Here is a 277,615-nt window from a genome sequence, read left to right on the forward strand (position 1 = left end):
TAGATGCTTCAGTGGAAGGTGCAAGAAACCCTGGCAGATAGGCAGAACAAATCCATGTTTGAAAATAGCAGTAGCTTGTAGAATGGCAAATGTTTTGAAACTTGATGGGTCATATCTTCAGCTGGTGTCAATTGGTGTAGCTCCAGTGAAATCAAATGAACAAAAAATAAGCCTGTAATATGAAAATCTCAACAACAGAACAACCTTCTCACTGACAGGAGGGCAGTCCCTAATCCTTACTATTCATTGATCGATAGCTCAATCGAAAGTTTATCCAGAAAAATACAGGGCCACATTCAGCTCTTATTAGCACTTTTGTAAATCAGAAGTAACACAAATGGAGTTATTCTGGATTTACACCAATCAATTACGCCAATCTGGTTTTACATAAAATCATATTGTGGCTGACAGAGTCTGCGTGTGCTAATAGTCTCCTCTTCCCTCTGACGACCGCCGAACAAGAGCCCTAAAATTAATGACTTTTACAGCCAGTGCCTGCATTTCTTCAAGTCCGTTATCATGTATCTTATGACAAATGAGCTTCCAGAGTGTTGAAGCTTCTAAGAATATTATTTTCTTTTTAAGCTCCCATTCCTCTCTGGATGGCTACTTTCTCCCTTTCATTCTTGGACATAAACCTAATATGAAGAAAATCCTCCAGGCTGCAGCTTGCTGGATTTCTGTAGCTGTACAATAGGTTTTAGGAGTGTTCCCTGGCTTCTTCTCTTGTTTGCTGTCTCGATTTATGCATATTTAGCTTCTGATTAAGAAACGTAATGTCCCTCAAGTGCTCTGTTTTAAAAAAAAAAAATGTTTTGGTTCAGTTTGTTCTTGTTTCGTAGGCACTTTTACTGACCTGGTTTCCTCAAATATAACTATTGTATGTAGGTTCTCATACCATCCTCCTCACCATAGTCAAACCCAACAAGGCGCTCTGATACTAAACAAGGTTAGACCCAGTCAGTGACTGGGTGGGAGACCTAGCAGAGAAATCTAAGTTGGGGGCCAACCCTGAAAAGTCTGCAGCATGCAGGAAACTTTACTCACCTGACTGATCCTGTTGGCTGCAATGGGAGTACTCGCCTGAGTAAAGTTACTCATGTGTTTGTCTTTGCAGGATCAGGAATTGGTCTTGGTGATTGAGATTGGCGCTGTGCTGTTAAAGTTGCCATCTGAACCTAAAACAGGCAGCATGACCATTTGTTATCATTAAAGATCCTCCAGCAACTTTTGCTAGAAGCAGGTATTAGAGCTGTTTGCACTGGGCAAAAGTCAGTCTGGTTAAAGACATTCGACTTGCCTGATTCCCCCCTGCACTTTCCCTTGGATACTGTACTCTAGAGCCTGAAATGGTTTGGGCAGCTGCATAGCAGGGCCGTGCGCTGTTGAACAGCTGCTGTGTTTCACCCCAGTTGTGGCTGCACTTCAAGGGTAGACGTGGTGGTTCCTCTGGTAGATGTATCACAGGTTCATAAATCATTCTGTGATCCTTTGGGGATAAGAAGTCCTATATCAATATGTAATTTTTAAACCAAGGTTTTTTCCAGAGTGACAAACGGTTTCAGGCACTTCAACTGAAGACCAAGGTTTTTGGAAGTGACTAGTGATTTTGGATGGACCAATTTCAGACATCTTGAAATGGCCTGATTTTTGGAGGGCAGGTGCTCAGCACTTTTTTGAAAACTTGTGGGGAGTCTCAAGTTGGGTACCCCAAAGTCACTACTGAAACTCTTGCTCTTATACATTTTTTTTTCTTCCTTTGAAGCCAGTCAAAGATTCGGAATGGCAGATCTCTTAGAGACGCAGAAGAAATGCAAATGGTTTTCATGTTTTTTTTTTTTTTGAAGAGTTTAAAAATTGGCTGACTCTTGTGGTAGGAAGTCCTGGATATTTGCTCTTTAAAGTTATGAAAAACAGGTTTGCTCACTTAGGAGAGGTGGGAGGGGGAGACACATTTATTCTGACTTTATCTTTATTTCATTCTCCTGAGGTAAGGGTCTACACCATTCCATTTCACCCAGCTGGTTTCAATCATATCAAGAGAACACTATTTATTAAGTGTCTGTTTGGGGGCAGTGTCAAATCCTTCAGCTCCTACCCTATTCTCTGTTGTAAGCAGGCACTTCAGTAGCCCAGGTGGGCTTTGAATTGCTTCAGAAAGTAGGTAGGTGAGAATCTACTTATTACTTACTGTAGAGCTCAAAAGATGGAGACTCCAGTTAAAACAGGAAACTGACAATTTTACCCAACTTTCTTCAAACATGAGATTATGAAATGGTTTTTTTTGTTTTGTTTTTAAGTAAAATAACACAGGTTACTCTGCATTTTCTTTTAAAAGCCTGGAATCAGAATTCAATGCCGCTTCGTCCTTTATCAAACTCTTCCTGTTCTTCATTTATATGTGGGGAAGGTGGTGAGAAGAGAGTTTTGTTTGTTTTTTTTAAAGACGGCACCAGCTACACTGCTGTGAAGTAGTGCAGGGGAGGGGTACGTTTACGCTGTGATTGGAGGTCTGATTGCAGCCTGTGTAGGCATACCCGAGCCAGCTTTGATCTAGCTAGCCTGTTACAGTAGCAGTAAGGTCATGGCAGTATGGGCTAGTTGCCCAAGTAATTATTCCAGGGTCGTGGGCAAGCCGTGCTGAAGCCTGCATGCTGCAATTTCACTGCTGTCAGTACGTGAGCTAGCTCGATTACAGCTAGCTTGGGCATGTCTACATGTGCTGCAGTCACCCCCCTGTGATTGCAGTGTAGACAGACCCTAGATGAGGCAAAGCATCAGAAGCCAGCTGCTTGTTCCCGTGGCAAAACTCCACTGGGCATAGTTCTGGATTGTATCATAGTCATTCTTGGGTCTGGAGTGACTCCAATTATTCTGGATTTACACCAACATGGCGAAGATCAGAATCCGGCCCACCGTGTCTGCACGGTTATACTATTCTGTTACCTCTGAACCCCAGGCTTCTAATTAGACCGGTGCAAATAACTGGCTTTTCGGTTCTTTGGCAGTGTCATTAAAAAAATAAATAAATACGGGTTCAGGTTGACCCAAACCTGAAATTTTTCTACATTTTTGGTGAATCAAAAAATGTTCATTTTGGGTCAATGAAATGTTTTTTGTTTGACTCAGAAAGAAACGTTTAATTTCAGGCACTTTAAACTTTGCTTTTTATTTATTTATTTTTTAAAAAAAGGAAATGAAGGGCTAGATTCACAAAACTGGTGGTGCCCTCCTCGTGCACAGTAGCCCACTGGTTTGGGGCACTCCTCTGGGATGTGGGAGACGGCGTTTGAATCCCTGTTCTGGAGCAAAGATGTGAATCCAGGTCTCTCCTCTTACAGGAGTGCCCTTTCTGCCAGACTATTGGCTTTTCTGGGGTGGGTCTCTTTCAATCTCTCCTGTTGGAGAAGTTGGTCTATGTATAAAATACTTGAATTGCCAGTGGGGCCAGAGAGAGAGACTGTATAGCCTGGTGGTTAGGGCACTCCCCCAGGGGCGGGGACACCAGGGTTCCAGTCCAGGCTCCAACGATGATAAATCCATTTGCCAGAGATCTCTCTCACACTGGATTCAAATGCTCCCTGAGCTTTGGAATGTTTGTCATCTGGCTCCAAATTTGCTGGCGTTTGTTTCAATTTGTAAAGCCATTACATAAAAAGAAGGAAATCCTGCAGGAAGGGAAGTATAAAAGTCAAAAATCCATTCCAAAACTAATCCATATGGAAATTATTTTAAGAATTGAAGGAAACAAGTTTATTTCCAAAAAAGAAAAAAAAATGGTAAAACCCTGCATGTAACCATTAGATTTCATTTTTTAAAAATTAATTCACTTTTTAATAACCCAAGGTGACACTGGTAATACTAGAGAGGATAATTTCTAAAAACAACATGGGGCCAAGCCTTCAACTGATGTAGAAGTTACTAGAACTACACCACTTACACCAGCTGAGAATCTAGCTGGTGGCTGGCATCTCTCTGATTTAATTTCGGGAAGCCCTCAACCTCTGCAAATTGATTCTTATCTTGACGTTGTCTCTTTAACGCTCCTGGCGGGGCAAATTCTCAACTGGTGTAAATTGCAATTTCGCTCTATTGAAGCCATGTGCTGAAGACCATTTACGTCAGCTGGGAACTGCCCGTGGCTTTTGTTAGAGGTTTTTAACGTTTTTATGCGGTATTTTAAACAAAACAAAACAAAAAGGCTTGTGTGGTCCAGATACATACCAACTTGTAAATTACCAGAATACATCAGACTATTAGAGGACTTCATTGCTCACAAGCATCTCTGCCACTTGACATGTAAGCCGCCCTGTGTCACTCTGTAGCATGTCCTCTCCATATTAATACCTATTTATCATTAATTCATTTGAATGTATTTTTTTTCCAAGGAAAAGAGACAGAAAACATCTGCATTATTGAGTAATATTAGCTACAGTGTGAGTCTCAAGTGAGAGTAACTGACAAGCCTCATTTATTATAACTGCGTAGGCTTAATTGGGTTGACATAGAATTTGGACTTTGTGAAAGGAAAAGTAGCATTCAGATCTTTGACAGTTTTGTTTGGGGGTGGGGTGGGGGTGGAGGATAAAAGAACATAACATCCTGCCAACAATGTTTTACATATTTATTAAGACCCAAACCTATAAGAGCTGTTTTAATAAAGATGCTTAAATGAGGTATTAGTTATTAAGCCATATGGTTTACATTACATCTCTCATCTTTTGTTTCCTGCTTATGCTGTCAAGCATTAATGTGATTGTTTTGATTCTTAATGTCTTAATGCATCACTCTTCTCGATGCATTAGGCTAATAACTTTGGTCCTCTTAAGGGCTATGTCGACATCCATTACTCTTCCTGTTTTGGCTGACCATAGATTTTTGAAATGAGTGACTCTTTTTAAAAAAAAAAAAAAAAAAAAAAAAAAAATTACAAAAAAAAAAATCTATCTATATAGTCCAGCGTTTTGGAAGCCAGTACGTTGAAATCATACAGAAAGAGCCTGGAGTGCATAAAGGAAAGTTGATCTGCACCATGTTGATAATGACATTTGCATATCATGCCTTTCAGCTAGCAGTGGCCTAAGGCAATTCACAAATTGTGTGTGATAAGTGTATGTGTGAGGTAACTATGTAAAATCTGTTACGATGTGACTTGAAATTATTGTCCTAATTCTGCACTGGTTCTCAGCTTGTTTTCTGCAAAAACGTGCAACGTTGCATGAAAATCATGTCCTAAATTGCCACAACTTCTCATAATCTTGGCAAGTGTATATATAAACGTCCACTACAGAGCATTTTATTGGAACATCCACATGTCACACCCCCATCACCTTTGGTGAGACACAGCAGCAAGAACATAAGAGGGCAAAGCCATTCCGAACACCCGATAGCCTGTCTCATCATACTCTGCTGCCAGAGCTGCAGTTAGCTGACATGCTCATAGACTTTAAGGCCAGAAGGGACCATCGTGATCTTCCAGACTGATCTGCACATCTCAAGCCACAGAACCTCACTCACCCGCTCTTGTAGTAGGCCCGTAGCTTCTGGTGGTATTACTGAAGTTCTCAAATCTTGATTTAAAGACTCAGTTACAGAGAATCCACCATTTACTCCAGTTCAAACTAGCAAGTGACCTGTGCCCCACGCTGCAGAGGAAGGCAACCCCCCCCCCCCCAAGGGTCTCTGCCAATCTGACTGGGGGAAAATTCCTTCCTGGCTCCATATATGGTGATCGGTTAGATCCTTGGCTTGTGGGCAAGACCTACCAGCCAGACACCTGCGAAAGTGTTCTCTGTAGTAACTCAGACCCTCTCCATCTAGTGTCCTATCTCTGGCCTTTGGAGATATTTGCTTGAGATGGGTCCCCCTTGATTTAAAAGACAGGGACCTGGCAGTAGAGTGTTCTCTGTGATACACACTGAGCTGTGAACCAAGCTCCCACACTGCCCACCTCTCAGGTAATGGGCCACGGCGATTGACCTTCGAAGTGCACAGCAGAGAACATCTACGTGCAAAACTTGCATCAGGGTGGAGTTTGCTGGGATTGATCTTTGGGGGAGGGGAAGTTTGGTATTCTGCTGGTTGTTTGTTTTGAATAATTTATGGCAAGGGTGATGGACAAGAACCTCTTTTTATTTTTGTATACAGTCTAAATAAAGCAGTAAGCCTGTGCTGGGGAAAGGAAATCGGTGTTTTATGTCTTGTAGGGAAGTCCAGTTCTGTTGGATGGGGGTAGAACTGCCCAGAAAAGGGAATTTCCATCCCATGAAAAATTCCAACGTTTTAAAAAAAAAAAATCATCTCTAGTAAGTGCTGGAAGTAAAATCTTGAAATATTTTGCAGAATGGAAATTCTGAAATATTTTGATTCGGAAACATCAAAATGGCCTTATTGAAACCTTTCATTTCAACAGTCATTACATACAATATAAATATATAATAAAATTAAAAACAAACGGATGGTTGGAATGAAATGAAACAAGAAAGTCCAGACGAAACACTCCATTTCGATTTGAAATCGTTTTACAAAAAAATTCTGTCCACACTTTGATTTCATCGAAACAGCATTTTTTGCTGAGAAACTGTTCTTTGAAGAGGAGGAAAAAAAAGTGACCAGCTTTAATGAGGGGTGCATTGCTGTTTTATTTTTATTTCTCAGACACGTATGGGTAGGTGCTCCTTTTTATTGAGGCTAGAAAGATGGTTTTACTGTTTCAGTTGAAACTACAGAGGGAATTTGAGGTTGGCAGTATTTAATTAGCCACGTTGGTATCTGGCTAGTATACCAACTAACATCCCTGCTCTTGTGAAGTGCCAGGAAGTCTGGTGGCCATGAAAGGTCAGGAGATTGAGGTCATCTGGTTTCAGTTCTCATTCGAATCATGGCAGCCCCATCACAATGACCCCAATCCAATACTGGAGCATTGGCTGATGATAGGCTTAGAGGGACCAATGCCACATACTGAAGAGCCAACTCCACCTAAGTGTCTCTCGGAGATCCTCTAACTAAATATTAACCCACCCCAACTCTGCTTAGCTTGTGAGGTCTGATAGGATCACAGCACATTGTGTGTTGGTTGCAAGCTCTACTGTTTATCTTCTCTGATAAGTCAGACAATGGAACTGAATCATTTGGAGGCCAGAGATTTGTTTGGAACTTTCTGCTAGTGGGTTTAACCCTGAGGCTGCTCTTCAAAGCAAATATTCTAAAGAATAATAATTGTTATTTATATGACGACTATGACAACACCCAGAAGTCCCAGTTGAGCCTGGAGCCCCTTTGTGCTAGGCACTGTACAAATACATTGTAAGACAGTCGCTACCCCAAAGATCTTACAGTTTAAATAGATGAGTCAAACAAATGGTAGGAAGGTAAACAAGCACAAAGAGATGAGTGTTTGCCTTTGGTCACAAAGCAGGTCAGCATCAGGATAAAACCCAGGTCTTCTGACTCCTAGTCCACTGTCCTGCCCACTAGACCACACTCCATCCCATTATATTAGTAGTATATTGGTATTTTAAATATTTTGGCAGGCTGGCCTAAGTTTCTCTATTTTAAGACATCTGGGCATTGGAGACGGTTATAACTGGATCAGAATTTTTCTGCTTAACTGTTGCAATGGGAGTGCTCTTTCCAATGAAATAGAATTCAAAAGTTTCCCTTTCTTGCCTATTTCTCAGAGCTCAATTGAAGCTACAGCTTACCAATTTAGGCCGCTGAAGCTATGACTGTGCTCCTTAGTCCAATGATGCCGTTATCTGTCAATGTATCTTTTCAGGTTGCTGATGCAAGAATCCATCGTTTGACCATTGAGCAGTGATAAAGTCGTCCTGAAAGTTGGCTCTTCTGTCTGCTGGAAAGCCCAACTCCTCCCATCCAGAAAAGTAAGTGTGTTGAACTTCTGCATATGTTTTTTGTGGCATGGAAGAAAGTAAAAGAGAGTAGGGGTAGTATCTGGGTCAGAGCCTGAACTCTAAAAGAAGGTAGGAAAAGAAAAATGAAAATGATTTGGACAAAACTTATCTATTTCTCCAACAAAGATAACTAAACTGGATCAGCCAAAATAAAAAATGGACCCAAAACATGATGCTAATTAAATCTGTGAACCCTGTTTTGTAACTATTTATTCTGAGACTGTCGAGCCTTACTTACCTTTCACACACCTCTGTGATCCTTGGAGATGGCTGCTGCCAGAACAGGAAATACAGAAATGCCATGAGAAAAAGCTATCCTTGTGTTTTTCAATCAGACTAAACCCATTTATTATTTGTAATTTGGGAAACTTTGATCGGTTCTATAGTTAGTTGAAAAAATAGAGGGGAATGTTATGCAAAAATGTGTTTTAAAAATCCCTCTCACCCCCAACTTTGAAAAATTTCAACCAGTTTTATGCAGGATACATTAGGAGGTTGTGGTGTTGATTTAGAAAATGCTGCTCCTTCTTAGGATATGTCTGTCACAGTTCAGGGCAATTGCACTTGCATTCCCCCTCTGTGGTCCAGCAAGGACACCCACTTTTAGGTTTCTGACTCCCAGCCGTCACTCTTTTGGGTGGAGACATGCATCTCTCTCCCTCCTGACCGGGGTTTTTCCAGGCTGCACAGTTCCCTGACTACAGTGTGTTAATTCCTGGCAAGCCAGACTGCCTAACCAGGCCAGCATCTGTGCTTTACTTGCTCTTCAAAGGCTGTGCGCAACATAAATGTTGGCAGATGTGAGTTACCACGTAGCTCTTTCTAAGCAAGCACATTTTATTCTTATAGTGACAGCATTACAGAGAAAGTATATTACAAACAATAAAAGAACCTACACATATGCTAAAAAGCTTACCAGAGATCTTGCAACTCCAACCTCAGGCTCTGGCAGGTGTCAACCTTTCCCTAAGGATTGCCTCCTCTCCCTCTTCCCCCCGCCCCCGCCTTGGACAGAAGGTTCCATCCATTTGCTACATCAGAAAGAAGGCCCTGAGTCAGTTGGTCTCTAGAGAATCTCATTTGAACCAGCATATGAGAGACTCTCCTGGTGGTGGTACATCTTTGGAGATGTTACAACTTGATTGAATTTGCCTAGTCACCCCACCTCCTGTGACGTTGCACCCCATAATGCTTTATAGAAATATGCTTATGAATGTAAATATGACATAACTGGAATATGCTAGATATGCCATGTAACATATCTGTGCAAAGGTTATGTTCTTCTGCATGTATTCATCCTATTTGTATGAATGTATTATTCTTGTATGTGAAACTAGAAATATGAAGTATAACTCTGAGGTCCGATTGTAATTATGCAAAGTGTGGGCCGTTAATGGTGATTTTGAATCGTGACAGCTCCCATTAACCAGGACAATTGACTGTAGATTGCTTGTCAAATATCTGTGAGCAAATGGCCATTTCCTTAACTTATTCACTCTTTGCAGTAATTTTTGGATTACTATTTGAATGCAACATTCCGAGTGTTCAAAATCTGAGCTATTGTGATTACTTCTGAATAGTTGGATAAATCTGGGGAAGTTGTTAATGTTCTTTGGATGAATGTGTACACATTTGTGTCACAAATAGTCACTCATACAAATATGGCACAAACCCAAGTAAGTGATTCATTCTGTTTAGATGACAAATCTGAGGAACTGTTCCAGACTGAGGTGTAAATAGAGGAGGTTTTGGAACCAAGTGATCACTCACACTCTCACTCACGTCAATTTCAATATCTTCCCATCTCTAGTAATGGCCGATGGGCCTGGTCCTTGTATGGTGCTAGGGGGCATTCTCAAGCTGGACTGTGAGATATAAACTGTCCTGACCACTTGGGATTTATTAAAAAAAAAATCCCAAAGCTTTTCTAGTAAGAGGTGTTTTGGCCTAGAGACATCCCAGTTTAGTTAGTTACATTCCGCTTTCCTACAATTTCACCTTATAGCTTCAAATGGATACAATATTCTTTGCATCCTGTTTTGGATCCTTTGCGCCCTGTTCAGCTGATGTGCAGTGCTGATTAGTACAGTTTCATCCAGTGAAGTAGTGGGAAGAACAATGCGTAAAATTCGTAAAGCACTTAGGGACCCTTTGGGATGAAAAGTGTTGTATAAATGTAAGATTATTGTTATCCTCTGGTCACCCCAATTTATACAGTTGAAGTAGCAAATGGAATGAGGTGGCAGGAAACTGAAAGGTGTGACAGGTTGTTCACAACATTAAAATGACCAGCGTCCACCAGGGAGTCTGATCTATATTCAGCATGTCGCCGAAACACTTATGAGATGGGTTGAATTTGAGTGTGTGTCAATATGAAAGACAAGTAAATGATTTAAGTCTATAATGCATGGGATGCCCTATAGTATTGTCATGTAGACTGTGATTTAAGCACTCAGTAGGCCTGCTCTGGGAAGAGCCAGGATAGAAACTTTGAGAGAGGATCTAGCAAATATTGTGGGGTCTATCCTGTAGGGAAAATGTCCTTTTGGGGGTTTTGTTTTCCACCCTGGCTGAGACGCTGAAACAGAAGAGGTTTACTTTATGGGCGGAAGAAAAGCCAGTGCATCAGTGAGGAAAATGCAGTGCGTGCTTTCACCGCCTTTGTGTCTTTTCGGGTATGCGCTCTGAGGATTGCAACCTATTGAACAAATGGTTTTGTTACTAGATGAACCCGGGACAGTCAGTACAGCACAGCACCAAAGCTTTAACCCCGGAGGTGCCAGGGCTGTTTTATTTTAAATCTGTAATGTATTGTTCTAGAGACTTATCCCATCCGGCTTGTAGGAAGGGTGTCCTTTTTTTAAATACAGGAACTCATCCTGCAGGGCTGGAAAACACCTGTAGGACAGGAGGAAATTTAATTCACCAATGCTCTGTCCCTTGGGCCTGACCTAATGGCTTGGAGTCAGTGGGAGTCTTTCTATCGTCATCAGTGGACATCGGATCAGGCCCCTCGTGTAGTCATTTACATCTGGGCAAAGTGGATGTCAAATGTTACTATATCAGAATGGTAGTTTTCTGCACTGATGGAAATGCCTATGTGAACTGGGCCCTATCTGTAGCCTCTAAAGCAGTGGTCTCCAACCTTTTTATGCCCATGATCTCTTTTTGAATTTAAGGGCAACGCAGGATCTGCCCCACCCCACTCACTCCATTCTCCCCTCCCCCCCCGTCACTCGCTCTCCCCCACCCTCACTCACTTTCACCAGGCTGGGATAGGGGGTTGGGGCTCTGGGCTGGGACCAAGGGGTTTGCAGTGCAGGAGGGAGCTCTGGGCTGAGCCTGGGGCAAGGGGTTAGGGTGCAGGAGGGGATAAGGAGTGCAAGCTCTGGGAGGAAGTTTGGTTGCAGGAGGGGGCTCTGGGCTGAGGCAGAGTGTTGGGGTGCAGGAGGGGGTACAGGGTGCTGGCTCTGGGAGGAGGCTCAGGGCTATGGGTTGGGGTGCAGCTGCCTGCTGGGCAGCTCTTACCTTTGGCGGCTCCGGGTTGGTGGTGCAGCGTGGCTGCCTCTAAGGCAGGCTCCCTGCCCCCCCGCCAGTCCCAGAAGGGGCCAATGCGCCCCTGCAGCCCCGGGGGCGGCAGGGGAGCTGCACGTGGCCCTCTCTGCAAGCATCTCCCCTGCAGCTCCCAATGGCCACAGCTCCCTGTTCCCAGCCAATGGGAGCTGCGGGGGCAGTGCTTGCAGGCAGGAGCAGTGCGCGGAGGGAGACCCCTGCCTGCTGCGGGGTGCATTAGCTGCTTCTGGGAGCAGCGTGAGGCCAGGGCAGGCAGCGAGCCTGTCTTAGCGGCAGCCCCGCTAGGACACCGAAGATCGCCATCGACTGGGAGATCCTCTAGGATTGACCAGTCGATTGCGATTGACTGGTTGGCGACCACTGCTCTAAAGCAAATGGGGAATGAAAAATTCTCCAGAAGATCCACCAGGGACTGCTCAATTTAAAACCAGATCCAGGCCGCCATATGTTGAATCTAGTCCCCAGTGGCAAAAGACAATAGAGTGTAGTTGAGACAACCCTGGGAGTAGAAACTTAAGTGATAGGTTTCCAGTTTGAGATAAGGACTTGCTCTTCTCTCTAGCCATCTTCACCCAGTTCACTGGTCCTGCAGTGTCATTTCCTTTAAAGTCTCTGCACTCTTTTCACTCACTGATAGCCTCATGGAGGTATGGTCAGTATGTAGAGAGATAAAGGCTTGTTCCCTTCTGCGACATTTTGGGAATCACCCCAACCAGTAAGTGGTTCTGTTGCTGCCTGCCCGATAACCTTGGGATGCCTTAATGCTGTGCTGTTACGGTTCACATCCCTGATGCCAGTAGCCTGCCCACAAACACAATATCTCACCCTGGCTTCCACCAGCCTAGTTACTCCTTTTAGGGCAACAGCAACCAGTCGCAAGTCTTCCAGAAGTTCTTCCTTCCCGAGTTCTTAACTACCAGTCCCTGCCCCAAAGAGCTTGGATTTTTCCCCGCTAGTTCATCACCCCTGACGTTGTGAAACCAGCCCCCAGTTATCACGTCACTTTGACACACACACTCCACTCAGTTTCCACAGCAGAGACCTACTTGGGGTACAAATAAGCAAAAAGGTTTATTTAATAGAAAAACGACAGATTCAAAGATGAAATAGTAAGGAAACGCAAACGTGTACAAGTTACACAGTAAATAAACATAAGGATGGAACCTCAGACTTTACACTTCTATATAAGATAAAATCACTTTTCTAATACAAGTTACCTATTGCCTTTAAACAATTTCCCAGAGTACCCCCTAACTGTAGGGAGGAGCTGTTGTTTCTCAGACAACTGCCTGCTTCGGGGCCGTCACTCACTTTCTGGATCCTTTCACTTCAAACCCCTCCTATTTTAAAAGTGGTTGCCAGGTGGCGGTGGTTGTTTTTTCCCCCTCCTGGTATGGTGACTCATGGTTATTCAGGGTGGGTAAATCCCAGTTGTCTCCATGTCTTTCCGTTAACTTTAGTGGTCCACCAATGTCCTTTCCTGGGCTGGATAATGCGTGGGTACCCGAAGTTGGTTTCGTGTAACAACTGGTTTGGGAAATGCACCTCCCTGCATACATCTCACTGCCCTGCTGTGCAGTGAGGCTGAAGTTATATGAGCATGGTTTTCGATATACATGAATTAGTAACAACAATCTGCCGGTTTATCTCAGAATGACCGTCACGTTCGCAACAAGACAAGCTTTCACAAAAGACCATACTTGATTATATTTTTGTAGTACAATAACATTGTAAACAATCGCTTGATTTTAACTGCATATTTTGGGGGTTCAAACCTTCTGTTCTCCCTGTGGGGTGCCTGGACCCGGTTGTCATGCCTACCAAATCTCAACTTGGTTTTTAAATCAGTGCCCGCAAGTCATTGGTATGTGTGAGTTTGTGGTAGTTCATTCACTCAAGACAATAGCATAAGTAATCTCCCAAGATGACTCTGCATGGATGGGACCCTGAAGGGAAATGCTTCAGACTCTGGTGGCTGAGGACTTAAACAATGAGGAATATGCGCCAGCTCTTTCCATTTGCTTATTAATAGGTTCTGTGTATCAAGCTCCAAGGGGATTGTCCTCTCTTTGTATTGCTAGCAGGGAAGCATTCAAGCATTCGCTTGATATAAATGGAGAAAAGGGGGGGAAAGAAAGGAAAATGTTTCAGTCAGGATTGGAGCACGCCCTCAAAAATGGAAATTGGTGGGTCCTGACTTTTCAGAAGTGCTGAGCTCTGGAGAAAATGGAACTAGGGGTGCTAAGGAGCTCTGAAAATCAGGTCCTGATTGCCTTCAAGTTCATCCATCTCTAAATTACCACCATTACAATGGCAGAGTTGTAGATAAACATAGCAAGAGCTCTAAGCAAAATGGCAAAGTCCAGTGCAGGACTGGAAAGGAAAGATCAGCCCAATACAGCGTAAGCTCTTTGGGGCAGGGACTGTCTTTCTGTCCTGTGTTTTGTACAGTGCCTCGCACAATGGGATTCTGGTCTGGGGTTGGGCTCCTAGGTGCCGTGATAATACAAAAAAATTATTGTTCATTGGACATTGTGATACAGTTGCACTGGGCCAGATCCTGCATACCTCAACTCACGCAGAGCCCGCGCTTAGCTCAGTTGTCCCATTGAACCCACTGAGACTATTCGCTTGAGGAAGGGACCGCAGACACGTGCTTTTGAAAGGTGGGATCCTTTTTTTGCTTTCTTGGTTCTTGGTGAGCACTGTTAAATGTTCCTTTTGGGTGAGATTTGCAAAGCTGCCTGGGAAATTTGGACCCTCTGTTCCTATTGACTTTAATGGGAATTAGGTGCTAAAATCATTTAGGCAGCTTTGAAGTTCTCTGACTAGGGGCTGTTGTCTCCACACACATTTGCACTGGTTTAGTGTACGTCTACACAAGAAGCTCTGCAGCTGCCGTGCTGTAGCGTACACACTTGCTGCAGCCATGGAAGAGGATTTTCCATCACTGTAATAAATCTACCACCGTGAGAGGCAGTAGCTAGGTCAACAGAAAAATCTGTTGACCTACTCGTGTCTACAGCGGGGGTTTGGACAACCTAACTATGTCACCCAGGGTGTGAAATTTTTCACAGCCCTGAACGATGTATCTAGGTCGACCTAAGTTCTAGTCCTGCCTGAACCATAGCACTTTCTCATTTCAGCTTGAGTGGCTTGGTTTGGTTTATCTTAGGCCTGTTCCTAATGGATTTAAACTAAACCAGAATAATTTAGGTGGAACCCGAAATAAGATGCAGGGGAGAATGTTTAAAAGTGCCCAAGTCCCATTTTCAAAAGAGACTTAGGAGCCTATGGGTTTGTCTACACTTGAAATGCTACAGAGTCAAAGCTGCTCCTCTGTAGCACCTCCGTGTTGACACTGTCTATGCAGACAGGAGGGGTTCTCCCATTGGCATGGGTTGTCCACCTCCCTGAGAGGCATCAGCTAGATCAATGGATGGAACTGCCTTGGGCTCATGCTGCAGGGCTAAAAATAGCAGTGTAGACATTTGGACATGGTCTTTGAGACCCCCCATCTTCACCAGGTTTCAGAGCCCAGGCTCCGGCCTGAGCCCAAACCTCTACACTGATATTTTCAGCCCCGTAGCACTAGCCCTGTGAGCCCACATCAGTTGACAGACCTGCTGCCGCAGGTTTGTGGGGTTTTTCTTTTTGCTATGTAGACTTACCCTAAGTCTCCCTTTGCAATGGGATTTAGGGTCCTAAAAGATTTAGGAGCTTTTGAAAATTTTATATGCAGCCTTTTGCACTAGTTGTTTGAAATTCCAACCTTAAGTTAAACTGGTGTTGTTCTGGGCGCAGACAAGCGCATCCGTAAGTGTCCCTGCATATCAGGTACAGAGACAAACGTAGAGGTGACATTAATTGTAGCTGCAAAACACCTGGGTTGAGTTTGGGCTGAACCTGGCCCTTTCCCATGTAAGATGAAATGGCAAACAAAAGGCCAGATTCTCCATTTCCCTACACCTTGTGGTGTGTCATTCGCACTAGACCAAAGAGGGTGTACAAAATGCCCCCATTCAGATTTAGAAATATTTGGCACTCCCCTTGTTCCCATATGAATGACAACATGAGGTGAAGGACACTGTAGAATCTGTCTGCAAATAGCTGATGTGCAGTTTCATGAATGGATGTGGTCTGATGGCTCAATGAACATGAATGGCTGTATAGCTTTATTGTAATTTTCTGCATCTTTGCATGGTTCTATATAGAACAGTTCACATCTGCTTTTATTTGCTGGGCTAGGCATCCAAGTGCTAAACAAATACAGACCAGCCAGACCACGTACATTGGTCTTGATATTGTTTTGGCAAAGTAGCTGCTTCCAACAAAGCAGAAAATCCAATGAGTTAATTAATGAAGAATTGTCTAGGATTTCCTTTTACCTTTTATTTCTACCCCCCACCTCCTGTACGTCTGTGCAGTGGAGCTGCCTCTTGCCCCTTATGCCAGAATGATTAATGGTGGGACCACAAGGAGGTCAATTAGCTGGGGTCGGCGTGAAGCTGAAAGGTGGCGTGTGTTTCTTTATTGAACGTTGCATTCACACTCCAAACTGTGACCTGGACTACAGTGATTTATTACCAGGGCAGTGTTCTGATCACTTACCTTCAGTACCTTACCTTGGCTTCAGAAATCAGGCTTTCACTATCAATTAAACTCCAGCAAGGAGATGAAGTTGAAATCTGAAATGTACCCCTGACTTGAGCAGAGGAGGCCTGCCTGCTTTCCAAAAAAAAAAAAAAAATGGGGAAGGCGGGAGCGGGGGCCCTCATGAGCTTTAGAATAACCAAGAAATTAAATTATGATCCATCCCGGGGAAAGTTAAAGTTCAACTGCTGACACATTTCGAATGTTGAGTCAGAGAAGAGGATGTGCACCTGAAGAAGTGGGTTTTTTACCCACGAAAGCTTATGCCCAAATAAATCTGTTGGTCTTTAAGGTGCCACCGGGCTCCTAGTTGTTTTTGTGGATACAGACTAACATGGCTACCCCGCTGATACTTGATAGAAGAGGATGTGAAACTGACGTTAATTTGGGGAGAGGCACTGAGGTTAAAATCCCTGCACCTGATCTCTGAATAGAGAAAGGAAGGAGGGCAAAAATCACCTGACATTTTTTGGAGGTAAAAAATTACTTCATGCCTATTTAAAATATTTCTCAATGAATAGTGTTTAGTGCTTACAGGGCATCTTTCATCAAAGGATCCCGAAGCACGTAAGAAAGTTAGTTAAGCCTCCTGATATTCCAGTGATGAAGGTATTACTTACGCTCACTTCTATTGATGGCTAAGAGGGGTTAAGATTCTGGTCCTGGGAGATGCTGAGCACCCAGAATTGAAGTGGGAGCAGGCCCTTTTGTGATTTACCCCAGGGACACACAGATCCTGGGGGGAAAGGTGGTTTTTAAAATACTTTGTAATTAGCATATTTTAAAAAAATTATTACAGTTATTTTGCGATCAAGGCCCCATTGTGCTAAGCACTGTACAAACACGTGGTAAGAGACACCCTCTGCCCCCCAGGACTTTCAGACTAAGGCTGGAATTTTCCAATTCTCCTAAGGAAGTTAGACTCTTTTTTGTAGGAATTCCCCACCTGTCTGGACAAAGGCTGGACAGTAAAACAGAGCTGGAAGGGTAGAGACGTGTGATCGGTTGCAGAGACGGGAGTACAGTTCAGCTCTCTCAGTCCATTGGGGCTATAGATGGGAAGAGAGTGCATGCTTAAAGGTTTGCTGGATCGGGACCATGGTTTGTAAAAAGCACAAAAGCCTCATTTTAAAAAAAATTGCTAACATTTTCCAAAATATTTTTGTTTTCTTCACTAGGCATAGGAACCAGAGATGGAAAATACCTATTAATTCATCAAGTCCATCCCCCTGCCAATGCAGGATTGGTCCCAACAGAATATTCTCCAGTGCTTTGTCCAGACTATTTTTAAATGACTCAAATGATGGGGCTTCAACTGCATCTCGTGGGAGGCTATTCCAGATTTTAATAGCTCTCTCCATTTGTATGGCACACAGTAGCTTCCTTACCCTACAGGAAAGGTTATAAACTTATGGTCGAGAACGGTCTGGGTATTCATTGCAATGCATTAGCTTTATTTTATTGTCAGTATCTGCATGACTCTTATGTGAGCGCTGTAACTCTTTATTGAAAAGGGAATAGGAATTCTCGGTAGTTAGTGTCTTCTGGTATCCAGGCCTATTGCTTGCTATATTTATGATTTACATCTGTTCTAATTTGCACTCTCTTCTCAGGCAAATGTTGCACTGTGTCTGCTACATGGTGCAAAACAAGTGTGTTGCAGACATGCTGCATGGTTTCACACTGTATTAACTCCATCTTAGCTGTTCTTTGCTTTGCCTCAATCTCTTCACCACTGAAAATTAGATGTGGTAAAAAATAGGATTTGCCATATTGGACAGACCCCACTGACCCAACAAGTCCATTGCCTCTGGCAATGTTCAATACCAGATGCTCCAGAGGAAGATGAAATACCCATAATGCACTTGGTCAACTGCATAATCCTGTACATCATTACAGGTGCCTGGAACTGGGGAGGTGAATTTCTTAAAGGTTTTAGAGAAGTTTCTGTAGAACCGTATGTCACAGTTCATGGCAACTGCACCTGTATTCCCCCTCCATGGCCCAGCCAATGGCACCCACTTTAGGCTTCTGGTCTGCTTTCTCTTGCCCCTGGACTGCAAGCTGCTGGATTTCCAGACGCAGTTGGTCCCTCTCCAGATGTATCCTCTCTTGTAGATCAGTCCACGATCCCAATGAATGCGGTTGCTGCTTTAGTCAGGTTCTCTCCACTCTCCCACCAGGGCGTCAGCTCCAAGATTTCCCCACCTGCTGGACCCTCTGCCAGTGGGCTGGATGTTCCCTGTCAACCTGGACCATCATTTTTCTTCTGGTCATCAGAATACAGCAAGTCAACTAGCTGCACCCTTGTCTGCTCCTCAGTGTCTGCTGCCTTACTGTATAGCTCGACCAGCTGGCCTTTCTTCAGCTATTCACAATTAATTTCCCCTCTCTCTTTCTTCACTATTACTTTCCCGAAATGATTGAGATTTTTCGGTTCTTTTCCCTTCCAGGGTACTTGCTTTCCCCGCTGTTGGCACTTACAGCAATTCACCAGGTCACAGATCCCACGCATGCTGCCGCCAAACCCGATTGTATTCCGATGGAACCCTGTTGATTTAGTGCCGATTTGGTTTTATAAGACTTTTCCCATAAGAGTCAGTAAAGGACAGTCATGATAATATCACCCCTCTTTTGATAAATTTGCATGACAATTTTGCACAGTTGACTTAATTCCTATTTTGGATGTCTGAGTCACATTTCCTTCACCCTGGTCTTTTAGGGCTTGATCCTACAAATTGCTGAGCAGTCTGGCCCCAATCCAACAAAGCATGAAGGCACCTGAAATAAGCAGGGAGAGATTTTCAAAGGTGCAAATGCTAGTTAGGTCCCTAACTCCCATTGACTTTCTCTAACTACCCATTTCATCTTGAAAAATCTTTCTTTAAATCAATACGGTTCTATAGAAGTTACTCTCAAAACCTATAGAACCTCCTAGAAAATTAGATCTTTTGCTTGTTTGGCTTTAAATTATCCTGTAGAGTTCCACTGCAGAGGTACAATTCCTCATTAAATGCTATAGGATGGAACAAAAATCTAGAACCTCCTAGAAAATTAGATCTTTTGCTTGTTTGGCTTTAAATTATCCTGTAGAGTTCCACTGCAGAGGTACAATTCCTCATTAAATGCTATAGGATGGAACAAAAATCCTATGGAAAGGAAATTATTTGCTATTGGTTCCTATATGAACAAAAAAAATTTTTTTTTTAAAAAAGAGCTGTTTTATTTGCCCATTTAAAAAAACCACACTTCCACAGGTTCACTTGAATGGTTAAAGATAAGCATATGCATAAGTGCTTTTCTGGATTGGGGCCACAATATTCCACATGTTGCAAGATAGAGCCATTAGTGGATGACAACCAGATTTCAAGAAGATATTGATGGCTTTGGATGGTTGTCTCAGCTCAGGCTGCCTGCCTTCCGTGCGTTAATCATACATAATGAGACATTTGCCGTGCGAATATATTTACACTTACAAGAAAATAACGTTATAACATCTTTATACAGGTGATCGCATCCAGTGCTGAATTGTAATGAGAAGGAAAGCTAAACTCAGCCACATGCTAACATGGACATCCAAGTGGAAAGTTACTATGAAGTATATTTTAATAATAGTATTTTTCCTTCTTTTTTTTTATAAAGCATTTTAGAGGAGCAGAAAAAACCATCCCTCCAAGAGCTTTGATCTGTATCTTTGAGACAAAATCCATTAATAGCCTTTTGGTTTGGCAGTATCTTCACTTCTGGGCAAAACACGTGCAGATAACCTGTTGGGGAGGCAGGGTGTGACGGTATGATGGACACACAACTTTTTGTGTCAGAGATGCAAGTCAGACTGGAGTTATCCATGCTGGCTTCTTATTTGTCCAATCTACTGTGACTTGTTACACACCTCCTGGCAGTTAAAAATGCCTCCTCTTCCTGTACAATGTGAAGAATATGATTCAGGGACACTGGAAATACAATTTCACAATGGAAATACTTCCTATGCTTGCATGACTGGTGAGTTACATGCTTATTGACAATATGATATTCATATGCTGAGACACACAACTTAGAACTTGGAGGCAGTATCGTCTGGATTGGGCATCAGGAGAGTTTTTCTTCCACTGACCAGTTTGCACCTCTCTGTTTCTCCTCTTGCCATTTGTCTGTTCAGATTATAAAATCTTCAGGGCAGGGACTGTCTTCTTTTTGTGTCTGCTCAGCACCTGGCACGATGCACCTCTAATCTTGCTTGGAGCCCCTACGTGCTGCCATAATACAATCAAGTGAGGCGTGAAGGGCTTTCAGTTTCCATAGTCAAATGGTACTCATCATCTCTTCAAACTGAGTCTCAAGTTATTCATACTCTGTTGCCCATTTTAGCAGAGAATGGGTGACTATAAAACACTGGCCATGCTACCGAATTTACCTGCAAGTAGTTAAAACCGGGTTGTACAAACCTTATTCACATGAGCAATCCTTACTTGCACAAGAAGTCAATGGGACTATGCTTGTGAATAGGGATTACTCATGTGAGGAAGGATTGTGGGATTGGGGCCAGGAATGGTATCCTGACACTATGGAAAAAATCCAGTAGAATTTAATCGTATGTGATAAATTGTCTGTAGCTTGTTTTGGGAGCCATCCAATCGCATTTAATTGAAAACTGTATACATGCCATAGACTTCTATAGGATAGTTTCCACCCCCATCACTACCCAGAATGACAACCTGTGGAAATAATCTAATTCTGTGTAAATACTATAGGTTTATAAAGTAATTTCTATAGATCCCTATTGATTCCATCTCTGCGAAACCCTGTAGGACTTTCCCATAGCGTGTGAACACCTATAATTTTCAGCAACCGCAAAAACAGGCATTGATCATATAAAAACTGTAGGAGTTCAATATACTTCTGTACTGTGGGCCAGATCCTTAGCTGTTGTAAATTGGTATGGCTCCACTGAGGCCAAAGAAGCTAGTTTGATTTATACCCACTGAGAATCTGGTCCACGGGTCACAAATACATTTGAAGCAAGAAAATCTTCCGAAGACAAAAGAGAGATGTTGCCTTTGTCACTGCAAATGGGTTTTGCCACTTTCTTCTTCTTGTTGCCTGTCTTCTAAACCGTCTTAGTGTGCAGTGGCATAGGTGTCTTAAGTCTTTGTCTGCGTAGGCAAGAGAGCATATGTACAATAGCTGCTAGCCATCTCGGCGCACATACAGCAGTCTTGTTTTAATGTTTAATCGCTAATTGGTGCGATGATCAAGGGACAGGCGAGGGAGCACTTTGACATCTGATCTTTTGAACTGATTACATGTGCTTTGCACTACATGTTGTTTATCACGGTCAGGCTCATTTCCTTCGCCGAGCGCTGATTTCTTTTTGTGGTGAAATCTCACACTGAGGCTGGCGGGGAGAGACTTTCATTTATTTTATTTATTTATTTTTTTTAAAGGATTCCAATATGCACTGGGCTCCTGTTATTGACCAGACTTTCCAATAAATGCGATTCAAGTTCTGTTGGATGATTGGACTTGAACTTTCTCCCATGCTCGCACTCAACTCTCATTTTCTGTTTGTTCTCTTTGTTCATTCGTTTTCTCTCCATCTTTCTTTCCTTCCCACCCCTCTCTCTCTTTCTCTGTTCCCCTCTCCTTTATTTTATCTTCCCTTTCCTGTATGGTTTGGGGTTTTGTTGTTGTTGTTTGTTGTTACTTCTGTGACTGAAATCATACCTTTCAGGGGCTCCTTTTAATCTTGCTCAAAACAACAGCAACAAGAATACAACCCGAACTGTCAATCCTAGTAGGGGAAGAGGGTTCTCTCCCTTTTTGTATTATTATTATTTGTTAAGGGAAGTGGGAAAAAAATGGAGAGAGAATTTGACATTATTGTATAATTTAAAATTGCACAGCCTACAGCCCACAAAACAGAGCATGTAATTACACACTTACTAGAGGTAACAGCAGTGCTGATAATTATTCTTTACACAGGAGGATCTCGCTGATATCCCAGAGTCGGAAAGTGGGAACTACAATATCTTTAATACCATCCTTAGAGACCCTTATAAGCAGAGGAGAAGTCTGAGGAGGCACACAGGGTCCAGAGCAATATCTTCATTGCGCCAGAATGTCAAGGGCTTTAGCACAGCAGAAATCAATAGTTTCAAGTACATTTTTTTTTTAAGATACAATATTTTTTTTATGACCCTGCCCAGAGAAAGTACAGCAAAGCCAGAGGTGCGGCAGTGGTATGAAACAAACATTTTGAACGGAAGCCTTGTCGGTTTAGAAGAGCAGCAAGCTAGATTTTTATGAGAGACAAGTTCGGCATTAACCATCTCTGGGCTGTAATCCTGGAATTTCTTTGGCATTCCATCTCTGCATTGTTTTTCTTCCCTTTCTATTGCCCTTTCCGTGTGCACCTGGTCTCAAATGTTGTTGTCTCATAGACTTTAAACCCAGGTCACTACGATTATCTAGTCTATCCTCCTGCATAACACAGGGCATAGAATTTCACGCAGTGATTGCTCCATTGAGGCTGATCACTTGCAGTTGAGCTAGTGTATATCTTTTAGAAAAGGACTGCCATCTTGATGTAAAGACTTCCAGTGAAGGAGAATTTATCCTAGCCCTTGGTAATCTGGTCCAATGCACAATTTACTCTGGGGTGTTTTTATATGGGCCAGATTTTGCTACCCTTACTTGCATTCTGTAGTACCTTGCTCTGCAAATAGTTCCATTGATTTCATGGAGTCTGGTAACACTCACTGAGTAAGGGCAGCAGAATCTGCCCCCTATACGTGGGATACTTTTTCAAGTTACCATTCAGCCAAGGCATGGAGAAAATCAAAGTAGCGGGGCCTGATTTTCTCCCACTGCTCTGGCCGCTTCACGTGGTTCAGGCAGTGAAAAGTTATGATTGACTGACTGTCCAGTTCTGAATTCCTCGAGAGTAGGGGAGTTTTCAGTTCGCATAGTCGGCTCCTATTCCAGACGTGTGTCTCATGCTGGTCTAAGGGATGGGAGGGCACATTCTGGAAGCAGGAGGGTGTGGGACACTGTTCCTCCTATTCTCAACTGTGATACGGTCTCATGAGGCCCATTGCAGTCAGGTATAAGCTAGAGCAGCGTAAAGGCTGCTGTAACTGAAGCTCTTGAGCCAGGACTGGTGTGGATGCACCAGGAGAGTCAGGGAGGCATAACTTGCTCCCTGATGGTCTCAACTCTCCTGCCTGAGCCGATCACAGCATGATTGGAGAGAATCTGGGTCATGTTTCCAAAGTGCTGAGGAAATCAAAGCGAATAATGCGTCGAGGGGGGCTGAGGAGGAATCAAGGGACATAAAGTTAATTAAAAAAAATGTGTGCTTAATATCCCTCCTATCCACCTTAAAGTGACACCGTGATCTCAGAAGTTGGCTTTAATCCCATCTCAAATCATTTACGCTTCTCCTTTCACTCGGGCCACAGGCTAATACCGCAAACATCGTTCGAATGCCAGTGAGCGCTCCTCCTTTCGGAAGGAAGCCTTTGTTATCCAAAACCATCCATCGCAATATGGTGGGGGGATCTGGAGTTAAGACAGCAATGTGTGCTGTGTAGTCATAGTCATTTCAGATCTGAGCTAAACCGGCTGTTGCTTGGGGATGCTGGGTGGGCAGCGTGAGGAGATGGGAAGGATCACAATAATTTCTTCAGGTTTAAGGCACTGAGACTCAGGAGATCTGAGTTCAGTTCCCAGCTCTGCCGCAGACTTCCTGTGTGACCTTGTGTAGGTCACCAAACTTCTCTATGCCTCGGTTCCCCAGTGTAAGGCTCCAAGTAATTTCTGCAGGCTTCGGGGTTGTTTTTTTTTCAAGGGCTGGGGGTGAGGGGGAAGGGGAATATGCTGGATAGAAAGTGCCTCGAATCCCATCTGCATTGGTAAAAGATTTTTACATTTTATTTTACTGTCAACATTTACAGAAATTAAACTCCCAGTATCTGGAGCTAGCGAGTATCTTAGCAAATACTCCAAGGTAGGAGGCCAGATCTTCTGGCGATCAGGACCATAAGTGCCTGATTTTAAGCTACACTGAGACCTCTTTGAACTGCTCTGGCAGTAGAAAGGAACCTTTGTGTGGGTAGAAATTCATCCCTTTACCCTGCCATTAGGCCCCAATGTCTTAAAAAATAAGACTCTTTTCTTCAGATTTGTGAATGGTGATCGAAGAAAAATGAATTGGCCTCAGAAGTAAAACTGGATTTAATGGTGATCAAAGATGTTTAAAGGCTTGATCCAAAGTCCTTTGAAATCACTCGAACTCCTGTTCTCCTGATCAATTGCTACAATCTTTTGTGGCAGGGTTTGCAGTATGGTTCATAGCTCAAAGGAACGATGACCTTCTGTTTCAGACATTGTACTCAGGAGGTCTGGGTTCAGTTCTCAGCTCTGCCACGGATTACCTGAATAATTTTGAGTAGGTCCTTTAACCTCTCTGTGCCTCAATTCCCTACTTGCAAAACTGAATAATAACTCGTCTCCTTTCTCCCATCTTGTGTCATTCTTTTTAAAATGTAAGCTCTTTGGGGCCAGAACTCTTTATTAATATGTGATTTGTGCAATGCCTTGTGCAACAGGGGCCTGAGCTTGCTTGTGATTTCTAGGTAATGCTGTAATACAAATAATAATAACGATGGATCATCTCATTTTTCATCAAGGTCCTGGAAGGACACCAGCTAAATCTCCATGCCTGTACTTATGAAACAGAAGGCAAAACATCCTCGTCAGGGAAATGAATCCTTGCAAAGACCAAGATTCTTGCATATACTTCTTAGATCAATACAAGTACCTTGTTCTCTGCATCATTAGTGTTTGTTTAAAGAGGAAATTCAATTTTTAGTCACCTGCAACTTTCTGTTGCTTGGTTTGATTTGCCATGGTTATGTGGCAAAGGCATGCAGAGCCTGCTTAGTGGGATGTACGTCTAGGAGATAATACTCATACGTCTAGGAGATAATACTGAGAGAGGGGCTTAGGAGGCTGGCTTTGGGTTTTACAAAATCAGATCAAGGAGGCGGTTGGGTTCAAGTTCCATTATTATTTATATCTGAATCTCCAAATTGAGGCCTAGATCCTGCACCATCCCTCACCACTCATTGTCTTCAGTGAGCCCTTCACCTTTGGGAGTCAGATAAACGTTCTGGTTTTGATCCATCTCCTTGCTGTTTGTTTATTTCAAGTTCCCAAACCATCCTGGACTCTTTTTGAAACCCATCTGCAGATCCTTGGCTAAATCTTGTCCTCTTTCCTTACACTTCTGAAGAATGTAGTGGTGATGTGGCTGTGTGGGTCCCAAGATATTAGAGAGATAAGGTAATATCTTTTCTTGGACCGAGCTCTGTTGGTGAGAGACACGAGCTTTCGAGCTCACACAGAGCTCTTCTTCAGGTCAATAGTAAATTTGCCGAACTAACATTACTATATGCATTTGTGTTGTGACAGCCAATCTGATAGCTACCTTTGCTTTACTCAGATGTGTTATATCTTGGCATTTTGTGATTCACATGTTATGTTGCTAATTATTATTGTTTCACACTTAATAACATCTTGGTAACTAAATTGCTCCAGGGTTGAAAACTTGTTTATTACATTTTAGCCCTGAGCAAATTTTTGCATCCAAGCTCCGACCTCCGTCCCCAAATATGAATTTATATTGGAAATTCTGATGGATCCTGTCCGGAATTGGGGCAAAGCAACACAGCTGTGAACGAATAATGTAAAACATTGACTTTGTTACACGTCGGGATTGGGGGTATCTTTTTTTTCTCCCCTTCCTTTCTTTTGTGTAAATCTGTTTTCACCACAGGAGCACATGCTGTCTCTTCTGGCTACAACACTACTTACTAATTCATCGATTCATCTTTAATGAGGCCCCCTGCCAATGTTTAAATAGCATTCAGAACAAAGAAAAAGGCAACATTTCCAAAACAGCTGCTTCTCTCCGATCCTGACATATCAGCCCTTCGGAATATCAAGAAATATATTTTTTTTCTTCCCTTAAAGTTGGTAATTTATAATTTAGGTGCAGCTTTATAATTAATTGTTTGCAGGGGGAGGGGGGATATAGAAAGAGATGGGAATGAAAAGGGAAAAAAAGAGTAAAGTTTCCCTCAGGCTGTTATGATACATGAAACCAACACAGTTTCTGTGGATTGCACTTGCTCTGCAGATATAACAGTGGGAGAATTTTCTTTTACAGCCAGAATCGTTTGTTGTATGTTGCAAGTTGGTGCAAGGACATGACTGAGGAAGTTTTTCTGCATCAGCGGCACATAGGAATATACAGCCTCAGGATCTAGTTGGTTAACAACCCCCTGATATATCGGGGTAGATTTCCATAGGCTGCCTTTAAGAAGACTGTGGAGTGTCCATTGCCTTAGTGACTATTGTTTATTTGTATTCCAGTCATATCTAGAAGCCCCAACTCAGATCAGGGCTCTGCTGTACTAGCTATTGTATGCACATACAGTAAGAGCGACAGCGGGGAAAAGAATTGAGCCCTTAAGGGTTATGCCTACACTTCAGCTGGGAGCAAGTCTCCCACCGGGGCTCAGGCTCACCTCTGGATGTTGCAGCCTCTGGCGGAGACTTGGTCTAGCCATCTGATCTCAAGCCTAGGGGACCAGGTGGGCTTGAGCTTGGGTGGCTCGCATGAGTCTCTGCCAGAGCTCGCAATGTCCCAATGGCTCGAGCCCCACTAACATGTGCCTGCCTACCTGGCTGGGAGTCTCGTTCCCAGCTACAATACAGACATATCCCTTGTGTACGTCTACATGGCACGCTAAGCCCAGGTTTGTGGGAACCAAGCTTGTGGACTGGGGTTTTCCAAGCCCATGCTTGAGCTTCCATGCTGCATTGTACACCCAGATTTACAATCGTTGGACCTGGGCCTCACAGCTGCGCCGACACCTACATACTGCGCTATGCAGACCTTCTGACTCCGGTCTGCAACATGACACTGCACAATGACAGGGTTTTGGATCAGAGTCCCGGTGGGACTTGAGCTCTGACCCTTAGCAGGGCCCAAGATCTAGGTTCTGAGTGCTTGTTGACTTGAGTCAGACTATTTTGTGTGTGAATGAAAGAAGGGCTTAGTCAGAGCCCAGGTTTAGCATGCAGTGAAGACATATCCTTGGTGACTTAAGAGCCTAACGCCCATTATGAAAAGTAACTTAAGCCCTTAGGAGCCCAAGTCCCATTGACTTTCAGTGACACTGAGACATCTAAGTCACTTTTGAAAAGGAGACCTGGGCTCCTAAGGGACTTATGCTTTCTGAAAATTTCACTCACACTGAGCACACAATTTAAATAGACAAGGAAGACAAACAGTGGGAGAAAGGAAAGGTGGTTATCCCCATGTTACAGATGGGGAATTGAGGTATGGAGAGATGAAGTGGCGGGTCCAAGGTTGTACATGGAGGCTGTGGCAAAGCAACTGAACCCAGATCTCCTGAGACCTAATCCACTATCTTAGCCTCAAGACCATCCTCCTTCTCCGGGAGGATCACAGTAAGCAACTTTATACTGCCCATAAGAGGTGCCTGCTTGACAGCCCTGGAGACTGAAACTCTCGGTTTGATCGACAGAAAAAGTACACCTAGCAACAGTGTAGTCCCTCACACTGCACCACTTCCTGGGACTGGAAGGTTTTGTCTCTGTGATCTATTCAGTCCTTGGGAGGAAGGACTCTGAAGGAATTGCCATCCAGGGTACCAAATGTGCTTTGTAGGTTGTGTGTGCGCTGTAGGATCTGGACTGAAACCCATCAGCTGAGTTCACATAGGTCCTTGTACAGTCGTCATGTGGCCAATCACCTGTGTGGGCTGAATTCAAATCCGTGACCTAGAGGTTGATAAAAGGCTCCATTTCTCATTCCCGAAATCTTTGAGCCATCCGATGCACTGCAAACTGTCTGTTTCCCTGTGGTTTAGTAGTAAATAAGAGGTTCTCGTCGTCCTCTTCACATGTTGCAGCATTGTTTGACTCTCTCAGCAAGTCACAGCCCAGAACCACTAACTTTGCATGGTTATATTAATAGTAAGAAACATTGATGTAGAGTTTAAGTGATGTGTCCTGCTCTACTCAGCAATCCATTCGCAACTATCTAATCCAGTCCAGGATCTAAGAAGACCCTGTGTGACTGTAACCCACCTGCCCTCTCTGGACCTTATCCAGTATGTGTTTCCAACCCCGCGGCAATAGAACCTGGATCTGAAGCCCAAGCTGTAGAGACTCGTGTTCAGCTCCAGTCGAATCCCTGGTGTCAACCAAGATGGCAGCCATCACGTTGTGACCACAGGAAGCACAGGCCATGTTAATCAGTCTGAGACCTAGAGTGAACTACATAGCCATGTCTGGGTCCAGCAGCCTCGGCAGAGAATACTCCTCTCTATTCATTACATCAGAGTCCTGTCTCTTCTCAACTGTGACGGACACAGTACACATGCGTGAATCTTCCTGTTGTCAAACCAGTTTATTTTACTTGTACATACAGATATAGTGGTGAATATTTTAATACCCACCTGCCCTCAGAACGGTGAGAGAAACACTGTCAAAGGAGCTCCATGCAGAACAGAGGGAAGGCTTTGAAAGAGGAGAGGACGTTGTACATTTATATAACGTAGAATCTAATTTATATTCTAAAGGCTTTTTACATTAAATAACAGCACGACTCTTGTACTCCCCCCAATGCACCTGAAAACAACAACAAACAAAACAAAATAAAGGAGGCTGGAGATGTTTCCAGGGAAAAGATTCACGATTCTGTTTCCATGGAAGCGACAGCACATCCCAAGTGGCAGGAAGAACCGACAGAGCGCAGCTATGAAAGTTAAAGTGCCATCTTCCTCTTTCCACCAAAGAGCAGAGCCGGGGATGGGGGTGGGGAGAAATGGTTTTGAAAAAGAATAAGGGGAATTAAAAGGATGGATGGTCTAGTGGTTAAGGCACTGGATTGGTGATCTGGGTTCCATTCTTGGCTTGGCCACTGACTTCCTGTATCACCATGGGCAAGTCACTTAAGACCTGATCTCATTCTTGTTGCTATCAGTGGGAGTCATTCCATTGACTTCAATGGGCATTGGATTGGGGGCTTAACCATTCTGTGTCTCTGTGTTATAACTCTAAAATATCTCCTTTGGTCGGCCCTTTCCTCTTGTTTTTTAGATTATGAGCTCTTCAAGGCATGGGGTGTCTTACTATGTGCGTACAGCTCCTAGCACGATGGAGCCACCATCTTGGTTGGGACGTCTATGACCTACTATAATACAGATAATAAATAATCCAAAAATCACAAAACTCTGCATATGGAAAGGTGATTTAATTGCCTAGATGTGTCGCTTCCAGAAATTACATCTGGGGAATTGAGCTGCCACCAGTCGTCATTCTGCTGCCTCAGCAACATTTCAGGCAGCACCAGAACCTTTAGGTGGTACCAAATAGGTGTATAAAAGGTGGCACCACACGCCCAGCGGGCAGACTGTAGAATATCCGCCTTTGTCCTCTTACTGCCATGGGCAGGAGAGACTGTCCACATTTTTTTTTCCTCGTTCATTTGGCCCAGAGCTGCCGTGAAATTTTACCTTGCTTAAATTTTTTTTGCAGAATCAGAAGATGTTTGAAAACTTGTAGGATTCAGGGCTTTGCTCGAAAGTCAGTAGGACTAGTTACTGTGAAAATAGGACTTAGGAGCCGAAGTCTTTTAGGCCTTTTTGAAAATGTTACCGTATCTCTCATTGTATGATCCCCTGAGCCATCAACATGCTTTGTGACCTGTGGAAAATACCTGTGCAACAAAATCTGTCACCTTGATGGAAGGAATTCCTGCTATACCTGCAGACTCTGCATTAGTAAACTGAAGAAATTCAGCTATTTTCTACCGTTTTGGTGAGCAATGTGTGCAATAGGTTGTGGTAAAATATTTGAAATCAGGGCACTTTTGCATCTTGTTGTGAATTTGAAGTTGATCCTGTAGTTGAGATTTGATTTTTTTTTTTTTTTTTTTTTTTTTTTTGCATGTGTTGAAATGTGCCAATTTTCAAGCAAAGCAATTAGTCTGTGGAACTGATTGTCACTAGGTATTATTGAGACCAAGAGCTTTGCAGCGTTCAAAAAAGACTAGGCATTTATATGGATAATGACAACATCCAGCGTCGCAATAGGCAAAAATATGAAAAGAAACTCCTAACATTTGGAAAGGTTATAAAATTGCATGCTTCTCAGTATAAGCCAAACGAAAACTAATAGGGGCTATGCAGAAACTTGGCATGTCGGCAGGTTAGTCCATAATGTCCTATATCAGGGTTTATTGTACATTATTATGCTCAAAATGTACTGGTTCAGACTGGTCAGAAAATTCCAATTGTCTTTTGCTGGACACTTTTGGGGGAAAACAAACCTTTTTGTTGAAGTTTTCTGTGACTCTTTTTTCAACTTTAGAAAACTGAAACTCAAAATGTATGTTTGATTTTTTTCCATTGAAAAGAATCAGAATTTTGCTGTGAAAAGCTATTTAAAATGTTCTTGACCGAGTTTTTGACCAGCTTGTCACTTGACAGAACAAATGTAATGATGTGAGGCCTGATCCAAAGCTGGTTGGAAAGGATGGAAAGACCTCCATTGACTTGCGTAGTCCCTTCCTCTTTCTGATTTTGGGCGTAACATGAGGAAGGATGACAAACAATGGGGGTAAGTGGCAAAGGAAGGGAAAGGGTTACCATAGTAAGACCACATGGTAACTTAGTTGTGGTATACGCACATCTTGATGGTTCCATTGCTGTTTGTACCTGAAGCAGCTAATACTGGCCGCTGTCAGAGATGGGACACTGGATTGAATAGACCAGTGATCTGGCAGGTTCCAAGTTTTCACTGTGAAACCTGAGAAAAGTGAAATGAATAATTCATTGCTCTTTTGAAAAATAAGATTTTTCATGTGTGGTTTTAAACTCTTGATTTTGTCTTTATTAATATACATGAACTGGAAAACAGAATTCAAATTATACTGATGCTTATCCCTATTAACACTAGCCCTAACGCAATCAAGTATTGTAGGTCTTACTCGTAACAATTTCCACCTATCTCACCTTTCAGTTCTATCTTTTTTTTTTTAACTTGTAAAGAAGCAAGAGGGTCAGAAAATCTTGCCGGTGTGAAAGTAAGACGTTTTAGAAGCACAAAAAGAAGCCAAAGCAAAATTCTATCCACTCACCACCACCCCCAACCAGATTTTTTTTTTTTTGCCAAATCTTCAGTTGATTGCAGTTTAAACTTGAAATTTTAACTCCCCTCATACATACCCCTAATAAGGCTATTGAACCACTGGAATAAACTACCAAGGAGAGTAGTAGATTCTCCATCTCTCAGCTGAATGCCTTGGCTCCATCAAGACTGGATGCTTTTTGGAAAATGTGCTTTAGCCAAACACAAGTTATTGGGCTCAATGTATGGGAAAGTGGGTGAACTTTTCTGGCCTGTGTTATGCAGAAGGGCAGACCCTATGATGTAATGGTTCCTTCTGGCCTCAAATCTATCACCAGCATCATCCTGTTCCTATTATGCCTCTGGCGTTTAGGGCAGTGATGAAGCTCCCTCTCCTGTCTGTTTCTGGCAAGTCTTTCAATGGTTCCCCAGCCGTGTCCCAGGTTTTTCAGCTCGGCTTCCACAGCTCTTCACCATGTTGTTTTCGGATGGCCTCGTTTTCGCTTGCCTTCAGGGGTCCATCTTATTGCTACTGTGCGGATGGAATCAGTTTCCATCTGAAGCACATGACTGATCCATCTCCAACGCCTCCTGGCAACGATGGTGCTCAGATCCTCTTGGCTGCACTGGGTCAGTAGATCTTGGTTTGAGATTGTTCTGGACAAAAGATAAAGAGGATTTTTCTGTGGCAGGTTGTAGGGAATGAAGACAGTTTGGACATGTCAGACTTTCTCATTCCCCAGCATTCTGCACTATAAAGTAGTGTTGAAAGTACGCAGCTCTGATAAATCTTGAGTTTGGTTTGGTGTTGTATTTTGATGATTTCCAGACTGTATTTAAGCTCCTGAAGGTGTTCCTGGCTTTATTGATTTTGTTCTGGATGTCCTGGCTTGTTCCACTGTCCTGGCTGATGGTGCTGCCCAAGTATGTGAATGTTTCTACATTGGTGAGACCGTAATCCTCTATCTGTACTGGTGATGGTGAGGCACTATTAAAGGTCATGAGATCTGTCTTCTTGCTGTTGATTTTAAGTCCGATTTGCCTGGCTGAATGCGTTGACTCGAGTTGTTTTTTCTTGAATATGGTGTTGGGCATGTGATAGGAGAGCGACATCATCTGCAAAGTCCAGGTCTTCAAGGGATAAGACGAGTGTCCATTTAATGCCTCTTGGCATGTCTTCTGTTGTACGATGCATTATCCAGTCGTTGGCAATGTTGAAGAGGATTGCAGACATGACACATCCCTGACATACTCTTGTTTTGACTTAAAAATTGAGCTCACTGTGATCAACACTGCATGTCAAGTTGAAATAGCAGCTTTTCATGACGTTGATTATGAAATCTATGGAAGGAAAAATTCTGTAAGTAGCTCCCTGTAGGGCAAACCTGTGCCCACCTAGACCCGTTGAAATCAGTGCGGTTGCGCAGGGGTCTGGCTGCAAGGAACTCCTGGCAGGATCAAGGTCTAAAGCATTCCATAAGCAATGTTCGTGCTCGCGACTTGTTACTTTTAACTAGCAGAGCTGTTTTGCCATGGTCCCCTTTGAGAGAGCTTTAACTACTGCCATGCAGACATAACCAGGGTGCAAAGAATGAGCTGGCCATATGCAACAAGCAGGAAAAACAGGCATGGTGGAGGGGGAAAAAAATTTTAAATTTGCTTCTGGCAATTTATTATATTATATTATATTATATTATGAGTGCTTTCCCCCTCCCGCCCCGCAAGCATTAGAGAGAGCTCCCAGTGTTTCCTTATGAATGCTGGAGGAGAATGTCCAATTGGGCTAATTTTTTATACATACTGTCAGAGCATTCAGCTGTCTGCTTTGCAAAAGGAAAAGACATGTTATTACTTCTTAGAAGAAATGTTTTTAATTGCATACTATTGATTTTTTTTCCCCCTTCCCTTGCTGGAGCACATGTTCTGCTGTTGATGGATATAGTTGAATACAGGACTGGCGTATGTGCATAGACTGGCACCGAAATAACACAATGTGTGAATTGGCTTATTTTGGTGCAAGATATGTGTAGATCAGCCCACGTGGAACTTACTTTTTCTTTTGCTGAATTTCGTGAAATAGATGCAATTGATCTGTCTTTTTTTCCAATGGACTTAGGCTACACTGTGTATATTTCACTTTCTGTCTGTCCCTCTCTTTCAGTGGATTCAATGAAATGTACACAAGTATTCATTCTCTCTCTCTCAATTTGTTACTACTGTTAGCACCCAGTAGAACACAGCCATCAGTCCATATAAAATGATATCATGTCTGCATTTGTGGCTGCTCTAATTTACCTGTTAAATTCCCTCTCCTCCTTCAATACTGGAGTGGCTTTTAAAGCTTTTTTTTTTTTTTTTTTTTTTTTTTGGGGGGGGGGGGGTTAATAGTCACATATATTTTACTTGACTTCCCGTTGCAAAATAAAACAAGCTGTAGAACCCCCCACTCCCTCTCGCACACCCTGGGGAAAGAAAGTAATTTTGTGAATGGCTGGATATAAGCAGGTTAAGGCAGAACCATGGAGTATAACCCTTCCTTTATCATTACCCGTACGTGTTATGATGATATGCAGTTCAGAGCCGATAAAAGACACATGCATGCATGTTGATAAAGGGCCAGGGAGTTCTAAAATGGTTTTCACATTTCTGTGTAAAGCAATTACTGATTTTTCTCTGCCTCATAACCTGAGAAATGGAGCAGACATACAGGAAGTCTTATTTTTTATTTCTCTCAAGTAGACTTGTAAAGCATGCAGCTCTGGTATACAGTGCAACAAGAGTCAAATGAAAACTGGATTTTTTTTTACTGCATTACTTGTAACCCCTTAATTCAGGCAAATACCTTCAGAGCAGGGAGGCGGTGGGTGAAAGAATAGAAGGTTTCAAAAAGCCGACACTACGTTCATTCGCCTTCCTGGCGATCAGCAGATTGTTCCAGTGTATGTGTGTTTCTCCAGATCATCACCGTCCCACGCTGTCACATTTAAGGCCTTGAGAAATGAAACTTTAAAATCATTTGTTTTTTTTCCCCAATTACCACTTGGGAAGCCATTTAATACAACAAGAGACAAGGTGGGTGAGGTCATTTATTGGACTAACTTCTGTTGGGGAGAGAGGCAGGCTTTCCCGCTACACAGAGCTTTCCCCAGGTCTGAGAAAGGTACCCAGGGCTTGTCTACACTACCAGTCGGATTGGCGGGCAGCAATCGATCCAGCGGGGGTCGATTTATGGCATCTCGACCGCTGAGCACTCTCCCATTGACTCCGGTACTCTACCAGAACGATGGGAGAGCGTCAGCTGTCGACTTACCCCAGTGAAGACACGGCTGTGAGTAGATCTAAGTACGTTGACTTCAGCTACGCTATTCATGTAGCTGAAGTTGCGTCTCTTAGATCCACCCCACATGGTAGTGTAGACAAGCCCTAAGCGTGAGTGTGTCAGCTAAATACAAGGTTGAACAGATAGTTTAGCATAAGTAGTTAGCACATATTTCAAGGGACCATTCAAGGTGAAGTGGCCCGTTAACACTCCTGCGGTCATAGGATAAAACAGCAGGTTCGTGCGTTACAGATTGTTGACATAAGCCATAAATCCAGTGTCCTTATTAAAACCATGATTTTTAGTGTCTAGCAAAATGATGAATTAAAGCTCCCCGTCTTGTCTTTTGAAACATCAAATAAAACACCATTTTGAGCCTACTTGTTCTTTTATGGAGTGTAATTAATTCATTTTCAGAATTTGCCTTTCATCTCATTGCTCATTTTACAAAGGTGCTTCCCATCAGGACAGAATTTAAACAGATTTGTTCCTGCATCCTTAATTTCAGAGTCGATTGAATCAGTGTTCGTTAAGGTGGGGCAGTCCAGTGATGGTGCAAAGAAGGGCTGGTTTGGTGCTTAATGCACTGGCCTGGGAGATTTGTGTTCGGTTTCTGGCTCTGCCACAGATTGCCTGTGTGAGTTTGGGTAAGTCATTTAATCTCTCCATGCCTCAGTGCCCCATTAGTAAAATGGGGGTAATAAAACTACTTTTCTCTCAACCTTTGTTTACAGTGTAAACACCCCGAGCTCTTTAGAGTAGGGACCATTTCTTGCCATATTGAGCAGCAGGCCTGCTGACAGAAATTCCGGGCCCCTAGGCAGAACAGTCAATGGGCCTCAATGGTACCCAGTGAACTTCTGGGTACACTGTCTTCCAGCACAACCATAGCTTCCACATGCCTACCCGGCGGCCTTCGTCGCCACCGGTACCACCCCATGCGTGTCTAGGAGCATAGGCGCCGACTTCCAGATTTCCTGGGGGTGCTCGACCTCCGCTCTGTCTTATGCTCCTTCCCCCAATGCCCCACCTTCGCCTCACCTTTTTCCACTCCTGTTCTTCCCCCTCCCCCCCAGAGGGCACCCCATGTACAACTGGTGTCTCCTCATAGTGGGGGGGCACGATCTAAAGGGCAGGTCACATGTGGTCCCTTCCCCCCACACCCCGTGCCCAGCCCAGGATCACTGCGCTCTCCCTGCCCAACGTTACCTGCGGAGGGAGGGGGCACTTTGTCCTCCCGCTGCGCCTGCCCTTTAAATCCCCCCTCCCCCCCCCCATGTTCTGCCGCTCTCCCTGGCAGGCAGGGAGCAGGAGGAGCCGCTTTTAACCCTTTAACCAAGTATGCCTTGTCCCCAGCTCTCACATCCTTCATCCTTGGCTTTGTGATCTTCAGGGCAGGGGATGTGCCTTATTTATGCTTGTAAAGTGCTGAGTCTTCCATTGTGCACAGGAGTCTGCCTGCATGGCGCTCCTTGCAGGATCAAAGCCTAAGACATCTCTCTTCTTATCCCAGAAGCTAGATGTACTTTACCCTAAAGCACTTCAGTAAGACCCTCTAGCCCTATGGTGTATCAATAAAAGACATTAAAATACGATGGTGAGGCAAATGTGTTGAAATACTGTACTACTATTTCATTTCCTTTACCTTCTGTATGCTGGCGATGCTGGCTTAGTTTCAATATGTGTTTAGCTATTCTGTATTGTGCACAGTTCCATTACTACAAAAGAGCATAATCTAGAGGTTTAGGGGTTTTTTGGCTGATAGTAGCTTTCTTTGGCCTGGAGATATATGGTAGCTCCAAACAGAGAGGCTATGTTGGCAGGGACAATTACAGCTGTTTGTAGTATTCCTACTGACCTAGCAATTATCTAATGGTGGGCCCAAGCAACTGGAAAAGCTCAAGGCTGTAGCAACGAAGGAAGGAGGGGATTGTTGTTAATAATAACTTACGGTGCAAAATTATTTACACAGCAAAACCAATTTTACTCAGCACTTTGCAAACATAAATAAGACTCATCCCTTCCCCTGGAGAGCTTCCAGTTTAATGATGCGTAGTATTTAGATGGCATTTTTCATCCACAGATCTCAGAGCACTTTAAAGGAAGGTATGTAGCGTTAGCCCCATTTCACAGATGAAAGGCTCAGAGAGATTAAGTCAGTTCTTTAAGATCATACAGCAGGTCAGTGGCAGAGCCAGAACCCAAGCCTCAGGGCTCTGTCTAGTTGTCCTGTACACTGGACAATGCTGCCCCCTTTTATTAAAAGGGAAGAAAAGACAGAGGGCAGCCGTTAAAGGAAGAAGGGAAACGTCTGGCTTATTGGTGAGGAGAGAAAAAGAAGGAAGAAATCCTGAAAGGTGGGTTTCAAGAAGGGGTTTCGGACAAGTAAGAGGTGGAGAAAAGAGTGGTCTTGTTGGACAGGAAGTGGGAGATGGTTCCAAGCAGGGGGACGCTGAGAAAAGGTACAAAGGTAAGAAAGGGACGAGTATGGGGAGAGGACTGGGAAGATCATAGGGAGTTGTAGGAAGAAATGAAAACAGAGCTGTAGATGAGGATAAGATCATGCAGGGCTTTGATTGAGACGTTGGCGCAGTTTGAATCTAATATGGTAGGAGCAAGGGAGGGGACTTGGTTGAGTGTTGGGAGAAAAAGGTGATTTACGCAGGTGTGCTGTGGCTAGAATGGAACCGGCTGTTTTCTAAAGGAGGAAAATGATTTTAAGGCCAGATTTTCAAAAGTGCTCAGTACCCATAAATAGGGGCCAGGTTTTTCAAAAGCTCAGATGCCAGTTAAGTCCCTAAATGAAGGGGCAGGATTTCTGAGTGAACTTAATGAGCCAAAGGCTTCTTCATGGGAGCTGCTGGGTACTGAGGCCTCTTGAAAATATCGCCCACTTCATTCAAGTGTCTAAATGACAGCTGGCCTTAAAATTCTACTCCATTCTGTGCTCTTCAGGTTCTTATACAATATCCATCCCCATGGCATCTGAGCATCTGGCTTGACATCAGGCACCTCGCATAGGATCTTTCCCATAGCTTTAAACAGTTTGGCCCTAGTACCTTTGTTTTTGTTTTGCTTTCTCTGTCATTGGAAAAAACTTGTCAACCTGCACTGGCAAAATATTAAAGGAGTCTGAGCTGAAGAACTGGAAAAAACGCAGATAAGTAGGACAAGGTCCTGTATCTTCTGACAACAGCTCTGCGTATTAAGTCTCCATTCGTCCCTTTCAATGATCCATAAAACAGTCTCCAAACCGTAGGCCAGTGTTCAACGTAATTCGTGCTTTATTTGTATTCCCAACCTTTCAATTTTGGGTAGAGGGAAGGTGTGGCATCATTTTTAGTAAGATGACATTCCATACATGGTGGTGGAGGAAAGGTTGATCTCAGTCACCTTTGCAAATGGAACTTCTTATTATATATTGGATACGTGTTGCGTTAGCACCTAGGAGTTGCAGATCAAGACCATATTGTGCTAAGTGCTGTACAAACACAGAACAAAAAGATGGTCCCTGCCCCCAAAGAGTTTACAATCTAAGTATAAGACAAGACAATAGATGGATACAGACCGATGGGGAGTACAATGAGTCAATATTCTCCAAATAGACAAGAAAGACACAGGTTGGGGAGAAAAGGGTATAACACACAGCAGAGTAAACAATGTGATGGTGGCAAATGTCAGGTTAGTGCCGTGTTTATTTTTTAGTCAGTCTCCAAAGTTAGTTAGGAGCTTTGGAAAATGTTAGCCTTGCAGTTCTTTGTAAATCACCTGACATGCCATCATTACTACAAATAATGCTAATAATTCTGTCTCCAGGTATTTGTAAAATGCCCATCCAGATGACAACATGTCTTGGTTTCCAAATTAATGTAACTGAATAAAAATGTCACACTCCGTCCAGAAGAATGTTTGATTTCATTCCAGGCATAAAGTAACAAATTACCTTTATTGGCAACGTCACCAGAAACCGGCCTCAGTCGCTTTGCCATGTCACTTTCAAGTGCCTTGTTGATATTTTTATGGATTTTTATTATATAGCTTGTTATGCAGCTTAGAGCAACCACGCCATGTTCTGGGGGAGCAGCAGGCAGTGGGGGATGAGCTACAATAAGAATTGTTACACTCATGGTTTTAATATCTTTTACTTCAAAGCAAGGAGTTGATTTGATCTTTCATCATCTCAGCTGTTGTTTACCAGCTTCCTACAGATGCTGTTTGAACTAACAAACCTCACATTTCCTGGTTTGAGTGAGTAATTCCCTTGGCACTTGCAATCCGTTCACTTGGAAGCTTAGTCATCCTGATTGAATGATGCCACTAACAAGAAGGGGATAAACCATTTAAACGTGCAGTATCACCTTTCAATCAAATAATAACTGGCTAAATTAGCTTGGCTTAGCTTCTCAGCCCTGCTGTTTGTTTACTGCTCAGAGGGGAAACAGCCAACAAGAACAGGTCTGGATTTTGGGTCAGTTTGCTCCAAGTCTCAGATGTGTTTCTGATCCCAGGACTTCTCTTTGGTGCTGATTTGTGCATAGCATTTTTGTTGACTAGCAGAGTCTTTTAAATCAGTTGAACTCTAAAAATTACAGATGAGGAAAGAGCTGCTAGGTCACCTATTCCGCGTACAGCTGAATAAGTTCTTCTTCTTCACCCGTTGCTGTAGCGTGGAAGCGCTTTAAGTGGGGTTACTAGCATCAGTCACGTATGGTTCATTTTTTCTTCCTCTTCCCAGCTCCTCATCTGGGAGAAGATAGAATATGCATTTAAAACCGTATGGATTACAGCAGAACTGAAAGGCCCCAACAAAAATGTGGGTCTCATTGCTGTGGGTACTGTACAGGCATATAGTGAGAGACAATCCTTGCCCCACAGAGATGACAGTCCAAACGGACGAAGGTTGGGAGGGGAAGTAGAAGCAGAAAGCAGAAAGTGACTTGCCCAATCTCATGAAGCAAGTCAAAGGTGGACTGGGGGAATCGAACTTGCATCTCCAAGTCCACTTCCCTATCCAGTGGACCACATTGGCTCTCTTTTCTTTTCTTAAACGTATGATTTTTTTGGTGGCTGTTTTATTAGTGAAGGTGGTTTGAAGAAATACACCTTGAACTTGGAATGGAAGGCAGTGAGGTTTGTGGTAGGTCTTACATCCTGCAGGAGAAAATTCCACAGTCTTGGACTGGCCCCCTCAAAAGCTCAGTCTCCTGCACAAACCCACTTTACCCTGGCTGTAGACAGTTCCAATACACCAAAGGAGCAGAATGACTGATTGTGGTCCTCCTCTTGGAACGTCTTGAATTTGATGTGATATTCTATGGGAAAGTATCTGATCATGCTACAGGGCCATAGTTCCCATTAACTGCAGATTGTACTGGTTGCACGGAGCACACTACTGGAATGTCTGTGGTAACTGTCTATGTACGTGGAAAATTATAGACTCCGAAACCACTTACCCGTGTCCAGCTGGAACTGCCCCTCCCTGGGTGCGAGGAGGTTGCAATCAATACCTCATGTTCTTAGATTCTTGTCTCCAGTGCAATTTTACTGAACAAAAGTTTAATTGACCTGAAAGAGAAACTTGCTGGGTTTCAAAGCCATCGGTGCACCTAGCAAAATAAACATTCTTTAGGGCGACTTCCGTGTTATTTCTGTGCTCAATTTCTTTCTTTCTTTTTTTTTTTTTTTCTTCAGTCACCTCTTACAGCAAAAGGCAAAACCACCGTGATGGAATCTACTCAGTTCCCAATATTTTCTAATAAAACACCATTTTTTAAAAGAAGGCATCTTAGTAAGAAGCACGTATGGCAAAAATGATGGATGGTCTTGTTTCATAGAGGTCCAAGAATAATTTCTCCACTGTTCAGGATACTGGAATATTTAGTCTACATCCGAGGCATGGGACCTTGATCAACTAGAGTCATTTTGTTACTGAATGGAGTCTGAGAGTCACACAGGGATGTAGAATTTGTAAAATAAAAGCCTGATTCTCATTTGCACTTAAGGCTCCTTTAAGTAGCTAGTGGCATAAGACTGTTGTATCAGATCTTTCACAAAATCTATTCACTTGATGTGCTTTAGGGTTAAATTAATTCAGTTAATGAGTTAAATAACAGATGAGGGAGAGAGCAATTAAGAGGCACAGGCAAGAAGGGAAGAAAGATGCTTGCAGCTGAGTTTTGGAAAGTGAGGAAGAGTGATGCCGGAAAGCGACACTGGATGGCAAGGAGGGTGGAGGAGGGTGCACTCACACCCTTGGTCATCAGATTTTATGAAGGGACTGAGAGATGGTCATGACTGCAGAAGCGTGTAAGAGTTTTATAATAAATAGGAGTTAAGGAACAAGTTTAATACAAGCTAGAGTCAGATATAGTTTTCACTTCTCTTACTTGGTTATTGCAAAGTATCTACAGATGGCGCAAATGTCTCTTATTTATTTATTAATTATTTGTATCGAGGTAATGCCTCTGAGTCCCAGTCATGGGCCAGGACCCCATTGCGCTAGGCACTGTACAATACAGAAAAAAGAAAAAAAGATGGTCCCTGTCTTGGTCTCATGCCATTCAGAATCTCACAGTGCTAAACCCAGATTGACTTGTGGAACTTCCTGCTCCAACAAGGACAGGTTCCTATCACTTGAGATAAATAGTCTCCTTGGGTGATGCACAAAGCAGTGTATTTTCCACTCCATGCATCTGATGAAGTGGGTTTTAGCCCACGAAAGCTTATGCCCAAATAAATTTGTTAGTCTCTAAGGTGCCACAAGGACTCCTCATTTCTTCTGGTGATGCAGACTAACACAGCTACCCCTCTGAAACCTGTAGTGACTTAGATTCCAAGGGAAATATAGGACCTCATAACCACAGGGTCTGAGGGCCTCACATCTGCCTAAACAAGGGCTGCATGAGAACTAGAGAACCATGGGTTCAGAACATAGGAAAGGTTCCTAAGTCACGTGGGTGCACTGAAAATTTCACCCTTAATCTTTTACATTTCTTTTCCTATGAGAGATCTTTCTAAGCATCAAATTGTTTTCCCTGGCCTTCTCTGTATCAGGGTTGAGTATCGCAGGTCTTGAGGAGAGACAATATTTGAACATATGTGGGTCTTTCTTTCCCAGTTTTAATAGAAATCCCTAAATTCATACAAGGCAGGACTTTATGCTAGGTGACTGGCCCTAAAAAAAATAGCACAAAATGATACTTTAAACAGCCCACAGTTCCTAACATGATTAGACTGATGATGATTCTTTACACTTTAAGAAACCTCTGAGGCTCACAAACAGGAACCCTATGTTTAATTGTTTGGATACAAACAGCCTTGAGTAATTTCCCCAGGTTTTATATCATTGCCCTATCACAGTGCAATTAGCGTGAAAGGAGGTGCCTTGAAAGCTTGGAAAACAGTAACTACAGACCTGGTTGTGCTCAGCAGAACTTCTTCAGTGCTTTACGTGAAATCTTCAGACAAACTCATTGGACAAAAGTTGGTTTAAAACAAAAATCTAAAAGTCCAAGTTTTCCACCGAGGCTTATTTAAGGAATATAAATAAAACATGTCCTGGATATGCTCTTAACTGGGGTACAGGCAACCTGCAGCTGATGTAAGAGGGAATTTGTCCTCACTTAATGTTCAATCTGTGCAAAGCTTACTGTTAAGTCCCAAGTTACTGGGAGCTCCTTAAATGAAGGCAGTGAGACTTGATAGTGAGACACAGAACTGTGAGCTTTATTGATCATGCTTCCGTTGTACTGCACTGGGCTGGAAAATAACTCCCTGGTTAGAAAGGGGTTCTCGAAAATGTTTCTGTGTAGGAATCGGTCCACGTGGGTTTGCTTGCAGGCCTCAAAGTTGGAAAAGGTTTGTGTTCGAATGAGCCTGGTTTCTCTTCAGTCCAAATTTGCTGTGAGCACAGAGGCATGATTTGGGGTGATTGTGTTTGTGCCCATTTGCCAGGACTGTAATTGGGACTAGGTAGACAAGGGGGGGTGAGGTAATATCTTTCACTGGACCAATTTCTGTCGGTGGAAGAGACAAGCTTTCGAGCTTACACACAGCTCTTCTTCAGGTCTGCCTTTTCTACCTAGTCCCAATATGTGTTCCCCAGACCAAAATTCTGTTACATTTGTGGGTTAGTCACCCATTGTTTAAACACCAGAGTCCCTCTTCAGCAAACCTCTTAAGCACATGCTTAGGACACAATCACTGAAGTGATTTGCTGCATCAGGGCCTACATATTCACACCGGAGTGCTCACTGGTGCCATAATTGCATAGTGTAGACAAGGCCTGTGACGCGTTTTCCAGTGGCTCCTTCTGAGAAACCTGTCTCCCACCGTTTCTGGGTCTCAAGCAGGAACCTGGCAAGCAATGAAGGGACAATCAGTAGTTTCAAACCGCTTAACCGCCATGGGATTTTCTGTCCCAACAGCAGAAATGGATTCTGAGGAACATGGAAGTTTTAGCACCGAGCATCCAGTAGAAAAGAACTCTTGTGCTATTAATTGGTGAGCCATCTTTATTATTTATTTGTATTGTGGTAGCACCTACGTGCCCCAGCCTTGGACCAGAACCCCATTGTGCCTGACATTGTACAAACACAGAACAAAGCCTGTCCCTACCCTAATGTGCTGCCAGTCTCAATTTACCGTCGTGACCAAGAAATAAGAATTGTTGATGATGTGGGAGAGTTTTTTCAAAGGCACAAAACAGTTAGGCTTTCAACTCATGTTGAAAGTCTATAGGTGTTAGATGTCTTAACTCCCATTCATGCCTTTGAATAATCTCTCTTTCTGACATGATCTTACCACCACGATTCGTAGCATTCTACTGCTCCGAGAAGTTGAAATGCGAAGAAAGGGAATTGAGGAAGGGGAGTGCTTATTGGGCACGTAGAGGGAGACTGTAATGGATTCCAATTAATGGGAGGGGGAAGCCAAAGAAGGAAAACTTAGTGACGAGGGTATCTTGTTTGTATCCTCTCAGAGAGTCGATTACATGCTTATCACACAGCACAAAGCATGGTTGTCTAGACAATCATCTAATTGTCTTGGCTCGGTAAACAGCGGCCCTGGTGACATTCCAGACCTTGACCTCTGCCCCATCCAGCTCGAAAACAAGTGCCGTTAGGAATCATGTAACGTTGTGTATTAAAGATTGTTGAAGAAGGTCACGGGGTCAACCTACTACAGGAACTTTAACAACATTTCTGAATATAGCACACGCTTCTTCTCTCTCTCTCTCTCTTTGAGACAAGGTATCTTTGTATGAGAGCATTAGTACAGCGCTGGTCCTTCTAGTAAAGGATGAGTCTGCGCTGGTACCCTCTGGTGTGTGTGGTATTTAAAAGGTAGGGCTTCTCGGACATACCGTGTTGGACTTTTTAAAAAAGCAACAGTCCCCAATTAGGAAAGGGACGATAAAAATATTGTAGTTTGGTGTTTGAATAGGAAGATGACAATAAATAGGGTTACAAAGAGTTTTCCAGTCCGAAGGCCTGGTCTCTAGGTACTGCATTAATAAACAATAATATTAACTTCCATTACCGTAGGACCTACGAGCCCTAGTCATAGACCCAGGACCCCATTGTGCTAGGTGCTGTACAAACACAGAACAAAAAGACTCTCCCTCCCCCAAAGTGCTTCCAATCCAAGTGTGAGACAAGAGACATAAATAATAATTTTCTATCCTCAGTAAAATTTTCCAAAGTGGTCCTGGAGTCTGACGGTATGTCTACACTTTGAGCTGGGGGTGATTTCCAGCTCATGGAGACCTAGTCATTCTAGCACTCATTGAGCTGGCAAAATCAAACCAGAACATCGACATAATGGTGTGTGGGCTAGCTGCCCCAAATACGTGACTAGTGTCTCTGATGGTAGTGCACTAGGGCCGGCTAGGCCCTCCCACTGCCCGTGGTACCACAGCTACGCTCTTTTTAGTGTGTTAACATGATGAACATGCGAGTATGTCTCCTCGAGCTGGGAATTGCACCTCCAGCTCAGGGTATGGACATACCCAAAGGCTCAAGCACTAAGGCACTCTTGAAAAGTTTCCCTGAAGATAAGCAAGCTGGTGACCAGAAAATTCTGGGTAGAGCCTGCAAATATAAGGTTAAGTTCTCTGCTGGTGTAAGCAGATATTCTTGTTCCTTCATTTTAATGGGCAGGCGCTGGTCCTGTCTGCTCCTCAAGAGGAGAACCTTGAAATATAATCTCCCGTTTGAGAATCCTGATGATTCTATTCACCGAGGGCCTGATTTTCAGAGGTATTAAGCACCCAGAAGTGCTACCTACTTCAGGTTGCAGCTGGGGATGCTCAGGACCGCTGAATATCAGGCCCTGAATATAGAAACTGAGGTCCCAATTCAGGAAGGAACACATCCCTAATATTAAACACACAAGCGGTCCCGTGGAAGTTTTGGATTTATTGAAGAGAGTAATAGATGGAGAACTGTTTATAGACTGACACAATCTGGGCTAAATCCTCAGCTGGTGTCAACTGGCATAGTTCTATTAAAGCCAGTTGACACCAGCTGAGGATCTGGCCCACTTGTCATGCATGCTAAAGGTGTTTGCATGCAAGTGACTATAGAAATCATTGCGCAAAAGTTGAGCACTCCAAGGCCAATCAAGTATCTGATCCAGAGAGGGTACGTCCATGGCTGTTAAAGGGAATAAAGGAGCGAAAATTGTGAAGTGTTAACTGATTTTTATTTTTTTAAGAAGTTTTATAATGACAGGTCACATTCTGGAGGACGATAAAGCGTCAAATCTAACACCCATTATTCAAAAAGGGCAAAAGATACAGCAAGCAATTATAGTTTAACACCAGTTGTGGGAAAAATATTAGCAACCATTTGATGGGATTTGGGGAGTGAACAGCTTGGAAAGTGTAATTTGGTTAGAGATGGCCAACTTGGGTTTTTGAGGGAAGTTTTAACGAACTTGGAGTTCTTCAAAGGTATTGCTGCTGTGGGAGGCAATGCATCTGGATTGGCTAGCCTTACACTCGGGGTAAACTTTCGAAGTGGTGAACTGGGAGGCAACCACACAGCTCCTGTTAGTTTCATTGCGCTGTGCCGCTGAGTCAATTTTAAATATGTTTTAGATGAGGTGGAAAATCGGCTTCTTGACCACTCCTGGGGATGAAATGTAGACTTGGTCTGAGTGGGTGCCACGTGATTGACTGAATCTGGCTCGTACTCTTTAAAACCGTGCCTGCGCCTATACTCGTGTGCGTGTGTTAATAAGGGAAAAGGACGAATAGCCATCGTGGTTCAAGGCACGGGACTGGGACTCGCGATCTGGGTTTGCTTCCCAGTTCTGCCACGGGCACCCCATGTGACTGTGGAGAAGCCGCTTGGAGCTACATCCTGTGAATGGGTCTGCCAGGGTGCATGAGGGGGCAGGGTCTCAGACCCGGGCTCCAACCAGTGCCCAAATGGCTATGCTACAGTTTTACAGCCCTTGAGCCCTGTGAGGTGGCTAGCCCAGGCCAGCCACAGGTCTTTGATTGCAGTCTAGGCATAGCCTTAATTCCCTGTCTGTAAAACGGGGGACAATCTGACACCCTTTGTCTCGTCTGTTTAGACTCTGAACTCTTCAGGCCAGAGATTGTCTTTAGCAGTGGGATTAGCTCTGCCACTGACCTGCTGGTTGACCTTGGGCTCCACCTCTCCACTCCACCTCTCTGTACCTCAGTTTCCCTTTGCACCTTTTGTGTCTCTTGTCTAGTAATTTGGGGCAGAGACAGTCTCTCATCCAGTGCCGAGCACAAGGGACCCTGAGCCAAGCTGAGACCTCTTGAGGCTACTGGAGTGCAAACAATTAATGCTAATAAAAAAAGAATGTTTCCAACAAAGAAAAAGAAGCTGGCTCTAAACGCTGGTTTCCCTAACGGCAAAAAAAACGTTATTCAGGTTCTGGGTTTGAACCCACTTTTGTTTCATATTCAAGAAAAGGATTTGGAAGGGTTGAAGCCTGAAGTTAGGCTACTAACTGGATATTTAGGCTCCTAAACAAGATACCTGACTTTCCAAAGCACGGAGCCCCACTGCTCAGCACTTTATTCAGGAGCCACGAATAAAATGTTTTAAATTGTCTCAGGGTACATCAGTGCAGCCTGCTGCAGTCAGACTGGGTCTCACGCTACTGTGCCAAAAATAGCTGTGTAGACCATGTGGCTAGCTCTGGCGCTTGGGCTCTGAAGCCTAAGGTGGGGGGTGGGCCTCAGAGCCTCAGTCGCCACTTGAGCACTGTCTATTTTTAGCACGGCAGCATTTGCCCAAGTTTGTCCACCTGGGAGGCTCGCTGCCATGAGCTGTGTAGACGTACCCGAAGTGACTTTTTTGACCCAAAGACCATAGAATTTAGGCTCCTGAATCACTTTAGATGCTCTTGAAAATTTTACCGCCAGACATTAACTTTGGAGCCTGTCTTTAGACTTCTGTCCTTGAAAATTGTGGCCTGATTGTGCACATTAAATGTTACAATCTGAGGTATGTGGGTCCTACAAAAGTGGAAGGTGCGGTGGGTAAGGAGAAGGAAATGCCACCGTGTTTCGATGGATTTAGCTCTCTTTGGGGGCCCATAAATGGAAAATGTAGTTCTAATGCAGACAAATGTAAAATAAGAAGTCTGGGGGCAATGCACCAAAACCGAGAGTACGTGTTAAATGGAAGAGCCACGGAGCATACTGATCAGGGAAGGGATTTAGGAGTTATTGTAGAAAAATCCTTCAAGCCATCATCCCAGTGTATCGCTGCAGTTGTCGGGGAGGGGGGGGATGCAAACCAGCTCAGTGCAAAGCATTAGCAGGACGTAGAGAATACAAATCAAAGGAGCGATCTTCTTATTGTTAAAGTGCTTCAGCCAGACATCAAGAACTCTGGTCACCGCCTCACAGGGAGCAGAGCATTTGCTTTTTAGCAGGACTCGTATAGCAGAGTTCTGATCGCAGGGCTTTTCCCGATTGTTCGTAATGAAGGAAAGTCTTGAGAGATTGAGAGGATTCCCCTCAGGAAACAGGCCTCTGTGGGTTGAATGGAAGTATTCAAAATTATTAAAGGGGCTGAAAGAGCAGAAGATGGAGGAGGGCAGGACTGGGTGCTTAAGGTTCGATCCTCAGCTGGGGTAAGAGGGCATGGCTCCATTGAAGTCACTGACGCAGCTGGGAATAGAATCCAGGCATCTTGAGTGGAGTTCAGTCCTCTAAATCACAGCAGCATTTTACCATCTCTGTGTATTAAGAGCCAGTTTTTCAACTGCCGTAAAAGGGATTAGGGCTTAAAGGAATACTCCTCCTGGGCCTAATAGCCAGCAATTAGCGTATCTTCAATATCCTTTATCATGCAGCTCCGTAATTTCATATTTATTTCCCATTAAATTAAATGAATACATTTTATACCACACCAAAAAATGTCTGGTATATTTGTATGCAGCCAGTATTCCGTTTGTTTATTGTTAAACTGCAGGAAGGGGACCTCATTCGAGTGTAATTACAGTCTGTAGGACTTATCGGGGGCTAACAAAGTTCTTCTAAGCCCAGGATCTTTCATTTCAATTGATGGAAGACTAATCTTAATTATCATGGACACAAGAGCGAGCCGAGAATGGAGGGGACATGTTTCAGAGGCTACAACAAGTGGCTGAGAGCCAGGAGGCCTGTTACGGACTCACTCAGCTACCTTGGTCAAGTCATTTAATCTCCCTCTCCCTTATATCCCTTATATGTGCTTCCAAAGGATAATAAGCACTCACCTTTCATAAAGTGTGTCAAGATGCCTGAGTGATATTTAAGGGCAGAGTTACTAATGAGGTTCAAAACCAATATGAAAACTGAATTAAACCTAATTTTTGTGTGCAGCAAAATTTTTGTGTTTTTAAGAAGTTGAAATGATTTTTTTCCCTTCTAAAATTCTCCTGATTAAAGCTGATGCTTTGTATTTTCAAATTTCAATATATGTAGTTTTTAAAATGTATTTATTATTTTAAAATGTGACGTTGGCTGAGGTTTTTCAAAGTTTAACAGCCTTGGTGGTTGTTTTTAATTTGTATTCCAACAGCCCCATCCTGGTAGGCACAATACAAACATGATAAGAGATGGTCCCTGCTCCAGACAGCTTACAGTCTAACGAGACAAGACAGACAGACGAGGTGGGAAGGGAAACAGAGGCACAAACCGATTAAGTGACTTGCTCAAAGTCCCACAGCAGTTCAAGTGGCAGAGCCAGGTCACCTGACTGCCAGTCCATGAGACCACACAACTGTCAGAGACCCACTGTCCCCAAGCAGTTAGAGGGGGAAAATCCTATCTGAAACAGTTTTTTAATAGGAGACGCTTACTGTATTGGAATTAAAATCCACAGACTCTAGAGGGTTGTGGCAGTTACTTAGATTGCAAACTCTTTGTGGGCAAGGGCCGTTTTTTGTTGTTCTATTTGTACAGCACCTAACACAATGGGGTCGTGGACTGAGGCTTCTTGGTGCTATGGTAATACAAGTAATAAATAACAATAATTGCAGCAATCTGTGGGGAAAGGGTTGGAAAACTGTACCTGAATAATACCAATGTTTGCTCGTTATATTAAAATAGGTTAGGATCATTGTGGAGGTAACTGAAACAACATAAAAACCCTGAAATCCAACATGCATAAATACATAATTAAGTAAATTTCTTTTCCATATGGAGAGGATTAGCCTCCTCTCCTCAGTGGGGAATTGCTTTATTTGGTGTCCCTTTCTTTTAGATGGCTTAAAGGATATGTTGAAAGGGAGTTGCATCCCCTGACTAATGAATAACTTTTGCAATAAGGAATTTCAGGTTTATGGGGAAGACTGCCTCACAAAACTGGCGTTTACGGACCTTAAAGGCTGACCTATCATATCTGCCTCTCTTTCTGATCCGAAGTGGGCCCTATGGGATGATATTGCCCACCTTACCGAGACTTATTGCTAAGTCATAAATCGAGGGGGAGAGAGAGAGAGAGATGTGTGGCTAGTAAATGCTGAAGTATCAGCAAAAGCTCTTTAACTCAGGTTTCATAAGTCGAGAAATATTTTATCACCCTTGTGAGTTGAACCTCTGAAAATCAATAGAGCTTGAGAGTTGCCTGTATTGATCTGAAAGCCTGACTTGTATTGAAATATTTGTGTGTGTGTGCGCGCGTGTGGCAGGCGATGAGGTGTAGGTAGATTTGAGTGTAAGTCTGTCTCATTTTTCATTTAAAATAGATTAAGACTATTAGGTGACTCACAAAGCATATGCTTAAAAGGAAGTGAGTTTGTTTGACTTACAAACAGGCTTCTGACAGATACCAAGAAACGCCTTCTCCTTATTATTATTTTTCTTAAATGGCAAACTGTTTGGATGAAAAAGTCAAGGAGATCTGATAAAATTAGCACCATGTTCTCTTGGGACTTTCCGGGGCTGCTTTGTTTGCAAAGCCAATTTGGACACTGCGTCTTTGATCTTCACTTTCAGTAGTTGAGCAGGCATGTTAGTATCACTCATTTCACATGAGATTTGGGATTCAAGTTTCTTCAGCAATTTAAAAAGCAGTACATTAGAAGGGGAATTGTCTGCCGGTCGTCTTAGAGGCTCAATACCCTTGATACTAATTTGATGTGATGCATTTCACCAGATGTGTCTACCTGAAAGATGTTCTGTGCCCAGGAGATTTGTGCTACTGCTGTAGAGTATTAAACTTGGTTCCTTCTCCTCCCCCCTTCCCTTTCATCCAAAAGCATCCACAATTTTAATCTGCATATAGATGCAACACGTTACAAATATTTGAGGGGGAAGGTGGGGAATCACGAGGAAAAACACTGACAAATAATGAACCAAAACTAAAAATATCGGTTCCTTGTGAATGCCCCCTTACATGCTAATGCATAAATGTGTTTAGATCAAACTGCAAGACCCACATTTTTCCCCAAAAGCCACTTTTCTCTTAGCAATGGAATCTTATTCATGACGAGTGCTTAGATCACTAGCTTAGGACTTGAGGAACTGGTGTTGAAATTCCTACTCTGCCACATACTTCCTGTGTGACCTTGAGCAGGTGACTTAGTCGCTCTGTCTTGGTGCCCAAAATTGGGCTTTGTATATTTGAGGTTTTCACCTACCTCTGCTGTAGAATACAAAACATTGAAGACAATGGGAGTTGCACACATGCAAGTGACAGGCTGAAAACTACCTGGGTTTAGATGATGAACTCTCTCCTTCGCATTTGCCTCCACTGCCATAAACCAGAATAACCTCAGAAATGTGAGATGCTCCATAGAGAGCGTGCACGCATGCACGTGCACACACACACACAAATCTTCTTAATTGTACTGTTGAATATCTCAGATGCATCGGTTGCCAAGCTGGCATATGGTATAAATTGTACAATGCCTTGTGCGCTAGTTGTACATAAGTAACTGCAGCGTGAACAAAAGCAATGGCACACGTACAACTATACTTCTGTGCGCACAGGTGGTTTTGGTTTGGGTTTTTTGTTCTGCCCGCTAGCTAGCACGCATGGCAAGATTTTGTTTGTTTGTTTTTTGGTGGGCGTCGTTGCATGGTACGAATGGGAAATCCATGGCTGTTGTCTCGGTGTTCTGCTGCTTTCTAGGATGTGTAAATTAAGAAGGCAGCATCTTAACTAGTGAGGTTTTCAGCTTTCCTTTCGAATTTGTGTAGCACTTAAAGCAGGTTATTCTGGTCTGTTCAAAGTGGCACTGGAAAAGTCCACGGTTGGAGAAAATGTTTCCTCTTTAAGCAGGACTGCAGTAAGTGGTGGCCATTGAACCTGATTACTGTCCATGTACTGTTTCAGAGTAACAGCCGTGTTAGTCTGTATTCGCAAAAAGAAAAGGAGTACTTGTGGCACCTTAGAGACTAACCAATTTATTTGAGCATAAGCTTTCGTGAGCTACAGCTCACGAAAGCTTATGCTCAAATAAATTGGTTAGTCTCTAAGGTGCCACAAGTACTCCTTTTCTTTATCCATGTACTGTGAGCTGTCCCTGGCAGTTTCTGAGAATGTTTGTTTTGCACATTACTTGCTCTCTGGCTCCATCCTTCCAGGAATTCCTTTGGTCAGACCGGATGATCTAATGGTCTCTTCTGGCCTCAATCTATAATATCTGAATATCCTATATTTGCTGTGCTCTGGAGAGAGAATTTTGTCCTAAAATGGATGATCTCAGGTACAAAACCAATTTTTGACCCACTTATTTACAGATTACCATTTTACTTGCCCAGTACTTTGAAAGATCAGGACGACGCAACAAATTGAGACACAGAAAGGTTGGCTGGCTCAAACCTGGCTGGCTTTTCAAGTTAATCTCAGTCGTACCTGGCTGTTTTATTAATGTAAGATACCTTTTCTCTCCAGAAAAAAATATCCAGTTGTATGTCTGCCAAGCTCCTTGCTTTGAGATTCTGTAGGCAGATTCATAGAATATCAGGGTTGGAAGGGACCTCAGGAGGTCATCTAGTCCAACCCCCTGCTCAAAGCAGGACCAATCCCCAACTAAATCATCACAGCCAGGGCTTTGTCAAGTCTGACCTTAAAAACCTCTAAGGAAGGAGATTTCACCACCTCACTAGGTAACCCACTGCAGTGCTTCACCACCCTCTTCGTGAAAAAGTTTTTCCTAATATCCAACCTTAACCTCCCCCACTGCAACTTGAGACCATCACTCCTCGTTCTGTCATCTGGTACCACTAAGAACAGTCTAGATCCATCCTTTTTGGAACCCCCTTTCAGGTAGTTGAAAGCAGCTAAAATCCCCCCTCATTCTTTTCTTCTGCAGACTAAATAATCCCAGTTCCCTCAGCCTCTCCTCATAAATCATGTACTCCAGCCCCTTGATCATTTTTGTTGCTCCCACTTGATTACAAGCCTTTGAGTGAAACTATTTTCTGGGTTCCCTGTTTTGTTCTTTACTTGCTGGTGGTTTTGGTTGCATTCCCGTGACTTGGGATCTTTTCTCCGATTTGGTAACTCTAGCCTAAATTCACAAAAATTGCTAGTGATTTTGGGGTGCTCAGTTTTTGCTGGCCCAATCTGACCCCTCTTGAAAAGAACAGGCCTTATTTTCAGAGAACAGCCATTCAAAAATCAGCTTCCTTTTAAGAAGCCCCATATTTGGCAAGCCAAAAAAATGACATGGGCAAAGTTCATCAGCCGTTACAATTTGAATAAATGGCAATGTCTAGTTTTATATTGAATATCCACATGTTTAAAATGTAAGTTGTTAGCAATTTTTAGAAATATATTTTTGGGGGGGAATCTGTTCATAGAGATTGATAAAATAATAATAATTTTCCAAGGATATCTACATATCATCTGTGGCCCTTACATGGCCCACGTCATGAGAGTCTAGTTTCCCAGGCTAGCTCCCTAACCCATGTTATTCCAAGAATATCTGAAAACATCATAATGTGTAGTTAAAAAACAATTTCAAATTTTAAACATTCCGGAAAATAAAATAAAGGGTTGGGGGTGGGGACTTCTCATAATTTTTTAATGGATTTTTGACCAGCTATAGAGTTGGTTGAAATTTTACAAATATTTTCCTTCCTATTTCTTTTTTTGTCGGGGGAGGGGAGGGGGGAAAACCATGATTTTCCCCCCTCCCCATTTTTTTTTGACCATCTTCTGTCTTGTGTTCTCGTTGGTACCATTGCATCTGAATATATTGAAGTACCCCTTACAAACTTGCAATGTTCTGGGAACAGAGGTGGGCATCTACATTTCCCATCCAACACGCTAAGCAGAAGTTGAACTGAAGATCATCCAACTGTTGATCAGATAATAAACCCTTTTGGGTTTGGATCTATCCTAGAACCAAAACCCCAAGCAGCCAATTGGGATCTAGGAATTCTCCCTCCCCTGAAATTCAGAGAGGCTTGGATTGAGGTCCCAGATCTGGCTTATAGCTTTTTAAAACCTCAAGTTCAAAAACGTTTCTGTTAATAAGCAAAAGGGGGGAAAATACACCAATGCTCTATTTATTGTCATTCCTCAATGGCAAAGGCAAAGGAATGTTTAAGTGACTGACATCAAAGATCTGGTTTCTCTGAAGCTGAAGAGCCTATTAATCAAAATTTTAAAGTGTTCTTTAATTACCCTCTAATAAAATGACACACACAGAGGGGGGCGAGGAAACATAGTATACTTTTCGGGGGTTTTATGTTTGTTTGTGTTTCAAATCTCACCGGAAAATCTCTCGGATCCCCCTGGCCTCTACTGCCTAATTCCTCTCTCCCTTAGCTATTGATTATCATTTAACTACATTACCAGTGTGTGATGTGATTCTACAAAAAAAGTGTTTTGGGAGAGCGGGCTGGCTCCTAAGTTTGTTTCTGACAGGTTCAAATGCAATGGAAAGACTGCATTGGGAGAGTACGAAATGGAGCACTTGTACAGGGGGATTTAGACTGTCAATTCAGCAAGAGACTTAAGCACGTGTTTAAATTTAAGCCAGAGGGACGACTCTGGGACATAATGTTCCGTGTGTACCTTGCTGGATCAGGGCCTTATTGGTTATGGAGGAGGTGGTCTCAAAGCTGTCCCAGGAGTGCTCTGCATACATGTAAATAGCCAGTTAATAGATAAAGTGCCAGTAGATGGCAATCAAGAATATCAAGTGCAGTCCCTGGATTATGTAGGAACAATAAAATGGCACTGTGGCTTCCTCTGGCAGCCTTCAACAACAGCACCGAGGAGAGGAGGTGAGAAGCAGCTGTGCTTCGGAAACACTTCTACCGATGGAATGATGCTACGTTTAGCAAGAAGGGAGGAGGCAGGGTGGATCTTTTTATTAAAACCTCACACAGAGTGTGGTAATTGCTGAGGCTGGGGGAGAGAGAAATTTTTAAAGGCAGCAGCAGAGAGGCCGGTAGTTTTGTTGTATTGAATTTAAGATAATTTTACCCGGGAGGTAGGTCAGGCGGTGGTTGAAGGTGGGAAAGATGAAGTCGCTGGCTTGTAACCAGACCTTCCTATCCAGTGTTGCCATCTCTTTTGTGATTTTATCTTGAGTCTCACGATTTTTGGTATATTGCTTCAAGCCCAAATTCTTAGAATCGAGAAATTGCATGAGAAGATCAGCTTCCTTTTATTTCAGTAAGTTTCTCGCACTCACGGTTGTGGGGAAAATCTAGAAAATGTGAAGCAAGTGTACCGTAAAGTCTCATAAATCAGAAGGCAAATGAAAAGAACCCAACTTTTTTTTTTTAACCTTATCATTTTTTTAAGCCAATTTCATGATGTCTTGGGGCCTGGCTCATGATTTCGGAATGCTTCCAATTAGCAGTCGCCATGCCAACTGTAAACTCCAGATTACTAGTGTGAGAGGCAGGGGAGAAGGGGCCTTGCAGGAGCAGCATGAACCAATCCTGCTGCTTGAAGGAGATGCCAGAATTGACCAATGTCAGTTCTCCTAATAAGTCAGGGTGTGTCTTTGGCAGGGGGAGGGGAAGAGGTGCTGCAACTCTGCATTGTGGTTGGGGCTGATCCTCTCCCCCCCACTCCTGCAATCATGGCCAGGGTACTTTTTGGTCTGAATTTGCTGCTAATGCAGTGGGGTGGAGGGGGGTGGGGGGGAAGAACTCAGCCGAGTAGGTAACATTGTGGGCTGATCTATTTTCAAATTCAGACAGTTGTTAATGAAACAGTTGCTGTTTTGTTGACAGAACATTAATTACTTGATCTTAGGACTTGGTAATTGCACGGGCCCCCTCTGTATACATCACTAATTACATTAGCAATTATATGGTATTTTAAAGACAAAGAAATGACTGCTGCAATTGCAGTGTCATAGGGACCCTGCTGGTAAATTTCGATCAAGTTCCTAATATTTTCATAAAGTGTCGAGACAGGATCCCTCTGCAGCTGAATCACGCAGAACAGCTGCATTGCGATAGGTTGTCTGGCTATATTCTGCACTTAGCTCCCCTGCCCCCGTTCCCTGGAAAGCATTGGGAAATACAAGGTGTATCTAGAACCTCTAATTAAGATGAGCTGCACTCTCCCTTATTAACTTGGTGCAGTCTTGGCAGCTTATTGGAAATATTTCTTTATATTAAGTTAAAAAATCATGAATGAGTAAGGCCTCAGAAAATCATGAGATCTTTTTTTTAAAAAAAAAACTTATTTGCCTTCTGGGTTTTGAAACTTTAGAATGCACTTGACTCATATTTTCAAGCTTTTCTCAGCAACCACGTGAGCTAGAAAGCAACTTATTTGTGTATTTATTTGTAAATGAAAGCTGAGAGTCACGTGCCTCCGGGATCTGGGGCTTTATAAAATCCATCAATCATGGTGAAACTTGCTTTACGACTGTGAGAGTTGGCAACACTGCAAATGCATACATTACGTTGCCCTGGAACATAAAGGATGCTTCATGCTGCCAGAGCTTTGTAAAGGGGCCTTCCTTTAAATAAGAAACAGGACCATTGCGTACACAACTAGTCTGAGTGAAAACATGCTTCTATTACTGCTGCCTTCCCCTTCCTGTCCTCCATACCCACTTGTTTGTTAATCCCCCTGTTGCGTCTTGTCAGTAACAGTGACTGTAAGCTCTTTGGGGCAGGTACCATCTCTAATACTTGTTTGTACATTGCCAAGCAGAATGGGTTCTTGATCCCTGGTTGAGGTTGCTAGGCACCATTGTATTGTAAGTACTAATGAGGGTGAGCTCTGCGCTCCTGGGCAATGCGCTGGCTTGAACAGGACGTAAAAGAAATAGCTAAAATAATCTCAAAAGCGCTCTCTTTTTCCCTGTTTCATAGCTGTATTTTTAGCTTGCAGGCCAGAGGGGAAAGTAATTCTGTGGTCAGGTCTTCAGCTGGTGTAAATCAGTGTCACTCCATCGACTTAGTTTGACACCTACCAAGGATCTGGCCCATGTCTTGTAGAAGCTTCAGCTTGTAAACAAAAACAGGGAAACTATTATTAGCCAGAGGCAATCTCTCTCTCTTTTATTTACTCATCCCCATCCCCTTTGTTCCACCACCTCGCAAATACAGTTGGTAGAGATTTTAAGGTAAATAAGGATGTGTAGTGAACTGTGCATACAGCAATAAAGGTTGTTTAGCAGGGATCAAAAGTGGACTCTTCACCACGGAAAGCCCTAGTCCCTACCACTTGAGTTAAAGGAAGTAGCACATCTTCAGCTGGGAGTGAATGAGGAAGGATACTTCACTTCACTGTAGAAATGAATGGGTGAAATTCTATGTCCTGTGTTGTACAGGAGGTCAAACCAGATTAATTTACAGTAGTCCCTTTTGGACTTAAAAATGTATGAAAGAGCAGGTGCTGGAAGCCACTAGAAAAAACACATGACTAGAGCTGGATGAAAAATTGGACAGGTTTCCATCGAAAAAAGGAGTTTCGTAGAAACAGACCCGTTCCATGGGAATGTGTCGATTTTGTTTTGTTTCTAGAAGGTAAAAATGTTTTGTTTCAATTTTATCATTTGGATTAAATTTAATTTTGACTCTCTTCTATGAAAATACTATCTATATAAATATAACAACATTAAAAGTCAAAACGGACAGAATGAAAATCATAAAGCTGAAATGAAATGTGTTACCTTATCAAAACAACAACAGTTCACCATGATCAAAATAAAACGAGTCAACGGCTCCCAACTGAAAATGTTTGGAACTTTCCTTTTGTGGGAAATTTGAACATTCCTGCTTTTCATTCTGATTTGAATTAATCTTTTTTAAATGCTGGTCTTTCCCAGAGAACAGAAATTCCAATTCCCAGCTTTCCACACGACTACATGCACTAAGGTTTGATCATATATTCATTGAAGTCCATGGCAAAGCTCTTATTTACTTTAATGGGGCAGGATCAGGAACAATACCAGTTGCATGTGTGTTAATTTTATTCCAGCCTAATTAGTGTCACCTTTTGCCATTGTGTAGCCCAATTATTAAGGAAAAGAGTTTGTTTTGCTTTTAAAGTTTTAACTTTGAGGTGATTGGATGTTTGATTCTCTCTGAAATTCCCAACTCCCTGCAGTCTTCAGAATGGCACTGACCTCATCCCACTCTATTGTGGGTTTTTGCCTTTTGCCAGCAATCAACTTTTGGAACTCTGCCTACTCTAGCTAATCTTGTTGCTGTATATTTTCCTCCCGGCCACATAATGTACATAGCTGCATGTTTCTGTCCCACAACTATGGATCATGCACAATTTATTGGTTAGGTTGGAACAGCGTCCAAAAATAATCCAGCTGTTCGTGCCCAGGCGGGGTTGCAGTAATCATTGATAATATTCATAAAAATAAGAGTATGTGATGAGTGCACCTACTTACTGTGCTATAAAAAATGACAACCGATTACTAAGTACATTAAATGGAAATAATAAATGAAGTCGCCAACTCAAGTATTGACACCAGGAAAGGAACTGACAATGGATCATGATTAATACTGGCAATAAAGTAGGGTGATTTTTGTGTTACGCATGTGGCTGCATTTTCTTGTGAAGGATAGATAGTTTAGCAGAAGCACAGAGAGAACCAAGAAACCTGATAAGACAGACACCATCCTTGGATTGCCTCCCTGGGACAGTATTTTGGTGCAGTCTGTTTCGGAGGAGGAAGTGTAGGGTTACTCACTTCCCCTTGTCTATGTTGATGTTTGCTAGACACTGTCTATGTTTCATGGCTGCTCTGTCTGCACCCTCTTGTATGGCCACCAGCTGTCTGTTTAATCCAGTCCCGCAAGCAGAGTTAATGAGACATTTCTACTTATGTAACCTGGTGTGATTAGAGCCTCAGATCTTTGCACCTCAGCAGCTGCGCGTTGTCATTGAGATAAATATTTTAACTGCTCTGTCAATTCCCTAGTCCCCGCGTAAGTGGCTGAAAGAGAGGCTACTGTTTCACTATGTATTAAAGTGGAATTCAAGTTCTGACAAAACAAAAGCCTAAAAACAACCTATGAGGAGGGGGGAGGGGTGGGGTTGTTGCGGCTGGTCAGTGGTTGATGGAATTTAGTTTTCCATAGGGCCTTTCCTGTGGGAGGTATTTCAGAGATTTACAATGTCCTGGTTGCCCGGATACAGGCCAAGTAGCAGATGACTGGGTTCTCAACAATATCGCGTGCACAGCCCTTGGCTTTACAGTTACAATCATCGGTGAAGTGTCAGTGTGCTTGGTGCTGTACAAAATGCAAAAATGACCCTGGTCTTGAGCTCACGTGTGAAATAGGATCCCATCTTATTTTTCACAGAGAAAATATTAGTCAGCTGGGAGAGCTGGCCAGTGACTGGACCAGGAGACTCTCATCAGGACTCCTGGTTGTCTTCCTGCCACTGTCCCCCTTAACCAATGTGGACCAGTCACTTAATCTCTGTGTATGCCTCAGTTTCCCTCAGAGACAACAACTGAGAACAGGGCCCTGCTGTGTTAGATGCTGTACAGGTGCGTACCGAGAGACAGACCCTGCCCTGAAGATGTTACAATCTAAATAGATAAGACAGACAAAGGGTGGAAGGGCAGAGAGAAGCCTGTAGTGGGGAAGTGATTTGCCTAAGGTCGTACAGCAGGCCAGCAGCAGAGCGGGGTATAGAACTCAGAGGCACTGGACTGGGATTCAGGAGGCCTACCCATTAAATCATGTTTCCTTGGGGTGTCTTCAGGATTGATTAATGAGTTTGTAAAGTGCTTTAAGATCCCTTTAATGATGCTCTGTAGAGAACCGCAGGATCTTACGTGATTTGAAAAAATTGGCTCACGGCCACTTAAAGTCCCTACTGTGGTGATGGGTTAATATTTTCAAAAATGCTAAGGACTCTTGACATTCACTGGTATGTCCACCAGTGAGAGGCAGAAGGGAATTCTGTTTGTTTAGCCAAAGGATGATAAATCTTGTCCCCCGTTTATGCGAGGGAAAATGTTACAGACCTAGGACCAGCCCTATGCATGGTGCTGCAGTCATACAAGAAGTCCAGGTCCCCAGTGCAAACAGCTTAATTCAAAACACGGATGAAGGATGGGGGAGAAAGATTGCATTGGGAAAGCAACATGACTGACCAGGCTGCCTGTGTGTTCCAAGGCTTTTGATTTAACATTGAATGTGAGCTAAATTTTAAGGGTTATGAGGCAAGGCATGATAGAACTGGGGGAGAGAGGCTTGAATTCTCAAGAGGTTAAGGGAGTTAGGAGTCTGGGTGTTGGGCACCTAACTCCATTAGGCACCTTTGAAAATCCCAGCAAGAGTGCATAATGGAGGAAGTGCATTTAGAGGACAGATTTGGAAGAGCTTGATCAGGGAGCCATTTGTAGGCATGGGGAATGATTGCTAAATCTAGCACTGAGTTGGGGGAGAGGGGCAGAGGTAAAGGGCATTGGAAGACACATTGACTTGGCATAATGTAGATTTAGACCCTGATGGGGAGGACCCAAATCCAAGGTGAGAATGAGTCGTTTGACTTGGTGCAAGTCGCCTCACTTGGGTGCACCTTGCGGTGGACTCCAGAAGGGCATGTGGTCAGGGAAAGTTGTGTTAGCTGCAGTGTGGCAGGCAGAGGGATCTGTCTGAGCTGGTCTTGTTTTTGAAGGCAGTTTCGCCTTCTGTAGTATGGGTCAAGAAAATGCTTGTCAATCCTGCTTTTGAGACGAGGCAAGTTTGTTATAACTGTGTTGTTCTGAACCCACTTAAGAAACAATAAAAACCAAACCAAGATCAGCTAACAGATTATTTTCCAGTGTAGACTGGGCTTTATAACACAGAGCACACACACATACTCTCTACTGCGTGGCTATGGTAGTGTGTGGTTGACTCAACATACATTTTGTGTGTGCGTGTAACATTAAAGTCAGGAGTTAATCATTTTTCTAAAACCGACTAGCCGTGAGATTTCCATGCATTTCTCCCCTCCCCGCAGCATTTTGTTTGGAATTTGCTGTGACTCAGGTGGGGGGTTTCTAAAGGTCAGTCTGATAACATATCACAAGCGCACAGTGTGCTTGTACATCAAAAATTTCTCAAAAGAGATTACAAATTGGTAGCACAGCGTAGCGAATTTCCGGGCTTTCTGCACCATCACAATGAGCTCTCCCCCCTTGCATCTAAAAACTAGGTCACTGCCATAGACTAGGAATCCCTTTCAAACTAAATGTGTAATTATATCCCTAGAAGTCTTTGCTTACCGTCACATTCCAGCAGCCTATATTTAAAAAAAAAAAAAAAAGTGTCAAGCTTAATCTTAAATATTCTGGGCCAGATCCTCAGCAGGTATAAATTGGTGTAGCTCGACTCATGACAAGTTGATGGGTTCTTCGCTTTGACAGTTGGGGTTGCGTGGTTTGTTAACAAGGACGCATGGCTATTGTTTCTGTTCCTCGAACAAATGATTGAAAAATGCATTTCCCCCTGTCAGTTTTTGGATGACACTTCCAGAGGTTTCATATGTGTGTCTGTGTGTATAAATATAATGTCTGAACACTCACCAGTGCCAGATTCTGTCTTGAACTAGAGCTTGTCAACAAACTTCTGCCAAAACTCTGTGTGAGGGGAAATGGCTTTTTCCTCCCCTAAGTGAAAATGTTTGCAAAAAAAAAAAAATTCATTCAAAACTTTCTGATTTTGTTTTGACAAAAACACTGAAAAATGTTCAGTTTTTGTAAACCAAGCCCTTCTCCCCCCCCCCCTCCCCAAACCAGATGTGCCATCTTCAGATTTTGGGTTTTTTGATTGGGTGGGGGGAAGAGGAATTGAACAGGAGGTTTCAAAAGACCCTCCTCCCTTCACCTTTCTTTTTTCAAAATTTCTCATAAGAAACAACCAGCTTTTTTTTTTTTTTTTACGAGCTACCTACATGGGTTACCCAAGACCTTGGATCTAGAGGCATAAGGGTAAGAATGTGTTGCATGCCTCCATACTCCCTCCCAGGAGCAGGTGAGTGGGAATGATTAGGGCTAAGGTTCTTCCTTTCAACCCACTTGCTGGTCATCACAGCTGAGCTGGTGCAGGGAGTCTGGTCATTTATTATTGATTTAGGCCAGCAGCAGCAAATTAATATGCACATAATGAAACAAGAGGGAATAGCGACTCAAAGTCTGAGTCATCATGTCTCCTGGGCTACTGCAGCTGAGGGTAGAACCCTTCCTCAGGGTTCTACCTAAAGACACAGGGTAGCCCACATGACCATGGGTCATATCAAATAATATGACCCATAAGTCTCATCAAACCAGGCACTTTTATTTTTAATGGAAAAAATTTCATATTTTTTTTCCTATTTGATCAGCTCTAGTCAATGACTTGCTGCTTGCCAGCTCAAAAGGACAAGAGAAAACAAACAAAAACCCTCTATGCCTCTAACTGAAATCTGTCCTTTAATAGATAATCATTAAAACCCTATCCAGCTTCTGGGAAATGAGTTTTCGTCTGTAGGGTTCGTCAAATATTTGAATGTGTTGAAGTTTGACCCCTCTCCCCCAGTAAAGGGAAATATAACCCCATTTTTAAGGCAGCGCCAATAAATGTGAAGGCTAGAAATGATCATTACGGTCATGTAGTCTGCCAAAGATTTCTGCATCTAGCCCAAAACTTGGGGTTGAACCTTTCTTTTAGAAAAACATCTAGTATTGATTGAAAGACTTCACATGATGGCAAATTTCCCGCCTCCCTTGGTAACCTGTTGTAATCGTCAATTACTTGTGCTGTTTAAAAATGAGCATCTTACTACCACAGAAATACCTAGATAGATCCACAAATAGAAGAAGAAATTCATAATAAAGGCTATTTGACGTTCAGAAACTTTCAGACCATTCTTTTTACAGTACAAAAATTTTATTTTTTTTTGTTAGGATAATTTAAAGTTTAAAACTGAAGTAGACATATTCATTTTACAAACAAGATATTCTTCAATAAGTAGGACCATTAAAAACAGTAAACAAAAAAAAGCTATCTTTACAAAAAGCTCTGTGCATAGCAACTTCATACCGTATATAATAACTGACAAAGCAAAAAAACAAAAACAAAATAAATGAACTATACAATGGGGAGAAATTATTTTACAAAAGGGAGAGAACGGTCTTTTAAAACCATGCATATTGAAAATGTGCAAAGAAATAGGGAGAATAAAGATGCTATAACAAGATAAATAATGAAATAAAACATACTCTTTCAAAGTTATGATAAAATTTGTAACTACCTATCGCAACACTTGTCTTTCTAGTGTCAAAAAGGAAACTTGGTAGAGAATTCTTAAACAGCAATGACTAAAAAAAGGACTGATTAGTTTATTCCTTTTTTAAAAAAAAAATCCTTACACACAAATTTACACATTAATTTTTTTTACTTTTTGCCACTGCCAAAGTCCTTGTTTCGTGATCAAGGATTTCTGGTTGTTTTTATTTACACATGTTTTTCCACGTAAAGCTGCCAACAAGTTGAACAAGATGCTTTCTACGCATGAGCAAAATTCATATTCTAAATCATGGCTATGTTAATTTCATTACTTTTGGTCAGCTCAAATCAAGCTAAGACGTCCTTTTTGTTCACTCTGTGGGCAGCTACATTCATATTTCTCTTTCTCTAGGTACTTGAGAGAGTCTTCTAGGGGGGTTTTCTTTAGGTCTAAATTGTACTCCTGACTTTCCAGGTAGAGGGTGACTAGCAAATAGAGTTAATCAAAATAACTTTTTTTTTTAAATGCCACAGGAATTTTGAAAATTTTAGAAGCGTTTGTTTCAATGGTCTGATTTTCTTTTTCTCTTTTCAAAATTGGCAGGTTTTTTTTCAATATATCTAAGATGACCAATCAAAAAAGCACATTTTGAACAATTAGCAGGCTAGTATTTTCATGAAATATTTCCAATGAAAAGTTTTGAGCAATAGATGAAATTATTTAATTAAAAAATTTCAATAGCTCTAACTAGCAAGCAGCTGCTTCCCAGCATATGGTCTAGAAATCCATATCCAGGATTTTCTTTGTGCACAGAAGTTCTAAGACTGGCTCCATCTCCTTTTGACAGCAGAGATACCAGTATTTGAAGGTAACCAATGGGAATCGTTGGAGAGGCGAAAACAGGGACACACATCTTTATGCACTTCATGGAGCAAATGGACTGCTTCAGTGGCAAAGAATGGAAAACATGAGACACTTCAGCATTTATGGGAGAGGCCCAGAATGACAGGTGGACAGTGAGGGGTGAAAAATACCCCAGTGAGTTTTGTCCATCTCTTGGCAACGTAGGGCCTGATTCACTGAAGTCAGTGGGAGTCTTGATTCCAGTTCCTATAGCTCTCAATGCAAATTTTCTGTATAGACAAGGGAGCCTCAAACATCAATTTGTGGCCTTCTAGTCTCATTATGATACTGAGATCTCTGAGTATATAAAAATTATTAGATTATTTGTGCTATATAACAGTCACCAGGCTAGTCAGATTGAGGGTGAATCTCGGTGAATTTATAATAGTACAGACTTTCACTCAAGACTCCTTACCACGTAAGGTCCTTTCACCTTCTTCTGCAGATCATTTGGTTTCAAGAAGAGTCACCCGTTCACTCCCAGATGGTGCTAAGGGCGCACAAAGGATCTGCAGAGGCATTAATTCTCACAACCACAGTTAATGGTAAGTTTTATCTTATTTTACCTTCTCTGGAATTCAGACATTTTATCTAGTCTAACTACAAGACTTTGGTTCACTCCATATTCATGATTCTGCTCCTGGAACACCAAATATCCCCAACCAATTCTCCTCTGCAGGGTACACTTAATTGCCACTTATGCTGCTCTTTAAATTGGGGTGTTGATTTTAAAAGCTAATAAAACCCTTTTCAAAGTGGATTTCATGCCAGTGAAAAAAGCACCTAATTGATCATCTATCAAACAGCCACAGCATGGTCAGCAGCAACACAAGCGTCTCCCTTGCCTGCCTCCCAGTTCTATCCCACAGGGATCATTTGAGTTTCCTTGGCTTCTCTGCTGCGCTGGGAGCTAATTAAGAGCCAGATCCTGCAAACAGTTAGGCACGTTGAGTAAAATGTCTCACATAAGCCCTGATCCTGCACTACACGCCATGAAGACGGAGCCTCGAGCGGGATCAACTCCGGTGCAGTGCAATGCAGGATCAGAACTGTAACTAATCCATCCCATTGACTCCATTGGGATTGTTTACATGAGTAAAAAGAAAAGGAGTACTTGTGGCACCTTAGAGACTAACCAGTTTATTTGAGCATGAGCTTTCGTGAGCTACAGCTCACTTCATCGGATGCATAGCATATCGTGGAAACTGCAGAAAACATTATATACACACAGAGACCATGAAACAAAACTTCCTCCCACCTCACTCCCCCGCTGGCAACAGCTTATCTAAAGTGATCCTCAAGTAGAGCCATTTCCAGCACAAATCCAGGTTTTCTCACCCTTCCCCCCCCCCCCCCCACACACACATACAAACTCACTCTCCTGCTGGCAACAGCCCATCCCCCTTTGAAACCTGTTGCCAGCAGGAGAGTGAGTTTGTATGTGTGTGTGTGGGGGGGGGGGGGGGGGGGAGGGTGAGAAAACCTGGATTTGTGCTGGAAATGGCTCTACTTGAGGATCACTTTAGATAAGCTGTTGCCAGCGGGGGAGTGAGGTGGGAGGAAGTTTTGTTTCATGGTCTCTGTGTGTATATAATGTCTTCTGCAGTTTCCACGATATGCTATGCATCCGATGAAGTGAGCTGTAGCTCACGAAAGCTCATGCTCAAATAAACTGGTTAGTCTCTAAGGTGCCACAAGTACTCCTTTTCTTTTTACGAATACAGACTAACACGGCTGTTACTCTGAAACCTGTCATTATACATGAGTAAAGTTACCCAGGTGTCTGCTTGTAAGGCTATGGTCCTATGATGCTGGTTCTTGAGATGGAAACACCTGTCCACTAGAGACTAGACGAAGATCTATAAAGTCAGGGGACACAGCAGCTTTCAGTCACAAATAACCTGGGTTAGATTTGAGGCTTTATAGCCTATTACTAATCCACTCCCAACATAGAAATACACATTAGCTCAGCACTGCCAAAGTGTCATGAATGTTGACTCACTCCCCTTCCACCATATTAAATGATCACAGAATAAACTAATAATTTACTCACCCATCAAACACAATGACTCTCCTTGGCAAATGGGCAAATCGAATTTTGGGTGTTGCTTTATCTTAAGGGTGCATTTGTAAATAGTTAAATACATTCTTAATAGATGTAATAAGAATGTTCCAACCATACCTAGTGTATGTTAAAGACACTCCTAAGAAGAGCTGGTTGAAAACTTTTCGATGAAAAATGGCTCTTCAACTAAATGGCAATTTTCTTGATTGTTTTTTCATTTTTCCTCAGGAAACCAAAAAATTCTCATTGGTGTGGCTTTTTCCCCTCCCCTTGTGTTTCCTTCTTTTTTCCATTTGGAAACAGAAAATGGAAAACGAAACAAGTAAAATTTTTCTTTTTTGTTTCTTTGTTGAAATGCTGAAAATTTTGAACCAAACAAATCTGGTGGGTTTTTTCCCATTAAAAATACTTAGCATTGTTTGACTACAACTAGCTCTAGTTATAAGACCATCAGTGGAAGATGGCATAAATAACCTATTGGCTTGCACAACAATTGAATGACCCTTTACTGAAATGTATTACTCATTAAATACATTAAAGATGAAGAAGCATTTTCCAATTTACTGATGAAAAGTGCTATAACAGAGTTAGGTGGTATTATTCATTGTTGTTATTACGTAACCCTTTATGACTGCACCCTTAATATAAAATGTAATCCTATTTTGTAAGTCTGCCATAACTTCGTGGAAAACAATCATTTAGAGAACCTTTCCGATCCCCCTCCTGTTCATGTGAAAATTTGAAAAATAAACTCATCATCACATGAAAACCTGATTTGTTCAAACACTTAGAAGCCATTCATTTACCAGTAGGGTCTTTGAAACTAACCACCTTACCCCAGTACCTGAAAATCTTAAGTGAAGCAAAAGATGGAGAAGGAGGGAAAAGATGTGGATAAAATTCTTACATTAACTACTGGCTTATATATATACTGCAATGCGTATAAAAGTTTGTGATGCGTTAATCAGAAAGAACCCTACACAGCCTTGCACGTGGCTCAACAGGGGGCGAGGGAAAGAAGAGAAGAGCAACGGCAGCAATAAGAGTACGTCTCTTAAACTTGTCACTACGTTTTTGCATCTTTTTTTTTCTTCATTGTACAACAGGAGGAAAAAGTCCAAAAAAGGTCTTAATTGCTACCTCTACATACAATAAGTTACAAGTTTATTTAAATAATTGTAAAACATCTTACATTTTTTTTTAAAGAGGTTAAACTATAAGTAAACACACACATACACCAAAAGTTCCATCATTCATGTCAGTTTGTCCTAGAAATTCTTCCATGCTGGTACCCTGTTTTGTTGTTTGTTTGTTTCTGCATAAACTAAATTGGTATCTGAAAGGCTCCATAGAAAATAGAAACTTCAACTTTTTTTCCCCTACAAAGTAAAACAAATAGTATCCAAAATATCAAGCTTGAATCCTTTGCCAACTTTTTTTTCCCTTTTCGTATTTTACAAACGTTAGGAAGGTTTCATGTCCGTCAAAAAAGACCTTGCGTTTCTGACCCCATCGTGCCAACCGCTGTCCATCCTGGCTCTTGGCTGATCCTTTGTTTGCAATGTTTTAGGAGTTGACGTGGCTACATAGGAAACGTGGAATGCGTAAAAGATCCAGACTCCTGTCTTGTCCGATTTGTAGCAGTTGTTCCTTTTATTTTTTCCGGGTGTGGCTTTCCCCCAAAAAAGAGCTTGTAGTGCTTTTTTTTTTTAAGTGGTCCATCACAATAAGTAGTTTTGTGCTGTAAAAGAAAAATGAAAAACAAAAACAAAAAAAAAGCAAAATGTCCTCTTCTTTTACATCGGGGGAACGACAAGACCAGTCATGGCTGAAAATGAAGATTGACAAGGTTGAAACTTTGGCGGCTCTTTTATGAATGCAGAATTGTGAGCCAAGCCTTAATAGAGAAATTGACAGGTGAGCCACTTCCTCTCCCACCTGTGATCAAATATCCCCATGGCTACTATCCGTGGAAAAGTAATATTAGGCAAGTTTATTAGTCATAGAGTTTAAGGCCAGGAGGGACCATCAGATCATCTCGTCTGACCTCCTGTGTATCACAGGCCGCCAACCCCACCCAGCACCCGCACAGTAAACCCAACAACTGAAATTAGACCAAAGTATTACAGCCCACAGGCGACTAAACTATTGTGTTATAGGCAGAGAATAGGAGGGACTGAGGTGCACCAGTGCCCAGGGACCGCATTGACCCTTCAGCTTCTTTTAGTGCCAGTTAGCAGCCTGAAAAGAGATGTTAGCATCATGTGACCAACCCGCTTGTCACAAGCAGTGAATGAACCACTCCTTGAGAATAAACTCCTCCAAAAGTTCTTGCCTTCTGATGCTGTTTGTTGGCTAAATGAAGTGAGTTGGTGGCTTCAGCATGGTGCCCAGCTTGAGACGCCTTCAAATGGCCTGATGTTCATAGGGTGGGTGCTCGGCCCTCCCTGAAAATCGGCCCCCTTTTGGGGGTCTGAGGTTGGGCCCCTGAAATCACGAATCACTTCTCAAAATGTAGGCTCAGGTGTCAAAACATACCACGACCACCAGATCCCTGGGTGAGCGGTCACAGCAGAGTGGCCGAAGATGGACGACGCATGAAAACAACCCCGCTTCCAGCCCCCTAGAGGTGGCCCCTCCAGAACGGGGGTCACACATCGTAGTAGGGCAACTTGGGAGAAGCTCGCACTGCCACTTCCCATCCTGTTTTCCTTCTGTGCACAAGTTACAAGGTTTTGTCTCCAGAGCTGTTAATCCAGCTCCTTTCCTCTCCACTACATTCAATATAACTTCCCCATCTCCCCCTAAACCCTAGTGAGGCAGAGAATGAGTTCCCATCCCTTGACTTGAATTACTTATTTTGAATTAGCGCTGTATAAACTGCTTACTTTTTTTTAAAAAAAAAACCAAGATTTCCTTTTAAGGGTACCTAGTCAGATGATGATGCTTAGCAATGAATACTGGTTTATTGAGAGGGAGGTCATCCATCATTGTTAGAGTTTTATACTGCTGCCCATCACCACAGTATCTGTAAAACCAGTAGCAATGTCCTTAGCAGAGTTCATGTAACGTCTGGCCCTTCTCTCTTTTTGGGGGTCAAAACTCGGCTTGGGTCTTCCATTCTCCTTCCCCCATGCCCCACCTTCAAATTTCTCACTTGCAGAACTGGTTAAGCTGTGACTGGGCAGTGGTAACATGGAATCAAATGGGAGCTGTGCACCTGAAGCACCGACAGGATCTGGGCCCAGGGCTGCCTTTCCCCTTTCATCTGAGAGTGACCAGAACTGGATTTTGTCCATTTAGCTTCAGCAGAAATTATCCACCAGCCTCTCTTTCTCTTGGTTTATCCCCTTTGTCTGAATTGCTGTAGTTTACCGGGCACGTTCGCAGAACACTGGACACAGGTAAACTATTTACTAGTCACTCTCACTGGCTTTAATTGAAGCTGTGTCTTTCCTAACAGACAACCGGAGCATTTTAAGCTGCCAGGAACTGGTACTGTTCCCAAAGGCTTCGTTGGGTAAGTTTTTGTTTTGTTTTGTTTTGTTTATATATATTTAAAACAAAAGCTAGTGGGTCATGTTTTCAAAGGGGCCTTGTTTCAGTGTAAAGCCCTCATTCTACAAAGATGTATGCCCATTGAAATCAGTCAGATTATTCATGTACTTAAAGTCCTGTCTTTGCAGAGCCTTGAATTTCACCCTTATGTTTGTGTTAAAATAAATTGCAGGAATAGGGTAAGAACTTCAGATGGCATAACTCCATTTACTTTAGTGGAACTACATTGATTTTAAGCAGCTGGAGATCCGGCCCACAATTGGGATCATTTAGCATTATATGTAAAGAAATGTTTTTGTGTTCAGAAATGATGACGAGGAATAAAGCTACCCTGCAATTTTAGGGCACAGAGACAGAAAGAGAGAGTGAAACTGATCAGTCTAGATTAATTGTTGCTGCTGAGTGAAATCTTTCTTAAAAAAAAAAAAAAAAAAATTGGCTAAGAATTCCCTGTTTGCAGTGCTGTTGTAGCCATCTTGGTCCCAGGATATTAATGAGACAAGGTGGGTGAGGTGATATCTTTTACTGGACCAACTTCTGTTGGTAAGAGAGACAAGCTTTCCAGCTACACAGAATTCTTCTGGTCTGGGAGAGGGACTCTGGGTATGTCTACACTTAAACCACAACAGTGATGCTACAACTGCACCGCTGTAGCGCTTAAGGGCTTGTCTACGCAGCTCATCACCACCACCGCAGCCGTAGCGCTTCAGTGTAGACCCTACTTACGCCAATGGGAGGGGATCTCCTGTCAGTGCAGGTAATCCACCTCCCTGACCTAGCGCTGTCTACGTTGGGAGTTCGGTCGATTTAACTACATTGGTCAGGCATGTGAATTTTTCACACCCTTGAGCAAGGTAGCTATGCTTGCTGTAAATTCCTAGTGTCGACCAGCCCTCAGTGTGTCACAGCTAAATACAAGGTGGAACAGTTTGGTTAGCATAAGCAATTAACAAACATTCTAAGAGACCATTCAAGGTGAAATGGCCTGTTAACACCGCTGTGGTCATAGGACCACAAAACCGGGGGGATAGTGGGTTATAGATTGTTGTAATAAGCCATAAATCCAGTGTCTTTATTCAGACTATTTTTAGCGTCTTGTAAAGTTATGAATTTAAGGTCCCAGGCTCTCTCTTTTTTTTGGAAGGTGTTGTGAAGGTTTCCTTTGAGGACAAGGACTGAGAGGTCCCATGTGGAGCGATCATTTTGTGAAAAGTGTTCACTCATGGGCGATAGGGTGTTTTTGCCTTTCCATCATTTTTCTCTGAGAGTTCACATGAGAGCGTCGTGATTGTCTGGTTTCACCCACGTAGCTGTGACTGGGGCATTTAGTGCAACAGATGTGGTCCTCCACATATTGTGATACGCATCTAGGGTGACCAGATGTCCCGGTTTTTATATGGACAGTCCCGATTTTTCATTTTTTTTCTTATTTTGGCTCCTAATACTCCCCACCCCCTGTTCCGATTTTTCACATCTGCTGTCTGGTCACCCTATAGGCATCTGTAGGACCTATGGATCCAGAAGTTGGTCCAATAAAAGATATGATCTCCCCCACCTTGTGTCTCTAAGAATTCCTTTGCATTTTTCATGCAAGGATCTTAAAAGCATTTACAAAAACACAAGTCCATGTAGGTAGGTATTCTTATTCCTACATTACAGTGAGGGAGACCAAGCCATTAAGAGGTGAAGTGACCATTTCTGTTAATGCCCATGATGTGTTAAGGCGCTTCCCATCCCCCAAAAAGGTGGCGTGATCCTTGTTCTATGGGCTGGCAAAGGATGGTTAGTGCCACAGCTGGAAACAGACTCCAGACAGTGCGCTTCCCTGTGCATTAACAAGTCTCTTCTTCTCCTCCTCCTTCCGTATAGAAAAGAAACACAGTTGGGGTATGTCTGCATACACAAGTGGCACTGGCTAAACTAATGTAAGAGTGGCTCTAGACAAAGGTTTGCTGGTTTAATTAAATCAGTTTAACATTTAAACTGATGCAACTTTGGGTGTGAACCAGGCCCTGGATTCTTTTTAAGGGGGGAGAGTTGTCAGAATAATTACATTGACAAAATTCATTATTGCTTTAATTTAAAAAAAAAAGAGGCCGTACAGTCCAGAGCATTGGGCTAATATTTTTACTGATACAAAGGGCAGCGATACCAATTAAACTCATTTCTCCTAGTGCTGGGCAGAGCTCTAATTGCCCCTGACACTTCCATCTGAATATTGCAGCTCCAGCTGTTCCTGTGGCAATGAGTAAGTAGATTTTAAGAATATTTTCTCTCCACACACCCCATGTGCACACACTTCTTTCCACAGCTCAAGTAAACGGCTTGGATCTGCTGCTTTCTCTTCTGCCCCACCCTCTTCCCCCCACTTCCCTTTGGGGCTGTGTTGTCAAAAGCCTATTTCCCAGCCTGTACCACTTTTTATTGAATGTTTGCGAGGTTTGGATTAAGGTCTTACACTGCTAGCAAAGCTGTAATTATTTTTGCCTGTATTACTATATATTGAATCGATGTAACTTTTCAATAAAGGTGGTTCAATGCAGGACACTCCCTGATGGGTTGGGAATATAGAAAGCAGAGTCATTATCCCAGAGGGTTTTTTTTTTCTTGGAGGGAAATGGAAAAAGAATTAGAGATGAGCCTTATTGTATTAGCCTTCACAGCTTGCAATTATCAACTGAAACACTTGATTAAAATTGTCACAAAGTTGGAGAATTTTATTTATTTATATATATATCAAGCACCAAGAATACCCAGATGCTATGGTGATAGGCTTCTTCAGTGTGTGTAATTTAATAATAACAATAGACACTACACAGCAATGGGCGCTTTACATTTCTCCCTGCCTTGTAGGGAAAAGAACTCAGAGTTACTCATGGAATTCACCTAGCAGGCTAGGAAGGATTTTAACGAGGTAGGGTGTTTATAGTAATGTAACCTCACACGGAGCGAACCAGATTTTCAAAAACAACTCGTGATTTTTAGATGGCCAACTTGAAACCCCTTTAAAGGGGCAGGTGCTCAGCCCTTTCTGAAAAACTGACCCCCTGTAAGGTATATCAAGTTAGGCACCCACAATGTCTAGACATCTGAAAGTAAGTGTGTGTGTAGCCATGTGTATATAGACCCCATTTTATGGGCATGGTATTTCAGAAGTGCTAAGCACTCAGTTAACTCAGTGAGAGTTATCAGTACTCATCACCTATAAAAATCAGAGGCAAGGGGCGTGTGTGGGATGCTGTTGGGTAGGGGCAGGTGGGTGGAGGACAAAGAGTGGCTGGGGACCTTGACAGGTTGCCCAGGCAACTTCAATTCTGGCATGTCTTAATTTTTGGGTGCTTGGTTGTGCAACTTTAACATTCTTTCAACATAGTTTCTTGGATGTAATATGCACATTTACTCTTATTTAAATATGAAACACTTCTTTTTACACCCCTACCCCAGCTTTTTTGCAGTTACCATGGTAACGTTTTGACAAGGCTGTCTGGCCAATGTAAGAAGATTGACCAAAGCCTGACCTAAGCAGTCCAAAGTCTAACAAGTTCTTAGATATCTCCCCTTTCTCTTTACTAACACCCTACACCACTACCTCTTTGTTTCCCTCTAGCAAAGGCCTGGTCTTTCACTTATCCCCAAACCTGAGGGTTATATTATATTTTCTTTTGAATCCTAACTATGAAACCACAAAAGCTGTAATTTAAATAGGATTAGGGTTGATATTTTTCAAAGATCTCTTGAATTAGAATTAAACAAATGTGGTGACAATGAAGTTGCCTGTTTGGGGAAAGAAGTCCAACATGTTTGTCAAATTAAAATGTGTCTGGCTTAATTATTGAAAGAAAAATGGAATTGATTTTTGCAATTATGCTTAGATTCGCCTGGAACAAGTAGACATGCATCGTCAGTTGCCTTTTCCATCATGTTGCTTTGTGGGAGCGAGAGGAAGGTAGCTTCCATTTCAACAGCGGATGGCTATTCAGAGTGGCAAGCTACAGCACTTCCCCAAGGAAGACTAAGAATTCAAGTAAGTTGTTGGCTTACATGCTGATAAGAGGGTTTAACCCTAAAACTATGGGGCCTTATTTTTGTGGGCAGACCACAGTTCCAGCTGATGTCAATGGGAGCTGCAGCATCTCTGAAAATCATGCCCATTGGCTCTTAATAGACCTGGCTGAAATTTTTCATTCAAAACTTTTTTTTAAGGCAATTTTCAGGGTTTTTGTGTGTAAGATTTTTCCAGTTTTTCATCTCAACCAAATATTTTGAGGGTTTTTTTGTTTTTCCTTTTTGTGTCATAGAATGAAAGCTGTCTAGGGTTTTACTTGTTCAAAACACCTTCAACTTTGCCAAAGAAATTGAAGTGCTGTTGCCCTGTAACTGGCATTCAAATGCAGCTCCTAATCCTCTGCTGTAACAAAAGGACCAGCGTAGCCTCTCACTTGCATAGGGTAAAAGTTGTGTGGGGGTTAAGCCCTTGATGGCAGCGCTGGGGGCTAAGTGGAGAACGTGCTATGATCTGAGGGCAGGATGTTGACTAGAATGAGGGTAATGCAAGATGTGGCCCTGTTGGCTTCTGTTTGTCCAGTGTGTGTCAGAGATATGTGGCACTGCCTTCTAGCAAAACACAGCATGAACTCCTGCACATGTGAGTGAGTTTATGGCAGTTTCACATGGACAAGGGTTGGGCGGGTGGGGGGTGGAAATAACATTTCTCTGTGTATTGGCAGAGTCCAGACTCTATTCGACAGGGCCTCCATGGTTGAATGTAGCCCAGAAAGCCTGCACTTGATCAGCTGTGGCCTCGCTAATGGGTTTCAGTCTAAAAACAGAGAGCTTGCTATGGCTGCCAGGAATACAGATGGGATGATGGATGGCGAATGCTAAGTTTAAGTCTCTGTGTTAAAACCATGAAGATGTTTGTATTAAATTGAAATGTGGGTTTATTTGTTTTTGCTTTTCTATAAAAACAATTGTGCCATTTAATTCTCTCCCTCCTTTAATTGCTGCAGGCTGCCTTGTGTAACTAATCAAGTGATGGGGCTAGAAGAAGGGGACCACACGGAACACCAATGAGTTACACCAGCTGCTGCTCTGTAATAGGCATTAGAATGCAGAGGTTAAGGTAGGAAAGCATTATGAATTACAATGTGCACAGTCTCCCTGCCAGCTGAGGCAGGGTGGTGCAGCATGGGAGATGTAGTTCAGCTGAGGAATCTGGCCCATAGAGCCGATGGGGGGCATGAGGCACTGTGATGGCATTTCCAAATGGAAAATGGCCAAAACATTTACATTGTGGGGGTGTCGTGGTTTTTCAAAATGAAGCTGAAATTTTCCATGGAAAGCAGACGCTGTTTTGGAAAAATGTCAAAACCTCAATTTTCCACGAAACCGGTTTTGATGGCAAAGTTTTGACCCACTCTAGTTAGGTGGGTGAGGATCTCACCCTGACCAGCTAACACATTTGTAAACAGCTCTGTCTGTGTCTACACTAGCTGCTAAGTGGTGTTTTAAATCACCACCCGTTTTCCCAGATTAGACAAGCCCCTGGAGTTCTATGGGAAGAAGGAGAAATAAATTAACTTGGCTTGTCTACATGGAAATCTGCACCAGATTAATAAAGGTGTGGGCTTGTTTTATAAATCAAGTTTGTTAAACTAGTGCAAAAAGCTGACTGGACAGTCTTATTGCAGTTGGAGAGAAGCTGAACTGTAATAAGCCTAAATCAGTTCGGAATGACCTTCTACTAAACCACGCTTAAGAGTGTCCACACCAGGATTTGCATCAGTTTAACAAAACCGGTGCAAAGGTGGGTGTAGATTAGGTCTCTGTTCCCGATCTTTCCTCTTCTGCAGCCACTCAGGACTCACCACTAGAACTTATCTTTTTGGGACCTGTCATTCTCTTGACCAGGTCAGGCGATGAGGGGGGAATTTAGGGTTGCTAAAGACTAGCTTTTGCTCGTGAACCCCAAGTAGCCCCCCCATCCTTCCTGCAAAGTACACCATCCAGCCCTAAGAAATTGAGTGGTCTTCTATGTCTACACTACAACTGGAAGGTATGACTGCAGCACATGTAGGCACACCTCACCAAGCTAGCCAGCACTGCTCTGGCTTAAGTGCTGGTATCACCCCTCCCGCTTGTCGTGTAGACACTCCTTTACAGGTGAGCCCTTCCTGCCCTCCCCCTCTTTATGGTGTGTGATGAGTAGGGCCTGAAAGATGTTTTCCCATTAAAAATAGATAAATAAACCTGTTCGTATTTTACACTAGAAATGGAGGTCTGGTCTCTCTCCTGGATGATTGTAAGACACCTGGAGAACTAGTGAAATTGACCATCTCAGAGAGTGAAACTGAGCAACAGTAAAGGGAGGAGGAATCTTTTTATGAAGACTGTTTTAAAACTTTTAAGTGTTAGCTCATGGCCATTTAATCGTTTCAATGGCTAAACAGCCCTTGGGAGAAAAGACCCCTTAGTTAAGATCCCCTGTGTTCTGAAGTGTGATTTCCCAGTACTTCTCTCTATAATCAAGAAGCTGGGGAAAAATACTGGCAGCCCTCTATATTTCAAATGTAAATAACATGCCGAAAAACTGCATTTTTGACCAAAAAAAAAAAAAAAAAAATCTTTCCTTATGATGGTTGGACAGCCTGAACTGAGAACAAACCCCATGGCTGGTAACCTGTAACATGCTGAAGGCATTGTCTATGCTCAGGATTAAAGCAGTGAGAGGTGTATTATTGATGTGTATGTTGTGGTGGTGTCTAGAAGCCTGTGTCAGGTCACCCATGTGTTAGACACTATGCAAACAAAGAGCTTACAATCTGTGTAGCTGCATCACTGCTGAGCCCCCAGGGCAAACCTGGAAAAGGATGGGGAATCAGGGGACTTGAGTTCTGTTCCCAGCTCTGCAACCCTGAACAAGTCACTTCTTCTTCAAACTGGGGTCAACCCCAATGGGTGGCCTTTGGGACTCTCTGCAGCTATGCCGATGACTGAGTTGGGGATATTCCACAGTGTAGACAAGACTTGAATGCCCTTTAGATTGGGTAGGGTCCTGCGGGTTAACTGAACCACAGACCTTACGAGGGTTGCCTCCTGTTCCTTGCATTTTTTTTCTATTGAAATGTCCTGAGCTGGCCAATAGAAATCGAGGCAGTCGGTGTTCCAGCAGTTTCCAATTTACTTGCTTTCCTATCAGCTGCCTTACATCTGCGATGAGATGATTAAGCATAGTGTACTCATCATGCCATCTGATGTCACGTCATGTTATATCTTCCCTATGCCGTTTTTAAACTGGCTTGACGTATGACATGAAATCAGCATGCAATTTTTCAGCGCGGGCTCGCCTGCTATCAATCTGGAGTGTGTCTAGAATTGGATGGTGTTCAGGATGGACTGCTGCTTGTTCCACCCCATCGTGTCCTGTTATATACTGGGAATGTATAGCAGATGGAAAGATGTAAGCAGGAACACATGGCACAGGATGGGGTTATCTGAGGGTATCCCCGCATGGCTTGGGTGCGTTGGCTCTCAGCTTTGTGTTGTACAAGAAGCACGTGGGATTGCTATCTAACCTTACTCCTTAAGGTAGGGGCATGCTTTCTAAAACAATACTTTGTCCTCTCTAGCAGCTTCCATTTGAAGACCGCAAGGGGATTCTGGCAAAAATTTCCCACCATTGCGAACACTGCTGTAAACTCCACCAGTGACAGGACGTCCAGATTCTGAAAGGCACTTAGCTGACAGGTAAGGTGGAGTTGCACTAGTGGGTGCATTACAAACACTAAGGCTTTGTCTACACAGAGAAGTTAATTGCAATTCAGGTAGGGTGTGAATTTAAAGCGCAGTAGCTATTCCTGACTAACTTCTGATGTGGACACTAATTCTGGAATAAGAACATGCATGCAGAGAGTTAATCAGGAATAGCTCCTGTATAGGCAAGCCCTACATTAACTCTCACAAAAAGCCTTGTGAGGGATGTAAGTATTATCTCCATTTTACAGATGGGGAAACTGAGATGGATATAAGGTCAAATAATTTGCCCAGTATCAGAGCTGGGAATAGAACCTACATCTGACTCTTTGGCCTGTGCTTTCATTGCTAGGCTATATACTTTATCTCCATGAGCCTGATCCAAAATCCACTGAAGTTGCTCATGGAAAGAATGCCATTGATTACAAAGGGAGTTCGATCAGGCTTTACTAAGCTACAATACAATATACATTTTTAGAACATGTGTTAACTGGTGGATGTGAACCCAACATCTTAGAGTTCAACTTGCCCAGTCTACACTAGGGTTTTAGAATGCATTAAACATTTTTGCGAATGTGTTTTTAAAAAGATACCTTTTATCCTAGTGTAGGCCAGCCCTAAAATAATGTTGACAAAGGAGCCCTGCCTCCGGGGAACTTGTGTTTTGGAAAGGATCCAGACCCGTGGCCTAATTTCCAAATGAACATTCCCACAGTGTTGACAGTCCCCCAAAGTCAGCAGGAGGGTCCCAATGAGGCTCCTTAAATGGCATTACTGTGCAAGGGATTAGAAATCTGCATTGCAGCATAGCCAGAGGGCTGGTCTATATGCAATTTTTAGTACTAGTTTCACTGTACTGATGTGAAACCCGTATCGTATAAATTTAAGTATACTAAAGTTATATAGTGGTAGACAGGCACCTTTATAAAACTGCAGCCAGTCTAAGGATCCTGGCTGCGAGCACTAACATCTCATTGCTGGATGAAGGAGAGAGGTAGCTTTTCTACCCTTCTTTGAAAATTAAAATGCTTCTTGAGGTTAGGATTTACAGTATTGCCTACAGGGACCTCTTGTGCCAGGCATTGTACATACAGCAGTACACCTTTTACACTATGTGTAACTGTAGCTACACTCCCATGGTGTAGATCCAGTTGTACTGGTATAAAGATGGTTTTTCCCCTTAGAGTTATTACCGCATGGAAAGGGAATAAGCTATGCCACTTTAAAGGTGCCCTTTATTGCTACAGCTGCATCCACACTGGGACTTGTACAAAAAGCGCATGGAGACCCCCATGAGAGAGAGAGAGAGTTCCAACCCAAAATACTTCTGGTCACACGTTCCAGTAAGGTTTCACAGATGAAGGGCTAATAGATGGAACAGACATTGAGCAATATGAGTTATGGACGGATATAAGCAACCTGTTGAATGAACAATTTAAAAATGGAACTTTAATATGAAGTGTAACTGAGCATCCAGTCTAAATAGACAAGACAAACACGGTATGTGTAGACTAGGAAAAAATGTGTTGTAAAAATTGAGTTAGCTACTTTGAGGCAGCCTGGGGTGGACCCCTACTAGCTTAATACAGCTGTAAGAGGTCAGAACCTAGTGCAGATGCAAAGTGGTGTTGGCTATCTTGAGGTGGTTGGTTTGTTTTATATACTTTTCTTTCCTTTGGCTGACATAGCTACAAAGGGTGAGTGGGACAATCACTGTTTTGAGTAGCTTACGACATGGGAGGGGACTTCCTAAAATGAGGCCTTATCTCTACACAAGTTGGAGCAGTTTACCAAAGGGCTTGTGTAGTCCCATTTCAAACAGGACTACGTCAACGTGAACCTGGTACCTTTTAATTCTACATGGAGCTGTTAGGGTGTAGCATCCCTGTAGTCTGCACTACGGTGTAGACAAGCCCTAAGGCTTTTTAAAAACAGATTTTGCTAAAACTGGTGCAAACATGTGTTATTTCAGTAAAGCGCTAGTCTATGGGGAACAGGTTCAAAGTAAACTAAAATAAAAATGTCTACATAAGGGTTTGCACCAATTTAAATTCACATCCTAAATTAAACCAGTGCAACTTTCTTGTGTAGAGAAGCCCTACATCTGTTCTAGAGCTGTGTAATCTGATATCGCTAAATCAGTTTAAGAGTGATTTAAAGAGGCACTCAAACTGGTTTAAGGCATCCGCACGCTGATTTTAAATGGGTATAACTTCTGTGTAGACAAAGCCTTATTTACCTACAGTTCAAGTATTTACTTCAAATCCTTTTATCCTCTTTTAAACTGATTGGGAGAGAAGTAACTTATCTGTATTCTTTTCTCCCTCTTCATGAAATGTACTTATCTCTTTCTGTTTACCAGAAGACACAGCCAACCTTCAGGAAATCTCACTGAAACTAACTTGCTTCATATGGACCTGTATTAAAGGCATGAAGTCTCTCAAGTAAGTGGCCTTTTTTTTTTTTTTTTTTTTAACAGCTACAGCACGCTTTTAAAAATATAATTATTTTTGTCTGATGCACATATGGGGGTGTGATTCTTTTATAAAATAAGGAAATTTATGTGCACTCCCTGTGGCCTAGGTAGGGATTAATAACGCACCCAAACAGGTGTGTTTTGTATGGCTCGGTTTGGAATTACCACTGAGTCTTGGCATGGCTGAAGTCCCAAAGCCGTGTTTTCTAGGGTATCGCTAATGAATCCTGAAGGAGCCAGATCGCTTCACAGGACGTATAATTTTTTTTTTAATGACGAGTTGGAGTGTATGTATGTGCGTGCCTCACTTCTCCCCAACAGCCTGTTGAGAAAGGAATGTAGGACAGCTTTCCATTCTTATCTCAATGTTCACATTTGTTTTGCAGATCACCTTTAAAGAGGCTGTAAATGCACTGTAGGGCTCAATTCCCTCTATGAGCCTAAATCCTACAGCAAGTTTTAAGAAACTGGCTGCTTCCTATAGAGCTGTGGGCACATTTAAATGTCCTTAAAGGTCAGGGAGAAGCCCTCCTTTTCAAAAGAGCTGGTATTTAAATGCAATTAGGGCATATCTACATTTGCAGCGCAGACGCTCCATGCGGATGGGAGAGACCTCTCCTGTGCACACGAGCGCTTATGTCACTCAAGGGGGTGGAATATTCACCCCCTTGAGTGACATAAGTTAGACCGGCATAGGCTCTGTCTACGCTACTACTTAAGTGAGTCAAGCATAGCTCCATTGAAATCAAGGTCACTTTCTTGAAGTCTACAGTGCTATCTACATGTTCTATTTAGAAAAAAAGGTTAAAGGATGGGGCGAGAAGAGGAATCCCATCCATAAGCTCTAGGTGTCCTTCGCCTAGTTTAAAAATAAATTCAAAATGCAGCAATTTAAGATACTGCATTACAAAACCTCTGTGGTGGGGGGGAAAAAAGGCTAGTGAATTTCTCACAACACAGAAGGCCCTGGGTGCCACATGCTGAGTTTATCTGTAGCGCTTTCTTTTGAGATGTTGAGAATCTTTTTTGTACATAAACACAAGTCAGAACCTGCGCTGCTGTAAATCCGCATAGCTCCCACCGCTCACAAGATCATTCTGGCCCTGTATGGCATTGCTACACCTACCTACAGTACAGGGTCTGCTACATCTGTGCAGGCTGAAAATCAATTTTAAATTTCTTACCTCTAAACCCATTTCCATTGCCACTCGAGCAGGCAGGGGAGGGAGACCCTTGGGGCCTGATGACAGGGGCAAAGGCACTCTTCTGTTTGACAGCAGGAAAGACGGAGGAGGAGAATGGAAGGATGGAAGAAGCGCTGGAAGAGCCAACTGTTGGACTTGAAGACATTACTGCAAAATAAGAGGTGATCTTCTTCAGCAATGGAATTGATAAGAGACGAGGTAAAATTGCATTGCAATACATTGTTTTCCCACCTTGATTCAGTTGTGAGAGCATAAAAATAATATTAATAAGAAACTGTTTCTATCCCAAATAGCTAACCATGCTCCGCTGATACGTATGTCTGAAGCAGATGCGGTTTTATGTAATATTACTGCTTTCATACAAATCGTACCCCAAAATGTTTTTCTAAGGTAAAATTAAGTATAAGCGTGGGGAATAATATTTTCAGGGGAGAGCTGAAAAAATGGCAGAGTGATAGCCCAGAACTGTTAATATGAAGGAGCTAGAGAGGATAATGCTCTTTTACTCCTGGGTTGAATGAAACAAAAGAGGATCTGGTGCTAGAGAAGTTGATGGGTTAGGGCCGGTCAAATAATGGTAACCATATCCCCTCCCCAAAAAGGAAAGTTTTAAATCTAAAAGGAGGAGTTGTTTGTGGCACCTTAGAGACTAACCGATTTATTTGAGCATCAGATGCAATGATGAAGTGAGCTGTAGCTCACGAAAGCTTATGCTCAAATAAATCGGTTAGTCTCTAAGGTGCCACAGGTCCTCCTTTTCTTTTTGCGGATACAGACTAACACGGCTGCTACTCTGAAACCATTAAATCTAAATGCAATTTTTAGCAACCAAAATGAAATGAAACCGATTTAGGTTTTTAGTTTTCCCCAATGGAAGAGGAGGACAAAAATAGCTGATTTGGCCTCTTCCCCTCTAAAAAAAAAAAAAAAAAAAAAAGCCCTGCAACATTATGTTAACTCTGGAAGTGCGAAACATGCACAATAAAGCAACCTGTTAATCCAAACTGCATTTCAAAGTATGAGGCAAGGGATAAACTCAGTCTGCGTGGACTGAGGTTTGTATGAACCCAAAGAACTCAGACTTGAAGTCTAAAGTCATTGCAGCAAAACGCTGTAGGGGCCAATCCTGTTCTCACTACTAAACAGGGAGCAGGCTCTGTCTCCACCTGAACATTATGCATATTACTTTTAAACTTAAGTCACTGTTCTAACAGCAATGACATTGTTTTCAAGTGCCCAAAAACTGTGATGGATTCAAAGATTTCAGGGCCTGAATGGATCATTATGATCATCTCGTCTGACCTGCATGACACAGGCCATAGAATTTCACCCGTTGGGCTATATTTTAACAAAAGAAAAAATGCTTTGCACTTGGAGCAGCTTTCAGCCAGGATGCTTGCAGCGCTTTTCAGGGTCCTGTTAAGCCTCACTTCGGGGTAGGACACATTGTCTTCATTTTTACAGATGGGGAAATTGAAGCCCAGCGATGGGAAGTGACAGGGAAAGTCAGTAGCAGAGCCAGAAGTGGGGTCTGCCTCCCAGACCTCTCCTCTCTAACCCTGTGTCACTCATTCATAGCTCAAGATTCAAATGAAACTCGGTCTCACTTTAGGTCTCAGTTACTGCTAATTCTATTCATTTATTGTTTTCATGGGGATTAAGTGACTTTAAATGTATCTTTTACAAGTAATTCAGCATGGATTATGTGATGATATCAGTAGAGCTGCAGCTTGGCAGAGACCAAAATGAAGCAAAGGCCCTCTTCCCGTCACACAAGGCCCTGCTCACAAATTCGCAGCTGGAATTTACTCTGCATCTATTCTTCTTAGAGAAGAGAACATTTGCTTTAGTTAAGGGGTCTGTCAGCATTTCATTATAAACGCCTATTGTCAGGGGTTTATAATTCAGCCGTAAAATTCTCTCTCTCCCTCAGCTGAAACTTGGCACGGAGAGCGCAGCCAGGAAGTGAAGGCTGTATGTAAAAATTTGAAAAACATCTGTTTGGCCATTTTGAAACTCTACCAGCATAAAAACAATAGAAGAGGCAAGTTTCAGAAGTATTTGTGTGTGTGTGTGTGCCTGGAGGAGAGGTTCACTGGTGTAATTAAACCAAGAACCCTTCCATTTGATATTGCAAACCATTAGCGAATGCAGGCTCCTGCTTTTTTTTTTTTAATACCAGGTCAATTATTAATTCCCCGTTGTGCAGCCCCTTACACATAGGGGATAAAGCCATAGTTCTGTGATGACTGTCTGGAATGATACATTTATAGTCTCAGGTTGGGGCCATCCTGTGCAATAGATATTTTTCCCCCCCAAAAAATCAAATGTAGCACTGGCTGAACAGCCCTGGAGCCTGAAGTCCTCCTTTTATAGAGGGATGTTTATTACAGAGACTATGGCAATGGTAGTAAAAGCCACTCTGCCACCTGCCACAATATCCTCTAAGGGCAAGAGGGGTAGTTTAGCTTTCACAGCCCATTCTACTCTAAGAGGGAGGAAGGCTTGGATTGTTAAAGTTGCCCAAGGGAGTTAGGCGTTTATCTATGTCTACACTGCAATCACACCCCACAGTGAAGACATACCTTTAGTATGATTTGGGTGAATAATGCCCTGTAGGCTGCTTTCACAGTGCCAGGTGAAACACCTAGAGGGTCTAGAAAGGACTCCAAAAGCCTACACTTTTCTAATAAAAATTGTAACAGGTGTTTTACAACCATCTTGTTATGGAGCAGGGATAAAACCATTGACATGTGATCCTTTTCTATTACATTATAGAAGACGTATTTATAAGTGAGCATTTGGCCTCTGCTGAGACTACCAGCACAGGGGACAGTTCTGATGGTAACTTTGGGAGGGGAAGGATGTAACAAATTATTGACAGGCCTGATGGATGCCTCTGATGTAAAGGCTTTGAGATCCTCCTTTGAAAGACACTGTAAGTGCAAAGTTTGATCCACGTATGGCTTAAGTAAAAAAAAAAAAAAGTCTGCTATCAAAGAGGTGGGCACTTACTTCCATAGGGAGATCCTGTTGGAGAGCCATTAATGAATCCAGGTGAACTGGGAACTCCCAAGTTAGACATCGGGACATTGCTGTAGCCGTTCATGCTATTACTGGAGGTGCTATAATTAGACTGCTGAGGTGTTGAACTGGAAGAGTAACCTCGAGGGGAGATGCTGCTTGTATTACGAATGTAACCTGAAATAAATTAAACATTTCACAGTGAGTCAATGAATATGGCCTGAAACTTTTCTTTTCTCTGTTTTCCCAGTCTCAAAGAAATCTTTTGAGATTGCTCTTTTAGACCCAGATTCAACAAAACACTTCAGCAAGTTTCATTGATTTAACGGGACTGAAGCTTGTCTTTAAATGCTTTGCTAAAACAGGGCCTAAAACACTCTCAGAAATTTGTGTTTTTTGAGGTGTGTGTGTATTTTCCTAATCAGATTTGATAGTTTAAAACTTGAAATTGGAGTCCAAGATCTGAAAAAAACAGTAAGCTCATCTTTTAAGGGTTTTGTAATTTGTGTGGGTTGAGGTTATACTTTCCAAATAATTAATGGATTACCACTTAAAAATAAAGTACCAAAATATATTAGTAATGGGAAACTGCAGTCAACTTTGGGATATACCCTCCCCTTCTTGTCTGTCTCGGTGTGAGAAAAGATTGGCCACATAAGTCGGAAAAAATTGGCTCAACTTGACCAGTAGGGACAATGGTTGTAAATACTGTAGGAGCAGGTTTTGGTCCATTTTTTCCCCCATCAAACACAATTTCAGTTTTCAAAAATGACTGGAAAAAAAGAGGAATGAAGCTAAAAAAAAATTCTGTATTTTCATTTTAGGCTCAATTATTTTTCAGTGAAGAAACTTCATTAGAAAAATTTCATCACCACTAATTTAATGTAAGTTAGTTACCATTTAGGAAATCACTGGATTCCGCTAGTTGAGTTAATCCAGGTAAATTAATAAAGGAAATGCAAATCAACATGAACAATTATGTTTTTCTATATATTACATTCCGGAGCTTGTTAAGACTTCATGATATCCAGTGCTGAGACCTTACTGCTGATCTGTGTAACATTACCTTTCTAGTTACATTTGGCAGGATATACCTGGACATAAGTTCATATGACATGACTTTCACCTCCTGGGAGGACATTGTGTCCAACTAACTGTGCATTCAGACTACCCAGATTGTATATTACAGGAATCTAGTGTTAAACTGAGAAATCAAGCACTCCAGTCAGAACATTCCAAAAGTTTAAATTGCTCCCCTGATGTTAGCTCTGCTGTGCTGCATGTATTTTATGGCACGCATTACTAACAATGGTACATTAAGGTTCACATTCAACAAGGAAAACAGCACTAGTAAATACATGCAATTTGGCAAAGTTAACATTGTAGAAGAAACAATTAACTTTTAAAAATTCTCAGCCTCTCTCCGCAATGGTAGTAGATGCATTTACTGTCTTGGTGTTTTCTGAGGGCATGGATATGTCTGAAAAATGTGAATTAGAATGGAAGTTGGAATTCAGTCTTACGTTTGCCAGAAAAGAGACTATGGGTAAAAATTTCAAATGCACCTAAGTCCTAATGACTTCAGTGAAAGTTAGAAGCTGAAGTCCCATTTTCAAAAGTGACTTAAAGCCCTTGAACCTAACTCAAGAGGTGCTTTGAAAATGTTCCCTTCTTAGGATCTGCTCCAAAACCCACTGAAGTCAAAGGACTTTGGATCAAGCATTTACTCATCAGATCTGCTCCTTGTACTTGGATAGCAGGCCAAAAATTTGTCAAAACAGTTTTTCAATTAAACATGTAGATTTCAACAAAATTGTTTAGCTATAAAAAGCAGTTTTAAAAGTCTGAAGAGGTCAAAATCAGAATCAGCCAAAACGAAATTTGGAAATTTCAAAATTTTGTTTTTGGTCCAGGACAGAATGGAAAAAATTTAAAATCATGGCATTTCCTGCAAAACAGGAAACCAGGTCCCTGCCCAGCTCTAGTTTTGGTGACAAAAATAAGGGGTTTGTATGATTTACTCCAGCCCTACAGAGCCACTATTCTGTCTCCTGTGTCACCAAAAAAGTTGTTACCTAAATTCCAGTTGCAGAACCTTTATTGTTGAGGACACATGAGCTAGAAAGAAACTAGCTTGTCCAGTTTGCCAGCAACACATTAGCTATTAAGGCGGCCGGGTGTCTACTTTTCAACTGAGTAGATATGGAAATTGAGACACCAACATGAAAACAGAGATCCCCTGACGCTATTTTTACAATCACATTTTAGGATATGTGCAAACAGTATAACAGACATTACCTTGGTTGTTCCCCTGTGTCGACTCGGAGATGCTGACTCCTAACTGGCTCCCATAGGAGTTGATTCCCATCATGCTGCTATGAGCTGGAGAACTAGACAAAGCAGGGATCTGGCCGGGATTCCTTGGGACGCTATACAATGCTTCTGCTATGTCCGCAGCCCGCTTCAGAATAATATCCTACAAGACAGCAACAGCCTCCGGTCAATTTAACTTCAGGAAGTTTTTACAAAACCTTGAAAAAGGTTTCCCCCCACCCCCACAAAAGCAGTCATTCTAACCTGGTTATTATGTGGTGTTCCATACAGTGCTTCAACTAGGTCAGCTGCTCTTTTCAACAGCATCTCCTGGAGGAGGAAGAGATGTATGAAATGGCAAACCTTCAGAGACCCCCTCACCCGCCAAAAAAGACAGTTTTCTGCCCTGATCTGTTGTTTGAAATAAAAACCAGGGCCAAGATTTTCTAGTGTGACTGGTGTTGTGGGAGGCCCAACCTGGTACACTTTGAAGGAGTCTTGTTTTCAAAAAGTGCTGCCACGCACCCACTGAAAATCGAGCCCCTTTCAGGTTGGGCACCCAACATCGCCAGTCACTTCGGGAAGTTTTTACCTACACGTAAGAGCATCAATAAATCACAGTTTTATACTTTAACTGATAAGTGTGCCATCCTTCTGTCTAGGAGCTCTCCATAGTCCTGAAATTGCTCTTCAGAACATTGATTATAAGAAAATTTAAGGTGGGGTTTTCAAAAACACCGAGATGAATTAAGAGCATGAGTCCCCATTGACTTCCAAGGGGACTTTTGTTCCTTACTCAGCCCCTTTTGAAAGTCCTACCCTTATTCTTTAAATTACACACATGCTTTTTTCTCAGTAATTGTAACAAACAATTAAGATTCCTCAAAGCCATCTTCAGTGTTTCTGTCATCTGCTGTTAATTATCTCTGGTTTTAGGGTTTGTTTGTTTTTTAATGATGATTATCTTCTTTCATCAGGCAAATTATACAAAATTATTATTACTTTTAAATATAATCAGAAATTAGGCTCAGATTCTACAATGGAAGGGTCAAGCATGGCTATTATTATTGGTATTGCAATAGTGTCTAGGAGCCCCAGTCATGGACCAGAACCCCATGTGCTAGATGCTATATAAACATGGGTCTTTATACATTATAAATGTATCTGTTCCATGTGGTTTCAAAGCAGGCAACCTTAAAGCTCACCTCTTTCCTGCTGTGATTCTGCTGATGGACCCCCTAAAACTGGATTTGTGTGGGCAGATCCCTGCAGCTCAATGGATCCTTATACAATTCAATGGGGTGCCAGTTGAGTGCAAAGGTCTGCTGCTGTGGATAAGGGCAGTAAACTATAGATATGGACTAGGAGGGTGTCTGCAATGGTGGGTTCCCAGCTATGGAACTGATTCTCACACTGGCAATAAAAGAAAATCCACATGCAACACATGGGCTGTAATGGTAAGATCTGACTTACCACTCTGTGCTTTATTACATATCAGCAGAAAAGAAAGTTGCAATTTGAAATGCTCGTAAATCTTTTACCTTGGCTAGTCTCTCTGGGTCACCGGGATGCCTCGGGATGACCTTTTGCAGTCTCTGGAAACCATAATCGATGGTGGGTTCATTTAAAGCTGGAAAAGAAGAGTAGCCAGACCTGAGTGTGAGCCTTAGGCAATTGCTGGTTTAAAAAACCCCACAAAACAAAACATGAAGCCTTGAGGTGTATTCCGTGGAAGCCTGATCCAAAGTCCACTGATGTCACAGGAAAAACTCTTGTTGAATGGAACACCAAACCCTGCAGTGTCCTTAACATCATAACCTTAACGAAAAATTGGCCCCAATTAAGGGAGAGTCTCAGAGCCCAGCCCCCAGCCTGAGCCTGAATGTCTACACTGCTATGTAGACAAAGCCTGAGTCCAAACACCCGAGTCAACTGACAACAGGCTCAGACTCGGTGTTGTAGGTTTTTCTTTGCAATATATACTTGCCCTTGGAGACATATCCTCAGCGAGGGTAGATCGGCATAGCTCCATTGAAATCAATGGAATTATGCTAATTTACACCAACTAAGGATCTGGCCCTTTGGTTCTACTATTGCTGGACCACCAGTTTGCTCTGTCAGCTTGGTTGTCACTTTCTCCGTCACTCTTTCCACCAAGCTCTCAGGACGCTTGTGAGGCTTTTGCTTATAGAATCCTTTAATCATCCTTGGAGTTCAAGGTAACTGAGCTCCTTGTCTCTCTTCTCCATTTTTACCTGGCTCCCTCTCGCCATCTCAGACTCTCTCTTTCTTCCCATTCCCTCCCATCTGATGAATGCAACTCATCCCACCTGTCTAGGCTTCCTGTGGCTGCCAGAAGAGTCATCCATCCCCGCTGAACCTACAGCTTGAAACTGCCTGCCAGCCCACTGCTCCAGATTCTATGCCAGCCTCATCCACAACCCCTACTTAATGTATTGTTGCTGGCACCAAGCCCCAGCTCATGACCAGTGGGAGGGCAGAAGAACAGGGAAGGTAACATATAATACCTGGAACAGAGGCAGGTAAATTTTAGACTGGATCTACTTAAGATTGCTGATCTGGTACCTCATTCCTCACCTCAACACCCTCCATGTCTACTCCTGAAGTTGCCTAATCCGTTAGGATTAGTCAGTATCCTAAGACTTGACCCAATGCTTGTGAAATGCTTTGTAGTTGTCCATTGGAAGACAAAGTATTGCAGCCCAAATTTTCAAAAGCTAGTGGTGATTTCGGGTGCCTAATGCCAGACCTCTAACAGGTGACTTTCAGAGGGTGGGTGCTCAGCACTTTCTGAAAAAAAAATCAATCCCTTTGAGGTATCTCAAGTCAGGAATCCAAAAAATGAGCCCCTCAAAATCATTAGCTCTTTTTGAACATTTAAGCCTATCAAGTGGTAGTACTTACGTTCAGACACTTTGTGTGGGGAATATGCCTACTATGAAATCCTGATTATCCAAACGCCAGTTGGCCCAAGTGATGATCCAAAATTCTACTATGTCCCCCAAATTCAAAATTCATATTAGAAACCAACATTGACTTCTCTAAATCTCTGAGTACCCAAAGTCTTTGGCTGTCCTCAGACACAACGTTTACTAATAAAATTAAGGATGTGGCTTGTGAAAATCCTACTTGTAAGTGGTGATGAGATTGAGATTTAAATGAGAAATTAACTCAACCAAGTGCTGAGAATCTTGCTAAAAATTCCTTGTACTGTTCAATGCTTAACATGTCCTTAACTCATTTGGCAGAGTCCCCATTCAATGGCAGCATCTTCCATCTCCTTGTGCCACTTGGCCCTATAAAAATGATCACTTGAAAGAAGTAGTGCCAACAGCTGAAAGTGTCCCATCCTATCCAACACTTAGTTTCTTTCCTAACAGTACTCAGCACCCTTCAGCATCAGAGCATCAGGCACTAGAAGAATGAAACCATCAAGTGACACAGAATATTACTCTGATCCAGATTTTCTGTTTATCTGTGTCTGTCTTTGGTATAACACCATGAAGGTAAAAGGTCATATTCCCCACTGAGATACATTTTATATTTACTTTTTATTAAATAATTATGGCATGGCATGAAGTTTAAATATTACAGGAGCTAATAAAGAGGGAATTGAGTAGAGAAAACCCAGACCAGAGAATTTAGTCTTGGCTATACTTAGAATGTCTTCGCTCTCCACTGGGAACCATTCAGGTTTGCTTAAGGAGTTTAATAATACACATTTCAACTGCCACAGAATCTAAATCCCATTTGAGAAAGGGGGAATTTTTTTTGTGTGCCAATCTTGAGGATTCATGACAATTCTCTGGAGGGCCTATACATCATTATGTGCCATTTCTCTTCTTGCTTGCGAGACTACTAGTTTAGGTTATATATCTTGGACTAAGCAAAAAAATATATATATATATATATGTGTGTGTATATATTTAGCTAAATATCCAAATCTATTACTCATGGAAAGGAACTGGCTACTACCCAACATGGTTCTTTCCCAAGGAATTGGCATGTATATATTTGTATTGTGCTCTGACATCTTAGAGCAGGAGAAGGTTCCTAGATCATATAAAACTGTTCTGAGAACAATTCAACCATTTTACACACATTATATATACAGCGGCTTTGATCACAAAGGACATGCCCAAAATATCCAAGTTGCTCACTTTGTTCACCAATGAAAGGCAACCACCTCTGAGGGAAACACTTCCAATTGAAGCTGAAGGGTGGTGGTGGGGGTTGGGAGGGGGAAGGGTTTAGGTTCAGTTCCCAAGTTGAACCGTGGCCACAACATCCTTACCACCCCAACCCATTAAAAAAAATGCTATGGGATGTTCAGGTTATAGAAGGTGCATATATATATGCACTTACTCCAAAGGCTTATAGGCCAAGATTTTGAAAAGTGACTAGTATTTTAGGGTGCATAGCTGGAGCCTCCTTAAGGGGTCTGATATTCAGAGGATGGATGCAGAGCACTTCTGGTGTCCGAAATTGGGTATCTAAATAGTATGACATCCAGAATCACTAGTCACTTTTGAAAATTTCGGCTGTAAGTCTCAGGAAATCTTCGTGTTTCAGCTCACCATGGTTGCGACAAGCCACTTTGGCAAGCAAGTTTCACACACTAAACATCTGTTGAATTTTCAAGGACAGACAAAAAAATTGTATGTGGACATCAGGTAACGGGGTAAAAAGAGTTAAAAGCTAGTCAGCAAATCAGATGGTCACCTAAGCTATTCAGCTCACTCTGACATAACTGGTTTGATAACAGAACATTTACAGTCAATAATAGAGCTAGGTCTAAATGCACTGTCGCCCTCCTTAGTTTCTCTTTTGCGCAGGCATGAATTCAGCTGGTATGCCCTACCCAGTACCTCTTTTATGCTGCCTCTCATGCTCCAGAATCTAAGCTTTCATTTACGATACAAATAGGGGCTTGTCTACACTTGGAAATTTATTAGAATAGCCATTCTGCCGTTGCCCCTCATGTGCACACTTGTATTCCAGAATACGAGCGACTTTCCCCCAGTTTCGCTTAATCCATTTTGGATAAATCTCATTCTGGAATAAGAGTGTCCACACTTGTAGATAATCAGGAACAACTTCATGTTCAGTCAGACCCTAAGTCTCTAGCCGGAACGGTTGTTGAGATCGCCTCAAAAGCAGAAACTCACACTCATAGAACTGGTGCAGTGCCATCTCCCTGCATTTGCAGAACCTGAACAATAGCTCTGCCCCACTCTTCTCAATGAAAGCTAACTCAAATACCCAATGATCACTGACGCTTTACATGTCAGCATTGTTATTTCACTGCCCAATCAAGTCATGTACACGTGAGAGGGAGGATGACATGCACAATCTACTATGAGTGACAGCTCATTCTGATGCCACCAGCAAGTGGGGAGATACCACTTCTTTCCCTCCCCTCCTATCAAGAACAGACCAATCCAAGGAATTGAGGAGAGCCCAGCAGGGCAGCTGAGAAACTTCCACAGAGGGGAACCAAGCGCAAGAAGCCCACTGGACCAGGTCTGAGTGAAGGGACACCAAGTGGAAGGAGCCCAGCAGAATCCATGGGTGTGTTCTGACCCCACCGACGGAAAGCTGAGTGACTGGAGCCCATAAAGCATATGTCAAGCATCTGCACAATCTACTGTTTGTGGTGAATCGTGTACGTGGGGCTTATTTTGTGGGCGGAGCTTCAAAAAGTACCAACTATCTTTCTTTTTTCCCAATCTGATCCCTGTCTCCGACTCTCGAAGCACCCTTTAATTTATGACAATGTCACTGAGTACTCTGCTGTATTTGCTGGGCCTTTACAAGCAACTCCCTAAGGTCCTATGGCTATTTCAATGCCCCTTTCTGGCATGTGCCCTTCATAGGCTCGGGCAGGACAGCAGCTGCCCGCAAGAAAAATCACATGCTTTTCCCAAGGTTAGTTTCCAACACTAGCTCCATCCTTGTAAGTACTTCTTCCGAGAGAAGGATAACAAGGCCTTCTCAATTCCAGTTTACAAACCTTAAAAAACCAGCACGTCCTACAGTGTGCTGCTGGCATATTTCCCAATCCAAGGCAGCCCATTGGGAGTGCAGTAAATCCCACAGATCATAGAAATGTAGGGCTGGTAGGGACCTCGAGAAGTCATCAAAGTCCAGCCCACTGCACTGAGACAAGACCAAATAAACCCCAGACTATTCCTGACAGGTGTTTGTCCAACCTGTTTTTATACTGCATAGATGAGATTAGTTTACCCATCAAGCCTTTCTGTACATGGATGAAAAGCTATGTTCAAAATCTTCCTGCCACATTATGTTTGAGATGAGTTTCCCTACAACAAACTACGTGCAGAGCTGGGTCAAGTATAAGATCCAAGAGCTTACAATGAGCCAGATTCTCACCTGAGCTCCATTAAAGTCAAGAACTTGGGCTTATATATTATTAGAGGCAGAATATAAGGCAACTGCTACATTAGTCATGGAGAACAAATGCCTTCCTGTACCAAGAACGGCTAAGGAAAAGGGGGCGGGGTCACTCAGAACCCGGAAGTGGGTGTGTCACCTTTATTCACAGCTTTCACCTTTTTATACTGCAAGATATTAGAGGTCAACATTTTGTCCTAAGGATGACATTTTACATAGTCATTGATTAAAAAAGAGAGACGTGCTTTTTGTTTCTCTCTCTCTATAGAATTACATAAAATTTTATATAATTATATCCACATTATCAAATTCAGCAAGGCTGTTCAACAGACTCCAAAAAGAAGCTAGCAAAGTCAGTCGATTTTTCAAGACTTTTCCATAGACCTCTAAATTCTGTCCAAGTTTTCCATAATGGGATCCTTACGGAAAAGGCCACACATCAAATTTTGGTGATGAGAGGAATGTGATGGCTGAATTGCAGCACCCTGAGCGATAGCACTGAAGGGTGGGAATGCTGACAGAACCTCAATGGCAGCATTGCTCGCACAGCACACTTCCCTCATAGCCTATTCTGAGTACACATCACAGGGAGCATATGCACTCCGGCAACAGCACCCCTGTGGCATTTAGACTTACCCTGGAAATTTCTCTCTGATTCTTATACTAACCATTTATATCACTCTCTTCTTCAGCTTGTCAATGCTGCTCTTTTATAAAAAACTAAAGCTTCATCAGATTGAACATTACTATTTGATTATATACTAAATATTGAAAGCTTTACTCTAATCATGGGGAATCATGTACTTCAAACTACCAAAATCATTTCTGTTCCATCTCCACCTTTCTACAATAGCTCTGGATTGTCTTGTGATTAAAACTCTGGGCCAGGACTCAAGACACCTGTGTTCAATTCCCAGACTTGCCACAGACTCCCTGTGTGACCCCGGACAAATTGCTTAATCTCTCTCTGTCCCAATTCCCCAGCTGTAAAATCGGAGTAAAAACACTTCCTTTCATCTGTTTAGATTGCGAACTCTTCAGGGTATGGCCTGTCACTTACTATGTCTATGTACAGTGCCCGGCACATTGAAACCCTGAGCTTGGTTGTGGTCTCTAGGTTCGCGGGTAGTATGAAAGTATAAATAATAATAATAGTCACAGAATCTTAGGACTGGAAGGGACCTCAAAAGGTCATCTAGTCCAATTCCCTGCACTCATGGCAGGACTAAATACTATCTAATTATGCTCATGGTCTGCCTTTAGCCAATTATTCAGTGCTTCTAACACTACATGACCCTTAGTTAGCTCTTTTCACCTGAAGATCTTACAGCACTTTATAAACATTAAGGCCCAGATTTTTAAAAGCATTTAGACACCCAGCTCCTATTGAAATCAAGGGGTCAGGTACCAACATGTCTTTTAAAATCTGGGCCTAAGGGCCTAGCACGATGGGATTCTGATTCTATTTGGGGCTTCTAATTTCTACCATAATACAAATACTACTAAGAGGAGATGTCCCTCACTCTTTGATCTTCTGGGGATGGTGTTATGGCCTATGTGTTTCTTAGGAATATTGCCTGATGGAGGTTGAATGTAAAGAGTATTTCTTTAAAGAAAGGGTTCTCCACTTTTTCATAGTGTGGACATAATTTAATAGAGAGAACCAACCTTTCCTCCCATCTGCCACCACACAGACCACCTCCCCCGACATAAATGTGAGCAACTACAGCCAATCCTTATAAAGAACTTCCAGGAAATATTTAAGACATTTTTAGCTGTTTTACTCTCCACGAGAGAGGCTTTCCTGTGCTTGCCTATCTTTCCCTTCCCTCACTACTGTTGTATGTGCTCACTGGCTGCCATCCTCCACCCAAGAAGTGGCTGCATTTTCCTGGTGCAGTAGGTAAAGTTTGTAAAGCACTATGGACACAAAAAGAGCTACAGAATTTTTTTTAAAAAAAACCTTTGCGGTTCTTCATAGCACGGTCAAAACAGACTCATGATATCACAGCCATGGAGAGAGAAAAATAAACATGTTATTTTCATAGCTTGGAAGTTGTTTTTGCTGCTATTATCAGCAGCAATGACCTGGGGGAATTGATTACGCTATACTTAATAGCTGTGTTTATCATTTTGCCTAACATGATGGGAGAACTACAAGTCCTTGGGTAGATCGATTGAAAAGTTGTCTAATTTCACACCAGCTTATGTACTTCTGCATCTTCTGCTAACATGCTATTTTGTAACATATGGCAGTAAGCACCCACTCGCTCCTCAGTGAATCTAAACAGATATCTCCACGCTGATAACAAGAGCAAAATAGGCAGATTATATTATCCTTTCTCTCTTCTGCTATTTGTCATGTACATCTTCATGTCCTCTTTGGTGGAAATACGCTAATTAACATGTCAGAGAGCAGCACTACAGTTTGACTTCAACCCTCTAGAGATGGCACAGATCAGCCCTGCACATAAAACACAGACCTACAAAAAGAGGAATAATTTCCCCATAATAAAAATACAGTCTCTGTTTTATGCATTTCTCCATCATTAAGACCCTGATCCTGCACACGAGCATGCAAGCAGTCCAATCCATTGGATTTTCAGTTGCGTACGCACTTATATCTTTGCAGGATCAGGGCCTAAATAAGTAAGAAGTGCCACAGAAGAACTTAAATTTTCAGTCTCTGACTCACGATATGCTCAAGAATTAACAGACTCTCCCCTTGTAAATTTCATACCAGACCCAACCCTGGTCCTGCAGCCTGTTAGTAAGTGAAATCAATGAGAAAGCTCATTTGCATAGGACTGGGTCCCTGATGGGTTTTTTCAATCTTGTTTCTGTACAATACAATTACATTTCATGCAGATTTGAGATCACAGTCACTTGCGTTTCAGTTAGTTTATCTGCTAGTTAAAGAAGCTGTGCTCAACGTATTGAGGGCTCAGATTTATCCTTCCACAAATCAAAGCTGTCTCTTTAAAAGGAATTTGCTTACAAAAAATTAGGGCAAAAGTCTCACCTCACAAACACAGGTATAAATCCAGAGCAGCTCCTTGCGCTTTAGTGAGGTTATTCTGGGGCAAGATCCGTTTCAGGCCCTAATCATCTGGGGCCCACTCCAAAGTCCACTGACGTCACTGGAAGTTTTTCCATTGACTTCAATGGGCTTTGGATCAGGACCCTACAGTGTAAACTCACTGGGTCAAGGATTGTTTTCTGATTTGTCTGCACAGAACCCAGCGTAACAGGGCCCTGATCCTAGATTGGATTTCCTGCCTGCTACTGGAATACATATGAATAAATACATTCTTAAGTAATAATAATCATGAAAGCTTGTAAAAACACATTAAAAATTAAAATGAGAATTATTGCTTTTTTAAAAATTATACATTTAATAAATTTATAAAAATATCAATATTTCACTGAAAAAATTCCCTTTTTTGAAACATTTTGACTGGCTCACCAGGTAGTCAAAAAACTGCAACATTATTAATGAAAAATTTCTGGGGGTTTTCAGGTTGAGAATTGAATTTTTTTGCTGTGAAATTTGTCCAAAATTTGATATTCTAGAAATGTTTTCCAGATCTAATAGTAATAATAGGTTTTTAAACCAAAAATCATTGCTTAAATTCTCAGCCACCTAAATAAAATATTACTACTAAAAATCTATTAGTTACATATATACATAATCCTCTAAAACATGCTACCATTCTCCAGCCACATATATTAGGAGGTAAAACTTTACTGTGTATACTGACAACAAATGAAGATTCTTCTTTAGTTGCACTGATTTCTTTTTCTAGAGCTATAGATCTCTCTCTCTTGATATATAAATATAAATATTCTTCTGATGGCAGAGGTAAATGTGGGGCACTAAACAAGTTGACAATATCCTTTTAAAAAAATGAAAAAGCCATCAGGATTTATTTTGCACTCAGCTCATTGGCTTCTTTAGACATAAGACATTCTGCCTATCCCTGGGGGCCATCCTGAAAACACGAGGTTACCCCCAGTGAGAGAGAAATGTAAAATAAATACTGTTATAAATAAAACATCTTCCAGTATGCAGAGCAATGCTATCAAGTTACTGTACACTTAATATATCTAGAGAGAGAGCCATACTGTATCAGCATGAGCTTTAATCTGCAAAATATATTAACATGTGGAGTAATATTCCCTTAGCTTCCTTATTGTGTAGAGGTTTTATCTCCTTACACTTCCAAATACTCCAAATAGCAGAACAGTTTTCAAATGGCATGTGGCAAGTATTTAAAAGAGAGTAATCGATATTACTGAGAGGAAAAGACATTCATGTTCCAGCCCTCCACAGTAAATCACGTTCACCTACCGGTGTAAATAAACCTGCCCGGGGCTCCTTTGCAGAACTGTTTGGATTTATACGACAGTGTGACTTCGACTACACCAGGAATGTGACGAGGGGGGGTCTGGACTCGAATAGCGTGAGGTGTGATAAGCTGGGAAATAACAACAAAAGAGAAGCATGTCACGTATGCGATATTTGAGTTTTTCCCCACTGGCCCCTGGTTGTGTTTCTCAAGCAAATGAAACTGTTTACTACTTCCTAGGAATTGCCAGATTGGATCAGACCAGTGGTCCATCTACTCCAACATCTTGTATCCAATCATGTGAAGCACCAGCTGCTTCAGAAGAAGGTACAAGAAATCGTGCATAAGGCAACTTACAGGATAAACTGCCTACAGGGAAAGTTTCTTCCTGGCCCCCATTAATTAATTGTTGATTTATGCCCTGAAACTTGAAGGTTTGTTTCCTTTCCCAAACTCCTGGCCTTTTCTTTTAATCCTCCCCGTAACTCTGGATATTCTTCTTATCCATATAAACATGCAGTCCTTTTTAGAATCCCACTAAAAGTTCATGGACACAATGATACAATGTGGCAAAGTATTCCACAGACTAACCAAGCATGGGCAAAAAAGCATTTCCTTTCCTCAGTTTTAAAGTAACCATCTTTCAGTGTCATGGACCATCCCCTTGTTCTCGTGTTATGATGAGAATGAGCGAACAGTAGTTCCCCATCGACCTTCTCTATATCAGCGATATCTATCTTCGCCTATGCAATAGCAAGTTACTTTTGCCTACCTCACTCCATACAAGCATGGTCCCAAATACAACTTGTAGCCCATCGAAGAAATTGTCTCCTATAATGATCACCATTGCGCCCCCTGTAGTCCAGCCTTCACTTGGGCTAATAGCTTTGATGCATGGTGTGGCTAAACAAAAAAGGGATAACAGAGTGGTCAGTTAGTTTTCTTGCAACTGGTTTTGGAGCCTAGGTTTTTGGGTCGGTTGGGGCCAGTTATACCCCATGAGTGGATAGGCAAAGCTGTTATTTGCACGAATTGCACTGGTGCAAATCGTGACGTATAGTTTCGCCTGTCCACTCTTGGGGGTTTGCACTGCTGCAGCTGTATTGCTGGCTTGTATACCCAGTTCCACCACAGCTAGGACACGTACCCTTAATTCGTTCACCCACGAAGACTGCTTACCAGTCCAAGGACCCGAAAGTAAAATAAAATAATGTTGTTCTCTGCCTTGCTCGTGTTAATTACTCGCCTGTTCATTACCGGCACTTAACATTGTGTCATTAAGGTCTAATAGGCCAACTGTAGTACTGGGTGTAAAAGTGAAACCCTTAAGTGATTGGGCAGAGGCTGTTTTAAAAACACTCATTAGCATATGATCACACAAGAACAAAAAAAGCAGGCTGTAGGAGGGATGTGTTTGTTTATCAATGGGATAAAGAGATATGGAAATAGCTTGCGTTTCCTCCAGTTCCTATCAAGAGACAATTTCTAATAATTTTTGTGACTTTATGGAATAGGTTTTTTTTCCTGCTCTTTTCCATATGTTCAAGGCCTCTGGACTATACATCCCATCAGGAACCCAATATGGTTTCCAGGCCATAACCAAAGTCAATCCATCACTCCATTCCCAATGTTGACAGGGTCAGAGGTGGAGGGGAACTTTGGCAGGGCTCCAAAAACATGAGACTCCTTTGAACAGCCAGTCAATCACATCCAATCAGTCAAGGAAAAACTGGATGGCTTCCTAGGCTTGGAATCCTGGGATTTTCCTTCTACCATTTCACTACCCGCTGGGGGGGAATTAACACTGCTCCGAATTCTTTACTGATTCAATCATTTTCTTCCAGTTCATTAATTCTTCTTAGGTTGATACAGGGCACATTTAAGAAGGGGGGCAACAAAACAGTGTAATGAAATAATAGCCTTGCTTGTCTCTTCTACTAACATCACAAACTCTTCTCACTTTCACAGGCTTCAGGGAGATTGGAGAAGGGGGGAAAGAGACATAGATAGGATTTTTAAGTGGTGCCTGTTTTGAAGAAGTGGAGTTTGTGAGAGGGGCAGGGACGGGGGGTGGGGGGGGGGTTACCCACTTTGAAGCTTAACAGATACAGGTATTGGTAATTGCTTTAATATACCCCAAGAACCGTCCCATGGACGACGGCAATTCCTGCTTAGCCAAACAAACTAAAATCAATTAGTGTCAGTTTCCTTCTGCGCATTGTTATGCTTTGCACACAGTTTGTTTAAGAGAACCAGACACTTTTTCATACACATCTTGCACTGTAATGTTTCTGTTTAAGTAAGATGTCATGTTGCTTAATTTGCCTGAAATCAAGTCTAGGCCAGCTGAGCAGTAAGTCTGACATTCTTAGCTAATTGTGAACGCTTTTACAGAGTTTTTCATCTTCACAGCCCTGTACAAATTAACTAATGAATAGACGGGGGGAGTCTCTCTCTTAGGTGAAGGAGGATCATATTCTGCATGCGGTAGAGCCTTTCTTGGGTTCATCTTCCTTCTCTAAAGCCCCTGAAGTTCTGCAGCTCTCTCCACTCCCACCAAAACAAACAAAAATTCAAGTGCAGAGTGCGTGTGTTTGTTTTCACTGGTGTACCATATTCCAGACAAAGTTCCATACCTTCTGAGGGGTCAAGTCTCCTCGCTCTCCGTCCATGTTTAGAGTTGTTATGAACAAACATGTTGTCAGACACTGCCAATACATGTCCATCAACATTCACTGTTGTTGATAACACAACCTAGGAAAAAAGGCAGGTAAATGACTTGTTTTAGTATTCAGCTTTTGATGTATTTATTATTATATTGAATTAAAATCTTGTTCTATTTGTAAAATATAATCGTTTATTTCCCACTGGGGGAAAAAGTATTTTCACTTTCTATCCTGTGCCTTCATTCCATTTAACATGGCATCCAAAGGGCCATATGCTAGCCTCAATGTACATGACATAATGAACCAGTGACTAGAGACTATCTTAAGTTTAGTTTTCTGTGATGCATTGTAGCATAGAGGTCTGTATGTACAGACAATGAGCGCAGACTGCAGAGCACCAGAATAATGTGCCCGCTGCTATGTATATATAGAAGCACAGCCATCTGCTATCCTACACACACGTACATCATAGGAAATCAAACTTACAACCATCTGCTCCTAAAACATAGGTTTCTATCCACTGAGATAAACAGAAACCTCCATTAGCTGCAAGGGGTAGAAGGGCCTGGTTTCCGGAAGGTGGGCACTCAGTACTTTGTGCAAATCAGGCCGCTTTAAGGGTGTCTTAGGTTGGGCACCCACAAATTGTGGCTCTCAAAATCATGGATTTTGAAAATCTTGCCCTTTTTGTCCAATCTCGCTGGGTCCCAACAGGACACAAGTCAACTCCTACAGGAAATAATCATATTTGTTACTGAGACTCATTGAGATCTCTCTTTAAAACAAAATGTCCTAAGCTATAAATCTATTAAACCCAGAGATACGTGCGTCTTTAAACCACATATATTTAAAAAAAAAAATCCTTCATTTGAACAAGTATGAAGAACGTGCATCTCGTTAGAACTTTGAAGTCCAGACCCTCAGCGGGTCCACATTGGTGTACCTCCCTTGGCTTCAACAGAGCCTCCCTCATTTGCTGCTAGCTGTTCAGGATCTGACCCTGAGCGTGTGCATGAATTTTCAAAGATGCCATTGTCATGCTTTAAGTAAGAGACTTTCAGGCTTTAATTGTTGATAAACTGTATTCAGCACACAGCAGGAAAACCCTGCCCTCCTGTAGGATTTTGCTGGTTTAAAGAATGCTCTCCCTCGGTCTCTCTCTTTTTTTTTTACGACAAGGTTAATTCATTCCAAAAGGCTCTTGTCATACTGTACATTAATACTTCTCATGCATTCCTGTCACAAAATGTGCTGCTTTTGTGTGTGCCAACTGATTTCATCATTGCACATTTGGGTGGAGTGAGACTCTGTTCCAAAGTGAACGTTTCCCGCATGACATAGCTGAACCCAGTCAGATGCACCTCATTATTTTCCGTTAAACAATGGAAATAAATTTTAATCTTTCACTGGCCAGCACAGACCACGCTATGGCAACGGGGGAATAGACCTGAATCATTCCAGTGTCTGAAATATTTACGACAAGATTTTAAATTGTAACCAAATGTAAATCAAAAATATACCCCATATACATATATATACATATACACACACACACACACACACATATATATATATATATAAAATATACAAATACTCAGCCACACAGAGACAATTTTATATATCCACACACACAAAATATATATTAATACACACAAATATAATCGTACACATTACAGGTGTATGACTATATAGGTATCTGTATTATACACAAAAAGTGAGAGAATATAGATGATCAACATTTCATTTAAAAAGGTTCTACTGGTCCCTGAAACACAACGATAACTTCCAGACAGAAGTCACTTTCTTGCCAAGTGCTGAGCACCCGCAAATCCCATGGTGAGCAGGGACTGCTGAGAGCCCCGTAAGACCCCTCTCCTGGGTGGTTTCATTTTGTCACCTCTCAGGTTCACCACTGGGGGCGGGGGCGAAGACACCACCTCACAGGATGAAGCCAGAGTAAATAAATAAAACCATCCTCCGAGGTGGACCCAACTCACAGAGGTTGGGTCTGGATCTGAACTCGCTCCGTGTTTTTTGGAGGTTGTTGGAGCTTGGGTTTTGGTTTGGGCCCATCTCTTGGCATTACTGCAATTCAGCAAGAGAGAGATTGTGTCTTCTTGACTATGATTCTTCTGGTTCACTTTTTTATCTATGCTACAGAGTAAGAATGTTTTAGATGATGGAGGTAAAGTTACTGGCGCTCCAGACTTAGCTCCACTCACTCCCCCTTGCCAGGCGAGGACAATCAAATTGTTGAATACTGAAGATTAAAACTCAACGTTTTAAGAATAAAAGAAAGCAGAATGTGCATTCCACCATAGTCTCTAACTCCCAGGCCCTCCCCTTTCACAAGCCAACAACTGCTTTCCCCCAGTGAGTATTTCCTGGGTCACGGAGGGTGACCCTTTCCATCTGGAATCAATCAGTCAACTCCTGACAACTTCCTGAAACACCTCACTCCATTTCCTGTTCTCTCCCCCTTCTCTCTTTCCCCCTGGTTTGCTTCACTCTTCAAAACTACAGGCCACAGCAGCTTAATGTTAGAGGGTCAGACACAGTTAGACTCCAAAACACTACACAAGGACACCTTTGACCTTCAAAAATCTTTACATCTTAGCTAAACAAATCAAGGTCAACATTTCTTACCATTACCTTGTTAACCATTTATAGGCATTTTTGCCAATGCCCTTCTGAATGCGTATCCATCAATACCACTTGTTCTCCCAAGATCGTAAAATATGGCAAGCTTTGTTTTCTTTATGTGCATTGAGTGCTGGTGAAAGGTGCTGGCATGACTTCCCTGGAGATTTAAGTCCTCAAATTTATCCACAGCACAGGCAAGTTACCTCTGGTACCACTGTGCCAACACGTCTGATTCCTCACCTGATGAGACCATCTCTCTGGGTGAGATTTGGCCACTATGCCCATTCAGTTTACGGCTGCTCCACTGAGGTCAGCAATGGGTGGCACACGTTGGTGTGGCTTTGGTAAACTCTTCTTGGGAAAGAGACTGAGAACACCAAATTATTTACATAGGGCATCAAACGCCCTTTTGGGTCACGGCTGACCTGGGCTCAAGTTTAAGCGATTACGTAGAAACAAATGATTCTGCATCCCATTTCCTTGAACCAGTTAGTTCTCCAAACTGTAGTTTTAGAAGAAAATGAAGACTATAGTGACCTGAACAGTTAGAATAAAAAGGACAAGGCATCACATTCACAGATCTGAATCTGGGTTCCAGCAAGCATAATGGAGAGAGATTTGTGATCTTGTAAGTGGGGTTTTCAGCAGCTCTTAAGATTTGCTTTGCTAGTCTGGATGGTTCCTCTTTACTGGCCTCAGATATTAGTTAATTATTCCCTGGCAACATTAGAAACCTATGCATGTTTCTTCGAGTGCTCGTTCCTGTTCATTCCAATCAGGTGTGCGAGCGTGCATGCGCACAGTAGCCAGAAGATTTTTCTCCTAGCAGCATCCATGGGGTAGGCCTAGGTGCCCTCTGGAGTCACACCTTCATGGCACCCAGTAAAGGGCCCTGCCGACCCGCCACCCCCTCAGTTCCTTCTTACCGCCAGTGACGGCAGCTGGGACTTCCCCTTGCTCTTGCTTCGGCAAGTGGCTTGGCAGTACTTTCGGTTTTCGCTGTAGATAGTTAGTTCTAGGTGGTTAGTATAGCGTAGTTAATTCACTTATAAGTTTCAGTTACGGGGGGGGGGTCCTCCTCCCCTCCTTCCCCCCCCCCCGGTTTCCTTCCCCCCATTATTTTTCACTGGGGCATGCCGCGATCCCCAGGCTTCAAGACTTGCCAGGACTGCGTGAAGCGCATGGCTAAAAGTGACCCCCACACCTCCTGTTTACAGTGTCTGGGCAAGGATCACCAAAAAGACCACTACACGATCTGTCAGGAATTCCAACTGAGAACTCTTAAAGAGAGGGAGCAGAGGGCTTAAAATCCTCCTCATGGAGGCAGCTCTCTGACCTCAGTCGGACCCAGGCACTGGGGATCCTGCTTCCAGTATGTCTTCTTCGGCACGGAGCACTCCGGCGCCATCTTTGAGAGATCCAACGTCGAAGAAAGACACTGCCAAGAAGGCTCGGCACCATCATGGAGGCTCTCAGGGGCACTCCAGCCTTCGGCACCAGTCCCAATAGCCGGCATAGAAGAAGAAGAAGAGGACAGAAAGAGGCCGATCCCCCTCAGCAAGATCCAGGGATCAGCCATCAGTGACACCTCACTTGGGCCACGGCTCTGAGGCTCAGCGTGGGGCTATGTCGACTCCTGCCCAACTGAGGCAGTCAAGTCCGAGCCCGTCACGCTTGCCGAACCCCCTCAGAGCACCTGCTGCTCCTGTCCACCCCGGAGCCTTTGAGGCAGCACAGGACCTGCTGACACTCACGCCGCCAGTCTCGCCCCTGAGGCAGGAGGATGTGTGAGCACTGCAGGCTCCATCCCGGCACCCCGTTCAGTCAAAGGGAAAGCCAGCAAGGATGTCACGCCGATCCCCTTCACCTTGGTGCCCACCGACGTCAGTGCCTCCATCCAGGGAGCGGAGTCGGTCCCCAGGCTCCTGACACTCTACGTCGAGAGGTGCAGCGCTGCCCTGGTCCTCCTATTCTGAAACATCAGAGTCGGACTCGTATTGCTCGGACGATAGCAGGAGCAGAAGGTCCAGCTCACGGCACCATAGGGGGTCCTGCCCAATGCAGTGGCCCTCAAAATAGCAGAACCTGGCTCAATAGCAGAACCCGAACTCTTTTGGACTCCATGGGCTTTCCATCAGGGCCAGGGTCGGAGCCATGGATCCCGCTTCGGAGCTGCATCGGTGGTGTCTGCAACATTTATTCCGCCACGACCAGTGACTAAGCCAGTACCTCTGGCGTCAACGCCATCAGCCGCGGCACAGTCACGGACATCGACACCGACCACGGTGCCGCCGGGGGCATCAGAGGCTCAGACTGCTGCTACGGTGCGGGCTGCGCCTTCAGCACCGACGTAGTCATCGACGCTGGCTGCGACGGCGTAGATGAAGACCCTGGCGCAGATGTGACCTGAGGCATCTACACTGGCACTGGTGTGGGACCAGACATCGGCACCAATACCCATGCCCTTCGCGGCGCTGGAACTGGGCCAACCAACCACAGTCCCCCCGGCGTCACGAGATACCTTGGGTGGGGATGGTAGAGAGCAACCACCCCCTCTGGTGGCCTCCTCCTCCTCTTCACAACATGTGGCGCTGGCGGGCACTTCCGTAGCCCCAGCTTTGGAAGACTCCAGGATGTTGCAGCAGTTGATGCGCCGGTTCTGGGCATTAAGGCGGAGGAAGTGGTCGATGATGCAGACCCTATGGTTGACATCCTGGCCCCCTCTGGCCTTTCCCGTATCGCTTTTTCATTTATAAAGACAATTATGGACATGACTAAGACCCTGTGGCAGACCCCGGCCCCACTGCCAAGTGTAACTTATGCCGGTACTTTGTGCCCTCCAAGGGTTATGAACACCTATATTCCCACCCCCAGCCTGACTCTCTGGTGGTGGACACTGCTAACCAGTGGGAGAGGCAAGACTTTCAGGGCCCTACCCCCAAGAATAGGGACACTAAAAAACTAGACCTATTTGGGCAAAAGGTGTACTCAACAGGGGGACTACAACTCCAAATATCTAACCAGCAGGCCATTGTCAGCGGGTACTCCTACAATACCTGCTCGGCGATGGCTACATTCATGGAGTTGATCCCCTCAGACGCTCCACAGGAAGCACCTCAGGTTTGTGGTGAACAATACCCACTACCAATTTACAGTCCTTCCGTTCGGCCTGTTAGCAGCACCTCGAGTCTTCACCTAGTGCATGGCAGTCATCACTCCAACCGCTCCAGTCATGGTTAGCATCGATGTATCGACCAGCCTGGGACAGCTTGGACAGGATCATGACCCTGCCTTGCCCAGTCCTCGACTCCTTCCTCTGGTGGCTCAACCCTCAGGAGGCGTGCTCAGGGGTCTCCTTCACCAGTCCACAGCCGTCTCTGTCGCTAGTGATGGACGCATCAGACGTGGGCTGGAGAGCACATCTAGGAGACCGCAGGACTCAAGGTCTCCGGTCTCAGGCAGATCTGGCTCTCCACATCAACGTCAGAGAGCTGACAGCTGTGCACCTGGCATGCCAGACCTTCTGGGCATATTTAAAGGGACAATGTACATCAGTTATGACGGACAGCACTACGGCAACGTTCTATATCAACAAACGGGGCAGCCCTCTCCTCTCTCCTGTTCCAGGAAGTCCTCATGCCATGGGACTTCTGTGTAGAACATTCAATACACCTACAAACGTCGTACCTCCTCGGGATACAGAACAAGATGGCGGACCACCTCAGCAGGTCCTTTCATGGCCATGTCGCAAATTCAGTCTTTCCCCAGATAGACCTGTTCTCCAGGCAACGCAACAGGAAGTGCCAGCAATTCCAGAACCACAGCCTGGGCTCGAGAGTGGACGCGTTCCTCCTCCACTGGGGAGGTTGTCTCCTATACGCCTTTCCACCCATACTGCTCATTCACAAGGTACTCCTCAAGATCCAGAGGGAACGAGCTCAGGTCATATTGATAGCACCAGCCTGGCCCCATCAGCACTGATACACATCTCTCCTAGACATGTCCGTGGAAGCTCCAGGTCACCCTGCTGCTCTTCCCGGACCTTCTGACAAAAGATCATGGTCGCCTCCAACATCCGAACCAGACCAGGTTAGACAGGTCCTCCTTGGCAGCAAGAAACCCTCTAAGAGAGCTACCTATCTTGTCAAGTGGGAGAGATTTTCAGTCTGGTCGGCGCAGCACCTTCCGTCCCCGATGCTGGCTCCAGTGCCACTTATTCTGGACTACCTCCTCCATCTGAAGCAGCAGGGGCTTTCATTGTCGTCAATAAGGGTTCACTTGGCCACCATCTCGGCCTTCCACCTGAGCGTGGAGGGCCGCTCTGTCTTTGGTAACCCGATGGTCAGCCGGTTTCTAAAAGGTCTAAAAGGCCTCACGTGCGGCAGCCTGTCCTGGCTTGGGACCTCAACCTGGTCATTTCTAGACTCATGGGACCGCCCTTTGAACCCTTGGCGTCGTGCTCCCTGCTCTACCTCTCTTACAAGGTGGCATTCCTGGTGGTGATAACCTCATCCAGGAGGATGTCTGAACTTAAGGCCCTAACCTAAGAGCCTCCCTACACCGTGTTCTATAAGGACAAGGTTCAGCTCAGAGCTCACCCTGCTTTCCTACCAAAGGTTGTCTCTCAGTTTCACATTAACCAGGACATCTTTCTCCCGGTATTCCACCCTAAGTCACATTCCAGCAGCAGGGAGCAGAGACTCCACTCTCTGGGTGTCCGCAGGGCACTGGCCTTTTACATCGAGAGAACGAAGCCGTTCAGAAAATCGGTCCGGTTATTCATGTCAGTGACTGACAGAATGAAAGGTCAGCCTGTGTCGTCACAACACATCTCGTCATGGATAGCGTCCTGTATTCGTGAGTGCTATAACCTGGCAGGTGTTCCTGCACCTCCAATCACTGCACACTCCACCAGGGCTCAGGCTTCATCTACAGTGTTCCTGGCTCAGGTTCCTACTCAGGAAATCTGCAGAGAGACGACGTGGTCCTCCATCCACACTTTCACTACGCAATTACTCAGCAGGCTAGAGACAATGTGGCCTTCGGACGAGCACTGCTCCAATCAGTGCATAACTCCGACCCCGCCTCCTGAATTTGGGCTTGTGAGTCACCTGATTGGAATGGACATGAACAAGCCCTTGAAGAAGAAAAAACGGTTACTCACCTTCTCGTAACTGTTGTTCTTCAAGATGAGTTGTTCTTGTCCATTCCAATACACACCCTTCTACCCTTCTGTCGGAATAGCCGGCAAGAAGGAACTGAGGGGGTGGCGGGTCGGCAGAGCCCTTGGATGCTGCTGGGGGGAAATCTTCCAGCTACTGTGCTTGTGTGCATGCACACACCTGATTGGAAGGAACATGAACGACACATCTCGAAGAACAACAGTTACAAGAAGGTGAGTAACCATTTTTTCACTACATCCCTGTGCTATTCTCATTTCCCAGCTGGATTACTGTAATGCACTCTGCTTGAAGACCAAGCTAAGGCTTCAACTACTGCAGAGAACAGAAGTGCTATCCATGTTTGACGCATTAAACCTGGGCTCTGTAGGCTGCACTGGCCTCCCTTTTGCTTCCAAACACAATTCAAAGTGCTAGTTTTAATTTACAAATCCTTACCGGGCTAACTGAGTGAGAGGCCACCTCTCCTCCACACCCCTTCTGACAGCGAAGATCTGTCTAGATGGCTGTGATTAACAGTCTCAAGATTTAAACCTCGGACACTAACAGCTGGACATTCGCAATGGAGGATCCTTGCTAATTGAGTCCCCTTTTCAGCAAGGTGCACATTTCCATGTCCACGGGAGTGGCGAAGAAGGAGGATTCCTTACGTAGCCTGAAGATGTTTTGTTAGGAAAACTAGCTAATATTGTAAAACGCTTGAAGACCCTCAGATGAAATGTAAGGAAGGAGCTAAGCAATCTCTCCATCATATACACACTATATCTGTCTCTGCGTGCGTGCGCGCACACACACACACACACACAAATATGCACCCCCCCCCCCAATTATATGTATGCATCTAAATACACACAGTGTTGTACATGGACAATACATATAGCTTTTGTATCCCTAAACACACACATTTACATATGCATGCATACACATCAGGCATACATGCATTTACACACATGCAACACGTCTCATCGCTGTGGAAATGAGCTCTAAAAAAAACCAACCAATTCCTGATACCCTTCCAAGTGAGGAAAAAATTCTTTATGACACTTGACATCTGGAAACAATATTAAATTCCTGATGTACTTTCCCTTTTAATTGTGCAGTCACAATACCATGTTATTTTAATTTTTCCAAAAGAATAGCTACTATGTGGATATTTTCATTATTATTTTCCACCTGGGTGGAAGCTACACACATACACCGGCTCATCCTGCTGTCTTCACTCAGGTAAGATTCCCACTGATGTCAATGGGAGTTTTGTTTAAATGAGGACTTCAGGATTAATGCTTAGCATACCGTGTTTGCTGTCTAGTTGAACTAGGGATGGGCTTAACAGAAAAATGCCAGCAACCTCTCTCTGCACCAAACTTCCATTGATTTCAGTTGGAGTTCCACATTTAGACCCCAATCCTACAATGAAAGCACAGAGGACTATCTGCATTGACCTTATTTCAGGGGCCCCAGAGTGCCCATGGATTCTAGTATGTTAGAACTTGTGGATTAATTCTTAGCCAAGGTGAGCTTTTTCTCACATGCTCAGGGATGAACTGAGCCAATCAATCTGCGGTCAGGGATATACCTTGTTCCCCCCACCCCTTTCTACCTCTCTCTGGAGCACTGAGAAGGGGAAAACCCAAAAGGGTATATCCCATGTCGTTGTTTCTTTTAAATGCAGTGGGTAGACAGGTCTGTGGTTAGAGCTAATATTTTCCTGCTTGTCCATTTTCTGAACCACAATGGTGCTCTAGGATCTGCTCAATCAGGATGATCCTGGCGCAAGGAGAATTCCCAGTCAACAAGAGGCTAATGTTTTAGCACTGAATCTTAGCTAAGCATTTTAGCTGAAGTGCCTCATCACAAGTCAACAGAATTACCATCCTCACCATTACGCAGTGGTCATTACCATTAAGTATCATTGGACTTCAATCAAGTTCCCTGGGAGAAGTCCTCATTAAGTGGAGTGGAGCATATCATATCATGGTTTTTTTATGCTGTTCTTGGGGGAATTGCCCTCTGAGAATATAGTGATGATGGATATGGTGATATTATGAAGGCTTAGATTTCCAGTTCAGGTGAACTCCAATTGCCAATATTAAAAAATGGGGCCAGATCCTCAGCAAGTGTAAACTGGCCTAGCTCCATTGAGGGTCTCACCTCGAATGACAAATATTTTCATTAATAAAAGTACTAATGAGTTGAGTTGGCTAGAATTTGTGGGGCCAATATATGGACAGCCACTGGATACTTGGGAAAATATTCACCAATCCCAAAAGTTGCACGCATAGCAAGTGACTTCAAACATCTGAGGAGGGTAACTGATGTAAGTGAGCATCATAGAGTGCATCATTGTTATTTTTAAAATAGTTTGGGTTGTATTTTATGACAATTCACTGAGTTTCAACCTTTGTTGCCGCAACCCACTGGTGAGCGTGTGGTTACAGGTCCCCACATCTGTGCCCAATCCACAGAGGATGTGAATCTGTTACAATCCCACTTACAGAGCCTTGGCTCTTTTGTGTGAGATGTAACAATTTATCCTTTAAGTTCTCCAAGTCCCCAGTCTAATCCCTGGTACGTCAGCCAAGAGGCCTCTCTCTCTCTCTCACAAACGCACAATCTAAGCATTTCCCACAATCAGATTCCCGACGTCCAGAATTCTGGTTTTGTAAATAGTGCATGTCACTTCTAAAGCCTCAGCCAAGTATTTCCAAGCACTTTACAAACATTAATTAAACCTCACAACATCCCCATGAAAGATAATTACACTCAATTTGCATATGAATAAAGAGCACACTAGATGTTCTGACTTGCTCAAGGTCAAAACACGAGTCAAGGGCAGAGTCAGAAACGGAACCCAGAAGTCCTGTTTCCATCTCCTGCTCTAGCCATTAGGTTGCCTGTAAGAAAGATGTGCGTGTGTTGGAAATAATTTAAAATAAAATAATCGCAAACCATTTCACTTTGGAAATAGATGGTTTCTTCCCACAGTAGAAAACTGACTCCAGAATTGGTCAAAAAGTCATAAGTTAAGTGATTTTCATTGTGTCTTTGAAGCTCCTGCTCAGTAGCAAAGCACATTTCAAACAGTTGATGAGATCACAAACCATCTGGTGTTGCTCTCAAAACTGAAGAACTATTCTTAAAAAACAAGAAACAAAAAAGCAACCCTCCCCCGCCCCAAAAAACCCTACACTCTGTAGGCATCTGGAGATGCATTAAATTTACAATTCAGTGTTAATTTAACCGGTTTGTTTTTCTATTTTTTTAAACAGGTGCGATATAAATGAAATGAACTTAGACTTTAAAAAAAAAAATAATAAAGTAAATCGTACCAGTGCAGTATAATAGCTAAGACTTGTACCATTCCTATAAATAAGCCGGAGCCGATGCTTTGGATCCCAGCACCCGTAAACTTTGGTTGTGATCCAATTAAAGCCCAAACTCTGTGGTTCACGCTCATCTCTAATCATAACCATTACCTTGAGACTCTTCCAAGTTATGAGTAACCCAGCCTCTTGGGCTTGAAGAATTCCATAAAATACATCATACAGAGCAACTTCAGTCTACATCATGTATGTTTGTGTGTTAACAGCAAATCCTGAGTGTGCTTCATGCTTTTAATGCACCCAAAATTCATAAGTCTCTTTGGGTGAAACCAACTCAATTTCAAGTGATGAAATCAGGTCAAATCATAACTATGTCAGTGTGGGGCAGGGGACTGTTTGTGTTACGTTTAGTAAAATGGGTCTCCAATTCCTGTGGGGGGGCCGGTAGGTGCTACCACAATAGAAGTAAACAAATAATGTCCCCATCCAGCAAGTATTCATGCACGGTGTATTATATGAGTGACACCACTGAAGTCAATCTACTTATGTAAGTAAAGTTAAGCACCTGTGTAAGTTTTCACAGGACTAGCGCTTTAATAATACTCAAAAGCTCTACTAAGAATGTATTAAGGAAGCCCACTGAAATTCTTTAGATCTGGTCCACAAATAAAACCAAATTAATTAAATCAGAAAAATCAATAAAATAGCTGTTTGTTTCCTATTTTTGCCTAGAAGTCAGACTCTGCTTTACACAGTTATGATGGTCTCGCATTTCTAGGATTGACAGCTGTCTTCTCTAACCTCATAAAAAAAAACCCTGTCACATTCATTACCTTTGTTGATGTAAAGCTTACCAAGTGGAATTAAAATGAGCGTGTTTGGAGCGTGAGAGCACAACCAATATTTTGGGATGACTCGCATGTTTAAACTTTTGACACCAAGGCAGATAAAACAGGTGTTCGCACAAATTAAAAGAAAAAGAACTAGGTGGAGCTAGAAGATGAGAATTCCCATCCAACTGCTCTTTGCACCCTACCCACTGCACCGCTCTTAAGAAAATCATTGCCCACATTCATTTTCTATCTCTTCCATGCAGATTTTGGTTAGGTACTTATTCCCTTGTCCTTGAACTCACCTACATTTCAGGCTCTATTAGAAACTGGGAACGAAGATAGTTTCCTAGATACACAGTTCTGAGCAAACCTGGACTAAGATCCTGCTCTCACTGAAATAAACAAGATTTTGCCATTGCAGTGGGAGCACCTTTATTACTTTGGATCAGAGTCAGGCTAGCATCATGATTTTGACACAGAACTAGAGAAACCTAGGGGCCGTGACCGAGTCTCTTGATGAGGTTTTAGGTTTGACCCTCAAGGTCGAAGTGAAACTCTGAGGATATAAACCCATGTGGGCAAGAGACCAGAGGGAGTTCAAATAAGCTCTGTGAAACAAAACCGGAGAATTTCATTTGGCTCCAATTTTCAGGCTTGGCGTAGAGCAAGGTAGAAAACCCAGAAGGAGAAGGAGTCTATCCCAACTCATTTTCTTCTCCAATAAGCTGCTGATTTTAGTACACAGTTCAAAAGCAATGGAGAGGCATGCGTGAGAGGCATGCCAGGCGGATGGGCTCAAGGCATTCCATTGGTAACCACGTGAATGACTAAGGCTGATTTCAGTCTCCTTGTTCCATGTTCAACTAGAAATTTAAATTCATTCAGGCTCCATATCACCACCACCTTGGGATCAGAGTCCCAAACTGGGAGCAAGACTGATGGCTAAAGATTGACCTCAGCCAGAAAATCTGGATCCAGATCCAAACTCTTCCACAGTTTAGGGCATGGTCCGAACCCAGGGGTTCGGTTTCACCTACTGTAGAGACGGGGTACGTGGCAAAACACAAACTAGATCTAAAGTTCAGGTGTTCTTGGATCCAGAGTTTGGCTTTGGGGCAGCCTCTAAGCAATATTATTTTTATTTATTTATTTTTATTGCAGTAGCATCGAGCAGCCCCGGTCACTGACCAGGGCCGCCCCATTGTTCTAAGCACTGTACAAACGCAGAACAAAAAGACAGTCCCGAACAGTTTCGTTTCACTACATTCCAAAATCATTCTCTCTCCATCAGTCTCTGTACTGTACTTGCTGGCTCCCATTTACGAGCCATAAGATGATTTTTGTTCCTGTTTCAGATTTTTTCCTCGCATCTTGGCAGGCAACATCTGGGATCAAAATAACAATCTATGCTCCTTTGCTGAGGAGGGTTGCCATTAAAAAGGCAAGGTTCATTCGCTGACAGCTAACAGAGTGTCGTATCCAAGATATCATCAGCATTCCCTAAACTTAGACGAGGCGATAACTATGGAGTATCTGAAGCCCTTGAATAGTAATTAGAATTGGTCTAGTTACTATTTATAAATAACTATTTTTCCCCACTAAAAATTCAACAAAAATGAACAGTTTTTTTTGTTTTGGTCTTTACATTTTTCTCTGACATTTTTGAGCTTTGCAAAGTGAAAAACTTTTGTTGTGTTTGTTTTCAGCAATCAGAATGGTCAGTTTTCAGGTTTTCAATGGAAATCTGAAACGTTTTGAGAACGATCCTTTTGGGGAACATTTCTATTTCTGAACATTTTCTGTCCAAAGAACTTTCTGATGAAAAATTTTCAACCAGCCCCAGCAATAACATTCAGTGCATGAAGAATCTTTCATGATGATGGCCGTTGTATACGGAAATATTTAGTGCTCATGTGGCTCTCATTTTGGGCAACTAGCAGTTCCCATTCTTTTCAACCTGCCCCTTCATCTTTAAAGTGCTTTACAAACACTGAGTGTCTAGTCCTACAGCCCTTACTCACACAAGTAGCCCCCCTCAACATCAGTAGAATTTTTCATGTGAGTAAGAACTGTAGGATTGAACCCAGTAACCAATCCTTACAATGTATCTTGTAAGTAGGCATGTTTAATTTTTATTTTATAGATGGGGAAACTGAGGCACAGAACCATTATTGGGACCTGACCGAGGCCACACAGCAACTCAAATGCAGAGCTAGGAGTCTAATGCAGGAGTGCAGGTCTTGCAGTCCCATCCTTATTCTTCCAGACATTGTTGCCTTTCCCAACTAGACCATGCTGCCTCTGGAGGAGAGCAGCTTGGCAGAGAATTTTGTTGCTGATACATGAGTCAGAGTAGACTCCTGCTTATTCTCCCCGAGCTGTATTGTGTTTCTATGCATTTCTCTTATGCTCATCACTGCAATATCTAGATACCCAAGTTAATGAACTAGGCCTCACAAAACTCCCATGAAATATGATCCCCATTTTACAAATGGGGAAACTGAGGCACAGAGCAGCGGCATGATTTGCTCAAAGGGCTACACAGGAAGTCTGTGGCAGTCAGAAACAAAATCCAGTTCTCATAAGTTCAAGTCCTGCATATCAGCCAGACAATGAACCTTCCCCTGCCCAGCTGATCCTCCGTCACTGACGATAGAACAGATGATGAAAGGAGCAGACATAACAGGAATATCAATAATAAATAATAGCACCGCTCACTTAGACAGTCCTTTGCATCTGCAGAGCTCAAAGGGCCTGATTCAGCAAAGCACCTGAGCATGCGCTTAAGTACTTTCCTGAATCAGGTCCAAAGAGATTTAAAGAGGTCAGTGAGCTGCATTATCCACATATAACAGGTAGGAACTCTGAGGCACAGAGACATGGAATGACTTGCTCAGAGTTGCACAGTGTGTCAGTGGCAGAGTCAGGGACAGAACCTAGATCTCCTGAGTTGCAATTCGGTAACCTAGTCACTAGACCACATTGTCTCTCTGTACATGGGATACGGAGGAGCCATTTTTAAGGTCACATTTCTACGGTGACCTCTAGAATGTCACTTTTCTAACCACAGACAGTGCTCTGCAGTGCTTCCAGGCAGCATTAGAAATGGTTATCATTTGCGCGAGGGATGAATTACAGGTGCAATATTTATTTATTAAATCTAGTTGCTTAAAATATTTGGGGTGAGAGAGGAGAGACGGTGTCTGTCTTTCTCCTCACCAGTGTTTGCAACCTGACACACTTCACCTCCCTCTGTGTTTTTATTAGCTGGTATTCTCAATACATCAGCGACAGCGATGATGAAACCAGTGGCAGATTTCTCTGCAAAGCAGCTGGGCCATTGTCCCATGGGTCTTGTTGCTTTGCCGTGTGAGATCTTAAAGTGACCATGACAATTTTGGCTGCTGTTTTTAAAGAGGCTGAAAGGGAGGGTACGCAAGAGTTAAAAAGCAGGGGAGAGTGGGGAGTAGAAGGGAGGGGTGCTTGTGTACCATGTACAGAGCTACTTTGAAAAATTCAGAGGCATCTAAGTATCACAAACATGATCCCTGCTGTGGGTGTGAGTGCTTTGCCCGAGGGTGTCAAATCAAATATCCACCGCTGGTTGGTACAGTACATTGCCCCCTCTTGGGGATTCAGAGGGGGCGGGGGGAGAAGAAAAAAAGGTTTAAATGCAGCAAATGAAGAAAATCTTTAACAATATCTGAAGCGGTTTATCATTTACTGTCACCTTGTTTATTATGAACAATATAGGTGAAAAAAAAAAGGGGGGGAAAGAAAGGAAAGCAGACAACTTACTTAATGTCAAGTCTCCTAACGCTTACCTGGAAACGTCTCATGTCTCTGGGGTTCCCTGCTGTTTTCAAACAATTCTGATTGCACTTGAGGAAAAATTTCAAGAAGAATCTGCAAAGAGAAAAGACTGTGTCACTTCTATTAACAAGAAACTAACATCTACTATTATTTTACCTGCTTTGCATTGATGCAAGTGTGCATCATCGCGATGTACGTGAGGGTATATAAATCAGACTGTCCGAAAAACTTAAAAATAAATCATATTTCTTGCTGAAATTTGTTACTTACAAGAAACATCTAATGTGATTCTAAATGAAATAGGAAATTAAATGTCCTCTTTTGGCTAGATCCTTAGTTGGTGTAAGTCAGCCTAGCTCCACATAGCTACACTGGCTCATACCTGCTAAGAATCTGGCATTCTATTTTTTGAAGTGTCCTTACTTGTGTATTTGACTGCCCTTTCTGTTTAGCCAGTTTCCCTTATTTCTTCTGTTGTCTGCGTAGGTCTTTTGTGCAACAACATCGGAGGATAATGCTATTGTAAAAACCACAACAATTGGCAGGGTAACTCTGGGGCAGGTGAAAGACCTGAAACTACTTTAAGCTCATTAAAAAAAAAAAGCTGACCAGATTTCATGTTGACAGTTAGTTACTAAATTTTTATTAAAGATAAACAGAACTGTTGACCGTCCAAATTACAATCTTACATAATAGTAAGAGAAAGGGTGACAAAAACAGAAATTAAGGGAATATAGCAGACCAATGCAGAATATAGGTGATGATTGAGAGTAGATATACATACTGGTGCTGTCAAAGTTATCAATGATTTTTTTTTCTATCAAATACACCGATCCTTCATACTTTACAATTCTGCATGGTCGTAGTTTGTCATTTATGTAAGTTGCATTTCCAGCACTCTAGGCAGAAACTGCCGAACGTTATGAACCACAGTGCTTGCATTGTGCACAGCCTTGACATGCTATCACTCGAGAGCCGTTCTCAACAGGCCCTTCCATGTGAATAAGCAAATCCATCTTTCTAATGATGGCTGCACCGATAAGACTCATGAATTTCAGGAGTGCAAGGGGTTAACACAACCGTTTGCAAACATTTTCACTTTTCAGATACAAAATACCCCCCAACCATGCTATCACGATCCCAGGGTGACAAATGAGAAATATTTAAAGTGTCCTCCATCGTGAGAACAAAACAGGTTGAACTGGGACAAGAAAATCTGTGTAGGCTACGAGAGGGAGGGAGGACGCATGAGTATAGGAGAGAGATTTTAAATAGTTGAAGAATTGGCATGGAATACAGTGAACAATTTATTTATTTATTTCGCTTGCTGAGTGCTTTTCTTAAAAAAAAAAAAAAAAAGAAAAAGAAATCAGCTTTTGCAGTAAGTTAAAGTCCCAGGTGAGCTAGGCCTATTTCCCTTTCTGTTACTATGACAACGATTTTTTACCGCAGTCCCAAAGTCCCTTCAGAACTCACACATTCATGCCTTGAATTAGAACTTTAAAGGAGAAAGATGTATATTTTCCAGGGTTTACCAACAACAAAATAATAATAATAAACCAGAAATCAACTTGGCTTCCTCACCGCACTTTTTATTTACGCCTCTCAAACATCCACTCCCCCCAGCACACAAAATAAATACTTAAGAATCTGATTCCTTTCTATGTGTCTCAAAAAATAACAATGGCAATCCTCCCCACAAGCCCCCCCGAAGAGATTAGAAACATGGGCCCACAACAAAAATACCCTCCTATGGGGTTCTGCTGCACTAAAGGGTTCCATTATTTTTAAACCAGTCTGAACCTTTTCTGACCCTTTCTCTCATATGTTTCACAAAGGAAAACTATCATTTTAGCCCAATCATTTGCTGCTCGCTTTCCCTTTGCTCACAATTGTATTAATTCTTGGTTCTGTGTATGCTGCAGATAAAGGTAAAAGCACAGTGTCCGTACTGCAGTCTCTTTTCACTTTGGTATTCAAGTTCAGCAGTGGAAGATGGATCAATGCTCCGTTGTCAAAGGGAAACTTCTATGAACAGAGCCCTAGTCACTTGGCTGTACAGAGAACCAAAAATCATACAAAACTTCATGTTTTATGAGCAGAGCTGAGTGAATACAGCAAAAACATATTCACTAATATTCTTGCAAATAAGTCCTGTTGATTCCATTTGGTGTGGAATTCACGATCCCTTTTATTTGAATTTTTTGGCGAGAAAAATTTTGTTTGCAAATATGTTTCCAGAAAGAAAAAACCCTTGTGCATACTAGCACACGGGAATATTTGCAAGTTCAAGCCAGAAACGCTCTCGCTTGCAAACACTCTTTTTGCTGCGTTCAAACCATTACAAATGCTGGCAGATAATCTGCAAAAAGACAACAGGACCTCTCCTGTTTAGGAAGTTTAGGTCATCCAAGCTGGGAAAACAAATAATGCCATGTGACCGAAGCAAGCAACTATCCCGAACAAATATTGGAGACCATTTGCCAACAAACCATAAGCTAACTATTCATAGAGTAATTGCAAACAAAGTCTTAAGAATCATGACCTGTTTGTGGGTAACAGGCGAATGGAAATAAGGGCTAAATTAATCAGAAAAATTATTTCCAACTTCATTTTTTTTTCCTCTTTCTCTTCACGTAGGTCCACATAGACAGAAATTCAACCCAAGTAGAGCCTCTTAGAACCCAGGAAGGGAACCAAACCCAAAATATTTGGAGCCAGATCCTCAGATGGTGTTAATGAGCAAAACTCCATTGAAGTCTGAGCCGCCAACTGAAGATCTAGACCATAATTTTCTTTTTTTAATTAAAGAAAACCATTCATTGCTCCTTGTAGGCCTGATCACCCCCTATGAGATGCCAAGAGCCCTCATCTCTCATTGACCTCATTGGAATGAAGACCGCTCAGCACCCCAGCACATTGAGGCTTCGGGGATCTGCCCCAAGATACTCAACAACTAGTGATTTGCAGTGCCCCATCCAAGACATTTTAAAGGGGCCTGACTTTCAGGAAATGCTGAGCCCCTGCCTGCTGAAAATCAAACTTTAAAGTGTCTTAAGCTGGCCCCTCAACCTCATTAGAGTCACCGCTGAAAATCTTAGCCAGGGTATTTAATATTTTAGCGTTCTAGTATCATTCTGCCATTGCCTACATTGTGGCTTATGACATTTATATTTTCTTCAGAGCCCAGTGGATATACTAATGTGCTTAATGTTTCCCCCCTGGTTTTAGACTTAAACACATGCACAGAGGAATTTTCATCTTTCCTCCAGTTGAATCAGGTCGCTCACTCTCTCCTTTCAGGTATTTTCCAGTCAATTTTAACTGCAACTGGGCACCCGTATAAAGTATTCGGCCTGTCATTATATATATCCATATATATCTTAAATGGTTGCATCTGGGAAAGGCATTAATATTTATTGAGGCATTACCATAAAAATGAAATTTTTTGGTGGAGGAAACAGAGGAGGCAAGGCTTAACACTGAATGAAGTTGATTTAGGGGTAACCGGAGAATTACAGAGGGGCTTTATTAATTTTTTTAAATTAGAACCTTTAGCAACTTTTTGGACTTAACCCACACATGCATCAAGAAAAGAAAAAATTGACCCTGTTTCTTAGCTGGCCTTTGTTCCTCCATAAGAACCATGCTCGCTATGGGTTTAGCAGACTGCTTAGTTTCCAGCCAAAAAGTGAGAGATATGGCTCATTCATACTGCGTATCAGCGTTCGAGGTACTGAGGGACAAGCAAGCTAACTTTGAATGACTACCACTAAATATCTGGCAGAGCTATAGAAGACTTGGGTATTTTAATGCATGTGCATCAAAAATAATTAAGAGATGTTTTCGACCACCATTTTTTAAAATTCTTTTTTGTTCCTCCTCAGATTAGGTTCCTCTGTCCACAACCAGAGAGGGCCTTGGAGGGGTCATGTTGGAAGACCCTGCACATACTACCAAAAATCTGTTTTAGTATCCTGCTGTCACCAATTACTGGTAAAGTACTGTACCACTACGAGGCTCTGTATACAGAAACGGAGAATGGTCTAGTAGATAGGGCACTGGACTAGCACCCAGGAGACCTGGATTTGGTTCTCAGCTTGGCCACCGACTTCTTGTGTGACTTTGGGCAAGTCACTTAATGGCCTGGGCTATATAGGAGGTGGTCGGACTAGGTGATCACAGAGGTCCCTTCTGGCTTTAGAATCTATTAATCTACCCATACCTCCATTTCCTAGCTGTAAACTGGGGCCAGAGACTGCCTCTTAGTGGGTGTACATAGAGCTAAGCACAGATCTCAGCTGGCATATCTAAGCACTAATATAATACTACTAACAATATAACTATTAAAAAAACCCCAGTGAAATCAGCTCTCCTCTACCAAATGCTTATATTCTAAAGACCTGATCCTTTGAGGTGGTGATATCCCTCAGCTTCCATTAATCTCAGAGCCGAGGGCAGTCAGCACCTCACAGCGCTATGGTTTAATGGCACAAGTACATACAGCAGAGGAAATAATGAAGTGCAGCGTACAGACATTACAGCTTGTGGCACTGAGGACCAGGCAGGATTTTAGCAGCCAGAGGAAGCAGAGGGAGGGCACTTAGCAATGATTAATTGGGAGGCCATTCTGACACGTAATGCAAGGCACAGAGGAAAGGACGCCATTGGGAGAGGGAGAACGAGATGAAGGGACAGAAGACAGAGCAAGAAGTGGAGGCAGAGAAATGACCTTCTCACCTCAGAGAAGGAGATTGGGCAGAATTGTGCAGAGATCTGGAGGGGACCAGAAACCGGACCTGAATGCAGACGCAAGTGCAGAGGGTGTCAGGACCTGATCCCAAGCTCATTGCCAAAGACTCACAATGATGCCAACATGATTCTGATCAGGCGGAGAGAGGCCACTTTCTTGGTTTCCCTAGCATTTAAAAAGACTATGCCTGCCCCACTCCCTTTTAAGTTGCAGGGCCCAAATATCCTGCAATTACCTTTTATTTGGGCCCCTGTCCAGCAGACACATCATGCAGGGAGAGTTCTTGCCTCTGCCACTCCCTGCAAACCAAACAGCTACAGACAGGGCCTCCTGTCTGGCATTTGCCAGGGTGGGACTCAGTCTAACAGGTCTTTCCCAACACTCACTCTCCTAATCCCGTAGGAGCACGACCTAACATTTCGATGGGAATGCCTCCATGCAACATGGCGGCAGTGGTGGGGTGTGTCTGTGGAAGGCTGTGTCTGTGGAAGGCTGTGGAGATGCCTATCCTTCCTTAATCTCCATTCTCCAGGGATTAAGAAGAGTCCGGTTCAAAGCCCACTGACATCAGTGGCAGTCTTTCCATGATGCCAGCGACGTTTGGATTGGGGCACCAAAGAGCAATCCAACATGCAGCAGAAGGAAGTTCATTTTTTCAATCAATTAAAAAACAAACAAACCAACCCACAAGATTTGGGACTTGTCAGTCTTCCCATTTGGAGCCACAGAAAGACTTGACGTTTTGATAGCCCCGTCCTGGGGCTTCAAAAGTGTTTTATAAACTTCAGTTCATTTAGCCACCTTAAGGCCTTTTGAGGTCCAGCAGATGTGGGTGACTGTCACCATTTTACAGATGAGGCAAGTGCGGGTCAGAAAGGGGGGAGGAATTGCTCCCCACCCCATGGCAAGTCCGCTGTAGAGCTGAGTCAAGAACTCAGCTCTCTCAGTCCTCTGCCTTAACCACCCTTCCTCTCACCATTTGATTGCCTGCTCACAATAGTGCCGCTGTTTCAGAGGTGAAATATCAGGAGAATTCCAGAGATGTGATTTCATCCTTGTAAGTGGCTCTCCTGGGCATTAAAAAAAAAAAAAAAAACGCACTTGAAAAGCAAATCCAGAGACAAACTGGGTTTATTTGGCTTGCTGTGGAACTCGGACTCACAGCCCTAGTAACTTTCTCACACGAGAATGTACCTACTTCACTTTTTCCCGCAAATCCTATGATGCTATCATGTACCTGGAGATCGTGAGATGACGACATCCTGCCTCCAGAAACTGAAGTGTTACCAAAAAGTCAGAGAATGAATGTAAAAGAAAAGCGCTGTGCTGCTATTTTGAATAGCCTTGTTTTAATGTAACTATATTAATATTAAACAGCCCAAGAACCACATCAGAAGGATCATAACATGAAGGGTTTGACGCCAGCTTCACCAAAGCAAGGAAATTCTGAACTCAGGGTCTCAGTAGTCTCTTAAGTCACCCATGTGTGTCTTGGAACGGCAGGCTCTGAGGTCAGCGTGACACGTAACCTAACCCCATGCTACAACACAAAAGGAACAACAGGACAAATGGGAAGGGTTTATTCTGAATTCCCTGCTTTGGTGTGGACTCAGGTCTTGCACATTTTAAGTAGGGGTTTAAAATTGGTGAATTGCATTTATCGGATATCATCATCTTGATGAATATCTCAATATCTTCTGTATAATCTGCACATTATTCGCTGGAGTCATTCTGCTCTATGTCAGCACGGATTATTAGGGAGTCAATCAGAGGACCACCCACTTTTTCAGCAGTTACAGGCATGGGACACTTCACAACAGTAATCTACGTCATACGTGCACTGTACTGGTGTAAATAGTGACGGATGCCACAATAATACCCCTTCGCAGTTGTACAATACTCCACACACAACAGTTAATTTATCTTCACCACACTCCTCTGTGCTAGCTGCTAACCTCCCCTCTCCCCCCCCGCACCAGGTTACGGATGTGGAAACCAACCCATGTAGGTCAAGTAACTTGCCCAGGTTTGTAGCGGGAGCCACTGTTGGCCGAGGGAATAGAAGCCAAATGACTCGGTCCCGGACCTGTGCTCAGGGCACTAGACCATGCAGAGATTCCATTTGCACAACAGAGGCTTTTTAAGCAGGCACATTGTGGCTCCATTCTAGGGTTCCCCCGACATTGCTTTGGAAAATCAGGGAGCACTTCACTCCCATCAGATAAAATCGCCTGCTCCAGTCCACAGGGATTGAGCTACAGGAGCACCAAACGGCAGCCCCACTTCTTCTCTCCAACCAGCCCTACGTCGCCGGTGTAGAGTCGGAGCAAGTGCTGAGCTCAGGGCTCCGGCTGACGTCAGTGGGAGCCAGACCTGCATGAGGGAGGAGCGCAGAGATGCAGCGGGGGTTTCAGAGAGTCTGATCCAGTGTCCTCATTCAATTTTAATACGTACAGGAACTGTCCTCCACATTCTTGAATCCCTGCTCTGCCTGCTGTATTTTCCCTGCTTTAGACAAAGGGTATGGGCCACTGCAAGGGTTACAGCACCAGGGTGTAGATACTTGCTACAGTGACAGAAGTGGTTTTTCTGTCCACCTCCTCGCAATGTCTATCCCAGGGTTTAGGTCAGCTTTACTACGTTTCACATCCCTGAGTGACATAGCTAGGTCTCAGTTCAGGCCTCAGACTCCTTCTGCCCAGCTCTCAGGCTCTTCCTCTTCCTAAACCTCAGCTTTCATTCCCCTATTAGTTTCATGACTCCATCCTTACCAATTATGACTGACACACTCACCTATATCTCTACCAAGTTACCTCTCTCTCCTCCAAATCCTTCCTTGTCCCTTAGCTTTCCAGCACTGATCTCCGCTGTTACCCCCATTTTACAGAGGGGTTACGTGATTTCCCCAAGTGTTCTGTGGAGCACTGGGAACTGAACTCAGTTCTGCTGAGTCCCAGTCCAGTGCCTTACTCACAAAACTATCCCTCCTCACACATCCTCTCTCTCTCTAGAACACGTGTGGCCAAACTGGGGCTTGTGAGCCACACGTAGCTCTTTTAGAGGTAAATGCAGCATGAGTATGCTCCCACGTTCCCACCCCCCATTCTCCGCCTACCAGACTGGGCTGGGGGAGCTCAGGGCTTCTGCCCCGTGGTGGGGTGATGGGGAAGTCATGGACGACTGGAAAAAGGTTAATGTAGTGCCCATCTTTAAAAAAGGGAAGAAGGAGGATCCTGGGAACTACAGGCCAGTCAGCCTCACCTCAGTCCCCGGAAAAATCATGGAGCAGATCCTCAAGGAATCAATTCTGAAGCACTTAGAGAAGAGGAAAGTGATCAGGAACAGTCAGCATGGATTCACCAAGGGCAAGTCATGCCTGACTAATCTAATTGCCTTCTATGACGAGATAACTGGCTCTGTGGATGAGGGGAAAGCAGTGGATGTGTTGTTCCTTGACTTTAGCAAAGCTTTTCACACGGTCTCCCACAGTATTCTTGCCAGCAAGTTAAAGAAGTATGGGCTGGATGAATGGACTATAAGGTGGACAGAAAGTTGGCTAGATTGTCGGGCTCAACGGGTAGCGATCAATGGCTCCATGTCTAGTTGACAGCCGGTATCAAGGGTCGGTCCTTGGGCCGGTTTTGTTCAATATCTTCATAAATGATCTGGAGGATGGTGTGGATTGCACCCTCAGCAAGTTTGCAGATGACACTAAACTGGGAGGAGAGGTAGATACGCTGGAGGGTAGGGATAGGATACAGAGGGACCTAGACAAATTAGAGGACTGGGCCAAAAGAAATCTGGTGAGGTTCAACAAGGACAAGTGCAGAGTCCTGCACTTAGGACGGAAGAACCCCATGCACCGCTACAGACTAGGGACTGAATGGCTCGGCAGCAGTTCTGCAGAAAAGGACCTAGGGGTTACAGTGGACGAGAAGCTGGATATGAGTCAACCGTGTGCCCTTGTTGCCAAGAAGGCCAATGGCATTTTGGGATGTATACGTAGGGGCAATTGCCAGCAGATCGAGGGACGTGATCGTTCCCCTCTATTCGACATTGGTGAGGCCTCATCTGGAGTACTGTGTCCAGTTTTGGGCCCCACACTACAAGAAGGACGTGGAAAAATTGGAAAACGTCCAGCGGAGGGCAACAAAAACGATTAGGGGACTGGAACACATGAGTTATGAGGAGAGGCTGAGGGAACTGGGATTGTTTAGTCTGCGGAAGAGAAGAAGGAGGGGGGATTTGATAGCTGCTTTCAACTACCTAAAGGGGGTTCCAAAGAGGATGGATCTAGACTGTTCTCAGTGGTAGCTAATGACAGAACAAGGAGTAATGGTCTCAAGTTGCAGAGGGGGAGGTTTAGGTTGGATATTAGGAAAAACTTTTTCACTAGGAGGGTGGTGAAACACTGGAATGCGTTACCTAGGGAAGTGGTGGAATCTCCTTCCTTAGATATTTTTAAGGTCAGGCTTGACAAAGCCCTGGCTGGGATGATTTAGTTGGGGATTTGTCCTGCTTTGAGCAGGGGGTTGGACTAGATGACCTCCTGAGGTTCCTTCCAACCCTGATGTTCTATGATTCTATGACTAGGGGCTTCTGCACTGCAGGGACGGGGGGGTGGGGGGGTCTAAGGGATTTAGCCCCATGGAGAGTCATGGGGGCAGAAACCCCATGCCCTCGCAGGTACTGCTCCATGGGGCAGGCTGTGTGTGTCTTGCCGCTCTCGAACTTCTGAAGATTATTGTATGTGGCTCAGTAAATTTGGCCACTCCTGCTGTAGAATAAAACACAACATTCCTTGCTGTCCTGTGGCTGGGGTGTTTTTAAGAGCTCATTTAAGTTCTAAACGAAGAATAATCAAATGTAAAGCTACAACACACCACCCAAGCCCAGCCACATACAGATCAGTAAATGCAATGTTTATCGGCACACATTTTGCACATTCTTTGCTTTATACACTAATTTCTTCTCTGAAATAGATTATGGTCCGCTGTCAGCGGACAACAACAGACCTATAAATCCAAGGCTCCGATTCTCGCCCATTTGGTAAACAATTCACTTATGAGGTCTAGCAAAATGATCCCTTCTTCAAGGAACTGGGATTGCACGAGCGTGCATTGCCTGTGACATACACAGGCACTTCTCAGTGCTGCATGGCAACACTCGCTAGGAAAGAGAATCTCCAAGGAAAACCTCCTTGTTTTTTTGCACTCTGATGAAAATCTGACACCATTAATGAAAATAATAATTGAACTCTATGGGCTCGAATTGAAAATGAAACACAACACTAACAGCGTGTTTGTAATTGCAATTGTTCTCCAAAAAAGCCTTTTGAGGGCTTTTTGCAATATTAGCAGTTTCTCTTTTTCCTTCGGGTTTTCCTTCTACTCCAAAACTTTCCAGTAACTTACAAGACAATGGCTGAGAGCTTATTTATACAGTAAAATCCAGATTATTCACACCATTTGGCCCATAACCAAATGTGTTAGCATAATCAGAAGTCAGTACACAGGAAGTCAATAAAAACAGGGGATTGGGCTGGCTGCTTGTTGGAACGTAACGTTCAAATATTATTCTGATTTGTGCAGTAGTACTTACAGGCGCTAGGTAGTCACATCATAAGAGAATTTAGGGTCTAAAGAGACAAAGCAGACAAAGGGAGGGAGGGAGGGATTATTATCCCCATTTTACAGATGGGGAATAGAGGCACAGAAAGATTAAAGTGACTTGCCTGAGATCATAGAGCAACTCTGCAATCAAGCTGTGAATTAAATGAAGGTCTTTCGCATCCCAATCTGTGCCTTTACCACGTCCTCTCAATAGGAAAACAATGGTGACATTTCTGTGTCTGAGAAAACTAACTCTGAACAGGATTTCAGACGAAATTCTCCTCCATTACATCCGCACTTTGCACTACGCAATCTCAGTTACACCCATGCCAACTTCTGTCGTGCTCTGTATTTTTGGTTACACCTATACCTTCTTCTGCAGTGCTTTACCCTTGTAGCTACACCGTACGGATGTTTGTAGTGCTATTGTCTCCGAGTTATATTTTGCAAACCCCATTGGCTACAAAGAGATTTGCATGCGGTGCAAGCGGGAGGAGAATTTGACCTCCATTCATTTTCTCGTGCAGTGACTATTGCTTGGAAAGTACAAAATTAAGTTATTTGGCGCCCATCTAACCAAGTGAATTTATCTTCGGATTCTTCCACCACCCCCTTCACAAAAACAATCCATGCTAGGCTGAACTGTGAACACCAATTACTGAACTGTGAACACCAAGTCTTTTTGCTGCTGATTGGTCCACTGGTTTTTACTATTGCTGCCAGATGGTAGAGGCCAGAGCATAAAAACTCTCTACCCTGCCATTAATTCAGCACTTGGTAATAACTTTCCCGTGACTCCAGGAGATCGGAACGTTGGGCAGACGTGAATGTTCGGAGACAGAATCAAGGTTAGGCACCTATTTTACACCTGCCAGAGTGGATCTCACTCAGACGAATGCTCTCACTCATCTATGAAGTCAAGAGCATTGCGTGTCCCTAAACTGTTGTTGTATGGAATAAATATGCATTCATTTGCCGAGGAAGCAGAATGACATCCAAGCACCTTGGATCCAAATACATCTTTCCCCTTCCTCCTCCAAGGTCTATTCAGTTTGTAGTTTTACACCTATTGTACTTATGGGTCTACTCACTGATGACCTTGAATCTGAGCACTGATGTAACGTTATATTCCTCTGACAGATTTATAGATTGGCAGATAAGGGTGCATTCCTTCCCGAAGACAGGACAGCATCCAATGTTTGTTAGCATCATTCAACTAAAACTGACTTTTCACCTGCTCCCATACCATATGCAGCTGCAAATTTTTAAATTAAACTATGAAGCCATGCATAAATTTACATATATTACAGACTAGCCTCTCCATTTAACATGCAAATGTACTCCAATGTTTCAGAACACCTTCTGTCGCTAATTAATTTGCTGAATTATAATTAGACTAATCCTGCATAATTAATAAGCACAGATTTTTTTTTAATTTCTAAGCAGCTTGATGAGATCATTCACTTCCTTCTATAAACTGCTAAGTAACTGTTAAAAAAAATCTGGAAAGAACATATGTGAAAAGGTATGTTTGATGTCGCATACAAATTCAAACTAGCGGACAAGATACAAGAAAGTCAAGATTAATATAGGTATATGGATGAAGCAAACGTTCAGACCATTATTTTCAGAGGCAGAGACTAATGTGCTCTTTGTCTCCATGTTTTCTTCCTTGGGCTTTTACCTTCTGAGATCATAGACTGAGACGGGAAAGGATTACAGAACCGTATGTAGCATTAGGAGATGATATGATATTAACACGCCCTTGTATATCAAAACACTCTCCCTGTACATGCTGTGTGAGGATAAGCTCCTTTGATGGTATTTGGAATTGTTTTCATTTCAGCTGCCAAAACCAACGGAGATCATTCTAGTGAAACGATTAAGTGTCATTAGTACTGGATCCATTCAGTAATGATTAAAATGAAGGGTCTCGCTTTAATGCTGAAGAGCTTCGTCTCAAACAAACATGTGTGTCAAAGTGTTCCAAAAAAAAAAAAAGTGCCATTGTATAGCGCAGCAACATAACTTGGTGTCTATTCCCGACTTGCAAGGCTACCCTAATGCATAAAGGAGACCAAGTATGGAGATCTCAACAAGTGATTTAATTGTGCAGAAAAGGGGCAGCCACACACGCAAAAAAGAAATCTGTGGACTGAGCACAGGTAGAGTTTTGTGGTATATTTAGCAAGCGATCATGCAAGCTAGAAACAACACAGGTTCAGCTTGTAAGGTTCTCATTTAGTTTTCACTTAGTCCTTAACTCAATTAGCATCCCCACTGAGCCAGGGATTCAGGGTTTGACCCACACGGACGGGATCCGGGGAAACGCGTCCCTTTTCTGCGAAGTAATTGAACCATTTAGAATCAGCAAAGAGATGGCTTGGGAAGGGGGATGGATTTCACTTAGTTCCACCCCAAATAACTGAGATCAACCACTCTCACGCCAAGAGATACGTTTGTTTGGAAAGGGGCATGATGCACCAAGACGTTGAAAAACGACCAGCGATTTTGGCTAGTCAACTGGGGACGCCGTAAAGGGGCCTGATTTTCAGAGGGCAAGTGCTCAGCATTTTCTGTCAATCCGGCCTCCTCACCCATTTTAGGTCTCCTCATAGAAGACTGATGTGTACGAACCTTAGATGCTTAAATTATATTTAGCCTCAGACTCAAGGCCACGTCAGTTAAGGAGAAGAAAAGTTATCCAGACCTTCTAAACTGCACCGATCACCCACACTGAACCCTAACCACCTGACTGACAGGGTGATGGCATCAAACTAACAGGTTGCTCCATGTCATCTTGGAGCTAGACGATACCCCTAGAGGACCAGCTTCTGTAACGATTCTCTACTGTATTAGCTGTAGGTGGCCGCCGAAAACACAGAGCTTTTCCATAGCCACTTAATGTGCCCACTGGATGCAATCAGAAGTCCAAGAAGAGGAAAATAAATAGAAAGCTGCTTTTTTATTTCTTTTATATGAGATCTCTCTCTTTATCTATCTTTAACATATCTATCTCAATAGGTGAGAGAGACACTGAGTAAGGACTTCAAACCAAAACAAACCAATGGAACACGCACCCAATCCTGGTTTTTCACACCAGTGGCATGACACTAGAGCTGAGTTGGACCAGAGATATTAGCCCTCGGTCACACAGGGAGTCCGAGGCAGAGACAGGACGAGAACTCAGATCTCTGGTGTACCAATTCAGTCCAGTGTACATGGTCAAGCCAACTGATATTCTGTTATTCTTTTGAGTCAATTCTTGCAGCAAAGTAATGAGAATTTCCTGGTGCATTTTCCAGTTCTAACATGCGGCCACCAACAAATTTCAACATCCACACCTCTCGGGGGTTATTGATTTTCAGGGTTTCCTACCATCTCACAATTCCCCGACTGTGGAAATGGTCATCAGTGGTGTCGAACTAACATGGGCTCCAAGAAAGTTTTCAGCTTTTTCATTTCAGAGCTCTTCAGAGCCCCCTCCAAAATCTGCTCTTCTGTGGAGGCAGAGAAAATGACCAGCCTTAACTTTTCCTGTTTGCCTCAAAAAATATTCTGACGCCATCTTTAGCTGCGCTTTAACATTTTGCACCAAAATCAGTTAATTTTCACTAGCAAAACAGCAGAAATTCATAAAAGTTTCATATTTGGGGGCAATACAAAATAATTTTGCACACTGTATGTATGGATATTTTTTTTAAATCACCAATTTAAAGTGATTCCAACTTTCCCTCCAAACATCTCATCCATCTCTTCTTGCTAGCTTGCAAATGTAATTAACCTTTTCAGTACCCTTTGCGATAGTGTATGCATGCCAGAGGCTTGGAAAGATGCAGTATTTCAGGCGGGAAAATAACCACACATTAGAGCCCCGCGTGGGAATATTCTTAATCCCGCTCCCACCCGTTCCCGCTATGATGGCAGTGGGTCATGCAGGATCCTGGTCCTGCTGCAGGGCTCTACCACACATCAAATGAGAAACTACAAACGTGAACAGTATCTACTGGCAATGGGTGGGTGTCAAAAAATGCAGCTCAGATACTTTTCCAGTTTGAGTGAAAAAGATTCTCTTCTCTTACTTCAATTTTGCATCTTTGTTTTGCTCAGTTAACAGGCTGACGGTGCTCAAGAACATTTTACTTTGCTTGTTTCTAGCCTGTCAGTGATTTACGTCCTGCCCTGAAATGTTATAAAGATGCCCAGGACGTAGGCCAACATTTTCAGAAACGGCGAATGATTTTGAAATCATTTAGCTTCATGAACTTCAAGAGAGCTCATTTTCAGAGGGCAGGTGCTCAGCACTGCCTGAAAACCCAGGCCCCTGTAAGGTGTTTCAAACTGGGCACTCCAAAATTGAAGCATTCAAAAATCACCAGTCAATGTTGACATCTTGGCCTTAAGGTTTGCCATAAAACCATGGCCCACTAAGTCAGGTATTCTTCCTCTGGATAATATCTGGTGCTACCGAAGTAATTGTTCTCCTCACTACACACACAATGTACCTAGCTGATTGTGCTGCGCTGTTAATGAGGAAAGAAACCTGCTTTCTGACCCTTAAAGTGATCGATTTATACCCTAAGGCAAGAGATTAATCTCATTTTAGCAGGTATATGTAATACTCTGGCCTCGGGTCTGATCCTACACCACTTCAGACAACAGAAGCTCTGCCACTGAGTTTAATGGGTACAGGATTGGGCTTGTAGTGCGTGAGATCACATTTTGTTTTAGTGGCTGCCTCCAGTGAAATTAGGAGCCTGCTACTTACAGACAGCAAGCAGAGCTACTCCTTTAACAGAGTGGTGGGGGCTTGTGCTTTTGGTAGGGAAGGCCACAGGTTTGATCCACTTGTGACCATCACGGTGTCCGTACATAAGTGACCACGAGTTCATTGCACGTAATTTTATTGTCAGTTGCACCATTACTCAGTCTTGGTTTAGACCCAACCGCCGTACTGGAGTCCATGACAGCTTCCACCAGGGAATTCTGCACTGTGGGAGGAAGCATTTCTTTGTGCTGGTTCTAAGTTTACCACTTATTAATTTCAGCAATTGACTCACCTATTGTGGGAATCGGACTAGCCTCGTGAAACACACCAAATCCCAAACCAAGCATCTGATTCCTGGGTCTCCTCGTCTGGAGGATAAGGGCCCGATCCTGGAACATATTGTTTGATGAGAACTCCAGAAGGCTGAAGAATGCAAACAATCTGGGACCAGATCCTTCTTGGCCAAACTTTCTTTCCATTGACCACACAAGGCAGCCCTGTGGTTAATGCTCTTTTTATCATGCAAGGAACATTACACAGCTAATAGCCTCCTATGTCCCAGTCAGAACCTAAAGTGGTCGTTCCGGGTTTTGGGTTTTTTTTAAACCTCATTAAGGTGAGGCTTTAGCAATGCTGAGCTTTATGGTTGGCCTAATGAGACTGTGTGCGGGCTCCAGATGTTTCCGAGTGCTGCAACTACGGTCTACATTCCTCATTCACCTCAAACTCCCTGAATAGACTTCCCCAATTGGAGATCATAGAGCCAGATACAACGCAATGCATAAGCCCTGTGTTGCAGAAGCCAAGATATTAGACTTTTCAAGGGTTTGGCAATGTGGGAGTTGGATATATTTCTGGAGCAAAAATCTTTGCTTTGTTAGCCTTGAAAGGCTTTGCAGCAGCTTAGTCCAATCCGTGTTACCTCCTGGAGATGTACAGGACATTGTATATTATATATCTAAAATGTAGATACTTGCATCTACATGCACAGCTTTCTAAGCCTTCCTTCGGCTTACTGATTAAAAAATATCCATGTTCGAAAGCTTTAAATAATATGCTTTTGCTCCATGTGCATTATCACCATTTGTTCCCTCTTGGCTGTTCCTGACTTAGGTCCTACATGCCTCGTGCATTGAGTAGTCAATGCATACAATGAATTTGGCAGGTTTTCCTCTTCAAATTTCTACCCCAATCATAAATCTCAAGGTAAAGTTTTGGAGCAAGGTTTTGGAGTGCTTGCAACATTTGCAGGATGTTTTCTTCATTTATTTAAGCCAGATGTTTGCATTTTAAATAATTTGGAAGCTGTTACAGTAAATAGACATCAAGGGAAGCTAATGGGAGTAGCATTGGCATTAGGAAGAACTTGTGTGATGAGAGATTCGACTAAGAAGCCAGTGCCTTCAGTGTCACGGTGGGTTAAGGAAATGAATACATGCAGGCTGTTGGAATGCACAACATATCAGACAGATAGATTGGGGACCAGGGTTTGAACTGGAATTGGATCGAACTCCTCATGAGAAAAGAGGTTGCATTGTGCACGTTTTTATCACAAACATTTACGGTTCTTTCACCCAAGTATGAAACAATTAAGAAGAAGAGCGATTGCAAAGTTACAGCTTGCTGATTTTCTAGTTTTTAAACACGTTTATTACGCCGATGTAGCTTTGACAAGATTTTCTGAAGCTCCCAAATGAAAGATCCAAGTTGCCGTACAAGCTTATTTTGCGTTGGGTTGTGCTGCAATTTGGGAAGTCAGGACAGCTGGTAGCATGGACACAGACTCAGGAGACCAGTCTTCTATTTCCAACTCTGACCTACCCCATGACCTGGGGCAAGACATTTCACCTCTTTGGGCTTCCCTTCCCACCCTTTGTCGGTCTTGTCTATTTAGATTGCAAGCTCTTCAGGTAAGGGACCCTATCATACTGTGGATATGTACAGCACCTGGCACAATGGCGCCCAGATCTTGGTTGGGGCCTACCATGATAGAAACAGCAGCAACAACATGACTCCACATCATCCCCTCCACCGTGCAGCGTGCATAGGCTGAAAGTTGAAGGAATTTGTACAACTGGAGTCAAATCCGATGAGAGAACACTTTATATCCTTGGGCTCTCACCTTTGAGCATACACACCTCTCACTAGCTACGATGATTCAAAAACAGGAACACTAGTTGTTGCGCTTCTTGGTATGTTTCCGTAAGGACATTCTTTTCAACACATATTTTAACCTGTCATTTGTATCGTACAGCATATTTGATCCCAGAAGATCTCAAAAGCAAGAAAAAATTCACCACTAAAATGCAACCAAGTCAGGGGTACAGGGCAGCTATCCAGTGGCACCCTCCAGACAAGGTGGGTGGGGTCAGAGGAGGCTATTTTAGCTAAGGATATGGGCGCAAACCCATATGGCTTATGAGGAGAGCCATGTGGGGGTGGGGGGGGAGAAGAGATCGTAGCTAAGCCAGTTCACACTAGCCAAGGATCTCACCCACACATTTAACATACACTATGAGCAGATAGGATCTCGATTGTTAAGGTCTGGCTTGAAAGATACTCTGTGTAATAAACTGTAATGTATTCAAGTTATCTACCAAAAAAGATGCTGGGAACCGGTAGTACTAAACAGCCTATGTACTTCAAAGCCTGGTCCTGATCCTGCAGTCTCTCTCTCATATGCAAAATTTCCATTGGTTTTAATGGAAGGACTACAGGATTAAAGATGTGATCATCAGGCCTCACCAATACACTAATTTGCATTAGTGTCGTTAAATCAGTTTCGTTAAACCGGTGCAACCTGCTGTGTGGATGCTCTTATTGTAGCTTAACAGCATCTTATTTCAATTTAATAAAGGTTTTCCCAATCAATTTAAGCTTAAGTGAAGTAAGCCTGGTTTAATGGAAATAAAATAGCTTCCACACAGCCGTTTGCATGGGTTCAACTAAAATTGACTGTAAAAATCACACCTTAACTTAAACTGGCACAATTCTGCATGTAGAATAAGCCCTTAGATCCACGAACTCTCTGGGATCTTTGGGTATTATTTTTTCTTGAAACACAATTGCAGCCAAATCCTCAGTTGGTGTAAACTGACACTGATGTCAATCAAGCTATGATGATTTATACCCGCTGAGGATCAGGTCCTTGGAAATCAGCTACTGTGTCTTTTTTCTCCCTTCCCATAAGCTTTTTATTCCCCCTCCCAATATGCAAAAATGTCTGAAAATCCTAATGGCTCCAGACCATGAATTGATGCAATCCCCCGTAATGGTTCCTTTGGAGCTGTTATGAAGTATTAACTCAGAGCACTGTGTAACAGCTGCTTCAGAGCCGTTATGGTCCGTTGGGTCCAAAATCCACTTTTTAAAAGGAAGGGGGGACAGGATGGGGGGAAAAAGGTGCTAAAATATAGATTTCAATAGCAGACCAGAATAGCTCCAACAAAACCAGTACAGCCTGTCAAGATAAAAACCATTACAAGGTTGTTTTTTTAAATGTCTAAATATCTGTGCTACACATGACAAATGGGAACAGTGCCTGATCAGTTGTTTGGCTGGGTTTTGTTTTTAACTCTCATTGACTGCGTGAACTTTGAAAGTGGTCTGAATATGAAAACCATCATCATTGTTCCATTGTAGCCATCACAACAGGCCTCCCCCTTCTATGTGCATTCATATACATCACGGGAGTCTTGCTCTGGCCAGAAAACTAAGCTCAGTGCTGGGGTTGAGAGTCAATAGGTCCTGAACACCTAATTTCCTTAGACAGTTTTGAAAAACTCAACCAAAGATGCGCACACATCCCCTTCCAGTAGCTGGGTCACTTTGAAGATAATCGCCTACTAGGGCAACCTCCTAGATGAGTTAACTTAATTGGTGGAGATCCATGCTGTGGATCTGAAGCTCTCAGGTTCAAACACTGCTGATGACCCATGCTGGGAGTCTCTGCAACTTGACACATGAAGGCAGAAACTCTGTCCTTTGTCCTGTGCACCAGGCCATTTTAGGGGTCTCTGGAAGACGCTCAGTTTTATGTACCTTTATATCCTGAAAAACCTAGATTCAACAGGCTGAGAGTTTCAGTCTTAACTCCATGTTTGTGAGACATTTCAGGGTATTTGAACAGTCTTTTGTGGTTTAAACAAACTACTGGTTTGTGGTACAGCTTAGGAAAATACTTAAATAGAATTCCAGGGATCAACTATTAGGAACCATTTAATTTGGTCTAAATAATTACTTTGGACATGTCATCATCCAATAAGAATTTGGGGGAAAGACGACAACAGACAAATCTATCGTAACGCACATCTTCATTCTAAATACTCGTACTACTGACCTAAACGTACTTACGTGTATGTGTGTGCCCACTGCATAGCAGTTGTTTGTGTGTGTGTGTGTGTGCTTTATAGAAGCTGCTTTTGGCATTTTATTTAATCTCCACAAAGAAAATTAAAAACACAACTTTCATTTGTTAAGTAATTTTTAAGGGCATTTCTCTCTACCATTACGTGGCAAGAAGGATGCCCCACAACCATGAATGTAATCGCTATAGCCTCAGGCCTACTGAAGGTTTGGAAAAGCACGCGAGGATTGCTAAGATTTGGGGACTTAGAGAGCTTTTCAGCCTACTAGAGGGATCATTTATACTGTGGTATCACCCAGAAACCTTAATCAGGATCAGGGCCTTGTTATGTTAGGAGCTGTAAAAACACAGAGGAAGGCATGGTCTATGTCCCAAAAGTTTAAAAACCTAAAGATTGGTTGAAATGGTTTATGTCTTTCTCCGATCCCCTATTCCAAAGATGGGTTTTTGTTTTCCAAACATCCCCCTTGAAACATTTGCCACCCACGCATTGCAGCACTGAGCTGAAGCAGAAGCAGAAAGTGAAACTGACTTGAAATTGGTTATTAAAAACAAAAATCACCCACTTCCTGTTTTCCAAGTTCTCTCCCAATTTCCCCCTTAAAACTCACCCCTTTCCAACAATCCTTCCATCCTTGATCTTTTCACCCATCCGTCCCTGAACTATCAGCATGTCTGGTATAAACTTGGGTCCATATGCTGCAAATACTAGCAGGCACAGGACTTGACTTAAAGTGGTTGACTTAAGATTACTCATGGTAGCAAGTGTTATGCTTGCTTGTAGTAAGCATTTACAAGAGCACGTCCAACCCTACAAACACTGCTGCACATGCTGAAATGGGACCACACTTGCTTAAAGTTGAGTCAATGGGATTTCTTACATGGTTAAAGTAAGGCTTAATATTGTATTGTAGTGGGTGAATTTTGGCTTCTCCCTATGAGCTGAGTTATCTCCGCAACATAAACCCAAACATCATGGTCCTATGAACAATAATCTGTACCCTGGCACTCCTATATGGTCACATGAAAATAACAGACCTGGCCCCGAAAGGGTCGCACAAGAGCTTAGAAAGAGGAATGAAGTGGAAATCTGGGATTCAGAATCTTTGTGAAAGGAGTTTGGTTGATAACGCTGGAGATCAACAAGGTCTCTCTGTGCATCCACTGAACAACCACCATACAAAATGTGGCAGTGCAAATTTCCCAGACTGCTCTGCCCTTACCCAGATTGTCTCTGGGAGTGATGGGTTACTTGAGTTTCCATGTTCATTTACGGTCATATCAAAAGCCCAATGAAGTCAGTGAAATTCTTTCCATTGATTTCAGTGGGCTTTGGATCAGGCCCTCAATCTCTGATCTACCTGAACTACCAACTGAAGTTACAGTTGACAATAATGATGGACATTTGCAGTGTTGTTGCTCTGTTGGTCCCAGGATATAAGAAAGACAAGGTGAGTGAGGTAATATCTTTTAATGGACCAATTTCTGTGGGTGGAAGAGATATGGAAGAGACAAGTTTTCAAGCTTCACAGAGCTCTTCTTCAGGTCTTGACCTGACTTGAAGAAGAGCTCTGTGAAGCTCAAAAGCTGTCTCTTCCACCCACAGAAGTTGCCCCAATAAAAGATATTACCTCACCTACCTGTCTCAGTCATGAGGTAGGCAGTTTGAGGTATGGATGCGAAACTAAAGAAAAGGCAACTGAAAATCCACCGCACAGCAAAAACCTCATCCACTGCTGATCTAGGCATCTAGAGGGCAAATGACCTGAGTTGAGAATGTTCTGGGGTTGCTTAGAGTCGGATTGTTTATCTGTGCGACAAAGAGGTTCACAATTGCTCATACACGCAGTCCCATCCAAGGAAATGAGATTCCTCTTGTAACTGCTCATCATCTGTGTAAGAGGTTCATAAACTCCCCCTTAATTACAAGATAATTAGAGTTTCAAATTCACCACTTCTGAGCTTGCACTGGGAAAACCTGGCCAAAACCGAAGGGAAAGAGCCAGATTTCTAAGCAAGCTCAGCACCCAACACCTCCCACTCACACAAGTACTTACATGGCCTGATTTTCAAAAGAGCTCAAGCTTACATTTAGACACCTAAATCCAGGCAAGCTGCATTTCAGATGCACTCAGCACTGACCAACACCTATTGCCCTCAAGGGTGGGTGCTGAGTGCTTTTGAAAATCTGGCCCACTTAGGCTAACCCTAACAAGTCACCAATCAATTCCTTACCCATCACCTGTGCCACAAACGTGTCAGTTAAGATTTTTTCAGAAGCCCACATCAACCTAATGATTTTGGAAGCCCAACTTTAGTGGACCCAATTTTCACAAAGTGCTGAGCACCAGCCTCTAAAAAACTAGGTCCCTTTCAAGAATCTCAAGCCAAGCACCCAAAATCACTAGCCACTTTTGAAAATCTTCACTATCAGCTTTTTTTAAAAAAAATCCTTTGATCTTATCCAGTGCCCCATGGTTTGTGAAGCTGCTGCCAGAAGCGTTTCTTTTATTACTAAAGGACCCTGAATAAACATGTACTTTTTAAAAAAAAAACGCTGGGGGGGGGGGGGGGCGCGCAAGGGGAATAAATCACTCCAAATTGTTACTTTGATGAATGTGGACAAAAGAATAAAATTTGTCACCAACCTAATATTACCATCAAGGTTTTGTCTAGCTACATTCCTTCCAATTTAAAAACAGTTCAATACCCCTCTTACGTTCAAGTAGCAGCACTTAATAAACAGTGATGGATGTTTTTTATTCCCCCCTGCTCCCTGTGTTTCAGACTTCCCTATGTCTGTTACATGGGGATTGTTTAGCTTGGGGGAGATGATGTAGATCCTCCATCTTTCTTGCATTGACATGCATCCCTCAAGGAAGGACGACCATATTTAATTCATAACCCCCGTTGGCTACACAAACATACAACTTCCCATCAATTAGGCAACACAGAGATGCTGTTAAAAATCAATGAGCTTATTATTAAATATATTTTCTTTTCATGTAACAATAACAGATATTGCTGCTCTATTGTTATGGCTGCGATATCAGGTGTTTTAAGCAGCGTTTAAAAAGGGATTGATTACTTTTGATGGGGCTGTATAATATCAAAGGACATCAGAACAACACTGTCCTTGCTGTGCTGCTTGACGCTGTTTGGTACTCGGGAAAGTGGTGGTAAAAAGGGGCCAATGAATGTTTCCTAAAGAAAAACATATTGTACAAATAGGAAACAAGTTGCTGCTGGATATTTAGCTGATCTTAATTGCCGTGTGTGTTTGTGTGTGTGTGTGCGTGCGCGCGCACATACACACAATATCGATCAAAGAACAGCCTGCACATATTTGTGTTTTCATTGTGGTGTGTTTATTAGAAATTATTTGGATATTTTGACACATGCCACTAGCAAGGGAGCTCCCTGCCTACAAACAGAGATGTTAAAACTGTGCCAGCTCAAGCAAAGGTTAAAAAAAAAAAAAAAAAAAAAAAAACCCACTGCGCAGGTTTTGGCAAGCACATCATATGCTGTCTGGCCACAGCTGATCTGAAGCGAGTCCCCTGTAATTATGGGAGAAAGTGGAACAGGTTTCCTGCTAATTGGAAAATTCTGCAAATGGCACCAGTGAAGTAAATTGACAGTCGTTAGAATATTAGCAAAATGAGAGAACTGATTAGGAAAAAGCTCAGATGTGGACTTCTTCTTTTTTTTTTTTTTTAAACTACCTGAATCTACCAGCAAATTGATAATAAAAGGTGACCTTAACTACAACAGCTGTTATTTGACCTGGACACAAATGTATATACACGTGTGTGTATAATACACATTATACAGGCACAGAGATATAGAAATAATTCTAGACACACACAATGTTATAGATGTAATTATGCACACCCATGCTATCTGTGTGCTAATCTATGGCTGTTCCCAGACCAAGAAGGCATAAAAAAAAGGGTACGTCTGCCTCTCAGCTTTCGAAAAATTCTTTTCCAGTGCCAAAAGATTCTGTGAAATTAATCCGTATTTAAGGTTGATACTGTCAATAAGCACATTCTCGCAAAACTATATTCATTTGAACCCTTTAATCCTTGAAACAAATCGTGCTAGATATTTGTTTACCTATTCAAATATTGAAGTGATTCTTTCCTCGGAGAAGCTGGATTTCTGTGGTAAATTTACTCTTGATATGCCATTGAGGAGAATTCTAGGAGCAACTTCACCTCATATTTTATTTTAAAATGTACAGGAAGCAAAGTGGAATTTGGCCAAGATTCCGGCCATCCACCAACACTTAGGTATTTGTGCTTGGTATTTTTCAGCTACTAGGGGCAAGGGGAAAAGCAAACATGAGAGGAAAAAATAAGACATTTTAATTAGAGTCACTATTGCATATACCAGCAAATCTACCTCCTTGTGATCACTGTAACTTCATTCGGAGTCTCATTTCTTTTTCCTAGGAACCCCACAAAATAATCTCTAAGGACCTGATCCTACTCCCATTGACTTTCCTGGGAGCTGAATCAAGCCCTAATCTGTAGGACGCTAACAACTGGTTTTCACACAACCATCTCCCTAGCTGCCAAGATCCTCAACTCCCATCAGCTTCACTGGCACCTCAGGGGATAGAACCTGTGATTAGCTATTACTTTACCCCTCCCTCATGGAAAAGTCCTATAGAATTTAATGGGAATTAAGCCAAGGGATTCTAACAGAAATTATTCTCAAACCCTATAGGGGAATTTAAAGAGAATGAGATCTTTTCCTTTTTTTTTCAAACCGTCCAACAGAAATCTAGAGCAGAGATACGACTGCCTGTGAAATTCTATAGAGGGTCTGATAAAAACTCAAGTTATTTCAACAAGACTTTTCCCTAACAGCTCCCACAGCAATTTGTATTGCATCTAAACAATGCAGACTCTGAATGTTCAGTATAGAACCAAGATTACTTTAGCCATCCTACATTCAATAAACTTAATAAAACTCTAGCCTGGTGATTATATATTGCTCTTAAAACAAAAATTCACACATCGCGTTCTCCATATCAACATATAGACCACGTTTTCGTGGGTAACGTTTTAGGATCTAAAAGAGTTTAGTATATTGTCACTCTTCTTCCTCTTACATGTACTTTTGTAACTCCCCCCGCCGCCCCCACATGTAAAAGCCTAGATCTGGTATCTCTTTTGTTGTACTTTTTTTTTTTTTAATGGAGAAATCCAATAGAATTTAATGGGAATTTTCATCCTGACTATAAAATTCTTTAGGCTGGTTTAAAAAATAAAAGCCACAGAAGGAATTTAGTAGAGAATGAGAGCTGATGGGCCAGAACCTCAGCTAATGTAAATCAGCATGTGTGCGCTGATCAGGCGCTCTGGTTTGTAGAATAATTTCTATAGAAGTATGTTGGTTTCACTCGTATTAAATTCTATAGGAATTTTGCATAAGGGGATTTTCTGTTGGAGAGGTTTGAGTTCAAGGCTAGTGTTTTCATTTTCTGTATTGGTGTTTCCTCAGGGTTATTTCAGTGGCTCAGGGAGTCAAAATAATGCAAGATCTGGTCTTCGCATGATAGCTCCTGGGTGGCAGGAATACACAGCAATGGCTAGCCCTTACGCTATTTTGACCATTTCACTGCCTAAAGTCTTGGTCCAAATGCCATTAAAAATATCAATGGAAAGATTTCCATTTACTTCAGTGGGTTTTGGATCAGGCCCTAAAGATGCCAGATCCTGCTAACCAGTCCACCCAGGATGATCCATGCCTGTGTGGAGTCCAGCTGGAACTGATCAGGATGTGGAGTAACTTAGAGTATAGGGACCAAGTCATTAAAAACAAAAAGCCCACCAATTCAGAGATAGGTCAGTTTGCCAGGATAATAATATTTCCTGCTTCCTCACCCCAGTTCCTGTACAATCAGATTGCACTGTCCTGATTGGTTTCAAAATCCCAACAGGGAGCTCCAGCTGGTTTCACCGATCATGAGAGCGGGTGGCCACAGGCAGGCCTTAAAAGGGGCAACCAAACTCAATTAACTCTAATCCTGATTCTTTCTTTTTTTCTTACCTCCCCTTTTTCGGTGATGGCTTTTTTGTTTTGTTTTGTTGTGTAGTCCATTTCCTATCCCTCATTCTCCCTGACAGTTCTGCTTCACAAAAACAAAATGGGGGGTGGAGGGCGGGGGGTGTCCAACCGCCAAACCAACACAGACAGTTTCAGCCAAATACAGTTAAAGGGTGTGGGGGAAAGGAAAGGGAGGGGGGGAAACCAAGTCACTTTCAATCAAGTGTCACACCTTTAAATAGTGGTTAAATCTTTGCATTATGCAGCTCATCCCTTTTACAGCATGGAGTTCCCGTAGAGAATTCCCTGTTTACACTGGGAATTCCTCCAGGAGCGCATCAATAAAGCTGAACAGATGTCAGGGTGGAATGCCAGCGGCAGTGGCTGTTGTCAGGGGTGGTGGGGAGTGAGTCAGGGAACAATAAGAGGAGGCATCTGCTGCATAAAGCCCTTGCGTGTGGGTCAGGTTTTGCCAGTGTGTTGAGATTCCACCCTCTTCTTTGTCTGGGCACATTGCCTCTCTTGTTCCTGGATGACAGGGGTTGACACATGTCACCCAATCCTATCAGAAAGACTATTTGTTTGGCTCTTGCATATGCACTAGTGTTTTTGACCTCCTCTGCTCGGAATATATTGAACAACACTGGGGGGGGGGGGGGACCTCACGGGTCCTCCCCGATATACAATTTCATTATGCACTTTGTGTCCAACGTGAGGATGTAGATGACCTGCTTTTTAATTAAAAGCATGATTGATGAGACTTTACTGACAGGAGGACCTGGGATTTAAAATACTACCTAAAGAGGAACTGGCCCCTGTTGGTTTGTGAAGTTTAGGTTTGTAATAATAATAATAATCATAATATATAAAAATTCAATTAGCCGCTGAAGAGCGTTTGTAAAGAAACAGCAGTATTTGAGCTGTCACTGACGGAGTTTTGTCCTGCTTTAACTGCAAATCTCAACACAATATCAACTGCAGAGCTGCAATAATGTACATTTTTTGAAGTCCATCCCAAAAGGAATAGAAATTTGCTAAGATTGTGCACCATCTGCATCTTACGGTGACTTTATTCACGTTGCCGAAGTGTGCTTAAAATCTAATGTGGTGAAAAAGCTCCAGGGTATGGGTTTAAATAGCAATGTAAAAAGCAAACAAAATACATATATTGTGGTAGCTCTTATTGTCTTCAGTCACGGATCAGGACCCTATTGTGAAAAGTACTATACACATATAATGAACAGGTCCTAGCCCCAATAACTTGTTCAAGGTCATCAATGTAATTTTCAAGACGATGGATTAAATATAGCTTCTCACCCTCTGGAACAGAAATAATGTGGAGGCTAAACAGCTGATAACCTGGTAAAGTATCCCCTCGCATGAGGAGCTTTTCTTTGTTATTCTCCAATCCTTGCTGTTCCCCGTGATTTGAGATCTTAAATTAGGTTGGGTTTGTTTGGGGTTTTTTTATTTAAAATGTATTTTTTTAAAAAAAGTAATACTCTGCCTAAAAGTGACCCTTACTGCCTAGGTCTCATTCCGAGTATATAATTTAAGCTGCAATTTTCTTGTCAATAACAAAACAACTCCCAAATAAAAACGTTTTATTCTAAAAGGGCAACAAATATCTGCTGAAAAGTGACTCCCAAGGGTTTATAGTTAGTTTTGTTTTTGAACTCTTAAATTAGAACCGGCAAACAAAGCCTAAATATTGGAAGTTAAAAAAACAGCGACTATTCCATGTACGTTGGACTAAATAAGTGAGTCCAATGTCAATATTAAGTATTCAGGGCCAGATTCCCAGCTGGTGTAAATTATAATGTTATCTCCTAGGAGCATGACTATGAACTTATGGTCTGAAGCTGAGTATTAGAGTCCATGAAACTAGTTGCAGTAAGTTGAACAACAATAGATAAGTGAAAGATATTCAAGTTTTTCCTTTAAAAATATTCAATATGGTTTGTTCTTAATTTCTTAAATTGATTTTCCCCCTCTTAGTATCCTTACTGTGAAAGCGGCAATTTTCTATAAAACAGGAATACTCAGTTACAGGAGAGGGGGCAGGAACCTTATCTTTCAGCCAAAAGGATTTAGAAGTACACGCAGGCTTGCACTATACAGTTGTGCAGAAAGTTAAAACCTTTGAACTTTCTTCATCTATCCAGATTTCACCTTCACTTTTCAAGCCCAGAAAAAAAAAATATACACGAGTGCATGTTTTAAAATTCCTTTCTGATTAAATGCTTGTAAAACAAAAGCACAAAAACCCTCTGCTTTTCTTACATACATCAGAGGGGTTTTTTTTTCCCCCCCTTTCAGTTTGACAATTAGAAATTATTTTTGGCTGCTATGTAGCTAGCAAAGGTTAATTGGTCTTGCTGCTGTTAAATACTGAATTCTGATCATTTGATTAATGAGGTGTCAGAAGCCACAAGTAACCAACCCTTTTTGGAGAAAAAGCAACAGAAATCAAATGTATTTTTAAAGATTTAATGTTCTTCCCCACACCCTCCACCATCCTAAAGGCAGCTGTTTTGAATACAGTTTAGTTTTCAACCTGGTCAGGAAAAACCATGGGAAGAGAGATAACAAAAACTGTTTTGCGGTATGTAACCCCTTCAATCTTGGAGAACATGGGAAGTTAGAAATTTCTCTGGGCCAGATCCTCAGATAGCAGAGATTGGCATTGCAGAGTAAAGCTATGCAGATTTATACCCTCTGCCGATCTGATCTTTCACGTGTAAGTAGATACATTCTAAATTTTCTACCTTTCTCCTTCTCTTCCTCTATATCTATATCATCAGTGACATATGTAGGATCTGTACATTAAAGAGGCTCCCAGTTTGTCAGTCTTACACTGGGAATTTAAATAGATGCTCTGCAATTTTAAGGAACATAAGTGTCCTGTACATTTGTCTTATGCCTACAATGAAAATAAAATGATAAATATTATTACACTTCCATTTGACTCCACTCACCGAGAGCACTGATCTCCTCGATTAGTGGTATAAATGCACTTTGTCACAATAAACCACTGTATATTATGTTTATATATGTCCTTCAGGCATGTCACAACAGTTTGGCATTCTGAGTTGCTCTACCACTGTGTACATTAAATAGTCATGTAGTTACATTAAACAGTGGGGAGTTCACACTTCACAACCACTCAGTGTTTTAAAACAGATGTGGGCTGTCTGTTGTCAGGCTGTAATAGAAAGACTTAGGAGGATCTTGGTGGAATTTAATCTCCAGTTGATTGAGAGCTCCCCAATCTCTCCTTACTACATTCTTTCCCAGAGCACCCCAATATTACAAGGGGGTGGGGGGAAAACATCCCCACAACAACAACTTTTGTATCACGGCATGCAGAGATCTGAAAGGAAAAGAAATAAAAGAGATTCCGAATTCGGAATACTTTGTGGCTCGGAATATTTTTGAGTGGGGTGGGCTGGAAGGAGTGCCCTGGGACTTACTGACAGGAGAATTTTTGACAGTTGATGGACAGATGAATTCCGTCATGGAAGCGTTCGTCGAAAGCGGCAAGGCCAGATGGAAACTCACAGCTTGTCTTTAATATTAATTTTCTTTCCCTTTTTTTTTTTTCTTCTTCTCTTCAGGAGAGCAGAATTCCCTAATTCCCTAAAATGTTGCAATGCATCTTGAGGTATTATTTTTCCAATGCCTTTTTCCCCACCTACTCCTCGTAAGAAGCGCTCCTTTGTGTTAATGCAATTTTTTTTTCTCCTTCTCCTTTTGAAATAAAAAGAAATCAGAAAAATAAAATACATTTAAAAAGAAAAATCAATGAAGCTACACAGCTGTCAAAAATTCTGACTGGCTTAAAATACATATAGATGAGTAATATCTTAACCTAGTATGAGATTTTTTTAAAGATACATATGAATCCGTTACAGCCAGCAAGTTTTAGCTTACAGAAAGAGCACTTAATAAGCACCTCGCTGAAATGAATGGATATGGAAGGAAAAGCAAGACATCTGCTATTTTTTTTATAGGGAGAAACATCCTTATCTTCACAGAAACATAAAGATGACAGTAGGCTTGATTCCAAGGAAGAATCTTAGATAGTCACTTAGAGAGAGAGTTCCTTTTGTTTTTTTTTTAATTGGCATTTGAGAGAGTCAAAAACGAGCCACTATGAAAGTCATGAACCTCTGCTATCTCCCCTATATTTACTGATCTACTTGCACATCTCTCTGACGAAAACATTCCTCCTTTTAGACCTAAATTTACTTCAACATCTCACACAACGGACTCTCACTTTTTCTTTAAATCTATTGTCAACTGGTTCACATGGCTAATGCAGACATGTGAAACTGATGAAACAGGCAATGATCGTTATAGCTGAAAAAATTAATACTACAATTTTTACTACAATACTACAGGAAAAGTCCTATAGAATTTAATAGGGAGAAAGTCAGTCTGGCTCTATATTAATTTAATATGTGAGATTCTATAGAAATTTACTCTAAAAACTTATAGAATTTAATGGGGAATGAGATTTTTTACAGGCTTTTTTGAACTATCTTATTGAATTTTACAACAGGGAAACAGAATTCAATAGTAAATTATATCTAGGCAGCAGAATGTGTCCAAAGTCCCAAAGAAAGGATCTCATTCTCCTTTAAATTCTATGCGAATTTTCCATCAGGATCTTATAAGTTTCCTGTGCTAGTAAGATTTCCTTGAGCTGCTCCATTCTGGGTTCTTATTCCACGTTAGCATGTTCAAATCTATTCTCCAGTAACACAGCATTGCTCTATTCTTGCTGCATATTAGCTGGTTTGCAGATTATTATTTCACATTGAAATTAGAATATATGCACATTTTTGGAATTTATTTTTTTCCTCAATCTTGGTTATGTGTAAATATTTGTAATCAAAGACAACTGATATGCAGTCAGACAACCTTCAGCAATTACAGTCATTAAAATGTTTGGCTAAACTGCTAAAAGCAGAAAGACACAATGGATTTGCAGTTTTGTGATAAACCGAAATAGCACTTCCTTGCTACAAGCACACACATCCAGAGTGCTGTTTGAAACACTCCAAGGTAGAAGTAATTGTCTGCATAGAACTTCAGTTTAAGGAGAGGTTCCCTGTAACCGGAATTGCAATTTGCACATTGCATTAAAACACCAGGGAAAGTGCAAGGATTATGCACAGATGTTGCAAAGAATAATTATCCAAAGTTTGATGTAAGGACCAGGCCTAGTTAAGGCCATTTGTGCACATTTTATGTATGACCATTTCACAATGCATGCCTGATCCTTGTATTTTTTGCTGAAATGAGATTCGTCGTAAGTAGAGTTGTGCGTATCAGCAGTTTCACTTCATTGTGGTTTGTGCACACAAGCATTTTAATCCACATGCTTTGCACCCTCGCTGAGTTTCGCTTTGAATTTTGGGTTCACAGAAACCATGCAAGTACAAAAATTGTCCCAGACAACTAGCTACCACCTCATTCTGCTTCCAAACTGGTGATGAGCTCAAACAAAACCTTGGATCCACGAACTTTGGGTCTGGAACTCAATTGGCAGTTTGTGGCTCAGCCCATCTTTAGTCAACGCTGTGACTTTCACATAATTTTACGATGAAACAACAACATTAGCCTGCATAGGTCACGAAGTCCACTCAACCCTCTTGATGAACCTGGTCCTAGTTTTGAATCTGCAAGGAAACCCCCCAAAACCAAAAGAGTCTCTCTCAGTTTGGGGGGGGGGGGTAAAGTCACACAGTTTTTGCACAGCTCTAACTTTCACAGCACAGGACTCTGATTCGGCCCCATCGTTAGTGGGGGGGCTACAGTCGTCAGCTTCAACTAGAGAGAAGTTCCACTGTGTTATACAAACTAACTGGAAAGAGCACTTTTCGGGGCAATCTCACGTACAGAACTGGGCTAGAACAACTCTGGAAATAAAGCACCCACTAAAGCAATGATTGGAAAGGAGAAGTTGCATGGAGATCATGACAAGTACTCAAATTCAGTGGTGACGAGGGCCATATAAAATACCCAGATAGAAGGATTTACTTCTCACAGGCCAAATTCGGCTCTCTAGGCACACAAATGCAGCTCAGCTGGAACTGTGCGTGCCTTTGAAAGCAGAGCTTGGATTTCAGCTGTGGAAACATTTCTGATCCTGATCAATGCTATAATCTGGCAGTCACTGGTATAGACAGAGCTCAGCATTAATGTATCATCCAAGATCAGGGCACTTGGCTTGTCCACAAAGGTCTCCTCATTTGCCAGTGGTCCCTTTTTTTTTTTTTTTCGGGGGGCGGGAGGCCTCAGTTGGATGCTTCTAAAAACTGGTAATGCTGCCCTTGAGAAATTAAGGGGACAAATCTGCCCCCTACATGCTGCTCCGGTAGCATACAGAGCCAGTGAAGGAGCCATAATGGGACGGGGAGGATTCCTCTGATGCAGGAGTAGCGTAGGACCAATATAGCCAGCCCTTCCTTCTTGCAGCCCCCAGAGTAGCAGGCATACAAAAGGGATTGGGGGCCAGAGGGGAAGAAGCATACCACTGAGTGCTATGGGGGATTCCCAGGAGGCACAGCACCGAATCGGTCCCTAAATAGAATATCTGATCATTTGCCAAATTAGGGATTGGGCCAGTACCACAAATTACTGAACTTGGTTCAGATTTAAGGTTGAACCACCTAAAGTTAATTGAGATATAGCTGGGACTTAGCATCTAACTAATAATACCTAGACCCTCCATCTTCGGACCACAGTGTCCACTGAATGCATCCGATGAAGTGAGCTGTAGCTCACGAAAGCTTATGCTTAAATAAATTTGTTAGTCTCTAAGGTGCCACAAGTACTCCTTTTCTTTTTGTGAATACAGACTAACACGGCTGCTACTCTGAAAAGTGTCAACTCTGTGTTCAGTAAAGACAAATAAGTGGAACACTCTGCATTGTGGGGACTTTTGATGAGATCTTTAAGACCTCCTGTGCTTTGCATGGACATCCCTCTGGCATTTTTTGTTTTAAGGGATGAGGTTTGCCTGGGCATGTTTGTGCCAAAATTTCCAGTGGTGTGCAGGATGATGTACATCCCACGACTTGTTGCATTCCACCCCAGAAGTGACTGCATTTCAGTACTGCTGTAGGTATAGGATTTGGGATTAAAGGCGCTATGTGAAATGCTAATTATGCTTTTTAATATTATATTGCTCTGCCCTTTTCATCGACCTCACTTTACAAACTTTGATGAAGTAAATCTCACACCACCCCACTGGACAGAGAAAGTATTTTCTCCCATGGGGAAAAAATGAAGCAGAGAGATGCTGAGTGACTCGCCAAAGGAAACAATTGACCAGATCTGGCTCCCAGAGAAGCCGAATGACAGAGCCTCCTTTTGACCTTAATAGGATCAATATCAGGCCTAGAGTTAAAGCCCAGATACTACACTGATGAGTACCAACAAGAAAACCTGGATGGATGGATGGATAGCCGCAGACAGATGGAATATAGGAGGTTGGGTAGATAAATAACAGGAATTCAGCCTTGTGGTCACGTAAACACACTTCTAGCATGTATACATCCCACTACGTGCCCAGTTCACTGAGTCTGTTACATCTTCTAGCTACAGGACTTCATCTTTCACTTCTTCAAGCTGTAGAGCTGCATGCTTTAGAGGTCCACATATCAATCCCTGGCCACAACTCAGATGGTGGTTATCACATTCACACCTCTCCTCTCTTTCTCCAATGTACAAAATTGAGCTTGTCTACTCTCCATTGTTCCAGACGGCGGCCTTAACGCTACCAGATCTCAAAATGAATCCAGGCAACACAGCGCAACCCTTCTCTTACCCTCATATTGCTGAAAATCTTCCACGTACCAACACAAATCAGTGGGTAGATTTTAAATCCCGTTCTCACTTTCATTTTTAAACGGCTCGCATCTTTCTTTATTCCCATTCCTATTTCAGTTTGACCCATATTTGGTTTCGTTTGCACAAAGGGAGGTTGGAGAACTTCTCCACCCAGCAAATGTGTTTTGGATATTGTAATGTTCCTGGGGAGGCTAAGGATTGGAGCCTGTTAAACAAAATAGATGGACAAACTCTGCTTTGAGTCTGCACTTTTTTTTTTTAAATGGTGGTGGGCATAAAAATAGATTTAATGGAAAGCAAGGGTCTATATACGCTCTCAGACAGACCCACATTCTAAAACCTATAATCATTTCTTGGACCAGCTTCAGCAGGTTCCGGGAGGATATGAAGCACAACTGACAACTGAGACTCACAGAGACACCCCCAAATAACAACCCGAGGACCTTCAATTAAGCAGTTGCGCATATCATTTATGTCCCAGTTAAGCTGTCCCATTTCAACTACGTGTCCAGTTCCTAGGACGACAAATTCAAGTCCAGCCATTCATCCTTTCAAGGCAAATAAAGTACATGCCACACTGTTTATTATGTGGGGGCTTTACAAGAAAGATTTTTAAAAACAGATTTCTGTCTGGTCTGCATGGACATCAAATATTCAGTGGGCACCTTTTTGGGGGTGGAGGGCTGCAAGTGCAAGGGTCTGCTGTTCTTTCGGGACACATCCTTGCCCTCTTCTGAATGCCATGAGACAGCTGCTGTCTGCCCAATAGCTGACCTCCACCCCAGAGCAGGCTACATTTCAGCAGGTTTGCATGCGTATGACACTTGTAGGGAGCTTCCAGGATGAAATGAGCCCAATACAGCGATCATAAAATAGTACCGGATGTGGTTGTGTATTACTAGTAACAGGACTGCACACATGTACGGTGCCCATCAAAACGCTTTAGAAACACTCACAACACCCCTTGGAGGTAAGCAAGTATTCTCCCAATTTCACAGATGGGGACACTGAGGCAGAGAGCAGTAGGTGACTTGCCATAGGTTCAACATTAGGTCAGTGGCACAGCTGAGAGTAGAACCCAGGTCTCCTGACTCCCACTCCATCCAGTGCCCGCACTCACACGCTGACTAGTGTATGCCTAATAGTGAAGAAGACCTTCATGCTGCAAGCTGCTATACGTCCTAGACTCCTAGTAAAGTCAAGGGTATTCCACACTGTGAAGAATGGCTCCCTAAAATGGCATCGTTCATCTAAGCCATGGCCTTGTAAAGCTCAGATATGGGGGCTGCATACTCAGTGTGGTTCAGGCCTGGAATCTACGGAACACATGTTGAAGCAGGCAGACACATGGTGATTTCCCATGGCCAAATTACCAACCAGAGTGTAATAAAAACCGATTTTTCATTCCAGGAGGAGGGCAGGGGAAGAGGAGAGAGGAAAGTGACTGACCTTGGGTCATAAAAGTCATCTCAATTGTGCAATAATGTGCTCAGCTTTTTGGCTTCGGGCGCTGTAACACAATCTTGCTAACTTTTGTAGCCCTGAGGCGATATTTTAATGCATCAGCCCCAAAACCTAAATGAAAATGTGTTATTACAACGGTGACGTTTATGCCACTGTAGCTGGCAACATGAGGTCAGTCAGTGTTTCCAGCGGAGGCTTAGCTTTGTCCAGCAAACCCTGCTTTACAGTGAAATCTCGCATAAACTAACCACCCGCAGCAACTCTGATGTACCAATTTTTCACTAGCTGTCTGGCTTTTTTTAAAAAAAAAAAAAATTAAACAAGTTCTTCAAATTAAAAATCTACTTTCGGTTCTCCGTGATTTTTAAAAAGGATTATTCTCACCAGTGACATCATTTATAGTTAATTTTAAAACTTTTTCAAGTGATTAGCCCAGAACCTGACATTATTAAAATAGGCACCCAATACTGCCAAGATTTGCACATATGCTTAACTGCAAGTATGTGACTAATTCTCATCGACCAGATAGGACTCTTCCTGTGCTTAAAACTCACCACGTGCATAAGTCTGTACATGATTGAGAGCTTATTTCATTCTATAGAACATCTGCTCAAACACCACAAATAAATCTGCGTATACACACACACAAAATACCATTTCATATATTTACACACACACACACACACACACAGATGTGTGAATTCAGAACTAAATTGACAGCTCTAGGGACTGAAAGCCTCAGTGAAGTAGGGTGTTCTTCAAGCACACCTGTAAAGGTTCAATTGTCTCTCTCAATTTAGGTGTTTTGCCAGAAGCTGGGAATGGGTGACAGGGGATGGATCACTTGATGGTTACCTGTTCTATTCATTCCCTCTGGGACATCTGGCACTGGCCAATGTCAGAGGACAGGATACTGGGCTAGACGGACCTTTGGTCTGACCCAGTATAGCCGTTCTTATGTATACTGCTCGGCGTCTTTGGGCTTTGATCTTGCAAACACTTAGGCGCATGCCTAACTTTGACTACTCAAATGCGTAAAGTTAAGCTAGTGCGTAAATGTTTGGAGGATCAGGGCCCATATTTGAATGTAATAATACTACTTTGCTCTCGGGCTGATCAAAGCATTTCCATCAAAACTTTGATGGAAAATTGGGGTTTTGACTAAACAGAAAGTTGAATTTTTTTCATCCAAAAACCTTAAAACTTTTTTTTTGCACTAAAAACTGCTGAAAACCAAAATATTTAGGCTGGAAAAGATTTAAATGTTGGATTCCCTTCCCCCTCACCCCACGCCACCCTCCAAATAAATCAACATTTGCTGACTCCTCTACTTCGTACTTACATAAGGCCACAGATCATCCAGAGATCTCTAAATCAGTTTCAAAGGTGGAAGGGGATCATAATCCCTATTTTACAGATGAGGAATTTGAGGCACAGAATAGTGAAGTGACTATAGCCAAAGGTCACATCCATGGCAGAACTGGAAATAGAACCCAAGTCTCCTGGCTCCCAGTTCTATGCTCTAACCTCTAGATCACGCTGCCTCATACCTACTATGTAGGAACAGCCCAGAACAGATGTCTTTGATCCAAACACCTCCAAACTTTGGGGGTGTTCAGATAAGGAATTCTGTCCCTTCGCCGTATGTTTCCTGAAGGTTGAAGTAAAAAGCCAAATCATGCCAGTGAGAGTATTGTAAAAACATATATAAAGGTAGGGAGCTAAAGTTCACAGAGGTTATGGTTAGCCACCTGCGCGTGCTATGTGTATGAAGATGCATGTTGTTAGACCAGGGGAATCCCCTCCAGCTGCAGCCCACTCTGCTTCATGCATTGATGGAGCAGCAAAGTTTCCTAAGGTCTCTGTTACACAAGTGTTCTATATCTGTATATATGTAAATAGTTAACAGATAAGGTGCCAGTACGTGGCACTAAATAATATGTAGCACAGTTCCTGGGTTTTGTAAGACTGGTAAAAATCTGTGTGCCGCAAATGGCTTCCTCTAATGGCACTGTAAATCAGCTGTTAACACCTGTCAGTTTCACTTTGTTGCTCTGTTCCTGGCAGGGAGCAGAAAAGTGAAAACAGATCTTGTTCGTTTCATGATGGTGCTCAGCTACACTCAGGAAAGGCTTGGGGGGAGGGAGAATTGAAGCAAACAGGAAGAGCTGGGGGAACAATGGGGAAGAAAGGAGATGGCAACCTGAAAATAAAAGTGGGTTGGGGGTGGAAAAAGCAAGAACAAACAACGAAGAAAAGAAAGGAAAAGTAGTGAAGATGAATGGGGTGGGGGGACAAAAAAAGGAGAATACATGCATTTACCTATTTGACTTTTTAAAATGACAGCTAGAAACAGTTTCTCCGGCACGTCAAGGACTCCAAAACATTTTTTACACCCTGTGTGCATTAGAGAATAGTTACAGTGTCTACACTCCATTGTTTTACTATATGACCCTTCATCTAGACACGCTGTGCCAATATCAGCCCTGGTTCAGGAAATGCTCAGTATGGCCTTAAGGCCCCTGGATTCAAGGGCATACTTAAAGTTATGCATAATCTTCAACATCTTCAGGACTGGAGAGTAATGCAGGGTTTACATCATTGCGGCTGACTCTGTTTATTCAACTGGTTTAGGAGCACCAGCATACGCCTTGCTTTGGATCAGTGCAACTCACCTATGCCAGGGGTTTGGGTGTGAATTTCTCCAACGTAGACAGACCCCTGTTTTGTATTTGTGGCAGGAGAACAGGAGTGCTGAGCCCTGCTTTAGATGGTCCTGGAAGTAAAGGCTGTGGAGGGGGTGAAGAGCCCATAACAATCACAACTAGCCAGGCCTCCAATGTGATGACAGTGCTGTCTGTAGGCCTGTCTCACCATCCTGCATCTGTTACACATTTACAGAGGGTTTGCACTGGTAGTTTTACAGCGGCTTAGACATGTAAGTAGCGTCTATACTTAAAAGACCACGTAAAAGGTGGAAAAGATAAAGCAGGAATGGAGAGATGGGGAAAAAAACCAAGGTGGACAGATGCTATTTTAAAAGCAGGCATTGTGATCCTTTTATTGACCAGCCTCAGTGTCTCATCAAACTGCATTTGGTTTTGCTGTTTTATTAGCTTATTTATTAACCACCATCCAGGAGCTTATCTGGTGAGAGACTGAGAGACCTCCACTTTACACTTCAGTCTCTGAAACTGGGATTTTCAAAGGAGACTAAAGAAGTTAGATTTTGAGCAGCGAGGGGCACAGACACTTTTGTTCAGCGTTTGTACAACCCTAGTGCAGTGAGTCCTGGTCCATAACTTGGAGCTCCTAGACACTACCACAATACAAATGGTAAAAATAAATAAATAAATAAATAGGCACTCAGCGCCCATTGAAATTAAGTGTGATGTAGCTACCTAATTCCCTTAGGTCCCTCTAAAAATCCCAGCCTCCAAGTTGAGTGCGCTCAGCACTTTGCAGGATTGAGCTCTCTGAAATGTAAATGAATTTAAAGCAAGAGGGATTCTAGAGAGTTTCGGCTCTCACAGAATGGGGCCATTATAGATCAGATCGCCGCGTATGATAGCGTGCCGCAAATATTGCTTGTTTCAGTTCTTATGAATGTGCTGGCATGAAGAAACTCATTTTAGGTTATCAAGGGTCTGATCCTGCAATCTGAGAACAGGCAGAAGTCCCAGAGAATTCAGTAAGAATGGACGACTACAGGGCCAGATCCTGCAAGGTGCTGAGTGCCCTTGAACTCACTCACACGGACTTAAGCGCAGCAAAATGCAGCAGATGCTCAGCATCTCCAAATTAATTATGTAGTATTCTTTCATTCAGAGTCAGATGCATCCATTGCTAAAACAAATTTGGGGAGAGGGGGGAAGGGGAGTTCCAGGGGTAACAAACAGAGGCAAATGTTAAAATAGATAATTATACAGGAAACAAACAGAGGCAAATGTTAAAATAGATAATCATACAGGAAACAAACAGAGGCAAATGTTAAAATAGATAATCATACAGGAAATCCATATAGATTTAATTTCAAACAACCAACACTGAAACATAAAGAAGATCTGTTGTATGATCTGCAACAACCGTTCACAGTTTAGAACAAACACACCAGCTGTGACAAAGCATCACAAGTTCTTAATAGCGTTCAAAGGACAATGAAGATTTTCTATATTTGAGGTGTGTATTTTAAACTCGGGATGTCTTGATAGCTGGACGTCACTTAATATTTGGTCTATTTCCTGTCTTTAAAAGACAAAACATATCCCGTGAGTCATACAAAAAACAATGACCTAGCTAATGGCAATTGTTTTGTTTCTCCGCATGAGTCATAATAAAAGGTGCGTTTCTTTACTGATTTATCTTTCATGACAAAACGTCAATGGCCAGATTGTCAAAAGATCTAAGCAATGCTTCTGTACTGCTGATTGGATGCCCAATTCAGGAAAGCACAAAAGTGTGTGCTTAACTTCAACACCGAAGTGAAGTGCTTTTCTGAATCCTTAGGGCCTCAGACGGGTGTGAGAGGAGAATCAGCCCTGAGGAACCTAACTTCCACAAGTACTGAGCGCTCACAACTCCAGGGGAACTCTGGGAGCTGCCACATGGGCCTCACCTTTCAAAATATGTCTCTAGCTCAAACTGCTGGATGTTGAGCATTTTAAAAATCTAGCTGCTTCATTTAAGTGCCTAAACAAGAGGTGAGCTCTGTTGAAAACCCGGCTGCAGATTCATTGGAATACCCTACTGAAAAACTCCATTAGAAAGTTTAAACATTCCTTGCGGTGATCAGAGATAGACATCTATGTTCCCAAACAACAACAACAAAGCGTTCCTTGTTCTGACTTCAGCGAACCCGCTCCAGACCTTGGATGCTGATAGCATTTATTGTATGGTTTTTATGGTTCCCAAACTGTTCCATCCCCTTGTTATTCTAACGAGAAATGGCATTTGCAATATCCCACCCCAGCCATTTAAACCGTAATATAAACTAGAAAACTTGGACCGATCTTGCCAAGTGCTAGTAAAATACAGTAAAACAATTTTTCCAAACAAGGGGATGCTGTCTAGTGGCTAAAGGAGGGCACTGGTAATCAGGAAGACAGGAATTGCAAGCCCAGATCCAGCCAGTATCCTGTCTCCAACAATGGCCAGTTCCAAACCTTTGGAAGAAGGTATAAGAAACCCCTTAGTGGACAATTATGACATAACCTGGGCAGAGGGGAAATTTCCACTTACTCCTAGGCTCTTAGTGGTTGGTTTATGCCCGGAACCATGAGGGTTTGTATCTCTTTAAAAAAAAATTACCCTGTGAATAGTCTCATTATGCACATAAAATGTCCTGTGTTCTAAGACTGGAATTTCCAAACTGTATCAGACCCGAGGTCCTTCTTGTCCAGTATGCTGTCTCTGACAGTGACCGGCAACAGATGCTTCAGAGCAAGGTACTAAAACTCATAGTTATAACACGTCCCGCATGGATATCTTGTCCTAACCCCTAAGCAAAATAGGCTTAAGCCTTGAAATACGAGGTTTAATATCCCTTCTAAAACATTTTTTCCCCAGTATTTACTGTAACAACTCTAGATACCCTTGTTACCCACATAAGCATTTACTCCATATTTGAATCTTGCTAAGTTCTCCTATTTTAGACTTGCCACTGAGTCACTGTCACTTTGGTCAAGTTACTTCACTTCTCTGTGCCTTGATTTCCCCACGTAATAGGTGTAACGATGATACTTAAATAACTCACAGGGTTGTCTTTGGGGCTTATATCATGCATACAACTTGCCTTGCAATCCTCGTGGGACAGGTCCTTTTGTAAGAAAACAAGTAGCCTGTGTGCGCGCGTGTATATGCATAAATCCTTAAAAATATCAGCGACCATGGCTCTTTGCACCTAGCATCAATTAAGGCCTCAGTGCAGGAATATGATCCTCCTGGGTTGACTCTTGCACCTATGTGGAGTCTTATGAAAGACAATGAGGCACTGCACAGACCAAAATGCAGGATCAGGGCCCAGTACCAGCCGGGGGGGGGGGGGCGGTGTTTAATTGTTGTATTGACATACCCTTCATCTCTCTGTAAAATGGGATATAACAGCACTTTCCTACCTCACAGGGGATGTTGTAAAGATAATGCATTAAAGATTGTGAGCTGCACAGATAAAATGGTGATGGATGAGGGCCATATATACACACCTTAGATTAGGGTGACCAGATGTCCTGATTTTATCGGGACGGTCCCGATTTTTGGGTCTTTTTCTTGAAAAGGCTCCTATTACCCCCGACCCCCGTCCCGATTTTTCACACTTGCTGTCTGGTCACCCCACCTTAGATAGATTACTCCACTATGACTACACCCACATTAGGCTGGGTATAATTAATACGGTGCAATTAGTGTGCAGACAAGCCCTTAGTATCCAAGTCCTTTTATAACAACTTCAAAAGCCCAAATTCCGCAAAATAACATCACCCCCACTCCTTAAAGAGATACAGGCAGGTGATAAAATAGGCAAATCCCTAAACCTCACCTTGCGCCTGGATGCAGAATACCACACAATCCAAAATACACAGGGTAGAAACATGCTAGGAGGGGAAGGTCCAAGGTAAAGGCAAATACACACTCCCTGAAAATTGCAAAAACCTGAAAGAGACTCAGCTCTGTAATTTTATCCAGACCCACAAAGAGAATCATTTAAAAAAAATGCTAAAACATAAATGCACCTACACTCAGCATTATTTCCCATGGATTTTCTCTGGGGTTTTTTTCTTCTTCTTCTTCTTTTTTAAATCTCCCCCCCCCCCCCCCTTTCACTTTCTACATCTGTACTTTATTCAATGAACACATCTGCATTCTTTCTTTCTGTTTTTGGCCAGAAACTCTATCCAACCCTTATCACTGACACCTCTCTGCAGTTTCAAATTCCGACCTTGTGCCAAATCCCCATTTCCTGCTGCTTAATTTCCATTCATTTACTCTTGTTTTTGCTTCTTCTGCCATTCTCAGCATGGACCAGCTCCAACCCAGCTTCTTCTAATTTTTTAAGGAAGGCTCCCTATTGAGTGCTATTGGAACTTGATCCTCCGCTCCAAGCCAATGGCTGGCGATTGTTTATACTACCTAACAACAGTTGCCAATATTACTGCTTTTTTCCTTTTCTTTGTTTCGCTCTTTAAGTGTATATCTTAAGACCCAAGAGAGCCCCTCTCCACATATGGTGACCCATTAGGTCTGGTTTTATTATTACTTCTGCAGAATCTGAAGTAGCCTCTTTATCAAAAAATAAAATAAAGAAAATATAGAAAAGAACGTCTGGGGTGTCTTGTTTACACCGGTCTGTTGATCTGGCTCTGTGCCTACTTTTGGAATAAACTGATAGACGGATAGAGGCGTTCAAAACATCTTTTTTAGTGGCCCAATAAAAAGATATGCTTCATAAAGGTAAAACCCCCCACACCAAGGCGCCTTCAAACTTAAATCACGGCTGTAAATGCCAGGAGTGAGCAAACTTTCTGAGTTTCTAAGTTCTAAGGCACTTTTTTAAATCTCTCTCTCTCTCTCTCTCAAGTCCGTTCTAATGGCTTGCAAACTTCTCTCCAATTTTTTTACATGGGAAAAATACTCAGAACTCATAAATAAAATCAATTAAATTAAATAAACACGGACCAGACTCCGATGCCCTTACTCCTGCTGAGTCGGTGCCTGGGATCAAGAAGGTATCAGTGGGCCTGTTCAAGGAGCAAACTAGTAACTCAAGGTAAGTCAAGATCTGGGGCTAAGTGAATCGTGGCATAAAAAGATAAAGTCACCGATTCATGGGATTGCATCCCTCACCCATATGCATTGGCGTTGGCGCTCTCTTCAGTGCTCATTAGCTCTTCTTCCAGGATGATCTCTCTCTTTGGCTCCATTCCTCTACTTCTGCTCATTTCCCTCTACTTCATACCAATGCCCTCCTTTGGTTCTCCTGGACTGCTGCTTCCAGGTTCTCCTTCTCTAGACCCTTTCCTCTGTTCTGAAGGCTCTCAAATCCTCCTACTTCACAAATCCAGCTACTTCTAAGCCCCTGTAGTACTTGGGCTCCTCATAAACATTAACAGATTTATCCTCCTCACAGCCCTGTGCAGTAGGTCAGTACCATCGCCATTTTACAGATGGGGAATCGAGGCACAGAGAGACTAAGTGACTTGTCCAAGGGCTGTGACAAAGCTGAGACTTGAATCCAGATCTCCTGAGTCTCAGTCCAGTGCCTTAACCACAAGACCATCTTGCTCTCTCCTCTTACATCATCTATCCCTCTTTTCCCTCTCACAACTCAGGACCTCCATTTTATGGCTCCAAGCTTAAAGGGATTGTAATATGTGTTCTATCCTCCTTGACTGGCTGGTCAACATAGAAGATAAGAGCCTACTACTCCTGCCAGCTAAACAAGTCACTCCTTTAGCTCAAGTAGTGGACGTCTGTGTTTTGGGTCAAAGGTCCAGGATTCCTACCCTGCTGATACCATCTGTGTGGGTTACTTTCACAAGCTTCTCCTTACTTCGGATGGTTCTCTGAGGTCCTAGTACGCAGAGTTAGCACCTCCCATTAGATTTCTGGGGGAGATGAAGGTGCTTAGCCTTATGCAAGATTGGCCCCCAAATCATAAAGCTTCTTCTTGAGCCATTGCTCAGACCCTGCTATGTTCTCTCCTTGAAGCTGCATTTAAAAAAAAATAAAAAAGCCCAAGTCCAAGAGGAAATTTCAGTCCCACAAAGTTTGAGTGGGTTTGTAATGTGCTCCAACACATTCTCCCATTCCTGACTTGGGTAGCGATGATGTTACATCTCAGAGCGTCAAAAGAAACGTGCCTCCTTGTAAGGTTTTATGACAGACATGTCTTGCACACGCTGCAGAACCACATTCTCCCGTTATTTATTTATGCGACTGGAAATAGCAGCAGCAGCAACAAAGTTCGTCACAGTTTTGCTCTCTGTTTCCACATTTGCTGGCAGCCTGGCTGCATGCCCTGTTGGCTAACATACTGTTCGTGCATATCTCCTTCACACACCAACCCAAAGACAACAAACAATCTGCTACTAAACCTCACGACCAATTCCACCTGCCACACTCAGAGGATGGGTGTTGGGCTGGTGAGGAAAACGAGGCAAATTCTAGATTTTGGGGAAGGCCATGGCGGCTAGGGCTTTAGACTGTGGTTGAGGAGACCTGGGTTCTCGTCATAGCTCAGAATTTAGATCTAGGATCCAGAGAGATATTTTAGATAGGATACTTCAAGGCAGCATAGTCTACTCTAGTGGAGAGGGCATTAGACTGACCTGAGCTCTATTTGCAGTGCTGTGTGACCTTGGCAAGTTACTTCCCCCGGCGTGTGTGCGTTTCCCCTCCTAACATTTGCTGGTCTTGCCTATTTAGGTTGTAAACTCATTGGGACACGTGCTGTCTTGTACTATTGTCTGTTCAATGCCGAACACAATGGGACCTCCTAGGCACTGTAACGCAACCTAAAACTGGAGTCAAAGCTCACTGAACTCAGAGGAAAGACCGTCATTGACTTCAATGGGCGTTGGATCACATACACAGGACGTCGTTTACCCAGGCCAAGTAGTACCTTGGAGCGAACTATTACTTACTGTAAGGGGATGAGAATCTAGCCTTTAACAATGAGGATTTAGAAACAGGTCTGGAGACCAACATCCTTCCCTCTGCTCTTCAGCGCTGACCTACTGGAATGCACCATACAGTAGGGGGAAATTCCTCTCCCGCTGTCCAATTACTGCATTCAGGACATTTGCTTTTGTACTAGATGGAAGCCAAGAATCTAAGCATCAATTCCCTTGCTCCACTGACCCCCGCTCCGACTCGGTGTATTCCAAGAGGTGTCTGACACCTGCTGAGACAAGGATTTGGGATATTAACTATTCTAAATGGGTTGGTATTATTTTCACCCAGTTTTCCTCCCCTCAAGCTATTTCCTTCCTCCATCTCCCCTCTTAATAACATCCTTGTGGAGGAATCTGCTATTTTCAGCACTCCACTGCTGACTGGGAGAGGCAGCCTGTTCCATGGTTGCAGTGCCTCTCCACAAACAGCCACCACCTGGTGCCAAACTGCAAAACAGAAAATAACTCCAGAGATGTGGGTAATCATTTGCATGCAACAGGACAGCGAGGAGGAGGTGGCTTTAGGTAGAGATCTGAGAACAGAAAGGGAGAGTAGGTAGAACCTGAGAAGCAAGAGGCTCCTACTTCCAGGTGTAGGAGACAAGATGACCCAAAACAAAGGGTGGGAGAAGGAGACAAAACAATGGAAAAGAGCAGAACTGCTTGGAACCACCGATGTTTGGAAGAACTCTAGGCCCAATCCCCAGCGGACGTAAACAGCTGTAGCTCCAATTAAGTCATTGTGCCTATGAGGCTCTAGCTTCTGGCTTTTTCTTTGAGTGTCACATCAGATTTAGAGACAGGCCCATTCCAAAATCCCAGATCCAAACACCAGGAGGTTCTGAATTGGTCCAGGTCCACATTTACCTCCTACCCCTCTCTCTACGATTTGCCACGCAAAAACCCCTGATTCAAGCACACCAAGAACAGAAGAATAGCCACACTGGAACAAACCACTGGTCCATCTAATCCAGTATCCTGTCTCTGAAAGGCACCTGTGAGCTAGCATGCCCCTAGGCGAAGTTTAATTTTAACTCCTATTAGATATTTATTGGCTTAAACCCTGAAAAACAAGTGTTTGCCAAAGCTTTTTTAAGAAAATGTTTACTAGAACAACTCTGGATATTCTTGTCAGTCATATAAATGCCTAATCCTTTTGAGAATCCAGGTAAACTCTTAATCTGTATGGTATCATGTGGCAAGGAGTTCCACAGTTCTGCAGTATGTTAAATAGAAGTGTCTGAAAATGTATTTTTATATGAAGTGTGTGCCTGGATCTATCCCTAGTCATATTGTTCCTGGGAGCGTGCTATGTGCAAAACCAGTCCAGATAAAACAGGATAAAACATTTGTCTGCACCCAAAACCTAAACTCAGACTCTGAGATAAGAACAAGTTAGCATAATTTATTTTGTTGCCAATAATGCTGCCTGTGGGGAGCAGCTGCCATTCCTGATTTTGGCCATGACAGTCAGAACGGAGTGAATTAAAGCTGCTGTACATGAAATCAGGATCTATCAAAATTCCTTTGTCACTAAAACAAACCTGTGGATCTGTGGACAGACACATCCTTCCAGTCCAACCTCCACTTCCTGGAGTAGATTCTTCCTCCTAATGCATGGGAAGACCTACCCTTTCTTCCACTTGCAAATCCTTGATCTTTAGAGGGGAGTGAAAATGTTCAAATGAAAGTGCTTGGGGGTTTTTGTGGAAAAATGGCCTCTTTACACAAATGGAAATGTCACAAACATTTTTCATAGTTTTCAACTTTGCCCCCTTCATGGAAATAAAATCAAAAAATGATTTTTTTTCCTCTTTAGTTTACTCCAATCTGCCCGCCCCCCCTTTGTTTCCCTTCTTTTCACTGGCAAAACAGAAAAAAGGGGGGAGGAGGGGAAGAAAAGACTGAGGGGGGAAATGAAAACTTTCAGAATACATTTCTTGAAAGTTAAATCAGCTCTTTGCAAATGTCAAAAGGAAAGCGTTTTCAAATGTTTGCAATTTTTTTTCCCCATTTTCTGACCAGCTTTATTGCTCTTCCTAGCAGCAAGTCACTGTGCATTACTACTCCAGTTTGTGCTCTCTGCCATCTGCTGCTGTCACCTCAGCGCTTCTCCCTCATCATGTTTCCAGCCTTAACGGCACAGCCCAGTCTGAGCCAAACCTTGTGAGAATCACCAATCTTCACCTACTCGTCGACACTTCATGTTGGAATTGACGAGGCTCTGAGGCTGGCATTCTGAGCATCAGCCCTTTGTCCTTGCGAGGTCAATGAACTGAGTTCAGTTTTATTTCTTGGGAATGGGGTGAGATTTTCTCTGGCACAAAGGACACTAAGAAAAAAGGTGTGTTCTTGCCTTGTGTTAAACAATATGTGTTAACAAAAAGAAGGTAAAATCGTAATGTAAAGAAGGTAATTGTAGTATTAACATGGAGCAGGTTGTGGTAAACAGTTAGACAAATAATGGATTTTTTGGTTTCCTGACAATTTAAAAAAATCAAAACAAGCTTAATTTTGAGTCAAACCGACTTTTATTTTTTCATTTCAGTGTCATGAGTCCAGTAGAACAGAGTCACTCCCCCCCCCCAAAAATCATTTCAGGTTGAACAAAGCCTGAAATTAAAATGGTTTCTTTTCGATTTCAAGCATTCTTGCAACATTTTAGAATTTTTTTTTTTTTTAAAAATTAAATGAAAGGACATTTTTAAGCAAAAATTCTTTCAAATAAAAAATTGAAACTTTTTTAAAAATGGGATTTTTGGGAGGGGGAGGGGGACAAACAATTTGGCTAAATCAACACAAATTCACAAAATATTTCGGCGTTACCAAATCTGCATTTTTTTGCCCATAAAAAAAAAAAGTTTCACTTGAAATAAGTTGCCCAGCTCGACAGGTAAATCCTGGTCTCCCCTTTGTGTTTATCTCAGGCTGCTAACCCATGTGAACACCACAAGCAGCCTTGTTGGCCTGGGATTTTACCTTGTGTCTGCTGAAAGTCACGGGAAGTAGTGAACCTATCCCCGCTGTGTCCCTTTGGAAACATCCTTCTCTCAGTGGAGATTAAAGATCCCATCAAATGCTCTCCCCTAATGGCAGGGGTATGTCCCTGTAGCCAAACTGAAAATTTCCCTTCCTCCCCTCCCGCCCCCCCCCCATACTGTTCTGCAGCTTGCCCTGAATCTGACAGCAAGCACCCCACCATCGAAGCAGCCGCATTTGGTACGAATACACACTTTTTTTTTTTTTTTGCCTTCGCTCTTCATTGCCTGCCAACATTTAAGTGGCCCAGGCAGGCCAACAGGGCTAATGACGGATGTCAAACCAGAACAATAGTTTGGTGGTGTGAACAAATATATATCTACATGACCCAAGTTAAAATGAATTACAGACACTGATCGGGATCATATGTAAACTGGTGTCTTTCTGGAGGCTAGCCAGAATCCTTCAACATAAATCCCTTGCAATGAGTTATATCATTAGCCAGACTCTGTACATTACCAAGACACTTCTCTGTACATGGTCAAATAAGTGCCATGATGGAGTCGATGCATCTTAAGGAGCTCCAATAAGAATTATAGTCCAGTAGAACAGAAAGAAATAAAAAATGCAATAACTCTTCATTGATTAATAATAATAAAAATAAATACAGCACCTTTCATATGAGTTGCTCAACACACTTTAAAACTGCTGATTAACAAAAGCCTCATAATGCCCCCAATTGGGAAGGAAGCTGTCCCGTTTTTTATTATTATTATTATTACAAGTGGGTCAACTGAGGCACAGAAAGGGGAAGTAGCTTGACCAAGGCCACACAAAGATTCTGTAGCAGAGCCAAGAATTTACTCTGATCTTCTGACTCCCAGCCTTGTGAGCCTTTACCACAAGACCAATCCTCTTCCCCTGAGCCAGGTACAAGCTGTGATATAAGGGCCAAAACAACAGGCATAAAGATTCTGACAGATACACTAGCAGGTTACTAGAACCCAGATTCTTAAAAACATCACTGACAAGTGGCACTGAAATGATAAACCTAAAGATAATTAACCCAGAGACAGAAAACCATTTGGTTTATCAATTTTCCTCAGGTAGAGGCTGAGAGACTGATTTCCTTGCTTTGCCACTGACTCAAAACGGGGCCTTGGGAAAGTCACTTGACTGCTTCATTTATGCCTCAGCTTCCACATCTTTAAAATGGGCATAATAAAGCTAATTAACTCACATGAGGCAGTGTGGTCTAGTGGATAGGACACTCAAGAGGGGCTCAGGAGAACCCAGCTCTGTTTGCACCATGGCTACCAACCTGCTCCGTGACTGTTTGCAAGTCACTTCTCTGTAGCACTTCTTACCCCGTCCACCCTTTGCTTGCCTAGTCTATTTAGAATGCAAGTTCTTTTGGGCATGGACCGTCTTGTTATGTGTATGTACAGGGCTGAGCGTAATGGGGCCCTAATCTCAGATAGGGCCTGCAGGTGCTACTGTTGTATAAATAATATATAATGGAAGCGTGAGTTTTGGCTGCATGTTTGCAAATTGCTAGGGATCATCTGATAGAAGGTTTACACAGAAATATCATGGCTGCGTCTACACTGCCCCACAGTTCAGACTCCGGGGGTGTGAATAGCAGCGCGCACCACAGTGCTGTGCTGTAACTCCCCCGTGTGGACACTGCAGGCGTGAACTAAAAGGTTCCTACTTTGTATGAATGTAATCCTGTTTGATGAGGCCTATGTTAACGTGAACCACGAGCCTTTTCGTTTGCGCCTGCAGCGTCCACACGGGGGAGTTTCAGCGCAGCACTGTGGTGTGCGCTGCTATTCACACCCCTATCGTCTGAACTGCAGACATGCCCTAAGTGTAGTAAAAGGAATCAGAAAATAGATGTCAAGTATTTTGCCAATGACCTATTCATCTGTGTGCATTCCATTTTGCAAGAACATCCTAACTTGGGACATCATTTTTAAGTGACGCTGAGTTTTCTCCTTTCGCCGATCACAGAGCAAGTCTGTTTTGAGTGTCTCTTGGTAGCTTTGTGCCAGCGGTGACTTGCGAATTTTTGGACTGGTTCCCCAGTTTTTACCTTGAGAAAGACATGTTCCCTTAGGGCATTTCAGCTCTTCCTAAACCTCAGAGAGGAAACAGTTTTCGGCTCACTACAGCACGCAAATGCAACACAGGATATTTTTCCAGCTCACTGATATTTCATAAATATCATTTGTTGTCATGTGGTTAAATTAAAAACTCGGGATATCAAACATCAAACAGTATGTTAATGTCAAGTATGCTTGAATAAATACTAAAGAGTTCAACTGACTGAAGTGTGTGGACTACTAGCTAATTAAGAAAGAAGCAGGTGTGGAAAAAACCCTAATTTAAGCAATTTTTTATAATTAATAATGTTTACTTGTCGTTCCCCTTATAATAAGGCTCCAGTTTAACCTCTTGTGGATTGCTAGCTGTAATCCAGACTTTTAAAAATATTAATTGAACACAGTGTTTTTAATAGGAGATCAGTTTTCAGACCCGGGTAATCTCCTGGCATATATTCAGAGAGAGTTTTTATTATGGCACTTTATATCAATTGGATCAATTACCAAATAATTCCAGCAAATTAAAAAAACAACCTACTTTAGTGGCCATGGTGCTGATACCTTTGGGGACTACAGATATAAGAACCAGGAGGAAAATATTCAATGCGATTGCTTCAAAAATTATCCATGAAAAAATAAAAAAAATTCAGGAAGGTTATTTGGATGCTGACTTTGCTGGTGGGTCTTAAACTTCTCAGAGGAATAGTGTTCCTGTAACACTACAGTCTAGTTTTACATAGACAAAAAATTTAAAAAACAACAAGATTTTTATTTGAACTGCTTTGGCAGCACACATATAGCCAATCAACTAATCCAAGGCTATATTTAATGCGGACTTTCTTTCCAAGAAGCCAAATGGAAGTAAAGGAGGAGAAAATGGCCACAGATGTAAAAACAGACCTGGAATATTTCATTGATATGACATATCTACTGCCTTTAATTACAAGAAGAATGTATGGGAACAATGCATCCTACTCAATCCGGGTCGAGGGAACAAAATAGGACTGGATTAGATAGGACAACTCAAATCCCCAGAGAGATTCCCATATTTAATGCAAGCTCCACATGTTTGATATGTAGGGAAGCAAGTGGGTGTTCCTGGACTTGATCCACTATTCATCATAATACCGCAGCCTTGTTCATTCCCAGTGAGGAGGCTTAAAACCATGAAACCATATGTAGAATATTAAAAATCATTTAAAGTTAAAATGAACATTATGAAACCATGCACTCCGGTCGAGGCTTCAGTCCAAAGCCCTTAGTGCGCTCACTGTTCCTGTTGATAATGGTTGAGAACTAAACGACACACACAACCATTCATGGCTACACTGCTTCAGTGTATATTATGGGTTCTAACTTATACGAGAGTAGGCTCAGTGTCAGTAACTGATGTGAATGCCACCTACAGCAGCAATGATCTAATTTATAATTAAAGATCAGAAACTCCAGTTTTATTTCTTCACCCTCTTAATATTGGGTGGGGTTTGGGGGTTGTTTTTTTTCCCCTTTTTGCTGACATTAAATTGTTTCTCAGATACAGTCAATAACTTTACTATATTTTCCTTGCCGCTGAATTAATCATAGCTCTACCCTAACCACATGGAATTTAATTTCCCATAAGAGAAATGTTTACTTTGGTTTACTTTGTTGGAACTCAGCATACTTATACAGTCTATAAAGATTTACTGTAACATATTTTGTTAAGCAACATTAAAGCCCTTGCTGACAGATCTTGTCTTACATTACTTCACTTAAATTCATATCCTTTAATGCCTTCGCTATAGGTCGTTGCACCAATAAGGAAACTGGAGCAGCTCTGATACACATGTTGCAATATAACAAGAGCTGCAAGATGGTTAGGGCCGGATTCTGTCCCTAGCTTACTCATGTGAAGCAGTCAATGGGACTGCTCACAAAATAAGGTCTGAGTAGAGGGGCAGAATAGGGCTCTTTATTTAATTCCTTTGTATGCGTTAATTTTAATCTATGGCTTGAGGAGCTTAAGTACATTTAAACTAAAGCGAAGGCAACAAAAGACAATGGAATCCAATGGATAGGATGCTGGACCGGAACTCAGGACACATGGGTTTTATTCCTCTCACACTACCACTGATCTGCTGTGACACTCTGGGCAAGTCACGGCACCCCTCTGTGCCCCATCCGCCTGTGTCTTGTCTAGTCAGATTCAATGGGATCTGTCTCTCCCGATGTGTTTTGTGCAGTGCCTAGCACAGTGTGTTCCCAATTTCAGTAGGATCCTGTTGATGCTAACGCTACAAACAACAACAACAACGTACAGTGATTCTGAGGCTGCATATTACAGACAACATTGTTCCCTGCTATGCCACACAGACATAGCCTAAGACAGAAGAAAACCTAGAACCATGGTGTTTTCCAAAAACACTGGCTCCGCTACTCCCATTAGAGACGAGTTTGGCCTGATGTTCAGAGATACGAAGCACCTGCAGCTGTCAGTGAAGCCAATCGGAACCACAGTAGCTCAGCACCTCTGAAAATCAGGTCCTTTGGTGTTCGCTCTCGGTAGCAGAAAGGCTATTATGTCCTATAGACACCCAGGCACTAAAGGGCTGTGATACACATATACAGTAGGCTAGTACCATTACAGAAATTGCATTGAAACCTCATACTCTTGGACGTAAAGCATCAGCAAGGAATTCAATACTCTTTGTATGGCTTTGAGCAACCCTGGCTAGGGAGAATTTTTGGTGGGGACAGCTCATTGCCATTGTAGAAAGTATTCAGCATAGATTACCTGGTGGAGGTAGAACAGCACCACACTTAGATGCTGTGACCCTTCAATTCCCCAAAATATGCATTGTCCTTACAGCTCTTTTACGGTCCCATGCCTGCCACATGGGCAACAGTTAGCCAAGGATCAGCAGCCCAATGGAAATTGGGGAGGAAATAATGAAAAGGGAGCTCATGAAAAAAATCATAACGTGCTTAAGCACTGGTGAAATCAGACCTACCCTCGACCGTGTATGTGAACGCAGCACGCGCACACACACACGAGGAGTGGGAGCCTGCAGCTGGGTGGAGAACAGCAGAGGAAAAAGTGATTTTTAAACATATTTATTAAATCATTGCTGAGGACAGAGAGGAAAAGAGGAGCCTGGTAATCTGCAGCTGAGACTCGGAGGCGGGAGGGCAAAGGGAGAACACAATGTATTCTTTATGGAAAAAAGAATGTTTTTTTTTTTCCTTTCAGAATCTCGCCCTCCCCTAAGAAATAGCAATGTTTGCCTTAAAGGGGAAGCGCAGTGATTAGCTCTACAGTATTACTCCAGGGCCTGATCCTGAAAACTCTTTCTAACAATCCACATGTGAATAGTCCCATTGATTTTAATGGGACCGCTTGCCAGAGTAAAGCCTTCAGCTGCGTAGTGTTTGATTATCTACCGGCACCATCTTGCACACACTTGCTACTAACACTAAGGGGTTTGCTATGGCTAGCAGTTCCATTAAAGTCAATGGGACTACTCACACAAGGTTAGACTGGCGGCCTGTTATCTGCCCTCAGTAAGGCGCAACGCATCGTTGCATTGCCCAAGGAGTGGTGCAGGGACCGAACTGTGCCTAACAATCTAGTCCCTGCTTCCCCCTTGTTCCACAAGGGAGGTAATCTGTGCGAGCCTTTTTCCTGGTGCAGCATCCTTCCCTCTCAGTGCCAGCCAGCTCACGGGAAAGTGAAACCAAGGCTATGCTTGTTCTCTATCCAACCCACCTACTCATGCAAGAGAGAAGGGAAGTAGCAGACCCACTGCACCTCCTCTTTCCCTGACATCGTGGCCCACAATGCGGAGAGCTGGTCAGAGTCAAAGTGGCTTATGCCCCTTTACCCCACTGGACAGGTGCAGTAGGCAATTCACAATGGAGCTCACGGGGAAGCCCTGGGGTGGGGGGGAGAATTAGTATCCAGGCCCTGGGGGGGGGAGAATTAGTGTCCAGGGCCTTATATGATTGAAGAAATATTTAAATCTAGAAACTCTGACCTGGCACACGTTCATCTGGGTACAGTCAAATAACATACTGGGGTGCGAATTAGCGCAGAGCCATCTACACAAGGCTTTTCAGTTATTACTGCAGTGCAGGTGAGACATGACCCTGCACCACTAGGTGGCTTCATTAACATGCCTGCTCACTCACTGGACAGGATTCTCCACTGCCTTGCACCTTGTTCCGTTGTTTACATGTGTGTAAAGCAGGTGTAAAGATGCTAATCACACCAGACTGGTAGCATTTTACACCCAGCTTGAATGCTCATAAATGGCAGAAGGTACAAGGCACTGGTGAATCAGATCCTCTACCTCCTGCACCGGGCTGACACCGAGCACAGGTCAGAAAATTCCTGTTGGAATTTTTTTCCAGTCAGAAAATGTATTTTGTCTACATTGAAACGTTTTGCAGGAAAGTGTTGAGCACTTTCCAACATCTGATGGAAAAAAAGTCTCTGAAATGATTTGTTCTGATGTTCTCATTTCATTTTGTTTTGTCTTTTACATAATATTTTTAATATTTTGTATTAAGTATGAAATATTATAATGTTGCAACATTTCTATAAGGTCATTTTGATGTTTCCCAACTGAAATATTTCTAAATTGCCGTTCTGCAAAAATGATTATTTTTTTTTAAATCAACCAATTTCTTTTTGGGGGTCAAAGAAATAGTTTTCCACACCCCAAAGTTTTCCATTTTTCAAATCCGAAAATGAAAATTTATCAGTTTTCATTTTTATTCCCCATTCTCCCTCTTTCCCGCCTCCTTTTTCAGTAGCAAAATAGAAAAAGGGGGTAAAAAGGAAAACCAAGAGAAAGAGAAAGAAAACAGCCCAAAAATCAAGGAAAACCAAAACCGCAAACATTTTCTATTAAAATTTCCTATAGAATTTTGGAACAAAACAAAAATAATTCCTCTCCCAAACCTTGAGAATGAAAAATTACTCAGAAGTTTTCAAATTTTCATCCAGTTGTTTTGTAAATTAAGTTGTACTGATTTTTTTTTTTAGCCACCTTGCAAAGATTCAAATTCAGAGGAACAAGCTCAAAACGCGTAGACGTGGTTGAAACAAAACAAACAGCAATGTTAGTCTCCCGTCCCATCCCCTCCCCCACCTTCCCTGGCCTCATGGGACTGGAGCCTCTCAACGCACCAGAGAAGCAGGTGTGGGTGTATTTTAGGCAACAGCAAATCAGTTTAATTAAGCTCTCCGCAGACTTGCAAACCTAGGGGTTTGCTTTCCCTTCCCCTAACAAAATAACCCACAACAAGCAGAGCTGCTCTTGCGTGAGTTTGTCCAAGGTCTTGCACACCTGATGGAAGAGACCCAATGCCACAAATGTCACAGAGTTCTCTTAAGTGTGTTTATTCTTGACAGTCTTACAGTCAGCAGTGAGTACGACGCAAGTGTGGAGAGACTATTATGTATCATTTGTACTACAGTACGCCAGGACCCCCCAGTGAAGAACTAGCAACCCATTGTGCTAGGTGCTGGACGAACGCAGAACAAAGCAGTGGCCCTTGCTCTGAAGAACATCACCTTTGCAGGTTGTTACTACAAAATAGAATTGGGCAGTGGCTGGACATCAGTTTCAAGAATCCCATTGACCATTTCAGTCAGGTCCTTTCTCTTTCTCCCTCTCTCAGATTGCCCTCACAAGCACCTCACAATCTTTTAATGTCTTTATCTTCACAACACCCCTCTGACATAGGGCAGTGCTGCCATTCCCATTGGGCAGTTGGGGAACTGAGGCACAGAGAGAGTAAGGGCTAAATTTTCAATGGTATTTAAGCACTTCACCTGCGTAGGTGCTTTTGAAAGTCCCAGTAGGCACCGATCTGCATCTTTGAGCCTCAAAGGGGTTAGGTGACTAATGTCACAGAGGAAGTTTAGTGGCAGAGCAGGGAACTGAACCCAGGTTTCCAACTCCCAATCTAACCACTGGACTGCTCCCTGTATTCACAAAATGTCTACAGCAAGGGAAGGATCAAGGCAAGCTTTTCACCCATCACGTGTCCCTCAACCCTGATCTGCAAGGGCAATTTCTGGTGGTGGAAGGGCCGTTCCACCCCCAGGGTCCATGCTGTTCTTGGAATCTGTGTTGAAACTGACAACTGTGCATTTTTAATGGATGTAGTCACTGACATGGAGGCCCAAAAAGCACACTTCACCAAAGCCAATGAGCTGCCATCAGAAGGTAACAACATATACTGGATTGGAAGCAGAGATTTATGGGCCTGATCCAGTTAGAGTCTCGGTCGATCTAGAAGAGAGCACACACACGAACACCCGTTTCCAGACGCAAACCATCCTGGGGCAAGATACAAACAACACACTCCGGCTTCTGATTTATGAGCCCTGAATGATATGGTATGAGGGCCCAGAAGGAGTAGTTTACAACCGAAATTATTGCAGGCAAATGTTGGTTGGTATTTTAAATCACTCACTAATATGGATAGGTTAATGTATGTCACACTTGCTTAAGGTTCATGAACAGAAGAAAAAAATCCCTACGTCTTCTACTTGTTACTGGCTCTTTAAGCCCAGTGATAAATATACTTTTCTCTAACGAAGTCTGGTATATTATTTACTGTTTTCTGAGTCATTGACTTTAATCATGCATCTGGATTTTTAAAAGTATATTTGCTAAGTCAAAATCAGGGACAAACCTCTTTCCCCTCCCCACCCTCTGGGGAGAAACCCCCCCAGCATTTTTCAACTCCATTTTGTTTTAAGAAACTTCAAAACATAACTTTGGGCTTTCAAAATTGAACCAAATGTCGGCACGGAGTCTTCTTTCAATTTTTCATAACAGTTCTGCCACGGCCGAAAAAAAAAATTAAATAAAGAAAAATACTTTCAAATAAGGTTAAGTGTCTGGCTTAAGCTGACAAAAAAAAACCCAGGAAATTCAAAGTTAAGGCTGATACTGACAAACTCCGGTTCTCGTGAAAATAAAGGCAAAAGCAGAATGGTATGAATTAAGAAAAACGTCTGCCAGAACTTTACACTTCTAGGATAAAGTCCATTTACAGGAGGGGAAAGAGTAAATACATAAAACAGCCCCTTCCCCTCTTATGCCATTTAAATGTTGTTGTGTGTATTAAATTTTTTACCAGGTTCATAAAACACATAATTTACTCAAGGGACAAACACTATATCTAGTGTAATGACATAATTAGGTGGTTTTGTAAAGTGTTCATTATTTACCTGCCAGCCCGGAAAACCACCAATAGTGATGTTTGGTCTCTCAGGTAAATATGAAGTAAGGCGGGTTTTGTTTGTTTGTTGGTTTTTTTGGAGCGGGGGGCAGAAACCCCAAACATTTGAATCTTCATTTAAGGACTTTTGTGAAAAAATATATATACACAGTGTGATCATTCTTCCAATTAAACATAATGGGCTTGATTCTTATTTACATGAATAAGACGACTTTGCACGACTTTTGGCAATTCAAATGTGGGAATAATTCTAATATATACTAGCAAAGTGGGGTAAATGAGAACCAGGCCTCATTTCTTCTTCTTTTTTTCTTTTTTTTTTTTAAAAATGCATTCAATGGAAACATGGCTCTTTGGAGCCATTCTGATATTTACATGTTCAAGATGCAGACATTGTATAATGAAAATTGTGCTTAATTCAACGAGAAATGACTGTAAATGGAAAAAGCCTTTTTTCTCCCACACACTCTAATTATCTTGGCCATTTTTACAAATTTGTATAGTTAGTTTATTTTGATACACCTAAAAGACTGTTCCTAATTTATGGAACATCAGCTTCGAATGCTTTAAAAATCATTCATGTTTGAGTTATACAAGTGAAAACTAGTTCCTCAGTAATTATGATTTGTATTACAATAGTCTGTAGTAGCATCTAAAGACCCCAGCTGAGATCAGTGCCCTATTGTGCTAGGCACTGTACACACACATAATTCTATTATTTTGCGCTCGTATGTGACGTTCTCCGAATGTTTTACAATTATTATATCAGCTCTCCATGTCCCTTTGAGCGACATTATCCCCCTTTTACAGATGAGGTGACTGAGGCATGGGGAAATGAAACAACTTGCTTGAGGAACCACAGCAAGTCAGCAGAAGAGAGCCTTGGATTCTTGACTATTCGTTCACATGCAGTATTATAAATTACGTGTGTGTGTGTGTAAAACCAGACACACCAGATGAGCTTTAAATTTAATACGTCCTTCTACCTTCATAGACAAAATAAGCTGGCCCACCCAACAAACCTGATAGGAAGTTTAATCCACAATTCTAGTTTTATGTTCACTGTACACATCTCTGGATGCTGGCATGTAAACTGGAAATGCGTGTAAATCCTTAACTGCAACATCAGTCACAAATAGTCAGCCTGTAATCAGAGTTGTTATTGTACATCCTTGTACTGAGCTCTGCCCACTACACTAAACGATACTTGGGAAATGAGACAAGCAAGTGCATGATCCATAGCCTTGTTTGTCTCCACATGGAAAATGTTGCCAAGGAAACACCCTAATATCAAAACTGAAATATAGTTTGACCCTTAATTCCAAAAGGAGCTGCAGGGAGTTTACTAAAGTTCAGCAGAGATTCTGGCTAAATGAGAGAAGGGTGTTTATAAAGGAGATCCTAGCACCAGGATGGAAATTTGAGAGAGACAATGCAACTTGCAGTGTGACTGTGTTTCTTAATATCGTTGATTACACCTTTTGTACTCTCAGACCAAGTGAAAACACCCTAAATGCAACAGAAACAAACATTCTCCAAGGGGAAAACAGGGAAACATACATTTGGGGACAAAAAAGAATGAAAATTTGTAATGTGAGCAGCACAACCCCCCACTGCCCCCCCCTTTTTTTTAAAGGTACAATTTTCCAAGAACTGCATTTTTCTGACATCTTGCGCATATTGAAGTCCATGGAGACTTCACATTTTCCACACTCAGCACTTTGAGGGTCAGAGAGGTCAAAGTACCAGTATTCCCAATGGATCGCTGATAGTTCATCCAGAACAATCAAGCTACTGGCTGCTCCTCCCCCCTTGTTACTAAGCTGACACGGGTGGAGAACTAGCCAGTTCCCCTTTAAAATAGAAAACCAGAGGCAAAAGATTAATTAGGGATATTAAGTTGCTCCAATAATTCAGTGTTTTAGATCTTTTAAACTGGGTCCCCCTCCGCTCATCAAAAGATAAAAGTTTGCATCAATTTCCAATTAAACATAACTGCAGCCTAAGCTGTTCGTTAGCTCCCATAAACTAATTATGGCTATAGTTTCAACATTTACTGCAGTCTGATGTCATGCAAAATTGGCAACCTTGAAAACTCTTTGGGGCAGGGACTGGCTTTTTACGCCATGTCTATATAATGTCTAGCAGAATGGGGGGTTTTATCTGCGATCAATATCCCAAACTAAAGCCAACAAATACTAATAATATCAATAATAATTATGACACCACATATGTTTAGTTATTTATATCTAGCTAAAATGTAGCTAAGATGGTCATTAAGCTTGAAAAATATTTGCTACAGAAAACAAGGCCAATTTAGACAAATATACATAAGAACAGTCTTCTGATCATTTTACATCGGTTACTACAGTTCCTTAACTAAGAATCCACAGTAGAATTACTGCATCCATATTCCTACATGTGTACTTATGGATTCATAGCACTCAAACACCTTCAAATTCTACCCTGTTATTTGTAAATACTCTATGCAACTCACCTCTGTCTGGTTTTGTTCGTTAAGTTGTGTGAATTGTAAACTTTTAATAAAAATAAAATATTTGGCTGAGAACTGGAGTTGAGAGCATGTGGATGTCCTTATGTTTACGTAAATAGTAAGCTGAAGCTTTGTGGTTAGGGTAAATGTAGTTCCCATGGAACTTAAGGAAAACGTTTCTCCAGCTCTCTATATCAAAGTTATTCTTCAAAATTAAAAATTGGCATCACACAAAGGGTGATTAGGAAGAATTTTTTTTTAAAAAAATCGGAGTACAAGAGAATTCTGTTTAAGCAACACGGGTTTCTGGTTGTATAAGTTCAGAGCTGACACAGCTGCCAATGAAAAGTTAAAAATTACAACCCAGAAGATGAACAGATGTGGTTAGATTTACACGGCTATGTTAATCTTTCTGAGCTTCTTAGATAGGATTCAAACCAACATCCAGTTTTGCCAATGAAATAAATACTTCTATTCTGTAGATGTTTTCCCATGTTCATTTCTTATCTAAAAAAAATACTTCTCATACAACAAACTGCACTGCATCACGTATTTTATGAAAATAAATGACAACTTTTTTTTTTGTTAAATAGGATGTGGTGAAAAATTGTTAAATCATCATCGACTATAGTTCTAAAAGACTGCATGCAATTTTTTCCATGTTCTTCCCCCACTTTAGAATTGAAATCCTTATAATTTAGCCAACTTGGCAATCTCCACCACAGACAGCTATTAAACACTGTTCAAGCTTTCTAACTTCCAGAACCGTTTGTAGGCCCCCGTAGAAGCTGAATGGCTATTCGACGTCTTTAGAATCACTCATAATATTCTGGGCAAAAGCCTTAGGAAAATGACAAAGTAAGAGCTAGCTGCCAAAAATACAGTATATTTCAACCAAAGACTGGTAATATTTGGATATGATTTCCTGTATTTCTCTCCTATTTATTTGTCAAACTGATCCATGTCCCAATGTTTAGAATTTCCATTCCCTATACTACTGCAAAAAAGAGCCCAGAGGTTTACATGAAAATGTACTGACCTCAGCTGGGAAGAGTCCTTCTTTAAAATTGGGGGCTCAATTTTCAGCACCCACAACTCTAATCAAATTCAATGACAATCACTGGTGGGAGAGGGGCGGAAATCAGACCTTTAAATTCTTTGCAGCAGTTGCGAGTAAATATTTTTATGAAGGGACATCTTAGAGCAAAGTAAAAGACATAAATTCCCTAAAATTATTTGCCTGGTGGTATCAGATAAAGGGTTTGGACTTTGCCACAACTGGGGTTAATGAGATGAACTTGTCAACATCAGACTGTTGAGACATTAAGAGGATTTCATTGTGTGCCACCTTTAAACTCCAGTGTTAACTCAAGTTGCAGCTTCTAGTGAATTTTCCCTGTGCTAAGTGATTCCAGATGAACCCTAGTGACAGGCTTCAGTCTCAGGATACTTATTCATTTCACATTAAAATCTCGTGTTCCCAGGTCTGGGCCGTTATCTGGCCGAGATCTGAGGAGGGAATACAGAAAGAGAAGCATTTCCAAAGTTAGGGTCAAACCGAAATAACCCAGAGCCTGGAACTGACTGATAACCACTTACAGTATTTGTTGAGATTGTAGTTTACTGGGAGTTGAGGCAGGCTGGAAATGGATTAAGATTAAAAAAAAAAAAAGCCACAAAAAACACTTGAGCCCTCATAAAATATCACCCAAGCAGGGAAAGACAAATCTGAGCCTTTTAGCTGTATTATCAGCTTTAAAACAAAGTATTCAAAATGTTGTATAAACTACAGATCCATCTTTCAGTCCGTTCAGAATTCCATTCACTAGCATATATTATTAATCATTTTCTCTTTTTTTTTTTTCTGGTTCATTCAAAAAAAACCCTCAGTAAAATATTGCAACACAGCTTTTTTACCTACTTACTTATAAACCTTCCCCCCGCTACTATCACTATAGAATCGGAGCACTTATGACTGATTAATTTAGCTTCATGACAATCCCTGTTTTACAAATGGGGAAACAGAGCAGCAAAGTGACTAACCCGAGGTCACACAGGAAGTCTGTGGCAGAGCTGAGAATTGAAACCAGGTCCCCTGAGTCCTAATCCTTTTCTTTAACTACACAACCATCCGTCCATTTCTCTCCCAAACTGGATCAGACTACTGGCCCCACAAGAATGGTATCTAGCTTCCAGCACTGGCCAATACACGATGCTTCAGAGAAGGCAAGAAATTCAGAATCAACACGGCCAGCTGTGCAATGCTGTACTTTAAGATTTCTTCCTGACCTCTGTTCCAATAATTTTATGTCCTGAAGGATGGGAGTCGATTACCCTCAACTTAGCTGCCACGTCTACCAGTGTTATCACTGGGGAGCAGAGTCCCACGGGCTAAACTTGCCCTCAGACACATCAGTGAATTCACCCCAATGCAGACAGCTCTGTGTGCCACTAGGTCCCATGCTCATGGCTTAAGCGGTGCACGGAACCTAGTGTAGCTCCTTGCACTGGAGGAATAGTTGCCATTCCCATGTTTTTCCCACTGAAGCCAATGGAAATTGTATATGGGTCCCAGAGTTCGACTCCAAGAGTGTGGGGTCCCATCCTGTTCGTGTTGAAGTTGATGGGAGGTTGGCCACCATCTTCAGTAAATAGTAAGCCCTTGAGATGTGGTTTTCACAGTTGCCCAAAGGGGATTTGGAAGCTCAGTTCACATCAATTTCTAATGACAAGTGGGCACCCAAATCCCTCAGGCAGCTTTCAAACCCCCAACTTCTGCGAGCATCTCTCCACACAATACATCTTGGGGGGCCAGAGAGGTGAGGGAGACAAGGTGACACTCTTAACACCACTCGAAGGAAATAACTAAGAGTTAATCTCACCCCTCTCCACACACACATTTATCCGTCCCTTTTACTGACACTTCACAAAACTAAAAGTGACCCCTTGTCACTTTGAAGCGGTAGGTAAAGCACCATGAACCCTGTCCAGAAGGAAGTCAGTCGTCACAGGCCGGTGGGCAGGTTGGCCTCAGCCCCAGAGCCCATCAGAGGTGTCTGTCACTGAACTCTTGACACGTTGTGAAAAGTAGAGTGAACGTTATGCATGCACGGATCTTTCCCCCTCTCTCTGATAAAGAGACAGACAGACAAGCCAGAGAAAGCCCCCGGTGCCTGCAACTAGAGTCAGGACTCTGGGCCTCTTGCAGAAGCGTGACAATAAAATTTAGAAAACGTCCACGGAAAAGCAGCCATTGTTTCAAGCAGCAGCAGGCAGGGTTTCTTTTTACGACTGCCAGAGTGCTGGCTCTCTCCCTGAGCAATTTACAGTGCAGCCGCACGTCAAGATGGCTGGTGGGAACGGAGATGCTCCCAGTTACTCAAAATAGATCAGGGACTCCGCTGGCAGATGCCTGTGGTATTTGCCTGGCTAATTTGCTTTTATTATGGGGAATGAGGTTTCTGTGGAACGTCTACTTTGCTTTTATTATGGTGGCGCAGTTTATGGAAGTGTCTGTAGAGTCTACTCTACTTTTATTTTGGCGGGGTGGTCCGACAATGTTCTGTAATATCCTAGCTGACTTTTACAAGGTGGGGAATTTACATTTTTAATAGACTACTTTACTTTCATTGTGGTGGGTGCTTTATTTAATTGTACGTAATAGCCTACTTTCAATACAATGGGGAGATTTATACGACCATTCAATAGCCAACTCCTTTTACTGGGGCGTGATCTATGTAAGCATTTGTATAGTGTGCTTTACTTTTATTACTGCAGGGGCATTTATAAAAGTGTTCCATATTTGCCTGCTTTTATTACAATGGAGAGATTTTCATTATTATTGTCATAAATGCGTACCGAAACTTTGCACTTCTAAAGCACCTTCCATCTCAGGATCTTGAAGCCCTCTCCAAATGTTTACAAAGCATTGTTTAGGTAGGGTTGTAAGTGTGCACGGCAATGTGTCACGGCAATCAAGTTGCTTGACGGGTTTACTATCCAAAGGCATGAGCTAGAACACTGGAAGAACAAAACTGACTAATATAATATATACATGAGGGGAAAGATCACCATGGGCCACACATCATGGAACAGGTGAGCTTTATGGAAATTTTGTGGGAGGGGAGAGTGACAGAGCTTTCCTTGTGTTAGCACAGTGGTGGAGAGACTCATGAAGATGGGAAGGAGAAAGGAGACTAAAAGGGGAGAGGTCAGAAATAGTTCTGAATGGAGCAAACAGGGATGATGAGATGGAGGAAGAAACATGGTAGCTGGACGCCAAACTGTGCAACCTGGAAAAGAGTAGTTTAAATGCTGTGAGGAAGACGATGAGAAGCCAGCAACATGTCTCTGGGCTGGGAGGGGCAGCAGAAAAGAATTATTTTGGAGAAATGTTTTCGGATTCATTGGAATAGGGATAGAAGGGAGGTCAGAGGAAAGGAGGCTAGAGTAGTCCAAGTGTGAGATAACTAGGGCACGGACTCGCATCTTGGAAGGCAGAGCTGAGGGGATGGAACAAATTTTAGAGCAATGACAGGGGAAGATTTGGGGATGGTGCAGACAATGGGAGAAGAAAGGCAGGGGAGAGGGAGAGAGAAAGAGAGGAATTAAAGAGGACTTCAAATTTCTGGGCTTGAGTAACAAGGAAGAGCGTGGTGTCCACACTAACTGGGGGAGGTAGGAATGGTGCTCAAAGTGAGTGTTTTCTAAGTGCTTTACGTGAGAGTTTGTTGGGAAATTTTAAGTACTTTCAGCCATTTTTTTTTTTAATTATTTTTTCTCTCTCTTTAAAACTGTGTTTTTTCTTCAGGTTTTGCTTAAAAAGGGAATTTTGGGACACCACAGAAATGTTTAATTTAGGGAAAAAGGCCATTTTTCAATAAAAAAGAATTCAGTGGAAACATTTTGCTGAGCTCTACTTCACATAGACTGCCGCACACATGATTAATCACGAAATACATCTCTTAGGTGTTACCACCGCAATTATCGCCATAGTATCCAAGCACTGACTCCGGCTACGTCTACACTTGAAACACTACAGTGGCAGATCTACAGCTGCACCACTGTCCTGCTTCAGTGTAGACACTCACTCCAGCGACAGGAGGGGTTCTCCTGTCGCTGTAGTTACTCTACCTCCCTGAGGTAGGTCGACAGAGGAATTCTTCCGTCACCCTAGCGCTGTCTACACCGGGGGCTGGGTCACTTTAACACCGTCGCTCAGGAGAGTGGATTTTTCACCCCTCTGAGTGACATAGCTGGGCAGACCAGCCCTTAGTTACAAGTCATGTCAGTGACTTTTGAAAATCTCACCCTAAGATAATTAGGCACCTAACTCCCGTTGACTTTCCATGAAGATTTGTTGCCTAATTCCCTGAGGCACTTTTGAAAATCCTACCCTTAGTCTAAGTAATAACTATTCCATGCTAGAAAGAAAAAAGTTTCCTACAGTCTTTGATTCCAATTGTCCAGCATATTTGTATGAAATAGATAGAGAGAGATTGCTGGAGGGCTTTGAACAGTGAAATTTCTGACAATATGCCAAATGTTTTTTGGAAATTCCATGTAAATGTCCCCTAATATCAACGCTATAACAGGTTTTCAGGGAGGAGGGGAAGTCATTTTCTCAGTCTCCTGGTTTCTGAGTAGGAGAAATATTGCCTCTCGACTTTAGAGGGGGATGGACCTAATGGTTTGAGCTGGAATTGGGCTGAGACAGAAGTAATTCCTGTAGTCAGGAAATGGACTACTCCGTCCTCTGTGGATGCTACAGCTGGTTTGCCAACTCAGCACTGTGCATATCACCCAATACTGAAAGGATGGCCCGGCTCATCATGCTGCATGGGGCTTTGTCCTGTTGCAGGAGACCGTGTCATTTCACATCATCTTAGATGCAGCATGGTTCCAACTGAAAAAGCCCTTTTTGCCCCTGGAGGGGGAAGAAGGAGATCAGATTTTTTGTGGCTGGACCCAAATGTAATCCCCAAAAAGGGACCGTAGACCAAGTCTATGGCTCACACTTAAAACTGGCCTCCTGCTGGGACTGGATTTAATTAATATTAAATTAAAAGTTTAAGTAAGTTTAAAATAGGCACTAGCAATGTTCAAATAGACACGCAGGAGTTGCTATCCTAAATCAGACCAGCTGACCATCCAGACACTGAGATAGGGAGGCCCAATGTTTCAGAGGAAGATGCAAGATAACTTGTATTGGACAATTATAGAACCACCTTCCCACTGGGAAAGTTTCTTCCTAACTCTAGAAAGTCAACAGTTGATTTATGCCCTGAAACATAATAGTTTATATCCCTTATTATATTTTTATCCGGTGTAATGGAATGGTGAATTTTCTTAAATATCAAACTTTTTTGAATCCCACTAAGCTCTTATCCTCAACACAATCATGTGGCAGTGAGTTCCACGGGTTAATTATGCAGTTCCATTTTTTTTTAAATTGCCACTTTTAAATTTGTTGCCTTTTAAGTTCAGTGCTTGTCACTTCTCCATACCATTCATTATTTATACACCTGTATCATTATTATTATTATTAGCAGTAGTACAGTATGGGGAAATGTATCATAATTCAGCCTTATGGACCTGATCTGAAGCACACTGAAGTCAAGAGGGGTCTTTCCACTGACACCAATGAGCGCTGAATCAGGTATTCGGTATTATTATTACGATTAGTATTGCGCAAGCACTGAGTGGACCTAACCAAGACTGAAAAACTCATTGTGCTAGGCATATAGTGAGACACACTCTTTTCACTGAAAATCTAAATGGATAAGTCAGACAAACAATGGGAGGGGGAACAGAGGCACAAAGAGGAGAGGTGACTTGGCCAAAGTATCTCAGCAGGCCAGTGGCAGAGCCAGGAACAAATTCCCAAACTCCCAATTCCCAGTCCAGTTCTCTATCCACTAGACAATAGTGCCTCTTAATAGCCTCCCTCACACATCTCTCGCTATCATGTCCCCTCTTCTTCAAATGAAAATCTGACAGAAACCTGTTTTCTCAGGCTACATGGGCACGTCCCACTGCATCACCTACCCCTGCCTTTCTTACAGATGAAAGCTCAAGTACTTTTGTCCTTTTCAATTGCTGGCTGATGTTCTCGGTTGCATAGATTTAACCTGAATGGTTCATCTCACTTTATGACAGGATGGCCCATACGTCATCCAAAATTACAAACAAAAGAAAAAACAAAGCCAGATTCAAATGGCAGAGCAGCGAAAGGGCACAAAAGAGTTGGCCTTCCACAAGACCGTGCTCAAACGTAACTGAAAATAAAAGAATCTTCAGAAAGGAAGCTGTGGTTAGACCCTCTCGTCGTTTGGTGAAAATTTCACCTCTGAAGGAACAGAGGTGGGTGGAGGGAGAGAAATACACAGCACCACGCAGGACTCACAAATACTAACTAAAAGCAGGATCCTTGTTTCCTCCTCTGCATTGAGATAAAGCCAGACTCTCCCAGTCCCAGGAGTGCCACCCCCACAGACCACCAAAATAAGGCAAAACAAAGAGGATTCATTTACCCCTTGCTCAAGGAGAACATCTTGTTTTATGAGCATTTCAATTTTTGGTAGAGGACAGCAGCATAAAGCTTTGTGGGGTTTTTTTGCTCTGCATGGGAGAACAGGGGCAGGGGAGGAGAGGGAAGGCTCAGACAACTTTATCCCGGAAAAGGCAATCAGAGGGGCTTCTCACAACGTTACAAAAAAGAAAAAAATATTAACGCTTCACAAGTTCCCCATGCGGCCTCCAATGCTCCTCCTCGCCCATCAAAAATTCATAAAGGGAATGAGCATTCTTTACCGAATGGGTCCCTGAGGTGCCATAGACCTTGTTGGAGAGAAAGGCAATAAATATCGAATTATATACCTCATGGGAAGAAAGGGCTGAAGACTCAGCTTCAAACCCACTGCACGATCCCCCCGGGGGACCTCACGTCAGACTCAAGGTCCAACATGGCAAGGAAATGGGTCAAGTGTGTCAATTTCTAGACCGCCGACCTTTGACACCTGTAATGACGCCCAGAGTCCGCCTCGGAGATGTTCGCGCATCACAAACTTTCCAAAGGTCTCTAAGTCAACATAGACAAAGAAAATAACCAAACCAAACACCATCCTGATGACGCCGTAAATGCTGGTTGGGAACCATCTCTGGGCCATGAACGAGAGGTCCTGGGATCTTGCCCACATTCCCAATACCTCTGTGTGATCATTACACAACAGTATTTTAGGACTCCAGCATTTTCATGATGAGCACCTCGATCCAGGATTTAGCTGCTCCCAGCTGCAATACAAAGCGCTCTAGAATCAAACGAGAGAGACAGGTTCTCAACCCAGAAACAAACATCTGCTGCAATTATTTTTTAGTTGTTTCCACTTTAAGTTGCAAAAAAAAAAAAAAAAAAAAAAAAAAAAAAGAAGAGGTTGAAAAGCTAACCAAGCTTATTTTTTAAGTAATAAAATTCGGTCCATAGGCCCAATCCAGCAAACACTTACTACCAAGCACAGTGATTTCATAGCAGTACAGCTCAGTAGTAAGTGCCTCCAGGATCAGGCCCCTAAAGATTCTTCTCTGGCGGTTCAACCAGAACCACTGTGGCTTTGCAACTGCTATCCTTGCATCTCATTGCACCTGGCAAAATAGCCTGATTTACTCCCAACCACAAGCCGATTCTCAATGCACGTGGTACTGAAGATCTTTTTAATGCCACAGGGACATGAAGACTTATTGTAATTCCCATTGCTATAGCATATTTCATCCTAGAGGACTCCCGGGAAAGAGAGGGCAGATGGGGGAAACAGTACAAACGACTAGCTCTTTACCTACCTCTGAAATGCAGCCACCTCTGGGGAAGAACGCCTTTCATCAGCAACCCTAAACAACCGCTTAGTACAGGGCATGAGGGACAGCTGTATCCAACAAACCCATCCGGAATTTTAGATAGGCAAAATGGAATGACCCAGTTCCTAAATTGGGATCTGGCTGGGGCCCCAGTGCTAACAACCCTCTTACAAAAAAGCACCATGGGAACCTTAATGATATTCGATATATTTTGCAGCATTCCCCCTTTACAAAAAAGGTAAAATGAAAAGGATTTAACCGTTGTAGTCCCCTTGTGATATACAAAACAAAATAAAAACAACAAAAACACACAATCCTGTTGGGACTTCCCTCCTCTTCATTGATAAAATTTAGCAAGTGACTGGTGCAGACACACTCATCCTGGAAGTGCCCCAGGCATAGCTGTTTCTGGTCCCTGATCTTGGAACGTACTGAGGGAGGGATGCAGAATTCAGTCTCTCTGGCTATGTGCTCACACTGCTAAAAAATTGTGTTGTGATTCACCTCCAGCGCGGCTCTATCACGGGCAGTAAGGAGAGAAGCTGTAGCATACATAGGTCTCCGCAGGCCTACATGATATGGTTGTAACAAGCACCTAAGCCTCGTCTAAACTACACTTCTACTTTTGATACCGCTGGTGGTGAATTATAAGAGAAAGAATGGCAAGGTGTGCTGTGGTCAGGACACCATACTAGAATTCACAAGATCTGCGGTCAGTTCCCAGCTCTGCAACAGACTCCCAGTGTGACCTTGAGCAAGTCACTTCATCTCAGTGCCTCAGAATCCTCATTTGTTAAATGGGGATAATAATGCTTCCTTTGTGTGTCCTGACTATTGATATGAAAAGCTCTTTGGGGCAAGGGCTTACTAGGCGTATGTACAGTGCCTAGCACCATCTCAGTTAGGGTCTCTTGATGTGACCATAATATAATTAATAAACAGTAAATTCCATTTTTGCAAGGGTAGTAATTCCTGGGGCTGCCTCTCCTAGGCATTCTCAACGATGCCTGCTCCTCCCTCCCGTGTATCTGTCTGTCCCTTGGGCCAACAGTGTTCGTCTCAGCCCCCAATGGATGTCTTTCTCTGCTGAAAGAGGGGAACTCGCCTTTCTTCTTCTTGTTGGACCACCAGAGAACAGACGTGGCTTTCAGTGAGCAAACCGCACGCCACCATCTTCGGGGTAAAAATCATTTTAAAATCCAGGAAATATGTTGAACTATGGACATTTTCTTCCCGTTGGACAGACTCATTATATTTCACTGAAAACCCTCTGCCATTCAGACTCTCATAAAAAGTATGAACCCCGTTTATCCACCATCTCAGAGGAAACCAGGTTCCTTTGGATAAGCGGGTTATGGATAATGGGGGCTGTCATCCCAGCATAGAAGAGGTCACTTCCTAGGTCTCCATCTCTGAGACACAATGAAAAGATGACCAAAAGACTTTGCTGACTGGTCAGATCTCGTGGGCATACACGTGTGTATACACACACACAGCTATACTAAAACCCCAAAACTATATTACACCCCCACACACCTACCTCTATAACGTATATACACACAATACAACCCCAGAGATATAATCAAATTTAAGTTACCCCTTAACCCCCAACCCTGCTTAAATGAATTTGGTGCTTAAGTAAATCACCCATTTATCTCCAACAGGGGGCAGAGCAAACATCCTCCAACTTTTCCACCATCTCTAGGGCTAAGAGAAGATAGCTGAGCCCATGTCGACTCCAGACTGTCCCCAAGATGCTGTGGCAGTTTTAATGTATCTGCTCCTGCTTTCTGTTATCTACATTGGCATCTCTATTTTATGTCCGGTTTCTGGGGTCTTCGGTGATGTTCACCAGGAAAAAAACCTATTTTACGGTGTGTGTGTAAGCACTACTGGTGAAATATCTGCACACACAGAGGTGAATACTGTCCCTCTCCCCCACCAAATTGTGCTATCATCCAGTCTGAATGCCCCAGTGCATTGCAATTTCTAATCTAGATCAACATTTACAACATGGGCCCATGTAATCAGGCCAGATTAGCCCATCACTGGGCCAGAGGCCAACATACACTTTTGGAGCCCTGCCTTGCTGGAGAAAGAAGTGGTTTCTTTACCCAGCGCCCTCCTCTTTCCTTGGCTTTCTTGGGAATGGCCAAGTGAGTCTGAGTGGTGGGTAAGACTATCTTCACCCATCTGTCCGCTGGTGCATATTCGCATGTGAACTGAAAGAATTTAACTCTCTAGAATGGGTGGCATTGCGACCTGGCCCACAGGGCCGCCACCCCCCTCAAATTTGGCCTGGCCGACCCTCGTCATAATGGAGGGCTGGCTGGGTCAAATTTGAGTGGCATTGCGAGACCCATGCGTTGGACTGCAACGCCACTCGCTCAAGTGAATTAAAGTTCTTTCAGTTCACGTGCAAATCCACATTGGTGAACACAAACACACACAGTTCGGGTCCCACCACATGCCTACTTTGCCTATGTGTTCATCTGGCCTGGCATATAATACTTTCTTCTTACACAACCCCTTCCATCCAAAACCCTCACAGTGCTCGACAAATCATAATGAATCAAGTCTCCCAGTCCCCCTGTTGGGCATAATCCCTTTTTCACAAATAGGAAAAGCGACACAGAGAGAGGCAAAGTGTCTTGCCACAGGTCACAAAGTGAATCAGAGGTGTGGTGAGAAAACAGGTCTCTAACGTCTCACGCCTGTGCTTTAACCTCCATATATTATAAAATACATACTATATAACATATGCACAAACACAGGTTTATTTGTTTACATTTGGAAGGCACATATCCAGTGATGAGACAAGAAGTTCTTTAATACCATCAATAACATGAGTAAACTGAAGTTACAATCTGCTAGATATGTGCATCCACACTTGCCTCTCCAAATTTTTGCACACACACACACACGCACAGTGAATGATACTTAGATCACTGAGAAACTCTGAATTTTTACTACTATAATTTGAATTATGATTAATTATTCTGAATAATTAATTATAAGTAGTAAGGGAATTAGGCATAATATTTAAATTATTACTACTATACTAGATGTGCATAAGACCCTGCTAAAGTATTGATAATGGTGCAACATGAAAATAATAATAAAAGCAAAATATTCAGAGCTGTGGCTGATCATATGATAGCAAGTGTTTCTCTCTCTCTCATAGTGTGCTAGAGTAAACAAAAATACACAGTCTGTAGTCTCCGGAAACAAAACATCATAAATTCTCCTAAATAAAGGAAAATGCGGTTGAGAGGACACAAGCAGTTGAGAGTTATACACCAAACATACAAGAGATACTAAATCTAGTCAGCTGTATTTGATTAAAAAATTAGCAAATCTTGGTTTACAAAATTGAGCTAACCAGTATCAGGCTCCAGCATAAAACTTTCCCTGAGTTGTTCCCATAGCTTCTCTATGCTACAAGATCGGGTTGGTGCCAACTCTGTACCTTATAAGCATACTTCTCTCAGCTTCTCTGCGATCTCTTCCCATGCATAAAGGAACTTAAAATTAGCACTACACATATGGAATGCCTGCCAAACATACAATAGCAGAAACAGGGTAAATAAAGCTGCACCAAAATTAAGTAAATAGAAGAACATAAGCCTGAACCAGACTCCTGGCTCCAAAAGCCCGCAAATTCAGAGATGTTGTAATCAGATCAGAACTGGATGGCTTGGGCCCACATTTGCAGTTAAAGTCCTAGATTTCTCAAGCTTGGATAAAAAAAAAATGGATACAAGGTGAGGATATTTCACTAGCCATCTGATTAATAGTTCGTACTTACCCTCCACTGTCCACCTTCAAAGGACTTTACAGACAGTTCATTAAGATCCACAATAACCCCCGGTACACTAGGTATGATTTGCATGATATATGGGCCCCACTTTAAACAGAGGGAAACTGAGGCACGGAAATCTAGACATTAAGTTAGTCAGTGGCAGATCTGGGGTTCTAGAATGGTCGAATCCTAACTCCTAGTCTAATCCGAATCAACAGATCACCGTGTAGACCCAGTGATAGAGCTCAAAAGTCCTGATTCCTCATCCACTGTTCTGATCACTAGACTATACTACCTCCTGGCCAGTGGTAGAACCCAGAAGCCCTGATGCTCTAGACACTTGACACTACTTGTCAAGTCTTTTGTCTTCATAAATTTAGAGGAAGGGGTGGCTAGAGAAGAGGAGCACAAGTTGGGAAGGAGCAGTGAGTAATACCATGAAGGATACATACGGATGCATGAAATAATGGACATACTTCAAAAGGTTCGGGTTCTTATCTGACCCCGATTCAGATCATTTAGGTCTACCAAACTTTTAGTTGTTTTTTTTAATATCTGCTCCTGGTCCCAGCACGGAGGAGGAAAGCACAAGAAATTTGAAACTAAGCCAACTTTTCCAAACCTCAGGCCCAGATTGTGTTGGAAAGCATTGTCCAAAGATTTAGGTCATTCCTCCTTTTGTATAAACAGGTTCTTCTCAAATCCATAAGAGCTGTAGGTGTAACTCGTACCATGCCAAGACCCAAATGTGAGACATAATAAATGAAAAAGGCCCAAAATGAGGGACATAAAAAAAAAAAAAAAGAATAATCCTGGAAACTTAAAATGATGTGGGGTCCCCCTTCCTTCAGCATACATAATGCTTTCTATAACCCCTGTGCCAGGATTCTTAATTTCTGGTGCAAATAATTTTTAGTGATAAAAGGAAGGGGATAGCAAATGTGTGTGCAATGTAGGTAAATTTTGGAACCAAAATCCCTTGAAAGGAGGTCCACTTGAGAAAGGCATGGGCCCAGGGGCCAGAAATGCGGGACCACATCCTCAGCAAATGTAAGTTGGCAAGACTCCATTGAAATCAATGAAGCTATGTCAATTTACGCCAGCTGAGGACCCGGCCTGCTAATTCATGCATGGAAACAGAACCTTGTTCTTGGATTTAATAGGAAAGCTAAATTTCACGAGGAGAGAGAACGCACCTGAAACAAAATGGGGATGATTTTCATGAAAACTTTGTGGTTTCTTTCCCCCACTAGTGCTACATAATTATTGTTAATTGTTTGTCTTACTGTAGCACCTAGGGGCCATAGTCATAGATCAGCACCTCCATTGTGCCAGGCGCTGTACAAACAGAACAAAAAGACAGTCCAGGCCATGTTACTTGCCCTGAACTCAAAAACTAAGGCTTTCACGCTTGTTCCCCCTGCTCTTTTACCAAGTTGTAAATGATTATTGTTTTAAAATGACTCTATAAACTCATCTTTGCAATGGATAATTCATAACTGCCCTGTTTTCTTCTCTGATGCTTATAGCGCTTCCTGCGTTGTGTTTCAGAGCATCATTAAATGTGATTTTATTGCTCCCTCATTGGAAGTGCCCGAGTATTACCAGGGCCTGGAGATTTACAGCCGATTTTAAACTCAGATAATGATGTTTAATTTGTTATTGGCTGTGTAAAGGTTAACAAAGAAATAACTCAAACTATTAGCACAGGGATAACACATTACAATAGGGCAATTAAGAGCTATACCTGGCACTGCACAAAAGATTGATCTCTTGTTGGGAGAGGAGCCTGGATAGCTTTGTACTTCACAACACACTAAGCGCAAGTGTAGCACTTGAGTCCCTATCTTCCTTTGGGCAAACAAAATGCCTTTGAGCTTGCTCTCGTTAGGAAAGTTGCACAAGAACGAGTGAATTTAAAATTGATCTAGTTATACCAGCGCAACCCTGGCGTAGAGGCACTTAAGTTGGTTTAAGCTTCGCTTGGGTAGATTTCACTTACATCGGTAAATTACCTGATTTATTTTTTTAATTGATTTTGTTACACTGGTGCAAGGTGTTTAATACAGATCAGCCCCTTTCTCATCCAGCCTGCTGGGTAAGTGAAGGAAATTGAAGAAGGAGTTGGGAGATAAGTTATTAAATACAGGCCCACTGCTGGTGGAAAGCCAGAGAAGATATGCAGAATTCATGGAGGAAAGACAGGCAGATGCTTCCAGAAAAGACAGTTGTGTCCTCCCATCAAGAAATGAGTTCCCGGGGAGGGAAAGAAGTCCACCCAGAAGTAACATGCAAACAGGCAAACATGTCCTTCAGACATTCAGGGGAAGTACACAACCTCTCTCTATAGGTTTCAGAGTAACAGCCGTGTTAATCTGTATTCGCAAAAAGAAAAGGAGTACTTGTGGCACCTTAGAGACTAACCAGGAGAGTGGGGTGGGGGGAGGTATTTTTTCATGCTTTGTGTGTATAAAAGATCTTCTACACTTTCCACAGTATGCATCCGATGAAGTGAGCTGTAGCTCACGAAAGCTTATGCTCAAATAAATTGGGTAACCTCTCTCTATAGGATCTGTCGTGGCAATTGTCCCAGTAGGACACGATGTGAATAAGATGGTAGAGCCAGAATTGCACAGACTTTGGATTGGGGATCCTGGATCAGCTGTGAGAGGCGCAATTTCCCAAAATGCCTGTTCGACGGTCTACTGCTATACCCCATCAGCCCCGGGGGCTGGCAGCTGCACAGCTGCATCCATAAACAGCAGCCCAGCCAAGAGGCAGAAAATTGAAGACCAACAAGAAACTCATAAAAGCCATATGAAAACTGTGGAATTCACTATTTTATTGCCCAGTAAATTTCTAGTGGGTCAACATCTCCTAAATGACAATCAGCTGAGGGGCTTGGTACATGCCTCGGCATGCTCTCAGATCAATGCCGCAAATGGAGACAGAGGACGGAATAAGCCTTGTGAACCGTGTCACACTTTAATATTGAAGCAAGGTGGAATCTGTAAGGTTCACAGCTCCAAGTTGGTTTTCCATTCATTTTTGCTTCTCATAGTGCATTTGTTCAACTATCCTGTTGCTAAGGGGATACTTATTCAGCAGCTCTGCAAACTTACAGGGGCCTTGATCATGGGTATTGCCATATCGGATCAGTACTGTGGTCCCTCTAATCCAGTAACCTACATGACAGTGGGAAGTTCTAGATGTTTCAGATGGCGCCAACACAGAAAACCTTGTATGGACTACTCTGAAATAACCTGCCACGAGGGGAAGCTTCTGCCTCACTCCTGTTTGGACCTGAAGCATGACTGTTTATATCCCTTCTAAAAACAATTTAACCATCTAATGTACCTGTGGATCTTCTTGTTATCCACATACATTTTTAATCTTTTTTTAATCCTGCTAGCCTCCTGGCTTCAGCAGTATCTTGTGGCAATAAGTTCCATAGGTTAATCGTGCATCATGTGGAAAAGTATTTCCTTTTATCAGCTTTTGGCATGTTTCAAATTCCTTGAACGTCCTTTTGTTCTTCAATTACGAGAAATTATTTCCCATTTTTATACCTTACATTATTATATACACCTCTATCGTGCCATCTCCTCTCTCAGTCTAACACACAGGGTAAAATCCTGGCCCCATGGAAGTCAAATGGGAGTTTTGCCATTGATTTCAATGGGCCCAGGATTTCACCCTCAATCTTTTCAGTTTCTTTCTCCTCGTGGGAAAACTTCTTCCTGCCTCTAATAATTTTCTCCTCTCGTTTCTGAGCCCGCTTCTATTCCCACCTTCTGCATAGAGGCAGTTTCTAATCCAGTGCATGGACTAGACTCCCACTGACATGAATGGGAATTACACAGCTGCATGGAAAACTGCAGACAAAAATGATTTTAGAATTACAGGTGGCACTCAGATACCACGGTGAGGAGCTCGGTATAAGAACATATGTAGAATAAACCTGCCCAGATGGAGCCCAAAAGAAATTTACGGGTTTTGAGTGGGATTTTCAAAGGGCCCAAGTGAGAAGCACAACTCCCCGTGAAAGCCAAGGGGACCTGGGCTCTTATGTCACTTAAGTCCTTCTGAGAATCCCACCCTTCATTACGTGCTAATTGCACGTGTGGAGCAAATCCTTACAAGGGTTCATCTGCAAGTTCAATGGCAGTTGCAGGCACCTGGATGTAAATCACTTCCCCCTCCTCCCCATGCGTTTGCATCCGCTCCTGGGGTGAAACAGTTTCACAGTGGACAGCAACAGGACACAACATTCAGTTTAAACTGCACGGTGACTCACACTGGCAGATTGCGTGACCCACATCAGAATTTAGTCAAGACTAGATAACCTTCCAACCTACAAAAAAGACAATGGGGAGCTTTAGGGGCAAGCGGTCTGGGTTTATGTCTCAGAGACAGGCACACAGCAAGTCTAGTACCATGCAAGGGCTCCGTACCAATTTAGAGAGAAGGTGCTGCTTATTGTAATACCAGTGACCACTTTCTTCCGTACCATGGCTTTTGACTTGGAGGTCTCCCATTGGCGCACTGAACTGCCCTGCCTCTGCTTAGCTTCTGAGAGCAGACAAGATCCCAGCTTGAGGTGACACGGCTACAGCAGATACCTTATCGGAAGTGGCAATTTTTCATATTTCTTGATTAAATGGGGCCGTGGTTACAGTGCAAAGCAGGAGCAGCTGCCCAAAGGACGAGATCCACCGCCTGCGTTTCTCCCTTTCGCTGTTGAGCCCCCCTCGCCTTCTCCTCCACCGGCAAAGAAACTGCACACTCAAAATCATTGCTGCTTCCAGGATATTGGTGTTAAAAAAAAATACATATATTGATGAACTACTTTGTCATTGTTAACAGCACTGCTGACAAACTCACAGCAGGCCCACTGAGAGAAAGACAGCGGCGTGTCTACTGAATGCCTGTTGTAGCTGAGACATGTGCTCTGAATTAGGCAAGGTGTGTAAATTATGACAGCCACCGCTCTTTAGAGAATGCCCAGGTCTGAAGGATTCTGGTTCCACTTTTGTTGCTCCTGCTGCATTTCCCTATTGTTCTCCCCTCGGAAGAAACTCAGCTCCTTGGAGAGAACATTAACAGGCGTCAGCTCTTGAAATGTCATTTGACAGAAACAGAATTGAAATGCGAAAAGAAACTGCAGTCTCCCTTCCTGGCATTGTTTTAGTCTCACTAACCTCAGGGACAGCCCAACAAAACGGTACTGGAAAAACATGGGCATGAAACTTACAACCTGATGTGTATGTGGGGAGAGCTCACATGCAACACAAAAATAAGGAGTCCGGTGGCACCTCAGAGACTAAACAGATTTATTTCGGCATAAGCTTTTGTGGGTAAAAAAAACCCACTTCTTCAGACGCATGGAGTCACGCAACACAGACTGCCGTGGCCACATAGGAATGCGGGTTGGAAGCAAGGCCTGGTTTTCATGAATGCCTCCCTTCCAATAGCAAAGCAATATCAATTAATAGGTGCATTATTATTATTGTTAAATCTCTGTATTGCACTAGCTCCTCGAGGTCCCAAATGGGGGTCGTGCTAGGCGCAGCACGCTCAAGCTTACAGGGCAGCGAGCTTTTGGAGAGGCAGGTGGCGGGTGTGGAGTCGGAGCCGCCGAAGCAGCAGCTAAAGCAGCTGGGCGGATAGGCAGCGGTAAGACGCCCGCAGTAGGTGTAAGGCGGAGCGACAGTCGCACGTTGGCAATGTGCAGCAGAGGAGAGGTGGGCCAGCCTGCGCGAGGCAAGGAAAGTGGAGAGGCAAGCTAGGGTTTAGGAAGAAAGGCAGACTTGCAGCCAGCTCTGTGAAAGAAAGGGGGACACCACACCTGCAACACTTCACTCTCTAGGCTATTTACTCTATGCAGTTCAGGGCACTACACGTTTGGAATAAAGGGTCAGAAAGGTGGTGTGACGGAAGCAAAAAGTTACAGAGCCGACAAGCTTTAGTCGTGCTGATCTGGCCCAGCCACCGGCCTGCCTGCATTTACTGTTACAGTGACAACGTCGGCAGCTTTGAGAAGTATCTACTTGCACCATAGCTCTAAGGGACCAGGCCGAATGACCAGTTCGCTATCACCAATAAATAGTGGCACGTCGCACATGTGCCTGACGCTCCCATGACTCTCTGTCCATTCCACGATAGCCCAGTGGCAGTGGAGGGGCCAGGAGAGCTCTGCCTGGTGATCCCTGAGAAGGGTGCACCTTACAAAAACACAGACGAGTCAGTTGCACTTTTGCTTCTCCGCAACAGTCCTTTCCGGATCTCCTGCACTAGTTCAACACTGCAGTGTCAGACAAGGAAGCTCTCCAAGGGAAGGAGAGATGGTGGGTCTGCTGGTTGTGTTTTGAACAACTCTCATTTGGAATGAAAATAAATAAATACGTAATTGGGGGAGGGGGATGTTGGGGATTAGATTTTATTTTTTTTCCCAAAACGTGGGACTAAATCACACCTGACAACGCCTCGGTAAAATTGTTGTCCCTTTAAATACAAAAGCACTAACACTAGCATAAAACTAAATGAATGCCAGCAGCGTCTTTCTTCTTCCATAAAAGAGCCTGGAAGTTCACACTCACCATGAATTAAGACAAAGGTTCAGGGTGATTCATAAAATGCTTTTATATATAAACACGTGTGTATAAAAAAGGGAAGGGATGCCACTTCAGAAACTCACCAGCATTAGCAGTTCCTGTCATTGACCTGGCTCTGCTGCTGGGGCGCATGTGTTGTCTATTACATGCAAATGTTCTTTCCAGAACTGAACTATTGGGGGTAACATGGCAGTAATCGGCAGGCAGCAGTGCTGGAAAAATTAAGGCCCTGATTCAGGAAAGTACGTAAGCACAAGGTCAAGTCCGTGCCTGTTCAGTAAAGCACCGCCTAACACATATGCTTAGTATCAACTGACTTCAATGGGATTTAAGCACATGCTTCAGTGTTTTGATTAATAGGGGTGGCTCTTAAAGACTGTGTAAGTGCTTTGCAGAGTTCAGGGCTGAAAACACCTGAATCCTACAGAGCCTGGTGCTCACGATTCAGTGACTGGTTCCTTCCAAGTCAGTTCTGAGCCTAGCATGGCAGGAGGGGGTGCTGTGCCATGCTGCTGAAGCTGCCATCATAAAAATGCTGTAATCAGGACCACTGGCAGGGTCCCAGGGAGGAGGCAGGGTCGCCCAGATGTGGGGGGACAAAAGGTGCATTTTGCTCTGAGCCCCCATTTGAGAGGGCCCCCCAGGTTGTGACTTGGTGCATGGGGTCGCAGCGCCACTTGACAGAGGGGCCGCTGTGCCAAACGTGAGTGGTGTTGAGACCCCAACACGTAAGGTTGCAACACCCGGAGCAAGAAGCCAGACCCAGAACAGGAGCTGCCTTTGCTCTTCCAGGGTCGAGCACGGTAAGTGCCCACTGAAAGTTTAATTTGTATTTTAATTTTATCCCGATCTAAAACGGAGAATACATTTTCGTGACGGTTACCGTTAAATTACAAGCTGTGTTATTACAGTTGCCTGTTTTGACACCGTCAGATCAAGTGTCCGTGTAAACACCCTGCTAAGCTACAGTGAGAGTGGCTCAGTTGTGCGGACTGAGTGGAAACCGCCTGCGGGCGTCCCTGGTTGCAATGACCGTTTAGGGCAGGAAGTGAAGAAGGCGGCAGTAACCCCTTGAAACTTCAGGGGAAAACTGAATGGAAAAGGGACGGGAGGGATGTGTGAGGGAAGGGGGGAAGAAACATCCTCGCAAAAGAGACAAACGAGTGTGAAATTAATTAACTCATCTACATCTTGCACCCAGCAACCAAAGCCTGAAAAAGTGTCACCAGCATCTTACGTGTGGAACGTTTTCTCTCTTGGGAAGAGAGAAAGGATTGTCCAGTGGTTCAGGCACTAGCTAAGGACTTGTGAGACTGGGTTCAAGTCCCTGCTCTGCCACAGACTTCCTGTGTAACCCTGGGCGAGCCACTTTGCTACTCCGGGCCTCAGTTCCCCATCTGGAAAATGGGGATAACAACATTTCCCTATCTCACAAAGGTGTTGTGAGGATAAACCCAACAACAATTGTAAGGGGCTCCAATACTACAGTAATGAGGGTCCTAACTACCTAAAATAGATGCAGGCTGATTTAGGAATAAACATATGAGCCCACAGGAGCTTGGTATGTTATGCTGACGCTTAACATCCACAGTGCCTCCACTGTGAATCTTCTCTGCTTAGCAGGCTGAGGGAGTTGGATACTAGTGGGAAAACCATGAAGGACAAAGGCAGGAGGCGACAGAGGGCAAACATCCAGCCAAGGCAATTACAGCATGTTACACAGGCTTGGCCTAGTGTCTTTCATAGCTCTTCCAATCGCTGCCAGAATCATTTGTACAACCAGTGCCTAACACAGAGCCTATTGTCAAACTAATACAGCTAGGGTCACTGGATTTGCAGTACTGGATCAGACAGCTGGGCTAGCATCCTGGCATTGGAAGTGGCCAACAACCCATAACAGATGCTAGTTGCATCCCTTAATGTGATGCTGGAAGGTGCCCGGATACCATGGTGATGGGCAGAGTGTAAGAACCTAAAGAGCAGAGAAATGTCCACAATTTCAGGGAAACCGTGAGAGCCCCCCCATAATGCATTTGTGCCAGACTCTTCATGAAGTAAATAAATCCTTCCTGACCTCTGAGGTGATGAGTAGTACATTTCCATTGTGCTAGAGAAGAGACAGGACTGAGGGTAAGGAATATAAAGAGAATTCTCTACTGGAAGCAGACAAACCTGGTGGTTCTCTCTGGCTGTCAAGCTCTCTGAATAGTTGTGCTGCCTAGGGTAATCAAACAGGGTGTCCTCTAAATCGTCGCCGGGACTCAGCAATCGTGAAAGGGATTGCTGGACTATACTACAGTGGTTTAGTCCTCTCCTTCACACGCAGTTTAAGGGTCACTAATATTTGTTGTTATCTAAGTCCAGCTACAGCATCAATCCATGAGTTCCTGTGAGAATTCCACAGGCTGGCTATATGCTGCACTTCCTTAATGTTTCACCAAAAACTATGTTTTTAGAGGTCAGATTATTTATACTGTCTCACGCACCCAGAATATGAATCACACATGTACTGAAGATCTTCATTAATGCCTCAATTTTCAAAAGAATACTTTACGCCTTCAATTTATTCCCCTCTTGCATTAACTTCAGCTGACTATGGGATAGCTTAAAGGGAATCCCCCCTCATTCTCCTCCTTCCAAGACTAAATAATTCTAACCTTTGCAACCTTGTCATATAGGATGAATGCCCAGACCTCAAACCATGACCACTGCTCTTGTAAACCTCAACGACAGCTTTTGGATGCAGTGACCAAATCCATAAATGCTGCTTGCAAAAAAGAGAAACCACTGCAGTACTGCTAACCAAATGTTGTGAATGAGGATCCCACTCCCAAAAAAGTAACAAGGCTGGGTAAAAATAATGAGATTTTTAAAAATAATAAAATGTGGGTTCTTTTCATCTGCCTTCCGGTTTGTGAGCCTCGATGAGAGGGCCATTTAGGAATCTGGGGCAAAAATTGGGGATTGGTCCTACTTTGAGCAGCAGGTTGGACTAGATGAGCTCCTGAGGTCCCTTCCAGCCCAGAGATTCTATGATTCTATGGTTCCCATTGTCAAAGTTTTCTGAGCAAACATGAGGGCCGTAAATGTACTTATTAAAAAACAGACAACAACATGAACTCTGGGACTCTCAGATAACCACATGACCCCAGGAGCTGGGACTTTAAGAAAAAACACATCAATTATCTCAAGACTGGCAATAAAATCCCAAGAGTTGGTCACGCTGCCATTAAGCCATCTCAGCTGACTAGAGATGGGCTTAAACCACATCCAAACCTGGCCAGAATTGGGATCTTGATTTGCGAGGGGTGGGGTCCTTTAAAAAGAAAGAGGAAGCAGTCGTAATTCAAGGAGAAATACACTGATGAGCTTGCAAAACTCTCTCTCGGGTAAATCTGTATTTGAGTAGGGTCTCTTTTAACACATTGTTTTCTTCGGAATTTTTCCAGTCTCTCAATTCAATACACATTAATGCCGTTTTTAAAATTCTATATTTACCCAAGAGACCCAGTAGGTGTCTATTATGTAAATACATATTTGGGCAGCTTATTAAGACAATTACCTATTCAGTCGGCCACAACAACTCCATCCGGACCCAGTTTCTCAAGCAGTTAACTATGTGTATGTAACCCAGAAGCCTCCTGGGTGTGGCGTTCTGTTCCATCCATGTAGTGGCACCGAGACCACTTAGAGAGAGAGAGCTTAATGAGTCTGCTCTACAGCCTTAGCTAACGGGCATATGGCTTTTGCTCATGCGGTAGAGGCTCATGCATTTCGCTCCAGAGGTTCGATCCCACCCACCGACAACCGGGATCTGTCGGTGTTACATGTATACTGTGTAAAAGGTTTTCAAAGGTCAGATTATCTACCCTATCGCAGTAAACCTAGGATATTCATTACACAAAGTGAAGATGCACATTAAGACCCAAAAACAGTTAAATGCCTTACTGATTTCACATACAATTAAGCATATGCCTAAAGTTAAGCACATGCTGGGCCTACTGAAAAACTTAATCATTTATTAAAACGCGAAGTTAGAATCAGTTTTTAAGTTGTTAATATAAAAGTCATCATCTCATCTTCCATTCCAAATTTCTAAACGTTAGAATTTTTAAAATATATTGCTCTTAATTTAGAGCTCAATGCGATTGTGGTCATTTCAATTCCACAGTGCCGCAGTGCTCAGAAATGTTCTCACTTTGGTATAATTAGGGCTTTATTGCAGGGAAAATGAACCAAATGAAAGTTTATCAACTGTTTAATTAATACATAGGTTGCCAGTGCTTCCAGCCAGACATCGCCAAGTGGGAATCTCTTGTTTGTCTCTTACTAAAGGGATCAAAATACCAACTAACCACTGGTGCCCACAATTAAAGTATCCATTTACCCACACCTATGCCAATCAGTGATGATTCCCCTCCAGGAAGAGGACATACAAGGTGAAACATAACCTTTGGGAAAATGTTTCTAACAGTTCCCACCTGTTATTATTTACATTATTGCAGCCTTGTTGTGCTAGGTGCTTCCCTGGAAAGCTGACAGTCTAAACAGGCAAGACAGACAAAGGATAAGATGGGAAACTGAGGCACCAAATGGGGAAGTGACTTGCCCAAGGCCGCACAGCAAGTCAGAGCAGAGCAGAGCTTAGACCCAAGATCACCTGACACTCAATCCTGTGCCTACCTACAAGACCACATTGTCTCTACTAGCTTTTCTGATCGGCCATTGCTAAGAAGCTACAATAGCAAGAAGATGGAGAGAAAAGCATGATAATAAAAACATAGCCATAATACCCTAATACAGTGCTTTTCATCCACAGATCTCAAGCCACTTTACAAACACCCCCCTGGGGACTGAGGAAATCGGCGCCTATGGGTGTAACACTGTTTGATGCAATAGGCTTATGTACCATCTCCAAAGGGAGAACACTGTATGTTGTAGTCACACTTGGAGTTTTCTATCACTGTTGCTATCACTGGTAACGAGTGCTGCATGAGAACGCAAGGCACCCGGAAAGCTGAATGAACCGAGGCATTATACACAGAATCACAAGGGTGGAGGGTGGTTGAAAAGAAACGTCCACTTTTACTGTGACCTCCACACAAACACTTTACGGGCCAAATCACGGCTCCACATCTAAGTCAATGTCAAGACTCCCAGTCCCCCTGAATTGGATCAAGGTTTGGCCATTAGTGGCTTCCCTGCTTTCGATCACTGTGTGTGGTCACCCTGTGGCCTAAATATTGAGAAGCATTATTGAATTTGCACCATAGGATCCACCTGTTTGTTTTTTTTTTCATAGATACTAAGGTCAGACGGGACCATTATGATCATCTAGTCCGACATCCTGCACAACGCAGGCCACAGAATCTCACCCGCCCACTCCTGCGAAAAACCTCTCACCTATGTCTGAGCTATTGAAGTCCTCAAATCGTGGTTTAAAGACTTCAAGGAGCAGAGAATCCTCCAGCAAGTGACCCGTGCCCCATGCTACTGAGGAAGGCGAAAAACCTCCAGGGCCTCTTCCAATCTGCCCTGGAGGAAAATTCCTTCCTGATCCCAAATATAGCGATCAGCTGAACCCTGAGCATGTGGGCAAGATTCACCAGCCAGATACCCAGGAACGAATTTTCTGTCGTAACTCAGATCCCACCCCATCTAACATCCCATCACAGGCCATTAGGCCTATTTACCATGAACATTTAAAGATCAATTAATTGCCAAAATCATGGTATCCCATCAAACCATCTCTTCCATAAACTTATCGAGTTTAATCTTAAAGCCAGATAGAACTTTTGTTGTCGGTATTTGTCTGGCCTCATCACCACAGTATCTGAGCACCTCACAACCTTTAAAATATTCATCCTCACAACACCCCTGGTGATGTAGGGAAGGGCTCTTATTGCACAGATGGGGAACTGAGCTGTAGAGAGACTAAGTGACTTGCCCAAGGTCACCCAGGAAGTGGGTGGCGGAACAGAGACTTGAACCTAGGTCCCAGGCTAGTACATCCTTCCAGTATATGACATTGTTCTTTTTCAGCTTTCTCCCGGGTCCTTTTTAAATGGATCAAGTGTCACAGTCTGGGAACAATGGGTCATTTATCCTTTCTTGCATGGGTACAGAATATTGAGATTTAAAGAGTTCAGAGCAGGTGCAGATGAAGTACATGCACTAGACGAGCACTGATTCACCTCCCAGCTTCCAGGTTACAACATGGTTCTGGGTGATGATGAAACTTTACAGTGGGAGGTCACAAGGCATCCATATCCTTCCTCCCCTGTCAGAACAGATGGCCTGTACGATTTCTGCCCAATCACAAAAAACGTTGCTCATATTATTGCATCACAATAAGATCAGGTAGCAGGGTTCCATGGAACATTCTTTGCTGTTCATTCAAACTTTGAGCACTGATCTTTGGGCATGTTCGTCTCTTCCTGGCCCTCGCTCCAAAGTCAGATGGACCACATCCGAACAAATCTCTGTCTCTCTCTAGGAACTCCTGACTGGCTACAAGAGCGGGTCAAAATGTTTCAAACCTCAGCTTTCCAGCAAAAATTGAAAATTGTGATTTTCAAAACCAAAACCTCCCAAAAGTTTGTGTTGAACATTTGATTTGACTTTTTTTTTTTTTTTTTGGGGGGGGGGGGGGGGGGGGGAGCGCGAGGGCAGCTAGCAGAATTTTTTTCAAAATTCAAAAAAAAGTAGAAATTTCAAAAAACAGTCAAAAATGTCAAATAATTTTCATGGAAGCTCGAAAGCTTGTCTCTTCCACCAACAGAAATTGGTCCAACAGAAGATATTACTCTATCCACCTTGTCTTTCTGCTACCCTGGGACCAACAAGCTACAACAACACTGCAAACTAAGAATCTGCATGATGTTTTCCCCCTGGTGTTTCAACCAACTCGGGTGTTACAATGCTGCACACACCACTAGCCACTTGGCATGCTGTAACGGGAGCAGGAGTAGAACTTAGGCCCTCTTTCTCCAGCAAGAACATCCTGCCTTTGAAAAGGAGAATCTCTTTCAGCGGTTGGAAGTATAGAGCCTGTGACACAATTAACAGTATAGGGCAAAACTTTGGGCTAACACATTATTATTCATTTTAGATGTGGGCACATCCAATTCACCTTCCCCACTGAATGTGCCTGGATAGGTAGATGGGAAGGCTTCCATATTCCCTGAGAGCTATGCTAGCAGGACACAGGAAGCCTGGGTTCAATTCCCAATTCAGCCAAAGACCTTGTGGGCAAGTCAGTACACTGTGCCTCAGTTCCCCATCTGTAAAATAGGACAAATACGTCTCTCCTTCACTGGGGTGTTACGAGGATAAAAACCTGTTATGCATAGATATTACAGTGGTAAGGGCCATAAAAGCATATAGGCAGAGCTAGTATGCTGATAACGCCAGGATGTTTTCACACAAGGAGTATGATCAGGAGTGGGGAAGATAGTTATCTTCTGACCTGAACAAAAAGCGTACCCTTCGTACAGACGAACCTGTGGTGCAAGTAGCATTATTATTGCCCTTCTGGCAAAATTCTCCTCCCAGACCCTCACAATGTTCTCCCTCCATTGGCAAATCTCTTCGTCAGCTTCTAGGGAAAATCCACATGCACACCAACGGTAGAACATTGGGAGCCCCTTTCTGCCTGCAAGCGTCAAGGGGAATTTTGGCCTTCTGCTTCAGACAGTCTCCACATTTCTTCCCTATTTCTGTCAGTCGGATACACTGCTCCTAATTCACAAGTGTTCCTTCTCTAGCCTGTTGAGACCGGCTCTGTCAAAGCACAAAACTGGGAGCCAGGAGAAAAGGAGTTCTAACCGCAGCCATACCACCAGTGTCTTCTGCACCCTTGGGCAAGTCACCCACCTTTCTCACCCTCCTGGAGGACGGGGATAGTATCTATCCATGTCACAGCACTGACGTATGTTGAAGATGAAAAACTCAAGATGCTCGACTTATTTAGAAAACCTCTTTTGATTCTACATATGAAGAGAGTCGTTGACAAACTAAGTTCTCTTATGGTACAAACACTATTAAATGAGGGCCTTCACCCTGGGAAGTAAGGGTTTTCTCCCATTTTACAGATGGGGAAACTGATGCAGAGATGTTAATTGACTTGGTATCACTGTCAGTGCAAGGGTTAGAACTCAAATTCCTGGCTCGCAGTTCTCTGTTCATACCATGTTTTCTCCACCCCCCCCCCCACCACAACAGCTGCCATAATTGCCTTATCCACGCAGAAACACGGGCCAGTACCCCATCCCACAAAATGGATTTTTATCATGATTGGATCTTGAGTGATAATGCAACATTTCCCCAGACTGGTTTCCATAAACGATATTTATATCCTTGCAACCTCCCCAGTGCCAACAGCAGAGGGCAAGAGCTGACCCGAGGCAGATTTTTTTAAATAGAATAACTGGTCAAGTGAACTTGTGCAAAAGAGGTCAAACAGCAGCTTTAAGGAGGAAAATAAAAAAGCTCAGCTCAGCAGTTCTTATTGGCACCGTTTCACGAATCACAAGAAGGCTGCTGAGAACTAACACAGTATATTATTGGCATTACACAGCTGGGAAATGAGGAGCAGGGGCGAGGTGGTTAGAGAGAATGGGAAAGGGAAATGAGAATGTTCTAAGTCTTCCAGGACATCCAGCCTCAAATCAGCCAGGCCTCCCCTATTAGCGAGGGATCAAGATGGAAGGGACCAAACCCCTACTCTGCAAAGGGGCACAGAACTTGGCGATTCTAAACAAACTCGCCGTAAGATAGGCAGAGCAGCGGGAAGAAAAGAAAAAAGAAAGGAATAAAAATGAAATGGGAAAGCTTGCCTCAGTGAAAGAGCCGCGCCTGTCCAAGTCACTAGGCCATTACAGGAGGCAAGGGGAAATAGAATATTACTGTCTGGCCATAACTTTATCTACATAGAATCTGACTTTGCAAATACTTCTTTTCTCCCCTTTTTTCCCCCTTCTTTTTTTATTTTAAAAGAAATAAGAAGGTGTCTGCTGTTATTGGTCTAATGAGCTAACTCTGAAATCTGAGCTAAAGACAGCTCCCTAGCGGCTGCTGACTGTTCCACAGACGGAGAGGAAACCTCTTTCAGAGTCCATCAGCGCAAACCGTTGCTGACAGCTTGGGACTACACAACACACAGATTTATTTCACAGACAGCCACAGACAGGAATTTAGCACCCTGAGCTGGCCTCCTGCTTAGCAGAGAAGGTGTTAAAATGCAACCACACAGAGCTCCCTCTCTCTTCTCCCCACCTCTCTGAACAAAACACAGTAGCATATTAATCAAGTGGTCACCTGTTCCAAGCAGAACCCCCCCCACACCCCACTAGCCCCCCAAAAACTGTATGCATATATTGCAATGGAGAACCAGTGGGAGAGATTAGACAAGCGTGATAGTTGCTTCTGGTGCCGACCAAGTTCAACTGCAGCACCACCAAAATTTCCAAATATTTTGCACAACCTTTCATCTTACAAATTAATTGATTTCCAAACAACAGCGAATGCCATTTGTATCTTGGAATCGCTTAGTTCCTTGGCGATGATTTAAAGGGCTGGTGGGGAGGGGGGAACTCTAAGAGCATATTACACAGCCTGCTGATATTACATCGCCCAAGGGAATTGTTTTTTTTTTCACTCTGGTTTTAACTTAAAAGTAGGGGGTTTTTTTAAACCATTTCTCCAAAAATTTGCTTTAAAAGATTAAAGAGGAATTTGCAGAGATTTACACCAGTTGGGTTTAATAATGTGTTGAGAAGCCAACGTTTTAAGAAATGGTCAGGCTGGTTACTTTGGATTAATACCAAAAAAAAGGAGGAACTTTTATTCCTATTAATGCAACTGACAAAGCTCTATCAGAGCTTAGAAACCAGAAACCAAAGGAAATTTAATACAGTTGGCAGCACAGTTATTAGTGATTAGATTTACAAATCTCGCTTGCACACACTCTGCGCTCCTATTTTTAGGCATTTAGGAAATAAAAACCCCTCATCAATGGCAGTGTGTGTGAATGTATGTAAGAGGAATATTCATTCTCGTTCAGCATGCTGGCTTTCACGCAAAGCACTGGAGCAATTATACCAGCCAGCACGCTGTACCTGAAATTTAGCAAGAATCATTAGTATTATTATTCATCTGCTTGATTTGTGTCTTTTGCTTTAACCTTCCCATAGACACCACCACTGAAGTTCTAATTCTTCCCTCTGCTTGTCCACGTAACTCCCATTCATGCTGGCCACCTGCCTTGAGGGAAACAAGTTACACCAGAAAAAAAAAATATTAATAAGTACAATAAGAGATTCCTTAGCTGGGTCTGGAAATGCACTAGAAGACCTAACAGAGATGGAAAAGACCTAACTTTTTATAAATCTATAATTCCATTGACAGACCAGCCCAAGAGCTAAGGATTCAAAGAGACTGTTTTGTAAGCACTGTATTAATAGCAGAAGCCTAATTCTCTGCTCAGTTACTGGTGTAAAAGGCTTCATATTAACTTTAATTCTCTCTCCTACAAAAGAGATAGCTATCATTATATATCATTGGACAACAAGTGATTTAGGAATCGAGGTCTCAGTCCCTAAGTCACTTTTGAAAATAGGGCCTAGATTCTTAAGTCACTTAAAACACTTTTGAAAATTTTATCCTGTGATTTTCTGGATTCATAAATTCATAGAGTCCAAGGCCAGGAAAGATCATTGTAATAATCTAGTTTGACCTCCCACATAAGGGTGCAATCTCCATCACTGGAGATTTTTAAAAGCAGGTTAGACAAGCACTGGTCAGGAAGGGAATAGATAATACTTAGTCCTGCCATGAGTGCAGGGGACCGGACTAGAAGATCTCTCGAAGTCCCTTCTGGTCCTATACTTCTACGATTCTATAACACAGGCCATAGGATTTCCCACAACATAATTTCTTTTGAATGTCCTTTTAAAAACACATCCGATCATGATTTTAAAATTGCCAGGGATAGAGAACTCACCACGACCCTTGGTACACTTTTCCAATGGTTAACTGCTTAAAAGCCTTGGCCAAGATTTTCAACAACAGGCACCAGATCATCCTCAACAGGTATAAAGCCGCAGAGGCCGTTGACTTCAATGGAGCGGTAACAGTTCACACCAACTGCCTCAAAATTAGGCTCCGAAGTCAAGATTTAGGCTATAAATGGCTTGATGTTCAGAAGTGCTGAGCATCTTGCAGGGCACTTATCTGCGGGAGGGGAGGATCTTTGGGTGAGATTTTGAAAGCCACCCAGTGGACTTGGAATCTTAATGCCCATTCTTTTCCCTCTCGGGGGCAGCTCTGAATACCTCAGTCGAAACAGGAATTTAAAGAGTCCAGGCTCTTATTTTTGAAAATCTCAGCTCATAAGCCTGGCCATTTTCAGAGAAAGCTTGGATTTCCAGTGAACGCGGGGATTTGAGCATAGCCAGCAAAGAGCAGCAGTGAGTTCTAATCCGTTCAGGAGGTTACACCTCCTTCTTCCCCCGCACCCCTGCAAACAGTGCCCTAAATCAATATCAGCAGTCTGAGATGATCCTGTTGCCGTTCAATTAGAAGGGGCTAGCCTTTTAACACCCTAAGTCGTTTCTGATGTACGTTAAGGAACTCTCTCTCTTTCTCTCTCTCTCCCCCTGGCCCAGCGGAACTGGGCAGTGTATTAACTAGGCTGCTTAATAGCGGCAGAAATGTGTTTGCATTCCAAGGTGAAATCTATTAACGGGGAAAAGATGAAGTGTGAGATTTCAGGGCAGACAAGATGATCGGATAATGACGTTATCCTACACAATAGTGGGTACGGTTACCATTTTAATCTAAGCTATTTGTTTACTCTCCCGTCTACCCACCTACAGAGTGTATAAGGCCCTAGATTTTAAATACTAGATACAGAGGTGAAAGTCAGGAATCAACCTCACATGGGCTCAGTGTTAGATGCTTATCTGAGCTCATCGAGTGAAAAACTGGACTGGAAATTTCATTGGTATAGATTATCTGTCTCCCTCTTTAAATAGATTTATAAAAAAGTTCCTAACACATTTGTCTGAGTATTTAAATGACGCACTTAAATTTTAAAAAGTGAATGTCAATAAGCAAGCACAGCCCCAAATCCAAGTTCGTAACAGAAATTAAAAAAAAAAAAAAAATCCCACCCTGAAAACATGCCAGTCCACTAAGGAACCCAATACTCTCCACCTCTGGCAAACAGATGGGCTGTGCCGCTCACCCCCTACTGGGAGCCAGCATGATCTAATGGGATGGGGTAGGAATCAGAGACAACCTGGGTTATATCGTCCCAGTCCTGCCACTGTCCTGCTGTGAGACCTGGGGCAAGTCACTTCCCTTCTCTGTGCCTTAATTTTCCCTCTCACGCTGTCCGTCTTGTCTGTTTGGAATGTAATATTTAGAATATCATCTTTATATTGAAAAAATGAAACGTTTTCAGCTGAAAAACAAAACGTTTTACCTTTTGAATTAACGTTTTATTGTGCAGATTTTTGTTCCCCACCCCCCTCTTAAAAAAAAAAAAAAAAAAAAAAAGCAGCATTCCAAGGTAAGCATTTTCGTGTCAAAAACCCAATTTTCTGTTGAAAAAAGTTCTATGGAAAATTTTTGACCAGCCCTATAAAAACCCTCCGATGGATAACAAACCGAAGACCAGAATAGACCCAAGAGGGAGATCTATACAAAAGAATACTGAAATCATGAAGGATCAGGACCTATGCTGATTTACACCACTAGAGCGTATAGCCTTAAGAGCAAACAATGACAGGAAAATGCTCAGAGAGTTGGTTCAGGCCCACCCTGGAAAGGAGAGCGTGGATGCTTCCCCGAAGCTTATCAAGCTTGGAGGGTAACATATTTTCCTTCCCTGATCACCCTTTCTCCTAATCCAACCAGATAATTAGTCACCTTCCCTTACTCTAGGCCTCATAACTCCCATTAGCCACTCAGCCCAATTCCTGCTTCTCAGCCCACTTCCCAAAACATCTCCACCCCAGCCATGCCCCTTAACTTTCTTTATATTCCATCATAGGAGGGCCCTCGGCAGATTTGACTGTTGTTGAGTCCATGACAGCTGCTGTCTTCAAGTCTCAGATCATTAGGGCCCCAGAACACACAGCGCGCCTCTGATCCCGAAGAAGCCCCAGTGACTGCTTGAGTTTGAAGAGGGCACCACGGGTCCTCATCGTCAGACATGGCTGAAAATCCACCGTGGATTTTTTCAGGATAACAGGTGCAGCAAATGAACCTCTGATGGGGCATGGGGAGCATCCGGGAAGACTTTGTCAGAGATTCAGCTGGGTTGCCTTAGTTTTCTAAACCTGTTCACCCATCCACATTGCTCCCAGGAGATCAAAAGAGAAAGTGGAGAGAGGTGAAGTCCATTCATGACAGTAGCTAATGCTAAGCAATAGAGCAGGAGTAAATGTATTATACACGCCAAACCACTAGAGGGACATGAGAGGAGGGATTGGCTTGGACAAAGAATTGAATTAGTCCTACTGACTCCTCTTAATTCAGACCACACCAACTATAGGATATGGGTATTTATATTGGCTCTGGGAGTGCTTCTCTCCAGCTCCTCCAGTCTGTGGACTGTGTTGTAGGAAAGCATTAAGGAATGCCGCAGACGTACTTCTTGTAACAACCAGCTTCAGATCGGAACACACACACAGGGCAGATTAATTTGGTTTTATACACCTCTCCTTCCCACCCAGAAAGATGTGCGTCATACCGTTTCCTACACCACAATCTTGTCATAAGCAATATCCCCTTCCAATAGCATACCCCCATCTATGCACCTAAAATATTAAGATAGATGACAGAGGAAGTGGGAGGGGGATGTAATTTCAAGCTAAGCGGAAGAGTCAACTGCCTGCATGGTCACATTTCAAACAGAAGAAAGAAAAAGGCACCATTCAGAGTGGGAGGGTGTAAGATCAGAGTGACCGTCCGCTCTCTGATCCATACTACAGAAATCTCACGTCCCATTGTCCCACTTCCCCTGCATGCCCAGAAGACCCACTGATGTCAGGAGGAGATCGGTGCATAGACAGAAAGCTCAATGCATTATCCTTTATTATTTTTACTGCAGTATCATCTAGAGGCCATGTCAGGACCGGGGCTCCATTGTGCGAGGTGCTGAGTGTACAATGCAGTCCCTGACTCTAACTAATAACCGAAATCCATCCAGTCTGCTCAGACAGGAGACGTTCACTCAATGAAATTTAAATTGAAAGACATTACTAGGCAGATCATTTCTATTTATATAAACAAGAATTGTCCCTCGAGACCCCTGTCCGAATGGTTCCATTTTGGTGCCGTTGTACATAAGTTCCCTCTGAGATTTATCTTTAAAACTGACGGCACCAGTAAAAAATTTGCCCATCTTAGTATAAAGCTCACACACATGGTTCCCCACTAAAGACAGAAGGAGTAGTACATAGCATAGCCCTTATTTATAACCCTCTGTAAATTCACCAAAAAGTCACGAACTACATAATATCAGTTCTTATAGACTGACATATTTCCCTGATCTTTCATGAGCCACATGGGGAAACAGTTTTCGCCTGATCTGAATGAAGAAGAAAAACAGTGATCCTAATCAACCATTTACCCTTAGTGGCTTCCCTAAACAAATCTGGGAAAGAGCTTAAAGGCTTGGGAATATCCTCGACCCTGCTTGATGCACTGTAATAACCCTCCCTAATTATACTGATATAAAAACTAATTGGAAAGATAGCAAATGTCAGGGTAAGATGCAAATTGTAGGGTGTTAATTGCTGAACAGGTGCTGCAATAGAATTAAATGAGCATCCTGATTAGGAGAGTGGAAAAAACAAATGTGGACCCCGAAATCAAGTTGGCCACGTGAATTATTTAGCAGCCTCCGTGTACCAGCGAAAGGTCATGTTGATGTGACCTCTGCTTTGTGATGGGTCGGCTGAGAAAACAATAGTGAACTCTAGGAGAAAACACAGCTTTAATGAGAGAGAGAGAACTTCGAAACCTACTAGATTTGCAGCACTGGGATAAGGGGAGATTAATGGAACGCTGGCAGAAGGTTGCACATGGACCAGCCTGCTGGCCGAAGTTGTCCATGTATCCAGTGAACAGTTTCAGGAAAGATAGCAGCAGCCTCACCAGTGTATCTCAACCTTGTTCTAGAGGAATCCTGAGACGGCTGGGAAAGAGAGCTCACTCTCCATAGCCGCCGGTTCAGTTTTTGTCAGCTGGCAAGCAAAGGTGCCCAATGAGTGCCCTTTGTGGTGGTCGTTTTGTGATGTGGACATCAGTCCATTATTGTTTTGGACTAAAACCTGGGGTAGGCACCGTCTCCTAGTTCTGTGTTCATACAGCGCCTCGTAAAGTGATTCTGGTCCATGACCGAATCTCCCTGGCACTAGTATAAGACAAAGCATAATTTTTTTTAAAAAACGTCAGATCTTTCACATAGACCACTATGGGTATGTCTACACAGCCGGCTGAAGCTGCAATGTCAAAACAACATCTAACTATTTTTGGCACGTTAGGGCAAGCCCCGCTAGCACAAGGCTGTGCACCTGGGCTAGGAGGCTTGCTCCCAGACACAGTATAGACACACCCCAAAAAAGTTGGCATATATTTCAGTTCCCACCGATAACCACTGGATTAGAACTAGTGACTAAAAGGCACAAGGTTCTGTATCTCATTAGCAGCAAGTATTATTTGTGATAATGGTACAATATCCTTAGCTATGTGACTAGACTCATCTTTAGGAACCGCTAAAGCTGGTTAAAATTTTCCTAATCTTGAGTTTCAGATTAGAATTTTTGATTAAAACAAAATTATTTTTGCTAGAACCTCCCCCCCCCCCAAAAAAAATTTCAATGAAAGATTTTGTTGGATTTTTTTTTTTTTTAAACAGGAGTTTCAAGAAGTGATAGAACTGGTCTAATTTTTTTTGGACAACTGAAAAATTTCATCAACATTTTGAGAAACTGGTAAAAAAAAAATTCGAAAATTTTCACGGACTATTTCACAGGTTATTCAGCCAGTTCTGGGAATAGGTTTATAAACCACAGCTAAGCTTTGATGCGAACACAAAGAAGAGAATAAGGACAAGTTCTTCCATCCAGTTCAGCTAATGAACATGTAATTCTCTACATGTGGTAGCAATTAATAGTTGCCGTTTAAAATTATTATTTGCATCACGGTAGCACGTAGAGACTGCAACATAGACCGTGGCCCTATTATGATAGGCACTGAGCAGACACATAATAAGAGACAGTCCATGCCTCAAACAGCTGACAATCTAAATAGACAAGATAGATAAAGAATAAGGAGAAAGAATGTAAGTAAAGATTAAGGGGCTGATTCTCATTTACACCACTGGAGTGTAAAGGGGTCTTAAAATGGCAAATATACTCCTACTTTGTGGCCCTTTTATGCCATCAGAGCAGTACAGTCTTGGTTTAAATGGGAATTGGGTTCTAATTATTTGTGGCACATGAACACTGCAAAGCTATATTTTACCGCTTCGATAGCACTTTCCAGAAGAGGATCTCATAGTACTTTTCAGCCCCCACCAATGAAGCTGTTGAGTATTATGCCCATTTTACAGATGATCAAACTAAGGCATAGAGAGTCCATGACTTTCAATGGGACTTGGGCTCCCATGTCACTTCAGCACTCTTGAAAATCCCACTCAGAGAGGCTAAACAATCTGCCCAAGAGGATGTAGCAGATCAGTGCCAGAGCCAGAACCTGAATGTGAGAGGCCCAGCTCCCATTCCCCTGCTCTAACCATTAGAAGATATTTCGTCTTGAAACGAAGATGTTTGCTGTGGCACAAAAATAAATGCCAAGTCATGAGAAAGATACCCATCGGGTCCAGTACACCGGAGAACGGGAAGATGCCTTAAGCACATGGCTCCAGGGTCAGTCTACATGCCCACATGGGGAATTACACTACAAATAACTCAGGAGGGAGCAGATTCTATTTCAGGGAAAGATAAAGTATTTTAGATAGTTCTTGGCAAAAAAAAAAAAAAAAAGTCTGAGAACTTAGATTTATGACACCGAAAACTGAGGCTCCTTTTATATCCAGGGGGTCTGGTGCAGCGTGGGTGACGGCAGAACAGAGTGGGAAGTGTAATGCAACTATCCCTCTCCCGGGATAAAGACAGCAATTCATTATCTGTACTCCTTCCACCTTGGGGCCTCCTCTACTGGGGGAGGTGACTACCAGTCATACTCCATTCTGCAAGCTTATATTTAATGTTTGCAATATGGGTTAGAAGGAGCAGGGGCACACGCAGGCAAAGTTAATTTCTCAAGTTCAGATCTCTGTCTTTCAGAGGGGAAAGGTCAGCGCTTAACCAGCTAGTCTCTCCAATGACTTTCGGTTTAACCTCTCTGTTCAGCACCAGTGCTAATAGGCAGGGTGCATCTGCAGTGTCCTGAAAAAATTGATGTAGCATTAAACTCGGTGAAATATAAATATTCTTTTAAAATGCTACATATATAGTGGATGAATGGAATATATATATACGTGTGTGTGTGTGTGTGTGTATATATATTCATATTCACGTTGCTCAGGCAAAGATATAGTGTGTGTATAGCTATCTATATAGGGTGTGTGTGTGTGTGTGTGTGTGTGTGTGTGTGTATACACACACACCCACACCTATATAGATAGCTATACACACACTATATCTTTGCCCGTGCAACCTCAATTCAGCCCCCTTGTGGAGATCCATTATGATACAGTCTTTAACGACATGATCATACATTTTTTCTTCACAGAACCCCTGCCTCATTCAGTGCCTGTTGCTCTCGGTCTCCTTGCCCAGCCAAACCCAGTTCTTTCCCTCCTGTTCCTCATCTGATCTGCCTCGCTCCCACACCTTGCCAAGTTAGGATAGATTTTCACAGGAACAGCAAAAGGCACATCCTTGACCTAAGGCCACTCCCCTGCCAAATTTGAAGTCCTTGTTCCAAAGCATAGGGGCTCTGGAGCTTTACAAAGAAAAGGTCTCCAGGTATTTTTTTTTTTTTTAAAAACCACGGGCAAAACAACATCTTTTTCCCTCGCCTCTTTCTCGGAATTGGTGGAAATGGTTTTGACCGGTATTTTCCAAAAAGAATTCAGCCTGAGGCAGATACCCAGCATGGAAATGTTCAAATGGTTAAAGTCTGGCAAAGTTAAAAGAAACTGAAAATAAAGTCCTACAATGGGAAGTATTGGGTGCTTGAGAAGAGGTGGTGCTACCAGCTCCACTTATGACATTTTTGGAACAAATTTTTCAGAGTAGGTAGATTTTGAAAAGTAAATAGTAAAGAATTCTGTTAACAAATCAATACCTCGCTGTTTTGTACACCCCCAAACTGAACCTCCCAGATGCCCACTTTGTGTTCAAGTCTAAGGGGCAGATCCCCAGCTGATACAAATTGTCATAAAGCCAATAGAGGCATGACAGTTTAAACCAGCTTAGGATACGCCCCTTAAACTTCACCCGGCACAGTCTCAGAATCCCCTCTTTTGCACCCATCAGAGCTATTCTCAGGGCAGTTGGCTCTTGCTTGGCTTTGTTTTTGTCAAGTGGAGATACCCCACTCAACTGAAATACCATCCAACGTGTGAGTGTAGAAATGCTGGCCGTGTTAAGTGCAACACATTTATCTGAAGATGGTTTCAATTTTTGCTTACAAAACCAAAGCGGGTGGATAGCGACAGGAACGCAGAGAAACAATGTCAAAACCCCCCGCCACTGAAATGGTTAAGGTCACTGCTTCTGAAAGACAACCATGTTTTAGACAAGTTATCATGCAGGACCACCAGTCTGCTTGTGTTGCTTGGCTAAATAGTAAAAAACTGACAGTGATATTTTTGAAGGCACAGAAGTCAAGATAGAAAATGAGAGAACCAGATGTCTTGAAGGAATGCTGGGAAATGCTTAAGATAAAGGGCTTCCCCCCCCTTAACAAGAACATCCCAAAGGATCTTATGAAGCTCACTGTCAATAAATGACACTGACACAACATTATATATTTTTCCACCCTTCTTTTTAATTGAAGGATTTTGACTGACCAAACAAATCACATTTTTCAGCAGCTTTCTTAGGCATTACCCTGGTCAGATATTTGGTCAACATCAAATGGAATGTTGTTCTACACTGGAGTAGATGCAGCCCTACAATTTGAGAATACAATCCAAAAGGTGCAAAACACACACACACACACACACACACACACGAGGTTCTGTGAAAGGCCATAATTCAGCAAACTGGCCCTATTCAAGATAGCTTGAGCTTAAGTACCATTGAGTTCCATGCTTTCCTGAATCTGAATGGATTTAAAGAACATGTGGAGGGCTTTCCTCAATCAGGGCCTAAGCAAGTTGCAGAAGGCACTCAGGATCCTTGGAGGAGGCATGCCGTGACCCTGCAGAATGAGGTCCTTTAACCCTAACCCAGATAGACCCTTGGACTCTCACAGAACACGCTGAAGGCAACAGTGCCTGCTTTTATGGAGTAGTTTGCAGGGTGGGGCCCATTGCCAATGTTTTTGAGGGAAAATGTTTGTATGAAAAAATATTAAGAGAATTAACCTCATGACATAATTTAGAAACAAAGCGGTCGGATTTTTGTAACGCACTTGGTCAATAGCAAATAAGGGGCCAACGTTGTACAGCTTGCTTGAAGATGCTATGTAGTATTTCTAGACTTATATTTATGTATACTTTTGTAAAAGCTAACTTGTAGTATTATTTCACACTCTAAAAATCAACATACATTCAGCATTGCCAACTCCCATGATGTTTGGTGTTTTTCTCAAAGCCTCACCTCCTGCTGTCATGTGAATACATGAGAATTTTAGCTTTCATGTTTAAAAAAAACAAAAAACAACATTTCTAGGAGTCTTAGTTATGGAGACAAGCTTGAAAAACATGAGTCCTAAACAAAAAGGCAACAAAAAAGAACCCCAAATTTATAAAAATCTCCTGATTTTGAAGACAATCTCATAATTCTCTGGGTCCGGACTCATGATAATTGATCACTTGGGTTTGTCAATACTGCAGATTCTATTTCTTGGTATATTTAGATGGGTTCCCACTGAAGCCTACAACAAGGATCTTTTACCAAACCAAAATAATTTCTGTCTCCAATGTGCTGTCTGTTTACTTTTTGCACTTCTGTGTGACTAGTGAAAATAAACCTGTCTGTCTATTCATCTGCATCTCTGGTCTTTCATCTTTTGATCGTGGTGCACATTGTCTGCGGGGGAAATGTCTGCTAAACCCAAACAAAATACCCTGTAGCAACTCAATAAAAAAAAATCAGAACATTTTTCTTAATCTTAAAGTTTATTAGTTAAAAAATAGTGCCAGCTTTTTTCTTTTAGTCTAAACCATCTATCTGGGATTTATTTATATTACACTAGGATCTGGAGGAGGCCCTCTGCTATAATTGGGACCCCAGCGTATTAGGTGTTGTACCTGCACTTTTCAAGAAAAAGTTCCTGCCCTGAAGAGTTTACATTCTAAATAGAGAAGACAGACAGTCAGTGGGAGAAAGGAAGTGTTGTTATCCCTATTTTAGAGATGGTGAAACTAAGGAACAAAGTGATTAAGTAACCTGCCTGAAATCACACAAAGTTTGTGCTAAAGTCAGGACTTGAGCCTAGGTCTCATGAATCCCAATCTAACTGCCTTAGCCACGAGACCGTACCTTCCTCTCTAGGACACAGCTTCAGCAAAGCATTTAAGCACATGCTTAAGTTCCATTGAAGTCAGTGGAAATTAAGCAGGTGCATAAGTGCTTTGCTGAATCAGGGCCTAGATAAATGGCTTTTATCAACATAGTATCCGAGTGCACAACTGTGGCCCTTTAAAAATAATTAAATCCAGTTTGTATCTGGCACCGACACGCACTGCAGCAAGTCCGATTTCTTTATACAAGATTGGCTGGTGGCGTACTCACTTTGTATTGGCTTCCAACTCTATTATAATTACCCTCATTATGCCCCCTCTTTAAAAAAAACTTAATGGATGTTCCTCCAAGGTTGGCATTTTGAAAATGCATGCACGCATGTGTGGGTGGGTGGTTAATGCAAATACACTTTGCACAGTTGTGTTTTTGCGATGCAGCTCTTGGGTATGGAACCATAAGAGCAAGACAACTGTGTCTTTCCTTTCTTCTGCAGCCTTTTGCATAGAGCACCAAAGATCAAGACAAGGATCCAGACGGAAAATACGCTGGTGGAAAACTTTCCCCTGGAGAAAGCGAACAGACTAATGGGGAGCAAGCAAACACCTACAACCAGTCCGAAAATACAACTCCATGGTTGTAGTCAGCAATAACAGCGGAATGTGAAAAAGGCAGACATTACTGTTGGCGCAACCTGTGGATTAAGTGGGCTAGTTCTTTGAGGGGAGCATCAGTAACAAAAGGGAAGCAGAGCCTGGAATCTGAAAGGATTTATGGTAATTGACAAGATTGTTTTATTTTGCTGGGGATCCAGATTTCCAATGAGTTTTTTTTGTTTTGTTTTGTTTTGTTTTTTTTAAAGAGAAGAAACATCTTATTTATCACAGCACAGAGTTCACTGCCTTCATGCCAAAACCTGAGCTGCAGGGAACAGGGCTCATCCTTCCACAGGCTGCTGAGTTGGAGTCATTTCAGCCACTAAGCTCTCCAGACCCTAAGGGTACGAAGTTCTGATGAACTCCATGGCTGGACCTGCAGAGGTCACCTGCTCCGGCTCAGCCCATGGGCCTCATCTTCATGAGGAAATCTGACGGCACTCAGGCTTGCACAGTAAACGCTCAGGTTAGCCAACAAGATGCTGTCTGACCAGTGTAAGCAAGCACGAGTCACAGTCAGCAACAGCTCAGCTAGGTGTAGTTAAACCCCGAGACGAGCTGGGTTGCCCCTTCACTAGTGGACAGGATGCTGAACACAACTTGCCCTGGTCTACTCCAACCGGTCATGGTCAGCATCGTCCATTACCATCGTCATTTGTATGACAGCCGTGCCTAGCGGTGCCAACTGAGACCGGGGTCCCATTGTGCTTGGCAGACAGCCCCGACCTCAAAGAGCTTCTAGTTTAAATAAACAAGGCAGACAAAGGGTGGGTGGGGATGTGGGGACACAGAGAGGGGAGGGGACTTGCTCTAGGTCACACAGCAGAGCCAGACAGAGCCAAGAATAGAACCCAGGTCTCCTGACTCCCAGTGTGGCGTATCCATTAGACTACACTGTCCTCCTGGTCATTAAAAATTGTGTTTAAACTTAATTAAATTCCCTTTTGAAGACAAGGCTAATGGAAGACCAAAAACGATTTGTGATCACAATAGCTTAAACCTGTGGCCCTGGCTTTCTACCCTCCCTTGCCTCAGATTCCTTATCTTTTCTGTTCACAACTCCCTCCGTGCCCACATAAGAAAAGTGGTTTCTTGGGATGCTGCTGCACATGCTTATTGATTCCTGCTCCCTACTAGGAGCTTGATTCAAAAGGCCATTCAAGTCTTTTTCATTGTGTCTTTTCACCAACTTCAAAAGCTCTGAATCAGACCCTGGGGTACGCATGGCGTAAGAATATTGGCATCATGCATCTTCAGGCAGCTACAGAAACCTGAATCGAGAGAACAGTGAGAAACTTAGAGAAACAGTTGAAAAGCAGCAATCGAAGGGAGGGTGCCCTTGATCAGTTGAAGAAAGTCTCGCGCCATGCTCCCCAACACAGTCAAACCCCGCCCCCACCCCCCCCCCCGGCACCTTCCCCAACGGAGAAGGATCTCTCTCAAAACAAAAAACTCCACACACCTTGGAGTTCTGCCAACTGACGGCTAGGAAGCTGCACCTGATGTAACCTCTCTCTAGGCTGGATTTGCTTTCCTGTGAATAATTTCTTATGCACAGCAGCAATGAACCGCATTGACTGTGGCAGGCCTCGGTTTGCATTGTCACCCCTACCCTCCGCCACCCTGTACAGTTCTCTGCTGCCCCAGTTTTGCCTCTCTGTGTGCAATGCAAGAGTGGAGGGAGTGTTTATGAATGACTTAAGTTACCACTTCCCAGAGTCAAAAGAAAACTTTCTACCAGAAAGCAGAAGCAGCTAGAGTGAAATTTGTCCTCTTCATGCTGGTTGTGTCAGGCTGCTACTGGGAAGAAAATTGAAAGAGAGGGAGAGGAAGAGGGAAAGAGAGAGAGAGAGTTTCACCCCACACACACCAGCTGAAACACACATTTAAAAAAAAAAAAAAAAAACCACCTGGAGCTCAGAAGATTTCTTTTTTTATAATTAATAGTTTGCTTCTTTCTGTAGCTATCACTGGCATTCAGGAGCCAGGAGAGGGCATGGATGTTTGAAAAATAACTACTGGTCAAGATCCAGTGATTTTGGAGTCCCAGTTTGAGACACCTTAAAGAGGGTCTGGTTTTCAGAAAATGCTGCGGAGAACTGTTTGAAAAATTATCACAGGAAATTTTGAAAAAAGAAATAAAAATGCTTCCCCCAAATTCCCATGAAAATGTTTTTTTGACCAAAAATGAACCCCGCCCCGCCCCCCCCCCCCCCCGAATATATTATGGTTCTTGGCCTCTGGTTTTTCAGGTGAAAACCAAAAAACTTTACCCCAGATGAAAGCTTTTCTTACAACCCCCCCCCCCCGCCACAATTCAAAAAAATTCCCCCCACATTTCAACAAAAAATTTTCAATCAGTTCTAGTGCTAAGTATCTGCTCTCTGAAAATTAGGCCCATTGAAGATGTCTCAAGTGGGTTCCCTAATTTTTGGCTCGCAAAATCCTTAATCACTTTTGAAAAACCTTGGCCTGAATTATTTGCCCACCAACTTCTAGGTGGAAAAATAGGTAAACATAAGCCTGCTCCTACTGAAGTCAATTTCAACAAGGGCAGGATGGGGCTTGTAAGTGACGAGGTTAACAACGCACAGCCAGCAGCGTGGATTGTCGCTGTTCTGAAGGCATAAATATCCAATCCCTCCAGTAAAAGTAGTACCATTGTCTGGTGATAACAGCTTTCTGCCACCTCCTGGCGGGTGCTACAGACCTAAGGAGTTCACGAGAGGGGCAAAGCTGTGATTAAAAGCCACAACGTGGCGATAAGTCGCCACATTTAATAGCATTTGTAGGAGAAATACAAATTCATACGGAGAACAGCAGCCCTTCTTTGCCTAATTGGTTCACGGTTCCTGTGACTCAAATAAGCCAACTACTTAAAAACTACTCAAGAGCCACAGTAAAGAATGAAAATTATTGCTTCCTGTCATGACCAAATATTAAACACAGCACACACCTAATGACTATCACTCCCCAGGGAAGAAGCTTTATGAACAATAAAATCCCAGCAGACTTGCACTGTTTGGACTTAGAAGCCTCATTATAGGCTCACTGATCCAATACAATTTACAAGCTCAATGGACTCCACTTGATGTAAAAACCACCAAACATGGAGTTATAAATGGAACGCCCACAGAGAAATAAGCACCGGGTTCTTTAACTGGGAAGGAAATTAACAGAGGCAGAGCATGGGGGTGGGAAAAGAAGTGGGGTTTGGAAGAGAGAAACGCATTAGAGTTACAAAGGAAATAAGAGAAAGACATAATGGAAATTAGAGAGATGAGGTAGGTGCGGTATTTTTTTTTATTGGACCAGCTTCTGTTGGTGAAAGAGAGAAACTTCCAAGCTTACACAGCTAGAGATTTGAGTAAGTGTGAAACCTTGTCTCTTTCACCACCGGAGATTGGTCCGGCAACAAAATATTACTTTGTGTGACCTGAGTTTAATTCCATGCTCTGCCACAGGTGTCCTGTGTGACCTTGGGCAAGTCACTTAGGCCCAGATCCTGAAACTAATGGAAGTTAGCAGCCTAAATACTTTTGAGGATCTGGGCCTTAGTCTCTTTGTTCCTCAGTTTCCCATCTGTAGATTTGAGAGAATAGCACTTCCCTGCCTCACAGGGATACAGAGGATAAATACTTTACAGATTCTGAGGCAGTCAGATACTGCACTACTCAGTGCCAATACAAGTATCACATATGGAATGAGAGACTGATTCTAAGTCTATCAATAAGAGTCTTCTAGAAACCAGTGGACTTTGGATCAGGCACTGAATAAGAGAAAGGGAGGAAACAGACCCCACTTGTCAAAAGGGAGGCCTTCAGGAATGACATACAAGGGGAATGAAGCAAACTTAGCCTACAGGGGCAGGAATTGGGGGCGTATAGAGGATGGGGATTACAAGGGAGCCCACCAGGAATAACAGGGTGTTGAAAGATGCTACGACCAAGGGAGGGATTATAGAGAAACAAAAAGGTGTCAACGGGAATCAGGAGACTGCCATGAAGAGCAAGATTGTGGGACAAGAGGGGACAAGTCCATAAAACAGGGTCTAGACAGAGGATAAAGGTAGGAGGATGAAAAGGCGCCAAGGATCAGGGAAGCATTTAGGGTCAGGTATATGCAGAGGAAGCGTACTCTAGGGTAGCCATGTCAGACCATGGACGAGTGTCTAACATGGCTCTCCACCCTCCACTGCTGAACTCCCACCCCCCCAGCGTGGGTGGGGCCAATGAGTTGGATACGCGTTTTGGCAAAGCACAGCCGGAAACCAGGTAGGTTTGATTACTGGCTCATCTGTTCTCTCCATACCCAGAACTGTCTCTCTGAATTATTAAACCCACTAGGCAAAAAATAACAGCCACCCTCCTCTCCCGCGCACACAGAATTTTGGCTCATGGGAAACTCCATTCCAATTTCAGTTTGTGTGTCCATGGCGGGAGGAGGGATTCAACCCCTCTGGGTTTCAGTGAGAGTCATGAAACCAACAGACCCCAAGAGTGTAATGCACGGTTTCCCTCGGAGAACTGCATTCAGGTCAAATGTGCTCATGTAACAACATGCCCACAGGGTCAGCTAGCAGAATTTGAACCCGGGACCCATCAGCACCAAAGCACAGATCTCACATGCTGGGAGACATAGCACACTACTGGCCCTGGGAGGATCAGCCACAGAGGGGAATGCACCCCACTTCCCAAGTGCATTACACACCCAAATGCATGCAGCCTGGTGGGAAGCCAGCTCTGCCACATAACTGGCTCCAGCATATGCTTCTTCCATTCCCCCGCCCCCCTAAACTCACTGGTTCTAATGGCTCGTCATACTGTTGTCTCCTTAAGCCCTTCCCTTTGGTCCAGTTGAGATCCTTTATTATTAGCTGCTCCCAGGGCATTCAACCCCTTTACTTGACGTTTACACTGGCCTTGGGGCTTAGACTAGGTGAAATCCTCCCCTGCCCATTTAAGTCAATGGTAAAACTCCCATCGACTTCAGTGAGGCCAGGATCTCACTCACTGCTTAGGCAAGATCAGAGCTCTGAGCGGGCCAATCAGGAATCTAACATGGGGTTAACCAGGCAGCAATGCTCTTTATCTGGGTTAGAGCAGAGAGAGTCTAACCAGGTTGGACTCCATCCACGCTGGTTGTCCAAATTGTGCTGCAGCATCATTGGATCTTATCGGATCACACAGTTGCTCAAGTCCTTTGGGACTTGTTCTCATTAGATTTATTTTCTTAAGTGGTAGCAGTTGTCAGCACTGATGGGAAACTTTTAAGAAGAAATAAAGTTTAGCACAGGCATACAGCCTTGGACTGCCTGAAATTCTGGGGCCTTAACCTCCCCTGGCTGACCGCAAATGGAGTTATGTGAATTTACACCAGTTGAGGCTCTGACCCATTGTATTTTGCTGACACCACCTCCAGAAATAATCCTGGACCCATCTCCCCCTCCTACTCCTGCTTCCTACCTCTTACCCCATCTGACCCAAAAATCATTACCGCAGGACAGCATCACACTGAGAGTGCATCTACCTTCCCTTTCTTCTTCTCTCTCGGTACTTATATGCCTCCTATCAAGGGCACCAGAACAGGGCAGGGGACCAAGGAGCATCGCACCGTCACTTTTAAAAGTGGGAGGGCTATGCCCTTCCACTTTTTACCTGCCTTAAAGGTGAGCAATGGAGGGAGGGGGCGGAGTCTCGGGGAGGGGCAGAGCTGGGGTGAGGGAGGCCATGGTTCAAGCACCTGTCACCCCCCCACTTCAAGGGAGTTTCCAGCAGTCCTGGCTCCTAACTCTATAGCGTCCAAGGACCTCGGACTCTTTACTGTATTTATCATCGTCACAACCACCCCTGTGAGGCAGGACAGTGCTATTATCCCCATTGTACAGATGGGGAAGTGAGGCACAGAGGGGCTCACAGGAAGTCGGTGGTGGAGCAGGGAATTGAATCTGGGTCTCCCAAGTCTCAGGCTTGCACCCTAACCACTGGACCATCCTTCCCTTTTTTTCTGGCATGTGCATTCAAGGAGATTCTTACACTCCTTTTGACTCAGCTCCCTGGCAAATCTGTTGTCTAGTCACATACAAACTGATTAAGTGAGATGCTGAAACCAGAAGCTGAAGCGTTCCAAAAAACTTGGGCTTGTTTTTGGAGTTTTTTTGTGGGGTTGTTGGGCTTTTTGAAGGGACTAAGAAACCACTTGTCAAATGGCTGGGTTAGTGCATTCCAACTTACTGATTTCTCGCAAACATCCAATCTACTAAAAAATTCATAAGGAGACAGATGGCACAACAGCAGCTCTTTGCAGGAGTGCCGCGTTTAGCAGCAAACAAAGAACTTTGACTGCCTAGGACAAGTGCAGAGATCACTGCAGGCCTCGGAGGGGTGGAGGGGATAGCTGGAGGGGGACTGCAGGGAGCAGCAGAGAGCTGTCCCCGCTTTACTCTCATAACTTCTCTCCACAGCAGCAGCAGCTTCAGAGAGTCATTTACGTCACCCCGGCAGCTTCACAAGGAGCGGGGAAATGAACAGAATTAAAAGAGGCCCAAATAGAACAACTCCAGATCGACCAAGTATTGAGAATTGCTGCTCAAAGAGACGTATGGAAAAAAAATAATAGAATTTATATACCAAGATCTCAAAGCACTTCACAAGATGGGTAATTACCACCCCATTTTACACAAAAGTGAAACTGAGGCATGGATAGTTAAGTGACTTGACTAAGGTTACACAGCAAGTGCGTAGCGTAACTGGGAACATTCAGGTCTTCCATCCCCCACTAACGACTAGAACATATTGCGTCCTCATCCATTTCTGCTTCACATGGCAGGAAAAACAATCAACATCATTAAAAGCAGAAAAATTCAAAGGGAAGCCTCCAGATATTTCGAGCCAGTGAGTATTCTTCCGCCGGACGAGCGTGCAATCTAAAAAACACATGTACGAATCACAGCTGTCACTTGGGTTGCAGCACGACATGGCGTACCGCAACCCCTCTCCTACGCTGGCATATCAAACCCAGCACGTCAACACGCTACACCGACACTGCAGGGGCGCATTCATAATAGCTGTATCTGGCAGCGACTGTCTTGCCTGAAGTGACTTGCAGTGGTTGTGAAATGTGCCAGACAGCCCTAGAGACTTCAGCCCTCCGTGCAGCCAGACAGCAGCGATGGCATGGGTAGCAGCAAGGCAAACTGCATCCCCACTGCCCCCATCTCTGCTGAGAAGGGACGAACCACACACCCCCCTCACCCCCAGGGTGAAAGAATGTAATTCAGTCTCTTTGGCTTCTCTGCAGAGATGCTAACAAGTGCTGATGGTTTGGGGGCTTTTTTTTTTTTATTTGCCTGGCAAATGGCTGAAGATCTGCAGTGTGTGTCAGTGGACCAATTCTGTGGTGCACCACCGACTGCGATTACAGTGCCAGATACTCCATGGCTATAAACCAGCATAGCTCCACTTGCCTCAGTTAAGGATCATCTCGCTTGCCTTCTTTTGCAGCAGTTCAGTGCATCTCTAAACCAAGTTAATATTCCCCACCTCACCGCTCACTCAAATCCTGTTCCTCTCTTGTATCCCCGGGATTATCAGTGCTTCCCTATTGAGCCCAAATGTGCATTAGGCTCTTTCCAGAACAATCCCCACTTCCACCGTGGGAATTGAACCCAGGATCCCTCTGCCGCCTGAGCTAGTTCTAGTAGCTCAAAGACAATAGTGGACTCAAACTGCTCTATGGTCCACAGAGAGCCCTCTGTAAGGACAGGTAATATTTATAGTTCAGTACACCCAGAAGACACAAGTGAGATCAGGGCCTCATTGCGCTAGGCGCTGCACTAAACAGTACATGTAGTAAGGGACAGTCCCAACATCTAATAGACAAGGCAGAGCAAGGAGAGGAGAAAGAAAGCATCATCATCTCTATTCTGTAGTGGGGGATCTGAGCAACTTGCCCCAGGTCACACAGGGAGTCTGTGGTAGAGCAATGGCTAGAACCCAGATCTCTCGAGTCCCAGCCCAATGCTTGACCTACAAGTCCGGTTTTCTTTTTCAGTTACCCTTCAGGCTCTGAAAAATAACCAGACTCGGTGACATCTAGGATACAGACCACACAAGCCACCGCTGCCACTCGCGAAGTTTCAATTGCAAGAGGAAGGCTTTATAATTTTCCAGAGATCTGCCTCAAGAATTCCTGCACCGTTTTACTGTCATCCCGCATTTCCTTCAGCATATGAGAAAATCTTTGTCTCGGAGGCAACACTCCACATTCCAGAGGCTGCCAAACATTGCAACAGCACTGAGTGTCATTTCAGCCACGGGAAAGACTCCAACTTGGCTTTGGCGGAACATGATAATTTTGCAGAGTCCTTAATACTACCAAGATCCTAGATGATAACTTAAAAAATAAACCAAGAGGGAGGATCCAATGGAGGCTACAACCATTCAGGGACTGTTCTGGACTGTGTCGGGATGTAGAATTAAAGCATGAACATACTGAAACCAGGGGAGCTATGTCTGTTTACACTAGTTGGAGATCTGACCCACTCTGCATACATCAAGCTGCAATAGCAGGATTTAGGATAGCAAGATTTCTCATTACAAGTACAGTATAAATTTTGCATTAATGATAGCTATGGGTCAGATTGTGATCACAGTTAAACCGGTGTAAATCTGTTGTGCTTCCATTCGAGTCAAGGAAGCGTCTTCAAATTGGAACCAGGGTGAGTGAGATCAGAATCTGGCCCACCGAGAGAGGGGGAAAAAAACTCAGAGGGGAAACGTACTGACTTTGTTCCAAAAACTCCCCCTGTACACAATATTCCAGACACCGGGAAATGGACACTGTACAGTCGGATCAAATCCTGAATGACACAGCAACAACCGCGAGCGAGAAGGCTTTTCACCACTGGGAGAGCACAGCCCAAGTGAGACTCACCCAACCAACATCCTGCTGACAACATTATCCGTGTGCTAAGGAGCAAACACATAAAGCTATGAGTTAGGGGAAGCACTGGGGGGGAAGAGTCTTCCTGTGAATAACAGCTCTGCACACCTGCCTGCTCCCAAAACCGCAACAACTCTTCAGTGTTTTGCTGACTAAGTGATTTCCGCTGGTAAGGCTGGAATGAGTCTTTAGGGGGATTCTGCATCAGCATTCGCTTGGAGGGGTGTGGACCATGTAAGGCAACTTACAGATAGTTACCCAGGGAGATGGCTGGATGGCGAATGCAAGCAAGGCAACATTCATGCTCCAATTCCAATAGCAAAACATCAGTTTCCAAGATTGAGAAGAAAATAATTACTAGGTCCTTCGGATGTAAATCGAGTCCCCAGAGCAAAGGTTACAGCAGAAATGGGTTTTTTCAGCATAAGGATTTTTGGACTTTGTTCAGGGCTGCCTGATGTTATTTTCCCCACTGAACTGTTTCCCCCTTTTTCAATATAAACACAAGATGCCCACGATTCAGCCACAAAAGTCATCCAGTTGTCACTGCACAGCACCCCTCGGGGGGGAATTTACAACGTGCCAGGCTACGAGTGCAGGCAAAAGGCAAAAAATAATTAAAGGGGTGAAAGGTGCGTTCTTCAGCTCAAAGGATGGGATGTAACATCCTAAAATACTCACAGCAAACACAAAGGGTCCAGATCCTCAGCTGACATAAACTGGCGTCATTCCAATAGAGTTGCACTGATTCGTGCCAGCTGAAGATCGGGGCCAAGAATTCAGCCTCTTGGCTGAATCTGAGTGCATGGTCAGATTAATATGTTGTCAGATGGGAGAGCGTAACCTGCTTCGGCACGGGAAGAGACTTTGGGCTAGTTGCTCCAAGCACTCTTAAATTAGCATCCTCTACGTTTAGTTGGGTCTTAGTCTTAGCTACACTAACTACCACAATGACTGGGGAAGCTGCTTGAGACAAAAGGGCACCCCAACATGTCTTTAGTTGTGGATGCACTGTGAATACAAACAATAAATAGATGGGACTAAGAAGTGTTTGGTTTCTTCCCAGTCTTTTGCTGTGAGCAGCATGTTTTGGTCCCTTCTGTGCTGCAAGATGGAATCCGGTTTTAGCCATGTTACAATCAGGCCCCCTACCATGGTAGGGATTACAATGGACATGGGCCTTCCCAAGTGCCAATCACCGTTTTCTCACAAACCCTTGCAGCAACAGTAATGCATATGATTGAATGAGGCAGAAAGGGAATGCCAGCGCATCGTATTCAATCCAGCCAGTCCCTTGGTGATCTCCGTTTTCCTTCCCTTCTAAATGGAAGACTCTAGCTGTCTCTCACTTCTCTCACAGATTCATTCTGGACATGGGTCAGCTGAACATCAAGCTTTCTTCAGTGTCCCCTCTTTCTTCCTCTCTCTAGGCCTGATCCTGCTGTCCTGGCTCAAGGACAAGACTAACATTAACTGCTACGAAAAGAAAGGAATCTCCCCCCCCGCACCCCTGCCCATATTCAAGGCTGCAGAATCCAGGCCTATCTACGTGGCATCAGTGTCAGAGGATTCAGTTACCGCAGCTTGGGTTTTCTCAACAGCCTAACAGAGGTTGGCACCCAGCTCCCACTTCACTTCCTCAGGCTCCTTGGAAAACCCCAGACAAGAGGATGAGCTCCAGGCCTGGTTCGATCTTGCATTGCACACTGAACGAAACTGTGTTTCACCCAGTGACCCTGAATTGGGCTAAAATAAGAGACTTCAGCACATTTCTGGGCCATATTAAAGCACTGATCGGTCCTACCTGCCCTGCAGAAGAGAATGATGTCATGTGGTAAGTGCGTTCCCCCTACGAGTCAGCACCCCGCTGACAGCAAAGATCTCTGTCATCATGCCTGCAATTTATTTATCTTTTTAAGTGTACATGGAACTTCAGCTGCTTTCAGTCCAGAGCTACAGTTACCTTCAAGTATGTGATATTCACTCCTAGGGTGACCAGATGTCCCGATTATACAGGGACAGTGCCGATTTTGGGGGCTTTTTCTTATATAGGTACCTATTACCCTCCAGTTCCTGACCCGATTTTTCACACTTGCTATCTGGTCATCCTATTCACTCAACAAATAAATGTTACTTTTCACCACGGTTGTTACATTGTAACGTCTCGATCTCCATATTTCAATATTGCTTCAACCTGTGGCAGAGCTCTCTCTGAGAAGAGTTTTAAAGTTAATATTTTTAAGTTAAAACAATAAGTAAATACAGGAAGCCAACATTAAACACACACGTCATTATTTAGACGAACAATTAAAAACCCTCTGTTCAAATACACACCCACACAAATACCCATCAGCATGTTGGACCGTGGAGGAATGTGATCTGCCTTTCAGAAGTGATATTTTACCTGGTGCAGAATGGCTAGTTGTAGCAGTTTGCTTTCTACCAACAAGCAATGTAAAATCCCCTAAAATAATTAGAATCCAGCTTCTCAGATGATTCCAGAAACACATACTACTCTCTAACATACAAGCATTTGTGGGGAGGTCAGAGGGGATCATTCATTGGCTGTACTTTGTTTGATTAGTTTGAAAATCCTAAAAGGGCTTTCATTGCTTATGAAAGGTGCCGGATTGCCAGACTCTGGAAATTAAATTCTGTTTATCCACAGAATAGGTGTATCATAGGTAGTATTATTCTATTTACATTATAGTATCACTTAGGTTAAGCCTGTCCTGGCCCTGGCAAGCTCATAATCCATATGGACAAAACAGACAAAGGGTGGGAGGGAAAACAGATGCCAGAGAGGTGAGCGATTTGCCCAAGGTCACACTGCAGGTCAGGGGCAGAGCTGGGAAAAGAACTCAGGTTCCCAGATTCTCAGTCCAGTGCCCTGCTCACGAGCCCACACTGCTCCCCTAATGGCAGGGCATCCTCCACCAGCACTGCTCCAGCCCTGATCTGGAGGACGGCCTTTAAAAAGACAAGAACAAACTGTTTCAGCTAAGTAGTGCATCTAATCCCCTCTACCTGATTTGTGTCTATTTGGCAAAAGGTCCCCCTCATGGTTGCCAGAAAGAGGAACGAGCTTCATATGAAACAGTCGACAGAGATCTGGAACATACTCCCATGGAGCTGGTGGGAATCATCTTTGTTACAGCTAGGGCCCTGTGTTGTCATTAACATGTGGCAGAATTCTCACCAATGAAGGTGACTGTGGTGAAAGGACTTTATGACACTTAATATTTTCAAAGATCCCTCAGAAATTAAGTATTGCCAAGGCTGGGTTCGGAAGAAAAGCCCTGGGCTGTCTATAAAATAATAGTTTCCCTTCCATAGCATTGTACGTTCACAGATCTCAAATCACTTTAAGCAGCATAATTCCTGTTTTACAGATGGGGAAACTGAAGCACACAGAGGGAAAGTACCTTGCCCAAGATCAAACAGAGAGTCTGAGGCAGAATCAGGAATAGGACCTAGATTTTCTGACTCCTCACCCAGTGCACCATGTTGTCTCCCCAGCTGCAATGGGCAAACCTCAAGATGTTCAGACTTGAGGTTGGATAATTCTCAGATACAGACTCAAACCAGACCTCAAGTCAGCCAAATATGGGCTAGAAATTGTGCAGACAAACTTAATATGACATGTCCAGCACTTCTTTTTCTAGCCAGAATACTGTGGTTCTTTGGCATTTCTATCTTTGGTCTCAGCCACAAGCTGAAAGTGCGAAGATAAAGACAAAGAAAAAAAAAAAACAGCTAAAAAAATTCAGAGCCTCCAAAAAGGATTAGGATCAAATTGACTAGTAACAATTTGAGGGAAGGGAATTATAGATACTTATTCAAACTAATTTGACCATTCTTAAATCCAAGTATAAATGTAGATGATATGTAGATATCCTAATAATGTATAATAGATACACTGAATATAGGCGTAACAAAGGAACAAAGAAATTGGACTCATGGTCCATCTACTCCAGTTATGGCCAATACCACTGAAGAAAAACCCCTGCAATAGATAACTATAGAAAAACCTGTCCCAAGGAAAGGTTTCTTCCTGACCCCCGATATCGAGACAGAAGCATTTGCCTTGAAGCATGAGGTCTTAAGATCTCTCTACATAAAGCACTCAAGTTGTGTATTTTTTAGTATTTACTAAAAGAATGCTGCATACTTCTTGTTATCCCCTTTTATATCCTGCTAAGCTCTTGGCCTCGGTATCTTGTATCAATGAATTCCACAGGCTAATTGCAGGCAGTGCAAAAAAAATTTCCTTTTCTATCAGTTTCGAATTTGCCTCCTTACATTTTCACTGAATACACACACACTTCCCCCCTCAGAAACTGAAGGCCAAGAAATATGTGAAATGGATGTTCTGCATAAGACGTATGGTAATCCCAAAACCATGCATTTAAAACCTGGATCATGTGTTTCCCAAAAAAGCCGCAAATACAACATCATTATTTTGTTAAGGAATTTTAATGAAACTGCCAGGTTACTTGAAACTGTATCTATTCCAGCGATCCAGCTGGCTCCCATCCCAGGTGAATAGACAGTATTCAGAGACTTACCATGCACAGCATACTTGGTCAAATTTAAATTGGTAGATGTAGGACAGCATTAAAATAAAAAAATTCCACCAAGGGAAGCCCAGCTTTTCTGAAAATAACTAGCTCTAAGGCTAGCCCTTTAGGATCGTACAGCAAAGACATCACAGGAGAGAGACAGACCCGTGGCTGTCTCCAAGCAAACCCAGCTGTTTGGTTTGGTTTGTTGGGTGATGTGGAAGAGAGCGCTTTATTTCCTACCTGTCGATGATCACAGGATCCGAGGGAGTCTCGTTTCTGTTGCCGCAACTTTTCTTTTCACAGCACCGGCTGGAGCGGGGAAGAAACCAAAATGAGAGGATTTCTGTGAGTATTAACGGCAAAGCAACGAACTCTAAGCCTTGCTCAGCTGAACTAAAGGCATTGTGGACGTTTAAGTGGTACCCAGAAAATTCTAACTGGGATTTTCAAAAGGGGTCTCAGGGAGGTGCCCAACTCCCCTTTAACGTCAACGAGATTTAGACACTCGGCTCCCCTTAGTCTCCTTTGAAAAATCTCAGCCCAAAGGAAAAGCAATATGGTCACATTTTATATTAAGGCTCCATTTATAAATGTTTAACAGATGTTGTAAGCATGTAACAGACATGAGCAGCATGCGTTCTAGACGGTTATAAGCCCACCAGTAAAAGGTGTCATAGCCGATGACAAGCCATGTTTATAAGCAACCTACTAACTTGTTGGACGCCGTAATAATTGATTGACCATTTATTCCACATCTGTTAACCCTATTTATAAATGGGAATGTAATATAAAGTTTATACAGTGTGGTCAGCAATATGATGGCATAGAAATTGTACACATCAGCCTCTCTCTGATGAGCATGCAATGTAATTTGCACCCCGTTTACCAACAGACAAGTCCTCTCTCCCATGGGTATGTCTAGGGCTTTACAAGCATAAGCAAGATAGAATCATAGAATCATAGAATATCAGGGTTGGAAGGGACCGCAGGAGGTCATCTAGTCCAAACCCCTGCTCAAAGCAGGACCAATCCCCAATTAAATCATCCCAGCCAAGGCTTTGTCAAGCCTGACCTTAAATGATAACAAGGTCCCTGCCCCAAAGGGATATAATAATTAAAGTACGGCATAGGGACTTTATTTAAAATTTACACACACACACACACTATGTGTGTGCACGTAAGCTTGCGTACGTACATACAGGCACGCATATATATCCTGCGAGAGCGCGGCTGCCCGCGTCTGGGAGGTAACGGAGCACTCAACTCTCATTGCTGTCCGTGCAGATGGGGCACTCGGCACCAGTTCAGGACCTTTGTACGTGCCCGTTCTGTTTGAAAACCAAAGGAACTAGACCCATTTATGCCAACTAAAGAGGTGGTCGCTTGACACATACATTGGTGGGAGGAGGCGGGAAGGGCTTGCTATCGCTACATTATAAAAACTTCTCATAGCAACGGTGTGCAAGCCCATCAGACGTGTTAAGAGAATCCTGATGCTGTGGTAAATCAAACAGCTCCATTTGACACAACCAGGATGTTAGTGGAGGGAAACAATATTTATCAGCAAAACGGCTGAACATTTAAGCACACTGTATCAAAATTCCCTTCTGCCCCCACCGCCAGTGGGTCAGCTTCAGTTACGCCCGCATCAATCCAAGCAGTTGGTCCCATCGCCTTTTTGTGAAGTTATTTGGATTTACACCAACGTAACCGAGAGCTGAATTTGGCCCAGACTGTGTCGTTTTATGTGCAGTGGTTTTGAGGGGGCCGAATGCATTTTCAAAATTCCTAGTTAGCCTAAATTCAGCTGCTTTCCACAGGGAATTGCTCTGACCAGAGGAAAAACAGATAAAAATGCATGAATGAGTCCAAGGCTATACAATATGAAGGATTAACTCTTTTGAAGTCAATAATACTCAGATATACAATGCTTAAAATATAAACATGGACATAAAACTTCCCACCTCAGAGCTATTAAGCATTTTAAGTACATGCATTCAATCAGCAAGCTGTAGCATGACAGGAACTGCCTGGCTTTCCCTTTGTGAGTTTACAGGGCCCAGCAAGATGGGATGCAACAAGCAGATCTCTTTCATTAGCAGTTCTAACGTGAGCTATTTTGACACTTTTTGTATTCCTTTGCCTCAATCTCAGTTATCCATTGAGTCCATCCCTTTAAAAATAAGGGATTCACAAGATATTTGAGAATCCCTGGGGTAGGTACTTATTTGGTGTAAACTGTCAGAGCTCCATTGACTTCAGTGAAGCTACAAGAATTGACAACCACTGAGACTCTCTCTTCCCCTCGTCACTCCCATGTCTAACTTCTTTTTGAGTGCACCTTGGATAAATTTCACCGCCCGTTGGCCATTTAGACAAAGTTTCATACTTTGGTAACAAAAATCAAAGATTTCAGATTTTCTATTCTAAAGAAAAAATAAACAGAACCCCCTCATTTAGAAGAAAAGGAGGACTTGTGGCACCTTAGAGACTAACAAATTTATTTGATGCATCCGATGAAGTGAGCTGTAGCTCACGAAAGCTTATGCTCAAATAAATTTGTTAGGCTCTAAGGTGCCACAAGTCCTCCTTTTCTTTTTGCGAATACAGACTAACGCGGCTGCTACTCTGAAACCTGTCATTTAGAAGAGTAGAGGGTTGACTTCTATTTTAAAGCAGCAAATATTATGACCAGTTGGAAATGAAATCAGGAGCAAATCTCTTGTTCGGTTTAATGCAGCATACTGTTTGCCACTATCGAACAAAAAAAAAACAAACTTAGCTCAGTTTTTTAAAGAAAGAGTTTTACACTGGTGTGCTTTTTTTTATGCTAACCAAAAAAAGAAAAACACCACAGTTCCTTTCTTTGCAATAATACTCAAAAGATCATATAACTCATACAGTCGATCTCATGACAGACACATCAGATTATAACGTCACAACAACACGCAAAATGGAGTAAAGCAATCGTACTCACACCAAATCTCTTTGTCAGCACACTGTAGAGTTGTTTAGATTAAATTACACGGATTTGGGATGCAACATACCTGCTTCCTGGCAAAAACCCATCTCATTGTTAGATTTAGTTTGCATACTTGGTTATCACATTTATGAGCTTTAAAGCATTATGTATTATTAAAAATATGCCTTTGACCCGAAGGCGTCCAAGCACTTCGCAAATATTAATTTTCTCACTGTTTGCCTCTAGTGTAGTATATTTTTGGTAAACAACTAAACAATTTCCTCTCACCTTAGTACTTTCTGAGCCCCAGAACACAAGAAATATTTTATTCTGAAAGCACCACCCCTTTCCACAAAATGACAAGTTTAGTTGTGGATCAGATTATTTCCAAAATTTGAGGATATTCCAGTCAGGTGTTTCAGCTGAAGTCCATCTCAAATCTTCAGGTCCCCACTATCCAAGGTACTTCAAATGACCTATCACTGTGGCATTTAAATACCGACAATCTTCCAATTGGGTTGTTATATAATAGTTGTTCCTTAGTGGGCTGACCCTGCTCCCAGGTAAATCAGTGGTAAAAATCTCAGTGACTCCAGTATTGGGTCCATAACGTTGGTTTAAGTGGAAATTAAGACCCTGATCCTGCTAATATTTAAGCACCTGAGTAACTTTATACACACACACACACACACACACACACACACACACACACACACAAACGTACGTGTCATTCCTTTGGTCCCAATGGAATTACTCACTTGCATAAAGTTGTAGGATCAGGGCCTAAGACTTATTATCGTCACAAAAATAAATCCTTACCACGCTTTGAGCTATGTTATTTTCTCATATAATCAGATCCACACAGGATACTGTAAGTCTTGCAATATGAAGCGTACTGCTGAAAAAGCAACAACCAACAAGAACAACAAAGCCAGCCCTAGAAACTAGATGCCCCATAAGGCCCCATATCAAAGAAAGGCCTTATGCATTGCATCCCCTCCCCCCCACCCCCCAGCAGCCCGACTAAAATGGTTTTAAAATTCAGCCCTCAACTTTTTTTTTTTTTTTAAATCTGTCTCTAATTTCAAACTCAAATAAGCTCACAGCATGGTGGCCTTTGTTTTGTTTTCTTCTCCCCAACTCCTCCCTGCAATTGCATAACAAAAGTGTCTAAATTCACACCATCTGGACGATAAAGACACAGGCCCCAGTGGCCGCCTGGCCCAGCTGATTAGAGCTCCTGTCTAGTCTGAGCCTTGTGGCGAAAGTCACAGCTGTGGGGCTTGCTTGCACTCAATACAACTCTGTTATTAGCCAGCTGTAGGCCCTGAGACTACTTCTGTTCAAATTATAATACCTTTTAACCCTCTGAGCATTGAGGGCATCGCGGGCTGCTGGCAAAAGCATAACAACTAGTTTCCTCTTAGTTGATAATTGGTAGAACAAGACGACGACCAACAGTTACTCCATGAGAAGAGACTGTTTACCTTGATTTCCTACCATTGAGAGAAAAAGATACTGTATATTTAAGAGAGACCTCCACCCTAGATGGACGGTTCCCATTACACGGTAATAGCCCGAACGCATAAAGCCTATTGCTAAAACTTTCAGAACTGCAATAAATAAATAAATTAAAAGCTCTAACTGAATGCACTCATTATTGGGGGAGGGGGCGGGAGGGAGGAGTTGAGATTTTAAACTTTCAATTGATATGACAGATTGTTGCATCCGCATCAATATTTAGACAACTTTCCTGCTAAGGATACATCTGTCACTGTCTGACTAGAAGATGTGGGGGGGGTTGGATGCACTTGTCTGTATACAGCATGAATATCTGAGTGATTTTCTATGACAAATCAAATCAAAAGATCAAAAGGGTATTTACCTGCAACTAACAAGAAAAAGAAAACAAACCCTATAATTTAAAAAACAATAACAAGCAGCATCAATTTGGACCTCAGAGTGGGCACATTACATTAATGTTTTATATACTGTTACTAATGCAAACCAAAGTAGGGGCTTTAAAAATTGATGCTACCACATAAGCAGCATAGAGCAAGGAGGATTTGATTAGTGTGCTTAAAAAAAAATGTCAAGTTTAAGTAGAGTTGGATTCATTCATTCCCCCTGGTATTATTCAAATATAATGCCTCTTCCAAATAGGCAGCATCCTGTTTTAAAAATATCTCTGAACAAGACATTTAAAAATCAAATGTCTTGATTAGGTTACACAGAGCTTTTGATTTGGTTCACTAATCTGTGTCTTACATGGAAAGGACAGCCCTGAATTGTAATTCTTCCTTGGCTAATCTATCAAGCAGGAGTTTAGTACAAACTGAATAATGGTTTACATTTGTGGAACATTACCTTAAATCAAGCATGGAATATATTTATAGGCATCGAAGGAAGCCCAATATACAAAAGCTTATCAGAGAGTTTATTTAGTACTTTTAAAATGTTGGTCATTGTCAAAGGAAAGATCATTTTGTTTTGAAGAAAGGAGGTTGTTTTGGGTTTTTTCACTCTTAATATAGATTCTCTCTCCATCCAGCAGGAGTGAAAAAAAATGGATTACACTAGCTGTCATTTTGTTATTAAAATCGAGACCCTAGTGTATAGAAATCCAAAGATTTTGCTTCTCCAATGATTATCTAAACCAAGCCTTTCACAAACAGGGATAGCATATATATTAAAATAAATACTAAGTTTTAGAGAAACCAAAAAGTAATATGCCCCACCTCACTCTTCTTTGATATATGCATAAATACAGAGCAAATTGTAGGTTACGTAAAGACAAAAAGCAAATTGTGTATCACACATCTAAACACACACATCTATGAAAGTAATATTTGCAATGTTCAGAAGTAATGGTGTACAGTTACTCTGTTAACGAGGGCGACATATAAGAGGTAAGTTTTGCATGAATGTGTGTATGTATGAACATGAACACACACACACTTTTGCATACTTCACCGTCATTGCAGTTTCCCAGGTACACCAATTATTCCATTACCTTTTGAAAAATGTGAAAAATACTTCCCCCTCAGCAACAAATTCTATCCTATTAAATTGCTTTTACTGTATCGTCCACTGAGAAGGCAATACTTAAAATTATTAGCACAATGTGCTTTTTAAAACAAGCAACATTCAATCCAAGAGCTTTTCAAAAAACCTATTACACTAAATCACAAATGTGTTTAATAAAGGTCAAGGTTGGGTTTGCCTTTCATTTTATGAAAGACCATTCTGTGCACAACTTAGCACATTTTAATATAAGGACATGGCCTGTTTGCATAATTAAATGTATCAAAAAACAGTAATTGTGCGAGCAGGAAAAAGAATAAGTTACCATGGAAGCAAGATGTACATACATAAGATACATGTACCTAAAGACATCCACAAATGTGATTCAAAACATCCTGACCAGTATTTTATCCTTTAATGTATCATTTCAACATCCTAATTTTTTTGCCTATTTTATGTAAAAGCATAAGTTCCGTAACCATGGCTTGTAGCAAAAAATTATTGCAAAGATGTATTTTGGGGACAGAACTAAAGAACATTAATTATGTTCATTTAATTGATAATGTTAAAATATGTCACCTGGGAAAAATAAATCAGGAGTGCCTTCTAATTTTCAGGCAGGTTCTGGAAATTGACAGTAATCATTTTAGAAGGGCAAACTGGAAAAGCTTAAAGAAATAGAAAGTTGGGAATTCTGGGCCCTTTTATTTTGTTGTCCAAACCCAGTGCAAAACAGAACAAAAATAGTGCAGTTCAGATCTTAGGCAGGATTTCCAGATCTGTAGTACTGAATAAATTGGCATGTAACACAAACCAAACGTTGTATCCGGGCAAAGAGAAATTATTCTTTTGGAAGAGCGTCCCCGGCGCAAAAACGAAACTCCTCATATCTCAAACTTCTATGGAAAACCCCTTTTAGCATCTTGGGAAGCAAACTTACTCTTATTAACTGAATAAATCCTACGCCACCAATAAAATTGTCTTACCTGCACATGACTTCGTGAGTAAGCAGAACTCTGCACATCTCTGGATTCTTGTTCTGGCCTTCATAAGTGATGGGCTATGAAAATTAGGGAAATCAGTATATGGAGGAGGTTTTTGGTTTGTTTGCTTCTTGTAATATTCAGTTTTTTAAAACTGCAGAGCCCCGTGGCTTGCAATTCCCACCCTCAAAGTCTTTTTTGCACAAGGTAGTCAGTGTGCATATAACCAAGTGTCACTTACAATTGTTAAGATCTTAGGATCACTGGGGGAAGGAAGAGGCTAAGATATTGTTTTTCAAATGCACTGGAAATTAAGGTATGCAACACAGACGCTGGGGTGGAGAAAATAAAGCACAGAGTGAGAGGGAAATGAAAGAGTGGGGATTGTACAACACAAAAGCCGGCCTCAGCTCACCTGTTTCGTGACTGAATCGATGAGCCTAACAAACAGGTCCTGTTCAGTTCTGACACCTAGAGAGAGAATGGGAAGAAACAGGAAATCCAACAGTTACAGAGATAGGTCGGGGAAACAATCTAAACCATCCTGTAACTTTTCTACTTCGTTTTACTTCCTATCAAGCATCATCTGAAAGTCTAAGGCTGCTGTTTTTCAAAGCATGGGTTTACCAAACGGTGTCATATTGGCCAGACCCGAGAAGCAGCTCTCCACAGTGAGGATTTTTGCTTCCAGAAGACAGACAAAGGGACTTCAATGTATTTTATAGAAGCGATCTCTGCAAGGTCTTAAAACTTTATCACGGGTTCTTCGTTCCCAACCCCTTCTTTCCCACCCCCCGCCTTTTGTAGGTGACTTACCATTGCTGTAAAGGAGCTGAAGTTTGTAGTGTGTGCCGTTATTGGTCTTTTCATTGCCTTGTTCCTGAAAGAGAGATTTAAAACTATCGTCCCAGAATTTGTTTGGTGCTGTTCGCGGACAAAAAGCAACCCGCTTGCAAATCACTAATGGATGTGACAAGAAAGTTCATTAAGATCTTTGTGAGGCGGATCCACTGATTGGGATAAATTAACCTTCCGAGTGACCCAGGACAGACATCCCCTTCCTGTGGCATTTGCAGAAACTTTTCCACTTGCTATAAAGCTCCCAACTTTATAACATAAACGCTCTTCCCCTATCGGGTGAATTCACAAATTTTAAGCAAGCTAATATATAGCAGATCGACGCTGGCAGGGTTTTGTTTTCTTTTTCAAACAAAACTGTACGTGCAAAATAATGAAATAGTTTTACAATAAGTCCTATCGGTATTTATTTCCTGAAGGTTTATGTTACCGGGACATTTCTCAGGTGAACTGGGACTGTAATTTATCAGAAGACAATTATTCATGACGTCCTTCATAATTAAAAGTCCTTGCCCGTAACTAAACTAAAGCCAAAGATGGTTTGGAAGGTTTCTAAATGCTTAATGCCTGGATCTAAAACTCAAGAGCAAACGTTTCCGACACCCAGCCGTTGACTTTGGAGTCTGAAAAGAACAGGCTTAGCAGATAATATGACAAATCACAGCTCGCTCAGGGTACTCATAAAACTTGGCAGATCCGGCATATGCAAAAATACTAATAATATTAATAAAAAATACAACAAGGTATTGGACCTCGGTGTGGTTTTATTCTATTTTATTGTAAGTGGATGTATGAAACTCCCATTGTATCTCCCGGGGTGGCAGAAATTAACAAGCCTTGTTAATTACAGGGAAGGAGAGAGTGTTGAGAACAGGGGAGGAAGCAGTCGTCCCGCTACCTAACCCCTGACCACAAAACCAGGGGTTAGGTAGCAGGAAAGGGTGGCTGAGAACGACAGTACTTTACAAGGGCAGGTACTAGAACGGGTGGGGGCGCCGACGGTAAATTTGGGGAGGAAAGCAAGCAAGCAAACAAGCAAGCAAGAAAATAGACAGGCCTTACTTTATCATTTTCTACGAAGTCCACAAAGGCGGTCCTCTCTATTTCCACCGGCTGCCCCTGCCTATCGTAGAGAGCCAGGACAAAATGAAAGAAATTGGATTTCCTCAAGTTGGAAGGTGGCTGCTTTTCAAAGTGGGCTCTGGACAAAGCTACGCCGCTGTGGAGGAAACAGATGGAATCGGGGAGGGAGGGGAGAGAAACAGATGAATTAAAAGGTTGCACTCAAAGGTTGCACTTTGATTAAAAGTAATCAAAAAACACACAGAAAAGGATTCTAGAGAGGGGGTAGGATTCTCCTGGTCTATAGCACACTGGGTTATTAACAGTCAATTGTTACTAATGACTTTGATCTCGCTGCTTTCCACTCCACCCCGGCGCACTCACATCACTTCCGATTAAAAACATTAAGTGAAATAAAAGTGAAGCCTGCTTGAATTTCGGTGGCAGCCAAATTAAGAACTTTTTCTTCTCCCAAACGTTACAGAGTCTAGAAACTTGATTAATATTTTCCCTCTTATGCCTTGATTTTCACTCTGTAGAGAAGAATAAATTAACAGAACTTGAGTATTAAGGAAAGATTGCAAGGTAAGTTATTCCAAAACCGGAGAAATATTTTATCATCTCCTCCGATCCATCATCTTCTTCCCTTTCGTACTCATTTGTTGGGTACAATATAAGGGGTGTGTCTAGAATACAACAAAAGTAGAATATAAATGCTAAAGGATCTGAAAAATGATAAAATTCCAACTGAGTTCACTTTTCCTTTAGCCCAAGTCAACGCTCTTAAAATCTTTTCACAACTAGGAGTCTGTACTGAGTTTGGAAGGCAACTGGTTTCAAGCAATGTGCCTACCTTCCTCGGGAGCGAAGTTTCTATCAATTTCACATTGTTTAGTCACTGATCCATTTGAATCAAGGTGCGGGTCTTCCCAGTGCCGTTTTGTGGGTTAACTACGCGTAATTTAAACACAGGTTGCCTGACGTTTGTCACCCATTCTGCAGAAGATGCGGTGATTTCTTCCGCGCATTTACCGAGTTTGAATGATTCGGGATCTTTTCATACAGTGGAAATTCTAAACCTTAGAGTTCGTTTTTCAGCAGAATTGGTTCCACTCTTTCCTTTATGTCGATTTTTACAGAATGCACAGAAGACAGATACGTGGAGAGGATTTCTCACTTACAGCATTTCTATGAAGTTTTCCTCCTTTCTCCAGATTTAACTCCGGAAATGGACTCATCTAAGATTGTTGCTTCACGTACTTGAGAAAAGTATTTGACTCTTTGGAAAGCTACAAATATCCCCCCCCCCCCTTTTATTTCTAACTCCAACTAGACAGGTATAATGAGACTGGGCAACACACACTCCCCCTGCCTTCTTCCCCCACCCCCTTCCGGGCCAGTTTAATAGCTTGATTTTTATCATCTTCAGTATAAGAACTTTGATCACTGTATTTTTACTAGACATCTAGAATAATTAGTGACGTCCCAATGCGAACACCGATCAATTAGCCGCTGTCAATTGGCGATTTCTCACAGTGCATCTAACATTTGTTTTACTTTCGCTTTCCCCATCAAGGTATTTTTTTCCTCCGCATATAAATTAAACCATCAATATTCATTTAAAAAAAAACCCCAACAACTTCTGATATCTCCTCTCGTGCTGCTTGAAAGATCTTCCATAGAGATCAGATGGAGGTGGTGAGGGCATATAGGGCTCTATTTGTATATTGGTTCCTAGACCAACGTACATGCCACGCGGTTGTATGTCCCTCAAGTCAAGTTGTCTCTATCCTCAAACTTTCTTCTCGGGGCGATTCAGCCCCTTCCCACACGTGTGCCCGAAGGCTGGCTAAAGAGATACCTGCAGAACGTGGGGACATGTTTTGTTTAGGGAGGGTTTCGTTCCCCTCTCTCCTCCATAAAAAGATCAACAGGAGAGAAAAGAAGGGGGAGATGAGGTCTATAACCCAAAGAGAACCCGGCACTACTGGGGCGTATTTATTACGGAATAGAGAGATTATCCCCCAAACAGAAGCAAGAAGGCATCCTCGTTTGCAGTTGGACGGGTTTTATATTCCAGCTAGCACTGAGATCTACATAGTGTTGACAAGACTAACGCAAGGAGTTAGTAAGTGGGGTCAAGGACTCGACTCAGCTCATTCACACGACAGCTCTCTCCTGCACCGCTGATACCGGCAGTTTTGCAAAACCCTGGTAAAGGTATCTTCCCCTTTCCCTCGTTACTCAGACCCACGCTGGGCTCGCTTTCTGCCCAACCCTGTGGCTCGAGTGAGGAGGAGGGTGGCGTTCGCTATATAAAGCATGAGATCAAGGATAACAAGGTGATTTTGAATCAAAAGAGGCATAGCAATTAAGTTTAGCCAGAAGAACATCCGACTCAGACGTTCGGGCATACAAGGGTCTAAAGAGTTACTGTTCGCGGTATTGCTATGGATGGGTGTCCCCTACCCCCCCAAAAAGAAAAACGCTCTCCCCTCCAATCTCTGCTCTCTGACTTCCTCTGCTGTGTGTGTTTGTCTCTCGCTACAGTTTTGCCCTCTTGAATTTTCACTGACTGGGGCGGGGGAGTAAATTCAGTCGCGAGTCTGAACAACAGCGGGAGGAAAGGGAGGTTTCAAAAGGGGAAACACAATCCTCGATTACCTTTGTGCAGCTACGTTTGCATCCACAACCCCAACATTTCTGACCCAGGACCTGACGGGATCCATTTCAGACGCGAGAGATTTCTCTTTCAGAATCGGTCCTCTTCCTAAAGTATCTTGAATCCCAAACATTTAAGAAGTCTATTCCAACCGGCAACAGTTTCTTTAAAAAAAAAAAAAAAAAACCCCAAACAAAAAAAAACAGCAGCCTTTGAAATTGACACCCACACCCACAGAGATCCCAAAACCACTGAAGTTCAGCTTTAAAACCAACTTCTTCTGCTTCTAAAGGCTACGTGAGCTGCTGAAAAGGCCTTCCCAAAAAAACAAAAAACAAACAAAAAAAAAAGTTTTCCCTCTTGCAAAGCAAAGTTATGCTCTCATGCAGGCTCGCCCGGTCCTATCATCCTGCAAACGCCGGAGAGGCAACAGCATCCAAACACTGACCGCTGGATCACCTGTTTCTCAAGGACACGGGGAAGAGGACGGATTGCTGCCTAATCCAAAAAAAGAATCGCGATAAATCGTGAAAGAAAGGGAGCAATGGAGCGAGGGAGTCTGATTACACAGCGAACTGCGGGAGCCAGGATGCTTCCCCAAGCCAGTCCCCATCAATGGGTTACAGCACCGGGAGAAAAGCGACGGGCGAGGGGGCGGGGCCGATTTCCATATTAGGGGGCTCGATTTGCATAGGCTCACCCGATTGGAGGAGTGCAGACAATTATCAAGCGGATACACACTCATAACTCCAGCTCCGGGCTACCAACAATTGCCAATGGGAAAGTGGGCAGAGAAGCAAAAGTCCTCAGACTTTTCTGATTGTTGAGTAAGTTCCTTCCCAAAATTACTTCGCTTTCAATTTGTTAACCTCAGATGGGAACCCACTCAGGCTAGGGTATTATCCTCTTATTCTTAAAAAAAAAAAAAAAAAAAAAAGAAGAGAGAGAGAGAGAAAATTTCTAGGAGCCTTATCGTATGTGTGTCCCTGCCATCAGATGATGAGTTTTGTAACAAACAAACAATAAAGCAAACGTCCTTTTTTGAAAATCTGGAAAGTCTTATTACTCCTACTGTTTTAGGAGCACTGTTAGCGAGATTATCAGCGAAAACTTAACAGGATCTAATCCAAATATCTGGCTCTGGGGGCACTGGAAGGTGCTCTCTATAAACTTGCGGGGTTGGGGACAGATTGTGCGCGTCAGCGAGGGAGAAAGAGAGAGCTCCACACCTATCCAATCCATAAAATGCATCCACAATTTCACACGACACCAGAGCTCTGAAATCGTCCCTTCAAACTTTTTATTGCGTTGCATCTAGGCAAAAAATGTAGCCGCTGACAGGACACAGCTATATTCATCCACGAACCAGAGAGTGGTTCCTTTTTTAAAAAACAAACAAACAAACAAAAAAATCTTTTTGGCTTGGCGTTATTTTCTTCCTGGCTCTTTTGTATTCTGATCTGTGCATAGATCTTCCCCTGAAATCTATATAACACCAACGCGAAAACAGATTTCAAGACAATGAATGCAAATCTGTGCTCAAAGACCATCTGCCAGATGAAGGAATCAGATGTTCCATAGTTAAAGGGACAGTGCATGGATTTCCTTGCCTCATTATTTAGAGCTCCCCTCTTTAACCTGCTTTATGTTTAGGAGGAGAAATAAACATTTCTTGTCAATCTCAAACCTAGTTTATTACAGTCAAAAAAGGGACCATCTTTAGTTGCATTTTAAATGTTTGCCTTTCTACGAAGTGTTAGATGATTATAAAAGTTGATTTTTTTTTTAAAATGCATTTAAATCTTTTCATCCGAAAAATGTATATTTAATTCACACACACGATGGGGGGGGGGGGCGAAGAGGGGACTCTAAATTATTCTGTCTACATGCATGACATACACGGTATTAGATGAACTATAAATCTCCACGCGATCTCTGTTCAAAGATATTTACCACACTAACCTTTCTTTCCCCCTGCATTGATAAATATGCATCGAGTGATTTGTCAGTTTAGCAAAAGGAAAGCCTGACTTTAAAAAAAAAAAAAAAAAAAAGCAACCATCAGTTCTGTTCATTGCCTCTGAAGCACCTGGTATTGACAGGATACTGAGCTTTATGGACCTTTGGTCTGACCCAGTATGGCCATGCTTATGTTCTGGGGTTAACAACAATATATTGTACCAACAAACATTCCTGTGATGTGCAATAATAGAATCTTTCGATACAATTTCTCAGCTGTGAAAAGCATCGTTTGTTTCTGAAATTAGGCGAGATCACTTAAACCATCAAAGGAAGAGATCGAGAGTATTCAAACTAGATTTACAGGCGATAGCGTGTGAGCGATACACAACAGGAAAATTACCTTCGCCCATTGAATCCTAAATGTATTTCCTGCGCTAAGAACTATTTCTTTGCATTTTATGTGTATCATTGGCACTGTAAACAGAATTTAACTTGCCCCTGAATGCAGTCCTACAGCTGGGATGGAAAAAAATCCCATTTGTTCTAACCCTGGATGGCTTATTAACCGGGAGAAAAGGCTTTCAAATAATTGGAGCTCCCTGCTCCAAGTGATAGCGCCGATTGCTGTGTTAAAAATGAGTCCGACCAGGCTCCTTTTAAGATGCTTATCCAGTAAAGTCTAATCGGTTACAAAATCTTGGTGGAAACTTCACTTGTCTCGCTGCGTGTGTGAGGGAGAGCGAGCGCTGACCCAGGGGTAAACGTGCCAGGTTTCCGGACAATAGGGGATCGTGTGCCGCAGTCCCCGAGGGGAGTCTGGCTTTTAAGGATTCAGAGCAGGGTCAGAGGGCACCGACTCAGGTCAGGGGAGGGGCACCCTCTTTGCCCCCAACAGCTGCCACCAAAATTTGGCACTTCGGGAACAAATGAAAGGATCCCCCCCACTCCCCATATTCCCCCAGAACTGCCCACCCAGGGTACGCTTCCCCCATCCCTTCCAATGCCAAGTTAACAGTCGGTCTGCGGGTACAACTTGGGGCGGCAGGAGGGAAGGGAAAGGGACTTTCAAATGCAAGATCTTTGTGGTCTCTTCAGGGAGGCATGACAGGTTTGCCCGGTGGCGCCGAGAGATAATCCAAGCCAACTGACGAAAATGGACTCAAACCGATTCCACCCCGCTTTAGAAGGGGGACCATTTATTTTAGGGTCTCCCTTCCCCCACAGCGTAGATCATTTACTTACACCGAGGGTTTTTTTTTTCCCTTCCAAAAGGACAGGACGATGGGTTTTTAATACTTTGTGGAAGTGTTCATTCCAGCTCCCATTCCGATAGCAAGTGTCTGAGTTTAATACCGTTTGAGCCAAAATCCCCTGGCGTAAATCCACGACACCGCCGTTCATTTCAGATGGAGTCACTCCGGATTCAGACCAATGTAAACCGGGTTTAATTTGGATTCGTGCCTTTTAATGCATCAGTTTGCTCAGGCGAGCCAATTTCACACACTAGTGAAAGGACGGTGCCATCAAATAACGTGTCAAAACTAAAGAGAATGCACCATTTAAAAACACGACTTGCTAAAGGTAGGGTGACCAGATGGCCTGATTTTATAAGGACAGTCCCGATATTTGGGGCTTTTTCTTACAGAGGCACCTATTACTCCCCATCCCCGTCCTGATTTTTCACACTTTCTATCTAGTCACCCTAGCTAAAGGATGCCTTGAAAGTGGAAGGAAACCTCTTTATTGTCTTCCTGCAAGAAAATAAAAGAGCATTTAAAACTAAACAGTTTGGTGAGGGCCGTTTACGATTGGCAATTGGAGGCTTAACAGCAGATAACTAGTCGTTTGAAACAGCAGCCCCAGGGATACAAGGATAGACAATGAGCTGTGTCGTTTAGCAACAGGAAGGATCCGGAGCGACTCTACCCCGATTCAGCCTTCCAAAGCAGACAGAGGTAGAATCCAAGATTTTGTAGGCACCCAGTTCTGTGTTGCTTCGTTACTCTGTGGTCCAAACTGCCCTTTCAAGAGGTGTCAGTCCGAGTTCTTCTTTAAACCGCTCTGACTCCTGATAACGCTTTTTCCCCCCCTTTTTTTAAAGCGTAACTCACTATTTGTGGTTCTTTCCTTCTGCCCCAAGCGCAATCTCAACCTCGCCTCCACCCACATTTCGGTATCGAAACAACAGGTGAGGACATCTTGCCTTGGTCACTGTCATGTGCTCTTCTTTATTATAAACGGACACAGGACATTGCTTCTAACCGCTGATTACTAATAGGTTCCTGACTAAAGACCTGATACGTTTAAGATTTCCGGTCCACGGTATTAAATATTCGCCCAGATTTTTTTGATCTCTTTAAACAGACTATCCTACCCCTTCTCCCCCCTCCCCAAGCGTTTGGAAAATGAATGAGGACCAACTTGTCTTAAGCTACACCAAAAGCAAATGCCCACCCACCAGGAAAGAGACACTGCCCCACCTATTAACCCTTTTTGTAAGGGGTTCCTAAGGAAGAGGTAAAGACAATGGGGCAGATGAGCCAATGCTTACAACCTACAGATTTTTAAATCATCAATGCCGGAGCGGATTAAAGTCGCAGCTTTGTTTTCTGTAGGTCACATCATAAATGGTTTGTGGCTGAGCCGTGTTTTTAAATGGTGCCTTCTTTTTAGTTTTCACATGTTATTTGATGGCATTGTCCATTTGGTGAAATTGACTCGCCTCAGCAATCTGATGCATTGAAAGGCACAAATCCAAATTCAACCAGGTTTACATTGGTCTGATGCCGGAGTCACTCCAGCTCAAATGAACGGCGGCGTCCTGGACTTACACCTTCCGTCTCTCATTAATAAAATAAAATAAATACATAAAAATAGACCCGCTGTTACGACCTGCTTAAAGAGACAAGTTTTCAAGCACCTGGAAACTAGATGATTACCTTATACGTGCATGCAGGTTCCCACCGCTCAGAACGGCACTCCCATGCATTTGGTTCTCAAGTGTATAATCGAAGAAAGCCTTTCAAGAGCCAGATAAGATAAGGGTAAACAAATGGTTTACTTTCACGTTGTAGTTTGTGACGGAAAGATGGCTAGGAAAAGCTCCGACAGGCTAGGCGCTGTTCTTAACTTCTCAAATGAGAACTGAATGGAAAGCAATCTGAAAGTCCTCAGCACAGATCTGGATAAGAAATTTATTCCGGCTGATGCAGCCACGATATTCCTGATATATAAAGACCCTCGATTTAACGGAAATAAAATCGTAAGGATGAGGTCGCTGGGGGCGGGGGGGAAGGAGAGAGAACAACACAAAATATTTCAGAACAGAGGGTTTAATGCAGTTCACTTGTATGCAACTAACAGATAGGAAAGGAATACAGCCCGCAGCTGTGATTCAAAGTATAAAGCAAGACCCAGCTAAATTAAGCCCTTTCCGATTATACTTGTTATAAACCAATAATTTCATATATTTACCATAAAGGTTATTTTAAAAGGATGCTCACTCATGTGATTGTTGGAGAAAAACATCACTAAGTATAAAATGATTGACTCGACTTCCCCCCCGACCCCACCCCCATCACTAAATCACCAGAAACGTGGGTCTGTAGCTACAAAATCTTGAGCTATACCTGGTCTCTCTCCCTCCCCCTTCCCTCTTGTATCATAAAGGCACTATTTACTATAGGCAGATCCACACTGATCATGATTTATAAAACCTGTAAGTTTCAAAGAATCCACTGATCACTGCAACTTACACCTTTATCAGCACTGATCAACAGAAGTTTGGAAACTTACAAACTATTAAGTCAACATGTAAAAACTTCTGCTCCACCTCATTCTTCCCCAAAGAGAGAAAATATTGTATCCATCATAAACTCTTTCGAGTTTCCCATATATTTCAATAAGTAGGTGCTTTTTCACTAAAACAGAAAAACACATCTGTTAGGTTTTATATTCAACCCTTTTTTTTTTTTTTTAAAGATACTTTTACTGCCTTTTGCCTAGCCTGGTTTTTGGAACACGTTAGCAAATAATATTTTACCATGGGGAGTGTATGTTCTATTTTATTTTATAATGCAGATTTGAAGAGTCTTGTTGCTGGAGTTTGTTTTTTCTAACCACATGGAATGTTGAAGCAACAAGCACATTCAGGAAAAATATTTTAGGTGGGTGTAGATTTGTGCTGGGGTCTTCTTATTTTCCCATTTACAGAAGGCTGTTGAGATCATTTTTCAATATATCTTCGCATAAAGACATTTTAAAACACCCCAAATCAGAAAATCCAAATTTGTCATAGCCCTTTCATTCACCCACACTGCACACATACCGGATCCAGTTTTTGCTGGCAGACACTAAACTTGCACCAACTGGATTTGTGCAGAAATACCCAAGGGCAGAATTGGACTCATCCTGCATTAACATATACAATTCATAACCCCAACCACCACCCAAAAGGCTTCCTATGGCCTTGATCCTGCAAACACATTTATGCACATGCTTGAGGTAAATAGATCTGCTAAAGTTAATAGAACAACTCACATCTGTCAGCATGTGTTTAAGTGTATATTGGATCAGGGCCTATATTGACCTTCCCAACTGAATTATTTCTATTTGCCGATTTAGGTCCTGATTCAGCAATGCCTATCTTTAAGAACATCATTGAAGAGATGAGACAACTCACCCACTTAAAGCTCATGCTTAAGTACTAAACAGGAACCTTAGTTTTTGTTTTTCAGTGCACATACTTTTCTTTAAGAAAAAAAACCTCTCTCTCTCAGTTTCTTGGGTAGCTGTGGAATTCTGCATAGCATAGCCTGAGAACTTAAGTCGGGAAATTCCACAGGCAAACGGAGCACAAAACACACACCTGTGTAAACTAATTAATATTGAGGTTTAATATGAATATTGTAAAATAAAACAACATTGGTTATTTCACAGTCCTATAAGTCCAAAGCTGTTGGTAGCTGCACACTATGCCTGTGCAAAAATGCTAATTGTGTTGCATTTATCACCACTATTTTATTTGTAATTGATCTGGAGCTCAGCTTTCACTGAGGACTAGCCACCTGGAAAAGTCTGTAGTCCCATTTCAGGTACGCCTGTGCTTTTCAAGGCAGAAAAATGTATACGTATTTACTTTCACTCGTGTGTCACTTGGATGAGTGGACCTGGCTCAAAACTTTCCAATAACTTCCATCTTTAGATTGAATCCAAAAGTTCAGTACAAAAAGAGATTTACAGATAGTTACACCGCTTGGTCAAAGCCCATGAAGTCACTAGAGAGACTCCCATTGACTTCAATGAGATTTGGATCACACCCATGTTGAGTTATGGAGGGCTCAACATAAACTTAATGATAGCGTTCCCTTGCTTATTTTTATGTATTCATATATTGGCTTCTCTGTGGTATTTTGAGTATCTGAGTACTTCAAATATTCAACTTATTCTAACCACACACCTATGAGGTCAGGAAGTATTATTATCCCAATTTGACAGGGGGGGAAACTGAGGCATAGAAAGGTCATACAGCAAGTCTGTGGCCGAGCCAGGAACAGGATTCAGACCTAATATGCGCATTAACCGTAGAAACCTCTTTCCTCTACTCACTGGACCGTTCTTCTTTGTGCAATACACATCAGCCTTGTGCCAACCTAAAAACCTTCCTGAGCAACACAAACACATTCACTAGCAAAATCCTCAGCTGGCGTATGTTGTATGAAGTCATTGGAGTGAGACCAGTTTCCACTCGCTGAGGACCTGGCCCGCTGTGTATGTAACTGATTTTTCCAACACATGTACAACATCCAACTATACTGGACATTCCTATGGATAACAAGAATACTCAGAGTTATAACCGTTAAGGCGAACCCATTTGGGAAAGAGATATTAAACCGCATGCTTCGCGGCTTAAGCCAATTTCTAACTATTAGGGATTTAGATAGTAAGCTTTTTTTAAGGACCATTGCTTTTTGCTCTGACTTTGTACAGCACCTAACACCATGCGGTCCAGGGTCCATGACCAGGCTCCTAGATGCTACCACAATACATATAAATAATAGCGCTTTGGAGGATACCTAATATGTGGGGGGGGGGGGCGGGGGGAGATTATCCTATATCTGCCTGTTCCAATGCCTTCCTCTGGTGCTGGCCACTGTCAGAGACAGAATACAGGACTAGACGAACTACAGGTCTGATCCAATCTGGCAGTTCCTAAGTCACAACTCCCACGCAATCAGGAGGAGGCCGAAAGTCCGCATGTAGTGTAACAAAAGCTTTTCCAGAATGGAAAAGACACTTCTCAGTTCCTCCCTACAGTATGTGAAAATAATATCAATCAGGAAAGCTGTAGAAAACAATTTTTAGTTTTAAATTTATACAGGGCCATTAAAATGCCTAATTTAAGGGAAGCGAAGTGGAGTTCTGCTTTATGTAGGCTGGGGTTTTCAAAGGCGCTCTAGAGAACTAGACACCAAGGCCCCGATCCTGAAAAAGCTTATGCCTGTGCTTAACTTTACGCATTGTGTTATTATTTGCACTACCCTAGCACCTATAAGTCCTAACCATGGACCAGGACCCCATTGTGCTAGGTGCTGTACAAACAGAACCAAAAGAGAGTCCCTGCCCCATGCTCCACTGACTGCAGTGGGACTACTCCCAGTGCATACGATAATGCACGTGTGTAAGTCTTTGCAAACTCAGGATTCCCAGTGAATTGCAATGGCATTTCGGTACCGAATTCCCTTACAGCTCCCCAGCACAGTCACTATTTGGTTTGTAAGAGGGTATTTTCAATTATTTATTGACTATTTACGTTCGGTGGAGTCTAATTTTGCCTACAGATTATTTGGCGGGGGGGGGGAGGGGAGAGGGGGGTGGACCTGGCAGGTTTTTATACTTCTTGTGATATTCAGTTAGGGCTTAACACTTGCCCAGTTTTTATATTGCTCTGCTTAAGTGTTGATCTTTAATGCAAAAAACTCAGCCACTTTAAATTTTACACGCACTTCAACGGTTCTGTTATTTTAATGGGCACAGTCAAGGACACAGAAAATGCTGCATTCACTCTTGTGTTATGCAAGAGAAAGATTAAAGCAAAAATGTTTTCTGTTTGTCAGCTTTGTGCATTTGGCAACGTTTTGTGCACCGAGGGTCACTCTGTTTTACTGGTGGTCACTTGCATTTTTGTCTGTGCATAACATTGGGGGCAAGTCCACATGTGCATGCTTCCCAGGCATTTGCATGACCAATACCAGCGGCTGCAAAGCTGAAACTCTTGAGGCAGATGCACCAAGGAAGCTGAATGTCTGGGAGGGGCGCAGAGAGGGTAGAAAGGGGTGGGCCTGAGAATGCTTGGTGGTGTGTTCCTGGGCTTATTCCTAAGACATCAGTAAAGGAGCAAAAAAATTCTTGCCATTTAAAAAAAAAAAAGGAATGAATAATAATAATTTTACAAAATCAGGTCACACTATGGAGAAAAGGGGTGCTCTCCAAAAAATGTTTTTATAGGACAGTTGAAACAAACAAAAAAAACCCCACACAAGTTAATGGCATCACTTTAAAGCTGAAGAACTGCAAAAACTGAGCTAGAATCTTGGCTGTGGCAAAGGATTGCAGAGCAAAACACAGCAAAGGGGGCTTTTAGCTATCTTTGTGTTCGCCCAATCATAGCCTGGCGATGCAATGAGCTAGTCCCCCAGTGTAAGTCAGAGCAGCCTTAAGGCTGCTCTAAACTACGCTGGCGGCCAACAGCCCCAATGAGCAATTACAGTAGTCAAGAATCATTTCCCCTGGCCATGTCCCCTGTGCTGGGGTAAGCAAAAGGCTGGCATAGGAGCAACTACATTGGCTGTGTGCCCTCACCAAATCCCTCTACTGAGGTGGTCCTTCCATGGCAAGCTGGGCGAGCTCTAGACCCACCTTGCACCAGTGGAATGGAGCAAAGCAGCCATGTGACAGAGGAGAATTTGGCCCATTCAAAGCAGGCCTGAGATGAAAAAGAATTTCTCTCTCTCTCTTTTTTTTTTTTTTTTTTTTTAAATAAGAAGAAATTTAGCTACATACAAACATCAAACCCTTCCTCCCCAGGGTTGCCCCCATCCACTTCAGTGGGAGCAAGAAAAGGTTAGCAGAATCAGACCCAGGGAGCTTAAAAGGAGGACACTGAGCAGAGGAGCAATCCTGTGGTCCATGTGTATCCCTTTGCTTCAGGGAAGTTGGACCCCTACACTGTTTTCAAAAGAGCCTGCGTTCAAATCAGAGCATCTGAACAGCGGAATACGTCAAAGCACATGGCATCATGTGTAGGATACATTTCCTTCCCTGCCCCTACAGATAATCCACAGGCTGCAGCCAGCCAGCGTGGTCAGTCCTGGAGATATGGTTGGAGAGCATGCTAAGGCGGCAATATTCACATCTGGTTTCACCTGAATTTATCCGTCTATATCTGCCTTTCTAGCAGGACCAACACCATGGCACCTGGACAACGAGGACAGAGTTTACATGCATTAGAATGCAAGCCCTTCACCTCAGAGACTGTTTCTTCAGCCATGTTTGGAAACAACTTGCCCATTTTGGCACTAATCACAACACAAATAATTATTAACATCTAGACACCTCAGACAGATGAGGCCTCCACTGTATTAGGTGCTGCACAAACACACACTAAATGATGGCACCTGCCCCACAAACTTATGCTCCAGAAAGCAAGGCCTCGATGGGTGAAACAAGCAAGCAGATGGGAGGACAGGCACATAAAAGGAACACAATGTCTTTGCTCTCAAATCATTGTGTGCCCAATCTTTAGCCCACCAATGACAATAATCCAACTCATCATTTTATTAATATTCATTAGTCTGACAGCAGCACCTCAGGGCTCCAGCTGAGATCAGAGCCCCATTGTGGTGGGAGCTGTACTCACCTGACACAAGAGTTGCCCTGAATTGCTTACAGCTGAAATGGACAAAACAGACAAAGGGTGGGAAGAGAAACAGGACCACAGAGAGGAGAAGTGATTTGGCCAAGGTCAAGCAGCAGGTTAGAACGTAGATCTCCTGACTCCAAGTCCCATGTCCTAGCCGCCCAGTGGTTCGACCTTTTTTTTTTTTTTTTCCCACCCAAGAACCCCTAAACTTAAATAGACAAACCTGTGGACCCCCAACCAGAGGTGATACATGCAGGCGTGGGGGGCACATGGAGTCATGTGTTTCCCACCCCCCCTTCCAGATGTCTGCTTTCCTTTTGGCCCTGCTCCCTGAAGTGCTGATGTAGCAGGGCAGAGCAATGGTGCGTCTTCTTGGCTAGCTGCTGCCTGCTTGTGGAGTCAAAGGCTGTGAGGCACCCCCTTCTGATGGCAGGGGGAGATCTCGCTTCTGCAGTGACGCTGCAATTTTTGGTTGCGCTCCCCCAACCCAGAAAGGCTGGGTGGCTCACTGAGGTGAGTCTTGGGGGTGGAGGTGGCCGGGCTCAGGCTTGGGCTTCAAACCCGAGCCTCGCCGCCCGGGGCTGAAGCCCGGTCCTTGGTGGACCCCCCGAAACCTGCTTAGGACCGACTAGAACCCTGGTTGAGACCCAGTGCGCTAAACACCATTTTCTAGCTTTTAAAGGCCAGCGCTTGATAATTCTCTTTTTAAAACTTGCCCCCATTTATCGTCATCTCCACTTGGTGCATGGCACTCTCTGAATACCCAAGATACAGGGTGGGAGCCGGTCACCATCCAACATGCATAGTGAACCGAGAACTGTTGCACCAGCGAGAGTGACCTTAGTCGGTGGAATCGCATCAGGCATGGTGTAGCCAAGTCCCCAGATCTGGACCAATCCTGCGATTCCACCAATCTCTGGGCCAGCCCCATGGTCGGGTCAGGGCCCACCCCCCTGCACCCTCATGCGTCGATGGGAGTGGGGAGTAAGAATTCACTGGAGCTGCTGTGACAGCTGTAGGTCTAGAGTCTCACATAAGGCCCCCGTGCGCTAAACCCACCGTTGCTTCACCCCCATCACCCCCCAATTGGTGAGCTGAGGCCTAGACTGGCAAGACACATATGAAAGAGCATCACTGACTGTGGCATTGCAGCCTAGTGGCGGCCAGTCCTCGACACTCCTGATTCCACGGCAGGTAAAGATAGCTGGTCAGCCAGGACTTCGTCCTGCTCCCGTTGAAGTCAATGGTGACCCCCTGCCATTCATGCCCATGAGCGAGGGATCACCCCTGTGGGGTTCTGCTGCTAGGCTAGGTTTTCTCCTAGTGGTGTTAAGGTAAATACATTTTTGGCATCACCAGCTAAGAGGACGAGCCTTGCCTTGATTTGAGGGCTTTTTTAAGCGGCCCACATGCAGTCTGCTGTGCTGAGTGGCCTTGGCTTGGAGCTGGGCAGGGCCCTGAATAACTATAAGCCAGTGCTGTTTGGCAGCCGAGCACTTCACAGCCTGAGGAGGGGAGGCACATTTTACAAGATGGTTTATGGCGGCTCATTCTCCCCCTTCTAGAATACGAATTACGTTAATGGTGACAGGGTCTACAGGCAATAAAAAGCCTTTGCAGGCGTCAGACAGCTTCAGGCTTTGCTTTCGCTCTTGGCCAACTACAAAAGCCAGCCCAGCAGTTCCTACGGGTGGCCGGGATCATTGTCCATTAAGTAATCACATGGCCCAACTGGTTTCCAGTGAGAAGCGGAGAGAAAACTTATTATGTCTCAATGAATCACATGAAGACTGGAGAGGAGGAGATCTGTATTTCAAGTACATCTGCCACTGAGTTTTAATATATAATCCTAAGAGTAACCAGGTAAGAAAATCCTAGCTCCCAGCCACCAAAGCACAAGTCCCATAAAACAACAGAACCACGGGGTCTAGGTTGGGAAGTCACACATTGGCATTAACTCACTACCTGCATTGTTTGGTTACAGCAGCTTTAGCGGCCCCGGTGAGATCAGGGACTCGCTTCGTTCCATTGTTATTTAATGGCGCTATTTGGATACAGCTGTAAATCAAAACGAGCATATTTAACCAATATTTGAGTGGAAAGGTAAAGGTTGTCTTGCTCTAAATGGATCCCATTTGCACCTCCCTTGTTCATGTATTCAAAGGCTAGACGGGGACATTGTGATCATCCAGTATGACCTCCCGTAAAACACAGGCCATAGAACTTCCTCAAAAGAATTCATATGCAGATCGTTTAGAAGAACAGAGTCTTCTTTAAAAAATTGCTAGTGATGGAGAATCCACCACAACCCTTGGTAAACTGTTCCAGGAGTTAATTACTCTCACCATTAAAAATTTACACAATATTTCCGGTCTGAATTATTCTAGTTTTTACTTCCAGCCACTGGATTGTGTTAATCTATCGCTGCTAGATTGAAGAGCATATGATTAAATATTTGTTCCTCTTGTAGGAACTTATAGACTGTAATCAAGGTCTCCCCTTAACCTTCTCTTTATTAACCTACAGTAAATAGATTGAGCTCCTTGAATCAAACACTCTAAGGTATGTTTTATAATCCTTCAATGATTCTCGTGGCTCTTCTCTGACCCGTCTCCAATTTATCAACATCCTTCTTGAATTGTTGGCACCAGAACTCGACCCAGGACTCCAACAGCGGTCGCACCACTGCCAAATACAGAGGTAAAATAACCTCCCTACTCCTCCTTGATTACAGAATCCTGCAGAGATTCCCCTTTTTATGCATCTCGTGATCACATTAGCTCTTTTGGCCACAATGTCACACTGGGAATTCATCAAATGTTGATGGTTACATCTTAAAACAGCTATCCTTTTGCAAAGTATATGATCTAGCAGGCACCCCACTGGCACACATGTCTGTATTTGAGGCAGCACTGCCTACTGAAGAGAGCACAGCAGTGGAAGCCAGGACTCCCGAGTTCTAATCTTGTTCCTGGTCTTTGAATCTTGACACACATGCACAATTGTTTTATCATGTGTACAGTACACCTAAGATAATACAGGTGCATATGTTGATGTACATTTGATTTGCCGCTCGAGATAAAGCTTTAAAATATTGAGAAGGGTCATTTTATATAATCTTACAATGTTATTTCAAAGGCAAACATTTCCATTTCTGCACTTATTATTTGTTGCGTTTCTGTGCCTGCACAGACTTGTATTTTCCCGTCAGTTCCTTAGGCCAAGTCTACACTTAAAAGTTTTCCTGACATAATAACGTTAGTGACAGTGTTTTGTTGTTTTTGTTTTTTTGCTGACCGCAAAAGCCCTAGTGTCAATGCAGTTATACCAACAGCAGAGTCCTTCTACCTTGTATAGCTTATTTAACTCAGGGAACTGGTAGAAGCGTCACTGGAAAAAGCACTTTTGCCAGGAAGGTTTACTGACGTAGCTAGACTGTATAGCTATACTTGCAAAGCATTTAAGTGTAGACAAGGCCTTAAGTATAATTGTCCGTGTAAGTACAGCGGATAGAGAGCTACGGTCTTAGAACGGCTATGGAAGTTTGGGCTCTGACTTCAATGAGAGCTAAGGACTTAGGCTTCCACTCCCTGACTTTACAATGTATTTCATCATCCAGGCACATCCAGACCGAGGCACCTTGCAGGTCGAGCACCACCCTGATCAGTCTCTAGCAAAGTCCTTATGGCTGGTCATCCTTATAATTAATCCTACAATAGGGCCTGTGAACCTCAGTCAAGAATCGGTTGTGCTAGGTGCTGTGCAGACAAAGAAAACTGTCCCTGATCCAAGAAGTTCACAAACTGTTTGTCAGACTGGATGCGACAGGTAGACAAAGCAGATGAATAGGGTGGGGCCTAGGTTGGAAGGGCCTTTTTTACAAGGTAACAATAAATGCAATATGGTTTAGTAGAGAAGCAGAAGTCGCTGCTCATCATTTGACTGACCAATGGTAGATGGGAGGGATTTGGAAGCATTATTTGCATATTCTTAAGGTCATTACGAAGGCCATACAAGAAGGGACCATTATGATCATCTCGCCTGACCTCCGGTATAACACAGGCCATAGAATCTCACTCAGCGCCTCATTTCTGGTTGGGCAAGAGCATTTCTTTTAGGTAAAGATGCCCCATCTCGATTTAAAGACGTCAAGTGACTTCAAAGCAGAGGTGAGTTTTAAGGAGGAATTTGTAGGCAGTGTTATGAACGCTGATGGCGAGCTTTACCTCAGACATACGGATGGCACGGAAGAAAGAGTGTGGGGGCTTGAGGGAGAGGTGGAATTGAGGCTGCCATCACTGGCTCAGAAAGGTAGTAGATCTGACAGACAAGGCAGGGCTAATCATGAAAGGCCTGAAAGGCAAAGACAAGGAGCTTATGTTTGATGCGATGGAGGTGGGGCAGAGCTATGGAGAGGCGTAAAGAGGGCGGTGGGAGCGAGGAACCAGGGAGAGGATCCTGGCAGCAGTGCTGCAGGTGGACATAAGGGAGATCACTGAAGCAGGCAACAAGGCCACAGAAGGAGATGGCAGCAGTCGAGATAGGAGATGAAGGCCCGATTAAGAGCCTCAACAGTCTAGATGACAGAAAAAGGCCAACATTATGGAAAAAGAGGCATTAAGAGTTGGAACCAGCCTGGTGAAGGGAGAGGGCCAAGTCAAAGATGACTCCAATCGTGTTATGGGATCCCTGCTGACAAACCCCTGTGCTTGCACGGAACCCCAGTGACTTCCCACTGACCTCTTAATTTGTATAGGCTCGTTTTATTTAATAATGATCAATAAAGCTTTGAAACATTATACCATCTTCCCGACAAGGATTTCAAAGTGATTACGGCAATGCACAAACAGCACAACTGAGACAGGCATCCCATTGTGCCAGGCGTCATACACACAAGCTCACAATCGAAGTAGACAAGACATGGGATTGGAGAAGAGAATAGAATTATAACCCCATTTTGCATATTGGGATTGAGTCTGTGGAGATTAGGTGACTTGCCCAAAGTCATGCTGAGAGTCTGTAGCGGAGCCAGGAACTGAATCCACATCTCCTGATTCCCAGTCCTGTGCCTGATCCACAAGTCACCTCTAATGAATTGCAAGAGCCTTGCGAGGCTGTTTATGTTCAGTAGGGGGGATATACTTGTAATTAAATAAAGACAATGGAAACTCAGAATTTTAAAGAGTACTTATGTAAAGAAGGCGATACAATATGATTGAACACCCTCGGCTAGTCGTGCTACAAACTATTCAACTTTTGACGTCCCGTCCCTCCTCCCCTCCCCGAAGAGGAGCTGGCTAGCATACTTCAATCTGAAATTTACATCTTGTGTAATCACCACCACCAAGGCACTGCACGCACCATTTGCCTATGCAATGGTACCACCTTGTGGCCACTGTAATCACAGTACCACATAAAATTTAAGAAATTACTTCTTTAGTAATAAAATAGGCTACTTGCTATTTCGCGATTTCATATAAAGGGAATAGCTTAGCAGGGATTTCATTCATGAGTAAACTGAATAGCTTCTTACTTGCCTGGTATATATTGGAAAGGACACTGATGGAGTTGAAAGATGTGTTACTTTTAACAGTTTGTGTTATTAACATGAAGTTGAGACCTGTGCTCACAGCTTCATCGGGTTTACTCCAAGGACAAGTCAGATAAAAGCCATGACTAAATTTTGATCTCTCCCACTCACCCATCCCTCAAAACGTGGACTCCAGCAGTATCAGTCCCCTGACAAGGAAGGACGCTTGTATATCCTGTGAGCTGTATCAGGTTTCCATAGGCTCTCTCCCCTACAGGGTTTTATTTGCTGGACTGGTACACTTCAGGGAAATGTGAGTCGATGCCTGAATGATAAAGTCATCCAAAACCTTTTACGCTCCTGAAGTAATGGAGACACCTTGTGGGAGGAAGGTTTGTTTGCTTAGCCTTTGGGTTCACAGTGCAGGACTGCAAATCCAAGCACAAGACTGTTTTGCCTTCAATGTTACTTTGTCTGCATCCCCGAGATGGATACAGGGCTTGACTTGCCCTTGGCTATTGCCCTTAGTGTAGTGAATATTACCAAGTGGCCAGACTCCTGTGTGAACTCTTTGTTCTCTGTTCAGATGCGTAGGAGAAACTACACACCATATAAGGAAATAGAGAAGTTGTTAAGGCACTAGATTGGGACTCAGCGGATCGGGATTCTATTCCTAGCTCTGGGAAAGACTCCCTGCAAGACCTTGGGCAAATCACCTGATCTCTATGTGCCTCCACTCCTCACCAGTAAAATGGGGATAATAACCCTTGAGCTTGTAAGCTCTCAGGGCAGGGACTGTCTCTTACCATGTCACAGCAGAAAGAACAACGGGGACTGGTTTTAGCTGAGCATTCCTAGGCCCTAGTGTAATATAAATAATTCTTAGCAATATTTAATCTTTAATGAATGAGAACAACTGCGTTCTGCTTCACAGAACTGGCAGTTACAGGGAAGGGTTTCTGTTTGTGCCCTACGCAGAGTTATTTCCCCTGATCCCCCTATCACTTATCACCTGCACTGTAATAATGAACCTGCGGCAAACTGAAAGCCGTACAGCTTCCAGCAGGCATTGCAAGCCATGCAGAGTATTAGCACCACCAACTGTTAGTCGGTCAGCAACTGCACACTGAAAGCATTTTGAGCTGCGCCCTGACTTTAAAATTAATAGCAAATCACAGTCATCTCCACATGTTGACATTCTCAAGCAATAGTTAGGTTTCTAACGTCAGCCTAGCCTTGTTGGTTTTAGAAGACATCCTTTGGTGCGACGGTTACTGCCACGGTGAATGCTTTAAAGCTAAGATTATTTGCATCAGTTTCTACTCGGAACATGCCTCAGCACCGGGAGTAACGTGCCTTTGCATCACATACCGTAAGGTAGTTTTCAAAGGGAAAATTAATAGTTTACAGCATTAATGGGATGGCTGGATTGCTCCTACACGGGCACTAAGAAATGCTATCGGTGGTTAGAATGGGGGACAGAGGATCAGGACACCTGGGTTCTATTGCTGGCTTTGCCATTCAATTGCTGTGTGACCTGGGCCATGTCAGTCATTCTGGGCCTCAGTTTTCCCCACCTGTGAAATGGGGCTAATGCACCCCAGAAATGTGATTTAACATCCCCAGATGAAAGGTGAAATACGAGTCCAAAATAGCAGCAATATTACTTTGAGATAACTCCTTGCATTTGGTGCTGTTGGAGGACACTGAGTGGCAATTGCTATGCTCAGCATTACTCCAAGTAGAAAAGGTTGGAGAGAACAGATGGGGGGGGGGGGGGAGAACTGTATTTGCTATAAGACATCCTGCAGGATATAAACCTGGGCTGCTTTCCAGGATATTAGCAAAGGCAAGCTCTGTGCAGCAATTTATCCTGCAACGACTGATGCAGAACTCTGTTCGAGGAACATTATGGCGAATAATAAACCTTCCAAGAAGCGGACATGTGGCCTAACGAGAATACCCTCGTTCAGCCTGCACCTCAAAGTAGTCACAATTGCATTCTGTTTGCACAGAGACTGACTCGGAAATTGGTGCCAGGTAAGCTACTTTGCCACTTTTATACCTGTTTTCTCAATGAGCTTACACCAACACTACTGAATTTGACCCATAGTCTGCTAATGATCTGGGAGCGTGGAGAGATTAATCTCTCAGTGCTTTCCCTCTTGCTGCCAGCACAATCTGACCCCAACATTTTGTAAAGCCACTCCCTTACCCTTATCATGCAATAGAAGCTTGTTCTTTTAGTGCTCAGGGTGCTGCGTTCAAACCCACTGTCAGCCACGCTAGAGTCGGAGACACAAACCTTTCCTTTGGAAAGATGCCTCACTTGACTCAGTAAAGAAACAGATGTGTCTGTGATTCAGAGCCATGAAAGCGCTAATTAGCCTCCAGCCCTTTGTTTCTTTCTTTTTTTTTTTTTTTTTTAAATCAGTACTACACAGCACACGCACCCCGGTGAGTCAGGTCAGATCACCTGATAGAACTGGATGCATCACACCAAAGTCCCGGGCATTCCCAGCAGCGAAGCTGAAGAAACATGTCCCTTACTCAGCAGCCAGGGCTGGCTAGCAAAGGCCGGGAAACACCTCTGTATGCTGCCTCCCTGTTTAAAGGGCTTCATCTTTTCCACACCCTTAATAAATACCTGACACCTGAGCTCATCTCTAAATATGACCCAGCTCAACCAGAATTTACAGACCGATGCAGGAATCCCCTGGAGAAATCTTGTGCTACGCCAGAGGTCAGACCAAGTGAGCAAAATGGTCTCTTCGAACCTTAAAAATCGATGATTATTACTTGTGTTGCAGTAATGTCCAGGAGCCATACGCAGGGACCAGGACCCCACTGTGCTGGATGCTGTACAAACAACAACAACAAAAGTCCCTGCCCAAAAGATCTAAAGTCATCATGGTTTGGCACCACCCCATTGTTTCGTCCACCTCTTGCATCCAGTCTGACACTATGTTGAAAGCTCTCTGGGGCATGGCTTGGCTCGTTTGTTACTTGACTGTACAGCACCTAGCCAAATGGGGCCCTGTGATGGGCTCCTTTAAGGGAGGATGTGGCCAGCCCCGCCTGCGCCATCATTAATTAATGCTCCCAGCCTAAGGGAGTGGGACTGAGGAGGGTCAGGTGACAGGGCTGAGTGAGTGATATCGGTCTGGAGGGAAACCACAGGGAATGGGCAGGTTTCTGTGAGGAAATCCATGAGCCAGAGTCTCCAGGGAAGCAAGCCCAGGGACCCAGTGCTCTACCAGACCAGGGAAGGACACATGGCAAAGAGCCCAGAAAGGGGCTGAAAATGGTATTCCAGGAGAATCAGCCTGACCGGGGAGGGGGCAAGTGCTCTATCCCACAGCGAGAGAGGCTCTCAAAGGTAGCCCAGAAAGGGGCTGGGAATAGGGCCCAGAAGGTGTGCTAAAGAAAGGCTCTGAAGGGCACAGGAAACTTTTTGTTTGTTGGGCCTTTTTAGTTGGACTTTTGCTACCCCAGAAGGGGTTAAATTTGTCATGTGGCTGAAGGGCTAAGCTCCATCTCCTGCACACACCACCGTAGGGAGACCCACCTTGGGGAGGGAAACTGAGGCACCGGTTGCACCACGCTCCAACAGCAAGGGGCGCTACAGGGTGACTATGACCCACGACAGTCCCTGTTTCTTGACTGGGGTTCCTCGGTGCTACCATAGTATCATTAACATGAGGTAGAAAGCCTTTAGGTGAGCCGAATACCATTTATTAAGATTTCCTTGCTTTGGACGGCAACTCCCCAAGAGCGTGTGCAACTACTTACTGAGTCGAGCCCCTTATATTTTAAAATAAAACAGAGACATAAATCAGCCTTCACAACATTTCTGAATAATGCAGTAGCCTTCGGAATACTTGTCTAGCTATAATAAGTTCCTTCAAATATCTTGATATGTATCAGTGAAACATTACCGGGAAACTGCCTTCTTGGAATTACGTTTGTGATTCAGACATAATGAGCTCGTCCGGCAGCAGTTAAGGACAGCTCAGCCCCAATAGTTATAACCCTGCATTTCCTTTCTAGGGCTTACAGCGAGCGTAGGGTTTATTTTGCTTTTCTCTGAAGCATCTGGGGGTGGCTACACTCAGGCTTTGTCTACACTTAAAACGCTGTAGCTGTCCTACTATAGGCCTTCAGGGTAGACACTCACTACTACGACGGGAGGGTTTCTCCCGTCGCAGTAATTAATCCACCTCCCCAAGAGCTGGTACCTAGGTCAACGGAAGAATTCTTCTGTCAGCTTATTACTGTCTACACCAGGAGTTAGGTCGGCATAGCTCCATCTCTGAGGGGGTGTAGATTTTTGACACCGCTGAGAGATTTAGCAGCATTGATGTAAATCTTCAGTGTAGCCCAGCCCTCAATGACAGTGTACTGGACAAGGAGGATTGTTCCCACGTGGTCATGTACAAGGCAGAGACAGAACTGTAGAAGTGCCGGGTTGGAAGGGACCTCAAGAGGTCATCTAGTCCACCCCCAGCACAGAGGCAGGATAAAATATACCTAGACCATCCCCAACAGGTGTCTGTCCAACCTGTTTTTAGAAAACCCCCACAGACAGGGATTCTACAACCTCCCTAGCCCACCTATTCCAGTGCTTAACTATCCTTTTAGTTAGAAAGGATCTCCTAATATCTAACCTAACCCTCCTTTGCTGCAAACTGAGCCAATTACTTCTTCTCCTACTCTTAGCGAACATGGAAAACAATTGCTCACCATCCTCGTTATAACATTTTACATGTTTGATGACTTATGTCCCCTCTCAGCCGTCTCTTCTGTGGACAAAACATACCCAATTCTACAGGATATCATATACAGAATGTGTGCTTTACAGAATACATTGCTTTTGGTAGAGCAGTAGAGAGAAAGAGAGAACCCTGGCTATTTAAAGTGGGGAGGGGCATGTAAATGTTACTTGTTCATCTCCTTGTCGTGCCTTGAACTCCTGGACGTATTCACTGCATGACTTCTTGTGTTAAAATAGAAATCCTTAGCGGGAAAACATCCTTGTTTTGAAATAAACATATACCCTTGAAATGTTGTATGATAAATGGTGAAATACTGATTTGAAAGACAATATCCCTGTTCTCTCTGTGTAATGCACTGTTCAGTGTGTGCTACACAGTCTCCCTTTCTAGTGGGTCTTTCATATGAGCCTACTACAGCTAGCTGCGAAAGAAGCTCAGGCTCACGAGCTCTGGAGGGACGGTCCTCAATCCCCAGTAATGACTTGTGATGGCTATTATCACATTTGAATACATGGATATTTAGTCAAATGAATGGTTTTTAAAATGGTAATCATACCACCTAGTCTTTCATCAGTATATCTCAACGCACTTTACAAAGAATCATTATCGCCATTTCGGAGAGGGGGAAACTGAGGCACAGAGCAGCAAAGAGACTTGCCCGAGGTCACCCAGTAGGCCAGTGGCAGAGCCAGGAATAGCCAGGTGTCCTAAATCCCAGTCCAACATGCTCTCCACAAGGCCCTCTTGGAAGCTGAACTTCAGATCCTCAATCGGGAATCAGCAGTGCCCAGCATTTATGCCAGACACCGTCTTGTAAAGTCCTCTGGCCTGGTACATGGGAGTCCTCTGCTCTCAATGGAGCAGCAAAATGCAACCGACTAGCTCCACTATGAAATCTGCTTTGGACTTTGCTTTGCAGATCGGAACTTCCTTTCCGGAGCTTACATACCCTGATCATAGGGGCTATCGAACATCCTAAAGCACCTCAAATAGTCCGGTCAGTTCCATTTTTCTGTCCACACATGCTAGGACCGTCAGCCTAACCGCTTTGCTACACTTGCACACGCAGAGAGGGACAGGGTCATGCATCGTCATTACAAAGCACTCAGCTCCTTTCTTCCCTCCTGGGCTTCAGGCCTGCTACCAGACAACCACACAGCAGTGTTCTCGTTAGTGCAGAATTGGGTTCCCCTGTGCTCCTCCTCCTGCTTCTCACATTGCACCTGGTGTTGAGAGGTATAACTCTCCACACTAGCAATGAACAGGATCAAGCCCTAAATGCAAGTAGGTATGGTTTAGAATCCAGTGGGAACCTATCTGCAGAAACCTACCAAGTACTCTCCTTTTTAAGCATTAACAGGCTCAAGCTATGGCATGCCCACAGCTCCTGGGAGCAGTAAGCCCTTTGCAGGACTGAACCCATAACAAACATCCTCTTGCAGGGGCTTTGAATACGTCTCACTGCACATGCACCGTAGCTGGAACACCTTGTTTTCGTACCTCTCCCCGTCACCAACACACAAAATTCTACCGTCTTCTACGTGCTTAAGCATGGTTGTTGCTTACCAGGACTCCAGAAAAACCTCCCTGGCCAACGTGGGCAGGTTTGTTCTGTTTTTCAGAATGAGAACTGCGTTATAAGGAGCATCATTTGGCTACCACAACTGTCCAGAGCAGGTAAACCCCGGTCCACACAAGTATGGTTTCCTTCACCAGAAATCTGTTAGCAACCACCACGCTGAGCATAGTCGAAGCTAACAACATTCTGCCGCAGCATTGGCAAAGCTTGAAATGTCAAGCGAAATATGTATGTGTGGGGATCCAGCAGTTACAAGAGGATTCCTCAGACAACTACAATGAAATTTCATTAGCTTGCCACACTCCAGAAGAGCTGAGTGAATCTTTGTTTTTTCAGTTCCAGGGGTGAACTGAAAAATCCAGGCTAAAAATTTGGTTCTGTTCAAATCTAAACCAGAAATCTTTCATTTTCTCCTGGCAAAAACAAAAACCAAAACATGGATCCAGATCAAACACAACATGTAATTTGACCGAACATGATTGTTTTGTTCTTAGTTCTATTTGGGGGGTTTGTTTTACCCTTTCGGGTTTATTTAACAAAAGAAATATAGCTAAATTTCAAAACATTGCTTTGAAATGAAAAATCAAAACGGTCAAACTATTTTGACTATTAAAAAAAAATTAAGCCAAAATTCCTTAGCTGAATTAGACCCAAATTTGCAAATAATTTCAATGCCCTGCAAAATACATTTGCTGAAAATAATTTGCCCAACCATACTCTCTCATTGGCTAGAAGGGAAGAGACTAAAGAGGTTACATTGTGTTTTTATTCTGACTTGCCTCTGTGCCTCAATAAAACCTACACTGAGGTTTTCAGTCACTGATATAATTACATAGAGATAGCTGTGCGAATGCATAGGTACGGTGTAAAAAAGGACTTCCACTAATGCAGTTACTATCTACCCTAAGATTTTTTCCAGCAATTCTGTTACACCTATGGCCTAAATCTGGAGTCCCCTTTTACTATTAATCCTGTTCCGTATGCTAGTGCCTAGAGACCAAACACAATTGTCCAGCGCCGACCACAGCAGGGCCCCAGCCACAAAGTACAGTAGTAGACAACGCAGAAGAGACTGTTCAGCTTCCTGGAGCTGAACAAAAATGGCTGTTTGAGGAAAATACAGCCTGGGGGCTTGTGAGTTTTCCAGTAGCACCTTCCTGGAATAGATCAGGGGAGCTGAGTGAGTTTTTAAAACCACACAGTGTCCTCCCTCCTATGAAACTGCTCTACAAAAACTCATAACAAACTAAAACAAACAATTCAGCCTACCGGGACAAACAGGAAACGTGGCTGGCTCTGGGCCCCAGGGGCAGCGCAGGAGATGAATCCTGCACACACAACTAGGCTTCTCTGGTCTGCCTTTCACAAATCCTGCAAGGTTCTGCCCACACTATTCCCCCCCTGGGCTCTCTCCACTCTGCAACGAGCACTGAAGTGAAGACAGCTGAGGAAAAGCTGCCCTTTCTTCCTCAGGAGCTAAGATCACATGAACCAGCCCCTGCTCCCAGCTCTTAAAGCTACAGGGCTTTTACTGGGGGTCTCATGTCTGTATTACGAGTGCTACAATCATAGCTGCTGACTCCATGGGTGCTCCGGGGCTGGAGCACCCATGGGAAAATATAGTGGGTGCTCAGCCCTGGGTCCTACAGCTCTTTCCCCTCCCTCCCAGAGCCTCACGCCCATTGCATGAAAGAGGCACTGTGGGGGAAGGAGAAGAGCAGGGGCAGGAAGAGGCAGGGGAGGAGCAGGGAGGGGGCAGAGCAGGGGTGGCAAAAGGCCGGCAGAGGTGGGAAGCGGCGGGGTGGGGGTGAGGGCTTGGGGCGGAGCAGGCTCAAGCACCCCCCGGGGACTGGGGAAGTCGGCCCCTCTGGCTACCGTGGTGCTGCAGCTACGCTGGTAAAGCAAGTGTCTGTGCTACGGTGACTCAAGAGGTTTTTCCACTACTGTTGTAAATCCACCTCTTGAGAAGCAGTAGCTAGTTTGACAGAAGAATTCTTCTGTCGACCTAGGGGTGTCTAAACCGGGCATTAGATTGATTTAACTATGAGTCTCAGGGGTGCAAATTTTTCACTCCCAGGGTTGACCTAAGTTTTAGGTGCAGACATGCTTAACACTGCAGGCAGCAGACCTATCATCACCCCACAATCACTGTACTTTTAATCACTCCACACAGGTAAATGCAGGCCCCTTAGAACCAGGCTGTGAACGCCTAGTGAGCCATTATTCACATGTCTATTTAAGCAAGTAACTGCCCTCCTGTAGCAGCAAGGGGTGCGTAATCTGCTCCATGCCCCAGTTCCCTGTTCGTAAAATGGTGATCATGAAACTTCCTTTCTCCCACCTCTCCGTCTGCCTTGTCTATTCAAACTGTAAACTCTTCAGGGCAGGGAAAACACATTAGTACAGCTCCTTGCACACTGGGGCTTGTAGGTGCTATTACCATATCTTCACTAGTGATTTTCCGGATTTGTAAAGATGATGATGAAAATAAGCAAGTTTCAGCCACCTCACCTATAAGTTAACACCTGGTAAATCAAATGGTCAGGGCCAGGGTACTGCCAAAAACCGTGAAGGCACATCTGCGTATCAGTGGGACGCGTTCAAAAAACCCTCTTTTCACAGCTGAAGAGACATCGAGTAGCAGCCTATACAGCATCTCCCTCCAACTTTCCATAGGTGGCAGCATTGGTGCAGTTTTGAGGTGAAGGGGCTACACGAAGGCAGTACGGTTGCCTGAACAACAGAAACCATCTTTTTTTGAAAAAGCGTTACAGAAATGAATAGCTTTCTTACAGGATTTTAAACCATCCTATACAAATATACAGAGCGATACAGTTCTATAGGATGGGACAAAAGAAAAGAAACCCACCCTACCAAAAAGGTTACAACTGAATCTTATCGTGCCTCTACACGGGGAAATAGTGCAGAATAGCTATTCCACACCGACTTCCCACGTGGGCACTTTTATTCTGCACTGAAAGTGCCTTGGTCAAGTATCATGTAGTCCACTTTGGAACTGGATTAAACTACACCACAAAAAGGCACTTGCTGTGGAATAAGAGCATCAACACAGGAAGCTCGTGCAGAATAGTTACTGCGCTTACATCCGCACCCTATCCTATTTTGCAATAACTGCCCCGTGAAAATAAACCCTTAGCCAGATTCAAAGAGGAACTGGATATTTGTACAGATAGCAAGAACCTTAAGAGTTATAATAGTTAACAAAAGAGAACTGAGAATGAGATACGACCTTATAGTTCTGGGTTTACGACAATCTCTAACTATTAAGGGTTCATGGGAGACAGATTACCCCACATCTGCCTACTTGGGGGTTTCTTGCACCTTCCCTCGAAGCATCTGTTTCTAGCTAATGACAGAGGCAGGAGATTGGACTACATGGACTTTGGGTCTGTTCCAGTCTGGCAATTTCTGTGTCCCTATTTTGTGATTCTCTATTGCATTCTATAGACTAAGTAATTTTGCACAAACCTGTCAAGAAATAATTAAGAGCCATCAGCAAACGTGCCCATGCGAAATGTTGGATCATCAGCTCAGGTGGCCAAACTTCTCTGCTTGTATCCACAGCACATTCAACTGCAGGGTAAGCTTCCCCGCAATGCACTGCCAAGGTGCCTCAAACTCTGCCGCACAGAACGGTCTCTCAGGAGGAGAAGCAAGCTCAGTCTCTGAGGCTCATTCATGCCTTGCCCACTGCCAGCAGGGAGACAATTAGCACCAGCTCGTGTGATGGTTTTTAGTCACATGGAAACCTATCCTTTGGGAAGCGATTAAGGCCCCGTCTACACTACAGGAACTATATCGGCATAGCTATGGCACCAACAGAAGAGGTTTTTCCATCAGAGTAGGAACACCGCTTCCTCGAGTGATGCTAGCTAGGGCGGTGGAAGCAGTCAATCTATCTGCATCTACTCTGGGGGTTAGGTGTGGATTTCTCTCACTCCTGCATGACATCGCCACGTCGACCTAAATTTTAAGGGTACCCCAGGCCTGAGACCAACCAAATTCATTACACACAAGGCCACTGAACAGCCATCGGATGGCAACAACTTAGTCACATCCAACCTGGGTTGGATTTGAACCAGCAACCTAGAGGTGAAAGATTAGATAGTCCATTACTAATCCCCACAGTACCACTGACTGTCACTTTTAAGACGAGGCTCTCTGTGGGAGGGGGAGGTATGTCATTTACGCCATAATATTTTAGCTGCTGGAACTAAATCACACAGCGGATAACATTTCACTGCATTTCTAATGGGAACGTACAGATGACATTATCATTTTTATGGGTCGGAAGACCATGAGGGATGTGGGGGAGCAAAGCAGGATATATGCCTTTTCCCAGCTGCAAACCTATACTGAACTGACATAATACAGCTTCCCACGGATGATTCCCTCCCAAGAGCTAAGGCAGCAGCAATAAAATGACAGCTGAGCCATGAATCTTGCTCATTTTAGTTATTAAAATAGAACTCCTACTACAAACGCCTGTTAAGAGTAAAAAGATCACCAGACACATTTTCTGTGGCCTCTCTGTAGCTCACCTTCCCAAGACATTTTGCTGCTACCTAAAGAAAGCCAATACGATCGGCCCATGTAGGAATTTCCCAGACAGGTCAGAACCTCTGACCTGGACCTTTTCCACAGCATCATGGAACAGTTATCCCTGGCACAAGCCCCAGTGGAAACAAGAACCATTTTTATTAGGGTTTTGGCACAAGTGCAGGGGACTGGACTCGATGACCCCTCAAGGTCCCTTCCAGTTCTACGATTCTATGTCTGGAAAACCGGCTAGGAACAGGGCATCCCCTATCCTGGTGACAAACATCATTCACGTTTCTGTCATAGACGTAACTTTGCTCTGTAACCAAGATCAACCAGATCAGACCAAGACTAAGGGTTTGACCCGATTATCTTCCAGCCTATACCATAAATTGGGCATCACAGCTGTAACTGGGTTACTGGACACTGTGTTGGAACCGGTTTCCTGGTCTAGATGCAACCGTAATGTAGACAAGGCCCACATTTCCCCCATCTCACCAAAGTGGTGTCAGTCTTCATCTTTAAATATGAGGGCCAAGAGGATAAATCAGTCTCCAGGCCCACTCGCTGAGACTGTGAACAAGGAGGCCAGCATCCAGTAGGAAATGGAGCGAAACCACATTTCACATAGGCCCCAGTCACTTCAAACTGGGCTTGATACACACTAGGGACCTCAGCATATAAATCAGATGAAAGCAAGTTTGGTTAGGCAAGCAACGATCCGCAACAACTTCTTTCTAGTCAACTTTGTTCAGCTTATTACCTCATCCTCCCAGCCCATCACCTCTCTCATCTCTCCATCTTCTATGCCCTGGTGTGTATTTTATTTATTTTTATTTCCCGAGAATAAAATACGACTATCCAGGGCTCTCGGTGCCCTCATTCTAATGGTGCTGGGATTTTATTGTGCAACAATTTCAAACAAGAACTCAGCCAGTCAGCCATACACTGATAAAAAACTCCTTTCCTCCCCTTCATCATTTAGAAAGCATCCTCTCGGGCCATGTCTACACTACAGGCGTTTTAATGGCATAGATATGACACCACAGCTACGTCTTCGTAACTCTGCAGTATAGTCATAGATTACAGTGATGGAAGGGCATTTTCCATCACTGTAGGAACGTCACCTTCCGAAGACACAGTAGCTCGTGCAACGGAAGCTTTCTTCTGTTGACCCAACTGCGTATACAACTATGGGCTAGGTTGCCATAGCGATGGGATTCTGGGTTGTGGATTTTTCACACGCCTGAGCTCAGCTATGTCAACCTAAGTTTTTAAGTGAAGACCAGGCCTTAGTCTTCTCCAAAACCCTCTCAAAGGAGGTGCCTTTTGCAGCCTGCCCAGGTGGTCACCAAATCGGAGGTAGTTAAGACCAAAGCGGGGAGAAGCAATTCCAGAGTAAGTCCTAGTACAGGTGTCGTTATATTGGTACAAAGCACATTATATCAATCTTGCTTATTTTGCAGGGTCACACGAGAATAAGTTATACCAACATAACTGCATGTACATGAGTGTGGGTTTCCTGCTATAGCTATGCTGGCATAGTTTAGGCCTTACCATAAGACAAATAATAATAATAGGGCTCCATAACACATTATTCCTGAGCTACGCAGCCCCCTGCTTAAGCTACTCCTTCCACACGGAGTGACTAATCGTGCATTCCCAGAACACCAAATGTTTTGGTACTTCTGGGAATGGTGGGACCCTGCCTGCACTTGCATGACCCTGCCGCAACTGGGATGACCTTGAATAAGGGGACACCATAATAAAGAGTGTGCCACCCCATGCCTGCCAGGGTGACCTCGCACAGTCACGCTGGCAGGGGCAGAGCAGGGCACTCTTCCTTATGGCATCCCCCTCCCATCCAATACTGGACAAAACCACATTCGGTTTTGTCTCAGTACCAGAGGTGGGGGACTTTCCTGTTTAAAACAGGATGAGTGTCCTGCCTATTTATACATGCGACTTGGAAGTCCTGCTTATCCTTGCACATCTTATATTTAGCATACTGGTCAGAAAAAAAAAATAAAATTCCCCAGGCAAGCTTCCTATAATCTGTCCTTCTGCACATCTCCTTCTGCATCGCCTGCTCTGCTTCCTCTTTCTGATTTCAGAGTAACAGCCGTATTACTCTGTATTCGCAAAAAGAAAAGGAGTACTTGTGGCACCTTAGAGACTAACCAATTTATTTGAGCATAAGCTTTCGTGAGCTACAGCTCACTTCATCGGACGCATACCGTGGAAAATACAGAAGATGTTTTTATACACACAAACCATGAAAAAATGGGTGTTTATCACTACAAAAGGTTTTCTCTCCCCTCACCCCACTCTCCTGCTGGTAATAGCTTATCTAAAGTGATCACTCTCCTTACAATGTGTATGATAATCAAAGTGGACCTTCTCCCCACCCTCCCCAACAAACCCACTCTCCTGTTGGTAATAGCTTATCTAAAGTGATCACTCTCCTTCCAATGTGTGTGATAATCAAGGTGGGCCATTTCCAGCAGAAATCCAGGGTTTAACAAGAACGTCTGAGGAAGGGGTCGGGGGGGGGGAAGGGGAGGGGAGCAAAAAACAAGGGGAAATAGGTTACCTTGCATAATGACTTAGCCACTCCCAGTCTCTATTCAAGCCTAAGTTAATTGTATCCAATTTGCAAATGAATTCCAATTCAGCAGTCTCTCGCTGGAGTCTGGTTTTGAAGTTTTTCTGTTGTAATATTGCAACTTTCCTGTCTGTAATCGCATGACCAGAGACACTGAAGTCTTCTCCGACTGGTTTATGAATGTTATAATTCTTGACGTCTGATTTGTATCCATTTATTCTTTTACGTAGAGACTGTCCAGTTTCACCAATGTACATGGCGGAGGGGCATTGCTGGCACATGATGGCATATATCACATTGGTAGATGTGCAGGTGAACGAGCCTCTGATAGTGTGGCTGATGTTATTAGGCCCTGTGATGGTGTCCCCTGAATAGATATGTGGGCACAGTTGGCAACGGGCTTTGTTGCAAAGATAGGTTCCTGGGTTAATGGTTCTGTTGTGTGATATGTGGTTGCTGGTGAGTATTCGCTTCAGGTTGGGGGGCTGTCTGTAGGCAAGGACTGGCCTGTCTCCCAAGATTTGTGAGAGTGTTGGGTCATTCTTCAGGATAGGTTGTAGATCCTTGATAATGCGTTGGAGGGGTTTTAGTTGGGGGCTGAAGGTGACGGCTAGTGGCGTTCTGTTATTTTCTTTGTTAGGCCTGTCCTGTAGTAGGTGACTTCTGGGAACTCTTCTGGCTCTATCAATCTGTTTCTTCACTTCCGCAGGTGGGTATTGTAGTTGTAAGAATGCTTGATAGAGATCTTGTAGGTGTTAGTCTCTGTCTGAGGGGTTGGAGCAAATGCGGTTGTACCGCAGAGCTTGGCTGTATACGATGGATCGTGTGGTGTGGTCAGGGTGAAAGCTAGAGGCATGTAGGTAGGAATAGCGGTCAGTAGGTTTCCGGTATAGGGTGGTGTTTATGTGACCTTCGTTTATTAGCACCGTAGTGTCCAGGAAGTGGATCTCTTGTGTGGACTGGACCAGGCTGAGGTTGATGGTGGGATGGAAATGGTTGAAATCATGGTGGAATTCCTCAAGGGCTTCTTTTCCATGGGTCCAGTGGATCAAGATGTCATCAATATAGCGCAAGTAGAGTAGGGGCGTTAGGGGACGAGAGCTGAGGAAGCGTTGTTCTAAGTCAGCCATAAAAATGTTGGCATACTGGCAGTGCCGCTGATCTGAAGGTATACATTGTCCCCAAATGTAAAATAGTTATGGGTAAAGTCACAAAGTTCAGCCACCAGGTTTGCCGTGACATTATCGGGGATAGTGTTCCTGACGGCTTACAGTCCATCTTTGTGTGGAATGTTGGTGTAGAGGGCTTCTACATCCATAGTGGCCAGGATGGTGGTATTATTATTATTATTATTATTGTTATTACTATTACCAGCAGGAGAATGGGGTGGGGGGAGAGAAAACCTTTTGTAGTGATAAACACCCATTTTTTCATGATTTGTGTGTATAAAAACAAACATCTTCTGTATTTTCCACAGTATGCATCCGATGAAGTGAGCTGTAGCTCACGAAAGCTTATGCTCAAATAAATTGGTTAGTCTCTAAGGTGCCACAAGTCCTCCTTTTCTTTCTGATTTGACGATGCTGTTGCTTGTCCCAGTGTTGTTTCATCCAAAAAACCAAGCAAAAATGTGGGAACATGCACTGGGTTCGCTTGGCAGATACGAGGAGAAACCAGACTCCGTCCCACAAGAAAGAAAGCTGCAATGGCCCCACCAATCAGCAGCTAATCCCTAGAGAAGAAATTAACCTGGCCACCAAGCTGCCCTATTTGGCGGCCAGACTAGCTCTTGGCTAACACGCCATCTGGGACCTTCACATCAAATGCTAACCCTAGACACAACAGGGATAAATACACTGAGTTGCACTGAAGAACTGAGGAGGAACGTCCAGCTCTAACCACTAGGCCACATACCCTTACAAACACATGGAAAGAGCCCAAGAGAGCTGACTAGAGCTGGGAAATGTTTTTTGTGCCCATGGGAAAAAAAAATCAGTGAAAACAAAGAGACAAGATGGGTGAGGTAATATATTTGATCGGATCAACTTCTGTTGGTGAGAGAGACACTCTTTTGAGCTACACAGGGCTCTTCTTCAAGTCTGGGCAAGAAGACCTCTGCATAGCTCAAAACCGTGTCTTTCTCACTGACAGAAGTTAGTCCAACAAAAAGATATTACCTCACCCACCTTTTCCCTCTAATATCCTAGGACCAACGCGGCTACAACACTGCAAACAAAATGAAAACAAACGCTTTTTTGTTTTCACCCAAATTTTTATTCAAAGGTCTTGAGGATTTTGTCAAAAAAACAAAATTCCCATAATTGAATAGTTTTCAGCCACCAAAAGCTCTCAGCTGAAAACTGATTTATAGCAGAAATTTTGTTTTCCCCCCCAAAATTGATAAAATTTAATCACAGACAGACACTTGCCATGGAAATTTCCATTTTGATGGGGGGGGGGGCAGAAAGCAATTTGTTGTTAAAAAAAGTTTTGAATGAAAACTTAGATCTGGTCTAGGTCTGATTCCCATTTCCCCCTCTTCTACCCATTAGGCCACATTCCCCCTACAAAATCAGAAATGAAATCCAGAAGAACTGACTCACTGTCCCCCACTCCCACTGGTTCAGCCACTAAACGAAGCTGCTCTCCTCCTCCCAAAGTGCGGAATAGAACCCAGGAGTCCTGACCTTCAGCCCCCATCCTGCTCCAACCTCCAGTCACAACGGCTCCCTCTCCTTTAAAAGTGACCTGAAAGGAATTTATGTTTGTATTTTAACACACTTTCCCAGTCCACACCTACACCGTCTCCACTTATAGTGCAGGAATTGTTTGTAGCATAACCCATTAACAAAAAACACAGCTAGTTTGTGTCACATCGATTTGTTCAGTGCTCTGTGCGCTGGGGAAAATTCAAGAGATGATGAAGATGGATTGATTTGTATTTTCTCAAAACAAATTTAAAATCAATGAGCCCTTAATTAATTGTTCCTTATATTCTGCAGACTGAGCTTAGTTAACTCTCATATTATGAATTAACACTTTTGCTAATAAAATGTGCTCTGGGTTCGCCCCCTCTCATTGATGTACTGTACCCACCACAAGACAGGTCAGGCAGCCTCTCTTTGTTACAGTTATAGCACTTGTGTTATTGACTCAAGTACTCATGTGTCCAAAAATAGCCAAGGGACTGTCCATTCTGTTTTGAGCCAGCCAGCTTCATGTCCTAGTGTTTGGCACAGTAATGGAAATTCTATCCCTTCGCCATGCAGAAGATAAAATAAAACCAAGGCCCTGACCACTTGTATTCATTTAAAGATGTCTTGACTTTTTTCCTCTCTGCCTAAGGTGCCTACGTCTCCTGTATATTGAAGCAAAGACTGTTAAGAGCATTAGTTTAAGTGTCTTGGCTAAACTCCACTTTGGATAATTAGGTTCTCCCCTTTGATCTTCCCTTACAGTTTTGTCTGGACAAGGTCCTTCACTGTAAGTCAGATCCAGCAGATGGTCTATATACATAACTTCATCTGAATTCTCTGTCAACTCTGCATTATTAAGCAGAGCAGCATTACGGTAGTTTCAAGAGGTACCAACTGAAAATGGGCCCCATTGTGCTAGGTGTGGTATATGAACATAATACGACAAAGTCCCTGCTCTGAAGAGCTTGTAAGGGAAGCAGACAAGAAAGTCAAAGGGTGAAAAAAGGTAGAATTACTATCCCCATTTTTACAAATGAGGAAGAGAGAGATTGGGTAACTTGCCCAAGGTCACACAGTGAGTCTGTGGCAGAGCTGGGAATTGACCCTAAATCTCCAATGCCTTTAATCAAAAGACCTAACTATTGTGTGGAGTTGTTGTGTACTGCTAAACAGCTGCCAACTTCCATCCCAGAAATGGCTACATTTCAGTGATAGGTGACGCGATTTCTGAATATGCCTGGAACACGTAAAGAACTTGATGTGCACTCAATTTAAAATATATAAATATCATTACTGTGATGGACAGTTAGGAAATAAAGCTCCGTTCCAGACCAGTACACATTGCTATGATGCCATAATTGCAAACAGTGGTTTCTGATGAGCTGCATATACAACAGCTAATCCTGGTTATTTTAGTTTTGTTGCCATGTGTCAGCTCAAAGTAAGGAACAACAACACTCAACTGGGCATATGGATTTAAACCCTTTCAGGGATCCTGGAAACATCATACGCCATGAAGGCAAAGCCCTGAGGGTTTATTATTGTTTTCACCAGATGTGCAAAAGGGGCTGGAAGTTGACGGCAGAGTGTCTCATGGCCAAAACCACTTTCCAACATGCAGAGAGAGTAGCACTGGTTAAACATTAGGCTGGATCAAGCAACGTCAGGGCTCTCCAACTGGGCTCTTCAGATGCAATGACCCAATTCACTGTGAAACCCTTTCCCAGCCCTCTCCCTCTAAACCACTGTGCCACACGAGCACGGGAAGGCGTTGGTGATGTTCAGAACTGGTATGGTTTTGAAAACAGCTAAGGGGACAGTGGCGGGAGCTTTCCTGTTAAACAATATGCCCACCAGGGTCACAGTAAAGGACAAGTCCTGACTCCCAAGCAGGGGCGCTGGAACAGTTTGTATAGTGGGGATGCTGAGAGCCACTGGACCACGCTGTATATAATGGAAACCACTGTATATAATGGAATATATATAACCACTGTATATATCCCTGTATATAATGGAAACCACTTCAAACCAGGGGGTGCAGTATCACCCCCAGTTCCAGCCCCAATGCTCCCAAGTGGTCTCATCTTGTTTCACCACAGAGCTGTCGGTGGAACGTACTCATGATCAGGATGGCAGCAAACACAAAACCAGCATCGGCGGCCCCACATGACTCAGGAAGCTCCACACAGCTGCAGGTTTGGCAGCACACGCTGAACTGGCCCTGCGTAAGTCAGTTCTGTTGATCTCCTGCCTCAACTCCGGTTGCTCTGATCCTGGCACGAAATGAAGGAGCAAAGTATCAAGCAGCAACGAGCAGTGGCAATTTGTTTCGAGCGGCTACAGAAAATGTGTCTGAACGTTAACGTCAAAGTGCTGCGTTATTATGATGACAGCTCTGATTTCTAACTGCACTTTCAAAGTCCAATCAGCCTGCGCTTATTATTGTGCAATAAAAAGACTATATAGACTGCAGGTCAAGAAAATGATCGTCTAAGTGTTACATGCAGTATAATATGAAGGGGAAAAGGAACATTTAGTAAAAACACAGCTGGGAGATTAGTAAAGAGGAAAATGACAGCTGGTAAATCAAGGCGTTTAGAAGTAAAATCCTCTCTCTCTGAGCAAGGAAGCAGAGTCACCGGGATGTAGAAAGGACAGAAAGGGACTGGAGGAGGAAAGACATCTATGATCTGTTCCTGGCTCTGCCACTAACTCATGAGGTGACCTTGAGTGGATCACACAGGGCCAGACTTTCAGAAGCGCTCAGCTCCCATCCAGGCACCTACAAGAGAGAGAGATTTTCCAAAACACTCAAGAGCGGCCAGTAGCTTAACTGACTTCCGTGGCAGTGGCTGAGTGCTCAGTTCCTCTGAAAACCAGGCTCATCTTCAGACCTATGAGCTTCGGTTTCTATATGATCGAGGGCAGGGGTGGCCAACCTGGGGCTCCAGAGCCCCATGCGGCTCTTCAGAAGTTAACATGCGGCGCCTCGTCTAGGCACCGACTCCGGGGCTGGAGCTACAGGTGCCAACTTTCCCGTGTGCCGGGGGGGTGCTCACTGCTCAACCCCTGGCTCGGTCACAGGCCCTGTCCCACTCCACCCCTTCCCGCCCCCTCCCCGAGCCTGCCGTGCCCTCGCTGCTCCTCCCCCATCATCCCCCCAGAGCCTCCTGCATGCCACGGAACAGCTGATCGGGAGGTGCGGGGGGGGGGGGGATGGGGAGGCGCTGATCGGTGGGTGGGAGGCCCTGGGAGCAGGGGGGAGCTGATGGGGGGCTGCTGATGTATTACTGTGGCTCTTTGTCAATGTACATTGGTAAACACTGGCTCCTACTCAGGCTCAGGTTTGTCACCCTTGATCTAGTGGATAGAGCACCAGACTAGGACTCAGGAGACCTGGGTTATATTCCTCACTCTACTACTGATGATCTGCTGGATAACCCTGAGCAAGTCATTTCCCTGCTCAGTTTCCCCTTCTGTAAACTGGGGGTAATGTTACCCACCTCCTTTGTAAAATGCTTTGTCACCTGTGGGCAAAAAGTGCTACGTAAGAACTAAATATTCTAATATTATTAAGGAGAAGTCCGATAAGATTTAACAGGAGAGGAAAATACTTGATCCTGCTTTCTATCTTGGATCATATTTTCATACGTTATGGCTGCAATTTCCGTTCTTTGATTGATTGGATTGTAATGACATTTGTTTCCAGTAACAATATGCTCAACAACAATGTCCTTGAATAAACTCACTTACTTAACTATTGTGTTCATTGTATTGATTGTACGAACTTCTATAAACATGCATAATTTTGTGGTTCTGGTTTTCTCCAATTACTTCTAAACCAGCAGAAGAATCGGTGTGTACGTGCCTGAAAATTATGTTTTTCTTATAAGATATGAATAATGTTTTTTTTTAAAAGAACCGTTAAAATGTGCAATATTGCATACACACTGGACTTACCCTAAGTTTATGGTTCGAGACTCCAAAGCTTTTCAGTGATTGGATTTGATGTCACCAACAGAGGGCCAACCGGGACGCCACCCAGAGCAGAAGCTAAAAATCAGATCAGGGAGGTGGGTTCTGAGGGTGGAGCAGGTTGGTTTGCTCTTCACTGACCTGAAAAACATAACCAAAGAAAGCAACTAAATCTCAGAAAGTCCACTTCACCCTGTGGATTGGCTGAGTGATGTGAAAAAGCCAACGGGGGTTGGTAGCAGCAATGATGCGTCTCCCAAAATGATAATTTACTCCCCAGAACAAAAATATCCTTTTCAGCTTCTTCTCACACCTCCCAAAAAATTATGATCGGGTCAACTGTCTTCACTTCAAACACTTGTCCTCTTCTATTCAACCAGAAACCGTGAGAATTTGTGATATGGCATTATCATGTACACTGTCACCCACCCCAGTTTGAGCACTGGAAAGGCCCAAACTCACTGAAGACATGATCCAAAACCCACTGAAGTTAAATGAGAGTCTTTCCATTGACTTCAACAGATCAGGGCCTGAAATCACAGATTCAAATCGCAACTGGCCTGAGTAAACCTTTCTTCCTT

The 277,615-nt window shown here is 43.1% G+C and overlaps 1 protein-coding gene and 1 long non-coding RNA gene across 2 annotated transcripts; one reads left to right on the forward strand and one right to left on the reverse strand.

Moving 5' to 3' along the window:
• Window positions 1-67,446: 67,446 nt before the first annotated feature.
• On the reverse strand, window positions 67,447-242,943 carry EBF2 (EBF transcription factor 2). The gene is made up of 16 exons (XM_037886163.2): window positions 240,435-242,943; window positions 237,771-237,927; window positions 236,667-236,730; window positions 236,266-236,321; window positions 235,854-235,927; window positions 229,122-229,190; window positions 115,378-115,459; window positions 99,545-99,662; window positions 97,681-97,811; window positions 96,911-97,037; window positions 87,666-87,754; window positions 86,389-86,454; window positions 86,110-86,287; window positions 83,803-83,988; window positions 80,767-80,934; window positions 67,447-67,624 (listed from the first exon to the last, which is right to left on the reverse strand). Exons 1-16 carry the CDS (start codon window positions 240,563-240,565, stop codon window positions 67,593-67,595), a joined length of 1,728 nt encoding a protein of 575 aa, XP_037742091.1. The 5' UTR covers window positions 240,566-242,943; the 3' UTR covers window positions 67,447-67,592.
• LOC122463862 lies at window positions 77,005-80,980 on the forward strand. Its single transcript, XR_006287522.1, has 3 exons — window positions 77,005-77,100; window positions 79,469-79,550; window positions 80,863-80,980. It is a non-coding gene; the product is annotated as an uncharacterized LOC122463862 (long non-coding RNA).
• Window positions 242,944-277,615: the final 34,672 nt, after the last annotated feature.

The sequence above is a fragment of the Chelonia mydas genome, chromosome 26 (genome assembly GCF_015237465.2).
Source record: "Chelonia mydas isolate rCheMyd1 chromosome 26, rCheMyd1.pri.v2, whole genome shotgun sequence".
NCBI lineage: Eukaryota > Metazoa > Chordata > Testudines > Cheloniidae > Chelonia > Chelonia mydas.

Bases quoted from the DNA above. Each gene is read 5' to 3' on its own strand.
- EBF2 (XM_037886163.2), bottom strand. From the start codon at position 240,565: ATGTTTGGGATTCAAGATACTTTAGGAAGAGGACCGATTCTGAAAGAG. The intron at 97,812-99,544 runs GTATGGAACTTT...TTTTTTGTTTAG, and splicing joins GAGACTTGACCCCTCAGAAG to CCACACCATGCATCAAAGCT. The intron at 87,755-96,910 runs GTAGGTGAACGT...CTTCTTTTCCAG, and splicing joins GGGCAGGTTTATTTACACCG to CTTTAAATGAACCCACCATC.